Source organism: Anomaloglossus baeobatrachus, chromosome 5 (genome assembly GCF_048569485.1).
Source record: "Anomaloglossus baeobatrachus isolate aAnoBae1 chromosome 5, aAnoBae1.hap1, whole genome shotgun sequence".
Classification (NCBI taxonomy): domain Eukaryota; kingdom Metazoa; phylum Chordata; class Amphibia; order Anura; family Aromobatidae; genus Anomaloglossus; species Anomaloglossus baeobatrachus.
Window position 1 is genome coordinate 425,432,239 of NC_134357.1, and position 288,358 is coordinate 425,720,596.

Here is a 288,358-nt window from a genome sequence, read left to right on the forward strand (position 1 = left end):
CGGATGGCACAGGTGTACTCACTCAGTAAGAGATGCACAAAGTCCTCGGTAAACCACACGGCTGGATTGACGGGTCCCGCAGCCGGCTGCAGTGTCTCTCCCCGGACAGGTGATGGCGGCTGTCTTTCCCTGCACCTTTGTGTACTGTTTGACTACGATGGGTCCCCAACGGTAGTCCGCTCCCCGGTGTATTGATGCCGGAGGAGCCAGTGTGCCCGCAGACACTGGCCCTTGGGTCTCTAGCCTTAGGCGGTAGCTGTATACCCTCACGGTGCGGACGGTTGCCTTCTAACGGGTCTTTGGTTGTTAGGAAACCCCTGGGGTTCCTGTCACACTCGGATTTGACTGTTGACGGCGACTCCAAGCCTAGTCGGGGTCCGATGGCCCTGCCTGTGTGTGCTGGCTTCACTTCGCTCCCCGGTCGGTACCGGCGGGCCATCGCCCGACCCCGGTCCTACGGTTCCGCGTTGATTCACCACTCCTGCAGACGGCCACCACCGTCTGCCAACCTTGTTGTCAGTGCCTGGGCCACAAACCCAGACACTCTCCAATTCACTCATCTCACTTCCACCTCCTGGACTAAACTGTCAGCTTTTCCCGCCTCCAGGCCTGTGAACTCCTCGGTGGGTGGGGCCAACCGCTTGGCTCTGCCCCACCTGGTGTGGACATCAGACCCTGGAGGGAGGAAACAAGGGTTTTTGTCTGGCTAATGTTACTGTCTAGTGGGGGTGTGGGTGTGTGTGTGTTACCTGTGACGACCTGGCTAGTCCAGGGCGCCACACCATGTATATACAAAAAGCTGTGGATAAAAAGCGCAATAGGGTCATACCCAATTTACATAGAGGAGATGACAAAAGGTGGTGGTCTCTCACCTTGTGTGGTTGTGCAACCCACAATCATTGAGTGAACGTGATCAGCTGCTGCAGGACACACACGCCCAAAAGGCTGAAGCAGTACAGGAACCAGATATAAACGTGGAGAGAAACCTGTGCTGCTGTAAAGGAAGAAAAGGTCCAAGACCGCGAGTAATGAAGAGGGGTGGTTTATTTCTAAGTTTCAAAGTGTATCCTAACTTCTTCATCAGGAAATTCACCGAAATGTAAGACAGTGGAAGAACTGGGGTATATATAAGTTGGGGAGATTCAAAAAGGAGCCAAGAGAACGCATGACAAGTCAGGGTTCAAAGAGTTACAAGTTAGGATTCAAAGGATTACATGTATGTATCAAGGTATAGCGGAAAGGAGAAAATATTCCATACAATTTCATTTAATATACAAATATGGATAAAAACAAAAATATAAATAATTTTGGTTCCTAATTGACTTAAGGTTTATTCTGAGTTCATGTTAGATAGTGAGAAAAGCATGCCGATGTGTCTATAGATAGTGGATGGAAACTTCTGGTTTCAATGTTATTTACCCCAGTTCCTGAGAACAGCGATGGTCTTGTGAGTGCTTTGCATGTTTAACTCTGAACCCAAACTTCTTAAAAAAAAAAAAAAAAAAAAAAAAAAAAAGTCTGCGTTCGGTACAGACACCAAACACCGACCCTCGGGTTTACTCATCTCTAATCAAAAGGTGAAAGTGCACTGAGCATAGGAGATCTGCTTTAATACCCGCTCGCCATTTACACTGAACTGGTGCATATTAAATTCCATCTAGTACAGAAGGGTTTAGGCCTAAGCCACACGGCATGAAAATCGAAGCGAGTGGAATGGGATAAAACATCACATTCCACTCGGACCAATAATAACCTATGTGCCAGCACCCTTGAGCGATGATTTTCTCAGCCTAATAGGACCGAGAGAACAGTTGCAGCAAGCTGCTGGTGCAATGCGATCCTTGTTTCTCTCGCATCCATTCAAGTCTATGGGGTGAGAGAAAAATCGCACTGCACTCGCGGTACACTGGTGTAAAGAAAGTGTAGAGCAAGAATGGCAATAGCCGGCAACGGAGGAGAGAGGGAGATAAATCCCTCCCCTCCGCAGCACCAGCCCTCCCCTCCTCAGTGTCGGCCCATCTCCCGCAGCTGTGGTCCGACCTCAGTCGCAAGGACACTCGCATGACACTGGCTCCCGCTGTGCTGCCAGTGTCGCGGGCGGGGAGGAGGCCGCCGCCGCTGCGCTCTCGCTAACGTTCGGGTCCGGCGCTGCTGCTGCTCGGTGGTTCGAGCCATCCGGGGACTCGAGCGGCGCTCCTCGCCCGTGAGTGAAAAGGGGTGGTTTGGGGAGTTGGTCCGTGACGCCACCCACGGTTTGTGGTGAGGTTGGGGCACCACCGCTGCTCTGGACGGGGATCCCGGGAGAGATGACAGGGAGCAGCCGAGATGTTTCTTTCCCCTCCGTGGGTAGGGGGATTTGGTGGTCCCGGGGCCCGGTGAGGTGACGGGGGGAGGCAGGGTTGGCGAGGTGCAGGGTCGCGGGGGGCAGCACGGTGCCGGACGGCACGGTGGTACTCACTCAGCCAATGATGGATACAGAGTCTCCGGTAAAACAAACGGCTGGATGGACGGGTCCCGCAGCCGGCTGCTGTGGTTACTCCCGGTAGGTTGGTGGTGGCTGCCTTTCCCTGCACCTGTTGTGTATCTTCGGTCCCGATGGCTTCCCACTGGTAACCCGCTCCTCAGCTTGGATATGGGCCGGAGGAGCCCCTTTTGCCCGCAGGCTCTGGCCCTGGGAATTCTAACTGTGGCGGTAGTTGTATTTCCCTTTCTCGGTTTGGACGGTTGCCTTCAGTCGGGTCTTTGTTGCTAGGAAACCCCGGAGGTTCCGGTTGCCAACGGATTTGACCGGTTTAACGGCGACTCCAAGCCTGGTCGGGGTCCGTAGGCCCTGCCGGTTTTGTGCTGGCTTCTCTTTGCTCCCCGGTTCGGTACCGGCGGGCCACCACCCGTCCCTGGCCCTACGGTTACGCGTCGATCGGCCTCTCCTGCAGACAGCCACCACCGTCTGCCAACCTTGCTCTCGGTGCCCGGGCCACGTACCCGGAAACGGTCAGTTTGCTCCTCACTTGCCACTTCACTCCTGCTCCTTCACTCTCCCTAACTGATCTGACTTCCTTTCCCGCCTCCAGGACTGTGAACTCCTCAGTGGGTGGGGCCAACCGCCTGGCTCCACCCCACCTGGTGTGGACATCAGCCCCTGGAGGGAGGCAACAAGGATTTGTGTGTGACTGGTGTGCCTATCTCGGGGTGTGGGGTGTGTTGTTGCAGTACCTGTGACGACTTGGCTTGTCCAGGGCGCCACACCAGCGTGAGCCGAGTGTCATGGGAGGATCGCATTAGTCCCTGTGTGGCCCCGGCCTTAAGGTTCATTTTGCAGTGATCTAACAGGTAGTTGTAATCTCATCTGCAGCCACTTCCTTCTGCTATAAATATCCATTCCTCACTCCTCCCTATACCTTGCTATAGCTCTTTCCTTAGCTGTCCATGTTGAAGGAACTTGTATCCACAGAGCTGTGGTGGTGTTACTGTTGTAGCTGCAAAGTTCCTGCTGAAGAAAGCTTGGAGTGCTTTGTTGTGTCTTTCCCCACCTGTTTGTCTTACTTTGTGTTCTCTTATTGGTCCCGCTGACCTTCACTAGTCAGGGTGATTTCAGGGCTAGCAAGAGCCTTAGTACGTGATCGGCATATGGGTTGAAGGACCCATCTAGGGACATTAGAGAGTACAGGGATCAGCCTCAGGTGAGTGTAATAGGTGACCCCACTCCCTTCTCCCTAGTGCCAGGGCCTGCCATTGTATTGTTTTTCCTTTGTGTTGCATGATCACTTGCCTACGTCTTCCCCCCTAATGTAACTCTAACCAAGGGTTCCCACTGTGTTTCGCTGTTCACCGAGAGACCACCTCTACCTAGCAGCGTGACACCTGTAGTCACATAGTGACAATAGGTCAATGTCTTGGTGTCAAAAGAAGAATATGATGGACCTATAGGATAGAGAGCATAGCAGAGCAATTTAAGAGTACAGTACAGTCACAGCCCCAATAAATAGCTTTGTGATATAGGGTTGGAATGAACTGAACATATTGAAATGTCACTATATTGTCAGCATTGATCAAAGATGGGCTGTGACTGGTGGATACCAGAGTATATGGAGTTAACTATGTAATGGGTAATACTTAACATTCTGGAGACCATCCATTAACGTTCCAAAAGAACCCTGAAGGAAAGTGACTGTGATAGTCCCAGTACAAATTCTAATTATTGGAGGATTGAAAGGATCCTGGAGAATATGAAGGGATAAACATGGGATTGATCATCTAGGTAAATCCCTATTATCTCCTCAGAGTAGTTTTGGCAGAGATTTTCTCACCAAGAATTATTTGGTTTCTCTTGGGGATTGGATAGTGACAGCAAGTAATAGGGTCATTGTCTACTCTATGGTGTGGTCATCATAAGGGAGATGGGTAACAACTGGCAGTAATGGGGTCTTCATTGGAACCTACTGGATAAAAGGCCATGTAAGGGGGATGTAGGCTCGTCAAACTGAGCTATCCTGAAACTGGTTCCTTCTCTCCTCACACTCCTTTCCTGATGTGGCTTTATTGTTTTTTTGTCACGGCCTCTTTGTTAGAAAGGGGTAAGTCAGTCACAAATAAAAACATAAGTGGACAGATATTGAGTTAAAGAGGTTTTCTCCACTACCAAAGTACATTTTAATCAATAGATCTTGGAATAATAATAATTTCCACAATTGGATGTTAAAAAAAAATGTTCCTGTGTTGACATAATCTTATATATGTGCTCCTGCTATGTACTGTGTAATGGCCGTGTCTGACTGTACAGGGACATGGTCTGATCATACCACAGCTCCTGGTCTGGTGAGGATGCAAAAGACATTACAGTACAAAGTACTGTATAAAGACATTACAGCACGGGATACACTTTCTGTGAGGTAATACATTTTTTAAAAACAGGAAAATGTTTTACCTCACAGAAAGAATTAGCTGTGATCCCATGCTGTAATGTCTGTTAAATTACAGTATGTTCCTGCACAATCAGAAACAACCATTACACAGTACATAGCAGGGGCACTGTTATAAGAATATCTCAGCACAAGAAGATTTTTTGAACACATACAGTTGTGGATCTGATTTTTATTCCAAGAGTTATTCATCAATAAATGTACTTTGTTATTTGGAAAATCCCTTTCCAAATGGTTGGTTTGGGCTTTTGGCAGAATATTTTGAGTTTTGGTGTTTACAGTTTTGGTCAAGTAATTATGATGATATTTTGTAGTTGTGTTTTGGTAATAAAACCTTTACTAAATATGGCCATGGCCAATGTCCTACACTGTAAAGTGGTGTACGTGTGTGTTAAGTTTAGTTATTCAGGATATGTGCAAATGTAAAGTGTTTGGTACAGAAATTTCATCATAATGTCTGCACCTTGCGCAAAACGTGCGTTTTTTGTGACACATTTTTGGTGCATATTTTTCCCATTCATTAGAATGGGTGAAATCTGCAGCAAAAATTCTGAAAGAATTGATATGTTGCAGGACTTGGTATATGATAATTTTGAATGTTACTTAGGGGAACTGAAACAACCCGTGCTTCTAGTAGAGCGGAGATGAGATCTAGAAAACAGGTTTACAATTTAGCCTGCCTAGTGGGAATGCGGGAATGGCCCAAGGGGCAGACATCTTTGATATTGTTGGGGATGACTCTGTGTTACGTTATGCATAAGGTTACAGTATGTGATGTTAGTAGAAGAAAAGCAGTGCAGATTCCATAGTAGGATGCATGAAGGATAATTGCAATATACACTTCTAAACAATGAAATTGCACCACCAAGAAAAGTCATGAAATTATGAAAATCACAGGATGGATAGATATGTTAATGATAGGCAAATGATGAAAAAAAAAACCAACAAAATTTACAACATTTCAATTTAGTCAGTATTGAGGAGGAGCAATACATGATGATAAGACTGTACTTACATGTCTTGGTTGCTATGTAACGGGGTGCCAGGGGTGCCTCGGGGATTGTAGTCGTGGCCCCTTCTGCTAGGCTGACCCCTGGCTCCGCCGTCACTTTGGGGACAGGAGATGTCATGGTGGGGCAGAGTGTGGTGGTGCAGGTGTTGTCCGGCGCACAAACACTCCTCAGGCATGGTTCGATGCAAATAACAAACATTCTTTATTCTTCACAAATCTCCACACGAGGCAGTAAAGGTGATGTTACGCTTTCTTTAGCTGGGGAAAGCCTGTCCCTGCGTCCCCTCCAGTGGGGATGTGCCTGACTACTCCTCTTCGCCCGGCTCCCACTTCTGGCTACCCACAGCCCGGACCCACACCGGTCTGCTTTACCCTATGAGGTTCCGCCCGCTCCTGTTCTCTCCGGCTTTCCTGTTCTTCAGCTCCCACACTCTGCCCCGGCTCTGCTGCTCCGCTCCCGTCCCCGAGACAACTGCTCACTCAACTCACACTTTTTCTACAACTACAACTGTTTCCCTCCCCTTTCTCCTGCCGGCTCCTCCTTTCACTGTGGTGACAGCCGTCCCACCCGGCCACTAGGGGTGCCCTAACTCACTATACATACAATGCAATATAACAAAACATTTTTATTAACATCACTGACATTTCCGGGCTCCTTTGTAGAGGGTCTGCCCACCCCCTACATACCTCCCCTCTTAAAGCCTGAGCCTCCCGGCAAGGCACAACCATAAAATCACATTTAAAACTAAACAAGTCCACCTTTGGGGCAACCGTAGGGGTGCACCAGTCCAGCGCCCGGAGTTCCCCCTGGAAGCTCCCAGTCTTAGTCGTGTTGCTGCCCGGAGGCTTTTGCAGCGCTCCCGGTCTTTGATGTTGGTCGGCAGGAACACAGCTTTGGCAAACAGAATCTTCCGGACGACGTGGAGGAGCCCCTGGCTCAGTCCAGCAACTTAAAACGGTACAACTTCTTCCGGCTTAGAACAACGCCGGTGTCTAACACAAAAACAGGGCCGCCATCTTCCGGTCTTAGTGCTCATTCCGGGTGGTAGGCCCGTTGCCATTCGGCTCTCTGGGCTTGCACATACTCGGACAAAGACTGCCCGGGCAACCGGCGCAGCCTCCAGAAAGGCTCGTAGCTGATGGGTTGCTCCGCTGTTTCAGCCTCCAGCTTTGGCTCCTCAGCCCCCGACGGGGGTGATGAGGTCGCTGCGCGGGACGGCGGCGGGCTGCCCAGAACAATAACCGGATGGTTGGTGAGGCTTTGGTTGATCGCCAGCACCGGCGGGGTTCCCTTCTCCGGGTCAGTACTCTGCCCGGGCATGACTGCTGGGGCTACAGCCAAGGTACTTCGTGAGCGGGAAGTTTCAGCTAACACCGGTCTTCGCTGTTCTTGTCGCCGGTTCTGACACTCCTCCCATTCTACTTCCTGCTGCCACTGAGCAGCCTCTTGTGCGGTGGGCACCCGGGTCACCCCGACCGCAAACAGGCCCCGGCAACCCACTTCCCTCAGGAACCGTACCTTCTCCCCTTGATACAAGGTATGTAGTCTCTGCGGGAGGCCTTCCGTGTCTAAGTTTACTCTGTTGTAGAAGTAGTCGTCACCGGTCTCGCCGTCCCGGATGAAGCCGTACCCCTCTCTTTGGTTGAATTTCACCACCACTCCGGTGGTGTACTGATGCTCAAACTCCTCGCTCCGGGGACCCGCCATCATCTCCCGGGCGACGGTCTCGGCAAGCAGCCGCTCCTGTACTGGGTCCGGCTCAGGTGACGGGGACTTTCGTGTCGGTAGTACCGAAGGCTGAACTGGGTCCCAGTAGAAGCCCCACTCGTCTTTCTCCAGTTTCCGGGCGTATATTTCTTCCGGAGCCAGGGCTTCCCACCGCGGCTGGCGAGGGTATCTCCGGGCAGGGGTATGGGGCTCCCAGCATCCGGCTCCCCGACGGTAGTTGGGCGGTGTAGGTCGCCCGGACCTCTGTGGTGGTCGCTCCGGTCAGGGCGTCCCACGTAGTCACCCAAGTCACCTTTGTGGCTCTTCCCGGTCCTCCGGGTGCAGCCGGCAGATGAGCGGGGAATCCCTCCGCAGCCGCAATCTGCTTCGGGTTGCTCTTCTCCAAGCCAGGCGCAGGGTGTAGTCCCTCGGCATTTTCCATCTTGCTTGGGGAATGAGTCTCAGGTAAAGGCGTCAGGGTCGGTGTAGAAGCTGGAGGAAATGGAGGCGGGCTTGCTTTTCCCGCTCTTGGGCATACTCCACCCCCAGTCTCACACCTCAGGTCGACCCCTCCGCGGCGGCACTTCTTTCTTCTTACAACACCGCCCACTTCACATATCTTCGTACGTGCCCTGGGACCGGCACCTCCCCACTTTGGGCGGAGTACTCCGAACTTCTTTTTCGGCACCGGCCAGCCCCAGGCTCTTCTTTTGGCGCCAACTTTTCGCGCGCTTTCTGCATCTTCACAGACGACGGCCATCTTGCCGCCATCTTGTGCCCGGTCCAACGCTGCAGGCACTGCTTCTTCTTCCCACCATGGGATCGGGAATCTTCTCCAATAGTCCGGATCCTGTGCCCTAGGCACCACTTGATCTCCGGCTTCTTGGGTCCCTGGCATGTAATTCGCATCCTGCCGACTACGCCACATGTAACGGGGTGCCAGGGGTGCCTCGGGGATTGTAGTCGTGGCCCCTTCTGCTAGGCTGACCCCTGGCTCCGCCATCACTTTGGGGACAGGAGATGTCATGGTGGGGCAAAGTGTGGTGGTGCAGGTGTTGTCCGGCGCACAAACAGTCCTCAGGCATGGTTCGATGCAAATAACAAACATTCTTTATTCTTCACAAATCTCCACACGAGGCAGTAAAGGTGATGTTACGCTTTCTTTAGCTGGGGAAAGCCTGTCCCTGCGTCCCCTCCAGTGGGGATGTGCCTGACTACTCCTCTTCGCCCGGCTCCCACTTCTGGCTACCCACAGCCCGGACCCACACCGGTCTGCTTCACCCTATGAGGTTCCGCCCGCTCCTGTTCTCTCCGGCTTTCCTATTCTTCAGCTCCCACACTCTGCCCCGGCTCTGCTGCTCCGCTCCCGTCCCCGAGACAACTGCTCACTCAACTCACACTTTTTCTACAACTACAACTGTTTCCCTCCCCTTTCTCCTGCCGGCTCCTCCTTTCACTGTGGTGACAGCCGTCCCACCCGGCCACTAGGGGTGCCCTAAATCACTATACATACAATACAATATAACAAAACATTTTTATTAACATCACTGACATTTCCGGGCTCCTTTGTAGGGGGTCTGCCCACCCCCTACAGCTATCCAAGTTATTAATGGTTTTCTGAGGAACATCTGCCACACAGAATACGCATTTGCACTCAAATCATCAAGATCCGCTGCTGGCAGCTCCCTTTGCAATTGCGACAAATGACGTCAGACATGTGTTTCTAATTGTGTTTCCAATTTTTGTCCATTTACACATCATTATCATGTGTATCCATCCTGTGATTTCCGTAATTCTACAACTTTTCCTTCTTTTGTTGAAATTTCATTGTTAAAGAGTGAACATTAGGGCTCGTGCGCATGTTGCGCAATTGCATGCATTTACGCTGCATATAGCACTGCAGTGTAAATGCATGCGTCCTGCGTCCCCTGTACAATCTATGAAGATTGTGCATGATACGTGCGCACGTTGCTTTTATGAATGCAGCGATTTGGGTGCTAAAATTTTGACCCAAATCCGTGCGTTCATAACATGAGCATGTCACTTATTCAACGTCCTATGGATGCAGCTCCCCTCTGTCTATGGTGGGGGCAGCAGCCATAGCGCATGCAATCGGCTTTTTTAGTACAAAAATACTGCATCCATTATGCAGTGTTTATGCAGCGATTTGACGCGCACATGTGCTGTCAAATTGCTGCAGAATATTCAGCAGGTACGTGCGCATGAGCCATTAGAGCCACCCTCTTCTCCCATATGTTCAATTCCCAGTATAGACAGAAAGCGAACATGTGATTAATGAAATAGGTGGGAGAGTAAAAGCAATATTTTTATTAAGTATAGTAACCTTGTGTTCCTAAACTCAGCCCTTTGTCTTGTGGGTGGTTTACCCAAAGTTCCTCGACCCACATGGGTATGTTATTAAATATAGTATGAAATTAATTACATGTAAAATAATTAGAGTTGAATGAGTATCGAAATATTTGTGTTCGCGATACTCGTAACGAGTACTGTGTAATACTCGCATATTCGTTCCAAATAGCGAGTACAATGCAAGTCAATGGGATATGTAAGTATTTTCCACTGATTTGGAAATGAAAGTAATTTAATTACTCGCATTTCCCATTGACTTGCATTGAACTCGCTATTCGGAACGAATACGCGAGTATTAGACAGTAGTCGTTACGAGAATCGCAAACATGGATATTTCGATACACGCTCAGCTCTAAAATAACTTTTAATCTCAATTTTTACACTTTGGATAACCACATAGGCCTCTTTGCATGTTATCTCAGTAGGTAAATCCAAGACATAGAAATTCCTTTAGATTTTAATTGTCTAGAATGAATGAGTATGTGATAACCAGCGACTCAAATAAGTATTGAAGATGTCACCAATTTTTTAAGTAAATATATTTCTAAAGGTGCTAATGAAATTAATTTCTCACCAGATGTTGGTAGCAACCCATCAAATTTACACAGGTAAAAACATGTATGCCATAGAGATCTATAAATCACGTTATGTGTAATAATGAGCAAGGACACTGGGAAAAAGTATTGAACATGTGAAGAAAAAGAGGTAGAGGTTTAAAAAGCCATGGAAAGTCATGACACCAGCTGAAAGCAATCATGCCACTTAGTGAAAATTAATATTAGTTGGTTCAACTAATGATCTATAAAAGGTGTCTCATTACCAAGATGCCACACAAGAAACATGCCATGATGGGTAAAACCAGCGAGCTGTCTCAAGACCTTTGCAACTTTATTATTGCAAAAAATACTGATGGCATTGTTTACAGAAGAATTTTTAAACTATTGAAGTTTCCAGTGAACACTGTTGGGGCCTTAATCCAGAAGTGGAAAGAAAATCAGTTCACCATAAACCAGCCATGACTAAGTGCTCCTCACAAGATTTCAGACAGAGGAGTGAAACACATGATCAGAAGAGTTGTCCAAGAGGCGAGATCCACTTGTTTAGAGCTACAGAAAGACCTGGAATCAGCAGATTATTGGCACGTTATTGTTACAATGAAAACAATAAGTAAACCTCCATGGCCTGTATGCACGCTCACCACACAAGACTCCATTGCTGAGCAGAAGCTCATTAAAATATTTGCATATTTGCTGATCCAATGTTTAGAGAAGCCTGTGAAATACTAGGAGAATATAGTCTGTTTAGATGAGACCAAAATTGAACTCTTTCGTTGCCATAATACACACCGTATTTGGAGGCCAAAAGGCACTGTATATCACCCCAAAGACACCATATCAAGAGTGAACTTTGGAGGTGGGAATATCATGGTGTCTTGCTGTTTTTCAGCATAAAGCACGGATAATCTTCATAACAATGAATGAAGGATGAATGAACAAATATTCTGAGACATTCTTGATAAAAATCTGCTGCTATCTAACAGAACGATGAAGAGGGTGGACATTTCAGCAAGACAATGATCCCAAACACACAGCCAAGGAAACTCTCAACTGGTTTCAAAGAAAGAAAATAAAGCTGCTAGAATGGTCCAGCCAATCACCTGATCTGAATCCATTGGAAAATGTATGGAAGCAACAAAAGCTCAAAGCTCATAGAAGGAGCCCACGGAAGATTCAGGATTGGAAGAGTGTTTGTGTGGAAGAATGGGCTAAAATCACAGTAAAGCAATGCATGCCACTGGTTTTTCCATAAAGAAAGCATCTTGAAACTGTCAACACCAACAAATGCTTTTGTGCAAAGTACAAATACATTTCAGTAGCATATTAAATACTTTTCCGTGTCATTTCTCATTATTACACATAACTAAATTTATGGACATCTATGGTTTGATTTCTTTGCCTGTGTGGATTGGATGGGTTCTTACTGACATCTGATGAGAGGTCCATATCTGTAGCACCTTTAGAAATATATTTACTTTGAAAATTAGTAACGTGTTCAATACTTAATTCACCCACTGTAGAAAGAGAGAACTAGGTTCCCTTTAAAGGGAATCTGTCACCAGATGTTTGCTATACCAGCTGAGAGCAGTATGATATAGGGACAAAGACCCTGATTTCAGGGATGTGTGTCTTACTAGTCTAATCTGGTGAAATCCCAGTTTTCTCTGCTGCAGATCTACAGTGCCTTGCGAAAGTATTCGGCCCCCTTGAATTCTTCAACCTTTTCCCACATTTCAGGCTTCAAATATAAAGATAAAAAATTAAAATTTTATGGCGAAGAATCAACAGCAAGTGGGACACAATTGTGAAGGTGAAGGATATTTATTGCTTATTTTAAATTTTTGTAAAAAATAAATAACTGAAAATTGGGGCGTGCAATATTATTCATCCCCTTTACTTTCAGTGCAGCAAACTCACTCCAAAAGTTAATTGAGGATCTCTGAATGATCCAATGTTGTCCTAAATGACTGATGATGATAAATATAATCCACCTGTGTATAATCAAGTCTCCGTATAAATGCACCTGCTCTGTGATAGTCTCAGTGTTCTGTTTAAAGCAAAGAGTGCATCATGAAGACCAAGTAACACAACAGGCAGGTCCGTGATACTGTTGTAGAGAAGTTTAAAGCCGGATTTGGTTGCAAAAAATTTCCAAAACTTAAACATACCAAGAAGCACTGTGCAAGCGGTCATATTGAAATGGAAGGCGTATCATACCACTGCAAATCTACCAAGAACCAGCCGTCCCTCAAACATTTCATGTCAAACAAGAAGACTGATCAGAGATGCATCCAAGAGGCCCATGATCACTCTGGATGAACTGCAGAGATCTACAGCTGAGGTGGGAGAGTCTGTCCATAGGACAACAATCAGTCGTACACTGCACAAATCTGGCCTTAATGGAAGAGTGGTAAGAAGAAAGCCATTTCTCAAAGATATCCATAAAAAGCATTGTTTAAAATTTGCCACAAGACACCTAGGAGACACACCAAAATTGTGGAAGAAGGTGCTCTGGTCAGATGAAACCAAAATCAAACATTTTGGGCACAATGCCAAATATGTTTGGCGTAAAAGCAACACAGCGCATCACCCTGAATACACCATCCCCACTGTCAAACATGGTGGTGGCAGCATCATGGTTTGTGCCTGCTCTGCTTCAGCAGGGACAGGGAAGATGGTTAAAATTGAAGGGAAGATGGATGGAGCCAAATACAGGACCATTCTTGAAGAAAACCTGTTGGAGTCTGCAAAAGACCTGAGACTGGGACAGAGATTTGTCTTTCAACAAAACAATGATCCAAAACAAAGCAAAATCTACAATGGAATGGTTCTCAAATAAACGTATCCAGATGATAGAATGGCCAAGTCAAATTCCAGACCTGAATCCAATCGAGAATCTGTGGAAAAAGCTGAAAACTGCTGTTCACAAACGCTCTCCATCCAACCTCACTGAGCTCGAGCTGTTTACAAAGGAAGAATGGGCAAGAATTTCAGTCTCTCGATGTGCAAAACTGATAGACACATACCCAGGGCTGTATTTTGCCTTCGTGCTGCCCTAGGCACTTTAAATGGTCGCGCCCCTTAGTGACAACGTAACACTATGAGTTTTCGCACACGACATCTGTTTAAGGCAGATCTACTCTGTAAAACACTTGAAAAAGTATCAATGAGAAACGAAGGGCACTAACCCCCCCCCAATGAGGATCACCACAGGCACATCAAAGGATATCAAAGTGTAGACTGGAGGAAAAACGGGTTTAAAAACCGCGCTAGGAAACCACAAGCAAGGATGTAAATGAATATTTTTCTTTTATTTAGATAATTACAACGCGTTTCGGAGACCCATCTGTCTCCTTCCTCAGGGAAAAAGAATTCCCTGAAGATTCTTTTTCCCTGAGGAAGGAGACAGATGGGTCTCCGAAACGCGTTGGAATTATCTAAATAAAAGAAAAATATTCATTTACATCCTTGCTCGTGGTTTCCTAGCGCGGTTTTTAAACCTGTTTTTCCTCCAGTCTACACTTTGATATCCTTTGCTCAGACACGGGGCCGCTGCTGAACCACTAAAGCACTCATCCACGTTCTCTAAGGGGTTGTGACTGGCACAACCCAGCCAGGTGAGTGTGTTTTAACCCTTTCCCTCTGCCCTGTAAATCGGGTAAGACCCTATTGCGCCTTTTCTCTCCTACTATAGCTTCACAGGCACATCAAAACATAGCATGAGTATAAATATTCCCACCACACCGTCCCCACTTATATACTGTGACTGTCACACTGCCCCTAATAAACTACACACTGCCCTCCCTTATAAATTATACCCACCACACCTTCCTCAATTATGAAATATGATCTGCACATTGACCTCACATCATGTTGCCCCCTCCTCACAATGTCCCATGCATGCTGCCCCCTCCTCACAATGTCCCATGCATGCTGCCCCCTCTTCACAATGTCCCATGCATGCTGCCCCCTCCTCACAATGTCCCATGCATGCTGCCCCCTCCTCACAATGTCCCATGCATGCTGCCTCCTCCTCACAATGTCCCATGCATGCTGCCCCCTCCTCACAATGTCCCATGCATGCTTCCCCCTCCTCACAATGTCCCATGCATGCTGCCCCTCCTCCCAATGTCATATGCATGCTGCCCCCTCCTCACAATGTCCCATGCATGCTTCCCCCTCCTCACAGTGTCCCATGCATGCTGCCCCCTCCTCACAATGTCCCATGCATGCTGCCCCCTCCTCACAATGTCCCATGCATGCTGCCCCCTCCTCACAATGTCCCATGCATGCTGCCCCCTCCTCACAATGTCCCATGCATGCTGCCCCCTCCTCACAGTTTCCCATGCATGCTGCCCCCTCCTCACAATGTCCCATGCATGCTGCCCCCTCCTCACAATGTCCCATGCATGCTGCTCCCTCCTAACAATGTCCCATGCATGCTGCCCCCTTCTCACAATGTCCCATGCATGCTGCTCCCTCCTCACAATGTCCCATGCATGCTGCCCCCTCCTCACAATGTCCCATGCATGCTGCCCCCTCCTCACAATGTCCCATGCATGCTGCCTCCTCCTCACAGTGTCCCATGCATGCTGCTCCCTCCTCACAATGTCCCATGCATGCTGCCCCCTCCTCACAATGTCCCATGCATGCTGCCCCCTCCTCACAATGTCCCATGCATGCTGCCCCCTCCTCACAATGTCCCATGCATGCTTCCCTCCCCACAATGTCCCATGCATGCTGCCCTCCCCTCACAATGTCCCATGCATGCTTCCCCCTCCTCACAATGTCCCATGCATGCTGCCCCCTCCTCACAGTGTCCCATGCATGCTGCCCCCTCCTCACAGTTTCCCATGCATGCTTCCCCCTCCTCACAATGTCCCATGCATGCTGCCCCCTCCTCACAGTGTCCCATGCATGCTGCCCCCTCTTCACAGTGTCCCATGCATGCTGCCCCCTCCTCACAATGTCCCATGCATGCTGCCCCCTCCTCACAATGTCCCATGCATGCTTCCCCCTCCTCACAATGTCCCATGCATGCTGCCCCTCCTCCCAATGTCCCATGCATGCTGCCCCCTCCTCCCAATGTCCCATGCATGCTGCCCCCTCCTCACAATGTCCCATGCATGCTGCCCCCTCCTCACAATGTCCCATGCATGCTGCCCCCTCCTCACAATGTCCCATGCATACTGCCCCCTCCTCACAATGTCCTATGCATGCTGCCCCCTCCTCACAATGTCCCATGCATGCTTCCCTCTCCTCACAATGTCCCATGCATACTGCCCCCTCCTCACAATGTCCCATGCATGCTGCCCCCTCCTCACAATGTCCCATGCATGCTTCCTTCTCCTCACAATGTCCCATGCATGCTGCCCCCTCCTCACAATGTCCCATGCATGCTGCCCCCTTCTCACAATGTCCCATGCATGCTGCCTCCTCCTCACAATGTCCCATGCATGCTGCTCCCTCCTCACAATGTCTCATGCATGCTGCCCCCTTCTCACAATATCCCATGTATGCTGCTCCCTCCTCAATGTCCCATGCATGCTGCCCCCTCCTCACAATGTCCCATGCATGCTGCCCCCTCCTCACAGTGTCCCATGCATGCTGCCCCCTCCTCACAGTGTCCCTTGCATGCTGCCCCCTCCTCACAATGTCCCATGCATGCTTCCCTCCCCTCACAATGTCCCATGCATGCTTCCCCCTCCTCACAATGTCCCATGCATGCTGCCCCCTCCTCACAATGTCCCATGCATGCTGCCTCCTCCTCACAGTGTCCCATGCATGCTGCTCCCTCCTCACAATGTCCCATGCATGCTGCCCCCTCTTCACAATGTCCCATGCATGCTGCCCCCTCCTCACAATGTCCCATGCATGCTGCCCCCTCCTCACAATGTCCCATGCATGCTGCCTCCTCCTCACAATGTCCCATGCATGCTGCCCCCTCCTCACAATGTCCCATGCATGCTTCCCCCTCCTCACAATGTCCCATGCATGCTGCCCCTCCTCCCAATGTCATATGCATGCTGCCCCCTCCTCACAATGTCCCATGCATGCTTCCCCCTCCTCACAGTGTCCCATGCATGCTGCCCCCTCCTCACAATGTCCCATGCATGCTGCCCCCTCCTCACAATGTCCCATGCATGCTGCCCCCTCCTCACAATGTCCCATGCATGCTGCCCCCTCCTCACAATGTCCCATGCATGCTGCCCCCTCCTCACAGTTTCCCATGCATGCTGCCCCCTCCTCACAATGTCCCATGCATGCTGCCCCCTCCTCACAATGTCCCATGCATGCTGCTCCCTCCTCACAATGTCCCATGCATGCTGCCCCCTTCTCACAATGTCCCATGCATGCTGCTCCCTCCTCACAATGTCCCATGCATGCTGCCCCCTCCTCACAATGTCCCATGCATGCTGCCCCCTCCTCACAATGTCCCATGCATGCTGCCTCCTCCTCACAGTGTCCCATGCATGCTGCTCCCTCCTCACAATGTCCCATGCATGCTGCCCCCTCCTCACAATGTCCCATGCATGCTGCCCCCTCCTCACAATGTCCCATGCATGCTGCCCCCTCCTCACAATGTCCCATGCATGCTTCCCTCCCCACAATGTCCCATGCATGCTGCCCTCCCCTCACAATGTCCCATGCATGCTTCCCCCTCCTCACAATGTCCCATGCATGCTGCCCCCTCCTCACAGTGTCCCATGCATGCTGCCCCCTCCTCACAGTTTCCCATGCATGCTTCCCCCTCCTCACAATGTCCCATGCATGCTGCCCCCTCCTCACAGTGTCCCATGCATGCTGCCCCCTCTTCACAGTGTCCCATGCATGCTGCCCCCTCCTCACAATGTCCCATGCATGCTGCCCCCTCCTCACAATGTCCCATGCATGCTTCCCCCTCCTCACAATGTCCCATGCATGCTGCCCCTCCTCCCAATGTCCCATGCATGCTGCCCCCTCCTCCCAATGTCCCATGCATGCTGCCCCCTCCTCACAATGTCCCATGCATGCTGCCCCCTCCTCACAATGTCCCATGCATGCTGCCCCCTCCTCACAATGTCCCATGCATACTGCCCCCTCCTCACAATGTCCCATGCATGCTTCCCTCTCCTCACAATGTCCCATGCATGCTGCCCCCTCCTCACAATGTCCCATGCATGCTGCCCCCTCCTCACAATGTCCCATGCATGCTTCCTTCTCCTCACAATGTCCCATGCATGCTGCCCCCTCCTCACAATGTCCCATGCATGCTGCCCCCTTCTCACAATGTCCCATGCATGCTGCCTCCTCCTCACAATGTCCCATGCATGCTGCTCCCTCCTCACAATGTCTCATGCATGCTGCCCCCTTCTCACAATATCCCATGTATGCTGCTCCCTCCTCAATGTCCCATGCATGCTGCCCCCTCCTCACAGTGTCCCATGCATGCTGCCCCCTCCTCACAGTGTCCCTTGCATGCTGCCCCCTCCTCACAGTGTCCCTTGCATGCTGCCCCCTCCTCACAATGTCCCATGCATGCTTCCCTCCCCTCACAATGTCCCATGCATGCTTCCCCCTCCTCACAATGTCCCATGCATGCTGCCCCCTCCTCACAATGTCCCATGCATGCTGCCTCCTCCTCACAGTGTCCCATGCATGCTGCTCCCTCCTCACAATGTCCCATGCATGCTGCCCCCTCCTCACAATGTCCCATGCATGCTGCCCCCTCCTCACAATGTCCCATGCATGCTGCCCCCTCCTCACAATGTCCCATGCATACTTCCCTCCCCACAATGTCCCATGCATGCTGCCCTCCCCTCACAATGTCCCATGCATACTTCCCCCTCCTCACAATGTCCCATGCATGCTGCCCCCTCCTCACAGTGTCCCATGCATGCTGCCCCCTCCTCACAGTTTCCCATGCATGCTTCCCCCTCCTCACAATGTCCCATGCATGCTGCCCCCTCCTCACAGTGTCCCATGCATGCTGCCCCCTCTTCACAGTGTCCCATGCATGCTGCCCCCTCCTCACAATGTCCCATGCATGCTGCCCCCTCCTCACAATGTCCCATGCATGCTGCCCCCTCCTCACAATGTCCCATGCATGCTTCCCCCTCCTCACAATGTCCCATGCATGCTGCCCCTCCTCCCAATGTCCCATGCATGCTTCCCCCTCCTCACAATGTCCCATGCATGCTGCCCCCTCCTCACAATGTCCCATGCATGCTGCCCCCTCCTCACAATGTCCCATGCATGCTGCCCCCTCCTCACAATGTCCCATGCATACTGCCCCCTCCTCACAATGTCCCATGCATGCTGCCCCCTCCTCACAATGTCCCATGCATGCTGCCCCCTCCTCACAATGTCCCATGCATGCTTCCCTCTCCTCACAATGTCCCATGCATACTGCCCCCTCCTCACAATGTCCCATGCATACTGCCCCCTCCTCACAATGTCCCATGCATGCTTCCTTCTCCTCACAATGTCCCATGCATGCTGCCCCCTCCTCACAATGTCCCATGCATGCTTCCCCCTTCTCACAATGTCCCATGCATGCTGCCTCCTCCTCACAATGTCCCATGCATGCTGCTCCCTCCTCACAATGTCTCATGCATGCTGCCCCCTTCTCACAATATCCCATGTATGCTGCTCCCTCCTCAATGTCCCATGCATGCTGCCCCCTCCTCACAATGTCCCATGCATGCTGCCCCCTCCTCACAGTGTCCCATGCATGCTGCCCCCTCCTCACAGTGTCCCTTGCATGCTGCCCCCTCCTCACAATGTCCCATGCATGCTTCCCTCCCCTCACAATGTCCCATGCATGCTTCCCCCTCTTCACAATGTCCCATGCATGCTTCCCCCTCCTCACAATGTCCCATGCATGCTGCCCCCTCCTCACAATGTCCCATGCATGCTGCCCCCTCCTCACAATGTCCCATGCATGCTTCCTCCTCCTCACAATGTCCCATGCATGCTGCCCCTCCTCCCAATGTCCTATGCATGCTGCCCCCTCCTCACAATGTCCCATGCATGCTGCCCCCTCCTCACAATGTCCCATGCAGACAGCCCCCTCCTCACAATGTACCATGCACGCTTCCCTCTCCTCACAATGTCCCATGCATGCTGCCCCCTCCTCACAATGTCCCATGCATGCTGCCCCCTTCTCACAGTGTCCCATGCATGCTGCCCCCTCCTCCCAATGTCCCATGCATGCTGCCCCCTCCTCACAATGTCCCATGCATGCTGCCCCTCTCCATGAGCTCCTAATGCTGCCTTCCTCTTTTCCATAATGACACCTCCATGCTGCCCCATTCATCATACTAAGACCACCACACTAACGCTTATGCTGAGACACCCCCCCCTCACACACACACACACACACTACCCCACTCTTGATATTGACTCCCCTACATTGCTCCACTCCATACTGAGCCCACACATGCTGCCCCTTCTCCATAATGAGCTCCTAATGCTTCCCCCCTCTCATTCTGAGTCCTTACACTCCCCCCATCGATTTTGTCATTGCACTATCCCTCAACCCTTGTCCTCTGTCTCTAGCATTGGCCCCTGTCTCCCATTCCCCCAGCAGCAGACTCTCTCCCCCGCCTTCAGCAGCAGCTTCTCCCCCAGCATCAGCCTCTCACAATGTCCCATGCATGCTTCCCCCTCCTCACAGTGTCCCATGCATGCTGCCCCCTCCTCACAATGTCCCATGCATGCTGCCCTCCCCTCACAATGTCCCATGCATGCTTCCCCCTCCTCACAATGTCCCATGCATGCTGCCCCCTCCTCACAGTGTCCCATGCATGCTGCCCCCTCCTCCCAATGTCCCATGCATGCTGCCCCCTCCTCACAATGTCCCATGCATGCTGCCCCTCTCCATGAGCTCCTAATGCTGCCTTCCTCTTTTCCATAATGACACCTCCATGCTGCCCCATTCATCATACTAAGACCACCACACTAACGCTTATGCTGAGACACCCCCCCCTCACACACACACACACACTACCCCACTCTTGATATTGACTCCCCTACATTGCTCCACTCCATACTGAGCCCACACATGCTGCCCCTTCTCCATAATGAGCTCCTAATGCTTCCCCCCTCTCATTCTGAGTCCTTACACTCCCCCCATCGATTTTGTCATTGCACTATCCCTCAACCCTTGTCCTCTGTCTCTAGCATTGGCCCCTGTCTCCCATTCCCCCAGCAGCAGACTCTCTCCCCCGCCTTCAGCAGCAGCTTCTCCCCCAGCATCAGCCTCTCTTCCCCAGCCCCCCCAGCATCAAGCTCTCTCCCCCCAGCCTCCCCCAGTTTCAGCCTCTCTCCACCAGCTTTCCCCAGCATCAGCCTCTCTCCCCCAGCATCAGCCTCTCTTCTTCCAGCCTCCCCCACCATCAGCCTCTCTCCTCCCAGCCTCCCCCTCCCAGTCTCTCCCAGCATCAGCCTCCCCCAGCATCAGCCTCTGTCCTCCCAGCCTCCCCCAGCATCAGCCTCCCCCAGCATCAGCCTCTCTTCTCCCAGCCTCCCCCAGCATCAGCCTCTCTCCTCCCAGCCTCCCTCAGCATCAGCTTCTGCCTCCCAGCCTCCCCCAGCATCAGCCTCCCCCAGCATCAGCCTCTCTCCTCCCAGCCTTTCCCAGCATCAGCCTCCCTCAGCATTAGCCTCCCTCCTCCCAGCCTCCCCCAGCATCAGCCTCCCTCCTCCCAGCATCAGCCTCTCTCCTCCCAGCCTCCCTCAGCATCAGCTTCCCCCTCCCAGCCTCCCCCAGCATCAGCCTCCCCCAGAATCAACCTCTCTCCTCCCAGCCTCCCCCAGCATCAGCCTCCCTCAGCATCAGCATCCCTCCTCCCAGCCTCCCCCAGCATCAGCCTCCCTCCTCCCAGCCTCCCCCAGCATAAGCCTCCCCCTCCTAGCCTCCCCCAGCATCAGCCTCTCTCCTCCCAGCCTCCCCCAGCATCAGCCTCCCTCAGCATCAGCCTCTCTCCTCCGAGCCTCCCGCAGCATCAGCCTCTCCCAGCATCAGCCTCCCTCAGCATCAGCCTCTTTCCTCTCAGCCTCTCCCAGCATCAGCCTCTCTCCTCCCAGCCTCTCCCAGCATCAGCCTCTCTCCTCCAGGCCTCCCCCAGCATCAGCCTCCCTCAGCATCAGCCTCCCTCCTCCCAGCCTCCCACAGCATCAGCCTCTCTCCTCCCAGCCTCCCCCAGCATCAGCCTCTTTCCTCCCAGCCTCTCCCAGCATCAGCCTCTCTCCTCCCAGCCTCCCCCAGTATCAGCCTCTCTCCTCCCAGCCTCTCCCAGCATCAGCCTCTCTCCTCCCAGCCTCCCACAGCATCAGCCTCCCTTAGCATCAGCCTCCCTCTTCCCAGCCTGCCCCAGCATCAGCCTCTCTCCTCCCAGCCTCCCCCAGCATCAGCCTCCCTCAGCATCAGCCTCCCTCCTTCCAGCCTCCCCCAGCATCAGCCTCCCTCCTCCCAGCCTCCCCCAGCATCAGCCTCCCTCCTCCCAGCCTCCCCCAGCATCAGCCTCCCCCCTCCCAGCCTCCCGCAGCATCAGCCTCCCGCAGCATCAGCCTCCCCCAGCATCAGCCTCCCTCCTCCCAGCCTCCCCAAGCATCAGCCTCCCTCCTCCCAGCATCAGCCTTCCCCAGCATCAGCCTCTCTCCTCCCAGCCTCCCCCAGCATCAGCCTCAGCCTCCCTCCTCCCAGCATCCCCCAGCGTCAGCCTCCCCCAGCATCAGCCTCCCTCAGCATCAGCCTCCCTCAGCATCAGCCTCCCCCAGCATCAGCCTCCCCCAGCATCAGCCTCCCCCAGCATCAGCCTCCCCCAGCATCAGCCTCCCGCAGCATCAGCCTCCCCCCTCCTAGCCTCCCCCAGCATCAGACTCTCTCCTCCCAGCCTCCCCCAGTATCAGCTTCTCTTCCCCCAAGTCTCCCCCAATATCAGCCTCTCTCCCCCCACCACATGCGCAGATCTCCAGTCTGCATTAGAGACACCCCCACGCTCCTTATGAATCTTCAGCTCTGCGAGCACTTACCCTGCTCCAGGGCCCGCTGTCATCTTCCTGGCTCACGTGAGTATCCTCTTCTGACACCGGCTTCCATCGCGGCGTCCTCTGCGGCTTCCTGCTGTGAGCTCTGCATGTGAAATCCACACAGCATTGGACGCAGCACAGAGGAAGGAGCTGATTGGCGCGCCTGTGACCCCGGAAGTGCAGACGCCGGCAGTTCCGGGGTCAATCAGCTCTCTGTGCCCGGCCGCCGCAGTTTGTCTGGATTTGCGTCTTAATTGATGCGGATACAAATAAATGGAGGTGCGCCTCTCCCCCCTCCCCCCTCCAAAAATACAGCGGATTTAATGGATATGTAAAAAAAAAAATTTTTTTTTTTACTGCTAGAAGGTGCCGCCCCCCCGCATCCTGCCGCCCCAGGCACGGGACCACGGGTGCCTAATGGTAAATACGGCCCTGCACATACCCCAAGCGACTTGCAGCTGTAAACTCAGCAAAAGGTGGCACTACAAAGTATTAACTTAAAGGGGCCGAATAATATTGCACTCCCCAATTTTCTGTTCTTTATTTTTTACAAAAATTTAAAATAAGCAATAAATATTCGTCACCTTCACAATTGTGTCCACTTTTTGTTGATTCTTTACCATAAAATTTTAAATTTTTATCTTTGTTTGAAGCCTGAAATGTGGGAAAAGGTTGAAAAATTCAAGGGAACCGAATACTTTCGCAAGGCACTGTAGCAGTTCTCTGAATGCTGAGCTCTGTTTAACTTCTACCTATGCACAGTGCACAAAGAAAGTTGCCAATTAATGGCGAGGGCAAGGTTATACAGAGCACATGAAAATTCTTGATTACCTGGCAGCATGTTTACTAGTCCTCTATTGATTATAGCCTGCTGATAAAACTACATTCAGCAGCCCAGTAAGTGATGCATTGCTGGAATCAGACTCTTTATTTATGATTTTTTTTGCTCTTATTTAGTGGCAAAAAGCTGATGACAGATTCCCCTTAACTAAATTATCACATTTTTACTTCTATGGTAAGTTTTGTACTGGCTGTTTTCAAAATTGTAAAATGTAACTCAACTCTGATTTATGAGGGAAAGTCGGGAGCAGGGTTGGCCTGGGCTGTCTGGGGCCCACCAGGGGAATTGACTCCAGGGGCCCACCCTACAGATAAATATAAACACCCATTAGCGTTATCCCCATTATTGTGTTGCTTTGACCGTATACACAGGCAGCTCCTGCACATCTATATTGTGCACCATAACTGGGATGTACAATTATAGTAGTTTGCAGTAATGGGGTCTTTAGTGAAAACAAGTTATCACCGATCCACAGGGTAGGTTGGTGATAACATATTGATCGGTGGAACCAGACCAGTGGAAACCGCACCGATAGGAAGATTGGGGAACTTTTTGCAGCGGCAGGTGGAGTGTGTGACCGCAGCTCCATTCATCATCTGTGGGGTGGGATGTGTGACCGCAGCTCCATTCATCCTCTGTGGGGTAGGATGTGTGACCGCAGCTCCATTCATCCTCTGTGGGGTGGGATGTGTGACCGCAGCTCCATTCATCCTCTGTGGGGTGGGGAGTATGACCGCAGCTCCAGTCATCCTCTGTGGGGTGGGATGTGTGACCGCAGCTCCATTCATCCTCTGTGGGGTGGCATGTGTGACCGCAGATCCATTCATCCTCTATGGAGCAGCCAGATAATAACAAGCACAGCGCTCGCAGCCACTGAGGGAATGAATGGATCAGGGGTCGAGTCGGACACGAGCTCCAGTGTAATGGGGGATAAAAGTTGCACGATCGGTGCAGGTCTCAGCAATCAGACCCCATTGATGAATAAGTTATCACTTATGCTTAGGCCACGTTCACACTTTCAGTATTTGGTCAGTATCTTACATCAGTATTTGTAGCCAAATCCAGGAGTGGGTGATAAATACAGAAGTGGTGCTCGTGTTTCTATTACACTTTCTCTGATTTTACCGCTCCTGGTTTTGGCTTCAAATACTGAGGTAAAAAACTCACTGAATACTCAACATGTGCACGTGGCCTTAGTAAAAGAGATTACTTGTTTTTACTGGAGAACCTCTGTAAGTGCATATTTACTGCAGTGTAATAGTCACAGGACAGGGAGGGGTTAAATGTTTAAGTATTTAATTTCTACTGGAAATAATCTCCCCTTTATAGAGAGAAAAAGTAACCTCCATACACAACACAATCCACTATACCAAAACCAATAATGCCATATACAAAGGGGAAATACCGCCACACCGTGACCAGACAACATATTACCACCACATAGTGACCGAATACAACCACATACAAGGAGAAATACCATCACACCGTGACCAGACAACATATTACCACGAAAAAGTGACCAAATACAACCACATACCAGAGAGTAATACCACCACATCATAATTAGACCACACAGTAACTGAATATTACCACATACAAGGGAGAAATACCGCAACATTATAACACCACATAATTACCGACTATAACTACATACAAGAAAGTAATACCGCCACACCATAATCAGACCACATAGTGACCAAATACAACCACATACAAGGGAGAAATACCGTGACACTATTACCACACCACATAATGACCAAATAATACCACACATGAGACAAATATCAGTACAACATGACCAGACGACATATATTACTACCACACAAGGACATATAATACTACAATAATGATCATGAATAAAAACTACAATGCTAATAACACTAATATTATCATCAGTGCCATAATGCACATGAGCTCTGTATATAGTGTATAGGTAATACAGTGCTCACCAGTGACATTATACACAGGAGCTCTGTATACAGTGTACAGTATAGTGTGTGTGTGTGTACATGTAATACACTGCCTTACCAGTGACGTCTCTAGCTGACTTTATTCATCTTCACATTTTTTCTTCATCCGGCGCTGACCGTCATCACTTCTTCCTGCCATGATGCGACTCTGCAGAAAATAACAGTCACCTATAGCCGATCACTCCCAGAGCACATTCCTCACTATTTGCCCAATTTCTACACCACGTCAGACTCTTGTTCCACCATTGGAGACAGTATCCTCAAAATTAACTTATTTCATCAGTAATAATGTCCCCTAATTTACCCCTACAGTAATTATGCCCCACGTGCCACCATAAACTAATAATGTACAGTTAGGTCCAGAAATATTTGGACAGTGACACAAGTTTTGTTATTTTAGCTGTTTACAAAAACATGTTCGAAAATACAATTATATATATAATATGGGCTGAAAGTGCACACTCCCAGCTGCAATATGAGTTTTCACATCCAAATCGGAGAAAGGGTTTAGGAATCATAGCTCTGTAATGCATAGCCTCCTCTTTTTCAAGGGACCAAAAGTAATTGGACAAGGGACTTTAAGGGCTGCAATTAACTCTGAAGGCAACTCCCTCGTTAACCTGTAATCAATGAAGTAGTTAAAAGGTCTGGGGTTGATTACAGGTGTGTGGTTTTGCATTTGGAAGCTGTTGCTGTGACCAGACAACATGCGGTCTAAGGAACTCTCAATTGAGGTGAAGCAGAACATCCTGAGGCTGAAAAAAAAAGAAAAAAAAGAAAAAATCCATCAGAGAGATAGCAGACATGCTTGGAGTAGCAAAATCAACAGTCGGGTGCATTCTGAGAAAAAAGGAATTGACTGGTGAGCTTGGGAACTCAAAAAGGCCTGGGCGTCCACGGATGACAACAGTGGTGGATGATCGCCGCATACTTTCTTTGGTGAAGAAGAACCCGTTCACAACATCAACTGAAGTCCAGAACACTCTCAGTGAGGTATGTGTATCTGTCTCTAAGTCAACAGTAAAGAGAAGACTCCATGAAAGTAAATACAAAGGGTTCACATCTAGATGCAAACCATTCATCAATTCCAAAAATAGACAGGCCAGAGTTAAATTTGCTGAAAAACACCTCATGAAGCCAGCTCAGTTCTGGAAAAGTATTCTATGGACAGATGAGACAAAGATCAACCTGTACCAGAATGATGGGAAGAAAAATGTTTGGAGAAGAAAGGGAACGGCACATGATCCAAGGAACACCACATCCTCTGTAAAACATGGTGGAGGCAACGTGATGGCATGGGCATGCATGGCTTTCAATGGCACTGGGTCACTTGTGTTTATTGATGACATAACAGCAGACAAGAGTAGCCGGATGAATTCTGAAGTGTACCGGGATATACTTTCAGCCCAGATTCAGCCAAATGCCGCAAAGTTGATCGGACGGCGCTTCATAGTACAGATGGACAATGACCCCAAGCATACAGCCAAAGCTACCCAGGAGTTCATGAGTGCAAAAAAGTGGAGCATTCTGCAATGGCCAAGTCAATCACCAGATCTTAACCCAATTGAGCATGCATTTCACTTGCTCAAATCCAGACTTAAGACGGAAAGACCCACAAACAAGCAAGACCTGAAGGCTGTGGCTGTAAAGGCCTGGCAAAGTATTAAGAAGGAGGAAACCCAGCGTTTGGTGATGTCCATGGGTTCCAGACTTAAGGCAGTGATTGCCTCCAAAGGATTCGCAACAAAATATTGAAAATAAAAATATTTTGTTTGGGTTTGGTTTATTTGTCCAATTACTTTTGACCTCCTAAAATGTGGAGCGTTTGTAAAGAAATGTGTACAATTCCTACAATTTCTATCAGATATTTTTGTTCAAACCTTCAAATTAAATGTTACAATCTGCACTTGAATTCTGTTGTAGAGGTTTCATTTCAAATCCAATGTGGTGCCATGCAGAGCCCAACTCGTGAAAATTGTGTCACTGTCCAAATATTTCTGGACCTAACTGTATGTCCCTCATTCTGGCCCCTTTTATTTAATAATATCTGGGGGAACAAGGGGAATCAGAAGGGGCTGTTAATTGCTTCCTGCACAAAATACCGCCCCCCACACAATGCTCCTCTCCAAGATAGCCCAACAAAGTGACCCTTTCCAAAATGTCCCCCAAAAATTTGCCCTTTCTATAATATCTCCCCCAACTGCATCCCTGTATAAATTCCCCCCCTCCTCATTATACTATGCTGCCTTCCACAATCTTTGATGCCTCATAATGTCCCCCATTGCCCTATAATGTCCCTATTTCTTTCATAACGTCCCCCACTGACCTATAATGCCCCAATTTGCTTCATAACGGCCCCCACTGCCCTATAGTGTCCCCCACTGCCCTATAGTGTCCCCCACTGCCCTATTATGTTCCCCACTGCCCTATTATGTTCCCCACTGCCCTATTATGTCCCCCACTGCCTTATTATGTCCCCCACTGCCCTATTATGTCCCCCACTGCCCTATTATGTCCCCCACTGCCCTATTATGTCCCCCACTGCCCTATTATGTCCCCCACTGACCCATAATATGCTCCATAAAGTCCACCACCGCTTCTTAATGCCCCTTGTAAAATAACACTGCTCCTCCCCCATCTGCAGCCCCTCATATAAAAGTACATCTTCGGCTCCTCTGGAGCGCTTACCTGTGCCTGCGCGTCTTCCTCTTCATCCCTGCAGCTGCGGCCCGGTGATGATGATGTCGGTGCAGGACTGAGGCGCGCTCCTCTGCCTCAATCCTGTCGCTTCCTCCTCCTCTGCAGCCCGGCCCCTGTGATGATGTCCCGTCGTGGTGCGGGGCTGAGCAGCGCTGCTCTGCCTCCTGTCACCGGCCACACTGTACAAATGTATGCGCGCCTGAAAGACACGCATACATCTGAATAGGATGGAAGAAGGCGCAGCAGATGCAGGAGCGGCGAAGGATGGGAGAAGGCGCAGCGGATACAGGAGCGGCGGAGGATGGGAGAAGGCGCAGCAGATGCAGGAGCGGCGGAGGATGGGAGAGGGCGCAGCAGATGGGAGAGGGCAGAGGTAGATGGAGGAGCAGCGGAGGATGGGAGAGGGTGCAACAGATGCAGGAGCGGCGGAGGAAGGAGGAAGTGAGATTGGGGATAGCTACCTTGTGGGATGGATCTAGGCAGCAGGATCACAGCAGATGGAGGAGGCAGCAGATGGAGGAGGGTGAGAGGGGGCAGCAGATGAAGAGGATGGGACAGAGTGGGCAGCAGGTCAGGGAGTGGGACAGCGGCAGATGGGGGAGAGCGGTGGCGAATGGAGGGGGGCAGCAGATAGAAGAGGGTGGCGGCTGAAAGGCGGCGGCAGAAAGGGGGCAGTGGAGGCAGAAAGGGGGCAGTGGCGGCGGCAGAAAGAGGGCAGTGGCGGCGGCAGAAAGAGGGGGGGGCGGCTATAACTTACTGATGGGGCACGCACAGTGATCGCTTTCCTCAGCTGCCTTCCACGGACGGACTGAAGGTGAGGGGAGCGGTCACCGGCCCCAGATCCACGGTGATTGGAAAGATCGGTCACAAGGCCGGTCTCTCCAATCAGAGCAGGGGGAGGGTGAAACAGAGGTCAACCAGCTCCAGCCAATGATCGGTGCTATAGCTGCACTGATCATGGCTGGATTTCAATGTTTCAGCCATTTTCAATGGCTAAACATTACAGTGGCTGTGATTAGCTGACGAATGCCGTTCAGCCAATCACAGCCTCCGTAGGTCCGGGGAGGAGGCACCACCCCTCCTGAGGTCCCCTCCTCCCCGAATCTAAGGTTTTTGCAAACCCATAGCAGCCACCGGGGCTCCGGGACCGCGATTTCACAATGACGCACTGAGTACGTCATGGGTCCTTAAGTACCAGGGAACCATGACGTACCCAGTACATCATGGTTACCAACATAAATTAATACAGAGAACCGGATCGCAGGAGCCGTTTATTGCCGGTTCGAGGAACCGGCTGCTATTTTAACAACCGGTTCTCCCGAACCGGACAGAAGCGGCTGAATCCCACCCCTGGATGGGATGGTGGAGACGGCTGGAGCACTATCTGGGGTCCCCTGGCCTGGGGCTGGCCCCAGGCAGGTGACTGGTAAGGTAAAAAGCCCCCCGGCACCCCTCCCCCGGGCCCCTGCTCGCTCCCCTGGGCCCCCGCACCCCTTCCCGGGGCCCCCGCTCGCTCCCCTGGGCCAGAGCCCCCCCCCCCCACCCGGGGCCCCTGCCTGCTCCCCTGGGCCCCTGTTCACTCCCCTGTGTCCCCGCTCGCTCCCCTAGGCCCCGGCGCCCCCCCCCGGGACCCCTGCTCGCCCCCCGGGGCACCCGCCTTCTATACTCCCGTGCTGCTGCTCCTGCAGCCTGGCCTGGGGCGACGCCGGGTCCGTCCTCCGCAGCGCGATGCTGCCAGCACCTGCACAGGAAGGAAGCAGTCATCGCTCTGAGACTGCCTCCTTCTGCAGTGTCGCTGCGCAGAGAAGTCAGAGCGACAGTGACAGCAGGCAGAGCAGAGAGATCGCTCTTCCTGCTTGCCGCTGCAGAGGGAATGGGATTGTCACTAATCATATCAGCAATGTGCTGATATGATTAGTGAAATTACCGGCCGGGGGGGGCCTCTCTCACATATCCATAGGGGACCAGGGGGTATAGGAGGGCGGGGCCTAAGGGGCGTGGCCATCAATAGCAGGGGCCCACCGGGGGTTCTCCCGACCTCCTGGTGGGCCAGTCCGCCCCTGGTTGGGAGGATCTAATAGCTCAGAGCAAGAGTGGTTGTCATTTCTGTCTAAATGATTAATGAGGCTTTAGGAGGTGGTATCATGAGGCTGCAGGGAATGGGGGGGTGTTTAGGACTGTCAAAGTCATACTTTTTAGGTCTGTGAGTTTACTATGTACATTAAGGACAAGATGTTCAGGAATTACTTGTACAGACAAATCTAGAAATGCCACCTTTTTTTTCTGAATTTCAAGATATGGCGGCAAGTCAAGAAGTGAATAGAATAGGGAATATCATTAAATGACTGATTGCTTATGTCAGGGGTGGGGAACCTTTTTACTGCACCAAATTATCAATGTGAAAATTACCCGGCTACATTTGGTCAAACAATTAATTAACTCACCTCTACTGTGGTGGTTGGAGCTGCTTCTCTTTGGTGTGGCGGTTATTTTTCGGTGACATTGATCATGTTACTTCTCACAGCTTCTTTTCCAGGATTGTCTCCGTTTGGAGCGCAGTCAACTCTTTGTGATAATAAGATTGGTAAATCATATACATCACATAACAGACTGGGACTGCTGTACATACATCACAGGAGGGGCTGGGGGCATATACATCACAGGAGACGCTGGGACTGCTGTATTTACATTACAGGAGATGCCCCATCCCCTCCTTTGATTTGTATGACCAAGCCCTCCTGTGATGTATATGCCCCAGCCTCTCCTCTGATGTGTATGCCCCCAGCATCTCCAATGTGATGTATTTGCCTCCATCTCCTCCTGTGATGTATATGGCACGAGCATCTCCAACATAATGTATATGCCCCAGCCCTTCCAATGATGTGTATGCCCCAGCCCCTCATGTGATGTATATACCCCAGCCCCTCATGGGATGTATATACCCCAGCCCCTCATGGGATGTATATACCCCAGCCCCTCATGGGATGTATATACTCCAGCCCCTCATGGGATGTATATACCCCAGCCCCTCATGGGATGTATATACCCCAGCCCCTCATGGGATGTATATACCCCAGCCCCTCATGGGATGTATATACCCCAGCCCCTCATGGGATGTATATGCCCCAGCCCCTCATGGGATGTATATGCCCAAGCCCCTCATGGGATGTATATGCCCAAGCCCCTCATGGGATGTATATGCCCCAGCCACGCCTGTGATATATACATCACAGGAGACGCTGGGGGAATATACATCACAGGAGCTGCTGAGAGCATATACATCACAAGAGAGGCTGAGGGTATATACATCACTGGAGGGGCTGAGGGCATATACATCACTGGGAGGCATAGATATGGCTTTGTGGCACAGACAGCATTAAGGGGGCACATACATCACTGGAGGAGCACAGACAGCACTGTGGGGCACAAACAGCACTGGGGGTCACAGATAGCACTGGGGGGAGCACAAACAGCACTGGGGGGAGCACAAACAGCACTGGGGGGAGCACAAACAGCACTGGGGGGAGCACAAACAGCACTGGGGGGAGCACGAACAGCACTGGGGGGAGCACGAACAGCACTGGGGGGAGCACGAACAGCACTGGGGGGAGCACGAACAGCACTGGGGGGAGCACGAACAGCACTGGGGGGAGCACGAACAGCACTGGGGGGAGCACGAACAGCACTGGGGGGAGCACGAACAGCACTGGGGGGAGCACGAACAGCACTGGGGGGAGCACGAACAGCACTGGGGGGAGCACGAACAGCACTGGGGGGAGCACGAACAGCACTGGGAAAGAAGTAAATCACTGGGAGACACGCACATCATTAGGGCGGGCACAAACAGCACTAGGGGGGGGCATGGACAGCACTAGGGGCACTGGGGGAAACGGACAACACTTGCGGAGCACAGATAGCTTGGGGGAGCATGGACATGGGGGGGCACAGCATTGTGGGTGGTACACAGCACTGGGGGGAGTCACACAGCCCTAGGGGAGGGGGGGTACACAGCATTAAGGAGGAGGCACATTGCCCTGGTGGGGGAGGGGGGCACACAAACCTGGTGGTGGTGAGCACTCGACACAGGGGGAGTGGGCACATGGTAGCTGGGAAGCGGGCACATAGCACAGTGGGAGCACACACAGGGGGAGCGGGCACGAAACACAGTGGGAGCGCGCACAGGGAGAACGGGCACACAGCACAGTAGGAGCTCGCACAGTGGGAGCGGGCACACAGCACAGCCAGAGAGGGCACAGGGGGAACAGGGACACAGCACAGTGGGAGTGCGCACAAGGGAAACGGGCACAAAGCACAGCCGGAGCAGGCACAGGGGGAGCACGCACACAGCGCTGGAAGCCGTGAAACTGCTGCTAGTCTTCTTCTGTGGGACGGGGCACAGAGTGCTAACCACACCCACAGAGTAAGTCCTCCGCACACAAGCACTGACCAGCGTTCAGTAGTGAACGCGCATCCTCACAGCGCACATGGGGATTTAAAGGGCTGGCAGCCGGCAAGATGCTCCTACCAGCAGATTCCCGGGGGCTGCAGAAAAGGTACGGCCTGCGGGCCGGAGGTTCCCCATCCCTGGCTTATGTGATCACCACTGGTCTCTGCATGTAGAGCGTTGTGCTGTCAAACATTGATAACTTAAAGGGTTTGACCACTTTTTTTTTTACTTAAATATATGTGGGTTTTTGGGGGTTTTTCAAATTGAGTTTTCTTACAAATTCAGGAGCTTTGAAAAAGACAAATAATGAGTTAAAAACTCTCCTCTAAGGCCTACTCCACACATCCATGTAAAAAAGTGCACATGTTGCACGGTCCATTTTGGACATCTGTATGGCTATCTGTGTGTGTCATCTGTGTGTCATTTGTGTATCGTCCATTATACACACATCCCCACTGTCACTCGTGAGCACCTTGGCGGCAGGATGATTGAAAGTGCATCCACAGTGATATGATTATATACTTGCAGATGTTCACACCCCTGCAGGCAGTGGCTCCTGCCCAAACAAAGGATCTCTCTGATCTTTTGTTCTGGCAACCTGTGGACATCTTCTGACATTAACCCCTTCAGCCCCCGGGCACTTTCCGTTTTTGCGTTTTTGTTTTTTGCTCCTTTTCTTCCGAGAGCCGTAACTTTTTTATTATTCCGTCAATCTTGCCATATGAGGGCTTGTTTTTTGCGGGACGAGTTGTACTTTTAAATGAAATCATAAGTTTTACCATATAGTGTACTGGAAAACGGCAAAAAAATTCCAAGTGCGGAAAAATTGCAAAAAAAGTGGGATCGTACAATAGTTTTTGGGATATTTTATTCACCGTGTTCACTTTATGATAAAACTGATGTATCTATGTGATGCCTCAGGTCGGTGCGAGTTTGTAGACACCAAACATGTATAGGTTTACTTGTATATAAGGGGTTAAAAAAAATTCACAAGTTTGTCCAATAAAAGTGGCGCACGTTTTGCGCCATTTTCCGAAACACGTAGTGTTCTTATTTTTTGGGATCTATGGCTCAGTGATAGCTTATTTTTTGCGTCTCGAGCTGATGTTTCTAATGGTAGCATTTTTGCGCAGATGCTACGTTTTGATCGCCTGTTATTGCATTTTGCGTAAAACTTGCGGCGACCAAAAAACGTAATTTTGGCGTTTGGAATTTTTTTGCCACTACGCCGTTTACCAATCAGATTAATTGATTTTATATTTTGATAGATCGGGCATTTCTGAACGTGGCGATACCAAATATGTGTATATTTATTTATTTTTTAACCCTTTAATTTTCAATGGGGGGAAAGGGGGGTGATTTGAACTTTTAGGTTTTTTGTTTTTTTTTTTATTTTCTAAAACTTTTTTTTTTACTTTTTTTTTTTATTTTACTAGTTCCCCTAGGGGGCTATAGCAATCAGCAATCCGATCGCTGATCGCTATCTGCTGATCACAGCAATACAGCTGTAAACAGCAGATTCAATCACTTTGGTTTTCCCTCTGCTCTCGGCCGAGGGAAAACGAAAGTGAAACATCATAGCAGCAGGCGTCATCACATGACCCTGTGCTACGATGGCAACCACCGATAGTCACGTGATAACACACGTGACTTCCGGTGGGGGCGGCGGTAAGTAACAAACATGGCCGCGCGCATTTAAATCTTGCTGCCAGACTTTGGCAGCAAGATTTAAGGGGTTAATGGCCGCGGGTGGAAGCGATTCCACCCGCGGCTAGGAGGCACACATGTCAGCTGTTGAAAACAGCTGATATGTGTGCCGATCCACGCCGCCTGCCCGCGGCAGGGGGCGGGGCTTAAGGGGACACGATCCTGGACGGATAGATCCGTCCAAGGTCGTGAAGGGGTTAATTAACCATGTCAGAACATGGCTTCTAAATAATCAGATGGACATTTGTCCATCTTCTTTGATGTGCCTGGCCGGACATAAATGTCCAGGGCCTATCTCTATACATGTGGGGGGTACATTACAAGGGGACCTTATACCAGTGGGACATATTATATAGAGTTAAGGAAATAATTATTTGATCCCTTGCTGATTTTGTAAGTTTGCCCACTGACAAAGACATGAACAGTCTATAATTTTAAGGGTAGGTTAATTTTAACAGTAAAAGATAGAATATCCAAAATAAAATCACATTGTATAAATTATATAAATTTATTTGCATTTTGCAGAGAGAAATAAGTATTTGATCCCTCTGGCAAGCATGACTTAATACTTGGTGGCAAAACCCTTGTTGGCAAACGCAGTCAGACGTTTTTTGTAGTTGACAACAAATAAAAAAAGTTATATTTTGGTCTCATCTGACCACATGACCCTCTCCCATGTCCCCTCTGGATCATCCAGATGCTCATTGGCAAACTTTAAATGGGCCTGGACAAATGTTGGTGAGAGCAGGGAGACCTTACATGCACTCCAGGATTTTAATCCATGACAGTGGAGTGTGTTACTAACAGTAATCTTTGAGACTGTGGTCCCAGTTCTCCTCTAGTCATTGACCAGTTCCTCACATGTAGTTCTGTGCTGATTCTTGACCTGTCAGAATCATCCTTACCCCACGAAGCAAGATCTTGCATGGTTCCCCAGACAGAGTAAGATAGACAGTCAAGTCATCCTTCTCACCAAGATGCTTACCTATTGTCCTATATCACATCCCAGCATTGTGCAGGTCTACAATTTTGACTCTGGTGTCCTTAGACAGCTCTTTGGTCTTGGCCATGGTGGAGAGGTTGGAGTGTGATTGATTGGGTGTGTGGACAGGTGTCTTTTATACATGTAACGAGTTCAAACAGGTGCAATTAATACAAGTAATGAGTGCAGAGTCGGAGGGCTTCTTAAAGAAAAAAATAAGGAGGTCTGTGAGAGCCAGAATTCTTGGTGCTTGTTAGGTGATTAAATACTTATCAACATAATGCATACCAACTTAAGAACAAAAGCAAAAGACCTTTTAAAGATGCTGGCGGAAGCTGGTCAGATTGTGTCATTAACTGGGTTGTTTTGCTGCAGGAGTGACTGGCACACTTCACAAAACAGATGTCATGATGAGGAAAAAAGATTATGTGGCAATATTGAAGCAACATCTCAAGACATCAGCCAGGAACTTAAAGGGTTAACCTGTCAGCTGCAATATGCACCCAGGACCACGAGCAGTTCTGGGTGCCCATTTTTGGGGCATGCTAACATGCCATTCAGTGCAGCATCACCAGCGGTGTGACTGCTGATCTGAATGCCCGACACTTTCAGTCATGCACACTAGACCTCTCTGAAGTCGGGACGCGTACACCCGGCTTCATACTGCACATGACCGCAAGTGCCGGGCATTCAGATTAGCGGTCACAGAGGATGTGTCACAGCTGCTGATACTGCATTGAATAGCATGTTACCACGCCCCTGTGGGCATGCTACCATGCTAAGGGGCGGAATGAGAGCAGGAACTTACACCCTTGCCACTAGTCGCTACGCTCATTTGCATCTCTGTATGTTACTGTAGCCTGGGGTAGTTAGTCAGGGATTAGCAATATGCACCCAGAATTGCTTGTGGTTCTGGGTGCATATTGCACCTCACAGGTTCACTTTAAAGCTTGAGTGGAAATAAGTCTTCCAAATGGACAATGACCCGAAGCATCAGACTGCTAAACTGGTTGCAAATTGGCTTAAGGATAACAGTCAATGTTTTGGAGTGGCCATCATAAAACCCTGATCTCAATTCTATTGAAAATTTCTGGCCAAAGATTAAAAGGCAGGTGTGAGCAAGGCGACCTACAAACATGGCTCAGTTAAACAAGTTCTGTCAAGAGGAATGGGCCCAAATTCCTACCAACTATTGTGAGAAGCTTGTGGAAGGATATCCAAAACATTTGCTGCAAGTCATACAGTTTAAGGGCAATGGTACCAAATACTAATGAAATGTATGTAAACTTTTGACTTTGCAGAAAGTAATAAAAATGCCTTAAGGCTGTGTGCGCACGTTGCTTTTTTTCATGCATTTCAGCAGCGTTTTGAGCTGCAGCGTTTTAATGCAAAATTGCATGCGTTTTGATATCCAGGCAAAGTCTATGGGAAATAGGGCTTTCTTGTGCGCACGATGCATTTACAAACGCTGCATTTTAGTTGCAAAAAATTTGTCAAAATCCCTGTGTTTGAAGAAGCAACATGTCAATTGTTTTTGCCATTTTGGCAGCGTTTTAATAACATTGAAGTCAATGAGAAATGACTAAACGCATATTTTTCAAGAAAGAATGCGTTTCACTTGCTTTTTACTAGCGATCTGCATGTGTTTTTGACATTATAAACGCAGGTCTTTCGGTCTCTCTCTCTCTGTCGGTCGGTCTGTCGGTCGGTCTCTCTCTCTCTATCTCTATCTCTCTCTCTGTCCGTTTCGGTCTCTCGCTCTCCCTCCTCTCTCATACTCACCGATCCACGATCACCGGCGTGGCACTGCACGGCGTTCACTCTGTGGCGGCTTCTCCTCTTTTGAAAATGCCGGCCGCTCATTAATCCATCACGTATTCCCTACTTCCTCCGCCCACCGGCGCTTATGATTGGTTGCAGTCAGACACTCCCCTACGCTGAGTGACAGCTGTCTCACTGCAACCAATCACATCCACCGGTGGGCATGTCGAGCAGTTAAAAAAATATATAAATAATTTAAAAAAAACAACAACAACGTGCGGTCCCCGCCATTTTGGAAACCAGCCAGGGTAAAGCCACACGGCTGAAGGCTGGTATTCTCAGGATGGGAAGCTCCACGTTATGAGGAGCCCCCGAGCCTAACAATATCAGTCGCCCCGGAATTGCTGCATACAGTGGTTTTTTTTGCAGTGGTATGCGCCGGTATGGTGTGCCGGAAAATCTGAAGAGCGCCTCTGGCTCTGTCCACATGGCTAATTTGTAAACTATACAAATTAGCCATGTGGAGCGGAGGCACAAGCCAGAGGACACTCCAGGGGGCACTGTCGGGCTGCCTGATGCGGTGGTGTGGAAGTCTGCCGGGTGGGAACCGCTATTCTCTGAGCGCAGCTGTCACGCTAACAGCCGCACTCATAGAAGCTGCAGCGCGCGGCTCCCACTGCTCAATTGTCCTCGTATCTGTCAGACGCGAGGACAATTGAAGCGGTGACGCCGGCGCTGACTTCTGGGTCAGCGCGAAGGCTGTCATGTGATCAGGTCAGCTGATCAGACTGCTGACCCGGAAGTCAGGGCCGCAGCGCGGAGGCGGCAGAGAAATGCTGAGAAGTGCTCCACTGTGGTGCTGAAGAAGACACGGACGGAGGAACATTATGAGGTAAGAGGGGACTATTTATGAAACAGTATGTGGGAGAGAGGGGGTGGACTATTTGTGGACACACTTTGGGGGGGACAGAGGGTGGGGGAGGGAACCGTCTGTGCACACACTATGGGGGGGACAGAGGGTGGGGAGGGGGCAATATGTATATACACAGTATAGGTGGGGGAGGGAACGATCTGTGGACAGAGTATGGGGAGAGAGAGGATAAGGTTTCATGCATGGGGAGAGAGAGGATGAGGTTTCATGCATGGGGAGAGAAATGATGAGGGGTGATGTATGGGGAGAGAGAGGATGAGGTTTCATGTATGGGGAGAGAGAGGATGAGGTTTCATGTATGGGGAGAGAGAGGATGAGGTTTCATGCATGGGTAGAAAGGATGAGGTTTCATGTATGGGGAGAGAGAGGATGAGGTTTCATGCATGGGGAGAGAGAGGATGAGGTTTCATGTATGGGGAGAGAGAGGATGAGGTTTCATGCATGGGGAGAGAGGATGAGGTTTCATGCATGGGGAGAGAAATGATGAGGGGTGATGTATGGGGAGAGAAAGGATGAGGTTTCATGTATGGGGAGAGAGAGGATCAGGTTTCATGTATGGGGAGAGAGAGGATGAGGTTTCATGTATGGGGAGAGAGAGGATGAGGTTTCATGTATGGGGAGAGAGAGGATGAGGTTTCATGCATGGGGAGAGAGAGGATGAGGTTTCATGCATGGGGAGAGAGGATGAGGTTTCATGCATGGGGAGAGAAATGATGAGGGGTGATGTATGGGGAGAGAGAGGATGAGGTTTCATGTATGGGGAGAGAGAGGATGAGGTTTCATGCATGGGGAGAGAGAGGATGAGGTTTCATGCATGGGAGAGAAATGATGAGGGGTGATGTATGGGGAGAGAGAGGATGAGGTTTCATGCATGGGGACAGAGAGGAGTAGGTTTCATGCATGGGGACAGAGAGGATGAGGGGTGATGCATGGGGACAGAGAGGATGAGGGGTGAGGCATGGGGACAGAGAGGATGAGGGGTGATGCATGGGGACAGAGAGGATGAGGGGTGATGCATGGGGACAGAGAGGACGTGGAGCGAACTGGAAAGAAATTTTGAGGACGCAGAATAAAGAGTGACATGGTATGAGGAGCAAGTGGACAGGATGGGGAGTGAGGTGGAAAAGTATATGGACACACAGGAGGTAGTGAGGAGACAGGAAGGGATGAGAAGAATGTGAGGGGCACAGAATAAAAACTGGGTAGTGGAGGGGGTGGTATTGAGAGGGGGTAGAATGGGAGGACAGTGTGAGGTTATAGCAAGGAGGGGGAGTGTGATGAGGGCACGGTATAAAAACTGGGCAGTATAAGGGGACACAGTGTAAAGGACACTGTAAACAGTAGGCTCAGTTTGGAAAGAGAGGGAATATGGAGAGCATGTACCATAAGAGGGACAGTGTGGGTCATATTTTGTGCAGAGAATACTGTGAGGGGCCATTATTTATTCTGGGGTACAGTGTAGGGCCGATATTTTTAAGTAGAAGTATTCTAATCATTCTGCTACTTTTAGGGGCATCGTGTCGAGATGTGCTGCAGAAGACCGGAGAAGATGGAAATCTGCAGAGACGAGATGTGAATGTGAAAAGTCATCATGGCATCAGGACAAGATGAAGAATAGAAAGAAATGACTAGAGACAACATCATCTATAAGGTAACTGAATGTAAATGTTTATTTGTGATACTGATTGTGTGTCATCATTAGGCCTGGGTCCCACTTGCGCATTGCTTCTGATGTGAGCGCAATGGGACCCCCACTGATCAGCTGATTATGGTGCAGGTGTCCGGAAATGCTTATTTCTGGATCTGCTCCGTCCTCTGATGGTGTCCACGGCCGGGTACTGCACATCCGCCTCATTGATTTTAATAGGACACTGCTGCCACTATCAGAAGACGGAGCAGGTCCAGAACTGAGCACTTCCGGCCACCGGCCACCACCGGCACCTAGTGTAGGGAATTGGGGTTGCCAGGTGCCGGACCCTGACCAGTCAGACATTGGTGACCTATCCTAAGGAAAGGTCATTAATGTTAAAGTAGTGGACAATCTCTTTAATAAAGTCTTGTGCCGTCTGACAAGTAAGGCTACATGCGCACGCTGCTTCTTTTTCGTGTTCACAAATGTAGGTGCTTTTTTGGTGCATTTTTGCTGCTTTTTTGGTGCGTTTTTGGCTGCAGTTTTGTCAACAATTGTTTCATGTATTTTTCAGTTCAAACAAGCCCATAAAGCTTGTTGAATTGGAAAAAAAAAAATTAGAAATAAATAAATAATTAAAAAAAACTGGCGTGCGGTCCCCCCCAATTTTAATGCCAGCCAGATAAAGCCATACGGCTGAAGGCTGGTATTCTCAGGATGGGGAGCCCCACGTTATGGGGAGCCCCCCAGCCTAACAATATCAGTCAGCAGCCGCCCAGAATGGCCGCATCCATTATATGCGACAGTTCTGGGACTGTACCCGGCTCTTCCCGATTTACCCTGGTACGTTGGCAAATCGGGGTAATAAGGAGTTAATGGCAGCCCATAGCTGCCACTAAATCCTAGATTAATCATGTCAGGCGTCTATGAGACACCCTCCATGATTAATCTGTAAATTACAGTAAATAAACACACACACCCGAAAAATCCTTCATTAGAAATAAAAAACACAAACACATTCCCTCATTACCAATTTATTAACCCCGACAAAGCCCTCCATGTCCGGCGTAATCCAGCATGCTCCAGCGTCGCATCCAGCTCTGCTGCATGGAGGTGACTGGAGAAGCAGCAGACACCGCCGCTCCGGTCACCTCCATGCAGCTAATGAAGACAGCCGCGCGATCAGCTGAGCTGTCACCGAGGTTACCCGCGGCCACCGCTGAATCCAGCGGTGGCCGCGAGTAACCTCAGTGACAGCTCAGCTGATCGCGCTACAGCGTGGAGCCGGCAGGAGCGTGGAGCCGGCAGGAGCGTGGAGCCGGCAGGAGCGTGGAGGACGGGACTTTCAGCGGCGGCGGCGGTGGCAGTGAGAGGGGTCCATCATCTCCCCTGTGCGTGCACGCTGGGGACCGCGGTACTTCGGGGAACACGTGGAGGACGGGACTATCAGCGGCGGCGGCAGCGAGAGGGGGATGGACGTTGGCAGCTGAAAACATTGATTTTTCCCTCTCGCTGCCGCCGCTGCTGACAGTCCCGTCCTCCACATCATCTCCCCTGTGCGTGCACGCTGGGGACAGTGGTACTTCGGGGAACACGTGGAGGACGGGACTATCAGCGGCGGCAGCAGCGAGAGGGAAAAATCAATGTTTTCAGCTGCCAATGTCCATCCCCCTCTCGCTGCCGCTGCGGATAGTCCCGTCCTCCACATCATCTCCCCTGGGGACAGCGGTACTTCGGGGAACACGTGGAGGACGGGACGGGACCACTTGCCTGACCTCACTTCCTGACAAATCACCTGCGGTTTTTTTTTAAATCAGATCTTTTTTTATTAAAACATTAGGGATCAATACAGAGAGTATTTCACTTTTCATATAACTGATAACAATAAACAGATAAACACATATGATTTATAAATCAGGTTCTTTCTCTGCATATATGTAAATATAATAATAGAGTTCTCAAATCATAATTATATTATATAACTTGAGCCTACAAACCTCGTGGCTCTACAAATAAACAAAACTTAAATTATGCAATAATGCCTCAGACTAACAGGAACACCTCCTCCATCAGCCGCGTCGCTCCACATCATATTGCTATACTCTCCCGCCCCTCCCTCTCCGTGCAGTCATCCATGAAACCATTCCAGTCCTCTCTCACCTCTTCATTCAAAGTCCATTTCGCCACAGGAAAAACTAGTTTTAATTCCCTTCCTCACACATGCCATCACTGCAGGCACAACAGTAACCGGTCCAGCATTGCATCCCGAACCAGTGCACTAGAGGGTAGGCCCGGCAACTCCATCCATGGCCGCCAAATGTTGTAAAACTTTTTCAATGTTTTTCTTTTTAAATAAACTCCCCTTTCCAATCTTATGACGTTATTTAATTTGTTTTTGAGCTCTGGAAATGTTGGTGGTAGGGGGTCTAACCAGTGATATGCAAGTAGCTTTCTTGCTTGGTACAAGATACGTGCTATTCCCAGGGCTGTTGGCGAATCCGGATCCACTTCTCCTTCCCATAGACTCAACAGGCACAGGCGGGGCGACGGTGGTATTGTGATATGATATATTTGACCTATAAGTCCCAGGGTTTGGTTCCAGAAATCACCAATGTGTCCACACTCCCACATAACATGCATCAAATGGGCATCATCCTGTCCACACCTAACACACTGTGTGTTTGGTCTGAGTCCCATCTTAAATAGTAGACTGGGAGTTTTATATACCCTGTGGATGAGATATATTTGAGACAGCTTTTGGCACTCCGATACCGCCAGTTTAGGAACTTGTTCCAATATATCAGACCACTGGCCTTCCGTCAGGGGACCGACGTCTCGTTCCCATTTGCTTTTAACAAGCAATGGATGTGTTTCCAGATGGGCAGGTAGTAATTTTTTATATAGTTCCGAAATAAGACCCTTAGAGGACTCAGATGTAAGCAGCCTATGTAATGTTTGATTATGTGTCACTATGACCGGGTTTGTCCTCCCCTGTCTTTCCAGTGCGTGTCTCAGCTGCAAATACTGATAAAAGAAGACATGCGGAAGGTGAAACTCCGTTCTCAGTTGTTCAAAGCTTTTAAGAGTATTATTTTGTAGTACTTGTGACACTAAATGGATCCCTTTATCCTCCCATCCTCTGAACCCTACTAATTTTTTAATTTCTGGCAATTCGGGGTTCTGCCACAGTGGCCAGAGCTCTGTAGGTCCGCTTATCCCCAAAAGAGACTTACCCCTGTCCCACACCCGGAATATCATAGCCAGTGTGGGAAATCGTGCCCCATTTATCTGTCTTTGTCCCACATCCAACCGGCAACCTGGGTACTTCCATACTGATCCCTCTCTCACTATATCACCACTGGTATCATACCCTCCTTCTTTGCCCCAACCCCTCAGATGTTGCATCTGGGAGGCTATATAGTATATATATGGGTTTGGTACCGCCAGTCCTCCCTCCTCCTTTCCCCGCTGTAGCACTTCCAGTCGAATCCTAGCTTGCTTTTTCTTCCAAATAAGTTCCCGGAATATTGTATTAATTTTTACAAAAAATTCCCTACATATCCACACTGGAGAATTATGTATAAGGTATAGTAATTGTGGCATCATTACCATTTTAATTAAATTGGATCTGCCGACATTTGATAGCGGCAAACGGCACCAGGTATGCACTTTTGCTCTGAATCGCTGTAACAGGGGTTCCAGATTTAGGGCCTGGAAATCCTTCGGGATTGGGCTGACAATTACTCCCAGATATTTAATCTCCCGGACCACAGGAACTGGAATCTGTAAGTCCGAAAAGTCCCCCGGAAGGGGGTCCAACGGCATTAAAGCCGACTTGGACCAGTTGATTAGTAGACCAGACCTCTGTCCAAATTCCCGAATGATATTCATTGCCGGCAAAATCGAGGAACGTACCCTGTCTAAATATAAGAGTAGATCGTCTGCGTATAATGATATCTTTTGTTCCACGGCTCCACACCGAAATCCCTCTACCTCCCTGGATTTCCGTATTGCCACTGCCAACGGCTCCACTGCAGTCGCGAATAGCAAGGGTGAAAGCGGGCACCCCTGTCTAGTACCTCTTCCAAGAGGAAAAGACTCGGAGACCCTGCCATTAACCCTAACCTTTGCCACCGGTGAGTCATATAGCAGTTTTACCCAATTTATGAATCTATGTCCAAAGCCCATTTTCCGAAGTAGAGCCCACATATATTCCCATTCAAGGCTATCGAACGCCTTAGCGGCGTCTAATGACAAAATTGCCCTTTCCCCCGGTACCTCAGAACTATGTTGAATTCCCAAATATAATTTCCTGAGATTCATAGATGTGGCTCTGCATGGAATGAAGCCTGTCTGATCACTCTGCACTATAGATGAGATGACTCGGGACATCCTATTGGCGAGCACCTTGGCCAGCAATTTAATGTCTGTTTGTAGGAGAGAGATTGGGCGATACGAATCCGGGATCTCTGGATCTTTTCCAGGTTTTAATATTAAGACTATTAAGGCTTCCCTCATAGAGGGCGGGAGGACCCTCTGCCTTTCAGCCTCTTCAAATACCTTAAGTAGTTTGGGTAGCAGTAAGGGTGCATACGTTTTATAAAACTCTCCAGGCAGGCCATCCGCTCCCGGAGCTTTTTCATTTTGTGTCTGGCCAAGCGCTTCCTCCAGTTCTTCCAATGAGATGTCCCGGTCCAGCAATTCCCTGTTTACATCACTCAGTGTAGGAAGAGAGAGATCATCCAAATACTGCTCAATCTCAGTCTCCGTGAGGTCACAGTCTGATGTGTATAGCCGCATATAATACCTCTTTATTTCTCTTATTATATCCTCGCTTTCTGTTACAAAGTCACCTGATTCCGTCTTTAACCTATTTATATAAGAAGATCCTTCCTGTGCTCTAATGACTGTGGCCAGTAGGTGCCCCACGCCCTCCCCCGCCATAAAATAATTTTGTTTAAGGAAATAGTGTTGAGTGACATCTGTGCCTTCTCTAGAGTGTTTTTAGTTTCTACTGTCGGGTTGAGCACCACCGCAGCCTCCGCATCAGATACCTCCTGAATCAGACTCTGGGTGTAACATTTGGTTTGATTTTTGCGTATGCATATTTCTCTAATATATATGCCCCTTACCACAGCTTTCATAGAGTCCCAAACTATGTGTGGCGGTGCAGAGCACTCATTAATATGGAAGTATTCCAGAATGTTATCATATAAAGATCCCCCAATAAGCTGGATCCAGAAGGGATTAAGTTTCCAGATAGGCCTGGGCAGAGCGAGGGGGTTTCCCCATGCAAGCGTAACATGTAATGGTGAGGGATCAGATACGCTTCTAGGTAGGTAGGCCACCTTTTGTGTATATGAGGCCATAAGTGCGTTTCCAATAGCCAGGTCTATCCGTGACATGGTGTGGTGGGAGCTAGAGTAACAGGAGAATTGTTTGGTTGTGGGGTGTTGGGCACGCCAAAGATCTACAAAACCCAGCTCCGTTAGCATTCTAGCAAATGAAGTCGGGGCGGCGTTCTCCGATATGTTTCCCGAGTGTAACTTATCTAGATAGGGATGTAAGTAATTATTAAAATCCCCTATCAAAAGCGTCGGCACAGATGGAATCACCTGCGTTTTTGCTAGCAAAAACGCAGGTAAAAGGCAGGTAAAATGCACCACTTTTGATTAGCATGCATTTTTCCTGCGTTTTTGATGCCCTCATTGATTTCAATGGGTGACAAATGTTGACAAAAACGCAGGAAGAATGACCATGCTGCATTTTTTTTGTCACAAACTTTTGACAAAAAAAACGCTGACAAATAAACTGCAATGTGCGCATGACAAATCTGACTTCTCATAGACTTTGCTGGGAAGTCAGATGTCAGAAAGTTCAGCTGACAAAACTGCAGCCAAAAAAGCAGCAAAAAAGCAGGAAAAAAAGCAGCGTGCGCATGTAGCCTTAAGGGTTACTATGTTTTTATTTATGTTGTTAGGAGCATTAAAGGGGTTGTCCAAATTTGTGATGAGTCTGCAGTCACTCCTTGTGCCACTCTGTGACTGCAGCCTTCTGAATTCTCACAGTGTGCACTCTGCACGCTGTCAGTATTCTCTGGTGCCAGCGGGGAGAGTGGGAGGTTATGAAGCTGGCTGCAAGTATGCGATTTACAGAATTGTGGTCACGTGCTGAACAGACATGCTCAATGAAAATGAATTGACTGAGGCTGGACACATCAAACAGAATCGCAGCGTGTGCATTGATTTTTCGGCTTTCTCATAGACTTTGCTGGGGAAGCTGAACCCATGCAGTAACGCTGCAGTTCAAAACGCAGCTTTTCCGCGGGAAAAAACGCAACGTGCGCACATAGCCTGAGAGTTTTTCCTCAACCCTAATCAGACTGAGGAAAAAGTTGCAGTGTGTTGCAATTGTCTGTGAGAGCCGTGTAACTCATGCCCATATAAGTCTATGGGTGCGAGAGAAACATCGAACTGCACTCTGATGTCATCCAAGTGCAGTGCGATATTCACACAGGCTGACAATGGAGGCGATAGGGGGATTAATTACTTCCTCTCTTCAGCAGCTCCCGCTCTCTCCTCCGGAGCTGTGATTTGATCTCAGTAACGGACCACAGTCGCATGACACTCGGCCCATGCCCACAGCAGAGAGGGAGCTGAGGGTCAGACTCATTAGCATATTGCATCCAATGCTCTCGCATCAGAAGCGATATGCAAGTGTGACCCCAGCATAAGATAGATACAGAAAAACCAAAACTCAGACACACTGCAAACTCACAGGAACAAACAGCAAGAGACAAAGGAGAAAAGCCAGAGAAGTACGGAAGCAAACCAAAAGGACAACAAAGCTTGACACTAGGGATGGGCACACCCACAGATATCTGGGAAGGGCGTGTCCAACTGGGTTTAAAACAAAAACCTAGTTCGGGCTCAGAATTGATCTCGCATGTGAGGTTTATTCTAAGACAAATGATGAGAATATGACAAAGGTCAGTCAGGTGTCTCTATATATCCACCCAACCCCCTGAAGCGCAGCCAGAAGAATACACATGCTGTTCTGTCAGAGATCAGTAACTGGTGGAGTTGATAAATTTAATTTGGACAGTTCCTGAGTCAGCACACCCCCTGCGGGGTGAATGTCTCTGCTCAGGAGGTAGGAGGAGAATTGCAAGTTTATTACTGAGCCTCAAATGATTGGGTCCAGACTAGAGTTGAGCGCGGTTCGTGGTTCGTGGTTCTCCAGTTCGCGGCTCGAGTGATTTTGGGGCATGTTCTAGATCGAACTAGAACTCGAGCTTTTTGCAAAAGCTCGGTAGTTCTAGAAACGTTCGAGAACGGTTCTAGCAGCCAAAAAACAGCTAAATCATAGCTTGGTTTCTGCTGTAATAGTGTAAGTCACTCTGTGAATCAAACTATTATCACATTTCAGTGTATAGTGTGCGTGAACAGCGCCTTCAGATCACTGCTGTTTCTATAATGGCGATCGCCATTTTTTTTTTTTTTTTTCTTGTCTTCCTTCCCTAAGCGCGCGCGTCTTGTGGGGCGGGCCAGCATGTCAGCCAATCCCAGACACACACACAGCTAAGTGGACTTTGAGCCAGAGAAGCAACGGCATGTGTGATAGGATCTGCATGTCACATGTCCCTGCATTATAAAACCGGACATTTTCTTCACGGACGCCATTATCTGCCTTCTGCGTCTTTGGTGTCAGACATCACTGTCGCAGCTCCGTCTTCCTGAGTCCTATAGCCGATACAGCTGTATGCGCTGCATACACAGCGTTAGACAGCTTAGGGAGAGCACTTTATAGCAGTCCTTTTAAGGGCTCCAACCGGCAGGGTCAGAGAGCCATAGGTGACAGGTCCTGCAAACAGCAACAGCGTCTGTGTAGCCCAGGTCAGGGATTTCCTACCTGCATTTCACCATTAGGAGGGAATAGAAAGGCAGTCTTCCATTCCTCTACCCAGAGCACCACAATCCTGCCACTGTACCCTCTTGTCCTCTGCACACTCCAACTGATAACTAAGCCATTATACTAGCAAACACTCAGTGTACCTAGTGGCATCCTATACGTGGCTATTGGACTTTGCTATAGTCCCACTAGTGCAAAGACATTTGCAGAGCGCGTCTGCCTGCATTGCACACTACAACTCATTCTAACCAAGCCATTATACTAGCAAACACTCAGTGTACCTAGTGGCATCCTATACGTGGCTATTGGACTTTGCTATAGTCCCACTAGTGCAAAGACATTTGCAGAGCGCGTCTGCCTGCGTTGCACACTACAACTCATTCTAACCAAGCCATTATACTAGCAAACACTCAGTGTACCTAGTGGCATCCTATACGTGGCTATTGGACTTTGCTATAGTCCCACTAGTGCAAAGACATTTGCAGAGCGCGTCTGCCTGCGTTGCACACTACAACTCATTCTAACCAAGCCATTATACTAGCAAACACTCAGTGTACCTAGTGGCATCCTATACGTGGCTATTGGACTTTGCTATAGTCCCACTAGTGCAAAGACATTTGCAGAGCGCGTCTGCCTGCGTTGCACACTACAACTCATTCTAACCAAGCCATTATACTAGCAAACACTCAGTGTACCTAGTGGCATCCTATACGTGGCTATTGGACTTTGCTATAGTCCCACTAGTGCAAAGACATTTGCAGAGCGCGTCTGCCTGCGTTGCACACTACAACTCATTCTAACCAAGCCATTATACTAGCAAACACTCAGTGTACCTAGTGGCATCCTATACGTGGCTATTGGACTTTGCTATAGTCCCACTAGTGCAAAGACATTTGCAGAGCGCGTCTGCCTGCGTTGCACACTACAACTCATTCTAACCAAGCCATTATACTAGCAAACACTCAGTGTACCTAGTGGCATCCTATACGTGGCTATTGGACTTTGCTATAGTCCCACTAGTGCAAAGACATTTGCAGAGCGCGTCTGCCTGCGTTGCACACTACAACTCATTCTAACCAAGCCATTATACTAGCAAACACTCAGTGTACCTAGTGGCATCCTATACGTGGCTATTGGACTTTGCTATAGTCCCACTAGTGCAAAGACATTTGCAGAGCGCGTCTGCCTGCGTTGCACACTACAACTCATTCTAACCAAGCCATTATACTAGCAAACACTCAGTGTACCTAGTGGCATCCTATACGTGGCTATTGGACTTTGCTATAGTCCCACTAGTGCAAAGACATTTGCAGAGCGCGTCTGCCTGCGTTGCACACTACAACTCATTCTAACCAAGCCATTATACTAGCAAACACTCAGTGTACCTAGTGGCATCCTATACGTGGCTATTGGACTTTGCTATAGTCCCACTAGTGCAAAGACATTTGCAGAGCGCGTCTGCCTGCGTTGCACACTACAACTCATTCTAACCAAGCCATTATACTAGCAAACACTCAGTGTACCTAGTGGCATCCTATACGTGGCTATTGGACTTTGCTATAGTCCCACTAGTGCAAAGACATTTGCAGAGCGCGTCTGCCTGCGTTGCACACTACAACTCATTCTAACCAAGCCATTATACTAGCAAACACTCAGTGTACCTAGTGGCATCCTATACGTGGCTATTGGACTTTGCTATAGTCCCACTAGTGCAAAGACATTTGCAGAGCGCGTCTGCCTGCGTTGCACACTACAACTCATTCTAACCAAGCCATTATACTAGCAAACACTCAGTGTACCTAGTGGCATCCTATACGTGGCTATTGGACTTTGCTATAGTCCCACTAGTGCAAAGACATTTGCAGAGCGCGTCTGCCTGCGTTGCACACTACAACTCATTCTAACCAAGCCATTATACTAGCAAACACTCAGTGTACCTAGTGGCATCCTATACGTGGCTATTGGACTTTGCTATAGTCCCACTAGTGCAAAGACATTTGCAGAGCGCGTCTGCCTGCGTTGCACACTACAACTCATTCTAACCAAGCCATTATACTAGCAAACACTCAGTGTACCTAGTGGCATCCTATACGTGGCTATTGGACTTTGCTATAGTCCCACTAGTGCAAAGACATTTGCAGAGCGCGTCTGCCTGCGTTGCACACTACAACTCATTCTAACCAAGCCATTATACTAGCAAACACTCAGTGTACCTAGTGGCATCCTATACGTGGCTATTGGACTTTGCTATAGTCCCACTAGTGCAAAGACATTTGCAGAGCGCGTCTGCCTGCGTTGCACACTACAACTCATTCTAACCAAGCCATTATACTAGCAAACACTCAGTGTACCTAGTGGCATCCTATACGTGGCTATTGGACTTTGCTATAGTCCCACTAGTGCAAAGACATTTGCAGAGCGCGTCTGCCTGCGTTGCACACTACAACTCATTCTAACCAAGCCATTATACTAGCAAACACTCAGTGTACCTAGTGGCATCCTATACGTGGCTATTGGACTTTGCTATAGTCCCACTAGTGCAAAGACATTTGCAGAGCGCGTCTGCCTGCGTTGCACACTACAACTCATTCTAACCAAGCCATTATACTAGCAAACACTCAGTGTACCTAGTGGCATCCTATACGTGGCTATTGGACTTTGCTATAGTCCCACTAGTGCAAAGACATTTGCAGAGCGCGTCTGCCTGCGTTGCACACTACAACTCATTCTAACCAAGCCATTATACTAGCAAACACTCAGTGTACCTAGTGGCATCCTATACGTGGCTATTGGACTTTGCTATAGTCCCACTAGTGCAAAGACATTTGCAGAGCGCGTCTGCCTGCGTTGCACACTACAACTCATTCTAACCAAGCCATTATACTAGCAAACACTCAGTGTACCTAGTGGCATCCTATACGTGGCTATTGGACTTTGCTATAGTCCCACTAGTGCAAAGACATTTGCAGAGCGCGTCTGCCTGCGTTGCACACTACAACTCATTCTAACCAAGCCATTATACTAGCAAACACTCAGTGTACCTAGTGGCATCCTATACGTGGCTATTGGACTTTGCTATAGTCCCACTAGTGCAAAGACATTTGCAGAGCGCGTCTGCCTGCGTTGCACACTACAACTCATTCTAACCAAGCCATTATACTAGCAAACACTCAGTGTACCTAGTGGCATCCTATACGTGGCTATTGGACTTTGCTATAGTCCCACTAGTGCAAAGACATTTGCAGAGCGCGTCTGCCTGCGTTGCACACTACAACTCATTCTAACCAAGCCATTATACTAGCAAACACTCAGTGTACCTAGTGGCATCCTATACGTGGCTATTGGACTTTGCTATAGTCCCACTAGTGCAAAGACATTTGCAGAGCGCGTCTGCCTGCGTTGCACACTACAACTCATTCTAACCAAGCCATTATACTAGCAAACACTCAGTGTACCTAGTGGCATCCTATACGTGGCTATTGGACTTTGCTATAGTCCCACTAGTGCAAAGACATTTGCAGAGCGCGTCTGCCTGCGTTGCACACTACAACTCATTCTAACCAAGCCATTATACTAGCAAACACTCAGTGTACCTAGTGGCATCCTATACGTGGCTATTGGACTTTGCTATAGTCCCACTAGTGCAAAGACATTTGCAGAGCGCGTCTGCCTGCGTTGCACACTACAACTCATTCTAACCAAGCCATTATACTAGCAAACACTCAGTGTACCTAGTGGCATCCTATACGTGGCTATTGGACTTTGCTATAGTCCCACTAGTGCAAAGACATTTGCAGAGCGCGTCTGCCTGCGTTGCACACTACAACTCATTCTAACCAAGCCATTATACTAGCAAACACTCAGTGTACCTAGTGGCATCCTATACGTGGCTATTGGACTTTGCTATAGTCCCACTAGTGCAAAGACATTTGCAGAGCGCGTCTGCCTGCGTTGCACACTACAACTCATTCTAACCAAGCCATTATACTAGCAAACACTCAGTGTACCTAGTGGCATCCTATACGTGGCTATTGGACTTTGCTATAGTCCCACTAGTGCAAAGACATTTGCAGAGCGCGTCTGCCTGCGTTGCACACTACAACTCATTCTAACCAAGCCATTATACTAGCAAACACTCAGTGTACCTAGTGGCATCCTATACGTGGCTATTGGACTTTGCTATAGTCCCACTAGTGCAAAGACATTTGCAGAGCGCGTCTGCCTGCGTTGCACACTACAACTCATTCTAACCAAGCCATTATACTAGCAAACACTCAGTGTACCTAGTGGCATCCTATACGTGGCTATTGGACTTTGCTATAGTCCCACTAGTGCAAAGACATTTGCAGAGCGCGTCTGCCTGCGTTGCACACTACAACTCATTCTAACCAAGCCATTATACTAGCAAACACTCAGTGTACCTAGTGGCATCCTATACGTGGCTATTGGACTTTGCTATAGTCCCACTAGTGCAAAGACATTTGCAGAGCGCGTCTGCCTGCGTTGCACACTACAACTCATTCTAACCAAGCCATTATACTAGCAAACACTCAGTGTACCTAGTGGCATCCTATACGTGGCTATTGGACTTTGCTATAGTCCCACTAGTGCAAAGACATTTGCAGAGCGCGTCTGCCTGCGTTGCACACTACAACTCATTCTAACCAAGCCATTATACTAGCAAACACTCAGTGTACCTAGTGGCATCCTATACGTGGCTATTGGACTTTGCTATAGTCCCACTAGTGCAAAGACATTTGCAGAGCGCGTCTGCCTGCGTTGCACACTACAACTCATTCTAACCAAGCCATTATACTAGCAAACACTCAGTGTACCTAGTGGCATCCTATACGTGGCTATTGGACTTTGCTATAGTCCCACTAGTGCAAAGACATTTGCAGAGCGCGTCTGCCTGCGTTGCACACTACAACTCATTAAAACCAAGCCATTATACTAGCAAACACTCAGTGTACCTAGTGGCATCCTATACGTGGCTATTGGACTTTGCTATAGTCCCACTAGTGCAAAGACATTTGCAGAGCGCGTCTGCCTGCGTTGCACACTACAACTCATTCTAACCAAGCCATTATACTAGCAAACACTCAGTGTACCTAGTGGCATCCTATACGTGGCTATTGGACTTTGCTATAGTCCCACTAGTGCAAAGACATTTGCAGCACGTCTGCCTGCGTTGCACACTCCAACTAATTATAACTAAGTTGCATTGTCAGGGATATTTATTCTTTATTATTCTGCTGTTAATAAAGCTAGACCACCACTGCAATCTTCACCACCTCTCAATTTTTACTACCACATTTTCAGTCCACAATCTTGTCGCAATCAACATGAGTGGCAAAATGACAGATGCTGGTGGAAAGGGGAAGAGGCGTGGTGGAAAAGGCAAAAAAGGTTTTGTCCGTGGGGAAGGTGGCAAAGCTCCATTATCATCTGCTGAAGATAGACCATCTACCAGCAAAAGTAAGATGTCTACTACTTACCGTGGACAATCCGATGTGCTCCCTTTTTTACGGACACGAACAACAGGAAGAAAGGTAGATGATGGGCAAAAAAGGAAAATGCTTGAATGGATCTCAAGTGGTCCAACAAGTGCCCTCTCAGCCACTTCAAGTACCGCATCCAAAAAACACCAGTCCTCTGAGTTGTCATCCCAATCACACTTGATTTCTCCCAGCTCTGAAGTCTCCATCAGCCCTGCACAGTATGGTGGAACTGAGATGGCTGAGTCTGCAGAGCTGTTCAGTCACACTATAGCCTGGGAATCAGAGGTCTGCTCCCAAGCTACAGTGAGTACAGAACAGGAAATGGTCTGCAGTGATGCCCAGAACCTTTGTGACTCAGATTCAGGCCGTGAGGACCAAGTTTCTGAGCATAATGTTGACCCTTTGTCACAAACTGTAACACCTGTGGTTATAGACAATGAGGAACATACTGATGAAGATGAGACGCAGATACCCGATTGGGATGACAACTTAAATATTCCGTCAGGGCAAGAAGAGGCTCGGTCTGAGGGGGAGGGGAGTGCAAACACAACAATTGATGATGACGTTCTAGATCCCACCTACTGTCAACCCCCAGTCAGGCACTCGAGGAGGTCAACAGAGGCGGTGGAGGAGGATGCAACCGACGACGAAGTTACCTTGCGCCTTCCTGGACAGAGTCGGAGCACTGGTAGCACGTCTACAACTGCATCCTCAGCCACCACTCTGCCTATGAGCATTATTCGGGGTGGATCAACAGGTCGCATGGCCTCTAAGCCTTGCCTAGCCTGGTCCTTTTTTCACATCGAAAAAGATCGCCCAACTCATGTGATATGTAACATTTGTCATGATTCTCTTAGTAGAGGTCAAAAGCTCAGCAGTTTGACAACTTCTTCCATGAATCGTCACATGAATAAATATCATAAGTCCCGGTGGGAAGCTCACCGTGCTGCAATGCGGCCTAGCGGAGCGAACCATCCACCGCCCGCCCCTTCCACTGCATCCGCGCGCTCTTCATCTTCTAGGACTGTGGGGACAGCTGCCACACCTGTTTTTCCACGCAAAACTTCCACCACTGTAACCGCAACAGGCAGTTTGCTTGTAAGGTCGTCAGTTGGTTTGGAAGGGGAAACAAGTGAGTGTGTACAGCTCTCTCAGACATCGATAGCACCAACGTTGGATGAAGGCAACATCATGTCTCCGCCTGCACTTTCCTCACAAACCTGCATTTTTCCAGGGACACCCTACTCAACACCGTCTACACACAGCAGCCAGATCTCTGTCCCTCAGATGTGGTCAAATAAAAGGCCACTTCCTCCGACCCATGACAAAGCTAAGAGGTTGACTCTATCCCTCTGTAAGCTGTTGGCTACCGAAATGCTGCCTTTCCGCCTAGTGGACACACAGGATTTTAGAGACCTTATGTCTGTCGCTGTGCCCCAGTACCAGATGCCTAGTCGCCACTACTTCTCTAAGAAAGGTGTGCCCGCGCTACACCAGCATGTCGCACACAACATCACCGCTTCCTTGAGAAACTCTGTGTGTGAACGGGTGCATTTCACCACCGATACTTGGACCAGTAAGCATGGACAGGGACGTTACATGTCGCTGACTGGGCACTGGGTAACTATGGTGATAGATGGTGAAGGGTCTGCTGCACAAGTCTTGCCGTCCCCACGACTTGTGTGTCAATCCTCTGTCTGTCCAAGTTCCGCCACTGCTTCTGCATCCTCCACCTCATCTGGGTCCTCCACCTCCGCCCCAAGCCTGCCTGGTCAGGCCACCAGCGTTCTCACTGCGCAGAAGGAATCACGCACCCCTCATTACTATGCTGGCAGCAGAGCGCAACGGCATCAGGCGGTCTTTAGCTTGACATGTCTTGGTAATAAGAGTCACACAGCTGAGGAGTTGTGGTCAGCTTTGCGGTCCGAGTTTAATAAATGGTTGTCTCCACTCAAACTGCAGCCTGGTAAGGCCGTGTGCGACAATGCTGCAAACCTGGGTGCGGCACTTCGCCTGGGCAAGGTGACACACGTACCTTGTATGGCTCACGTGTTGAACCTTGTCGTGCAGCAATTTTTAACACACTATCCCGGCCTAGATGGCCTTCTGAACAGGGCACGAAAACTGTCAGCTCACTTCCGCCGTTCAAGCGCCGCAGCAGAGCGACTTGCATCGCTCCAGAAGTCTTTCGGCCTGCCGGTTCATCGCCTGAAATGCGATGTGGCGACACGCTGGAATTCAACTCTCCACATGTTACAGCGACTGTGGCAGCACCGCAGAGCCCTGGTGCAATACGTCATGACGTATAGCCTGGGCCAACGAGATGCAGAGGTGGGGCAGATCACCCTGATGGAGTGGTCTCAGATCAAGGACCTATGCACCCTTCTGCACAGTTTCGACATGGCGACGAATATGTTTAGCTCTGACAATGCCATTATCAGCATGACGATTCCAGTCATTTACATGCTGGAGCACACGCTAAACACTATTCGGAGTCAGGGGGTGGGACAACATGAAGGGGAGGAACTACAGGAGGATTCATATGCGCAAGGGACAACAACATCACGAAGGTCCAGACGTTCATCATCACCAACGCAGCAGGCATGGGACCATGGGGGACAGGGATCGACAAGGGCGCATAGTAGCAGGCGAAATGTTGAGCAAGGTGCAGGAGAACATGAAGAAATGGAGGACGAACTGTCCATGGACATGGAAGACTCAGCGGATGAGGGAGACCTTGGTCAAATTTCAGTTGAAAGAGGTTGGGGTCAGATGTCAGAGGAAGAAAGAACGGGTAGCACCTCTATGCCACAAACACAGCATGGACTTGGTCCGCATGGCTGCGCAAGACACATGAGTGCCTTTTTGTTGCACTACCTCCAACATGACAGTCGTATTGTCAAAATTAGAAGTGATGATGACTACTGGATTGCCACACTATTAGATCCCCGGTACAAGTCCAAATTTTGTGACATAATTCCAGCCATAGAAAGGGACGCACGTATGCAGGAGTATCAGCAGAAGCTGTTACTAGATCTTAGCTCGGCTTTTCCACCAAACAACCGTGCAGGTGCAGGGAGTGAATCTCCCAGTTGTAACTTGACAAACATGGGACGGTCTCGTCATCTTCAACAGTCTACCCGTACCAGTAGGACCTTTTCTGGTGCCGGTAACAGCAATTTTATGGAATCTTTTCATAATTTTTTTAGACCCTCTTTTGCAAGGCCACCAGAGACAACAAGTCTGACACATAGTCAACGGCTGGAGAGGATGATACAGGAGTATCTCCAAATGAACATCGATGCCATGACTGTGCAACTGGAGCCTTGCTCCTTTTGGGCTTCAAACCTACAAAAATGGCCAGAGCTCGCAACTTACGCCTTGGAGATTTTGTCGTGTCCAGCTGCCAGCGTTGTCTCTGAACGTGTATTCAGTGCTGCTGGGTGTGTGCTGACAGATAAGCGCACGCGTCTGTCCAGTGACAATGTGGACAGACTGACGTTCATCAAAATGAACAAGTCATGGATCCAGAAGGAATTTACTACCCCTGTGTCATCCTGGGGAGAGTAAATGCTTGTGGATTTGGAATGTGCTTGATGCAAATCAAAACATCCTGTTTGCAACTAGGGCCCAAGTGCTGCCACTGATGGGGTGGGTGTCTGTGTGGCCCAATTTTTGGAAAAAAGGGAGACTCCGCTTGGAGTAACCCTTGCTTGCTGTGTTTTTAAAAGAAGCCAAGATGAACAGAGCTGGGATCAGGAAAGACTTTGCTACCTACCCCGGTGTCATCCTGGGGACGGCTAAGAATAGCGTATTTTTGAATGTGCTTGATGCAAATCAAAACATCCTGTTTGCAACTAGGGCCCAAGTGCTGCCACTGATGGGGTGGGTGTCTGTGTGGCCCAATTTTTGGAAAAAAGGGAGACTCCGCTTGGAGTAACCCTTGCTTACATTGTTTTTAAAAGAAGCCAAGATGAACAAGTCATGGGTCAGCAAAGACTTTGCTACCTACCCCGGTGTCATCCTGGGGACGGCTAAGAATAGCGTATTTTTGAATGTGCTTGATGCAAATCAAAACATCCTGTTTGCAACTAGGGCCCAAGTGCTGCCACTGATGTGGTGGGTGTCTGTGTGGCCCAATTTTTGGAAAAAAGGGAGACTCCGCTTGGAGTAACCCTTGCTTGCTGTGTTTTTAAAAGAAGCCAAGATGAACAGAGCTGGGATCAGGAAAGACTTTGCTACCTACCCCGGTGTCATCCTGGGGACGGATAAGAATGGCGTATTTTTGAATGTGCTTGATGCAAATCTAGCTGTGAAGTGTACAACTGGGGCACAACTGCTGCCACTGAATGGGTGGGTGTGTGTGGGGCCCAATTTTTGGAAAAAAGGGGAGACTCCGCTTGGAGTAACCCTTGCTTACATTGTTTTTAAAAGAAGCCAAGATGAACAAGTCATGGGTCAGCAAAGACTTTGCTACCTACCCCAGTGTCATCCTGGGGACGGCTAAGAATAGCGTATTTTTGAATGTGCTTGATGCAAATCAAAACATCCTGTTTGCAACTAGGGCCCAAGTGCTGCCACTGATGGGGTGGGTGTCTGTGTGGCCCAATTTTTGGAAAAAAGGGAGACTCCGCTTGGAGTAACCCTTGCTTGCTGTGTTTTTAAAAGAAGCCAAGATGAACAGAGCTGGGATCAGGAAAGACTTTGCTACCTACCCCGGTGTCATCCTGGGGACGGCTAAGAATAGCGTATTTTTGAATGTGCTTGATGCAAATCAAAACATCCTGTTTGCAACTAGGGCCCAAGTGCTGCCACTGATGGGGTGGGTGTCTGTGTGGCCCAATTTTTGGAAAAAAGGGAGACTCCGCTTGGAGTAACCCTTGCTTGCTGTGTTTTTAAAAGAAGCCAAGATGAACAGAGCTGGGATCAGGAAAGACTTTGCTACCTACCCCGGTGTCATCCTGGGGACGGCTAAGAATAGCGTATTTTTGAATGTGCTTGATGCAAATCAAAACATCCTGTTTGCAACTAGGGCCCAAGTGCTGCCACTGATGGGGTGGGTGTCTGTGTGGCCCAATTTTTGGAAAAAAGGGAGACTCCGCTTGGAGTAACCCTTGCTTGCTGTGTTTTTAAAAGAAGCCAAGATGAACAGAGCTGGGATCAGGAAAGACTTTGCTACCTACCCCGGTGTCATCCTGGGGACGGCTAAGAATAGCGTATTTTTGAATGTGCTTGATGCAAATCAAAACATCCTGTTTGCAACTAGGGCCCAAGTGCTGCCACTGATGGGGTGGGTGTCTGTGTGGCCCAATTTTTGGAAAAAAGGGAGACTCCGCTTGGAGTAACCCTTGCTTGCTGTGTTTTTAAAAGAAGCCAAGATGAACAGAGCTGGGATCAGGAAAGACTTTGCTACCTACCCCGGTGTCATCCTGGGGACGGCTAAGAATAGCGTATTTTTGAATGTGCTTGATGCAAATCAAAACATCCTGTTTGCAACTAGGGCCCAAGTGCTGCCACTGATGGGGTGGGTGTCTGTGTGGCCCAATTTTTGGAAAAAAGGGAGACTCCGCTTGGAGTAACCCTTGCTTGCTGTGTTTTTAAAAGAAGCCAAGATGAACAGAGCTGGGATCAGGAAAGACTTTGCTACCTACCCCGGTGTCATCCTGGGGACGGCTAAGAATAGCGTATTTTTGAATGTGCTTGATGCAAATCAAAACATCCTGTTTGCAACTAGGGCCCAAGTGCTGCCACTGATGGGGTGGGTGTCTGTGTGGCCCAATTTTTGGAAAAAAGGGAGACTCCACTTGGAGTAACCCTTGCTTGCTGTGTTTTTAAAAGAAGCCAAGATGAACAGAGCTGGGATCAGGAAAGACTTTGCTACCTACCCCGGTGTCATCCTGGGGACGGCTAAGAATAGCGTATTTTTGAATGTGCTTGATGCAAATCAAAACATCCTGTTTGCAACTAGGGCCCAAGTGCTGCCACTGATGGGGTGGGTGTCTGTGTGGCCCAATTTTTGGAAAAAAGGGAGACTCCGCTTGGAGTAACCCTTGCTTACATTGTTTTTAAAAGAAGCCAAGATGAACAAGTCATGGGTCAGCAAAGACTTTGCTACCTACCCCGGTGTCATCCTGGGGACGGCTAAGAATAGCGTATTTTTGAATGTGCTTGATGCAAATCAAAACATCCTGTTTGCAACTAGGGCCCAAGTGCTGCCACTGATGTGGTGGGTGTCTGTGTGGCCCAATTTTTGGAAAAAAGGGAGACTCCGCTTGGAGTAACCCTTGCTTGCTGTGTTTTTAAAAGAAGCCAAGATGAACAGAGCTGGGATCAGGAAAGACTTTGCTACCTACCCCGGTGTCATCCTGGGGACGGATAAGAATGGCGTATTTTTGAATATGCTTGATGCAAATCTAGCTGTGAAGTGTACAACTGGGGCACAACTGCTGCCACTGAATGGGTGGGTGTGTGTGGGGCCCAATTTTTGGAAAAAAGGGGAGACTCCGCTTGGAGTAACCCTTGCTTACATTGTTTTTAAAAGAAGCCAAGATGAACAAGTCATGGGTCAGCAAAGACTTTGCTACCTACCCCAGTGTCATCCTGGGGACGGCTAAGAATAGCGTATTTTTGAATGTGCTTGATGCAAATCAAAACATCCTGTTTGCAACTAGGGCCCAAGTGCTGCCACTGATGGGGTGGGTGTCTGTGTGGCCCAATTTTTGGAAAAAAGGGAGACTCCGCTTGGAGTAACCCTTGCTTGCTGTGTTTTTAAAAGAAGCCAAGATGAACAGAGCTGGGATCAGGAAAGACTTTGCTACCTACCCCGGTGTCATCCTGGGGACGGCTAAGAATAGCGTATTTTTGAATGTGCTTGATGCAAATCAAAACATCCTGTTTGCAACTAGGGCCCAAGTGCTGCCACTGATGGGGTGGGTGTCTGTGTGGCCCAATTTTTGGAAAAAAGGGAGACTCCGCTTGGAGTAACCCTTGCTTGCTGTGTTTTTAAAAGAAGCCAAGATGAACAGAGCTGGGATCAGGAAAGACTTTGCTACCTACCCCGGTGTCATCCTGGGGACGGCTAAGAATAGCGTATTTTTGAATGTGCTTGATGCAAATCAAAACATCCTGTTTGCAACTAGGGCCCAAGTGCTGCCACTGATGGGGTGGGTTTCTGTGTGGCCCAATTTTTGGAAAAAAGGGAGACTCCGCTTGGAGTAACCCTTGCTTGCTGTGTTTTTAAAAGAAGCCAAGATGAACAGAGCTGGGATCAGGAAAGACTTTGCTACCTACCCCGGTGTCATCCTGTGGACGGCTAAGAATAGCGTATTTTTGAATGTGCTTGATGCAAATCAAAACATCCTGTTTGCAACTAGGGCCCAAGTGCTGCCACTGATGGGGTGGGTGTCTGTGTGGCCCAATTTTTGGAAAAAAGGGAGACTCCGCTTGGAGTAACCCTTGCTTGCTGTGTTTTTAAAAGAAGCCAAGATGAACAGAGCTGGGATCAGGAAAGACTTTGCTACCTACCCCGGTGTCATCCTGGGGACGGCTAAGAATAGCGTATTTTTGAATGTGCTTGATGCAAATCAAAACATCCTGTTTGCAACTAGGGCCCAAGTGCTGCCACTGATGGGGTGGGTGTCTGTGTGGCCCAATTTTTGGAAAAAAGGGAGACTCCGCTTGGAGTAACCCTTGCTTGCTGTGTTTTTAAAAGAAGCCAAGATGAACAGAGCTGGGATCAGGAAAGACTTTGCTACCTACCCCGGTGTCATCCTGGGGACGGCTAAGAATAGCGTATTTTTGAATGTGCTTGATGCAAATCAAAACATCCTGTTTGCAACTAGGGCCCAAGTGCTGCCACTGATGGGGTGGGTGTCTGTGTGGCCCAATTTTTGGAAAAAAGGGAGACTCCGCTTGGAGTAACCCTTGCTTGCTGTGTTTTTAAAAGAAGCCAAGATGAACAGAGCTGGGATCAGGAAAGACTTTGCTACCTACCCCGGTGTCATCCTGGGGACGGCTAAGAATAGCGTATTTTTGAATGTGCTTGATGCAAATCAAAACATCCTGTTTGCAACTAGGGCCCAAGTGCTGCCACTGATGGGGTGGGTGTCTGTGTGGCCCAATTTTTGGAAAAAAGGGAGACTCCGCTTGGAGTAACCCTTGCTTGCTGTGTTTTTAAAAGAAGCCAAGATGAACAGAGCTGGGATCAGGAAAGACTTTGCTACCTACCCCGGTGTCATCCTGGGGACGGCTAAGAATAGCGTATTTTTGAATGTGCTTGATGCAAATCAAAACATCCTGTTTGCAACTAGGGCCCAAGTGCTGCCACTGATGGGGTGGGTGTCTGTGTGGCCCAATTTTTGGAAAAAAGGGAGACTCCGCTTGGAGTAACCCTTGCTTGCTGTGTTTTTAAAAGAAGCCAAGATGAACAGAGCTGGGATCAGGAAAGACTTTGCTACCTACCCCGGTGTCATCCTGGGGACGGCTAAGAATAGCGTATTTTTGAATGTGCTTGATGCAAATCAAAACATCCTGTTTGCAACTAGGGCCCAAGTGCTGCCACTGATGGGGTGGGTGTCTGTGTGGCCCAATTTTTGGAAAAAAGGGAGACTCCGCTTGGAGTAACCCTTGCTTACATTGTTTTTAAAAGAAGCCAAGATGAACAAGTCATGGGTCAGCAAAGACTTTGCTACCTACCCCGGTGTCATCCTGGGGACGGCTAAGAATAGCGTATTTTTGAATGTGCTTGATGCAAATCAAAACATCCTGTTTGCAACTAGGGCCCAAGTGCTGCCACTGATGTGGTGGGTGTCTGTGTGGCCCAATTTTTGGAAAAAAGGGAGACTCCGCTTGGAGTAACCCTTGCTTGCTGTGTTTTTAAAAGAAGCCAAGATGAACAGAGCTGGGATCAGGAAAGACTTTGCTACCTACCCCGGTGTCATCCTGGGGACGGATAAGAATGGCGTATTTTTGAATGTGCTTGATGCAAATCTAGCTGTGAAGTGTACAACTGGGGCACAACTGCTGCCACTGAATGGGTGGGTGTGTGTGGGGCCCAATTTTTGGAAAAAAGGGAGACTCCGCTTGGAGTAACCCTTGCTTACATTGTTTTTAAAAGAAGCCAAGATGAACAAGTCATGGGTCAGCAAAGACTTTGCTACCTACCCCAGTGTCATCCTGGGGACGGCTAAGAATAGCGTATTTTTGAATGTGCTTGATGCAAATCAAAACATCCTGTTTGCAACTAGGGCCCAAGTGCTGCCACTGATGGGGTGGGTGTCTGTGTGGCCCAATTTTTGGAAAAAAGGGAGACTCCGCTTGGAGTAACCCTTGCTTGCTGTGTTTTTAAAAGAAGCCAAGATGAACAGAGCTGGGATCAGGAAAGACTTTGCTACCTACCCCGGTGTCATCCTGTGGACGGCTAAGAATAGCGTATTTTTGAATGTGCTTGATGCAAATCAAAACATCCTGTTTGCAACTAGGGCCCAAGTGCTGCCACTGATGGGGTGGGTGTCTGTGTGGCCCAATTTTTGGAAAAAAGGGAGACTCCGCTTGGAGTAACCCTTGCTTGCTGTGTTTTTAAAAGAAGCCAAGATGAACAGAGCTGGGATCAGGAAAGACTTTGCTACCTACCCCGGTGTCATCCTGGGGACGGTTAAGAATAGCGTATTTTTGAATGTGCTTGATGCAAATCTAGCTGTGAAGTGTACAACTGGGGCACAACTGCTGCCACTGAAGGGGTGGGTGTGTGTGGGGCCCAATTTTTGGAAAAAAGGGAGACTCCGCTTGGAGTAACCCTTGCTTGCTGTGTTTTTAAAAGAAGCCAAGATGAACAGAGCTGGGATCAGGAAAGACTTTGCTACCTACCCCGGTGTCATCCTGGGGACGGATAAGAATGGCGTATTTTTGAATGTGCTTGATGCAAATCTAGCTGTGAAGTGTACAACTGGGGCACAACTGCTGCCACTGAAGGGGTGGGTGTGTGGGGCCCAATTTTTGGAAAAAAGGGAGACTCCGCTTGGAGTCACCTTGCGGTGTTTTACATGACTTTAGAAGGGCGTGCCATGCCTATATCTGTGTGTCCTCCTCTTTTTCCTTGTCCAGCTGTTTTGTTTTCGCATGAGTACATGTCCTTGTCACTTTCCCATGTGTTTGTGTTGTGTTGTGAGTTGTTTGTCACCTTTTGGACACCTTTGAGGGTGTTTTCTAGGTGTTTTACTGTGTTTGTGATTGCCTGCCATTGTTTCCTATGGGCTCGAGTTCGGTTCGTCGAACGTTCGACGAGCCGAACTCGAGCCAGACCCCCCGTTCGGCGAACCGCCTCGAGCCGAACCGGGACCGGTTCGCTCATCTCTAGTCCAGACTCTACTAGTCTGAATGGAGCCATTGAAAGAGTTACAATATTGGGGAGAGTGCGTCGATCCCACAAATAAGATAGGCATATACAGTGCCTTACGAAAATACTGTATTTTTCATTTTATAAGACGCACCCCAAATTTACAGATAAAAAAAGGTAAAGAAAAAGATAAAAATGGGGTCCGTCTTATACTCCGGTGTTGTCGTACAGGAGGGGGCAACAGCGGTGGTGGTGTCGCGGGCGGAGGAGGGGACGCTGCGCTCTCCCACTGCTCGGGTCCGGCTGCCGCTGCTGCTGCGGCCGCTGCTGCTGCTCGGTGGTGGCTCGAGCGGTGGGCCGGATCCCGGGGACTCGAGCGGCGCTCCTCGCCCATGAGTGAAAAGGGGGGATGATTGGTTGTGGGGGTTTTGATTATGGATATTGTCCGTGACGCCACCCACGGTTGTGGTGATTTTGGCGACACCACCGCTGCTCTAGACGGGGATCCCGGGAGCGGTGACTGGGAGCAGCTTGGTTGTTAGTTCTCCCCTCCGTGGGTAAGGGGTTGGTTGTCCCGGGGCCCAGTTTATGGGGTAGGGATGGATGGCAGGCAGGTTACGGGGCCTGGAGAGGTGCAGGGTCACAGGGGGAGCGCTGTGCCGCACGGCACGGTGGTACTCACTCAGCCCAATGATGAAGACACAGTCTCGGTAAAAAACACGGCTGGATGGACGGGTCCCACAGACGTCTGCGGTGTTGTTGCTCCCTGCAGGTTGGTGGTGACTGCCTTTCCCTGCACCTAAGATGTCTGTACGGTTCCAATGGGTCCCCACCGGTAACCCGCTCCCCGGCTTAGATATGGGCCGGAGGAGCCCCTTTTGCCCGCAGGAGCTGGCCCTGAGAAACGGTTGCCTTGGCGGTGGCGGTGTCTCTCTCACTCGGTTGGACGGTTGCCTTCTGTCGGGACTTGACTGTTTGGAAACCCAGGAGGTCCCCTTCACTAACGGATTTGGCAAATTCACGGTGACTCCTAGCCTTGCCGGGGTCCGAAAAGCCCCTGCCAGATGGTGCTGGCTCCTCTTTGTTTACCGGTCCGGTACCGCCGGGCCACCGCCCGTCCACGGTCCTTACGGTAGACTCCAATCGGCCACTCCTGCAGATGGTCACCACCGTCTGCCAACCTTGCAAATCTGTCCGGGCCACACACCCGGACCAACTTCAGACTGCTTAGCTGTCACTTTTCTCCCTCTCACTTTCACTTCTCCAACTAATCTCACTCCTCTCCAAACTCTATCTGCCTGGTTTTCCCGCCTCCAGGACTGTGAACTCCTCGGTGGGTGGGGCCAACCGCCTGGCCCACCCCCTGGTGTGATCATCAGCCCCTGGAGGAAGGCAACAAGGGTTTTGTGTTCTGGCTTTGGTGTGCCTGCTAGGAGTGTGGGGTGTGTGGGTGTTGTGCTCTGTGGCCCCTGGCTTGTCCAGGGCGCCACAGTGGAGCAGGGTCACAGGAGGCAGAGGCTGTGCTAGCAGCGGCAGTGGGTCATTGGTGTCAGTGGAGGGTCAGTGACAGCGGCGGGTCAGTGACAGCGGCAGCGGTGGGTCAGTGACAGCAGCGGATCTGTGACAGTGGCAGGTCAGTGGGGGAGCAGGCCAGTGCGGTGAGTGTCCCAGTCTGTCCGCAGTCCCTGCTCAAATGATGGCGCCCGGAGCTCCATCTGAGCATGCACTGACTCCCAGAGCGGCGCTTGTGCAGATGGAGCTCTCATCCAAGAGTTCTATCTGCGAACGCGCTGACTCCCGGCGCCATCATTTGAAACCCGGACCGTGGACAGACTGGAACACTCGCCGCACAGTCACCACAGTCCGCACAGCCACCCACCCGCCTACCCGCACAGAGTGGCAGCCAGCAGGCCGCCCACCCGCTCAGAGAGGCAGCCGGCACAGAGAGGCTTCCGGCCGCCAGCACAGGCAGGCACCCTCAACTTCACAAATGTGTCCCACTTGTTGTTGATTCTTCACCATAACATTACATTTTTTATCTTTATGTTTGAAGCCTTAAATGTGTGAAAAGGTTGAAAAATTCAAATGGGCCGAATACTTTCGCAAAGCACTGTATTTCTGCTAAATTGTAAGGTGTGCGGAGTCCTCAAAAATTATTAACTTCCCAAAGGTAGTCCACAGGCATACCATATTTCCTATCTGTGGATAGATAAGATCCTGGTGGGAAATATAATATTCATATCTTCGGTGTGGAACTCTCAGGGGCAGAGTTATGAGGGAAAACTGAAACTCTATATTTTCCTGAATGAGTAGAAGGCCAGTCCAGTCTGAGGTCACATGTTGGAGGGGATATGGAATGTGCCCAGATTTATAACCTCAGTGTGAACATCTTATGCCGTTTTTTTCCGGGTGGCCTTGTGCGATACATGTGGAAGAAGTCTCAGAAAACTTCTGGCTCCACAGCGCCCCCCTGTGCCAGCCAACCACCATTCATATCCATAAGGAATAAGGTATATTAGCATCTGGTATATATTTTTTTTTTTAAACCAAATTTTTATTTCTTTTCTTGTAATGGTAAAATAGGGTACAGAATGAAGAAAATAAGGGTCAACAAATCAAAATATCAAATAACATAGTCTCTACAATTTATCGATCAAATATTTGTCACGGTCATCAAATTTGCTCCTTCCCCTTCTTCGTCAGTGTATATTTCCATTGTTCAGTCTCCGCTACCCCCCTTCAGCATTCCTTGATAACTTGTTACAAACTTTACTTGTAAACACTATCCCTCCCATTCCCCCCTCCCCTCTCCATGCGACACAACCCAGAATTTGGCCAACTATACTTTCAGCTCGCACAGGGACCCTGACAGGTCTTCCTTCATGTACCATTCCGTAGACACAAATGTGGACATTATTTGTATTGTTTCTTCTCTAGAACATGTAACGCTTATGAACTTTCTCCATTTACTGAAAAATGTTGCTGTCATCCTTTCTTTGCACCTCTCCACCATCACCTTCTCCAACATGAGCGTTTTTTTCAATTGATTAACAAGTTCTTCTTTTGTTGGTATTTCCTTCACCAGCCACTTCTGAAGAATAGCCCTTTTACTTATCATTTCTATATCATGGAAAAGATTCGGTAACTTGTCTCCCCCTTTCTCTCCCTCCTCCCGATGCCGATAGTGAAATAACCAGACCATTGGATGTAACTCTACATTTCTATTCCAGATTTTCCTCACTACCCCTTGGACTTGTTTCCAAAATCTTTCAATCCTTTCGCGCTGCCATATCCCATGATATAGATCTGTTTTTTCCGTACCACAATTTGGACAACTCATCATCTTATCTGGATGTCTTGCATTCAGTATATTAAATCCATAGATAGCTCTATGTATGATCCTGAATTGGGTATCTCTTAAAGGGGTGGTTCACCCATTTTTTTTATTTTCTGTAGAAGTTCTACTTACAATTCTAGGTATTTTCTCCATTGGCTTGTATTTCCATTTCTGGCACTGAGCGGCGCTATGCTGCACGCTCAGTGCCTGTCACATGACCCCCTGGAGCTGTGGCCGCCAGCATCCTCTGACGTCCCGGCATTTCCGGGCTCTCAAACTGGTCGGGTACATCACAGGAGGCTGGCACCACTCAGATTGAGTGACAGGGCTGTGGGCGGTGACTACCGCACGTCACAGCTCAGCATCGAGGGGAGGATCCGGAGGACGTCAGTGTGGAGCCGGCTAGCGTCCTGCAGATGGTGCGGCACGGGGCGCCAGTGTGCAGTACAGGGGGGGTTCTTCAGCTGAATCCCCCCCTGCACGTAAGTATGTGCTCACACTCTCCACCCGCCCGCTCTGCTGCGATGTCAGGAGAGCGGCCGGTGTCGGGCAGTGTGATCATCTGCTCCTCCCAGCAGCAAGACACTGACAGGCATGTCACCGCTGTGCTCTGCCATCTGTCCTGCTGCATGGGACCAACTGTCTGCACTCTGTCACCTGCACCACAAGTCACAGAGTGGAGACAGTTGGTGACAGAGCACCTCTGCCCCCCCTCTTCTTTCCCCACTCTCTTCTCTCCCCCCACTCTTCTCCCCCCCTCTCTCTCTTTCTCTCTCTTCTCCCCCACCTCTCTTTCTTCTCCCCCCCTCTCTCTCTTCTCCCCCCTCTCTCTTCTCCCCCCCTCGCTCTCTTCTCCCCCCCTCACTCTCTTCTCCCCCCCTCTCTCCCCCCCCTCTCTTTTCCCCCTCTCTCTCTTCTCCCCCCTCTCTCTTCTCCCCCCTCTCTCTTCTCCCCACCTCTCTCTCTTCTCCCCCCCCTCTCTCTCTTCTGCCCCCTCTCTCTTCTCCCCCCCTCTCCCTTCTCCCCCCCTCTCTCTCTCTTCCCCCCCCTCTCTCTCTTCCCCCCCTCTCTCTTCTCCCCCCTCTCTCTTCTGCCCCCCCTCTCTCTCTTCTCCCCCCTCTCTTCTCCCCCCTCTTCTCCCCCCCTCTCTTCTCCCCCCTCTCTCTTCTCCCCCCTCTCTCTCTTCTCCCCCCGCTCGCTCTTCTCCCCCCCGCTCGCTCTCTTCTCCCCCCCGCTCGCTCTCTTCTCCCCCCCGCTCGCGCTCTCTTCTCCCCCCCCGCTCGCTCTCTTCTCCCCCCTGCTCGCTCTCTTCTCCCCCCCACTCACTCACTTTTCCTCCCTCCCCGCTCGCTCTCTTCTCCCCCCCCGCTCGCTCTCTTCTCCCCCCCCACTCACTCTCTTTTCCTCCCCCCCCTCGCTCTTTTTTCCTCCCCCCCGCTCGCTCTTTTTCCTCGCTCTCTCTTGGCATGGTCAGTACAGAAATCTCTCCATCGTGGAGGGGTGTGAGGGAGTAATAAACATGGAGTCCCTACTGTGTCTGTGTATTTATTTCTAATAAAGTATTTTTCTCTGTGTGATGTCTTTTTTTTTTTTTTAAACCCTTTGTTGGAGATTCTTAATGGCCAGGTTAAACTTGGCCTGACATTAAGAATCTCGGGCTTTATACCAGCTGGTAAAACATAGCTGGTATTAACCCCTTATTACCCAGCGTGCCACCTGCCACCTGCCACCAGGGCCACTGGAAGAGTTGGATACAGAGCCTGAAGATGGCGCTTCTATGAAAGCGCCATTTTCTGGGGCAGCTGTGGACTGCAATTCGCAGTGGGGGGCCCAGAAAGTTTGGGCACTCTGCACTGTGGATTCCAATCCCCAGCTGCCTAGTTGTACCTGGCTGGACTCAAAAATTTGGCGAAGCCCACATCATTTTTTTTTTTTTCAATTATTTCATGAAATTCATGAAAAAAAAGGGCTTCTCTATATTTTTGGTTCCCAGCCGGGTACAACTAGGCAGCTGGGGGTTGGGGGCAGCCCGTAGCTGCCTGCTGTACCTGGCTAGCATACAAAAATATGGCGAAGCCCACGTCATTTTCTTAAAAACGTTTTCAGGGAAAAACCTTTATAAAAAAAAAAAAATGCTTCCCTGCATTTCTATTGCCAGTGAAAGTAACACCAAGCAGCGGGGGCTAGCAGCCAGTAGCTGCTTTGGTTACCCTTAGCAATAGAAAATGCAGCAGGAGCCCACAAACAATGTGATTTTTTTGTTTTTTTATTGAATTTTTTTTTAAAAAAATCGGCATGGGCTTCGCCCATCGAGCACCAGAGCATTTTACTTCTCATTCATCCCAAGTAATCAGATGACTCCAGTGTCGGCCGATTACTTGTTCTGTGTCCCCCTGCATCCATCGCAGCGTGTACGGGCTGTGAGTTCAGCGGAGTGGAGACAGTGACATGCTCTGCTCTGACACATAGTGTGCTGCATGTCACTATCTTTCTCCACTCTGGTACTTGTTGTGCAGGTGACCGGATGCTACATGTCACTAACTGTCTCCACTATGGGACTTGTTGTGCAGGTGAGAGTGTATACAGTTGGTACTATGCAGCAGAAATCACAGAGTGGGGCAGTTAGTGACATGTATCATCCGGTCACCTGCACAACAAGTCCCAGAGTGGAGACAGTGACATGCTCTGCTCTGACACATAGTGTGCTGCATGTCACTGTATCCACTCTGGGACTTGTTGTGCAGGTGACCGGATGATACATGTCACTAACTGCCCCACTCTGAGACTTGTTCAGGTGAGAGTGTATACAGTTGGAACAATGCAGCAGAAGTCACAGAGTGGAGCAAGTTAGTGACATGTATCATCCGGTCACCTGCACAACAAGTCCCAGAGTGGATACAGTGACATGCAGCACACTATGTGTCAGAGCAGAGCATGTCACCAACTTGCTCTGCTCTGTCACCTGCGGTGCTGCATGTCACGTTTTTGCCGCGATTTGGTGCGGTTTTTGCTGCGTTTTTGCTCACTGCGTTTTTAATCAGTGCACAATGCCATTAAAGATTGTTGATGAAAGAAAAAAAAAAGGTCTGATGTCATTTCCTTATTCAAAATGTTCATTGTATGCAGGAGAGCAGACAGCAGCTGCAGAACTACAAGGCTCAGCATCCTCCATTCACTAGTGTATGCAGGAGAGCAGACAGCAGCTGCAGAACTACAAGGCTCAGCATCCTCCATTCACTAGTGTATGCAGGAGAGCAGACAGCAGCTGCAGAACTACAAGGCTCAGCATCCTCCATCCAGGATTGTATGCAGTTTTTTTGCCGAAAAAGAAAAAAAAAATGATGTGGGCTTCGCCATATTTTTGTATGCTAGCCGGGTACAGCAGGCAGGTACGGGCTGCCCCCAACCCCCAGCTGCCTATTTGTACCCGGCTGGGAACCAAAAATATAGAGAAGCCATTTTTTTTAATTATTTCATGAATTTCATGAAATAATTAAAAAAAAAAAAAGGATGTGAGCTTCGCCTAATTTTTGAGTCCAGCCGGGTACAACTAGGCAGCTGGGGATTGGAATCCACAGTGCAGGGTGCCCAAGCTTTCTGGGCACCCCCACTGCAAATTGCAGTCCGCAGCCACCCCAGAAAATGGCGCTTTCATAGAAGCGCCATCTTCTGGCGCTGTATCCAACTCTTCCAGCTGCCCTGATGCCGGGTGGCTAGCTGGGTAATAATGGAGTTAGGGCTAGCTGTATATTATCAGCTAGCCCTAAGCCCGAAATTCATGGTGTCACGCCAATATTAGACATGGCCACCATGAATTTCTAGTAATGATAAAAAAAAAAAACCACAACACCCAGAAAAATATTTTCATTAGAAATAAAACACAACACAATTAGTGACTCCATCTTTATTGAAATAAACCCCCCTCCGCAGTAATCATGGGTTAGGGTCCCACGCCGTCCAATCAGGATCCAATATCATCTGATCGGTTTGCTGGAAGGCAAAGCGATCAGATGATGTGTCAGGTTAAAGGATGTGAATCACATCACACATCAGCTAATTGTAAAAAAGCCGATTATACAAGCAGCTGATGCATCAGTAGAAAAAAAAATAAAAATAAATACATACTCACGTCTGTGCTGATTACCGGCAGCTCCTGCAGCAGAGTCTGATCCTGGCCCATCACTGCAGGAGCTGCCGGTAATCAGCTGATGAAGTCCCCTGACGGCAGGATCAGCTGATAGCCGACCGGGCGCGAAAAAGCCGGCGACACCACGAGAATCGATCAGCTGATGCGTCAGGTGACTGCATCAGGTGATCCACCGCCAGGTCCTGCAAGCTTCGTGCGTGCCCCGGGGAGACTGCACACAGCCAGAGCGGCGGGACTGAGACAGGGGCTGGAAGCGGGCATGGCACCGGGACCCTGCAGACAGGTGAGTATGACATACACACACACATACACACTCACACACACACTGTATATATACACACACACTGTATATACACACACACTGTATATACGCGCACACATACACATACACTGTATATACGCGCACACACACTTTCTTCCCCTGGCTGTGTAGAGCTGCTGCTGTCTCTGTGTGATTGATCTCAGTGCATCTACTGGGAAGAGGCAGGGAGGAGGGTTTGGGTGGGAGCAGAGTGGGTGTATTAGACACAATGGGTGTGTTAGATAAGCTAGTCACCGCCCTTGAGCCACAAAGAATTCTGGGACTTGTAGGAACTGAACACAGGAAGTCAGAGGAGAGATTAACCCCATCAGAGCTGGAGCCAGCAATGAGCATGTGCTGCTAGTGCACAATAAAAGGTAATTTTGCTGAAAAAACATAATAGATGTGTTGAGGGGCACATATTAGCAAGATTTATCAGAAAAAAAAAATCAGTTTTGGTAACTGGACAACTTCTTTAAGTTCTCATTCACAATCTTCTTTCTCATCACCATCCAACCATTCAAAATCTTCTCCTCGACTTCTTGATCTCCCAACTGCTTTGCCCACCCTTCCAACATTCTTCCTGATATGTTAGGGATTAACACTTCTCTCATATTTCCATAAAGACTTGATATATTTGTGGCATGGATGTCCCTATATATGATCGCATCCATCTGATTTGCCTCATATTCGTTATTTATGTTGTATAGTTTCTTCATTATCCCTTGTTTCACCTGTTCAAACTGGAGAGTCTGGAATGGGCGCAAGTCATACTTTGCTCTCAACTCCTCACACGTCATCCATCTCCGTTCTGTATCATGCATCAGGTTTTTTAGAGTTCCAATCCCTTTTTCCCTCCATTCTTTAAAGAGATCATTTTCCCTTCCCTGTGGAAAGTCAGGACAAGCCCATATATTAAGGAATTTGGAGATGTTCCAGGCTAACCCGAACTTTTTGCTAATCGCCTTCCAAGTCATCACTGTGTCTCTACAAATCAGTGAGTTTTTAATGTTGGGCGGCAAATTTGGAATGGAGGTATGTAGGATTGAACTCAGGTCCCAAGGTTTACAAAATTCAGCCTCTTTATCCCAGCCAGAATACCTACTTGTTCGTCTAATCCAATCGACTACATGTCTTAAGATACAGGCCAAATTGTACCCCCTGATATTAGGTAGTCTGATCCCTCCATTTTCTGTTGATAACATTAGCTTTTTGGCACTAATCCTCGGCCTATATCCCTTCCACAAAAAACGTGAGAATGCTTTTGTCAATCTGTTCACATCTGAGTGTTTAAGAAGCAATGGGATTGTCTGCATTGGATAGAGAAGCTTGGTAAAGCTCATCATTTTTATTAGATGATTTCTTGCCAGAAGAGTCAACGGCAAATTTGCCCAACCTTGCAGTTCACGTTCAATTTTCTCAATCAGAGGGGAATAATTTAATGAATATATGGTCTTAGTATCCCTCCCAACCTGTACTCCCAAGTATTTAATTGTATTTCTACCTATTGGAATGTCACATAATGCACCCCTCTCCCCCTCCGCTCTCTTTCCGTCCAAGAAGAGAATTTCACATTTGTTTTTGTTAAGTCTAAACCCTGCTAACCTCACAAACTCCTCAATTTGTTCTATGACTCTACTCAATTGCGTTTTAGGTTTGCTCATGAACAGGATTGTATCGTCAGCAAATATGGCTGAGTGCAATGACTTCCTCCCTATTTTGATCCCCTCAAACCACCCACCCTCATTCAAACGTCTAGCCAGTGGTTCAATAGCTAAGTTAAACAATAGTGGTGACATCGGGCATCCTTGCCTGGTTCCCTTCATCAAAGGAAATGTTTTTGAGAGAAATCCCGGGGTACTCACTCTTGCCTGAGGATTTGCATAAAGGACCCTCACAAAATTCCTAAAAGCTCCATGTAAGCCCAGGTGATCTAACACCTGTTCCAGCCATGACCACCTCACATTGTCAAAGGCTTTCTCCGCGTCCAAGGTGTTCAAGGCTGGATTCCCCTCCCCCCCCTTCTCTCGTCTGCTTTACTACATCAATTGCTAGCATTACTTTCCTAATGTTTGTCACCACTGAACGTTCTTTAACAAAGCCAGCCTGGGGGAGATCTATAATCTCTGGCAATACTGCCGCTAACCTATTTGCCATCAACTTCGCTAAAATTTTTAGGTCTTGATTAATCAGCGAGATGGGCCTATAACTAGATGGGTCTTCTAAATTCTTTCCTCCTTTAGGAATGAGCTTTATATAGGCTGTATTAAGTGTACCCGATATTCTTTCCCCGTCCATTATCTTATTGAATAACTCTGTCAGTATAGGTGAGATTTGATCCTTCATAATTTTGAAAAAACTGCCGCTAAAGCCATCTGGTCCTGGGGCCTTTGTCGTATTTAACTCTCCTATAACCTGTAGCACCTCCTCCTCCGTCACCTCTTTATTCAGAGCCTGTAAATTTTCCTCTGTGAGCGTAGGCATTTTTGTTCCTTTTAACCACTCATTTCCTTCTCTCCTATCATCTAACCCATCCTCTTTATATAAACCTGCATAGAAGTCTCCAAGAATGTCGTTTATCTCTTTGGGATCTGTCGTTTTACTCCCCACAGCGTTTCTCAGTGTCATAATATGTGTCATCGGTCGTCGTCCCCTTGCCAGATTTGCCAATAACTTCCCTGCCTTGTTCCCGAAACGATTCAACTCTGCCTCTTGTTGTATCCTGTACATACCTTCTTTCCTTTCTACCCAGTTCTCAAAATGGCCCTTCGCCTCCACCCACTTTGCTTTTGTCACCCTTGATTGTTTTTCTAAGAAGTCAGTATATGATTCCCTGACTGCCCGGCTAGCCTCCTGAAACTTTACTTGTGCCTGTCGTTTCGCCTTTGTCGTATATCCTATCACTTTTCCTCTCAAAACTGCCTTAGCCATCTCCCAATACAATAGTGTTTCTCCACTGTGCTCCTGATTCGTCAATGTATAATCCACCCACCATTCTCTCAGTATTGTATGGAAGTTCTCGTCCAAAGTCAAGAACGAGGGGAAGCGCCATATATAATCCTGTCCTCTCTGAACTTTGTCAGCTATACTGACTACCACTGGGCTATGATCCGATATTACCATAGTCTCTATAACTATCTCTTTTACCCTCTGCAATAAATTCTCACTTGTCAGCCAAAGGTCAATCCTTGACCAAGAGTCGTGTGGGTGGGAATAGTGTGTAAATTCTCTCTCTTGCGGGTGATATAATCTCCAGCAATCCTGTAGTGTAGTTGTATTTAACAATGCTCTGAGCGACCCCTCCGTGTTCCTCCCCTGCTTCCCCTGACTTCTCCTGTCTTCTTCCTGAGAAACCACTATATTGAAGTCTCCTCCCACCAATTTACATATATCCCCATCCAGCAAAATCTTATTAGCTATATTTTAAAAAAAAAAAACCTTTGTTCCGTATTGGGTGCATATATATTGTGGATACTAAAAGTGCCTTGAGTACCTGAAATCTTTATATGTATGTATCTTCCTTCTTCATCTGAATCTTGTGTTTCCACCTCGTGTGCAAAGTTTTTATTGATCAAAATAAGAACCCCTGCTTTCCTACCTTTTGAGGCCGACCCATATACCCTTCCCACCTACATCTTGTTCATACGGAAGAACTCATCCTTTTGCAAGTGCGTCTCCTGTAATAAAGCAATATCAACCTTAAGCTTCTTGAGATGACGTAGTATCATATTTCGTTTGTGCGGCGATCTGAGTCCCTTAACATTCCACGTAATGAGCTTAACCATAATCCCCAAAATCAACAGTTCCTTTTTCAGGCCGTGTCGCATGGATTCCCAAACTCTCTTCCCCTCCCCTCCCCCAACTGTATATAACAAATACAATTAACGTCTTCCATTTTTTCTGAGATGATTGAGACTCCTTTCAAACCCCTGCTTCAAGTCAAGCTCTCCATGAAGCCACCCCACTAAGTCACCTCTCCCCCTCTGTCGGCTATTAACTCCTTGCCCCTAAACAGCCTTTATAAATTTATCAAGCTCCTAAAACCGTCATTAAGAGAAGAAAAAGAGAGAGAGAAGAAAAAAAAAAAAAAGCATTAGTAAATGATAAAAGGAAAAAAGTGATAAGCATAAAAAGAGAGAAAAAGGGAGCGAAAGAAAAAGAGATAGAGAAGAAAGAGAAGAGGAGGTAGGCGAGACTTTAGAGAGTTAAGGCACATTTGTTACCATACGGCTCCATTCAGCAGTCCCAAATTAAGTCCTTGTCTTGCCTGCTTGTTCATGAGTTGTTGCCTCTTCCTCCTCTTTTCCCAGCTGAAGTCGCCATCTGTCGCTTTTCCTTCAGACTGGCTGGTCTGGATCTCGATTGACTCCACTCTGGCTCGTTGTCCGGTCTAACTGCAGATGTTATGTTTGCAGGATCTGCATGTTTCGGATCAGTGAAAGTCCCTTCTTTTCCATTCCTCTCCTGTCGCCGTGTTCTCCCGTCCTGTATTATCTCTCGCTCCGCCTCTGAAGGATCCCGAAAAGTCTTTGTGACCCCCATCTGCTCCTCTTACTCTTAGTATTGCTGGGTATAAAAGCTGAAATTTAATGTTTTTGTGATAGAGGGCAGTGCAGATCTGGCTAAATGCTTTTCTTTTTCGTGTGACTTCTGCCGAATAGTCGCCAAATAATAGAATCTTGTGTCCCTGAATGCATAGTGCCTGTTTCCTATTCCTGAAGGCCCGTAGAATTTCTTCTTTATCTTTGTATTCCAGGTATTTTATAATAACCTGTCTTGCTCTGGACATTTCACCTTGCTTGGAGGTATTATCATTGTTACTGTGACCATCTCTTTGCTCCCTTATGGGTCCCACTCTGTGCGCTCTTTCTACACGGCAGCTATGTGGTAAGCCTAAAGCCTGGGGTAATTCTTTTTCACAGATTGAGTCCAAATATTTTGTTGTCACTGTCTCAGGCAGACCCACCAGCCTTAAATTATTCCTCCTAGATCTGTTTTCAAGATCTTCTATTTTATCTTTCATAAGCTGAGCATTAGTGTTTAGCTCCTTAATTCTGCCCTCCAATCTTGTCAGATTCTCTTCAGCATCAGAAACTCTTTGCTCTACCTCTGTCAGTCTCCTATCATGGTGCTCCACATCCTCCTGCAGCGCAGCCAAAGCCTTCTTCACTGAGGTTGCTATTGCCTCTCTGATTTCTGCTGTCAGATGATCTGCCACTTCTTTTGCCAACCTTTTGTAATCAATCTCATATCTTTCACCCAAGCCCAATGTCTCTGTACCACTGCATACTCTGAATTCTTCTGTTATCTTGGCCTCCTGCACATTGATGCAGCTGTCCTTGTGGTTCCTCTCCCTCCTCCCCCTCCTTCCTCCTCACTGTCGGTGCCATGTTATCTGCACTCACCCCCTCCTCTCTCTGCTCTGCTCTGGGCTTGAATGGTGTTCCTCCACATCTGAGGAGATAACGATCCATGCACTGACAGCTGGTAATTCAGTGCTGTCTCTCTATGTTGGTCTAGGGTGCTGTTTGCTTCTGTAGGTCGCTGTATATTGCAGGGGCTGTATGGAGCTGCTTTTTCTCCCTCCTCACATCTCAGAGCAGGAACAGGAAGTCCCAGCATCTGGTATATTTGTTTGTAACCACATCTTATCTATAACTGTACTTCTGACATATATATTCTGTAAATCCTATCTTGTATATAGTGTATTAGCTAGTATGCTCTTAAGTGATTAAATATATATATATATTTAATCTTGGGCTGTTTTTTAATCTCGATTTCGAATCCCATGTCTGTAAGCTTAGCTTAGTTTTACACGCTACCTGGGCTGGTTTCTGGCCCGATATAGTCCTGCCAACAGATTAGGCCTATATTTAACAAGGAACTGGTGGCAGTCTATCGCACTGTACAAGACTGGCAGAATTCTGTTCCATTGGGGCTAGTGGAAAGTTCCTGTCGGGGTTGTGGGAAAGCTGGGTGCCGCGTCGGAGGTTGCACGGCTGACTCGGTTCCACTCTTTGTGTCTCCCTATGTTTGCGGGGACAGGAGGTGTCAGTGCTGCATTGTGCCAAGCAGACCTTATGTACCCCTTGGGGGTGAGGAACGTCGCATGTTGGCGGAAGTGACAAGGTCGTCTCGCGTGACCCCGACGTATTAAACACCTCAGGGTGGGGCTGCGAGGTGTGGTTTCATCACAGATTGACAGGGTCGCGACCAAGCGGAGGGACGTCTGAGTGACTCCCCTCAGCCTAGTTCATGGCACCCCCATTAAGTCTACGGGGACCCAAATCAGGAGCTTTAATATGGTGGTAGAAGGGATATGGGGATTGGGGCAGGCACGGTATACTTACCACTCTCTTGTGCAACTGTATTGCTACTTCAGGGGCCGCACATTACCTTTTATACATATGCACTGCTTCCACCACCCACCGGCAGTTCCGGCGTCTGTGATATGTTGGAGTCAGACAGCGCCCCACCCTGTGTGACAGCGTGTCTGATTGCTTGGAATCACAGACGTTGTGTGTGTCTAGATTGGTGTAAAAATAAATAAAAAAATTGGCTTAGCGTCCCCCCATATTATGATACCCAGTTTAAAGCTACAGGCTGCAGACCCCAGCCGTGCGCGTTAACTTGTCTGTGTATCAAAATAAGAGGGACCACATGCGGCTTTTTAAATAAATTATTTAAAGAAATGGTGTAGTCCCTCAATTTTGATACCCAGCCATGATAACGCTGACAGCTAGGGGCTGGTATTCTCAACAATAACCACAAACACCAAAAAAATGTTTTATTTGAAATAAAATACAAAACCCCAACTCTCTTTCATCAATTTATCAACCTCCAGTTCCGATGTAATCTACACGAGGTCCCACGACGATTCCAGCTCTGCTAGACACATAATGAAGGCACAGTGCGCTGGCATAGAACATGACTGCACACTGTGGGCAGAGACTGAGCCGCAGTGATAAGTGGTGACATCACTCAGGTTATTTGGCGGTCACAGCTCGAGGTTCCCATGGTCCTCCACCTGTGAACGCATGTAAGCGCACCTCTAGTGATCTCATTAAACTCAGTGACCTCACCTCAGGTGAGATAACTGAGTTCACAGACCTGAATGTCGTGACAGGAAACTGTTTTTTTTTGCCAAAAGATGCAGATTTGGTGCTATATTTATAGACTATATTCCTGTACCAAATCTGCATCTTCTGGGAAAAAAACATCAAAAGATGATGAGTTTTGATGCGATAGTGATGCAATTTGATGTGATAGTGATGTTAATTAGACATCATGATTATTGCACAGGTGTGCCTCAGGCTATCAAAAATAGCAACAAAAAGAGGAGATAAAAACTCCCCCAAAAATGTATTGTAAAATATACTCACAGCAGAAAAGAGGGCAACCAGTCCAGTCAGCCCAGGCCAACACATCTAATGTACAAACAGGATGCAGACAAACCTCTCAACATGATGGACACTTCACAGGTGCAAGGTAAATTGCACACTAGTGGCGTGCATAGGGCGCTGTTCACACTTGTATGCGCATGGTGTCCAGCCAGCAACCTATTACCACGCCCTTACTATTAGATTAGGTGGGTTACTCGTACACTACTCACTGCAGTACGCAAGGGACAGAGATTCCACTATGCACGGCCGTATTAAGAGGCCCGGCTGCACCCCGTATAATAAAGTGCAAAAAATACATATAAAATATATATGAGGTATTAGTTAGTAAATTGGCCAACGTACGTAAGCCCGCAATCCTCATCACGGATCCTCACGCTTGCGGGTCCCTACACTGATAAATATCAAAATAGCAACAAAAAGAGGAGATAAAGTGTAGGGACCCGCAAGCGTGAGGATCCGTGATGAGGATTGCTGGCTTACGTACATTGGCCAATTTACTAACTAATACCTCATATATATTTTTTGCACTTTTTTATACGGGGTGCAGCTGGGCCTCAAGTCGGTAACGACAACGAACTGCAGTCAAGTGCAGACCCCGAAAAGGATGACGAGCATGCATGAGCTTCCCTGTGACGGTTTCGACAGTTTATGCATAAATTCTTTGGCTATGCAAAACCAATTATTATAGCAGCTGTCCAGGTGGCCGGCCTCAATCGATTTTGGAAGTGAAGATGCTGGATGTGAAGGTCCTGGCCTGGTGTGGTTCCACGTGGTCTGCTGTTTTAAGGCCGGTGGATGTACTGCCAAATTCTCTGAAATGCCTTTAGAGATGACTTATGCTAGAGAAACAAAAATTCAATTCACGTGCAACAGCTCTGGTGACATTTCTGCCGTCAGCACGCTAATTGCACGCTCCCTCAAAACTTGCGACATCTGTGGCATTATGCTGTGGGATAAAACTACACATTTTAGAGTGGCCTTTTATTGTGGCCAGCCTAAGGCACACCTGTGCAATAATCATGCTGTCTAATCAGTATCTTTATATGCCCCACCTGTGAAGTGGATGGATTATCTCTAAAAAGAAGAAGTACTCACTAAAGCCTGCTTTAAACCTTACAATTAAGCAAACGATATCGTATGTGATGTGACACGCCCCCATCGTATGTGCGACACGTTCAATTTGTTGACCGTGTCGCACAAACGATTAATTGCCATCACACGTACTTACCTACCATACGACCTCGCCGTGGGCAGCGAACATCCACTTCCTGGAGTGGGAGGGACGTTCGGTGTCACAGCGACGTCAGAATGCGGCCGGCCAATTGAAGCGGAGGGGCGGAGATGAACGGGACGTAAACATCCCGCCCACCTCCTTCCTTCCGCATAGCCGGCGGGAGCCGTGGGACGCAGGTAAGATGTGTTCATCGTTCCCGGGGTGTCAGACACTGCGATGTGTGCTGCCTCGGGAACATTGATCAACCCGACGTGCAATTTTTAGCAAATGAACGACGTGTATGCGATCAACGGTTTTACGTTCAATCGCAATCACACGTAGCTGTCACATGCTACAACACCACTAACGATGCCGGATGTGCGTCACTTACGACGTGACCCCGCCGACACATTGTTAGTTTTGTTGTAGCGTGTAAAGCCCGCTATACACAGATTTAGACAAATTTGTGAGCAATATTTGAAAGAAAAAGGCCTTTTGTGCTCATTGAAAAAATCTTATATCTTTGAGTTCACATCAAAAACAAGTGTTGTGTTTATATTTTTGTGCAGTGTATTTTATTTTTATCATTTATATCTTTTTTTACGTAATAAATAAATTTTGCTACTACCATAACTCTACTGGACTCATAGGATAAAGATCTTTAAATCACCTCCCCGCAAATCCCCCACCACTATTCTACAATTCTATCCTACTTGGCTATTTTTTTTATATTAGCTATGTCGATATAAAAAATAAAAAGGCATGGTTCTTGGAAGGTGAGGAAGGAAAAACAAAAGTAAATTACTAAAAAAAGTTGTGCATGCAAGAGGTTAAATGAATCAACCAGTTTATGTTTCCCCTCCCCACCCCCATCATTTCTTCCTTCCTCTCAACTACAGTAGCTTTGTTTCTTAAAACCGTAGCAAAGAAAATATATCAATGTATTGACTATAGTTTTTTTCTCTAGCTGTGCAGAAAAGGTCAAAAACCCAAATACTTCCTTCAAACAGACTTCAGCAAATCAAACAATTTTAGAACCAGTCAGTACAGTAGATCAAGTACAGTAATACTGATAGCGGTAGTAATAGCACCTTGATTAGCCATGGTACAGACCACATCCCCTATGCTGCAGAAATATGGCAACCCATAAATGTAGAACTCTTACCCCCAGAAATTTCAGATGAAACAATGGTGAATGGTGTAACAATAACAGTGCCAGACATGCTAGCTAAACATTTAAAGAGTAAAGGCCGCTTTACACGCTATGATATATCTAACGATATGTCGTCGGGGTCACGTCGTTAGTGACGCACATCTGGCCTCATTTGACATATTGTAGCGTGTAACACAAGTGAGCGACTGTGAACGAGCAAAAATACTCACCTTATCGTTGCTCGTTGACACGTCGCTCATTTTCAAAAAATCAAATGTCCTTCTGTGCTCCGGTTGTTCATTGTTCCTGAGGCACCACACATCGCTCCGTGTGACAACCCGGGAACGATGAACTGCAGTTTACCTGCGGCCGCCAGCAATGCGGAAGGAAGGAGGTGGACGGAATGTTACGTCCCCCTCATCTCAGTCCCTCCACTACTATTGGCCGGCCGCTGTGTGACGTCGCTGTGACGCCGAACGTCCCTCCCCCTTCAGGAAGTGGATGTTCGCCGCCCACAGCAAGGTCGTTCGGGAGGTAAGTACGTGTGACGGGGGTTACCGACTTTGTGCGACACGGGCAAGAAATTGCCCGTATCACACAAACGATGGGGGCGGGTGCGATCGCCCATGCGATCACACGAGAAATCGACACGTATAAAGCAGCCTTTAGAGTCATTTTAATATCTTTCCTTTTTTTAAATTGGCAGAACATGATAAACTTTATAAGATATCTTATTAGGGAACGCCGCTCTCTTTTCCTCCTGGAATGATGTTTCCTTTCAAAATCTGTCTTTAGTGAACAAAGACTTCCAATGACTGAGATAGGAGATGACAGTTGGTGCTCTTAAAATTCCATGGATAACTCTAATTTTCATTTCAGGAGACGTTGTTGCGGTGTGATGCATGAATGAAATAGTGCAAGGTCTACTAATCAGAAGAGATGCCGGTGATTCTGGCAAGTTGGGAGGTGGTTTGCATGGCTCCCATACGAAGTCTACTGAATACACGTCTGCTGGAACAGACTTTTGGGCTTCTGTAATTTCATTTGGCCACCTCAATCCTTAACATGTCTTCTTCAACAATTTTCCAAGCATTTCCAAGATTGATTGCAATCTCATTTGGCCATCTCTATCCTCAACATGTGTTCTGCAACAATTTTCCTAATATTTCCAAGAGAAATAGGGACTGTAATCACAATGGCAGGCAATTTTGTTCTGACTTTAGTCTGCAAATTAGTTATCCGTAAAGCTTTCAAGAAGGTTTGGTTCTGGCGATGCATTTCTCCATTAGCTTGTGGCCAATATGTGATCGTTTGGCAATGTTCAATGGCATTTGACTTTAAATAAATATTCCTCAAATTCTTTGGCAGTCAACTGGAAGTCAGAATCGCAACCAGTGAAGGCAAATCATTGGAATGAAAGATATGCTCCATCCCATCAATTGCAGTTGAAGAAGTTGATTAGAGAAAATTACTACCTCTTGCCATCGTAATAATCCACGACTACTAACAGGTGGTCTGCAGATGGAATATCACACAGATCAATAGCCAGATCTTTCCCTGGTCCATTAGGTAAAACAGTTTTGGTTTGTTGCCCACCAGCTAGCAGACACCACATGACAAGACTATATGTTCTGCATCCATATAAATTCCTAACCACCAAATCTCTTCACTTAACCATTGTGTGCACCATTATCTAACGACCCTTGTGGGATAATTGCTGGGCTTGTCCCTGTAATTTATGAGACATCAAAATTTGTTTTCCACACAGATTGAAGTTCCTTATGATAGATAACTCATGTTTAACTCTTTCATAGGTTGGATCACAAAGACTCAATATGTCCTGCTTCATTATACATTATCTCAACTGCGAAATTTCGGAATCCCCTGCAAAATATTCTTCAGCCTCACACAGTGTCTGTACATGAGGAACGGCTTTATAAGTGTCGCGGTCGGCGGGGCGCCGCACTCGCTAACGCTCGGGTCCGGCGCTGCTGCTGCTGCTCGGTGGCTCGAGCGGTGGGCTGGACCCGGGGACCCGAGCGGCGCTCCTCGCCCGTGAGTGAAAAGGGGGTTGGTTTATTTTGGGGATTTAGTCCATCATGCCACCCACGGGTTGTGGTGAAGATGGGCACCAGCGCTGCTGGTGACGGGGATCCCGGGAGCGATGGTAGGGAGCAGCTGGGATGTTGTTTTCCCTCTCCGTGGGTAGGGGTTGGTGGTCCCGGGGCCCGGTTGTGTGACGGGGAGGCAGAGTAGGTGAGGTGCAGGGTTGCAGGGGTTGCGCGGCGCGGTGCCGGATTGCACGGGTGTACTCACTCAGCAAGAGATGCACAAAGTCTCCGGTAAAGCAAACGGCTGGATGGACGGGTCCTGCAGCCGGCTGCAGTGTCTCTCCCCGGACAGGTGATGGCGGCTGTCTTTCACTGCACCTTTGTGTACTGTCTTGACTACGATGGGTCCCCAACGGTAGTCCGCTCCCCGGTGTATGGATGCCAGAGGAGCCCGTTTGCCCGCAGGCGCTGGCCCTTGGGTTTCTAGTCTATGGCGGTAGCTGTATACCCTCACGGTGCGGACGGTTGCCTTCTAACAGGTCTTTGGTTGTTAGGAAACCCCTGGGGTTCCTGTCACACTCGGATTTGACTGTTGACGGCAACTCCAAGCCTAGTCGGGGTCCGATGGCCCTGCCTGTGTGTGCTGGCTTCACTTCGCTCCCCGGTCGGTACCGGTGGGCTACCGCCCGACCCCGGTCCTATGGTTCCGCGTCGATACACCACTCCTGCAGACGGCCACCACCATCTGCCAACCTTGCAGTCAGTGCCTGGGCCACAAATCCAGACACTCTCCACTTCACTCCTCTCACTTCAACCTCCTGAACTAATCTACTCCTTTTCCCGCCTCCAGGCCTGTGAACTCCTCGGTGGGTGGGGCCAACCGCTTGGCTCCGCCCCACCTGGTGTGGACATCAGACCCTGGAGGGAGGCAACAAGGGTTTTGTGTTTGGCTAATGTAACTGTCTAGTGGGGGGTGGGGGTGTGTGTGTTACCTGTGACGACCTGACTAGTTCAGGGCGCCACATTCTCCCTTGGTGAAATGCAGACCGTCCGCGGGCTGCCCGTCCATCACCGGTTTTATTTATGTATTTTTTTTTTCAAACTGTAAAAACATAACATGTAAACATATAAAACATAAGCATTCTTCTGGTCACTTTAAACGTTGCACATGTAAACATTTTTTTTAATAATGACAGACGGACGGATGTCTTCCGCTCTCCCACCCAAGCAACCTAGCCCTGATGCTGCCCCTAAGAAGTGGACAGCACCCCTTGACCCCAGTCCAGGTTCAGGCTGCCCGAGCGGGAACGATTACGGTTACTCGCACCCGACTGTCACTTCAGGGGACCCCACGTCCAAGGGGGACCCCTGACCCCCGGAGGATGGCCACCGGTCCTGGTGGTGGCCGGGCCCCAGCCTCCTCTGCTGCGGGCCCTTCCTCCAATCTGCCTCTCCGGAGGCGGCAACGGTTTCCATCCCACAACACTATTTACAAACCCATCAGTTCGTGGGTGGCCTGCAAGTTCTCAGCCATGTCCATGAACAATTTCTCATGTGGGTATGGGGGGGTGATAACTGAACAAGGACTACTCCAGTCCCAACGGGGACGGTTCTCTTCTCGGACGGTAATCAGGTGATTTTTCGGTTTGATTCACTGTCATTCACTCACATATACAACGGTGCTGGGGGTCCCAACGGGGACAACAGGGTGCAACGGTGGACTGCCACCTCCACTTCAGGTCGACCTCCCCACAGACTTCCTCCACCTCGACATCCTGCTGGCAAGATGGGGGAGGGGACTGGGACTCCGCCTGGAAACTGCGGCCTTCCCTCACCTTTACATCGAGGGCAAACCAGCCCCTCTCCCCGCAGTGTCGGGTATAGGACACGAGGTCGCCTGGCAGCAGGTCTCGGCCTGGGTGGCCCGTTGGCAAATGGGCATGCACGTCACGGTGAGCCACGAACACATCGGCCTCCAGGCCCGACTGATAAATAAAGCCATACCCCCAGTGGGGGTCAAACATTCGGACCTGTTCTTCATACACCGGGCCCCGTACCCGGAATGTAGCATGGTGGAGGTTGTCCTTTTCGCGGATGGTGCAGGCCACCACTTCGGCTCTGTGTCGCTCTCTTTCCGCAATTTCCCGGCCCAGCGGGGTCGGCTCCCTGTCCCAGTAAGGGGCGTCTGCATGCCCCCGCGCACGGGTCGGGCCCCGCGGGACTTCATTTTTGGAAGGTCCTGCGGTGACATGGCCTGGGGTGCTGCCTCACAGCGGCGACCCGGCACGGCCTCAGCCGAGGTTTGCAGTATGGGAACAGGGTTCCTCACCGGCTGAACCTCCGCCTCTTTCTGGACCGGACGGACTACCGGAGACGGGACGGGCTTAGGTGCGGCCACTTCTGGTGCCGACGGCTCTTCCTCGCGGACGGGCACCTCCCGCTGGATCTTCCATGGCAGCGGTGCGGTTCGTCTGCGGACATCACTTGCAGGCTGGTCCTCCAGGGCGGACGGCCGGAACTCCGCTACCGGTGATGGGGGTAGCGGGCCTAGTGGCGGGGTAGCAGCAACCGAAGCGGGTAGCGGGGGAGGCAGCAGGGTGAGCGAGCGTAGACCGGGCCCCTCAGCCACAGCGACCGGTCCCTCGGGGACACAGGGGCGTGGGTCACCTACCCGCTCCTCCAACTCCGTCTCCACCTCGCGTCTCTGCACGGCCGCCGACACTTCTGCCATGTCGGCCATCCATTCCTCCACAAGGGACTTCACTTGGGCCTGCAGGCGGCTGCATATCCACGCGGTCCTGACCTCCACCCACGCCGCTGTTCCTGGCGTGGGCTCTGGGGTTTCAGCGGTGCCGGACGGACGGGACATAGTGCGCGGCAGTGTTCCAGGAATCAAATGTTTGCAGAGTCCTGGCGTCCCCGCTTTTATAGCCTCGGCTACATTAGGCAGACACACACCTGCCCCCCCTTGGTTCTCTTCAGCATTTCCGCTTGTTGGGGGCGGGGCTTCGTGCCTTCCCTGCTCGGGGAAGACGCTCGAGCGGGAAATTTTCACGCCAAAGATGGCGGCGCTTCAAATTTTTCAGCCGGACGCTGCCGGTGGGGACCACAAGGCGCACTTCTACAGGTAAGTAGATCTGTTCAATCCTCTTCATGACGCCAAGTTGTCGCGGGCGACGGGGCGCCGCGCTCGCTAACGCTCGAGTCCGGCACTGCTGCTGGTCGGTGGCTTGAGCGGTGGGCCGGATCTGGGGACTCGAGCGGCGCTCCTCGCCCGTGAATGAAAAGGGGGTTGGTTTGTTTTGGGGATTTAGTCCGTGACGCCTCCCACGGGTTGTGGTGAAGATGGGCACCACCGCTGCTGGTGACGGGGATCCCTGGAGCGATGGTAGGGAGCAGCTGGGATGTTGTTTTCCCCCCTCCGTGGGTAGGGGTTGGTGGTCCCGGGGCCCGATTGTGTGATGGGGAGGCAGGGTAGGTGAGGTGCAGGGTTGCAGGGGTTGTGCAGCGCGGTGTCGGATGGCACGGGTGTACTCACTCAGCAAGAGATGCACAAAGTCTCCGGTAAAGCAAACGGCTGGATGGACGGGTCCCGCAGCCGGCTGCAGTGTCTCTCCCCGGACAGGTGATGGCGGCTGTCTGCCATCACCACCCACCCACCACCGTCTGCCAACCTTGTTGTCAGTGCCTGGCCCACAAACCCAGACACTCTCCACTTCACTCCTCTCACTTCAACCTCCTGAACTAATCTACTCCTTTTCCCGCCTCCAGGCCTGTGAACTCCTCGGTGGGTGGGGCCAACCGCTTGGCTCTGCCCCACCTAGTGTGGATATCAGACCCTGGAGGGAGGCAACAAGGGTTTTGTGTTTGGCTAATGTAACTGTCTAGTGGGGGGTGGAGGGGTGTGTGTGTTACCTGTTACGACCTGGCTAGTCCAGGGCGCCACATAAGCAATACATAAAATACTCCTTTGGTAGGTTGTGTGATGGTGCTGAGGACCTCAGCACTCTTGCAAATACACCTACAACATTTGTAGGTCCAGATCTGGGTAAAAGAGGAATAATCCATCTTTCAATTCTACTTGATGGTTTGGATGAATGAGAAAGTATCACCTCCAATGACTTTTGATTAATTAGCATTTCAAAATCAAATAAATAAAGTTATGAAGTGAATGTTATGTTCTTATACCATTCACATTCCCAAAAAAACGCTAAAGCTTCTTTCTCAAGGTAGGGTCACATGGGCGATTTCTTCAGGAACATTTATGCCCCCCAGTAACATTTATGACCCTTAGTGAAATGTATGCTCCCAGTACTGATTATGCCCCCTCAGTAATGTTTATTCAGTATTGTATGTGGCCTCCACGTGCCTGTATGACTTACTTACAATGCCTGGGCATGCTCCTGATGAGGTTGCGGATGGTCTCCTGAGGGATCTCCTCCCAGACCTGGATTAAAGCATCCGCCAACTATTGGACAGTCTGTGGTGGAAAGTGACGTTGGTGGATGGAGCGAGACATAATGTCCCAGATGTGCTCAATCAGATTTAGGTCTGGGGAATAGGCGGGCCAGTCCATAGCTTCAATGCATTTCATCTTGCAGGAACTGCTGACACACTACAGCCAAATGAGGTCTAGCATGGTCCTGCATTATGAGGAACCCACGGCCAACCGCACCAGCATATGGTCTCACAAGGGGTCTGAGCATCTCATCTCGACACCTAATGGCAGTCAGGCTACCTCTGGCGAGCACATGGAGGGCTGTGCGGCCCTCCAAAGAAATGCCACCCCACACCATTACTGACCCACTGCCAAACCGGTCATGCTGAAGGATGTTGCAGGCAGCAGATTGCTCTCCACTGCATCTTCAGACTCTGTCATGTCTATGACATGTGCTCAGTGTGAGAGCACAACTAACATTCAAAAGTGACCAAAACATCAGCCAGAAAGCATTGGTACTGAGATGTGGTCTGTGGTCCCCACCTGCAGAAACACTCCTTTATTGAATGTGTTTTGATAATTGCCAATAATTTCCATCTGATGTCTATTCCATTTACACAACAGCATGTGAAATTGATTGCTAATCAATGTTGCTTCCTAAGTGGACAGTTTGATTTCACAGAAGTTTGATTAACTTGGAGTTATAGTCGGTTGGTTAAGTGTTCCCTTTAATTTTTTGAGCAGTGCATATACTGCAGTCTTTAGCCCCTCCTGTGATGTATATACTGTAGCACCAGCGCCTCTTGTGATGTATATTCTGTAGCCCTCATCCCCTCCTGTGATGTGCATTCTGCAGCCCCCAGCCCCTCCTGTGATGTATATACTATAGCCCCCAGCCCCTCCTGTGATTTATATACAGCAGTGTTCGTGTGCACTGTGCATGCCATTGTCTGTTAGTAACGGTGACGGCCATCATGCAGCGTGGCCTGCACAGCCACATGCATGGGAGAAGTTGGATGGACACAAATGGGTAGGTGAGTGAGGCTGCTGTTGGCTTCCCCATTTTAATAATTTCTCTAATATCTCTTTGTGTGCATGTATGGTATGTATGTGACACCCTGGACCCCAGGGGTCACAGGTAACAACACCTTCCACATTACACACACCCCCCCATCCCTTGTGAGGAAGGGGAGACCTGATGCCTTCCTCAGGGCTGGTAGAGCACACCAGGTGGGCGGAGTCAGGCGGAAAGGCATGCCCACTGAGGAGACTACTGTCCTGAGGCAGGAAATACAAACAGTCTAAGTTTGGAGAGAGAGTTGACAGGAGGTGTAGAGGAGCAGAGCTGTCAGGGACCCGGGTTGGAGCCTGGGATCCCCGCAGTGGAGGTTGAGGAAGAGTTCCCCACTGCAGAGTAAGGAGCTGGTAGTCCGTAGGCTATAAAAGGACCTGTTCCCGTTGGGAATTGTGTTTGACCCCCGTTGACAACCCTGTTGCGTGAGTGACTGCTTATGAACAAGGCCGTGGACTTGCCAGCCACCCAAAAACTTTTGGGCTTGTAAATATTGCCCTATCTGCCCCTTAACATGCCTTCCCGTTCCGTTAGCCTCCGGAGAGGCAGATTGGAGGTAGGACCCGCAGCAGAGCAGGCTGGGGTCCAGTCACCACCGGGACCGGTGACCATCCTCCGGGGAGCCCTTTGACAACTGCCGGGTGCGCTGCACCGTACCCGTTCCCGCCTGGGTGATCTGGCCAAGTTCCTGTTTCCGGACTGGGGAAAAGGGGTGCTGCCTATTTCTTAGGGGCAGCATCAAGACTAAGTTGTTTGGGTAGGAAAGGCGGAAGGACATGAACCCGTTACGTTAATAAAAGTTATGCAACGTTAAAGTAAAATGCCTCCCATTATGGGAAGATCTGCAGAAATCATATAATGTACAAATGTTATTATAATTGTAAGTGTTTCCCGTTTTACCATTTTACAGTTAAAAGAAAAACAAAAATAAACCAGAGTTGGTCGGCAGCCCGCGGACGGTCTGCATTAAACCAAGGGGGAATGTGATGCCCTGGACCTCCAGTCTAAGTTTGGAGAGAGAGTTGACAGGAGGTGTAGAGGAGCAGAGCTGTCAGGAAGCCGGGTTGGAGCCTGGGGTGCCCGCAACGTCAGGCAGGCAGACGGTAATGGCCGCTTGCAGAAGTACCGGTACAGCAACTGGCGGAACCATAGGGACCGGGCCAGGGTTGGAGCTCGCCGGCCCTGAACCGGGGAGTCAACCGTTTACCGGGGCACCAGAAACCGGGTACTCAGACCCCGTCCTAGCTTAGAAGCTACTGAGTATAGGCAAATTAACTGATTGCAGTCTGGACCTCACGAGTTCATCCTCACCCAAAGTCCCAAAAGAAGGCAAAAGCCCACCGATACCGGGTGAGAGCCACCGCCAAGGGCCAAACATCCGACGGGCCAGCGCCTGCGGGCAACCGAGGGCTCCTCCGGCAGCCAAAACGCCGGGGAGCGGTCTACCACTGTCCAGGCAGGGGAGCCAACAGTTAAACAAGAGGTGCAAGGGAAAGGGGCCACCATCAGCCTCACAAGGGACACAATGGGGAGATAAGGTATGCACACCAGTGACTATGGAAGGGGAATACATGGAATAGCAGAAACTGCTGTGTGAATACTGACATGAAAAATTCAATAGCTATTTGTAAGAATGAAATGTGAAAAATGGAACCTGCATTACTGCCATGAATATATGAATAAAGAGAAATTTAGCTACTGAATTGATCAATGCAGAAGAGCCCCAACACTACGCCAAAGTATTTCTCTACGTTGGGGTCCCTAGCTTGTGTGTGTCCTCTCATGCAGTTAAAAAACTTACCGTGTATGGGACGCTGAGACCCAGGCTATATATGCGTATAATGTGGATTGGCAATAGGTGTGTATGGGGAGGGTTCACAAACGAAAAACTACTAACATTAAGGAATAACGTTTGGAACTCCATTCTATGTCTGAACTGGGTGCAAAAAACCTAAAAAACATCACTATGGGGAGATAAGGTATGCACACCAGTGACTATGGAAGGGGAATACATGGAATAGCAGAAACTGCTGTGTGAATACTGACATGAAAAATTCAATAGCTATTTGTAAGAATGAAATGTGAAAAATGGAACCTGCATTACTGCCATGAATATATGAATAAAGAGAAATTTAGCTACTGAATTGATCAATGCAGAAGAGCCCCAACACTACGCCAAAGTATTTCTCTACGTTGGGGTCCCTAGCTTGTGTGTGTCCTCTCATGCAGTTAAAAAACTTACCGTGTATGGGACGCTGAGACCCAGGCTATATATGCGTATAATGTGGATTGGCAATAGGTGTGTATGGGGAGGGTTCACAAACGAAAAACTACTAACATTAAGGAATAACGTTTGGAACTCCATTCTATGTCTGAACTGGGTGCAAAAAACCTAAAAAACATCACTATGGGGAGATAAGGTATGCACACCAGTGACTATGGAAGGGGAATACATGGAATAGCAGAAACTGCTGTGTGAATACTGACATGAAAAATTCAATAGCTATTTGTAAGAATGAAATGTGAAAAATGGAACCTGCATTACTGCCATGAATATATGAATAAAGAGAAATTTAGCTACTGAATTGATCAATGCAGAAGAGCCCCAACACTACGCCAAAGTATTTCTCTACGTTGGGGTCCCTAGCTTGTGTGTGTCCTCTCATGCAGTTAAAAAACTTACCGTGTATGGGACGCTGAGACCCAGGCTATATATGCGTATAATGTGGATTGGCAATAGGTGTGTATGGGGAGGGTTCACAAACGAAAAACTACTAACATTAAGGAATAACGTTTGGAACTCCATTCTATGTCTGAACTGGGTGCAAAAAACCTAAAAAACATCACTATGGGGAGATAAGGTATGCACACCAGTGACTATGGCAGTAATGCAGGTTCCATTTTTCACATTTCATTCTTACAAATAGCTATTGAATTTTTCATGTCAGTATTCACACAGCAGTTTCTGCTATTCCATGTATTCCCCTTCCATAGTCACTGGTGTGCATACCTTATCTCCCCATAGTGATGTTTTTTAGGTTTTTTGCACCCAGTTCAGACATAGAATGGAGTTCCAAACGTTATTCCTTAATGTTAGTAGTTTTTCGTTTGTGAACCCTCCCCATACACACCTATTGCCAATCCACATTATACGCATATATAGCCTGGGTCTCAGCGTCCCATACACGGTAAGTTTTTTAACTGCATGAGAGGACACACACAAGCTAGGGACCCCAACGTAGAGAAATACTTTGGCGTAGTGTTGGGGCTCTTCTGCATTGATCAATTCAGTAGCTAAATTTCTCTTTATTCATATATTCATGGCAGTAATGCAGGTTCCATTTTTCACATTTCATTCTTACAAATAGCTATTGAATTTTTCATGTCAGTATTCACACAGCAGTTTCTGCTATTCCATGTATTCCCCTTCCATAGTCACTGGTGTGCATACCTTATCTCCCCATAGTGATTGTCACAAACCACCGGGGGGGTCACTCAGAAATCCCCCGCGCTGGCTACCAGTACGTCACAATCGGGGGGTAACAAGTGGGGGTCACCCCTCCTTTATACCTCCCGACCGACAGACAGAGCACGTGACGCGCTCTCTAGCGCCCCTCTTATAGTCAGGCCAATTATGGAATTGCCCGACAATAAGCAAGGAGGCCGCTATACTACTTATGCCGATTATTGAAGGGTCCCCAGTGAGAGTAGGGTATATATTCCCCCGACCTCCGCGGGCGGAATATATAAAACCTCCCCGGATCTCACTGGCCTCCCCACAATAATCCTTGGCACAACTCGCTGCCACCAACCGCTTCACGGTAACTATTAGCCGAACACACAGACGTGGGATTCAAGATCGAGATAACAGAACAGCCCAAGATTAATTATATAATTTAATCAGCCTAAAGCACACTAGAAACTACAATATGTACAATAGGGAATCTACAGAATATACATATGTCAGAGTACAGTTACAGATAAAGCATGGTTTACAAACAGGCATACACAGTTCCAGCAGTTACCTTGTGCGTCTGGCCACAGGGGGGCGCTGTAGGCCAGGTTTCTAGGATCCTTCCCACAGATGTTTCCTACACGTGACCCCCAGCGAAAGAACCCTGGAAAATGGCCGAAGTAGGGTTATCAACCTGGGCAAATCCAGGTCCCCTCCTACCTTAGTGACCTCAGAGGGAGCACTGCTCCACCCCTGGCTGGAGTTATGGACAAAATCCACAACATGGAATATGGCCATAACTTGGCCTGGGAGCGTCGTAGGCGGACGCCGACGCTCTCATTGTGACAGTTATGAATTTAGCTACGGAACGAGAGGACTCATGACTTGTCTACTAGTTCCCCATTGGCTGATATCACGCCTGGGGTATTTCCCCAGGTCCTGCTCCCATAAAAAGGGTGTGCCAGCATCGTCCGCATGCGGAGACACCATTTTTATGGTTGCCATATTTATCGGAAATATGGCTTGCGAGATATGAACCATTTTTTACTGGAGTCGTTCTGTCTGGATACTTCCATAGCCTTGCTAATTAGATAGCAGCCCCTACCACAGGGTCACGGCAGGGAGTCATCCTGTGTCCATTGTTCCCACATCATCTCATTTCCATATCACAGGAGATGGCTGTTGGAGGTGTAAGTGGGATGTGACACCTTCCCAGATGGTGGACATTGAGAACAAGAAGGGAGGGGGCACTGCCATGGAGTGATGAGAGCGATTATGACTGGAAGTCATAATTCATCTTCATATCCCAGGGTTTGCCTCACACCTCCCCCCTTTTGAGGGCGCTAGGGGGCAGCACACTCCGGTGTTCCCCCGTGCGCCCGTCCGCGACCTCTCCTTGTCGGGACAGCCCGTCTGCGTTACCGTGGTCCCGGCCCCTTTTGTGGCGAATGGTGAAGTTGTATTGCTGGAGCGCAAGGCTCCATCGCAACAATCGCCCATTCGTCCCAGAGACGGTGTGCAACCAGCTGAGGGGATTGTGGTCCGTCTCCACGATGAAGTGGCGCCCGTATAGATAGGGTTGCAGACGCTGCAGGGCCCACACTATGGCCAGGCACTCCTTCTCCATCGTGGAATAGGCCACTTCCCTTGGTAACAGCTTCCTGCTCAGGTACAAGACTGGGTGCTCTTGGCTCGCAGAGTCCACCTGGCTGAGCACCGCACCGAGGCCGAAGTCACTGGCGTCGGTCTGTACTACAAACGGCCGCGTGAAGTCGGCTGCCTGTAGCACGGGCGGGCTGGACAGGGCGTCCTTTAGGGCCTGGAAGGCTGTCTCGCAGTCCATTGTCCAATCGACTGCAGAGGGCAGCTTCTTCTTGGTGAGGTCCGTCAAGGGCTTTGCCAGGCTACTATAGCGTGGAACAAACCTCCTATAGTACCCAGCGGTCCCCAAGAAGGACATCACCTGCTTCTTGGTCCTGGGGGTGGGCCAGGATGCGATGGCCTCCACTTTCTCAGGCTCGGGCTTCAGTGTTCTCCCGCCTACCCGGTGACCGAGGTACTGGACCTCGCTCATGGCCAGCTGACACTTTCCCGGCTTGATGGTCAAACCTGCCCGGTGGATCCGCCTGAGCACCTGTGCTAGATGCTCTAGGTGGTCCTCCCAGGTGGGACTGAAGACGGCAATGTCATCCAGGTACGCGGCCGCGTACCCTTCAAGTCCCTTGAGCAGGGTGTTGACCATCCGCTGGAAAGTGGCAGGGGCATTCCTCATCCCGAATGGCATCACCGTGGACTCGTATAGTCCAAATGGGGTAATAAAGGCAGAGCGTTCCCTGGCCTTGCGAGTCAGGGGGATCTGCCAATATCCCCGGCTCAGGTCCATGATGGTCAGGTACTGAGCCCCGGCCAACTGATCGAGCAGGTCATCGATGCGTGGCATTGGGTACGCATCGGCGACCGTGACAGCATTGAGCCCCCTGTAGTCCACGCAGAACCGAGTGGTTCGGTCCTTCTTAGGGACGAGGACTACAGGCGAGGCCCAAGCGCTGTTGTGATGCCTGGATCACCCCCAGCTTCAGCATCTCGTCAATCTCCTGGCGCATGTGTTGCTGCACCTCCAGGGAGACCCGATATGCTGAACGCCGGATCGGGGGATGATCCCCAGTGTCCACGTGATGGACAGCCAAGTCAGTCCTTCCGGGCTGGTTGGTAAACAACCCCCGGAAGGGGAGGAGGGTGGCCCACAGCTGGGACCGTTGGTCCTCCAAGAGCTGGTGGCCAACCTCCACATCCTCAATGGATCCGCCTGCCCTAACCTGGGCTAGCATATCCAAGAGGGTTTCCGCTTCTCCCTCCTCGGGCAGGTTGCACACGGGGAGCGCACATGCCTCCCGCTCATGATGTGCCTTCATCATGTTCACATGGAAGGGCTTCCGCCTTCCACGGGCAGGGTCCAGGGTGACCAGGTACGTCACAGGGTTGAGCTGCTGGTACACGAGGTATGGGCCTTCCCAGGCTGCCTGAAGCTTGTCCTGTGGTACGGGGACCAGTACCCACACCTTTTGACCCACTTGGTAGGTCCTCTCACAAGCGTTCTGGTCGTACCAACGCTCCTGATCGGCCTGGGCTTGAGCCATATTGTCGTGTACCAGTTGCGTCAAGGCCTGCATTTTGTCCCGGAAGCGCATGACATACTCGATAACCGACACTCCAGGGGTGGCCAAATCCCCTTCCCAAGCCTCTTTCACCAGAGCCAGGGGGCCCCGCACACGTCGCCCGTACAGGAGCTCAAACGGTGAGAATCCTGTTGAGGCCTGTGGAACCTCCCGGTAAGCAAATAACAGGTGTGGGAGATACCGCTCCCAGTCACGCCCATGGGAGTCGACCAACATCTTAAGCATCTGCTTTAAGGTGCCATTGAACCGCTCGCACAGGCCATTAGTCTGTGGATGGTACGGGCTGGCCACCAGATGTCGCACCTGGACTTGCTTACAGAGGGCCTCCATCAGCTGGGACATGAATTGGGTCCCCCGGTCAGTGAGCATTTCCTGGGGAAAACCCACTCGGGAGAAAATCTCCAGCAATGCGGTGGCCACCTTGTCAGCCCGAATGGACGACAAGGCCACTGCTTCTGGGTACCGGGTGGCATAGTCCACTACCGTCAGTATGAAGCGTTTCCCGGAGCTGCTGGGGATGGCCAGCGGGCCGACCAGATCCACAGCCACCCTCCTGAAAGGCTCATCGATGATGGGCAGAGATACCAGTGGGGCTTTGGGGCGTGGCCCCGCCTTCCCCACTCTCTGACAGGTTTCACACGAACGGCAGTAGGCAGCCACATCGGCCCCCATTTTTGGCCAGTAGAAATGCTGGTTTAACCTGGCCTTGGTCTTAGCGATCCCTAGGTGTCCGGCCATCGGAATCTCATGTGCGATCCGCAACAACTCCGTCCGGAACGGATAGGGTACCACCAACTGTCGGTCCCTGGGCCACGCCTCCGGTGAACCCTGCTGGACCGTGGCCCGGTACAGCCGTCCTTGGTCCCAGACCACTCGCTCCGGGTCCGAGTCCGAGGGAGGCTGTGCCGCCTGCTCCTTAAGAGCTTTCAGGCTGTCGTCAGCTTCTAACGCTGCCTGAAACCCCTGACTAGATGTGGCCAGAATCGACGAGACTGTCACATCTTCGGTCAGTACCCCGGGACCTGTGTCCTGGCCTCCACCTGACTCGGCTGCCACTTGGTCAGAAGGGGAAGAGCTATCGGACCTCCGGGAGGCCCCTTGGCTTCCAGCACTCCCACTGCGGGTGACAGCGGCCACAGCCGCTGCGACCGTGGGTCGTGCCTGCTCCTCCTCCGTTCCTGACCAAGTCGCCGGTTCAGGCAGACCGACCTGGCTTCCTGACACCCCGGTTGTGGGGGAACCATGCACCGAGATCTTACCTGGGAGCACTTCCGCTCCTGGACCGGCCCCAATCTCACCTGCCTGTTCCCCTCCTGCAGCAACAGAACCCCGCTGTGAAATCTCTGGGGACCCCACATTTGCTGTGGTAGCCCCCACCCCACACACTGGTCCTCCCCCTGCAGCACCCTGCTCTCTGCTTATCCCTGCAGAGGGCAGCAGATCCCAGCTCACAGGCTGATTACTTGTAGAGGCATTGTCACACCTTTCTCTGACCCCCTCCCCTGTCACAGCTGCAGCTGAGTGTGTGTCTATGGTGTCTATGCAAGCAGAAATATCAGAGTTCACTCCCTCCTCCCTTACATCATTCATAGATAACACATTAACATTGTCCGGAGGCCTGTCAGTACTGGCTGAAGGTTCAGCCCTTGGTTGGGGCCCAAACTGGGAGGTTATCTGCCCCAAATCTGTCCCAAGTAGCACGTTTGCGGGGATCCGATCAGTTACCCCCACCTCCCTCACCCCTCGCCCTGCGCCCCAGTCCACATAAATGTCAGCAACAGGCAGCGCCGGGTCAATGCCTCCAATCCCGGAGACAGCGAGGGTTTTTCCAGGGATCAAGTCTTGGGGGGACACCATCTCAGGCCGCACCAGAGTCACCTCCGAGGCGCTGTCTCGCAGTCCCATGGTCACAGACCGGCCGACGGTGACAGGTTGGAAGCTGTCCAGGGACCTACCACCACCCCCACCCACACAATACACCTTGGGCGGCCCTTGGGACGGGGACGGAGCCGGGGCCTTGGGACGCTGAGGGCACATGGCCTTGAAGTGTCCAGGTAGGTTGCACTGGTGGCACCGTCTTGGCTCTGCCACGGGCCTGGAGAGGGGAGTTGAGGGGGACACCCCCTGCAGTCTAGGGGCAGGTGGGGCAGTCGCAGAATTCATCTTACCCCCTCTCCAGGTGCTGCTGGTGGCTGCTCTCCTGGCCTCAGGAGCCCGATTGTTGGTGTAGTCATCGGCCAGGGCAGCTGTAGCCGTGGACCCCTTTGGCTTCTGGTCTCGGATGAACTGGCGGAGATCCTCAGGGCAGTTCCACAAGAGTTGCTCCGTGATGAACAAGTCCAGGATCTCCGGTCCGGTGGAAAGCTGCAGGCCTTGGGTCCAGTGGTCGGCAGCTCGGGCAAGTGCCCGCCTGTGGTCAGCCCAGGAGTCCTTTGGTCCCTTCTGTAGGCTCCGGAACTTCTTGCGGTAGGACTCTGGAGTGAGGTTGTACTGTTGGATCAGGGCCCGCTTGATGGTGTCGTAGCCCTGATCTGCCTCAGCAGGCAAGTCCCCAAGGATTTCCAGGGCCTTACCCCTTAAACGGGGGGTCAGGTATTTGGCCCACTGGTCCTTGTCCAGATGGTGCTGCAAGCAAGTCCGTTCAAAAGCAGTCAAGAAAGAGTCCAAGTCTCCATCCTTCTCCAGCACTGGGAAGTCCTCAACACGGACCTTTGGAAGTTTGGTGTCTTGAAGGTCACGTGTGGCTGATGAGGGCCGGAGCTGAGCTAGCTGCAGCTGGTGGTCCCGGTCTGCCTGTTGCCGTCGCTCCGCAGCCTCACGCTCTGCCTGGCGCTCTTCACGCGCTGCCTGCCGCTCTGCCTGCCGCTCCGCAGCCTCACACGCTGCCCTGCGCTCTGCCATGAGTTCCCTGTAGCCCTCCCGGTCTCCAGCCTGGAGAAGGGCCATAGCCATTTGAAGAAGGCTATCCGAGCCTCCCAGGCTCGGTGGAATGGCACGTGGTGATCTGCGGCCCGCTGCGGAGCCTGGTGATTCACTGTCCATTGCAGAGCGGAGGGCTGGCATCTGGCTCGTTGAGGACCCTTGGGTGAGCTGCTCCTCATCTTGTCCAGCAGTGCCAGGTTGTGCAATGTCCTCTGCAGAGCTGTTTTCTGGCGTCGAGCTCCTGGAGGACTCGTGGGCAACCTCCTCATTACTGTCCACAGCACCGTCCTCCCTCTCTTCGGCTCCTGCTTTAGCATTGGCCAGTTGCCTAGCTCTGCTCCTGGTGCCATCAGCCATTCTTGCAGACTTTTGGTCACTGACACAGAACTGACACCTGATGCCTCCACACACCTTACAGTATCTGCACTCTGACACTCTAGTGTTGAGCTAGTCTGAAGACCCCAGCAGCCACAGCTGCTGCAGGCAGTCTTTAGTGTCTGGGAGTATGGGTCTCACACTCACACACACTATTATCTCGATCCCACCGCTGCCACCAATATGTCACAAACCACCGGGGGGGTCACTCAGAAATCCCCCGCGCTGGCTACCAGTACGTCACAATCGGGGGGTAACAAGTGGGGGTCACCCCTCCTTTATACCTCCCGACCGACCGACAGAGCACGTGACGCGCTCTCTAGCGCCCCTCTTATAGTCAGGCCAATTATGGAATTGCCCGACAATAAGCAAGGAGGCCGCTATACTACTTATGCCGATTATTGAAGGGTCCCCAGTGAGAGTAGGGTATATATTCCCCCGACCTCCGCGGGCGGAATATATAAAACCTCCCCGGATCTCACTGGCCTCCCCACAATAATCCTTGGCACAACTCGCTGCCACCAACCGCTTCACGGTAACTATTAGCCGAACACACAGACGTGGGATTCAAGATCGAGATAACAGAACAGCCCAAGATTAATTATATAATTTAATCAGCCTAAAGCACACTAGAAACTACAATATGTACAATAGGGAATCTACAGAATATACATATGTCAGAGTACAGTTACAGATAAAGCATGGTTTACAAACAGGCATACACAGTTCCAGCAGTTACCTTGTGCGTCTGGCCACAGGGGGGCGCTGTAGGCCAGGTTTCTAGGATCCTTCCCACAGATGTTTCCTACACGTGACCCCCAGCGAAAGAACCCTGGAAAATGGCCGAAGTAGGGTTATCAACCTGGGCAAATCCAGGTCCCCTCCTACCTTAGTGACCTCAGAGGGAGCACTGCTCCACCCCTGGCTGGAGTTATGGACAAAATCCACAACATGGAATATGGCCATAACTTGGCCTGGGAGCGTCGTAGGCGGACGCCGACGCTCTCATTGTGACAGTTATGAATTTAGCTACGGAACGAGAGGACTCATGACTTGTCTACTAGTTCCCCATTGGCTGATATCACGCCTGGGGTATTTCCCCAGGTCCTGCTCCCATAAAAAGGGTGTGCCAGCATCGTCCGCATGCGGAGACACCATTTTTATGGTTGCCATATTTATCGGAAATATGGCTTGCGAGATATGAACCATTTTTTACTGGAGTCGTTCTGTCTGGATACTTCCATAGCCTGGCTAATTAGATAGCAGCCCCTACCACAGGGTCACGAGAGAAGGGAGAAGGAAAGATTCCGCACATGCAATCAGGGGCACACCAATGGTATAATATATAAAGCACACCTTTATTTATTGCACACAGAAATACATCTTAAAATCAATTAAAAACATACAACAAGACAAAAGAACACCACTTAGGCAAGACCGAATGCCCCAGATAACATATATCACAGATGACAATATAATCATGAAATGCAATGCAATATCGGGATGACAAATATAGGTATACAACCCAAAACCCTGGAAAACCTACCACAGGGTCACGGCAGGGAGTCATCCTGTGTCCATTGTTCCCACATCATCTCATTTCCATATCACAGGAGATGGCTGTTGGAGGTGTAAGTGGGATGTGACACCTTCCCAGATGGTGGACATTGAGAACAAGAAGGGAGGGGGCACTGCCATGGAGTGATGAGAGCGATTATGACTGGAAGTCATAATTCATCTTCATATCCCAGGGTTTGCCTCACAGTGATGTTTTTTAGGTTTTTTGCACCCAGTTCAGACATAGAATGGAGTTCCAAACGTTATTCCTTAATGTTAGTAGTTTTTCGTTTGTGAACCCTCCCCATACACACCTATTGCCAATCCACATTATACGCATATATAGCCTGGGTCTCAGCGTCCCATACACGGTAAGTTTTTTAACTGCATGAGAGGACACACACAAGCTAGGGACCCCAACGTAGAGAAATACTTTGGCGTAGTGTTGGGGCTCTTCTGCATTGATCAATTCAGTAGCAAAATTTCTCTTTATTCATATATTCATGGCAGTAATGCAGGTTCCATTTTTCACATTTCATTCTTACAAATAGCTATTGAATTTTTCATGTCAGTATTCACACAGCAGTTTCTGCTATTCCATGTATTCCCCTTCCATAGTCACTGGTGTGCATACCTTATCTCCCCATAGTGATGTTTTTTAGGTTTTTTGCACCCAGTTCAGACATAGAATGGAGTTCCAAACGTTATTCCTTAATGTTAGTAGTTTTTCGTTTGTGAACCCTCCCCATACACACCTATTGCCAATCCACATTATACGCATATATAGCCTGGGTCTCAGCGTCCCATACACGGTAAGTTTTTTAACTGCATGAGAGGACACACACAAGCTAGGGACCCCAACGTAGAGAAATACTTTGGCGTAGTGTTGGGGCTCTTCTGCATTGATCAATTCAGTAGCTAAATTTCTCTTTATTCATATATTCATGGCAGTAATGCAGGTTCCATTTTTCACATTTCATTCTTACAAATAGCTATTGAATTTTTCATGTCAGTATTCACACAGCAGTTTCTGCTATTCCATGTATTCCCCTTCCATAGTCACTGGTGTGCATACCTTATCTCCCCATAGTGATGTTTTTTAGGTTTTTTGCACCCAGTTCAGACATAGAATGGAGTTCCAAACGTTATTCCTTAATGTTAGTAGTTTTTCGTTTGTGAACCCTCCCCATACACACCTATTGCCAATCCACATTATACGCATATATAGCCTGGGTCTCAGCGTCCCATACACGGTAAGTTTTTTAACTGCATGAGAGGACACACACAAGCTAGGGACCCCAACGTAGAGAAATACTTTGGCGTAGTGTTGGGGCTCTTCTGCATTGATCAATTCAGTAGCTAAATTTCTCTTTATTCATATATTCATGGCAGTAATGCAGGTTCCATTTTTCACATTTCATTCTTACAAATAGCTATTGAATTTTTCATGTCAGTATTCACACAGCAGTTTCTGCTATTCCATGTATTCCCCTTCCATAGTCACTGGTGTGCATACCTTATCTCCCCATAGTGATGTTTTTTAGGTTTTTTGCACCCAGTTCAGACATAGAATGGAGTTCCAAACGTTATTCCTTAATGTTAGTAGTTTTTCGTTTGTGAACCCTCCCCATACACACCTATTGCCAATCCACATTATACGCATATATAGCCTGGGTCTCAGCGTCCCATACACGGTGAGTTTTTTAACTGCATGAGAGGACACACACAAGCTAGGGACCCCAACGTAGAGAAATACTTTGGCGTAGTGTTGGGGCTCTTCTGCATTGATCAATTCAGTAGCTAAATTTCTCTTTATTCATATATTCATGGCAGTAATGCAGGTTCCATTTTTCACATTTCATTCTTACAAATAGCTATTGAATTTTTCATGTCAGTATTCACACAGCAGTTTCTGCTATTCCATGTATTCCCCTTCCATAGTCACTGGTGTGCATACCTTATCTCCCCATAGTGATGTTTTTTAGGTTTTTTGCACCCAGTTCAGACATAGAATGGAGTTCCAAACGTTATTCCTTAATGTTAGTAGTTTTTCGTTTGTGAACCCTCCCCATACACACCTATTGCCAATCCACATTATACGCATATATAGCCTGGGTCTCAGCGTCCCATACACGGTAAGTTTTTTAACTGCATGAGAGGACACACACAAGCTAGGGACCCCAACGTAGAGAAATACTTTGGCGTAGTGTTGGGGCTCTTCTGCATTGATCAATTCAGTAGCTAAATTTCTCTTTATTCATATATTCATGGCAGTAATGCAGGTTCCATTTTTCACATTTCATTCTTACAAATAGCTATTGAATTTTTCATGTCAGTATTCACACAGCAGTTTCTGCTATTCCATGTATTCCCCTTCCATAGTCACTGGTGTGCATACCTTATCTCCCCATAGTGATGTTTTTTAGGTTTTTTGCACCCAGTTCAGACATAGAATGGAGTTCCAAACGTTATTCCTTAATGTTAGTAGTTTTTCGTTTGTGAACCCTCCCCATACACACCTATTGCCAATCCACATTATACGCATATATAGCCTGGGTCTCAGCGTCCCATACACGGTAAGTTTTTTAACTGCATGAGAGGACACACACAAGCTAGGGACCCCAACGTAGAGAAATACTTTGGCGTAGTGTTGGGGCTCTTCTGCATTGATCAATTCAGTAGCTAAATTTCTCTTTATTCATATATTCATGGCAGTAATGCAGGTTCCATTTTTCACATTTCATTCTTACAAATAGCTATTGAATTTTTCATGTCAGTATTCACACAGCAGTTTCTGCTATTCCATGTATTCCCCTTCCATAGTCACTGGTGTGCATACCTTATCTCCCCATAGTGATGTTTTTTAGGTTTTTTGCACCCAGTTCAGACATAGAATGGAGTTCCAAACGTTATTCCTTAATGTTAGTAGTTTTTCGTTTGTGAACCCTCCCCATACACACCTATTGCCAATCCACATTATACGCATATATAGCCTGGGTCTCAGCGTCCCATACACGGTAAGTTTTTTAACTGCATGAGAGGACACACACAAGCTAGGGACCCCAACGTAGAGAAATACTTTGGCGTAGTGTTGGGGCTCTTCTGCATTGATCAATTCAGTAGCTAAATTTCTCTTTATTCATATATTCATGGCAGTAATGCAGGTTCCATTTTTCACATTTCATTCTTACAAATAGCTATTGAATTTTTCATGTCAGTATTCACACAGCAGTTTCTGCTATTCCATGTATTCCCCTTCCATAGTCACTGGTGTGCATACCTTATCTCCCCATAGTGATGTTTTTTAGGTTTTTTGCACCCAGTTCAGACATAGAATGGAGTTCCAAACGTTATTCCTTAATGTTAGTAGTTTTTCGTTTGTGAACCCTCCCCATACACACCTATTGCCAATCCACATTATACGCATATATAGCCTGGGTCTCAGCGTCCCATACACGGTAAGTTTTTTAACTGCATGAGAGGACACACACAAGCTAGGGACCCCAACGTAGAGAAATACTTTGGCGTAGTGTTGGGGCTCTTCTGCATTGATCAATTCAGTAGCTAAATTTCTCTTTATTCATATATTCATGGCAGTAATGCAGGTTCCATTTTTCACATTTCATTTTTACAAATAGCTATTGAATTTTTCATGTCAGTATTCACACAGCAGTTTCTGCTATTCCATGTATTCCCCTTCCATAGTCACTGGAGTGCATACCTTATCTCCCCATAGTGATGTTTTTTAGGTTTTTTGCACCCAGTTCAGACATAGAATGGAGTTCCAAACGTTATTCCTTAATGTTAGTAGTTTTTCGTTTGTGAACCCTCTCCATACACACCTATTGCCAATCCACATTATACGCATATATAGCCTGGGTCTCAGCGTCCCATACACGGTAAGTTTTTTAACTGCATGAGAGGACACACACAAGCTAGGGACCCCAACGTAGAGAAATACTTTGGCGTAGTGTTGGGGCTCTTCTGCATTGATCAATTCAGTAGCTAAATTTCTCTTTATTCATATATTCATGGCAGTAATGCAGGTTCCATTTTTCACATTTCATTCTTACAAATAGCTATTGAATTTTTCATGTCAGTATTCACACAGCAGTTTCTGCTATTCCATGTATTCCCCTTCCATAGTCACTGGTGTGCATACCTTATCTCCCCATAGTGATGTTTTTTAGGTTTTTTGCACCCAGTTCAGACATAGAATGGAGTTCCAAACGTTATTCCTTAATGTCACAAGGGACACAAGCAGCCGGCTGCGGGACCCGACCAGACTCGAACTTTGGTTTACTAGTGACTCTGAGTGTTAATTAATCGTGAGTACACCAGTGCCATCCGGGCACGACACTGCACCGCAGCATGGCGCCCTGCACCCCGACAACAACACCGTCACCGGTCCCTCCTCACCGGGCCCCTGGACACACCGCCGCTACCCACGGAGGGGCTAACATCTAGGCTGCGGCCGCAACACCGATCCCGGGAATACACTCCACTCCAGCTGCAGCGGTGGTGCTTCCCGTCACCACGACTCGTGGGTGGCGTCACGACCCGTCCGACGACAACATGGCTCCCCCGGGCTGCGAACCTCGTCCCACACCACCACCCCACTGCCTCCCCTTAACAGAGCGACATAGCCCCCGGTCCGGAGGCGCTCGTGCCACCGACAACCCGAGCCCGGACCTTGAGCGGCTCGGCCCGAGCAGCGGAGAGCGGCCGGGCCCCTCTCAGGGCGGTACATGTATATCTATGTTTGTCAGTGTATATGACTGTGTATATAGTTTATGACTGTGTATATAGTTATGTCTGTCTATATGTATTTTTGTGAATTTGTCTTCAAATATGTATATATATACAAATTCCTATATGTGTATATATCTGTGTAGGTGTGTGTCTGTTTCTGCATGGGTTCACTGAGACTCTTTTGCCCAGGGACCACGAAAACCTAGAGCCGGCCATAAAAATGAATGTAATGGCAGAGTGCATGATCAACCTCTGCTCCATTCACAGAGCCATGGTTCTTGGGGGTTCTAGTCAAAATAGAGAATAAAAAAAGAGGAACGATGTGATCCTATAAGTCCCCGTTTGCTTTAAGCAAATTTATTCATTATTAATTACGTTATTTACTGCTTCTGGACCACCCTTTATATAGCCAGGAGATCCTGCTCGTATTCTACATTGACGTTCTAACACGTCTGCACATAGGAGCGTAGCTGCACATGATCGTGGAGCTACAGAAGCTGTGAGCTGTCTGTGCCTTCTCCATTGTTGTATACAGAGCGATAAACAAGCATTGCATACACAATAATGGGAAGGATGCTTCCTCCTCCATACACAGCAGTCATGTGATCGCTGTGTATAATAAGGGAGTAGGAGCTAACTGGGGCTAACTGACCAGTAGCCAAGTTATTGATGAAGTAAGATGATAATAAAAATATTTCAATATTTAAATGCCACTCAAAAGATTTTTTAGGACCTTGTGGGGGTACAGTATTTAAAATAAATAGACAATATTTAGAAAAAAAAAAATAAAACTGGAAATCCAAATCGCTTTTACTACTCAAAGAAGAAATAGAAATGTGTCAAATATATAAAAATACTTATTACAGAATGAGGAAATAAATACATTTTATGGATCCTAACAAAGCGCAAAAATCAAAACTTTTTTCTTTATCTTTCCACTGATATCTCCCAGCAGAACAAAATGAGAGAAAATATGACAGTGAAATAAAAATTAAGCCACATATCATGAAAAAAAAAAAATTCAAAATTACTTGGATATCTGAAAGAGAAAATTTGTTATAGCTCTGTAAACTGTAAATATGAACGGTTTTAAATAAACCATCCTTGAACTGGTTAAATTAGGTCACTCTAACAGATGGAGACGTGTGAGAGAATCATTTCCTTGCTATAATAAGTCTGGCCAAGAATAAAACTTTCCAAATAAATTCCATCACTCTTTTGTACGAGTTTTATTATTAACCAGTCCCAATAACCAAGGGGGTTAAAAATAAATCCACTCTTTAATCTTTTTTTGGGTAAGCTCATAAAGCTGCATCCAATAATGCTGTATTGACGACAATTCCAGATAATATGTAACCAGCTCACTTTTAGTTCATCTAGGCCAAAGTGAATTTTATTTTTTGTGAAAATAAAGGATAATTGTATAACATTTATATCTTTAGACAAAGCTAAGGGAAAACTTACTTTTGCAGGGGGTCCTTGTGCAGATTTTATCAAAGTACCATACTTTTATGTGTCGGGCAGTTAAACACGGCAGTTATACAGGGTAGGAGACAGATAAGTCATTTAAAACAATCAAACAAACTTGTCCATGGTTCATTTGTGCTGAAATTTTTTTTTCACCATATGTATTTGTATCATTTATATGCTAGATGCTAAATTTATAAGTGTCGGGCAGTTAAACGGCAGTTATACAGGGTAGAAGACATAAGTCATATAAGACAATCAAACAAACTTGTCCCTGGTTCATTTGTGCTGCAATTTTTTTTCATCATATGTATTTGTATTATTTATGTGCTAGCTTCTAAAATCACTCATATCTACCACCCTTTTACACACTTTGTACACTCCATCTATATCAGTCCCTCTCTTCTCCCCTTTCCTATGAACAGGTCTTCACAATTTTAAACCATACAGATCCATTTACTCCCACCATGAAACACAAGAAATGCTCTTATAAAACACAACCATTTGCTCACTCTTTCTATTCTTCTTCTCCTAGTCACAGAAGATATCTCTCCTAACCCAGGCCCTTGTTGTAATAGTAAGTTTAACTCCTTCCCTGCTACATTCAGAAACCTTGTGAATCTTATCAATATTCTTTGCATGCCTTCTGCCTCTTTTAAAGGGAACCTCTCAGCAGAAATTTCGCCCAAAACCTAAAAGATTCCCCCTCTGCAGCTCCTGGGCTGCATTCTAGAAAGGTCCCTGTTATTATTGTGCCCCATGTGAGACCAAAATAAAGGCTTTATAAAGTGGTACCTTTTTGTATTCAGATAGTGTAAATGTGACACGGGGGCGGGCTCTCTGGCATCCGTTATTCTGCCTCCTGGTCCTGTATGCCGCCCCCATCGCTCCTTTCCATAGCTGATGCACCGCCCACTGCTCCAGCCATCCCCGCGCATGCCCAGTGCCAGTCTCACGGGACTGAGCAGTGTGACCGCTGGTGACGTGTGCGCAGCCAAGTGATTATGGGCGGGGCTGTGATTGTTATCAGAAAGTACCCGCCCATAATCTCGTGAGCGCGCAAACCTCACCAGCGGTCAGACACACTGTGCTCAGGGTAGTGCTAGACTGTATGGGCTGCTTCCAGGGATGACGTCCCTTTTGTCACGTGATAGGGGCGTGTTCAAAATACTATCACGTGACAAAAGGGACGTCATCCCTGGAAGCAGCCCATACAGTCTAGCACTACCTTGAGCACAGTGTGACCGCTGGTGAGGTTTGCGCGCTCACGAAATTATGGGCGGGTACTTGCTGATAACAATCCCAGCCCCGCCCATAATCACTTCCCTGCGCACACGTCACCAGCGGTCACACTGCTCAGTCCCGTGAGACTGGCACTGGGCATGCGCGGGGATGGCTGGAGCAGTGGGCGGTGCATCAGCTATGGAAAGGAGCGATGGGGGCGTCATACAGGACCAGGAGGCAGAATAACGGACGCCAGAAAGCCCGCCCCCGTGTCACATTTACAGTATCTGAATACAAAAAAGGTACCACTTTATAAAGCCTTTATTTTGGTCTCACATGGGGCACAATAATAACAGGGACCTTTCTAGAATGCAGCCCAGGAGCTGCAGAGGGGGAAGCTTTTAGGTTTTGGGCGAAATTTCTGCTGACAGGTTCCCTTTAACTGTTCTCTCTGGAATCCATAATTAGCATATAACACCCATAACGTTTTGCTTTCAAACTTCCTTAACCTCCTAGCTCTTACTGAAACCTGGATCCTGCTGTTGGACACCCCTACAGCTGCTGCTCTCTCATATGGTGGCCTAAATTTTTCATATACCACCAGATATGAAAACAGAATACGTAGAGGTGTTTGTTTACTCCTTTCAACAAATCAAGATAATTTATACTCCAGTAAATGGTATAATAAATATTGAGAAACTGAGAGGGTACAGTGGATAGGTATGTTACTTAAAGGGGGGGGTCCAAGACTTTTATTCTTTTTTTTACCATGTGCCTAAATACTAACAGGCAGGTAGTTACTAACAGAGACAACCACCTGCCTGTTGTTCACCGCGCCGACTCAGAGTGGTCACTGACAACTCCTGCCAGCAATTCAGTTGCTCCATGTCAACAAAGGAGCTCTTGTTCTTCCAGCCCGCTCTGTTGACAGGGCATGACTGCAAGTATCATACTGATTGACAGCCGGCTCCTGCAGTTAAGGCTGCTTTACACCAGGCAATCTATCGTGCGATAGATCGTCGGGGTCATGGTTTTTGTGACGCACATCCGGCATCGCTGGCGATGCCGGCCTGTGTGACACCTCCTAGCGACGCAGTATCGCTCACAAATCGTGAGTCGGGTACTGCTCGCTAGGTTCCATAATATCGTTTACTTTAGTTGACCATCGTTTCCGTGGTAGCACACGTCGCTCCGTGTGACACCACGGGAACGATGAGCAGCTCACCTGCCTCCCGCGGCCGCCGCCGTCTCTATGTGGAAGGAAGGAGGGGGGCGGGATGTTTACGTCCCGCTCATCTCCGCCCCTCCGCTTCTATTGGCCGGCGGCCGTGTGACGTCGCTGTGACGCCGAACGTCCCTCCCACTCCAGGAAGTGGACGTTCGCCGCCCACAGCGAGGTCGCACGAGAGGTAAGTATGTGTGACGGGGGTTACTAACTTTGTGCGACACGGGCAGCGATTTGCCCGTGACGCAAAAAGGACGGGGGCGGGTACGATCGATTGTGAAATCGCACAATCGATCGTACCGTGTAAAGCAGGCTTTAGGCAGGAGGGAAACAGTTGTGAATCAGCATGACATCAGCAGTCACACTCCGTCAACGAAGCAGAAGGAAAGAGAAGCCACCACTCTGTCGATGTGCCATCAACTACGTCGTCGGGCACAACTGGATATCCCCTTTAACCTTCGTCCGGCTGAATAGGTACAATTTTAACTATTCCCTTTTTAAATTGCAATAATTTTTTTTTTAGAAAAGCCATAGAGGGCTGAAATTTCGTGACATCTCAGCAGTTTTGGTCCAGAATATATTGGCCAAATCTCAATAAAATATCTCCACCCCCTTCCGAGATAAGGAGTCGAGAAATTTTGGCAAAATTATGCAGCCTGACGAAGGTTAAAGGGTTTTTCATGGCTTCAGCATTAAATTTCATGTTTTTATTATTTGTGAGCAATACACAGACTCCATCTAGGGGCTGAGTTTGCTTATTGACACTAGTTTTGTCCCTTTAATCTTCCCATAACCTCTCTCTGCAGTGGTGCATTGAGCTCATTTTCCTCAGGACTGAGGACATTAACCATTTTATTCCCCTTCATGGCAGCATCGCGGGTAAGTCTGATTTAGCTTCCTGTCAGACTGCGCACACATCTCAGGGTACCGTGTAGCGAGGACAGAACATTGTTGTCACTGTATGTGACTGCAGGGTTCTGAATTCTGACAGTGTAGTGTTGTGCAGTGCGCACACTGTCAGGATTCACTGGTACTGCAGGGGAGAGCAGATGGTCAAATGATCACATTTATGCAATCTATGCATACATGAGGTCAGGTGCTCACTATATATGTTTGGCATCTCTCAATTTGCTTATATTTAGAGAAACATATGCATCATTTGTCCTAAATCTATAAACATCATACTCAGGTTTTACACCACCAACAATTTATAGCCACAAAGAACCATTAGGGACGGTGTTTAACCTAAAAAGCTAGACTTTATTTATTCATATAAAAATATTAACAATCACATGTGTCAAACAAGAGATATCAAACTTATCACACTCGACATGTCAACATACCAACATTATACCAGTAATTTCCACAATGCCGTCTGAAAATAATTAATCCTCCAATAACCAGTATTTATTATAAAGCTTCACCTGTAGTTCCTGCCATGACCGCTGGGTGTACGGCTGGTTATGCAATTAATACTCAAATACGGCCGATGATTTTGTTATCACTATCATTGATATTATAAATCCCGGACTTGCAAGGATTCTACCTGACCTCGTCAGGCTGATCACACTCATATATACAAGTAAATCCTTAGTGATTCCATTGCAAGTGAGCTAACACCCAGTAAAACACAGCGTCTCCACCTCAGACAATTACCTCCCCAAAGTGGCTGAAGCCAACCACGGCAATGTAGAGATACACTGACCTGACTGTAGTAGCAATTGGCGTGACCGTCCTTTATCCCGACGCGCGTTTCCCACTTCTTCAGGGGACGTGTGTACATGTCTTTGAAAAATGCGCCTTTTTATAGTGGTACCAGAACCTCCATCATGTGTATGCAGTGACGTATGCCCGGCCCGCCCCCATAGGTGACGCGGTACCAGAACCTCCTTCCTGTGTGTGCAGTGACGTATGCCCGGCCCGCCCTCATTGGTGACGCGGACCCATCCATACCTCCGGGTGTATCACGGCCCTCTCCAAGTTCCGGTGGTTGAAACGCACGCTGCGTGTCAGCCGCCTCGGTATTACTACCATGGCAACCAAACACAACAGCAGGCGCTGCAAGGTTACCGCGACATTAGAGTGAGCACCCGGCAAGCTAGGTAGGGCCGCGTACAGGGGAATTATATTCCGTATAGGCTTGATCTAAGCAATTAAGTGTATATTCTTAAAGCCATGGTTGATGTTACAAAAAAAGAAAGAAAAGAAACGGGGGGGGGAAAGAACCTCCCCCGAATCAAATGACAATATCCTGACTAAACTGCTCCCTTCAGGAGTAGGAACTCAGTTAAAAACCCTATCATGCAGTATTGCAAAAAAAGTCCTATTCTTTCATACATAACTATTATAGGGGGAGTGATGGTGACACCCATACCAACGTTCTATCAAAAATAGCATAAAATTATACCACCCCAGGGTTAGCTCTACCCAACAGATATTTGCAACATTGCAATATTACACTCCTGGTCATGACTGAGCTCCAGGTGACTTACAATTAACCAACAGTAAAGTATAGAAGCACGGTCTGATAGAGCGCTAAGGAGGCCACAGTATTAGATTGATTTTTTTTTAGAATTTATTGTTTTCTATCAGCCACAACGCGTTTCGATATACACAATATCTTTATCAGGTGGATATAAAACGGAATGTGGAGAATACTATTTAAAGGGACAGGTGCGATTCCATTGGTCAGCACCAAATTAATTGAAATGTTAACCCTTAATGTATCACAACCAGCCCTTCAACAATAATATAAAAGCTAATAAAAGATGTTTAAAAAGGATTTTTCAAAAAGACTCTTTGCCATAAAAACATTATTTAAAAACACATGTGATAATATAATCATATAAATCATATATTAACTCCTAAAACTTAATACATAAAATCATGAGAACTTTTCAAAAAAATGATCTGAGTATGCCTGCACTACTAACTAACATGTAATAATATTGTTATCATGTATGTCAGTGTGGGTAGATCAAGAATTTAAATTTATAAATTAGGGAATGGATATTCTTATTTTTAAAATTGCGTTAAATGTCTATTTAATCTCAACCACTGGGTGCATATGCCAGCACAATAGGTGTTGTGAATCGCTTTTCCAGCACAATAGGTGCTGTGAACTGCTTTTCCAGCACAATAGGTGCTGTGAACTGCTTTTCCAGAACTGACAGAAATAGCTATTGAATCTCAAAACTGGGTGCATATCCAGCACAATAGGTGCTGTGAATCATTTTTCCAGAATCCGAGCAGTGGAATCATACATGTGCCAGCACAATGAAGGTTCCGATTGCATTATTAAATGTCTATTGAATCTCAACCACTGGGTGCATATGCCAGCACAATAGGTGCTGTGAATCACTTTTCCAGCACAATAGGTGCTGTGAACCGCTTTTCCAGATCTGACAAAAATGTCTATTAAATCTCAACCACTGGGTGCATATGCCAGCACAATTGGTGCTGTGAATATTTTTTTTTTTTTTTTTCCAGCACAATAGGTGCTGTGAATCACTTTTACAGAATCCGAACACTAGAATCATGCATATGCCAGCACAATAAAGGTTCCGATTCAATTGTGAAATGCTTATTGAGTCTCAACCCCTGGGTGCATATGCCATCACAATGGGTGCTGTGAATTATTTTTCCAGCACAATAGGTGCTGTGAATCCCTTTTTTTTTTTTTTTTTTTTTCCTCCTCCCCCAAACCCGAGCAACAGAATTCATTAAATCAATACATTATTTGGCTACATTCTCAATAGTCATATTAAGACCCTCAGGGTGTAAGGTACCCAATCTGAATATCCAGTAACTCTCTCTTTTAATAAGTCTCTCGAACCGATCGGATCCGGAGTTATCTATGTGATCAATAATTAATAATCTCAATTGTTTGGGATCCTTCTGATGTGCAATTTGAAAATGTCGAGATAGACTGTGTTGTTGGAAGCCATTTTTGATATTGGACCTATGTTTATTCAACCTGGTGTGCATAGTTTGTACTGTACGGCCCACATACTGTAGACCGCACGTGCACTCAAGCAGGTAAATAACATAGGTGCTCTGACAGTTTAGGTGAAATTGAATGGGGAAAAGAGCATTTGTGGTCCGGGATGTAAAGCAAGTGATTTTATCACCAATAACCTCACAGCATTTACACCTAGAGGTGTTGCAGCGATAGTTTCCGTTGTTACTGGAAACAATGGTGGTTTTAGGAGAATCTTTAAGATTAGGATTACTTGGCGCTACTAGATTCTTCAAGTTTATATTCCTCCGGTAGATGATGGAGGGCTTAGGGGGGATCTGATCTCGAAGTAGCGGGTCACCCTGTAATATAAACCAGTATTTCTCTAGAAGTTTGTGAATTTGGATCCTGGATTTGCAAAAAGTAGTTACTAAACTCCATTTTCGTGGATTCAATTTATCTTCACTCTTTGTAATACTATGCTGTTTCTCTTGGATCTTTCGGATACAAAGGTCCTGAGTGAGTTGCTTAGTCTTACTAAAGGCATCCTCCAGAAGTTTAGATGGATAGCCTTTTTGTCTGAACCTTTTTCTCAGGAGATTGGATTCCTGCAGGAAATCATCATCACCGGTGCAGTTTTTTCTGACCCTCCAGTATTGCCCGTATGGAAAATTGGTTATCCAACTAGGGAGGTGTCCACTGTCGAACCTCAAGTAGCTGTTGACATCTACTTGTTTGAAATGTGTCGAGGTGGAGACCCCCCCATTTTCATCTAACCTCACCATCAGGTCCAAGAACTGGAGGGCACTGGAAGAAACCGCAGCGGTAAAGGTGAGACCCCAGGAATTGACATTGCCTTGAGAAATGAAGTGATTGGCTTGTAATAGAGATCCCCTCCAAATGAGGAGCAGGTCATCTATGAAGCGCCGGTAGTAAACCAAATGACCCTCTGTCAGAGGGGACTGTGCAATGTGGGACGATTCAAACACCCCCATGAACAGATTAGCGTAACTAGGGGCGAATCTCGTCCCCATCGCACAGCCCCTCTTCTGCCTGTAGATATTGGTCTCAAAGGTGAAATATTATTAGATAAAATGAAATCAATTGCCGTTAAAAGAAAAGTTTTCTGCTCAACCTGCATCAAGGGATCATTATCAAGGTGTTGTTTGACAGCGGCAATGCCTAAACTGTGTTCGATATTGCTATACAGTGATGATACATCCATCGTGATAATTAGACAATTTTTAAAGGGTGCCAGATTTTTTAACTCATTGATGACTTGAGAGGAATCTTTTAAATAGGAGGGTAATTCTAAAACATATTTTTGCAAAAACAGATCAACATAATGGGAAAGGTTGCATGTTATGGATTCTCTGCCAGATATAATGGGGCGACCAGGGGAATTTGTGGGGTGTTTTTGAATTTTTGGGAGAAAATAAAAATAGGGGGTTTTGTACCTTACAATGTCGAGAAATTTCATCTCTCTTTTGTCTAGAATGTTTTTCTCTTGAGCGGATTTAATCATCTTTTTGTAATCTAAGAATACCGTGATGGAGGGATCTGATTCTAATTTTTCATAGTAAAGCTGGTCATTTAATAACCGGTTCCCTTCCTGAATATACCATGTTCTGTCCATGAGGACTACTCCCCCCCTTTGTCCGCGTTTTTTATGATCAGCTCTTTGTTGTTTTGTAAAGATGTTATGGCGTTCCGTTCTTCCCTACTTAAATTATCTTTTTTTATTTTATTTGGTGTCAGGGTCCGAACATCTTTCAGAATTAGTTGTTGGAAGGTTTCTAGATGAGGACCTTTATGGTGTATTGGGTAAAAATTATTAGTTCCAGTCCTGACCGGAACATGTAAAAAAACATCTTTAGTGTGATTGGAAGAATTGATATTGGAATTACCAGGGGTGGGATTGCCCTGGTTATTCCTTTCTTGGATGATGAAGTGCCTCTGTATGGTAAGTTTTCGGAAAAATTCATTTAGATCAAGATAAAGTGGGAAGGGTTTTACATCAGAATTTGGGCAGAAAGAGAGACCGCGGCTGAGTAATGCAATCTCATTGGTGGAGAGATCATACCTTGAGAGATTGAAAATCCCACTATTTTTAGTTGTTTGAGTTAGGGTCTCTTTTCCTGTGGTAATCCTTTGAGATCTAATTGGTTTTGTCGTTTTCCCACTGCCTCTACAGCCTCTTGTTCCCTTTTTCTTTTTGGGTGTCGGCCGGGGGCCACTTGAAAAAAATGAGTGATTTTTATATTTCCATCTTTATTTACAGTGTTAGTAGTATTCACTGGAGTTTGTTCATTACTTTTGGATAAATTACTAGTTATTTGAGCTGCTGGGAGGGACTCACTGGAACTACTTGGAGTTGTCTCAGTACAGATTGGGGGATTTATGAAATGATTATTGGTTATGGATATTTGGCCAGTAGGCTCCAAAGTGGGTGCAGGAGGGGCAGGGCTAATAGGGTCAGTGGGTCCCTGTGGATCCTCTACACTGTGTGTGGTAAGTAGAGACCAGTTGAGCATATCATCAGTAGTGGAGGGGATGTCTGTTTTATTTGTTAAAAATTGTGGATTCAATTTGGTTAAACCATTGTCAGATGGAAAATAATTGTGTTGTATTTCTAAACATGAATTTGGAATATCAAATATAGAGGTCTCTATACCGGAACAATCTTTCTTTAACAATGTTTCCTGTATGAGTATTATCTTTACTTTGTTTTGGTTTTATATTTAATTTATTCCTGTGTTTCATATAAATCTCCTTGGATTTTGCATCCTTCAAGGAGTTTAATGAATGGTTTACATCAGATGCTATTACAATTTGGGAAGAATTCCCATTCCCCTCACTTGTTTGGGTAGAACTTAGATTTGTGTTGCTGGTGTTTGGGGCATTAGTATCCATAGGTTCAGTGGGTAAGATATTATCTCTTGAGTCACGCATGTGTTTAGCTGCTTTTCTTTTTACTAAATCCTGTTCAAATTTTTCCAGTTTGAGTTTAAGGCTCAAATTATGTTCTTTATTTTCAAAGGTTTGTGCGTACGTTTCCAATTTTAGACTGAGGTTATCAGCCTCAGTTATTGCTAGGCCAGCTAAGGATTGTCTTTTCTTAATTAAATATCGCATGAATCCAAATGAACATTCCAGGGAATATTCATCCCACATTTTTGTAAATGCAAGATCTTGCGGATAAGGGGATTTTTGGGATAACTGCAGGCCCTTCGGGACCAATTTATCAAGTAAATACCTTTCTAGGAACATGGTGTCAAGGTGATTGGTAATTTCTGATTTAATCTTGGTTTCCAGGGTTGAAAATAATTTAAGCATGATCTTCCTATTTGTATCATCTAATAATTCTGGGGTAAGTTGGGAATGATTATTAGAGTTTTTTTGACCCAGTGCATCTGTTATTAGGTGCTCTCTAAGGGTTAACCGGTTAATCCTAATAAAATCCATTTCTAGCAAGGGTTAACTTCAGTGTGTCAATGATGTAAAGGATTCCTTTAGAAAACAAACCTCAGGTCTCAGGCCTGTGCACTGAGATTAGTTGTCAATAATCATAAGAGTCCTGTTAACAATATGTTAAACTTAAAGTCCAGTGAAGACTGATATTTTGCACTCTGGCTGTCCGTGAAAAAACACCATAAAACAATTAGTTCTTTTGAAGGATTAACAGCTATTTAGGTAATCACAAAGTTCCTTAATGCTCCAGGGTTGTAAAAGGATTGTTCTCCAAAAGAAACCTCCACTGCAGCTCCTGAGGGAATTGTTCCCACACACAAGGTGTGTCAGTGTCAGTCTCCTGAGAAAAAGGTTCAGACAAAAAGGCTATCCATCTAAACTTCTGGAGGATGCCTTTAGTAAGACTAAGCAACTCACTCAGGACCTTTGTATCCGAAAGATCCAAGAGAAACAGCATAGTATTACAAAGAGTGAAGATAAATTGAATCCACGAAAATGGAGTTTAGTAACTACTTTTTGCAAATCCAGGATCCAAATTCACAAACTTCTAGAGAAATACTGGTTTATATTACAGGGTGACCCGCTACTTCGAGATCAGATCCCCCCTAAGCCCTCCATCATCTACCGGAGGAATATAAACTTGAAGAATCTAGTAGCGCCAAGTAATCCTAATCTTAAAGATTCTCCTAAAACCACCATTGTTTCCAGTAACAACGGAAACTATCGCTGCAACACCTCTAGGTGTAAATGCTGTGAGGTTATTGGTGATAAAATCACTTGCTTTACATCCCGGACCACAAATGCTCTTTTCCCCATTCAATTTCACCTAAACTGTCAGAGCACCTATGTTATTTACCTGCTTGAGTGCACGTGCGGTCTACAGTATGTGGGCCGTACAGTACAAACTATGCACACCAGGTTGAAAAAACATAGGTCCAATATCAAAAATGGCTTCCAACAACACAGTCTATCTCGACATTTTCAAATTGCACATCAGAAGGATCCCAAACAATTGAGATTATTAATTATTGATCACATAGATAACTCCGGATCCGATCGGTTCGAGAGACTTATTAAAAGAGAGAGTTACTGGATATTCAGATTGGGTACCTTACACCCTGAGGGTCTTAATATGACTATTGAGAATGTAGCCAAATAATGAATTGATTTAATGAATTCTGTTGCTCGGGTTTGGGGGAGGAGGAAAAAAAAAAAAAAAAAAGGGATTCACAGCACCTATTGTGCTGGAAAAATAATTCACAGCACCCATTGTGCTGGCATATGCACCCAGGGGTTGAGACTCAATAAGCATTTTACAATTGAATCGGAACCTTTATTGTGCTGGCATATGCATGATTCTAGTGTTTGGATTCTGTAAAAGTGATTCACAGCACCTATTGTGCTGGAAAAAAAAAAATATTCACAGCACCAATTGTGCTGGCATATGCACCCAGTGGTTGAGATTTAATAGACATTTTTGTCAGATCTGGAAAAGCGGTTCACAGCACCTATTGTGCTGGAAAAGTGATTCACATCACCTATTGTGCTGGCATATGCACCCAGTGGTTGAGATTCAATAGACATTTAATAATGCAATCGGAACCTTCATTGTGCTGGCACATGTATGATTCCACTGCTCGGATTCTGGAAAAATGATTCACAGCACCTATTGTGCTGGATATGCACCCAGTTTTGAGATTCAATAGCTATTTCTGTCAGTTCTGGAAAAGCAGTTCACAGCACCTATTGTGCTGGAAAAGCAGTTCACAGCACCTATTGTGCTGGAAAAGCGATTCACAACACCTATTGTGCTGGCATATGCACCCAGTGGTTGAGATTAAATAGACATTTAACGCAATTTTAAAAATAAGAATATCCATTCCCTAATTTATAAATTTAAATTCTTGATCTACCCACACTGACATACATTATAACAATATTATTACATGTTAGTAGTGCAGGCATACTCAGATCATTTTTTTGAAAAGTTCTCATGATTTTATGTATTAAGTTTTAGGAGTTAATATATGATTTATATGATTATATTATCACATGTGTTTTTAAATAATGTTTTTATGGCAAAGAGTCTTTTTGAAAAATCCTTTTTAAACATCTTTTATTAGCTTTTATATTATTGTTGAAGGGCTGGTTGTGATACATTAAGGGTTAACATTTCATTTAATTTGGTGCTGACCAATGGAATCGCACCTGTCCCTTTAAATAGTATTCTCCACATTCCGTTTTATATCCACCTGATGAAGATATTGTGTATATCGAAACGCGTTGTGGCTGATAGAAAACAATAAATTCTAAAAAAAAATCAATCTAATACTGTGGCCTCCTTAGCGCTCTATCAGACCGTGCTTCTATACTTTACTGTTGATCTTCCCCCCTGTGGGTTCACGGCAAGAGCTGCTTGATACGGAGGTCAGATTACCAGAGACGCCCAGTGATCTGTCATGTGACCAGCTCCTCAGGAAATTGCTTCCCTGGATGGACATCGTGGGCTAACAGGTCAGAAGATCACTGACTCCACACTCCTGCCTTATACCGTAGTTGTGCGAGGGCTGCACAACCACATCAGGTGAGCAGATTCCTTTTCTCCTCCTCACCGCTATCTCCCAGAACCTTCACATGCGCTCCCTTGTTTAATTTTTATCCTTACAATTAACCAACGGCATACAAATGCATAAAGGGTATCCCAGACCGTGTTCAACTACCTATAATGGGGAAGGGGAGGGGAAAGGGAAAGGGGAGGGGGGATGATGGATGGGGGAGGATGGAGAGGAAATGGGAAAGAGGGGGAGGGGAGGCAGAAGGGGGAAGGGACAGCTGAAGGAAAAGGGGGGGGACAAGAAACACGGAAATTTCACAACATCTTCAATTCCCTATGGAGGATTTTTCATACAAATTACAACCCGAATCCCCCAAGAGAATTCTCAGTCCAATATTAGAGTCCACGTTATAATAAATTCAAAAGTTTCTTCATAGCGGTAGCAATCCAATTTTGTCCCCAGATGTTAGTTGTGAATACAGATGTTTATTCCTCCATTCTCCATTTAGGTGACCACCGAGTTCCTGGAAGGTTCATCCAGACCTCAGACCAGAGTTCAATCGAGGGATGCAATTTAATCCTCAGTCTCCTCCCACACTTCACCTTCCTCAGCTAAGGATGTTAGGACGGATAATGCTTCCTGTTCCTTTTCTGTAAAAACATGTCCTCCTGGAGGAGAGCGGTGGAAAAAACGTTTCAAGATTAGCCTCCGGGCAAAGAGATGTACATCTTTAGTGATTGTAAAAACATCCATCGTATTTGAAGGTGCAAAAGACAACCTCCTCTCCAGCCGTACACCGCTGGGTGTACGGCTGGTTATGTAATTCTCAAATACGGCCGATGATTTTGTTATCACTATCATTGATATTATAAATCCCGGACGTGCAAGGATTCTACCTGACCTCGTCCCTAATGGTTCTTTGAGGCTATAAATTATATTTAGAGAAGTCAGGCACAGTTTGTCAGAATATAGCCATAAGTATGCAAACCACATACTTGCGTTCACTGGTCTGTCTGCTCTCATTGGCAATACTGGTGAATCGTGACAAGCTATAAACTTTACACTGTCAGGATTGAGCAGTCTGCAGTCACATTGAGTGATTGCTGACTTCTATCAGAAGACCGGACAACCCTTTTTATGATCATTCAAACTAACTGTCCCTATTGGCTTGGAATAAAGCAAGTGAACCAATTCAAAAGAAACATTTCTCCCCTATACTGTACCAATTCCACTTATGACTTACCAAAGGAAATCGAGACTATCATAACTATTTATTTGATTAGCATAATCATTTATAACTGTTCTCCCCATACATTCTTCAATATTTATCTTATATATTTACATAATGTCTTATTTGCAATACACACTTCCACACATTTAATATTCATTTGATTTGTATATTCACTTATAACAGCACTCCACATATATTCCTTTGACACATCTTTCACCATCTTACATATATACATAACATCCTTTTTATAATATATAGCAGTACATAATAAAAACGCCAGTAGAGCGCTTGCGCAGCATGGGTGTGCCTCAGATTTAGTCAGCGTGCATACTGACATACAGTGATGTGTGGCAACTTCCGGTTAAATGACAAGCATGCTGCGTTCCAACGCTTCATGCAGTAAGTTTCTTTTCAATATGGAGACTGAACCCATTTGATAACCAAGCGCCACATGATTCCAGCAGCAGCACATCATTATTGAACACCACACTGATTGGTCCACATCTTTTATTAATACTTGTGACTCCTCCACCCTGACACGCCTCTCGAAGAAGCAGTGCGAAACGCGCGTCGGGGTGGAGGGACCTATATCACCACCGTATGTTTTAGAGGCAATATCTATGTACCCTTATCCAGGGATCTTATTATAACCAGTCTCATTATTATTTTTATATTGGTGCACAGACGCATGATCTTAGTAATTAGAGCCATTGCACTTTACATTTCCCTGTGATGAGAGTTGGTTGCCATCTAGTGGTGCAATATTGATATAACAACTAGTATCAGATCATATATTTTTTTATCATATTTTTTATATATTTATTTACTTATTAATTGCCTCTATTCATAGTTTATTTTTGGATACCTTTTTGCACTTTATGAATTACTAGCTGTAGTACCCGGGCGTTGCCCGGGATAGTAACTGTCTCTCTCCCAGTCTCTGTCTGTGTGTCGCTATCTGTCTGTCTGTCTGTCTCTCTGTCTGTCTTTCTATGTCTGTCTGTGTCTATGTCTCTGTCTGTCTGTTTCTATCTCTCTATCTGTATTTGTATCAGTCTGTCTCCATCTCTGTGTCTGTCTGTCTCTCTCTATATGTGTGTCTGTCTGTCTCTCTCTTTCCCTGTCTCTCTTTCCCCGTCTGTCTTTGTCTGTCTCTTTCCCCGTCTGTCTCCTTCCCCGTCTGTCTCTTTGCCCGTCTGTCTCTTTGCCCGTCTGTCTCTTTGCCCGTCTGTCTCTTTGTTCGTCTGTCTCTTTGCCCGTCTGTCTCTTTGTTCGTCTGTCTCTTTGTCCGTCTGTCTCTTTGTCCGTCTGTCTCTTTGTCCGTCTGTCTCTTTGTATGTCTGTCTCTTTGCCCTTACGTCTCTTTGCCCGTCTGTCTCTTTGCCCGTCTGTCTCTTTTCCCGTCTGTCTCTTTCCCCATCTGTCTTTGTCTGTCTCTTTCCAGGTCTGTCCATTCCAGGTCTGTCTCTTTAAAGGTCTGTCTCTTTCCCCGTCTGTCTCTTTCCCTGTCTGTCTTTGTCTCTTTCCAGGTCTGTCTCTTTCCTGGTCTGTCACTTTCCTGGTCTGTCTCTTTCCAGGGCTGTCTCTTTCCAGGTCAGTCTCTTTCCAGATCTGTCTTTTTGCTCGTCTGTCTCTTTGCCCGTCTGTCTCTTTCCAGGGCTGTCTCTTTCTAGGGCTGTCTCTTTCCAGGTCTGTCTTTGCCCATCTGTCTCTTTGCCCGTCTGTCTCTTTGCCTGTCTGTCTCTTTCCAGGGCTGTCTCTTTCTAGGGCTGTCTCTTTCCCCATCTGTCTCTTTCCAGGTCTGTCTTTGCCCATCTGTCTCTTTTCCCGTCTGTCTCTTTGCCTGTCTGTCTCTTTCCAGGGCTGTCTCTTTCTAGGGCTGTCTCTTTCCCCGTCTGTCTCTTTCCAGGTCTGTCTTTGCCTGTCTGTCTCTTTCTAGGGCTGTCTCTTTGCCTGTCTGACTCCAGTTTTGGGGGGTTCATGTTGGCTCCTCTTGTTAGGTAATTCAACTTTTTGAAAAGTAGCAAAATTTGGCTCTAGTTTACTCCTGTGTATTTTTGAGTATGCTGGTATTTTGTTGCATTTTTGTCCCATTTCACAAAACAGTTCAAGGCAGAAAAAAGAACGTTTTTGACTTTGACATTTTTAACAATCTGACACAAAAAAAGCAGCTAATACCACAAGACAAAAAAGGAAAGTGACTCTTTAAAACTCAAATATGTATTTGGGTCACTATCTTTTACTTTTAACCCCCTTTGCTATAGGTTGCTCTCTGCACCAATAAATCATGTGGTTAGGCCTGTATCATGTCAGCCCTCTTCATGCTCTTCTGCTGAGTGCACTGACGCTTCAAATCTGGAGTACATGAGCATTAGTACCATTATGGGATGTTCTCATATCTAGTGATATACAGTATAGGCATGCATGATAACTTATGTAGGATGTTAATAAGGAAGCTTGCCTGTTTACTGACTGTAGGGCAAACAAGAGTTAACTGTGGGTTTAGTCCACAAGGGGAAGAGCTAGTGTGGCGCCCTGGACTAGCCAGGTCGTCACAGGTACTACAATATACACCCCCACCCTGAGACAGGCACATCAGCCAGATACAAAATCCTTGTTGCCTCCCTCCAGGGGCTGATGTCCACACCAGGTGGGGTGGAGCCAGGCGGTTGGCCCCACCCACTGAGGAGTTCACAGTCCTGGAGGCGGGAGAAGGAAGTCAGTGCAGAGTTCAGATCAGTTAGCGAAGTGAAGGAGTAAGGAGTGAGGAAGTAGTGGAGGAGCAGACTGACCGTGTCCGGGTGTGTGACCCGGGCACCAAGAGCAAGGTCGGCAGACGGTGGTGGCCGTCTGCAGGAGAGGCAGATCAACGCGGAACCGTAGGACCGGGGACGGGCGGTGGCCTGCCGGTACCGAACCGGGGACCGAAATGAACCCAGCACACACAGGCAGGGCCTACGGACCCCGACCAGGCTTGGAGTCGCCATTAGAGGTCAAATCCGTCAGTGACCGGAACCCCAGGGGTGTCCTAACAGCCAAGACCCGATTGAAGGCAACCGTCCGACCAGCAAGAGGAAATACAGCTACCGCCACAGCTAGAGTTCCAAGGGCCAGAGCCTGCGGGCAAAAGGGCTCCTCCGGCACATATATACGCTGGGGAGCGGGTTACCGGTGGGAAGCCATCGGGACCGAACATACACAAAGGTGCAGGGAAAGGCAGCCACCACTAACCGTCCAGGAGAAGCCACAGCAGCCGGCTGCGGGACCCGTCCATCCAGCCGTTTGGTTTACCAGAGACTTTGCGTACCTTTGTGGCTGAGTGAGTACTACCGTGCCGTCCGGCACCGCGCTGCGCAGTCCAGGCGACCCTGCACCCATCCAACCCTGCCTCCCTGTCTCCTCACCGGGCCCCGGGACCACCAACCCCTACCCACGGAGGGGGAAAACAACATCCCAGCTGCTCCCTGCCATCGCTCCCGGGATCCCCGTCACCAGCAGCGGTGGTGCCCAACCTCACCACAACCCATGGGTGGCGTCACGGACCAAATCCCCAAACCAAACTACCCCCTTTCACTCACAGGCAAGGAGCGCCGCTCGAGTCCCCGGATCTGGCCCACCGCTCGAGCCACCGAGCAGCCATCGCAGCAGCGCCGGACCCGAGCGTTAGCGAGCGCAGCGCAGCGGCGTCCTTCCCCGCCCGCGACACTAGCTCTTAGGGTAAGAGACTGGTTTCAATTAGAAGGCAGATAGGGCTTGACTCGTGACTAATACGGAAGTGCAAGTCATATAGTATGCCAAGACCGCATTAAGAGGGTGCTTTGTGGCAACTACAACAACTGAAACCCTAGTGAGACAGCGAGATTTGAGAAACCGGAAGAATACACAGAAGGTCAGCATCAAAATCTTTCCCTGGCCAAAAACTGACTGACTCCTCTAGTAACTGTACCTGAAAGGATGCTTAGCATAAGGTCTAGTGAAGCTTATAGCTCTATGGGAATGGACTGAAATATGAACAGACATGACATAAGTATCGAAAAGAAGTTTAAACAGTGACCTTATATACATAATAAACAATATATCACTAAATAGTGATCATTGTTAGATCGATTAATAAGATCAAGGACTATATAAAAGGGCTAATCGCATAAACACGTAAGAAGAGGAAAAGAGGGGGAGCGATCAAAAAAGCCCAAATATACAAAAATATACAAAAGACAAATAGATTCATCAAAATTGATTTTTATTGAGAATAAATAGTAGGTGTACACAGGGCCGTATTTACCATTAGGCACCCGTGGTCCGGTGCCTGGGGCGGCAGGTTGCGGGGGGCGGCACCTTCAGGCAGCAAAAAAAAAAAAATTCTTTTTTTTTAAATTTTTTTTCTTTTTTTTCGGAGGGGGGAAGGGGGGGAGAGGCGCACCTCCATTTATTTGTGTCCACGTCAATTAAGACGCGAATACAAACAAACTGCGGCCGCCGAGCACAGGGAGCTGATTGACCTCGGAACTGCCGGCGCCTGCACTTCCGGGGTCACAGGCGCACGCCAATCAGCTCCTTCCTCTGTGCTGCGTCCACTGCTGTGTGGACGTCACATGCAGAGTTCACAGCAGGACGCCGCGGAGGACGACACGATGGAAGCCGGTGTCAGAAGAGGATACTCACGTGAGCCAGGAAGATGGCGGCGGGCACTGGATCAGGTAAGTGCTCGCAGAGCTGAAGATTCATAAGGAGCGTGGGGGTGTCTCTAATGCAGACCGGAGATCTGCACATGCGGGGGGGAGGCAGAGGCTGATACTGGGGGGAGGCTGGAGGGAGGCAGAGGCTGATACTCGGGGGAGGCTGGAGGGAGGCAGAGGCTGATACTGGGGAGAGGCTGGAGGGAGGCAGAGGTTGATACTGGGGGGAGGCTGGAGGGAGGCAGAGGCTGATACTAGGGGGAGAGAGGCAGAGGCTTATACTGGGGGGAGGGAGGCAGAGGCTGATACTGGGGGGAGGGAGGCAGAGGCTGATACTGGGGGGAGGGAGGTAGAGGCTGATACTGGGGGGAGGCTGGAGGGAGGCAGAGGCTGAGACTGGGGGGAGGCAGAGGCTGAGACTGGGGGGAGGCAGAGGCTGAGACTGGGGGGAGGCTAGAGGGAGGCAGAGGCTTAAACTGGGGGGAGGCTAGAGGGATGCAGAGGCTTTAAACTGGGGGGAGGCTAGAGGGAGGCAGAGGCTGAGACTGGGGGGAGGCTGGAGGGAGGTAGAGGCTGATACTGGGGGGAGACAGAGGCTGATACTCGGGGGAGGCTGGAGGGAGGCAGAGGCTGATACTGGGGGGAGGCTGGAGGGAGGCAGAGGCTGATACTGGGGGGAGGCTGGAGGGAGGCAGAGGCTGATACTGGGGGGAGGCTGGAGGGAGGCAAAGGCTGATACTGGGGGGAGGCTGGAGGGGGGCAGAGGCTGATACTGGGGGGAGGCTGGAGGGAGGCAGAGGCTGATACTGGGGGGAGGCTGGAGGGAGGCAGAGGCTGATACTCGGGGGAGGCTGAGGCTGAGACGGGGGGAGGCTAGAGGGAGGCAGAGGCTGAGACTGGGGGGAGGCTAGAGGGAGGCAGAGGCTGAGACTGGGGGGAGGCTAGAGGAAGGCAGAGGCTTAGACTGGGGGGAGGCTAGAGGGAGGCAGAGGCTGAGACTGGGGGGAGGCTGGAGGGAGGCAGAGGCTGAGACTGGGGGGAGGCTGGAGGGAAGCAGAGGCTGAGACTGGGGGAGGCTGGAGGGAGGCAGAGGCGGAGACTGGGGGGAGGCTGGAGGGAGGCTGAGACTGGGGGGAGGCTGAGACTGGGGGAAGTTTGGAGGGAGGCTGAGACTGGGGGGAGGCTGGAGGGAGGCTGAGACTGGGGGGAGGCTGGAGGGAGGCTGAGACTGGGGGGAGGCTGAAGGGAGGCTGAGACTGGGGGGAGGCTGGAGGGAGGCTGAGACTGGAGGGAGGCTGGAAGGAGGCTGAGGCTGAGATTGGGGGAGGCTGGAGGGAGGCTGAGGTTGGGGGGAGGCTGAGGCGGAGACTGGGGCAGGCTGAGGCTGGGGGGAGTCAGAGGCTGAGACTGGGGGAGAGAGGCTGATGCTGAGGGAAGATAGTGGCTGATGCTTGGGGAGGCTGGGGGAGAGAGGCTGATGCTGAGGGAAGATAGAGGCTGATGCTGAGGGAAGATAGAGGCTGATACTAGAGAAGATAGAGGCTGATACTGGGGGAGAGAGGCTGATGCTGGGGGAGAGAGGGGCTAATGCTAGAGACAGAGGACAAGGGTTGAGGGATAGTGCAATGACAAAATCGATTGGGTGGGGGAGTGTAAGGACTCAGAATAAGAGGGGGGCAGCATTGGGAGCTCATTATGGAGAAGGGGTAGCGTGTGTGGGATCAGTATGGAGTGGAGCAATGTAGGGGAGTCAATATCAAGAGTAAAGTAGTGTGTGTATGTGTGTGTGGGGGTGTCTCAGCATAAACATTAGTGTGGTGGTCTTAGCATGAGTAGGGCAACATGGAGGTGTCATTATGGAAAAGAGGAAGGCAGCATTAAAAGCTCATGGAGAGGGGCAGCATGCATGGGACATTGTGAGGAGGGGGCAGCATGCATGGGACATTGTGAGGAGGGGGCAGCATGCATGGGACATTGTGAGGAGGGGGCAGCATGCATTGGACATTGTGAGGAGGGGGCAGCATGTATGGGACATTGTGAGGAGGGGGCAGCATGCATGGGACATTGTGAGGAGGGGGCAGCATGCATGGGACATTGTGAGGAGGGGGCAGCATGCATGGGACATTGTGAGGAGGGGGCAGCATGCATGGGACATTGTGAGGAGGAGGCAGTATGCATGGGACATTGTGAGGAGGGGGCAGCATGCATGGGACACTGTGAGGAGGGGGCAGCATGCATGGGATATTGTGAGGAGGGGGCAGCATGCATGGGACATTGTGAGGAGGGGGCAGCATGCATGGGACACTGTGAGGAGGGAGCAGCATGCATGGGACATTGTGAGGAGGGGGCAGCATGCATGAGACACTGAGGAGGGGGCAGCATGCATGGGACATTCTGAGGAGGGGGCAGCATGCATGGGACATTGTGAGGAGGGGGCAGCATGCATGGGACATTATGAGGAGGGGGAAGCATGCATGGGACATTGTGAGGAGGGGGCAGCATGCATGGGACATTGTGAGGAGGGGGCAGCATGCATGGGACGTTGTGAGGAGGGGGCAGCATGCATGGGACATTGTCCTCACATCTTGCTGCTCCCTCCCCACAATGTACAGATCATATTTCATAATCGAGGAAGGTGTGGTGGGCATACAGTAGTTTATAAGTGAGGGCAGTGTGGTGTTTTAGTTAATTAGGGCAGTGTCACAGTATATAAGTGGGGACGGTGTGGTGGGAATATTTTATACTCATGCTATGTTTTGATGTGCCTTTGGTGATCCTCATTAGGGGGGGTTAGTGCCCTTCATTTCTCATTGATACTTTTTAAAGTGTTTTACAGAGTAGATCTGCCTTAAACAGATGTCGTGTGCGAAAACTCAGTTTTACGTTGTCACTAAGGGGCGCGACCACTTAAAGTGCCTAGGGCAGCACGAAGGAAAAATACAGCCCTGGGTGTACAAGTGCTTATTGGGACAACTCTGCATGCATCTATGTTAGACAATTAACGGAACCGTATCATAGAAAAATATATATAGACATAAGTGTATATATGTGGGTTCAATTACCATATATGAGCCAGAAAAGGGATATACTCAATGGATCTAAGGCTGCTTTCACACATCCGTTTTTTGCTGAGCGGCACAATACGGCGCTTTGCAGAAAAAACGCAACCGTTTTTTTTGCCGGCGGTTGCGGTTTTTTCTGCATAGACTTGCATTAGCGCTGTATTGTGCCGCATGGCCTTGCATTGCGTCCGTTTTTTGCCGGATGCGGCATATTTAGCCCATGCGGCGGCCAGATGGAACGTTGTCTGGCACGTTTTTTTTGTGCGGCAAAAAAAACTGCATCTCGCCGGATCCGGCGCGATATACAATGCAAGCCTATGGACGCCGGATGCGGCATCCTGCGTCAAAAAACGCATCCGTCCGCCGGATGCATTTTTTTACACTGCGCATGCTCAGTACCAAGACGCATCCATCAAAAAACGGACGGGCAGCATGGAAAATCTTATGCAACGGATCAGTTTTTTTCGCCACATCTGTTGCATAGGTTTTTGAGCCGCACTGCAAAAACCGATGTGTGAAAGCAGCCTAAGACAATGTAAAATGCAGTAGATACAAATAAAGACCACTAGGGGTCGCACTTGGTGCACCAAGAAATACTATAGCTATGATGCTAGTGCTTTTACAGGATATTTATCGCTAATTTTAATACAAGTAGATCCATGTTTAACCCATTATGGTAAAACACTAATCACTAAGTAAATACATGGCAAACATAACATATATGGACCCATTGGAGCGGTTACCGTTAGTAGCGTGTGACACCCGACACATGTTTCGGTTTCTTCATCAAGGGGTGCCCCATTAGATCCATTTTTTGGCTCATTATATCCCTTTTTTGGCTCATATATGGTAATTGAACCCACATATATACACTTATGTCTATATATATTGTTCTATGATACGGTTCCGTTAATTGTCTAACATAGATGCATGCAGAGTTGTCCCAATAAGCACTTGTACACCTACTATTTATTCTCAATAAAAATCAATTTTGCTGAATCTATTTGTCCTTTGTATATTTGGGCTTTGATCGCTCCCCCCCTTTTCCTCTTATGACATAAGTATGTAGTCCTGGGCGGCAGATCTGAAAGCGTTGTTAGTCCTTGTTACTGGTGTAAAAGGGTGTCCAGTGCCCTGCCACCACTGAAGAATGTTATAGTATAAGTGAAGATGTCATGATAAATTGATGTATTTTAGTGAAATTTGACAGTAATGTAATGTGTTTTCCCTGTGAAAGTTGGCCGGTCACCACCAGGTGTCACTGGGACCTTGGTCCCTCAGTGTAGGGGAATGTAGAGGGAATGACAGGATGGCATGGGTTAAAAGGGGGAGGATAGTCCCCAGCACAGAAGTGATATAGGGAAAGAAGCTTCCTGGTACAAGGCAGATGTGGCTGGAATGGCCAGAACTCTGTTCTTGATTTTTATTTTCTTCTTATTGCGCTCCCCTTGCTGGATGTGGGGATGACCGCGAGCCCTTGGGGTTGGAGGCGGACTACACCCTTGGCCCAAGACTTGCCCTACAGCTCTCAGGGGACCCTGCCCCTTGTTGCCTTGTGGACTCCATCCTGTTTATGGACATTGTCCTTCCCACGTAGCCCCTCGACTTTCCCCTGTCCCCTTCATGGACATGTCAGATAGGGAGCAGTGACAAGAAGAGAGAAAGGATCTTCAGGGTCAGATGTAGCAGAGTGGAGTCAGGTGGTGTGGAGGATTCAGGCATAGAGAGAAGACAGAAGGAAGGAGTAAAGGAGACTGAAGGAGAGCGTGTGCCCCCTCAGCTAATGAGCGTAATTCCAACAGAGGAGAGTGTCCCTTTCTGGTACAGACAGATGGCCTGTGGGGTCACTAGTATAGCGGGAGAACAGCCAAAAGGAGTCCTCTCATTGCTAAAGAGCAGAGCAGTCATACCAGCCATTGTGCTAAATGGATGGGTCAGGAAGAAAAGGATAAATCGCTCCTTAGTGGCCTTAGCTGAAAAGTGAGGTACTGTTGAGAAGGAAATGCCTGTGGAAAATCTGGGTATAAAAACTGCCTTAAAGAAATGGAAGCTGTATCTTGAAAGATGTTGCAGTAAAGTTGTTACGGTTTTAACCAGTGCTGGAATTGTTACTGAAAGTGCCGCGTGTGATGACCTTTGTGATGAATGGGATCCTGATAAGCCGGTTGAGACTCCAGACATGCAGATGCAGGCAGGTACCGTGTTTTTCCAATAATAAGGCATTCTCTTATACTTTTTTTGCCCCCCCCCCCCCCCCCCCCCCAAGCACTAGGGCTTATTTTTGGAGGAGGTCTTATTCTTGGAGAAACATGCTTGGGGGGGTAGGTTTACCCCCCAAAAAAGCAGACCCCTCCACTGCCCAGGAGACTCGTACTTACCAGACCTGGACGTCTGCGTGGCTCCCAGGTCCTCCCTGTGATGGTGGGTGCTGCACGCCATCTTCCCCTGCTTCCCCAGCAGATCGCAGGTCGCAGGCACACACACACACACACATACACACATACACACACACATTCATCACATCCAGCATTACAGAATGCTTCCGGACGCAGGGAATGATGGGAGGAAGTCATGTGTGTCCGCAGGTCCCGTAAGCTAGCATTGCGGCAGGTCATTGCGCTCCACTGCACAGCCTCTCAGGATTCTGCCGGCAAGAAGAAATCGGTGTCGCTGGATGTGGTGAATATATGTGTGATCCAATGTTTGTGTATGCGATCTGATTATGTGTGCGATCTGATGTTTGTGTGTGAGATCGGATGCGTGTGTGTGTGTGTGAGATCAGATGTGTGTGTGTGTGTGTGTGTGTGAGTGTGCTGCCCCTGCAGCGGTCCGAACCACTTGGATCCGGGGGTGATTATTCGTGGTTTGAGGGTCTCCAGACCCGGGGGCTAGGGGCCACACTCGAATGAAGAGGGTTATTTACAGGGGAGAGAGAGTTCGTGATGTCACCCGTGGTGTACGGTAATTGGGAGTACCGCCGCTGCCGTTGGGAGCACCCGGGGTGATGGAATGGGGAGCTAGGGTGTCGTCGCCCTCCACGGGTAGGGGAAGGCCCCGGGACTCGGTGGAATACCGTGGGATGCACGGGTCACTCAGGTACTCACTCAGTCAATAAGCAGATGCTGACAACCGGGTAAACCAATTCTCGGGGTATCGCTGCTGCTTGAGGGGAGCACGTCCGGGTCCCATCCCCTATAGTGTTGCCTGGTGATCCGTGACCTGCCTCCTGGCACCAAGTTTAACTTCAACGTTGTGACCCAGTAGTCTGAAACTTGCCGGACCCCGTTCCCCACTGTGGCTAAGTGTGCGAGCCTGTTCTCAGGGCTCACGCTTGTGATTTTCTGGACGGTTTTGTTGGAAGACTCTATCCCCCTCGTTGCGCTAGTGCCCCGATTCTGGAGCGGGTGGGAACAGATCATGAAGGCTCTGTTCTCAGGTGAATTTCCGGGTTGCCTGAAGCTTCTCCTCGACCTAGGGTCCGTGTACCCCGCTGTGCCTTCGGTCCCGGACCGGTGACAGTGCCAGGCTGCTGACCCTCCTCCTTGACAGGTCCAGGCACCTAGCCACAATCCCCTGTGACCGGGGGTCCGACTCCTCTAGGCCCAGACCACCGTCTGCAACCTAAACAGCTTCTCTTGGGAGCCACCACTCCCAACCTCCTCTGAGCTCCTCACAGCTCGAGGGCTACTTCCCAACTCTACACTCACAGACAAACTGACTACACTACTCACCTTCCCTCCCTGACCCCCCAGGTGGGCGACTCTATTCCATTCAAGCCGTCCACTGGTGTGCCTGGTGAGTGTGGTGCAGTGTGTATCTAGGATTTGATTTTATGTTGGAGGCAACACCATAAGAAAGGGAGTTTGTGCAGTACCCTGTGACGACCTGATAGTCTAGGGGTGTCCCATGAGATCACTGCAGGGTCTCCCACTCGGCATCTGGTGATTGTGATTGCGGGGTACCCGCTGTCTATAATGAAGTGTCCTGCAGTATCTTTAATTTTTTTAGCTGCATGGACACTTCATTATTGAACCGCAACAAGGGCTTATTTTCAGGGGAGGGCTTATATTTAAGCATTGCTCCGAAAATGCTGAAAATCCCTGCTAGGGCTTATTTTTGGGGGAGGTCTTATTTTTGGAAAAACAGGGTATCACCCACACACCCACTCCATACACCACTCTACTACCATGTCTGAACTCTCCTGGGGTGGGTTGAGGACTACAACCTTCGCCCATGACTGCCCCTCCTGGCACTTTATACTGGCATGATGCAAAACTGCAGGTGGACTAGAATTACTTTTGCGTACGATACTGTGATGCTATGCTGGTTGACGGAGGAAGGGCTGGAATATCAGAGAGAGTAAAAGTGGAGAAGATTGGTAAGGAAAGTGTACCCTAGGGTGCCCGAAACTCTGGAAACCATCTCAGGTATATTGTTTAGTTGGAAGAACTGTTCAAGTTGTTCAGTAAAAGACTGCTGTTTAAGAATTGTTGGCTTCTGTTACTATCTTCACTGCGGATTGTCCTTCTTTGCTAGCAGCAACAGCAATGCGTGGCCTGCAAAAAGGTATGACCTGCATCACAAAAGTCCATGTACAACTCTTCTGTAAGGTGCCGAGAACTGTGCCACTCCTGCGACTGCCATCCCGGGCACCCTCACAAAGGAGAGTAGTATAAGCCATTAGTGAGAAGGCCATACATCTGTGAGTTGACCTGTCCCCCGCTTGAAAGAGCTTATTTTAGGCAGTAGAGTGCTGGTCCAGGGGTTCCAGTGATATGCTGAGAAGCTGGCAACAGACGCGGCTGCAGCATTATGATTCCTGGGAGGAGTGAGAGGAGAACAGAGGCTCCCTGTGTTAAGAGTCCACAACGAATTGAGAACAGAGTTTTCTCTTCATTTTTGTAACAAGCCAGGGTGGAGAACAAAGTCTCTCTTGGTGAAGCCTGTAGCACCCAGGGATATGGGGTACTCGGTTCCGAGCAGAGTCTCTATTGGGAATGTCACAGTAGTGGCCGTTACCCGGTCCCGTACCCTGGGCCCTTTTTGTAATGGGGATATTTACAGGGGAGAATAAAATAATGTTCACTTGTGACGCCACTTGCGGTGCTGCAGCTAAGTATAGGGAGTCGGCGCTGCAGAATGTCTCAACTGGGGCTGGTGATGTTGGCAGCTAGAATGGTAGACCCTCCGCAAGTAGGGTTTTGCCCAAAAGGGTGTATGGTGCAGTGGGCATAGGAAGAAGGGAGTCCACACAGATGTTCAGTGCAACTGGTTTACTCACTGTTAGTAGATGTCTGGTTGCCCGAGGCTGGCTGGTTTCGCCTCCAGGTCCCCTTCGTCCCAGTGCCAGTCTGGTTCTCTGGTACCTTTTTCCCCTGCACCTGTCTTTGGTAAGTGGGTCCCCGTGGTATAGAACAACTGGGGGTCCCCGTTCTTTAGTTTGTCCACTTCTGTCTGCCTGACGGTAGCGAGAACCCTGTGGGGTTGGAGTCTCTGGTCCTGTCCCCGGTTCTCCCTTTGCTACTGAGTCTTCGGATTCTTTAGGGTCAGCAAGGTCCTTGATGGTCCCCTTGCTGTGCAGGTGTTAACAGGTCGGCTTGAAGCTCTTTCCTTTCCTAGGGTCATGTACCCCGTCGGTGCGTAGTTCCGGGAGTACTCTACCGTACTCCACCGGCAACCACTTCTCCTGGATACCAGGTCACCATCAACCCGAGTCAGGATGTCACTTTGCTTCCACCTTCCCACTTCTACAGTCAACTCTCAACTGACTACTCTCCACAGTCTACCCCTCCCACCTGGTCAAGTAGTGGACTGGATTGGCTCCACCTCTAGGCGGCCATCCATTGGTCCCACCCTAGCTGGTTACCATTGTATGGGGGAATGTCAGGGAAAACTGGGATTACCTGGGTTTTTGTTGGTACCAGCACTGGGATCCTGGGTCCCTAAAAGGGTAGGCCCTGCATCCTTGTGGGGATGCAGAACCTTGTAGCACCCTGATGGTCTCAGGGGTGCTACAAATCCTACAATGGGAATACCCGCATAGTACTTAATTGTAAGAGATGATATGAGGGAGGGTTGTAACCAAATGAGCTAGTCATGTGAATCAGAGTTCAGCTGTGTGATTATTAACATTTACCTATGGAGGAAATCACCACTTCAGAGCTAATATCTCATGCCAGCTCTCATCTATTTAATAATCTGCTTCTTCATCAGTGCCATAATGCTTCTGTGCCTCATACTGGGCGGTAACTATAATGCTTCCGTGCCTCATACTGGGCGGTAACCATAATGCTTCTGTAGTGGCCCGGTCCAGATTGTGTCTGTTTCTTTAAGTACATTCACTTATATGTAATATTATGCTATATGTTATATGTAAAACATTTTTCATTTGTTGCGTTCTAGCACTGTCTACTGGTGAAAACTGTAAGAATCTGAAGTGTGCATTGGGTGTTATTCTATTGGCCAGTTCTTGGTCACATGGCTCAATAGGTGGAGCTATTCTCCAGCCTCTGTCTGGAAAGAACTGGAATGTTCTGGTTCTGGCTGAGTCTCCTCTGAGGGCAGACATTATGTGAAGTTTCTCTTCACCACAAGACTCCTACTAGGCCCGAGGCCTAGAATTTCATCATTTCCTGACTTTTACAGCCAATATACTGAAGACTTCCTCTCCTGAATCCTCACTGGTCAGATATACATTGTGCATCTCCTCAAACAGTAGGGCATACTGAGTATATACCAGATCCCATTGCATGCAGATTGGGGAAGTTTGAGGGTCTCCCGCCCCACTGCAATATTAGTGGCTTGCATGCCATTGTCCCCGCAACCAGCCGTCCGCTCCCCGTAGTGTGCTGGGCAGCTTTTTACATTTGCTTACAAGTACTGCATGTGTCTGAACTAGCAGTGAAATTAACCCCAGGACTCCAGGTCTGTACAATCTTATCATATCTACCCTCTAAGCTCAAGAGACTCTGAACCTGCTTCTAAAAGCATACCAGTATTAAATCTGAAACAAATGATGCTCTTAAAGCTCCAGAACCCTAATTGCACTTCAGCATTCAACACCAAGCTGTATTTGCCGTGGCCTACCCACAAAAGACTGTGAAACCTACAGTATATTCCGTATTGATTTACTTTGTTCCTGCTATATTAAAGCAACTGTTATCCCCAAGACCGTGTCTGTGACTGTCCATCAGCTGTGGATACTGTGTGGGGGTGGATAGCAGGAAACATCAGGGCCTTGTAGACCACCCCTTCAACCTCGTGCCAGAACAGCAACTGTGACATATAAAACATTTGAGGTCCTCTGTCCCTGGGCCCTTACAAAGGTCGAATTTGGCGTCACGAACAGGATCATTCCTCTGTGCCTATCTTCTCGTTCTGCACTACCAGTCTCAGCATTGCTCATTAACCTTTATCTTGCCAGTGAACACTGCCAAAGACTGTTTCCTGTTATATGCTGGGGTTAACAGCACCTGCACCAGCGCTTCTACTCTCCTGCCTTCCAAGTTAGTCAACTAAGTGCAAATCCTCATTCACAGCAGTGCTATATTTAAGAGGGGGAGCCTTTCATCTCAGAGACTGTGTTGGTGCATAATAGTGCATCCCTTAAAGCTACAGTGTCGTCATTCTTCTTAAAGAGAGAGTACTTGCATCATAACCAAAATGTCTGAACCTCTTCATAATGACCAGGCCGAGTCTGTTAACTCTGTATAATCATCATTATCAGCTAGTGCTCCAATGGAACGGGCTAATGCCGCCAACCCAGTTCCAGCCCCTGTAATGGCTACCGGCATGCCATTCTTCATTGGAACCTCTAGTCTCCCAAGCTACAGAGGAGATCCTCATACACTTGCTGGTTTCAAAGAAAAGATGATGTATACTCTTGAGCTTTTCTCACTTTCTCCCCATCAGCAGGCACACCTTCTCCTGGGACAGCTTGATGGACCAGCTGTTGAGGAGGTCCGTTCCTGGCCATCTACCGAGAACACCAATGTAGAACAGATCCTCACCCGCCTGAGAAAAGAATTTGAACGCCAATCACCCACCGAGATTCGTCTCAAATTTTTCTTAGGGACTACGCACTAGCCCTTCAGTCTGCCTACAGGGCTTTACAGCAAATAGACGCTATAGATCCTGCTGCTGCAAAAAACATAATCACCAACAGATTCATAGAAGGTTTGGACTCTAGGCTAGTACAAAGTCAACTCCGCATGCTAGCAGCACAAAATCCAAACATGAGTTTCTTAAGGGTACTTTACACGCAGCGACATCGCTAACGATTTATCATCGGGGTCACAGTGTTTGTGACGCACATCCGATGTCGTTAGCGACATCGCAGCGTGTGACACGTACGAGCGACCTTCAACGATCACAAAAGTGGTAAAAATCGTTGGTTTTGGAGAGGTTGTTCAAACACCAAATATCGTTGTATGTGCAGTAACGAGGTTGTTCCTCGTTCCTGCGGCAGCACAGATCGCTATGTGTGACACCACAGGAACGAGGAACATCTCCTTACCTGCGGCCGCCGGCAATGAGGAAGGAAGTAGGTGGTTGGGATGTTACGTCCCACTCATCTACGCCCTTCTGCTTCTATTGGACGGCCGCTTAGTGATGTCGCAGTGACGTCGCTGTGGCACCGAATGCTCTCCCCCTTGAAGGAGGGATTGTTCGGCGGTCACAGCAACGTTGCTGCACAGGTATGTGCATGTGACGCTGCCGTAGCGATAATGTTCGCTACGGCAGCGATCACCAAATGTCGCACATACGACGGGTGCAGGTGCTATCGTGCTCGACATCGCTAGCAATCGCTAGTGATGTCGCAGCGTGTAAAGTACCCTTAAGACTTTAAAGCTCTAGCCCTGCGAGTAGTGGGTACTGACTCACCTTGTACCAGCTATGCTCTTGCACCTCGTTCCTCAGACCTTGCTGCTGGAATTTCTACTGTATCTCCTCTTTCACCTGTTTCCCTATGCAGGCCACACAGTCTGTGCAAGCCCCTACTCTCATTCATGCACCTCCTACCACGGATGCACTTGTCCAAGTCCTTGAATCTGTATGCCAAGCCTTAAAGGAGCTAAAAGGCCAACCCCCTGCAACATGTGAATCATCTGTAAACCGGGCATTGTCCCCAGAGCCACGTTCTAGTAGACCAAGTCCTGATAGGCCCCCTCCTGGAAGGCCTCTATCTGGTGATTGTGTGTACTGTACTTATTGTGAGCGTCTTGGACACTACAAGTATCAATGTTATAAGTTAAACGGGCCACCCCAGAGGCCAAGGGCCGCCCCTCAGGAGGTGAATCCAAGGGCCCAAAGGGACAATCACAATGGATTTCCCAGTTCATCTCCAAATGCCCGTATATAACCTTAATGGATTGATGGTGTACCTCTAGAAGCTTTAGTGGACACTGGTTCACATGTCACCACAATTGAGCGACAAGCCTTTGAAAAGAATTGGGACTTTGATCTCCTGAATCCAGTGGGTAAAGCAAAGTTAGACTTAATTGCAAGTAATGGTCAACCTATTTTCCAGCTAGGCTACTGGGAACCCGCAATCCAAATTGGTGATCGTAAGTTACCAGGTTAAGGTGTAATTGTTACTGAGGCTGAGGGAGATACAACAGCAGTAGTGTTAGCCATGAATGTCATTCGCCATGTGTTTACTGAATTGCTCACTGCCTTGCATGCTTCTCTCCCTTTTGCTTCTCCCCCTTTGGGCAAGCTGTTCAGCGGACTATCAAAGTGATCTGTGCCCAACAGATGTTTGCCAACAGTAGGGCTATGTGCGCACGTTGCGTAATTGCATGCAGTTACGCTGCGATCTGCACCCCAGCGTAATTGCATGCGTCCTGCGTCCCCTGCACAATCTATGGAGATTGTGCAGGAGCCGTGCGCACGTGGCGTATTAGAGCGCAGCGCTTCGGCTGCTGCCCGATGCGTGCGTTCTAAGAAGTGACATGTCATTTCTTTCCTGCACTTTGCCTGTATCGCCCGCCATGTCTATGGGAGGGGCTGCAGTCAGAGCGCATGGAATCGGCTTTTTTTTTTTTCATTACGGACTGTTTCTGCAGCGATTTGAAGTGCACGTGTGCTCTTTAAATCGCTGCAGAAATTTCTGCAGGGCCAGTATGCAACGTGCGCACATAGCCTTAAGGTGAGATCTGCCGTGTGCATATCACCGACGCACGACCAGTTACCTTGTCAGCCAACAGGGAGACTCTAGTCTGGTGTCGAGCTCGACCGGGAATTGACAACGAGGACTATGCAGCTCTTCATGACTCCATCCAGATTGAAGGACAGCCCCTGGTAAAAGAAGTATTGTTACAGTCTCAAACGGTAGATTATCAGTACGGCTAATCAACCTAAGTGATGCTCCCATCGAGCTATACAAGTTTAATTCAGTTGCTCAACTGTATAGCCTTGATCCATAAGACATCCTAGATGAAGAGACACTTGCTCATCAAAAGTCGTTAAAAGACACTCCCAAAGGCTCTAATACACCCACTACCTTCTGGTGGAATGAACTTAATGTTGGAGATGCTAACACTCCTATCGAATACATCAATGGCGTAACTAAACTTGCTAAGCGACACAGCCAAGCTTTCAGCAAGCACCCTCTTGACTTCGGCAAGACTACTCTGATCCAGCACAAGATCAACACAGGTGGTCATCCTCCTATCAAGGAAAGACACCGTCCAGTACCTCCTGCTAACTATCAACAAGTAAAGAAGCTGTTAAAAGAGATGAAAGATTCTGAAGTCATCCAAGAAAGTCAAAACCCGTGGGCTGCACCCATCGTCCTGGTGAAGAAGAAGGATGGTAACATCAGATTTTGTGTCGACTACCGAAAGTTGAATAACGTTACACACAAAGATGCCTATCCTCTTCCATGGATTGAAGAATCCATCACCGCTATTGGCTCAGCTGCATACTTCTCCACTCTCGACTTAACCAGCGGTTATGGCAAGTACCCGTGGCTCCTGAGGATAGAGAGAAGACAGCTTTCAAAACCCCAATGGGACTCTTTGAGTTTAACGGTATGCCGTTTGGGTTATGCAACGCCCCTGCTACATTTCAGCGACTCATGGAAAGATGTCTTGGTCACCTCAACTTCCAGAGCGTTCTGTTATATCTTGATGATGTTGTTGTATACTCTCGCACTTATGAAGACCACCTATGCCACCTTGCAGAAGTATTCCAGGTACTCATTGAACATGGCCTGAAACTAAAACCGCCAAAGTGCCATCTGCTCAAGCCGAAGGTCAACTACCTTGGTCATGTTGTAAGTGCCGAAGGTATCCAGCCTGATCCTGAAAAGATCTCAGCTGTGAACAACTGGGACACCCCAAGAACTGTCAAAGAAATCAAACGTTTTCTAGGTTTTGCGGGCTACTACTGCCACTTCATACCTCATTTTGCGCAAATAGCAGAACCCCTTACAGAGCTGCTGTGGGGTTGCCCTAGAGAAAATTACGACAGAAGACTTCCAAATAATTGGTCTGAGTGACAAGAAACTGCCTTTTAGATGTTGAAAAGTCTGTTGACTTCACCTCCAATTCTGGCGTACCCTGACTACCGCCATCCTTTCTGTCTCTACATGGATGCCAGCTACCAAGGCCTCGGAGCGGTACTATCACAAGTCCAGGATGACAAAGAGAGAGTCATTGCATATGCCAGCCGAAGCTTGAGAGGTGCAGAGAAAAATGATAGCAATTACTGTTCGTTCAAGTTAGAGCTGCTAGCTCTTGTGTGGGCAGTCACCGAGAAGTTCAAGGATTACCTCGCTGCTACACCCTTCACAGTTTACACGGACAATAACCCTCTCGCTCATCTTAATACTGCACGACTAGGTGCTCTTGAACAGAGATGGGCTTCAAGATTGGAGAACTTCTGCTTTGATATTAAGTATCGCAGTGGCAAGATCAACATCAATGCCGATGTGTTATCCCGTTTGCCCGAAGGAGAAGAGCCTCCTGAGGAAGATCTGTGGGAAGATGTTGAGATGCCTCCCTTCTATCAAAGGTTTCCCACACAGAATTCTGTTGCTGCTACACAAACTGATGAAGTTCCTCAACAGAAACCTGTCCTATTCCAAGATCCATCGAGATGGCAAACTCTTCAAAATGAGTCTCGTGTCCTAGGTGAGATCTATGATTACCTGACTACTGGGAGAATACTTGTCAGACGACGTAGAAGATGTCCTGATGTTGAGCTTAATCGTCTCTGGAGACAGCGCAAAAGACTCTTCATTCAAAAGGGCTTGATCCTGTGCAATACCCTAGACCCAGTTTCAGATGAAAGGCTACATCAGATTCTAATCCCACGGCGAGATGTCAGAATTGTTCTTGATGCCTACCACGACCAGTCTGGGCACTTTGGCGTGCACAAAACTGAAGCCACCATACGCCAACGTTTCTATTGGATTAGGATGCGGTCAGACATAGAAAATTGGTGTAGTGAATGTCCAGCCTGCAACCTCACCAAAGTTGGTAAGAAAGATGCCAGTGCATCTCTTCATCCAATCCATTCTCAGAAACCAAACGAGCTAGTCGCTCCTGATCATGTGAAGCTAGCACCAACTCGTTCAGGCTACACGTATGCCTTAACCATGGTGGATCACTATACTAAGTGGGTTGCTGTTGTGCCAGTAAAAGACCTTACAGCTCGGACTACAGCAAACACCTTCTACCATGAATATGTGAGACATTACGGTTACCCTGAAGCAGTCCTCACAGATCGTGGATCTGCCTTTGAGTCACAATTATTTCAAGAACTCTGCTAATTCCATGAGTGCAAAAAGCTGAGAACAACCGCTTATCATCCCCAAGAGAATGGCCTCTGCGAGAAAGTCAACCAGACCTTCATCAATATGCTGCGAACAGCATCTGTTACCAAACAAGCTGAATGGCCTCAATTGCTTGACGAGTTAGTAGAAATCTACAACAATACTGTCCACTGTTCTACAGGCTACTCCCCATATTATCTGATGTTTGGAAGACAAGGTCAGCTTCCAAAAGATCGTTCTCTTGGAATCCAAGTCCCTGACGTGATCCATTCCTTGCCAAAAACTGATTGGGTCTCAGAGCATCAGCGAAGAATACACAAAGCCCAACAGATTGTTAATTACCGCATGGGTGAAGCTCACCGTCAACAAGAAGAGAGCTACAATCAAAGAGCTAATGCTTCCCCACTTCAAGTTGGAGACAAGGTATGGCTAAAGAAGTACCACTGTACAGGAAAACTAGATTCACTCTGGGAAACAGAGCCATACACAGTTACAGCTATCCCATATCCTGAGTCAGATGTCTATGAAGTGAAGAAACCCAGAATGACCTCACAGACGGTGCACAGGAACCGCATGAAGCTATGCAATAAAGAGGATCTACTGGTGATGTCATCACCTCCTCCACAAGTCATGCTGGTCAACACACCAATTCCTGAAATGGAAACACCAGACAGACAACCTACTGTGGAAGAGTCCCTCTACAACACTCAATTTTATCCTTCTATGCTATCAATATGTCCCGGTCTCGGTTCCTGCTCTTCTGCCAACTTCACCTGAGCCAGCAAACAATATCATTCCTGCTCAAGAGGAAGATCAAGTGTTGAGGCGTTCAGAGCGAAGCACAAAAGGAAAACTTTCAGCCCGCTACAGAGACTAAAAGGTGATATCCTTTTCCATGAGTATATAATCTTGTGTTTATTTATTTAGCTGGATAGTCAGTTTAGTAATGTTTAAGCCTCTGCACCTGGGTAATACCAAGCACCTTGTTTATTATTTGCACAATTTTCTGTATACAGCCATGGACTTATGAACTGTTTGTTGCCACTAAAGTGCCTTTCCAGAGCCTTTCATATGGACAATAGTATATTGCGGAAAGAGACTCTATCTCATATTGGCAGTACCACATTCATGTTTTCCATTTGTTCATTGCCTATTGTTCTTTCGTCTGGCTGCATATTATTGCCTTATTGTTACTGTGCCTTACATATATATTTCCTTCCTTTCTTAGCAGTCCTCCACTTTCACAATCGCCGAGGACGGCTCACCTTCAGAGGAGGAGTATGTAGTGGCCCGGTCCAGATTGTGTCTGTTTCTTTAAGTACCTTTATTTATATGTAATATTATGCTATATGTTATAAGTAAAGTATTTTTCATTTGTTGTGTTCTAGCACCATCTACTGGTGAAAACTGTAAGAATCTGAAGTGTGCATTGGGTGTTATCCTATTGGCCAGTTCTTGGTCACATGGCTCAAAAGGTGGAGCTATTCTCCAGCCTCTGTCTAGAAAGAACTGGAATGTTCGGGTTCTGGCTGAGTCTCCTCTGAGGGCAGACATTATGTGAAGTTTCTCTTCACCACAAGACTCCTACTAGGCCCGAGGCCTAGAATTTCATCATTTCCTGACTTTTACAGCCAATATACTGAAGACTTCCTATCCTGAATCCTCACTTGTCAGATATACATTGTGCATCTCTTCAGACAGTAGGGCATACTGAGTATATACCAGACCCTACTGCATGCAGATTGGAGAAGTTTGAGGGTCTCCCGCCCCACTGCAATATTAGTGGCTTGCATGTCATTGTCCCCGCACCAGCCGTCCGGTCCCCGTAGCGCGCTGGGCAACTTTCTACATTTGCTTACAAGTACTGCACGTGTCTGAACTAGCAGTGAAATTAACCCCAGGAATCCGGGTCTATACAATCTTATTATTATATCTACCCTCTAAGCTCCAAGAGACTCTGAACCTGCTTCTAAAAGCATGCCAGTATTAAATCTGAAACAAATCGTGCTCTTAAAGTTCCAGAACCCTAATTGCTCTTCAGCATTCAACTCCAAGCTGTATTTGCCGTGGCCTACCCACAAAAGACTGTGAAACCTACAGTATATTCCGTATTGATTTGCTTTGTTCCTGCTAAATTAAAGCAACTGTTACCCCAAGACTGTGTCTGTGTACTGTACATCAGCTGTGGATACTGTGTGGGGGTGGATAGAAGGGAACATCAGGGCCTTGTAGACCACCCAGGGAACACGGCCCCTGCAACCTCATGCCAGAACAGCAACTGTGACATATAAAACATTTTAGGTCCTCTGTCCCTGGGCCCTTACACTTCCGTGCCTCATACTGGGCGGTAACCATAATGCTTCCATGCCTCATACTGGGCGGTAACCATAATGCTTCCGTGCCTCATACTGGGTGGTAACCATAATGCTTTGTTGCCTCATACTGGGCGGTAACCATAATGCTTCCGTGCCTCATACTGGGCTGTAACCATAATGCTTCCGTGCCTCATACTGGGCTGTAACCATAATGCTTCTGTGCTTCATACTGGGCGGTAACCATAATGCTTCTGTGCCTCATACTGGGCTGTAACCATAATGCTTCTGTGCCTCATACTTGGCTGTAACCATAATGCTTCTGTGCCTCATACTGTCATACTGGGCTGTAACCATAATTCTTCTGTGCCTCATACTGGGCAGTAACCATAATGCTTCTGTGCCTCATACTGGATGGTAACCATAATGCTTCTGTGCCTCATGCTGGGTGGTAACCATAATGCTTCTGTGCCTCATACTGGGTGGTAACCATAATGCTTCTGTGCCTCATACTGGGTGGTAACCATAATGCCTCTGTGCCTCATACTGGGTGGTAACCATAATGCTTCTGTGCCTCAAACTGGGCGGTAACCATAATGCTTCTGTGCCTCATACTGGGTGGTAACCATAATACTTCTGTGCCTACATTCCTAGTAGTAACCAACAAGTTTCTATGTCTTTGGAAAGGATTTGTTACCCCCTTTCAGAAAATCTTGGTGCAATTTGTTATTTAAAATATAAACTGTGCTTTACCCACCATCGCAAGTCCTGCACTGAGTCTCCACCACTGCTCCTGGCACCTGATAGTAGCTGCAGTGCGGAAATCATGTAGACAGTAACCAATCAATGAGCTCAGTGGCTCTGCCCTCATAGACAAAATATCCCCCTCAGATTGGCTGAGCTCGCCGATTGGCTGATGCATTGTCTATGTGATGTCAAACCTTCAGCCAATACTGGACGCCAGAAGCAGCGGCGGAAACTCAACTCTGGACCGAGAAATGACGCCTAAAGCAAGGTTTATTTTTTTAGAACAAACTGCACTTGGGAACTGGGATTTTCTGAAAGGCGACAACCTCTTTATACAGAAACATTTTGTCAGAAGTTGTAGACTGCAGGGATTACCCACCATTATCAAATTAATGAATTACCTCCTTTATTAAAGAAGTCCAGTTACCAAAACTGATTTTTTTTTTCTCATAAATCTTGCTAATATGTGCCTCTCCACATATCTATTATGTTATTTCAGCAATATTACCTTTTATCATGCTCTAGCAGCACATCCTCATTTCTGGCTTCAGCTCTGATGGGGTTAATCTCTCTCCTGACTTTCTGGGTTCAGTTACTACAACTCCCATAATTCTTTGCGGCTCTAGGGCTGTATCTAACACACCCATTCAGCTCTCTACCCAAAGACTCCTCCCTGCCTCTTCCCAGTGTGGATGCACTGAGAGCAATCACAATAGAGACAGCAGAAGCTCTCAGCTCTGCACAACCAGGGGAAGAACGCGGCTATCTTCTGCTTATTCTGATATATATAGTTCATTGTGTGTGTGTGTGTACAGAAATGATGATTAGGCTGCTTTCACACATCAGTTTTTTGGCATCAGGCACAATCCGGTGTAAAACCTGGATCAGGCGAAAAATCGGATCAGTTGCATCAGTTTTTTCCATCATTTCTTTCAGTTTTTGGACGGATCCATTGTGCTACTGAGCATGCTCAGTAGAAAAAAATGGAATCAGTCGCTGTAATGCGTTGTATGCCGCTTTACGACGGATCCAGCGCCCATAGGCTTTCATTGTACATGACGCCGGCGCTATTCGTTTTTTTGCCACTGCCAAAAAAGTTGCATGCTGCGTCCTTAGCAGCAGCTGGACACATAAATTTTGCTGGATCCGTGCACAACGGATGCAACACAAGGGCATCAGGCACAATCCGGCACTAATACAATTCAATGCAGAAAAAAACGGATCCGGCTTTATCCGTTTTCACCGGATTGTGCTTGATGGCAAAACACTGATGTAGGAAAGCAGCCTTAGCCGGCGCAACACGTGAAAAAAATAAACAATTGGGGGAAAAAAATAATGGGGTCATGAGATTGCTTTTTCCCCTCTTGCCTAGTCTCTGTGTCGTCCGTATCATCCATGTGGCATGCATTTTGCAGGCTACTTTCACATCAGCGCTTTTTTGCCTGTAGTCAAAAAAACGCAAACCGCATATGACCGGATCCTGTGGATTCAATGTGCAGCGCATGCAACCGCAATTGTTATTTTACCGGATCCTTCTGCAGCGGGACACAGAATTTATCGTCCGGCACTAGAGTCAGCTGACTCCTGATCTCACAGCCCGCACACACTGCGATGGATACAGGTTAACAGCAGTCACTACCTGCTGCCGATCACATGTGACCGTGTGCAGGCTATGTGGTCAGGAGTTCAGCTGAGTTCAGATCAGCTGACTCCAGTATCAGCCGATTACTTGTTCTGTGTCCCCCTGTCTCTCTGCATCCATCGCAGGGTGTGCGGGCTGGAGTGCAGCTGAGTTCAGATCAGCTGACTCCAGTGCCGGACTGAACTCAGCTGACCTCACAGCCCACATACACTGTGATTGGTGCAGAGAGACAGGGGGACACAGAACAAGTAATCGGCCAACACTGGAGTCATCTGATTACTTGTTCCGCTGGCTGTGTGGTCAGGAGTAGGGATGAATGAGCAGCAAAATGCTCTGGAACTCGATGGGTAAAGCCCATATCGATTTTTTTTTTTTTAAACAATTCATAAAAAAAATAAAAAAAAAAACAAACCCCAAACACATAACCCTAACCCTAGGGTTAGGGGTAAAAAAAAAATGTGTGTGATCCCGCTGCATTTTCTATTGCTAAGGGTAACCCAAGCAGCTACTGGCTGCTAACCCCCACTGCTTGGTGTTACCTTCACTGGCAATGGAAAATCCAGGGAAGACCTTTTTTTTTTTTAAGTTTTTTGCCTAAAAACTAAAAAAAAAAATGACGTGGAATTCGCCATATTTTTTGTATGCCAGCCAGGTACAGCAGGCAGGTACGGGCTGCCCCCAATCACCAGCTGCCTATTTGTACCTGAACAAAAAATATAGGGAAGGCCTTTTTTTAAATTATTTCATGAATTTCATGAAATAATTAAAAAAAAAAAATGACGTGGGCTTCACCCATAATTTGTGTCTAGCCAGGTACAACTAGGCAGCTGGGGATTGGAATCCGTAGCACAGGGTGGCCCAAGCTTTCTGTCTTCCTCCCCGCTGTGAATTGCAGTCCACAGCTGCCCCAAGAAATGGCGCTTTCATCAAAGCGCCATCTTCTGGTGCTGTATCCAACTCCTCCAGTGGCCCTGATGCCAGGTGGCACACTGGGTAATATGGGGTTAATACCAGCTTTGTTTTACCAGCTGGTATAAAGCCCGAGATTCTTAATGTCAGGCCAAGCTTGACTCAGCCATTAAGAATCTCCAATAAAGGCTTAAAAAAGACACCACACAGAGGAAAAATACTTTATTAGAAATAAATACACAGACACATTAGGGACTCCATCTTTATTACTCCCTCTCACCCCTCCACGATAGAGATTTTTGTACTGACGGAGAGAGACAAAAAAGAGAGAGAGAAAAAAAGAGAGGAAAAAAGAGAGAGAAAAGAGAGAAAAGAGAAGAGAGAGAAAAAAGAGAGCGAAAAGAGCGAACAGAGAGAGAGAAAAGAGAGAGAGAAGAGAGAGAGGGAAAAGAGAGGGAAGAGAGGTGCTCTGTTACATGCTGTGCTGTATGTCACCACCTTACTCCACTCTGTGACTTATTGTGCAGGTGACAGAGTGGAGAAAGTTGGTCCCATGCAGCACAAGTCACAGTGTGCAGTAACTTAGTCCCATGCAGCACGACAGGTGACAGAGCAGAGCAAGCTGGTGACATGCTCTGCTCTGACACATGCGGTGCTGCATGTCACCAGCTTGTCAGTCTCTTGCTGCGTATTGTAGTGCTGGTGGGAGTATATGATCACACCGTCCGACACCTCCCGCTCTCCTGACATCGGAGGAGAGTGGGCGGGTGGATAGTGAGATCACATACTTACGTGACGGGGGGGTTTCAGCTGAAGAAACCCACCACTGTACTCCACATTGGCGCCCCGTGCCTCACACATTTGCCGGACGCTTAGCCCTCTTCACAGCTCCACACTGGCGTCCCATGCCATCCTCCGGATCCTCCCCTCGATGCTGGGCTGTGACGTGCGGTAGTCACTGCCCACAGCCCAGTCAATCACTGTGAGTAGCGCCTGCATCCCCTGACATAACATCCAGTTTGAGAGCCCAGAACTTGACGGGACAGCAGAGAATACTAGCGGCTGCAGCACCAGGGGGTCATGTGACCGGCACTGAGCGTGCAGGATAGCGCCACTCAGTGCCAGAACTGCAAATAGCAGCCAGTAAAGAAGTGACCTAAAATTGTAAGTTGCACTCATATAGAAAATAAAAAAAATGGGTGAACCACACCTTTAAATAAAACACGTAACAACATCATATGGTCAAAGTTTATTAATTGTAATACCACAAGTATCCACATAACTCTGATTATTAACATGTGCCCAATTTTAATCCATATCTTCTTAAGGCAAGTTGGTGTTAGTCTCACCAAAATGGTAGACGAAGGTAAGCAGCAGGTGTCGCTCTAGCTTTTAAGTGTGCAGATTTATCTAGACTATTCTTATAACCATGTAATAATAAGCTGAGCATTTCAGCATATTATCACAAACAATATGAGATCAGTTAGCATCAGCTAGCCTGCCTGTTGATGGTTTCCTAACAGAAAGAAATCTGTCCTCTTCTGATCTGGGAAAAAAATACTAAAAAATACTAAAATAAATAATATTTTAAGATGTTACATTTTTATCATTATTATTATTATTATTAATAATAATAATAATAATATTTATTATTATAGCACCATTTATTCCATGGCGCTTTAAATGTGCAAGGGGTATACAAGATAGGGACAGGTACAATAATCATAAACAATACAAGGCACAGACTGGTACAGAAGGACAGAGGTCTCTGCCTGCGAGGGCTCACAGTCTATGAGGGATGGGTGAGGATACAGTAGGTGAGGGTAGGACTGGTCGTGCGGTGCTGTATCAGACTGAGGGTTACTACATAATTGGAGTTTACTAGCCCTCATTACTATTGCTTGAATAGTTAATTATTTTATTACTATATAATGTATTATTTTGTGTGTACATGTATCTGTACAAAAGTGCTACAGAATATGTTTTTGCTATATAAAGAATAATAATATTAAGTCTATCTCCAGATCTGGAGTCATTCACTTACTGTTACACTTATTGCTCACAAGATGGCAGTAGTGTTTTGCAGTCTTTTTATATACTGTATATATACTTAGCACAGATCAGTAAAGTTAAAAAAAAATCCAAGTTCAAGTAAATCGAAGCAAAATAAAAGCAAAAAACTCAAACCCCTAAAATTTGACCATAAAAACCCGTCTATCTATCTATCTGTCTATCGTTTTCTTTAATAAGTTGCATATTAGGATGGTAGTAACTGTAAGTTTATACAGTGCTTTACTTAGTAATACCCTCATACTGTACTCAATTATTATCATGAATACCACTAGACAGTGATATACACTCGGAGCTAATTGTAGCTTTTCTGCTGCCTGTGGTGAAAAAAATTGAAATGGTACCCTTCCTCCAAACTGCAATGTAAACCGTCACTAAACAAATGCAATTCTGTTATTATTTGGGGGTCTTTTGCTTTTACAATATTCATTCATTACTTTTTCGTCCCCTTGGTGGATTGAACCCGTGATTATATATTTATTAGTACTATATACTGCAATAATATAGTATTGCAATATATACAACAAATCATTGTTTCCTATGCAAGAATACAACACCAAAACCAGTACATTAATAAAGCACCAGCACTCCGTCTGTACAGGAATATGGCATCAGAACTACCATCAGTAAATTAATACAGAACCAGTACCACCAACTGTACATGAAAACAGCACCAGAACAACCATCAGTACATGAATGCATCACCAGAATCATCATCAATATAAAAATACAGCACCAAAACCAGCATCAATTAATGAATACATCACCAACACCAGCATCCATACATTAATACAGCACCAAGCCTAGTACAGTGATCAATTGCAATATCAGGCCACACCCCACAATATTCCTTCAACTTCAAGTATGTCCTTAACAATGTTAAGGAAATGCTGGGAGCTGTTGTTGCCAGTCATTATCACAACACAGACCATAAATGAATCCCAGTACTGATTAGATCTAAGTAGTATAAAAAAAAAAATAAACATTTACACCTAGGTACTTTATAGATGACTTCTTCTCTGATTGGAGTCATTCTCTTTCTTGAATTCTTCAAGTTGTCCAAAGTTCATGATGACTTTGGACATCGACAGCTTGTTTCTTCAGACTTCCCTCTTCCCTGGTTTACTGCAGTACATCTCAACATTGTGGCCTTAAAAATAACAATATCATAATATTCCTAAATAAAAATATCTGCCCTATGCTGTGCCCTTGAAAAATATTTGCCCCTCATTGTGCTTCCTGCATAGAATATACCTCTCACACTATCCCTCTTATGGTACATAGCTTTTATGCTGTCCTTCCTTATGAACTATAACTTCCACAGTTTGCAGTTATGAACTATAACTGTGACACTGTCTGCCCTTATGAACTATGTCCTACACATCGTTCCCCCTTATGAACTATAACTTCTATACTGTTCACCCTTATGAACTATGATAACACAGCATCACTCCTTATAACCTACAGTTAGGTCCAGAAATATTTGGACAGTGACACAAGTTTTGTTTTTTTAGCTGTTTACAAAAACATGTTCAGAAATACAATTATATATATAATATGGGCTGAAAGTGTACACTCCCAGCTGCAATATGAGACTTTTCACATCCAAATCGGAGAAAGGGTTTAGGAATCATAGCTCTGTAATGCATAGCCTCCTCTTTTTCAAGGGACCAAAAGTAATTGGACAAGGGACTCTAAGGGCTGCAATTAACTCTGAAGGCGTCTCCCTCGTTAACCTGTAATCAATGAAGTAGTTAAAAGGTCTGGGGTTGATTACAGGTGTGTGGTTTTGCATTTGGAAGCTGTTGCTGTGACCAGACAACATGTGGTCTAAGGAACTCTCAATTGAGGTGAAGCAGAACATCCTGAGGCTGAAAAAAAAGAAAAAATCCATCAGAGAGATAGCAGACATGCTTGGAGTAGCAAAATCAACAGTCGGGTACATTCTGAGAAAAAAGGAATTGACTGGTGAGCTTGGGAACTCAAAAAGGCCTGGGCGTCCACGGATGACAACAGTGGTGGATGATCGCCGCATACTTTCTTTGGTGAAGAAGAACCCGTTCACAACATCAACTGAAGTCCAGAACACTCTCAGTGAAGTAGGTGTATCTGTCTCTAAGTCAACAGTAAAGAGAAGACTCCATGAAAGTAAATACAAAGGGTTCACATCTAGATGCAAACCATTCATCAATTCCAAAAATAGACAGGCCAGAGTTAAATTTGCTGAAAAACACCTCATGAAGCCAGCTCAGTCCTGGAAAAGTATTCTATGGACAGATGAGACAAAGATCAACCTGTACCAGAATGATGGGAAGAAAAAAGTTTGGAGAAGAAAGGGAACGGCACATGATCCAAGGCACACCACATCCTCTGTAAAACATGGTGGAGGCAACGTGATGGCATGGAAATGCATGGCTTTCAATGGCACTGGGTCACTTGTGTTTATTGATGACATAACAGCAGACAAGAGTAGCCGGATGAATTCTGAAGTGTACCGGGATATACTTTCAGCCCAGATTCAGCCAAATGCCGCAAAGTTGATCGGACGGCGCTTCATAGTACAGATGGACAATGACCCCAAGCATACAGCCAAAGCTACCCAGGAGTTCATGAGTGCAAAAAAGTGGAACATTCTGCAATGACCAAGTCAATCACCAGATCTTAACCCAATTGAGCATGCATTTCACTTGCTCAAATCCAGACTTAAGACGAAAAGACCCACAAACAAGCAAGACCTGAAGGCTGCGGCTGTAAAGGCCTGGCAAAGCATTAAGAAGGAGGAAACCCAGCGTTTGGTGATGTCCATGGGTTCCAGACTTAAGGCAGTGATTGCCTCCAAAGGATTCGCAACAAAATATTGAAAATACAAATATTTTGTTTGGGTTTAGTTTATTTGTCCAATTACTTTTGACCTCCTAAAATGTGGAGTGTTTGTAAAGAAATGTGTACAATTCCTACAATTTCTATCAGATATTTTTGTTCAAACCTTCAAATTAAACGTTACAATCTGCACTTGAATTCTGTTGTAGAGGTTTCATTTCAAATCCAATGTGGTGGCATGCAGAGCCCAACTCGCGAAAATTGTGTCACTGTCCAAATATTTCTGGACCTAACTGTATAACCTTCATTTCATCGCTCTTTGTGAACTATACTGACAATCAAAAAGGTAACAATGTTTTCAACTTTTGAATTTCAGTTTCCATATCTCACCATCCACTACAGCTTTGAGCGTGAGACGGCCTTCATTTTATAGACAATAACCATGGCTATCTCATACATATATTTGACTTTCAACTATTCAGAAAATAATTAGCTATGTAGATTCTTGTCATGTTACTGCACTGTTACTGTTTTGCTCCTGGTGTTTGTAAAGTCTTTTTCGTCCTGTATAATACAAATTACAACCTGTTCTAACATTCCCTAATAGCTCAGTGTTTTATTAGGTGAATTCACAAGCAAAAGGTCACTGGTTTGAGATGAGGAGCAGCTATGAGGAAAATTTTCCAAGAAAAGAGAAACAGCATCATCCAGCTCATTGATAGCGGTGTCTCGGCCAAGAAAATTGCCAAACTGCATCATGTCAGTGCCATGACAGTTGTAAGAATACGAAATTTATTCAATCCTTCCATTCAAAAGACAAGATATGGACGTCCAGGCAAAATATGGAGGTAAATAAGTCAGCTCATCACAAGGTCTATTAGTTCCAGAGTGACAAACATGGCAGTGGAGGTGGCTTGTATGCTTTGTAATAGGGAGATCACAAACAACTATGCAAGCACCGTGTAACGCATGTTACACAAGTCTGGAATGGTGGCCTGAAAAAAGGTGAAGAAGCCTTGACTTCAATATTATCATAAGAAATGTCGGCTCGAGCTTACAAAAAAGTACAAAAAGTGGACAATAGAAGATTGGAAACTAGTGATTTGGAGCGATGAGATGAAATTGAATAGACTGGGCTCTGATGGGTGCAAATGGGTCTGGAAGAATCAAGGGAAAAAGGAATCAAGAAATCTAATGGATCAAGAAACTGAAGGAACTGTCAAGTTCGGTGGGAAAGCCTGATATGGGGGTCTTTCACAGCCAAAGTGTTAGTTACTTGACCAGGATCGATGGTGGTCTCAATGCTGAGGTATATGTGAGTATCCTACAAAACGAGTTACTTTGTACACTTGAGTACTATGGGTATGAAAAGGACGACATAGTGTTCAGCAGGGCAACATCCTGAAGCCTATGTCAAGACTGGAGAATAAATGGTTCAATGTCAATGAAGTAGAGGTAATGGTTTTACCCCCACTGTCACCCAAACCTCAACTCAATTGAAAATTGTGGGTAGGATTGAATAAAAAGCTGTATACATACCCAAGTGAGCTGACCTGTATGCATCAATATTGGGAATATGAAGAAAAGACATGCTTGAATATGGTCAACAGCATGCCCAGAAGGATTCAGGCAGTGTTAAAAGCCAAAGATGGATTTACAAAATACTAACAAAATATAAAAATTTAAATTTTGATTTTTAGGAGCAAAACAGTAACAATGCAATGACATGACAAGAATCTGCATAACTAATCATATGCTAAATAGTTGCAAGTCATGTATGAGATAGCCAAGATGATTGCATATAAAATGAAGGTAATTAGAAACAAGGCACCTGGCCGAAATGTCACATGTTGCTTAAAGACTTATGGAATAAATTCTTCATTTGTGTCACCATTTGAGAATGCTTTGTTTCTAATTCTCTGGACATATGATGTGGAAACCTACAACTGCACCTCATCATCTCTTGTGCCTTATCCCGCTATAAGTATAAAATGAAGGTAGACTCATGCTAAAAGCTATGGAGGCTGAACATCAAAAGTTTAAAACACTGTTACCCTTTTGCTCGTCAGTGTATAACCACCACACGTGCCCTACTTCATGCTGTCCCCTCTCCACTATTTCTCCCCACACTGTCCGTATTTCAACACTGCCCCTCATGGTACCCACTCCACTTTGTCCCAATTTTTAGTGTCTCCCTCTCGAAATTACACCTTCTTTATATCGTACCATGTCTATGCTGTCAGATATAGAAAAAACAAAAATACGCTCACCACTGCAGAGACAAGCCTGAATAGATCCTCCTGCTGATATCCAATGGTCCGGCACGGATTACGGCAGCTCGCCGAGAAGATAATGGAACAAAGTAATGAGAAAAATCCAGCTGGACTCCAGAGGAAAAATAAAAATTCTTTATTTATTTCAACTTGATTAAAAACTTATCCATATTGCAAGTAAAGACACCGGCTTGTGCACACTCATGAATGGCAGATGTCTATACTGTGCTTCCTTTTTATACTGCCCCTAAATGCCTTCTCACTACAGTCAACCTTATACAGTTTGATGACCTCCAGAACATACCATACACAGTATGATGGCATCCAAAGGCCCCCAAGAATCTTATGCCCCGCCCCATAAAAAATATGATAGTCACATGGTCGTCCCCCACACAGAGTGTGATGATGACCATAGCCCCTCAATGCATAGTATGATGGGCTCACATTTCCCTATATACCGTATGATGATCTCCACAGACCCCATACACAATATTATTGCATTCAAAGCCTCCACAGTCTGATAGCCCCTACCACCTTCCTTACAAAGTATGATGGCGTCACAGTACCCCACATACAGTATGATGGTGATCATAGACTCTCTATGCACAGTATGATGGCCTCACAGCCCCCTATACTTATTATGATGACCACACAGCCCCCATATACAGTATAATGGTCCCTATAACCCTATATATAGTGTGATGTAGCATAGATCCCTATAAAAAGTGTAATGCATCTATAGCTTTTCTATACAAAGTTTGGTGGCCCATAGTTATAATACATAGTATGAGATACTTCGCAGCTGTCCTCTACACAGTATGATGTCATGATGTCCCAGAACCCCTTATACAAAATACGATGACCCCCCCACAGTACATTACCACATTCCCTCGAACTCCGAGCAGCATTATTAAAAAATGCAGTGGTTTCATCAGGGCCACTCCACGTTCCCTGCTTGGTGCTGGCCGCCAAGTCTGCAGCCTGCCGGAGCAGGAAGTGGACCAGGGTCCAATGGCTCTGTGTTTCGCTCCATGTGTTAACAGTATCAGCATCCACCAGACGTCGATGCTTTTAAAGTTTTACAGGCCGATACAGCTTACTGTCGAACTGGACCATCTGTTGGCATCTACCTAATGGCCAGTCCAGCCCCGCAGCTTCCCCTGAGAGTCACCAAAGATAGTCTCCTAGGTCTCATCTCACGTCATGGCAGGAGGGAATCAAATCTATATATGCAATATCATACAGTTCCATATATCTTAACTATATCATACTGTGCTACATAATACTATCCTATAATGCTATATAATATAAAAAACTTAAAAGGGTTGCCTGGTCACAAGAAATTGATTACCTATACATACAGTAGCATAGGTCTTCAATATATATTATCGGCTGGTGACTGGCGGACACAGACTTTAAAGGCACCCTATTGAAGAACAATATATGGGCCCTTTGCAGACTAAGAGCTCATCAAAATACACAATTCCACCTGCTTTGGAGGTAGAAATGGGCCCCCCAACCTCTTGAGCCCAAAATGCCGTGTTCCTATGAACGACAGTGTGTCATGGGGCTACCAATGGGAGCGGGAAATTCCCCCCCGGCGTACGTTAAGTCCTGCCATCAGAGATTGACAGCGCAATATAACTACCGTGTTTTTCCAAAAATAAGACACTGTCTTATATTTTTTTTGCCCCCCAAAAAAGCACTAGGGCTTATTTTTGGAGGAGGTCTTATTCTTGGAGAAACACGGTTGGGGGTAAGTTTACCCCCCAAAAAAGCAGACCCCCAACTTCCCAGGAGACTCGTACTCACCAGTAGAGTTAAGCGCGGTTCGCGGTTCGAGGTTCTCCAGTTCGCGGCTCGAGTGATTTTGGGGGCTGTTCTAGATCGAACTAGAACTCGAGCTTTTTGCTAAAGCTCGATAGTTCTAGATACGTTCGAGAACGGTTCTAGCGGCAAAAAGACAAGCTAATTACTAGCTGGCTTTCCGCTGTAATAGTGTAAGTCACTCTGTGACTCACACTATTATGAAATTTCAGTGTATAGTGTGCGGGAACAGCGCATTCAGATCACTGCTGTTTGGATAATGGCGATCGCCATTTTTTTTTTCCTTGTCTTCCTTCCCTAAGCGCGCGCGTGTAGTGGGGCGGGCCAGCATGTCAGCCAATCCCAGACACACACACAGCTAAGTGGACTTTTAGCCAAAGAAGCAACGGCATGTGTCATAGGATGTCCATGTCACATGTCCCTGCATTATAAAAACGAGTATCTGCCCGTCCGGACGCCATTATCTCTTCTGCGTCTGGGTGTCAGTCACCGCTGGCGTAGCTCCTGTCTCCGATACTGCTGTGTACGCTCTATACACAGCGCTATACAGAATAGGGATAGAAGTTTCTTTCAGCCCTTGTAAGGGCTAATACCGGCAGGGTCAGAGCCATAGGTGACAGTCAGGGCAGTGAAAACAGATTTTAACAGCTACACAAGATGACAGCGTCTGTGTAGCTAAGGTCAGGGATTTCCTCGCTGCATTTCCTTATTAGGAGGGATAGAAAGGGAGGCTTCCTTTCCTCTACCCAGACCCACAACCCTGGCACTGTACCCTCCTGCCCTTTGCACACTCAAACTCATTGTTACTAAGCCATTATACTAGCAAACACTGAGGAAACTTAGTGGCATCCTAAACGTGGCTGATGGACTTCTGTATTGTCCCACTAGTGCAAAGATATTTGCAGCACGTCTGCCTGCATTGCACACTCAAACTCATTGTTACTAAGCCATTATACTAGCAAACACTGCTGCCAGTTTAAGGGCCGTAGTTGCATTGTCAGGGATAATTATTGTTGTTTATTCTGCTGTTAATAAAGCTAGACCACCGCTGAAATCTACACCACCTCTCAATTTTTACTACCACATTTTAAGTGCACAATCTTGTCGCAATCAAAATGAGTGGCAAAATGACAGATGCTGGTGGAAAGGGGAAGAGGCGTGTTGGAAAAGGAAAAAAAGGGTTTGTCCGTGGGGAAGGTGGCAAAGCTCCATTAACATCTGCTGAAGATAGACCATCTTCCAGCAAAAGTAAGATGTCTACTACTTACCGTGAACAATCCGTTGTGCTCCCTTTTTTACGGACACGAACAACTGGAACAAAGGTAGATGATGGCCAAAAAAGGAAAATGCTTGAATGGATCTCAAGTGGTCCAACAAGTGCCCTCTCCGCCACCTCAACTACCGCATCCAAAAAACACCAGTCCTCTGAGTTGTCAGCCCAATCACACTTGCATTCTCACAGCTCTGAATTCTCCATCCGCCCTGCACAGTATGGTGGAACTGAGATGGCTGAGTCTGCAGAGCTGTTCAGTCACACTATAGCCTGGGAATCAGAGGTCTGCTCCCAAGCTACAGTGAGTACAGACCAGGAAATGGTCTGCAGTGATGCCCAGAACCTTTGTGACTCAGATTCAGGCCGTGATGACCAAGTTTCTGAGCATAATGTTGACCCTTATTCACAAACTGAAACACCTGTGGTAATAGACAATGAGGAACATACTGATGACGATGAGACGCAGATACCAGATTGGGATGACAACTTAAATATTCGGTCAGGGCAAGAAGAGGCTCGGTCTGAGGGTGAGGGGAGTGCAAACACAACAATTGATGAGGAAGTTCTAGATCCCACCTACTGTCAACCCACAGTCAGGCCCTCGAGGAGGTCAACAGAGACGGTGGAGGAGAATGCAACTGACGACGAAGTTACCTTGCGCCTTCCTGGACAGAGTCGGAGTACTGGTAGCACGTCTACAACTGCATCCTCAGCCACCACTGTGCCTCTGAGCACTAGTCGGGGTGGATCAGCAGGTCGCATGCCCTCTAAGCCTTGCCTAGCCTGGTCCTTTTTTGACATAGCAAAAGAACGCCCAAATTATGTGATCTGTAAATTTTCATGATTCTGTTAGTAGAGGGCAAAACCTCAGCAGTTTGACAACTTCTTCCATGAATCGTCACATGAATAAATATCATATGTCCCAGTGGGAAGCTCACCGTGCTGCAATGCGGCCTAGCGGAGCGAACCATCCACCGCCTGCCCCTTCCAGTGCATCCACGCGCTCTTCATCTTCTAGGACTGTGGGGACAGCTGTCACACCTGGTTTTCCACGCACAACTTCCACCACTGTAACCGCAACAGGCAGTTTGCTTGGTAGGTCGTCAGTTGGTTTGGAAGGGGAAACAAGTACGTGTGTACAGCTCTCTCAGACATCGATAGCACCAACGTTGGATGAAGGCGACATCATGTCTACGCCTGCACTTTCCTCACAAAGCTGCATTTTTCCAGGGACACCCTACTCAACACCGTCTACACACAGCAGCCAGATCTCTGTCCCTCAGATGTGGACAAATGAAAGGCCATTTCCTGCGACCCATGACAAAGCTAAGAGGTTGACTTTATCCCTCTGTAAGCTCTTGGCTACCGAAATGCTGCCTTTCCGCCTGGTGGACACACAGGATTTTAGAGACCTTATGTCTGTCGCTGTGCCCCAGTACCAGATGCCCAGTCGCCACTACTTCTCTAAGAAAGGTGTGCCCGCGCTACACCAGCATATCGCACACAACATCACCGCTTCCTTGAGAAACTCTGTGTGTCAACGGGTGCATTTCACCACCGATACTTGGACCAGTAAGCATGGACAGGGACGTTACATGTCGCTGACTGGGCACTGGGTAACTATGGTGATAGATGGTGAAGGGTCTGCTGCACAAGTCTTGCCGTCCCCACGACTTGTGTGTCAATCTTGTGTGCGTCTGTCCAAGTTCCGCCACTGCTTCTGCCTCCTCCACCTCATCTGGGTCCTCCACCTCCGCCCCAAGCCTGACTGGTCAGGCCACCAGCATTCGCACTGCGCAGAAGGAATCACGCACCCCTCATTACTATGCTGGCAGCAGAGCGCAACGGCATCAGGCGGTCTTTAGCTTGACATGTCTTGGAAATAGGAGTCACACAGCGGCTGAGTTGTGGGCAGCTCTGGAGACTGAGTTTAATAAATGGTTGTCTCCACTCAACCTGCAGCCTGGTAAGGCCGTGTGCGACAATGCTGCAAACCTGGGTGCGGCCCTTCGCCTGGGCAAGATGACACACGTGCCTTGTATGGCTCACGTGTTGAACCTTGTTGTCCAGCAATTTTTAACACACTATCCCGGCCTAGATGGCCTTCTGACCAGGGCACGAAAACTGTCTGCTCACTTCCGCCGTTCAACCGCCGCAGCTGAGCGACTTGCATCGCTCCAGAAGTCTTTCGGCCTGCCGGTTCATCGCCTGAAATGCGATGTGCCGACACGCTGGAATTCGACTCTCCACATGTTACAGCGACTGTGGCAGCACCGCCGAGCCCTGGTGCAATACGTCATGACGTATAGCCTGGGCCAACGAGATGCAGAGGTGGGGCAGATCACCCTGATGGAGTGGTCTCAGATCAAGGACCTATGCACCCTTCTGCACAGTTTCGACATGGCGACGAATATGTTTAGCGCTGACAATGCCATTATCAGCATGACAATTCCAGTCATTTACATGCTGGAGCACACGCTAAACACTATTCGGAGTCAGGGGGTGGGACAACAGGAAGGGGAGGAACTACAGGAGGATTCATATGCGCAAGACACAACAACATCACCAAGGTCCAGACATTCATCATCACCAACGCGGCAGGCATGGGACCATGGGGGACAGGGATCAACAAGGGCGCATGGTAGCAGGCGAAATGTTGAGGAAGGTGCAGGAGAACATGAAGAAATGGAGGACGAACTGTTCATGGACATGGAAGACTCAGCGGATGAGGGAGACCTTGGTCAAATTTCAGTTGAAAGAGGTTGGGAGGAGATGTCAGAGGAAGAAAGAACGGTTAGCACCTCTATGCCACAAACACAGCGTGGACTTGGTCCGCATGGCTGCGCAAGACACATGAGCGCCTTCTTGCTGCACTACCTCCAACATGACCCTCGTATTGTCAAAATTAGAAGTGATGATGATTACTGGCTTGCCACACTATTAGATCCCCGGTACAAGTCCAAATTTTGTGACATAATTCCAGCCATAGAAAGGGACGCACGTATGCAGGAGTATCAGCAGAAGCTGTTACTCGATCTTAGCTCGGCTTTTCCACCAAACAACCGTGCAGGTGCAGGGAGTGATTCTCCCAGTTGTAACTTGACAAACATGGGACGGTCTCGTCATCTTCAACAGTCTACCCGTACCAGTAGCACCGTATTTGGTGCTGGTAAGAGCAATTTTATTGAATCTTTTCATAACTTTTTTAGACCGTCCTTTGCAAGGCCACCAGAGACAACAAGTCTGACACATAGTCAATGGCTGGAGAGGATGATACAGGAGTATCTCCAAATGAACATTGATTCCATGACTTTGCAAATGGAGCCTTGCTCATTTTGGGCTTCAAATCTTGAAAAATGGCCAGAGCTCTCAACTTACGCCTTGGAGATTTTGTCGTGTCCAGCTGCCAGCGTTGTCTCTGAACGTGTCTTCAGTGCTGCTGGGTGTGTGCTGACAGATAAGCGCACGCGTCTGTCCAGTGACAATGTGGACAGACTAACGTTCATCAAAATGAACACGTCATGGATCCACAAGGCATTTACTACCCCTGTGTCATCGTGGGGAGAGTAAATGCTTGTGTATTTGGAATGTGCTTGATGCAAATCAAAACATCCTGTTTGCAACTAGGGCACAAGTGCTGCCACTGATGGGGTGTCTGTGTGGCCCAATTTTTAGAAAAAAGGGAGACTCCGCTTGGAGTAACCCTTGCTTGCTGTGTTTTTTAAAAGGAGCCAAGATGAACAAGTCATGGATCAGCAAAGACTTTTCTACCTACCCCGGGGTCATCCTGGGAACGGTTAAGAATGGCGTATTTTTGAATGTGTTTGATGCAAATCTAGCTGTAAAGTGTACAACTGGGGCACAAGTGCTGCCACTGAAGGGGTGGGTGTGTGTGTGGCCCAATTTTTGGAAAAAAGGGAGACTCCGCTTGGAGTAACCCTTGCTTGCCGTGTTTTTAAAAAGGAGCCAAGATGAACAAGTCATGGTTCAGCAAAGACTTTGCTACCTACCCCGGTGTCATCCTGGGGACGGCTAAGAATGGTGTATTTTTGAATGTGCTTGATGCAATGCAAATCTACCTGTGAAGTGTACAACTGGGGCACAACTGCTGCCACTGAAGGGGTGGGTGTGTGTGTGGCCCAATTTTTGGAAAAAAGGGAGACTCCGCTTGGATTCACCTTGCGGTGTTTTACATGATTTTAGAAGGGCGTGCCATGCCTATATCTGTATCTCCTCCTCTTTTTCCTTGTCCAGCTCTTTTGTTTTTGCATGAGAATATGTCCTTGTCACTCTCCCATGTGTTTGTGTTGGGTTGTGAGTTGTTTGTCACCTTTTGGACACCTTTGAGGGTGTTTTCTAGGTGTTTTTATGTGTTTGTGATTGCCTGCCATTGTTTCCTATGCGGTTCGAGTTCGGTTCGTCGAACTGAACTCGAACGAGACCTCCGTTCGACGAACCGAACTCGAGCCGAACCACGACCGGTTTGCTCATCTCTACTCACCAGACCAGGACGTCTGAGTGGTTCCCAGGTCCTCCTTGTGATCTCCGGTCCGTGCTGCACGCCGTCCCTGCTAGGGCTTATTTTTGGGGGAGGTCTTATTTTTGGAAAAACACGGTAGTTACATACATAGTTAGAGACATGGTACATCATTAGTCTTGTCGCTCCCTTTGATACAGTAGCACACGTTGAGCCTGCACCTTTCCTGGCACATGTCTAATGATTTGATCACCCGACATGTACCTCTAAAATGCGCAGGTAGATCGGAGAAGTATAAATATTGGGGTGTGCATAGGTCCTACAGTTATGGAAGATACATCTTTGGAACAGTGATCACCAGAGGAAGAACATGCATATCTTAACTTAAATGTGCATTTTAAGCATCATTCCCAAATGAATATCAGGCAGAGGCATGACATTATGCTATTATGTTTCCTATCTATAGCTAGCTAAAATCGTGATAGGAAAGATAACGGGAATATCTTCCACCTGGGACCTCCAAAGGTAGAGATATCCTAATTTTCTGGAAACTGAAGCCACATATGAATCCCTGTCAAGAGTCACTAGAGGTGAGGTAACCTGTGTTAATAAAAGGCAAATACCAATTTTAGTCTCTTGTCAGTCTGTGGAGGGCGCAGCCAGCTGTGCTGTGCAACTGTCCGTTTCTCTTCTAAGGAGCCCCTACCTCCTGGATGCCATTGCTGTGGCACAAGTTTAGGAAGTTTCTTTCATTATTCCTTTCTAATTTATGCAATTTTCTATATTGTACTGTTTTGTCCCCTTTGTGCAATTGTTTGTATATTTTTGCAAACACCCTATTTCTTTGGATTAAATATCTAAAATGTAATAGCTTTGTTCCTCTTGCTCTATAAAAACTGCAAACCAAATATGCCTTACGCTATATTTAACAGATGTCCAATCGACGTACGTAAAACGATTGGTGGTGGCAGCTATTAATTTTACTTGTGTTATTGTGGAGCTTCGCAGTGACCGTACTGTGGTATATATATATTTATAAACATATATTGTGAGGCATCAACCGTCTGCATTATAAATGGCCTGTATGTTTTGCAGAAGCGTTGGTGCTCTGCAGTGTGAATATTGGCTGGGACCTGTGGTTCCACAAGATTGCATTACATGCAGAGTCATGGAAGGGTGTGTGAGGCTGATTAAACACTCCTTACCACCTGTGGGTGTGGCTCCAAGGGTTGAATCAATCCTGTGTTTCTGAATCAGCAGCAGAGTGTCTAGGACAGTCTAGGGGAGACTGGCTCTAGACTGTCAGTCTGAGTGGAGACTGGAAGGTGAGTGCAGCCAGGCTAGGGCTGTGGCTGCAGGGCTGAACCTCTCCTGGAGGAGAGACAGACAGGGGTCTGCAGAGTGTCTCTGGGTGCTGGGAAGGAACCACAGCAATTGCATACCTCCCAACCGTCCCGGATACAGCGGGACTGTACCGGATTTCAGCGGGTGTCCCGGTGTCACGATCGTGAGGCTTTTTGTCCCACCCGTGGCTCCGCCCACCCGCTCTCTCCCCGTCTGACTTTCTCCCCCTCCTAATGCACATGAGCAGAGCAGAGCCGAGCGCTGCTTCACTGCTCTGGCTCTGTGCTGCCGCTGTAATGGGTGGACGGCAGCAGCACTCTGGCTGCCGGCACTTTAAATCTGCAGCTCAGCGTGCACTCACTGCTCACTGCTGGGCTGTTTGTGTACGGAAGTGCATCTGTGGGCGGAGCTACCGAGCAACATGCTGAGCTCTGTCCACAGATAAAGAGACTGCAGGAAGAGGAGCTGCAACACCAAGGAATGCTGTATGTGAACCCCCCCACCTACCCAGAGCTGTATGCCCCAACCCCCTCCTCACCAGAGCTATATGCCTCCAGTCACCCCCCTCACCACATCTGTATGGCCCCCTCACCAAATTTGTATGCCCCCCCCCACCAGATCTATATGCCCCCCAGCACACCCCAGCTCTGTATGCCTCCAGCCCCTTCCCACCAGATATGTATGCCCCAGCAGCCCTCTCCTCACCAGAGCTATATGCCTCCAGCCACCCCCCCTCACCAGATCTGCGTGCCTCCCAGCCCCAACACCAGATTTGTATGCCCCCAGCCCCCCTATCGGAGCTGTATGTGCCCCCAGAGCTGTATAAGCCCCAACACCAGAGCTATATGCCCCTTAGTAATATCTATGCTACCAGTAATTTGTATGCCCCAAAGTAAAGTGTATTTCCCCCAGTAATGTGTATACCCCTTAGTAACGTGTATGCCCCTCAGTGAAAAACACAGACGTTCTTCACTGATGTGTTAAACACGCATATGTTCCTTCATACTCCGTGATTCACGGCACACAGTGGTTGTCCATGTGCAATCCATGATACGTGATCCGTACTCCGTGATTGCACATGGACATATACTCACCTGCCCCCGCTCCTGCTCTCCGTGATGCTAAAGAGTCCCAATTCAGCATCCAGCCACCGCTCTCTCACCTCTGCAGCTGCTTCCGGGTCAGCTCTGGCTGCATAAATGAATATGCATGCCATAATTGCCATAATGAACCAGCCAGGAAGAAGCAGAGAGCAGCTGCCGAACTCAGCATCGCTGGAGAAGGTGAGTTGAAAAAGATTTTTATTTTAAATGTCCGTGTTTTTCTGGTACGTGTTTCACGGATCACACCATAGTGTGGTCTGTGGGACATCAGTGATGCCAGAATAAAACGGACATGTTTCTGTGCGGCAATCACGGATACGCATGTACGCCGCACGGAGACACGGTCAGTGAAAAATCACTGATGTGTGTGCAGACCAATTGATTATAATGGGTCTGCATAGGTCAGTGATTCTGGTACGTATAAAAACTAGCACATACATAACAGAATCACTGACATCTGAAACAGGCCTAATATGTATGCCCCCTCAAGTACTGTCTATGCCCCAAGACCCTCCTGTGCTGTTTATACTGGAGCCCCCAGCCCCTCCTGTGCTGTATATACTGTAGCCCCCAGCCCCTCCTGTGCTGTATATACTGTAGCCCCCAGCCCCTCCTCTGCTGTATATACTGCAGCCCCCAGCCCCTCCTCTGCTGTATATACTGCAGCCCCCAGCCCCTCCTGTGCTGTATATACTGTAGCCCCCAGCCCCTCCTGTGCTGTATATACTGTAGCCCCCAGCCCCTCCTGTGCTGTATATACTGTATATATACAGTGTGTGTGTGTGTGTGTGTGTGTGTGTGTGTGTGTGTGTATATATATATATATATATATATATATATATATGTGAAGCCCCGCTAGTATGGTGTGTCGGTGCATTACCTTCAGGGGCTCCACGTAGCTGGATCTGGTCACAGGTAGGAGATCTTCTTCTTGTCGTGACGCCACTCTCAGTATTGCGGCCAGTAGGGACCGCCACTGCAGGTTGAGGGTCGCCTGGGGCTGATGGTATGTGCAGTTAGTTGGAATAGCCTCCTGAGAGTGAGGCAAGCCCCAGGGCCCGATGTAGGTGCGTAGTACCACAAGGCGCAGAATAACTCCACACACGCAGAATGTCTTTCAGGGTTTTTACTCACTTCAGGTGGCAGGGTGAGTAACCCGGGCGTAGCTGGGATGAACCAGGCGGGAACCAGGTGTCCTTCAGGCTGACTTGTGAGGGTGACTACTAACTCGCCTTCCTTAGCCCTTTTTGGTTTGGGGTGACCCCGACTTTTAGTCCCTATGGGGGTCACCCAGGGAAGTTGCTGAAGCCTCACTCCCCTTCGTTTGCCGTGTGCTTGTTGCCTGGGCCAGATCACTCCAGCTTCTTGCCTCCTGTGAGCTATGGGCCCTAACTGTGGCTACGTGGCTGCGGCTTTTAGTTGTTGTGGCGTGGGCTTTGAGAGCCCCACACCGGCAGGTTTAGCAAAAGAAAGCTGGATCTATCTCCGCTTCGGGATCTGCCGCCCGTTTGGGCCTGGTACTCCCTAGTAGTCTCCTTACTTCCCACGCCGTGCTCTCTCTTTAGCTGGAGATGGGTTTCGGGTAGCACTCCTAGTTGACCGTTCTCCCCCGTCGGTAGCCACTGCGCGGGCGCTGTTAGACAGCAACAGCCCCACAGGTCTGCTCCTCACTGAGCCCTATGGAGTTCTGCTCTAACTGACTCACTGCCCCTCCTCTCCTGTTCTTGCCTACGCCACCTAGCAACCAGACTCTCTTACCACACCCCTTGAGAGGAGATGGAGGCTTTTGGCCCCCTCCACTATTCCAGTGAAGGTCAAGGCTTTTCCCCCTCCTGGGATCCCCAGGGGTCCTCTCATGGGTACATGTGTGAGAGCTGATTACTATGCGCCTGTGTACCACACCCCGGTCAGCCTTCTGGATTACCTGTATTGTACTGTCCCCAGCATGGGTGCAGTACTCAGTGGTGCCTGACCAGGTCAGGGGCGCCACATTCCCCCTTAGTTATCACCAGCACGTCCTCGGGCTGCAAGACAACATTTTAAAAATGCATAAAACATTAAAACATGTAAAACATTTAAAAGCACCAGGTACCATACATCACCACCCTCCACCCACAAGTCCGTTAACCCACCCAAAACCCTTTCACGTTGGCCGCGGCTTCAGCCACTTCTGGCAGGATGTAGAGGCGGCTTACATGGGCTGGTGGTTTCAGGGTATACCTGGCCTGGTGGATCCGCGCCCTCAGCCTCTTCTGGCAGGATGCAGAGGCGGCCTCCACAGTTGGTGCTGACCAGGTACCCTCTTTGTGGTGGAGAGCCAGGCCCCATAAACAGGCATGCTCTCTGGTCGCAGGCGAGCCAAGGCCCTATATACGGACGGACTCCGCCTGGTTGCAGACGAGCCAAGCCCCTAAACAGGCTGACTCTGGTGGTGGTAGTGCCCTCTGGTGTAACTATTTACACTGCGAGAGTTTGTGGCTATAGCCAGTTCATAGCCTTAAGGTTTATGGTTTTCTCACAATAGTTTTTGTGGGCACATGCTTAAACGTAAACGTTGCAAAACAAACTTTTCAAAACTTTAACTTTCTAACTGCTGAACTTCTTACTTTCCTTTACTCCTCCATACCAGGGCTTGGGCCTGTTGGGCTGCGGCACCTGCTGCTTTCTTGCTCTTTGTCGTCGTCTGAGGTAGTCTCATCTGTAGGTTCCTTGTCTTTTCTTTCTTGATCTTCATCTGTTTCCTTTGCTGCATCTGTTTCTTTATCTCTGTCTTTTCTTTCTTCTTTGGGACATGGTGCTACATCTAGCGCATACCACCCTCTTTCTCCTTGGTGCATGGTGAACTGCACTGTGTCTCCCATCTTTAAGTTTCTGCCAGGGTGTCCTCTGGGCAAGTGGGCTCTCACATCCCTCCTATTAACGAAAATGCCCTCTTTCATACCCGGTGCCACAATAAAGCCGTATCCGCTTTTCAAGTTAAAGTCTTCCACAACTCCTCTACAAAGGGGTCCTCTGACCTGTGCTTGGGCTCTTCTCAGGAACCTTTTTTCTTGTAGGTCTCTGGCCGTGACTTCCCTCTGCTCTGGGGATGGCGGTGCAGGGGACAGCGTTGTTCTGTTGCGACGCCTTGTCTTGCGGCCTGAACTCTGCGTGGTACAGCTTGCAAGCTCCCAGGTGAGACTTTTAGGCAGATCTTCGTCAGCGGACGGTGTCAGGTCTTCTTCATCCCAGCGGGAGTATGGCAACATCTCTGGCTCTGGGCATAGATCCACCGCTGGTGGTTCCTGAGTCAGCTCCTCAGCTTCCTGGCCTCCTCTCCCCCTTAGTTCTTCTGAGCACTCCTTCGGTGGCAGTGCTGGGGATGGGCTTTCTTCAGCAGGCCCAGGCAGGGGACTCTTTGGCGTGGTTGCTGCAGGGGTTGCTGGAATCCTCTTGGGGGTGTGCGGAGGGAGCATGTACTGATCCACCATTTCCTGTGGGAACTTGGCCTCCATGTCAGCCTTCAGCTGCCAGTACGCGGGGTCCTCCCCCAGCGTGGGCTTCCTAGCAGGGACCTCTTTGGACTGGGGAGCGGTGTCTGCTCTGGCCTTGCAGGCCGGGGAAAATGGTGATGCAATCTTTCCTTGGCGGGCCGCGCCCGGCATGGCGGCGGCCTGGTCTTGGCGGGCCGCGCCTGGCATGGCGGCGGCCTGGATCAGCGTCGCTGTTGCAGGGGGCTCTGTGCAGGCTGGGCTGGACGTCGCTGCAGCAGTCTGGGCTTGGCGGGCCGCACCTGGCGGGGCTGCGGCCTGGTTCAGCACCTCACTTGCGGCGCGGACGAGCGTTGCTGCGGCGGTGGGGTCTTGGCGGGCCGGGCCTAGCAAGGCGGCGGCCTGGGTCAGCGTCACACCTGCGGCGTGGATGAGGGTCGCGGTGGCAGCCGGTTCTTTGCGGGCCGGGCAGGGCATCGCTGCAGGGACCGGGTCTTGGCGGGCCGCACCTGGCATGGCTGCGGCCAGGCTCAGCGTCGCCACACCGGGCGCCTCTTCAGGGACCGCGGGCGTGGCAGCAGGGGTCGGGGCATCCGGGCCGGCAGGGGCAACACTGGACTCACCCATCGGTAGCAGCATCGGGGTCTGAGTCGTCACCGCCCGGTCTGGCACTCGGTGCGCGTCTCTCTCCTCGTAGGCCCGAACCGCCGCGGTCATCCATAGAAACTCCTCGCGTCCCTCTCTGATCAGCCTTCCGACCCTGGCTTCCAGTTGATCGCAGAACTCGGCGAGCTCCCGACACCACCAGGCAGCGGAGCCTGGCTCTGGGTCTCTGCACTCAGACGCCATTTTCTCTAGCAAGCTGCTGGCTTCTCTCCTGCTCCGCCGTCTCTGGACGCTTCCGCTCTCTTCACAAGCGAGGTCAGAACTCTGCAGGGGATCTCTGGGTAGCCACACCTCTTCGTGGGCGGTAACTTCTTCCAGCGCGGGCTGCTGTTGTTTTTCAGCGCGCTTTTCATGGTGGCAATATGGCGGCGCTTCCAATTTTTCAAGCGGACCGCCCAGGCACATGGTCACCTGTCTGAACAGGTCTAGTCCTTATCCTGTTCGTGACGCCAGATGTGAAGCCCCGCTAGTATGGTGTGTCGGTGCATTACCTTCAGGGGCTCCACGTAGCTGGATCTGGTCACAGGTAGGAGATCTTCTTCTTGTCGTGACGCCACTCTCAGTATTGCGGCCAGTAGGGACCGCCACTGCAGGTTGAGGGTCGCCTGGGGCTGATGGTATGTGCAGTTAGTTGGAATAGCCTCCTGAGAGTGAGGCAAGCCCCAGGGCCCGATGTAGGTGCGTAGTACCACAAGGCACAGAATAACTCCACACACGCAGAATGTCTTTCAGGGTTTTTACTCACTTCAGGTGGCAGGGTGAGTAACCCGGGCGTAGCTGGGATGAACCAGGCGGGAACCAGGTGTCCTTCAGGCTGACTTGTGAGGGTGACTACTAACTCGCCTTCCTTAGCCCTTTTTGGTTTGGGGTGACCCCGACTTTTAGTCCCTATGGGGGTCACCCAGGGAAGTTGCTGAAGCCTCACTCCCCTTCGTTTGCCGTGTGCTTGTTGCCTGGGCCAGATCACTCCAGCTTCTTGCCTCCTGTGAGCTATGGGCCCTAACTGTGGCTACGTGGCTGCGGCTTTTAGTTGTTGTGGCGTGGGCTTTGAGAGCCCCACACCGGCAGGTTTAGCAAAAGAAAGCTGGATCTATCTCCGCTTCGGGATCTGCCGCCCGTTTGGGCCTGGTACTCCCTAGTAGTCTCCTTACTTCCCACGCCGTGCTCTCTCTTTAGCTGGAGATGGGTTTCGGGTAGCACTCCTAGTTGACCGTTCTCCCCCGTCGGTAGCCACTGCGCGGGCGCTGTTAGACAGCAACAGCCCCACAGGTCTGCTCCTCACTGAGCCCTATGGAGTTCTGCTCTAACTGACTCACTGCCCCTCCTCTCCTGTTCTTGCCTACGCCACCTAGCAACCAGACTCTCTTACCACACCCCTTGAGAGGAGATGGAGGCTTTTGGCCCCCTCCACTATTCCAGTGAAGGTCAAGGCTTTTCCCCCTCCTGGGATCCCCAGGGGTCCTCTCATGGGTACATGTGTGAGAGCTGATTACTATGCGCCTGTGTACCACACCCCGGTCAGCCTTCTGGATTACCTGTATTGTACTGTCCCCAGCATGGGTGCAGTACTCAGTGGTGCCTGACCAGGTCAGGGGCGCCACATATATATATATATATTATAGTATATAAAACCCCCATCCTCCCTTGTGATACATACACAGCGGTGTCAGTGTGCACTGTGCGTGGCTAGGTCTGTTAAAGTGTTGCCAAGTGATCACATGCCGAGGAGGAGCTGGATAGAGACAAGCGGGGTAGGTGAGTGCGGCTGCAACCGGCTTCCCCATATTATTACCTCCAATGTGTGTATATGTATGATGTATATATCTATGTATGTCAGTGCAGATGACTGTGTATAGATTTGTCTGTTTATATGTATTTTAGGGAATTTGTCTTCAAATATGTACCGTATATGTGCGTATGCCTGTGCCCACGATCAGGACTCGCTGTATCCTGGAGGCAGCGGGTCCTGACCTGCAGGGCTGCACGTCTCCTCTGCAGGAGACCACAGCTGCCTGTGCCCACGATCAGGACTCGCTGTGTCCTGGAGGCAGCGGGTCCTGACCTGCGGGGCTGCACGTCTCCTCCGCAGGAGACCACAGCTGCCTGTGCCCACGATCAGGACTCGCTGTGTCCTGGAGGCAGCGGGTCCTGACCTGCGGGGCTGCACGTCTCCTCCGCAGGAGAACGCAGCTGCCTGTGCCCACGATCAGGGTTCAGTGCGCTGCGGTCTCCTGCTGTGTTCTCCCTACGGAGGACGCATGCAACTGCAGCAAACAATTGATATGCTGCAGTCTGGAAAGATGCTCCGCAGGTCAGTGTTTGCTGCAGAAAAAACAAGCACAGTGGGCACGGGGTTTCTAGAAATCCCTCCACTTGTACTGTACAATGCGGGTTTTAGGCACAGCAAAAACACGCTACATCCAAAATACTGCAAATACTGATCGTGGGCACGCAGCCTTATACAATGTGATCAGTGCTGAAAAGGATTGGATGTGGGCGTGACAGATTGCAAAATGGGTGTGGTTAGGGGCGTGGCTACGCGCGCCGCATACTTTGTCCCTCTTACTCATCTTTAAATGTTGGGAGGTATGCAATTGGTGTTTGCTGGCAGGAGCCAGTGTGTACAGGCGCTACACCTCCAATAGAGACTGTATTGGACTGGAAGCCCACGGTATGTGGACGTGCTATGTTTCTGCCTTAAGCCAGGAGAGGCTTTGTGTGTTACTTTGAGGTGCAGTGCCTGTTTGTTAATAAAGTGCCTGGACTATTAATGTGATAAAGTGTTCCGGTGTGCCATATATATATATAGATAGATAGATAGATAGATATACAAAATTATTCCATGTGTTAGAATCTGTTGAATGTGTACCATATGCTCACTGAGGTTTCCAATAATCGGCTTAGAAGTGGAGACAGCCTTGGACTCCTCCATTACTTGTTGGTCAATTGTGTAATTGTCCTGACGATAGGAGGCGGCTGAGGGCTGTTTGTGCCAAATTGGTGACAGCGGTGAGATGTCTGTGTGATCCCCCTGGCCCCTGACTGTTTGTGACACATAATAGCGGGGAATTTAGTTTGTGTGCCACAATGGTAACTGTGATGATCATCTCCGTAAAAAAAAAAAAAAAAAAAGGAAATTATTGACTCTATACAGAGTGAAATAAATGAATGAATAAAGAAATTAATATACAGTATATTAACAGCTCCATAAAATATAATCCAAAGTAATACAATTATAGACCACTTAATGCCACATTGCAGTGCGTTTTTGCCGCGATTTTGCCGTGGATTTTCCGCAGGTTGGTCCCTCCGGTTTTTTATGCTGTAACTGCAATAAATAATATAGATAATAGATAGATAATCGATAGACAGACAGATAATGGATAGAGGGAAAGATGGATAGATGAATAGATAGATAGATAATAGATGAGAAAGACATATATAATGTCCCACCTCCCTGCATATTCTAAGCTGGCACCCTTTAGTGACTTTCATGTGGCACTAAAGGGTGCTTAGCCTTGTATTTAGCCAAAAAATAAATAATTAAAAAAAAATGACGTGGGATCCCCCCTATCTTTTGTAGCCAGCTAGGGTAAAGCAGACGGCTGCTGCCTGCAGACCACAGCTGGCAGCTTTACCTTGGCTGGTAATCCAAAACAGAGCACCCCACGCTGTTATTTTTCATTAAATAGATAATTTAAAACAAAAAACGTGGGGTTCCCCCCCCAAATTGGATCACCAGCCAAGGTAAAGCGGACAGCTGTAGTCTGGTATTCTCAGACTAGGGAGGTCCACTGTTATTGGACACTCCCCAGCCTGAAAATAGCAGGCCACAGCCGCCCCAGAAGTGACGCATCCATTAGATGTGCCAATCCTGGTGCTTCGTCCCAACTCATCCCATTGGCCTGGTGCGGTGGCAAATGGGGTAATATATGGGGTTGATGCCAGATGTGTAATGTCACCTGGCATCAGGCCCTGGGGTTAGTGATGTCAAGCGTCTATCAGATACCCGACATCACAAACCCAGTCAGTAAGAGATAAAAAATAGACAACAAAAAAGTTTTATTTGAAAAAACACTCCCCAAAACATTCCCTCTTTCAACAATTTATTGAAAAGAACAATCAATTCCAGGTCCGGCGTAATCCACTAAGGGGGTCCCACGATGATCCATACCATAGTCACTGTCCCAGTCAATGAACAACAGAATGTTCCATATTGGCTGGGAGAGCAGTGCAGTGACCTGAGCTAACATCAATAGGTCAGCCCAGGTCACTGCAGGGGATGACGAGTGCTGACTTCAGGAGGTTAGCTGAGATCATTACCTGCAGTGACGATCTCCTGCACTGCTGACGTCAGCGCTGTCACTGCCTTCTGGTTGCAGAGGATCGTGACAAGGGGCACGGGACTGTTGAGGAGGACAGGTGGCGGCATTGTGCCATCTCCGGGCAGGGGCCAGGGCACGACGGGGTACATGGACCCTAGGTCAGGAAGTATCTTCAAGCGTCCTGGTAATTCACCCGAGGAGGACGGAGCCTTCAAGATTCATTCTCCACCCGCTCCAAAATCGGGGTACTAGCGCAACGAGGGGGATAGGACTTTCCCAATCCACAGTCCAGAAAATCCCAAGCGTGAACCCTGAGAGCAAGGTCACCCAGTTAGCCACACTGGTGAGCGGGACCTGACTGGTTTTACACTACAGGGACCAATCAGTAGAAAGGTGCCAAGGAAAAGGTCACAGGCTAACAAGGGACACCAAAGGGCACGGGATCCAGGCGTGCTCCCTCCCTGCTGCAGCGGTGCTACGAACTTTGGTTTACCACGGTTGTCGGTGTCAGCGTTATTAGACTGAGTGAGTACGCAGTGACCCTTATCTCCCCAATGGTATCCCTCCGCCAGCATCACCGAGCCCCGGGGCATCCCCCCTACCCACCGAGGGGTTAAACACCTGGTTGCCATCCCATCGCCACCGGGTGCTCCCAATGGCAGCGGTGGTAATCCACCTTACCACACACTGTGGGTGGCGTCACAAACTTTAAATATATAGTCTCCAGTAAATACTCCCCCCCTTTTTATTTTTAGTGGCCGCACGACCCCCGAGTCCGGAGACCCCTCAAGCCACCGCGGATCCGGATCCAAATCAGAGCAGTTCCGGCTGCTGACATGGGGGCGGTACAAGTGTCTATAAGACTCAGAGCTACAAAATGGCATTGAACTCTGCCCACTAAATGATGTTGCACAATCAGCACCAAGTCATTAAGTGCACAAACACATATACATTATATATATGGTCATGAAAATTTGAACATAAGTCTTAATCACTAAATTCAGGTTTTTTCTTAAGTCCTATTGCCCAGTGTATAACATCTGGCCCTTCACTATGCTGTCTGCCTCTACTAACTTGTGAAATATATCACTGTCACCAGCGGTGTCATGTAATAGGATGTCACTGGTGTAACAATTCAGTTCATGACATTTATTCGATTCTTACATTCTTCTACTGTCACCTGTTAGTGATATTACTGAAAAGTGAAAGAATATAGAAACCACAGCAACTCAGCCATGAGGTGGACACCACATACAATTACAGAAGAGGGTTGCTGAAGGCTGTGCTTAAACATCAACAATGCTCTAATGACTCCATCAATACAGAGTCCAAAGCTCCTCTAGTGTTAACTTCAGTACAAAAACTTCATGACATGGGTTGTCATTGCTGAGCAGCTGCGTGCAAGCCTTCTATAACCAAGCACATTGCATAGGTTAAGATGAAGTGGTGCAAAGTCATGACTGGACTCTAGAGCAGTGGAAACTTGTTCTGTGGAGTGACAGAACATATTTCTCTATCTGGCAATCTGAGATTGGATTTGGTGAATGCCAGGGGATCGTTACCTGTCTGTGAAGAGAAATCTTAATACCTCAGTATAACGGAGAGTAATGAAGTAGGGCTTTCAAAGCCGCGCCAGTGACCACTATGACCGATAGTAAGATCAATGTTACTTTTTATTTCATATTCATGCCAACGCGTTTCTGGAGTCTCTGCTCCCTTCCTCAGGACATACAGGAAAAAGTACATCAAATCTGCTGGACCATGAGGAATGCCAGATCTATATACACTCCGTCATAGTGACGTGAAAAACCAGCCTCCTTTACAAAAAAATCCGCGGGAAAACAACATACATATAGGGATGATCATGACGTAGTTCAATAATATGGACAAGAATTATAAAAACATACAAGTGAAACTATAACCATAATGTGTCACAAAAAATGAAAATTCAATAAACTTGATTTTGAAAAATGTGTCATTACTGTGTATTAAAAAGGAAAAGAGTGGGCGAACCCTTTCATATTTATAAATAAAATGACCATTAATCGGCCTCGAACCCCTTAGGTGATTATCTATTGAATGAAGCAGAGTGAGACCTATACCTATGTCTCCACCACAATTGTTGTGAAGTCCCCATAGAAAAACTGCACCAAGAAAAGAATAGATCTATTAAATGCAGCCGTGAGGAGAAATACGCAAAAACACCAGTGCAGCTAACTATACTCCAAAGGCGTAGAGATCCCAGCGTGAACGCCGGAGGCGGGGTGAATAGAGTTCAGAGCGTGGGAAAAAACAAAGTGCGCATGTCAAGGATTAAGATAGGGAGCTAGTATGTAGCCCAAGCCAAAGCTCCGAGAAAAGATTATATACAGGCATCTAGAAAAACCTCCATCGCCCGTCATTATGACAGGAGGATAATATAATCAAAGTGCATTGTGCAATTTGTACTGGTAAATAATATGTAAAAATAATAAAACCAATCAGCACTCATAAGAAGCACTAACAAAATCTTTGAAATGTACACATACAGGAACATCCCTATAAAAATATAATAAAATATATGACCTGGTAATTGAATATATATATATATATATAATATATATATATATATATATATAATTAAAAAAAACCTCATATCTAAAAGTGAGATTAAAAAAGGGGGAGGGGGGGTGTCTTGTAGTGAACAACAGGACTGCCCGAAAAAAAGAAACATATAACTATATGTCAAAGATAGCAACAGGATCTAAAATTGGACAAATACATTTTTATATATATACAAAAGGCTATATGTGTAAAAATTATATAATATGTATATATATACAAGAAAACTTTATATATATATATAAAAAAAAAAAAACTATACATATATCCACATATATAGTAAAAACGGTTCCAGTAAATCAGTAGCGAAATACTGTTCCCACCGAATAAAACTACATCCAGTACAAACAGAGGGATGTATACCTATAACTCTACCAGACACGGTGTTGTGGAGTCCACATGAAAGGTGCTCAGTGAAAAGGTGAATTATCATTTAATAGTGATACCGGAAGAAAAAAGTCAACATACAGAAGGAATATATATATACATATATATATACATATACTCCAGAGCAACACCATCACAAAGTGCACATCAGAGATGAGATCAATGAAATTTAAGTCTGAGAGCACACAGCGCAACTGTCAGTGAGTCAGATAGCAACTGGTGGGGTGAAAGAAGTTCAAGGCGTGAGAAAAAAGGACATAGTCCGCACGACAGAGAAAAGGATAAGCAGCTGGTCTGCCCTCCAAAGCCAAGCTGAATATCAAAGTGAAAAAGTAGTGAGGCCTCAAGTCCCGTCAAAAGGATAAGGGGATCTAAAATTCAAAGTGCAATGTGCAATATATAGAGTGATCATTCCAAATAAATAATTACATAATCTAGGAGGTAAAATATATATACAATAGTAAATGTCTATGTAGAGCAAAAACCGAGTTTGATCATCAAACTCGGTTTTTGCTCTACATAGACATTTACTATTGTATATATATATATATATATATATATATATATATATATATATATATATATATATATATATATATATATATATATATATATATATATATATATTTTACCTCCTAGATTATGTAATTATTTATTTGGAATGATCACTCTATATATTGCACATTGCACTTTGAATTTTAGATCCCTTTATCCTTTTGACGGGACTTGAGGCCTCACTACTTTTTCACTTTGATATTCAGCTTGGCTTTGGAGGGCAGACCAGCTGCTTATCCTTTTCTCTGTCGTGCGGACTATGTCCTTTTTTCTCACGCCTTGAACTTCTTTCACCCCACCAGTTGCTATCTGACTCACTGACAGTTGCGCTGTGTGCTCTCAGACTTAAATTTCATTGATCTCATCTCTGATGTGCACTTTGTGATGGTGTTGCTCTGGAGTATATGTATATATATATATGTATATATATATTCCTTCTGTATGTTGACTTTTTTCTTCCGGTATCACTATTAAATGATAATTCACCTTTTCACTGAGCACCTTTCATGTGGACTCCACAACACCGTGTCTGGTAGAGTTATAGGTATACATCCCTCTGTTTGTACTGGATGTAGTTTTATTCGGTGGAAACAGTATTTCGCTACTGATTTACTGGAACCGTTTTTACTATATATGTGGATATATGTATAGTTTTTTTTTATATATATATATATATATATATATATATATATATATATATATATATATATATATAAGTTTTCTTGTATATATATACATATTATATAATTTTTACACATATAGCGTTTTGTATATACCGTATATAAAAATTTATTTGTCCAATTTTAGATCCTGTTGCTACCTTTGACATATTATAGTTATATGTTTCTTTTTTTCGGGCAGTCCTGTTGTTCACTACAAGACACCCCCCCCTCCCCCTTTTTTAATCTCACTTTTAGATATGAGTTTTTTTTTAATTATATATATTTATATATATATATATATATATTTATTTATAGGGATGTTCCTGTATGCGTACATTTCAAAGATTTTGTTAGTGCTTCTTATGAGTGCTGATTGGTTTTATTATTTTTACATATTATTTACCAGTACAAATTGCACAATGCACTTTGATTATATTATCCTCCTGTCATAATGACGGGCGATGGAGGTTTTTCTAGATGCCTGTATATAATCTTTTCTCGGAGCTTTGGCTTGGGCTACATACTAGCTCCCTATCTTAATCCTTGACATGCGCACTTTGTTTTTTCCCACGCTCTGAACTCTATTCACCCCGCCTCCGGTGTTCACGCTGGGATCTCTACGCCTTTGGAGTATAGTTAGCTGCACTGGTGTTTTTGCGTATTTCTCCTCACGGCTGCATTTAATAGATCTATTCTTTTCTTGATGCAGTTTTTCTATGGGGACTTCACAACAATCGTGGTGGAGACATAGGTATAGGTCTCACTCTGCTTCATTCAATAGATAATCACCTAAGGGGTTCGAGGCCGATTAATGGTCATTTTATTTATAAATATGAAAGGGTTCGCCCACTCTTTTCCTTTTTAATACACAGTAATGACACATTTTTCAAAATCAAGTTATTGAATTTTCATTTTTTGTGACACATTATGGTTATAGTTTCACTTGTATGTTTTTATAATTCTTGTCCATATTATTGAACTACGTCATGATCATCCCTATATGTATGTTGTTTTCCCGCGGATTTTTTTGTAAAGGAGGCTGGTTTTTGACGTCACTATGACGGAGTGTATATAGATCTGGCATTCCTCGTGGTCCAGCAGATTTGATGTACTTTTTCCTGTATGTCCTGAGGAAGGGAGCAGAGACTCCAGAAACGCGTTGACCTGAATATGAAATATAAAGTAACATTGATCTTACTATCGGTCATAGTGGTCACTGGCGCGGCTTTGAAAGCCCTACTTCATTACTCTCCGTTATCAGCCATCCTGGGTGCTGCTGCCGTTGGCCTGGATTCTTTGCATGCATAGTAGTTGTGACTTTCACAACTCTATTTGGTGAGTGTATTTTACCCTTATCACCCTAATATTACTTGGGTAAGACCCTATTGCGCTTCTTTTTCCACAGTGCTTGCTAATACCTCAGTATACCAAGACATTTTAGACAATTGTAGCTTCCACTTTGTGGGAACAGTTTGGGGAAGGCCCTTTCTGTTCACCATGACTGTATTCCAATGCATCGAGCAAGGTCCATAAAGGCATGGTTGGGGAAACTAATGCGGGTGTCACACAGTACAATCCATCGTGCGATCGAGCAATCGTACCCACCCCCGTCGTTTGTGCGTCATGGGCAAATCGCTGCCCGTGTCGCACAAAGTCGTTAAACCGCCGTCACACGTACTTACCTGCTGAGCGATCTCGCTGTGGACGGCAAACATCCTCTTCCTGAAGGGGGAGGGACGTTCGGCGTCACAGCGACGTCACACAGTGGCCGGCCAATAGAAGCGGAGATGAGCGGGACGTAAACATCCCGCCTACCTTCTTCCTTCCGCATAGCCAGCGGGTGCCGCGGGACGCAGGTAAGCGGTGTTCATCGTTCCCGGGGTGTCACATGGAGCGATGTGTGCTGCCCCGGGTACGATGAACAACCAGCTGAAAGAAAAATAAACGATTTTTTAAAAATGAGCGACGAGTGACAGATAAACGATTTGCACACGATTTGAAAATGTTTAGCATCGCTCGTAGGTGTCACACGGGACGACGTCGCAAACGATGCCGGATGTCCGTCACAAAAACCGTGACTCCCGACGATGCATGGCACGATAGATCGTCTCGTGTGATGCCCGCATTAGTGTTGAAGAACATGACCAACTGGCACAGAGCTCTGACCTCAACCTCATCCAGCACCTTTGGAATGAAGAACGGAGATTGCAAACAAGGTTCTCTTTTTCAAAATGCCTGACCTTACTATTATTCTTTTGGATGAATGGACAAAATTCCCACATACATCTCCAAAATCCTGCAGAAAACCTTCTAAGAAAAGTGGAAGCTATTATAGCTTCAAAGTGGGGACCAACTCCATAGTAATGTCGATGGATCAAGAATGGGATGTCACAAAAGATTCTGTAGGTCCGATATGTTCAAATACTTTTGTTTATATGTGTGTGTTTGTCTATTACATAGTGCCACATACAGTTAAACATATCAGACTGTCCCAAATGGTTCAATCCAGACATCGGTGTATCGTAAACCTATTGACCATCCCACATACCTGAGATGGGACAGCTTCCACCCCAAACACATGAAAAAAGTCCATTGTCTACAGCCAGGCCCTCAGATATAATTGTTTCTGTTCAAGCCCCACAGACAGGGATGAATACTTCACCCAACTTAAAAAGATATTTTTAAACCAAGGCTATCACCCTACCTAGATTGATGATCAGATCATTAGAGACACAAGGACCCCTAGAAATGAACTACTTCAATACAAACAAAAAGAGGAAAATAGTTATGTACCTCTGGTGGTGACCTACAACCCATAGCTTGAGGTACTGAGAAAAACGGCTAAGAAACTTCACCATGTTCTACACAAGGATAACCGGTTTATAACAATATTCAAAGATCCTCCATTGCTACAAACAACCTCCAAGTTTAAGAAACTTCAGGATCCGAAGCTCAATGCCCTCAGATACACCAACAGGAACTTATCCTTGCAATGTAAAGATCTGCAAAACCTCCACGCGTGTAGATGCCAAAGACCGGATACAGATCCCTAACACACAGAAGGACTATAAGATTCCTGGGACATTCACATGTTCCTCTTCCAATGTGGTGTGCTTAATCTGGTGCACTATACATCCTATTGGGGTTTATACGTTAGAGAAAGAGGACAGAGACTGAAAGCAAGGATGAGGGCTCATTGTCACACAATTACAGACAAAAAAACCCATTTACCTGTGGCCAAACATTTCTGCGTTTCAGGACACAACATAAACCACATGAAAATTGTCATATTAAAAGGCAACTTCCGATTACAAAATCATCGAAAGGTCTGGCAATACAAATTCATTACAATGTTTAACTCTGTCCACCCAGGACTCATCCTGATAGGAGGATTTATGACACACTACAAAATCTATTCCAGAGACCGTGAGGGCACCAGAACTCTGATCCTACATGGATATTGGGACAATAAAACTTTCACACTAATCAAAGCTAATTAAGGATTCACTTCCTAAGCTCAGTGTTTGTTTAAATGTCCTTTTATTATAACACCTTTGCTCTGTTTGTGTATATATTTGTGTTTCTTCAGATATTTTATTATACCATGCCCGATGAAGGGACCTGAGAAGTCTCGAAGCTTGCTTTGTAACATAATTTATTTTATTTTACTTAGCCAATAAAAGGTATCAGAACTACAATATTATAATTTTGATTCTCTCACTGAGAGCAATCAATCAGTATCAAGTGACTAACAGATCAAACTAGAAGAGGAATTTCCTTAAAAATCACGTCAGATCTGAGGAGGATGTGGGCATCAGCGGAGCTATAACTTCTCAGTGACAGCTGCTTGTGGTGTATGCAGTGTGCAACATCATCTGACACTGACAAATCTTCACGACCTATAGAATGGGATTCCAAAAAACATCTTATACGAGGTAATTATACTAACTATTGATAGTAATTCATGCAAAATGTTATCTATCAATTTTACTTTCATAACCGTGTAATAATCTGTGTCTGCCTCTGTTTATCTATTTCACATCAATCTACTAAATATGTGAAACACTAACAATTATAGCATTTTAATAAATTGCCAACTTCCTATTGGCCCTTTTACTAGATTTTCCTGTAATTGTGTTTCATTGGGGGCATAAATGACATTATGGTTACTCTAATATGGGTTCTCTCATGACTACAGTGGATCCGTGGAGAATGTAGAAACTGGTAGTAAAAAATATTAAAATTGAAAAACCATAATCAAACCAGAATACAACCTAGCCAGATAGATAGATAGATATTTCTATCTATCTATCTCATATATCTATGCATATAGTTTTGTGCAACAAGTGTACTTGTAATCGGTGTGACAGAAAAGAAAACAGATTTATTATGGCTAAAAAGAAAGAAAAACTAATAACAAAGAATGTCAGAAAAAAAAGTATTTCTGCATCCTTAAAGGGGTTTTCTGATGTTAAAGCAAATTTCCCTCTAAATCCTGATCTATTCAGTGCTATAAGCTAAAGTTTCTTATTTAATATTCTAGTATTAATCACTGCTTACCAGCACCTAACTACACTATCTGCCATTTTATTTTTTTTCTATTTCCTGTCTGATGACACTTTATTTGAGAATTCCTGTGCATGCTGGGATACACAAACAAAGCATCATCAGAGCAGGGGGCAGAAGCCATGATCAGTGTCACAGTCCCTACCCACTCCCTTAAACGAAGAGTCATCTGATCCTCAATGGAATTTAAATCTGGACTTTGAATGGGTCATTCCCACACCTGAATATGCTTTGCTCTAAACCCTCCATTGTAGCTCTGGCAGTATGTTTAGAGCTTTGTCTTGCTGGAAGGTGAACCTACGCCCCTCTAAAGTTTTTTGTAGCCTCTATCAAGTTGTACTCCAGGATTGCCCTGTATTTAGCTCCATCCATCTTCCCATCAACTCTGACCAGATTCTCTGTCCCTGCTGAAGAAAATCCTCCCCACAGCAGGATGCTGCCATCGCCATGCCACTGCCAAACACTGCACATTGTGACTGCTGTATTTAGGTCAAAGGATACATGGGGGCTACAGTATATAGATCACAAGAGGGGCTTAGGGCAAATACATCACAGTAGAGGCTGGGGGCATAGAAATCACTGGGAGCATAGATAGCACTGGGGACATAGACATTACAGGTGGGCATGTATAGCACTGAAGGCATTGACATCACTGGAGGCATAGACATTTCTGGGGGGAATATACAGCACTTTGGGCATAGACATCACTGGGGGCAGGTACAGCATTGGAAGCATAGACATCATTGGGGCATAGACATCACTGGGGGCATAAACATTACTGGGGCATGAGCAGCAATTCAAAAAAGTTAAAAAACCAGCTCACCTTTTTGAATTAGCTCAGGGTGTGCATGCGGAACAAGGAATCATATGACCAATCATGGTTTGAAGATATCTGAAGAAAGAAAAAACAACTCCATAAAGTTCCAAAATTTATTGAAAAAAGATTAAAAACCCAAGTTCATAATGCAGGTAAAATCAATGCATTTCAAATGCAGCACACATTCTTTATCAAAGCTACATGCACAGCACTTGAGGCACAGACAGCACTGGGGGGTATAAACATTACTGTGGGGCATAGACGTCACTGGTGGTATAGACATCACTGGGGCCATAGACATTACTGGGTGCATAAACATTACTAGGAGCATAGACCTCATTGGGAGCATAGACACCAATGGGTGGCATGTACAGCACTGGGTACACACACAGCACTGGGGAGCATAGACATTACTGGAGGCATGTACAGTACTGGGAGGCATAGACATTACAGGAGGGCATAGACATTACAGGGAGGATTAGACATCACTGGGGGTATAGACATTACTGGGGGACATACACATTTCTGGGGTTCATAGATACAACTGCGGGGCATACCTATTACTGGGGGACATACACATTACTGGGGGCCTGCACATTACTGGGGGGCACTGAGGGATATATACATTACTGGGGGCATAGATAATACTGGGGGCATACACTGTGTGCAGAATTATTAGGCAAGTTGTATTTAAGAGGATTTGTTTTTATTATTGATCAACAACTATGTTCTCAATCAACCCAAATGACTCATAAATATCAAAGCTTAATATTTTTGGAAGTTGGAGTGGGGTTTTTTTTTAGATTTGGCTATCTTAGGAGGATATCTGTTTGTGCAGGTAACTATTACTGTGCAGAATTATTAGGCAATTTAATAAAAAACAAATATATTCCCATCTCACTTGTTTATTTTCACCAGGTAAACCAATATAACTGCACAAAATTTAGAAATAAACATTTCTGACATGCAAAAACAAAACCCCCCAAAAATAATGACAAATATAGCCACCTTTCTTTCTGATGACACTCAGCAGCCTACCATCCATAGATTCTGTCAGTTGCTTGATCTGTTTACGATCAACATTGCATGCAGCAGCCAGCACAGCCTCCCAGACACTGTTCTGAGAGGTGTACTGTTTTCCCTCCCTGTAGATCTTACATTTTATGAGGGACCACAGGTTCTCTATGGGGTTCAGATCAGGTGAACAAGGGGGCCATGTCATTATTTTTTCAGCTTTTAGACCTTTACTGGCCAGCCACGCTGTGGAGTAGTTGGATGCATGTGATGGAGCATTGTCCTGCATGAAAATCATGTTTTTCTTGAACGATACCAACTTGTTCCTGTACCACTGCTTGAAGAAGTTGTCTTCCAGAAACTGGCAGTACGTCTGGGAGTTGAGCTTCACTCCATCCTCAACCCGAAAAGGTCTCACAAGTTCATCTTTGATGATACCAGCCCATACCAGTACCTCACCTCCACATTGCCGGCGTCTGAGTCAGAGTGGAACTCTCTGCCCTTTACTGATCCAGCCTCTGGCCCATCCATCTGGCCCATCAAGAATCACTCTCATTTCATCAGTCCATAAAACCTTTGAAAAATCAGTCTTAAGATATTTCTTGGCCCAGTCTTGACGTTTGGCCCGGTCATGTGACATCGCTGTGACGCCGCATGACCCGCCCCCTTAGGAAGGAGGCGGGTCGCCGGCCAGAGCGACGTCGCAGGGCAAGTAAGTGCGTGTGAAGCTGCCGTAGCGATAATGTTCGCTACGTCAACTATCACAAGATATCGCATGTGAGACGGGGCGGGTACTATCGCGCTCGGCATCGCTAGTCAATGCTAGCGATGTCGCAACGTGCAAAGTACCCCTTACAATATGGAAGGTCTATGAGACCCCATTACTAATCTGTAAGTAATAAAAAAATAAAAACAAACAACAAAAAAAATCCCTTTTCTGAAATAAAATACAAAAACACCACCATCTTACACCCCTTTATTAACCCATAAAATACCCAGGTCTGAATTAATCCACACAATGTCCCACAATGATTCCAGCTTTGCCACATTTCTAGTGGCACAGCGCGCGGGCATAGAACATGACTGCCCGCTGTGGGATTCAGGCAGAGACTGAGATGCAGTGATGATGACATCAGTCAGTATTTGCAGAATAGCTCCAGCACTCAAGGATATATACAAGAGAGGTTTGAATGAAACTGGTTTTTATTTTCTGCAAAAACAGTGCACCAGAGCAAAAAACAATATTTTGGCTATACAGCCTTTCTCAAGGTTTTGCATTCATGGATATTGAGGGGAAATGGAATGAGTCTGCAGGTTCAGACAATAATTATGATATCGGGGTAAGAGTAAGGTGCCCACAATTGCAGATTCATGTCTCATTATGCTGGAGAAATGGGAGGAATGAGGGATGAAGGTGGAAATGTGCAGGGTGGGCCATAAGTATGGATACACCCTGATAAAGTGGAAGTGGTTGCTGATATCACTTTACTGTTTGTGGCATATTAGTACATGGGAGGGGCCAAACATTTGAGACCAGGTGACGCCCATGGTGGCCATCTGTAAAGCCGCTATTTTGAATTCAAGTTTACTTTTTTCAGTGGGAAGGGGGTCATGTGACACATCAAACACACTCTCCCACTCTTGACACACCAAGAGCAATGCTACCACAGACCTCCTGTATCCGTTGGTTCAGGTGCCCCACATCCTGGATCCTGGATCTCCAGCATTGCTCTCAGTGTGTCAAGAGTGGGAGAAGAGTATTGCATTGACAATTCAACACAATGGTCAGCAGTTTGAGCACATCTTTTAGTGGGTTACGGTCGTTGTTCCATGTCACAAGCGTGTCAATAACTCGATAATGAATAAACCTAGGTTAAAAATGAGCATACCATTGTTTGTTTTTCTTGTGCAATTCTCCATGTGTTTGATGTGTCACATGACCCCCTTCCCATTGAAAAAATAAAGTTGAATTAAAAATGGCGGCTTTGCAGATGGATGGATGCAAAGTCCTGGAGACAAGTGGTGGCAGTGGTTGCCAGATCAGCATCAGATTTCAGCACCAAATTTGCAACTCCTGGCAGAAATCTGCAACAAAACGGCGTCAAAATCGTTTTGTGCATTTTTTTAGCCAAGAGATCCAGATTTGGTACTGAAATTTTTCTACCATATTCCTGCAACCAAGCTATACATCCTAGCAAGAAATCCTATCGCTATTGCATCAAAACGGCATGGTATTGTGGTGCGTTTTTTGCCAGTAGGTGTAGATTGGGTGCAGGAATAAGGTGTAGAAATTTCAGCACCAAATCTGCATTTCTTGGCAAAATCTTCCCCGAATTTTTCTGCCAGGAGATGCATGTCTGTTCGTGGTTTTCCTGGTCAAGTTACCTGTAGTCACAGGTGGAGAACCATGGCAACCTCCAGCTGTGACCACAAATAACCTGAATGACGTCACCGCTCATTGCTGCGGCTCAGTCTGCCTGAAGCCCACAGCAGACAGCCATGTTCTATGCCCGTGCGCTGTGCCTTCAGTAATGCAGAAGAACTGGAATGGTCATGGGACCTTGCATGGATTATGCTGGACCTGGGTGTTTTGGGTGTTAATAAAGGAGTAAAAGAGGGTGTTTTTTTTGTATTTATTTCAAAGAATTTTTCAATGTTTTGTGTTTACTTCTTTTCACTTAATGTTTAGTAATGGGGAATCTCATAGACACCTCCAATTTCTAATCTAGGGCTTAGTGGCAGCTGTGTGCTGTTATTAACCCCTTATTACCCGATTGCCACCACACCAGGGCAATTGGGATGAGCTACGTAAATTTGCCATAGCCACAAGCAGCCTACTGCAGTTTCAGTTATGCCCAGGCGCCGGCTGCCGTTTTTGGCCATCCAGCTTGCAGCTTCCTCCTCCACGTCCAAGTGTGGAGAGGCGGCTCGTGTGCATGCATGTGCCGATTTACCCCACCCCAGCCAGAGCCTGAGTCCAGTGTTTCGTCTAGTGAGCATGCTCAGCCTGATTGTGCCATTCCTGAGGCTAAAGGCCGCTTTACACGCTGCGACATCGCTAGCGATGTCGCTAGCAATCGCACCCGCAACCGTTATGTGTGCGTGACGGGCAAATCGTTGCCCTTGGCGAACAATATGGCTAGTACGCGTCACACGCACATACCTTCCTAACGACGTCGCTGTGGCCGGCGAACAAACTCTTTTTTAAGGGGGCGGTTCGTGCGGCGTCACAGCGACACTGCACAGCGGGCCACCAATAGAAGCGGAGGGGCAGAGAGCAGCCGAATCAACGTCACTCCCACCTCAATGCCGGACGATGCAGGAATGCTGTTGTCTGTCGTTTCCGGGGTGTCACACTTAGCGATGTGTGCTGCCTAATGAACGACGAACAACCTGAGTCCCAAAAGAGCAACGATATTTGGGAAAGGAACTAGGTGTCAACAATCAACGATTTGTGCGCTTTTTGGATCATTAGCGGTCACTTGTAGGTGTCACACGCAACCATGTCGCTAACGAGGCCGGATGTGCGTCACGAATTCCGTGACCCCAGCGATATCTCGTTAGCGATGTTGTTGCGTGTAACGGGGCCTTCAGTACTTGGACATCGTGCCATGTCTATGTCCTGTGTTGTGCCTACTGAGCATGCTCAGGCAGTCTGATTTCTGAGACTGTTGTTCAGACTACTGAGCATGCTCAGGCACTTAGTACATCAGAGGCTAGGTCTTTTCAGGAACTTACTGGTTATGTCCGTGAGGTGGCAGGCCCTGATAGGCCGGCATGCATCAGGTGTCCTGATGATTGGCCACTCCGGACTGACTCGTGGAGGCCCACCCCTATGACACGGCATCTCACCATTGGTCGTCAGACGATGACTGGTGAGGTGTTTGGGGCATGGCTGCCATGAGGTTATCAGTGATGTGGCAGCTCCAGATAGGCCGCTGGTGATGTCACTGATGACGTAGCATTCCGCTATTGGCTCCTTGAGGTGCCATTGTGGTCCACTCTGGGAATGGGGCGGACCCAGGTTATAAAAGGGGCTGGAGACAACATGGAGGTGCGCAGTCTTTTCATATGCTTGTTGTGAGCACACCTCCATGTATAGAGCCCATTGAGGCTACAGCCTGTTGGATTGGAAGCAGTAGGTGGGGACAGGTGTCCGGTGCCAGCCACGTGGCTGGGCACGATAGGGTCAGGTGCCGCACTTCCTACTGTCCAGTCCTGCTAGTGCAGCCCAGTGTAGTTAACTGGGCTGCGGCTGCTGCACTACCTGTTCTCCTCATATCTGCTTCGCAGTCAATGCTACCGGTGTGACCACATGGCCTGACGTGCCCTGCACACACATGGCCAGTAGAGAGCCCCGGTGTCCAGAAACGCTTATTGGGGGACCGCTCGGTCTGACGTGTCCTACACATGTGGCCAACATGGCGCTTTATGGTGGTCTTCCGGTCAACGCTACCTGGGCACCACCTGGCCTGACGTGTTCCCTGCACACATGGTCGGTGTAGCGCCAGGCACACTGAAGCACTAACTGGGTTGTTGTCCGGTCTGACGTGTCCCTACACACGTGACCGACTCCCAGGTCTTCTGTGCAGTCAACAGGGAATTCCCACAACGATTCCAGCTTTGCCACATTTCTGGTGGCACAGTGCGCAGGCATAGAACATGACTGCCCGCTGTGGGATTCAGGCAGAGACTGAGATGCAGTGATGATGACATCAGTCAGTTTATTTGCAGAATAGCTCCAGCACTCAAGGATATATACAAGAGCGGTTTGAATGAAACTGATTTTTATTTTCTGCAAAAACAGTGCACCAGAGCAAAAAACAATATTTTGGCTATACAGCCTTTCTCAAGGTTTTGCATTCATGGATATTGAGGGGAAATGGAATGAGTCTGCAGGTTCAGACGATAATTATGATATCTGGGTAAGGGTAAGGTGCCCACAATTGCAGATTCATGTCTCATTATGCTGAAGAAAAGGGAGGAATGAGGGATGAAGGTGGAAATGTGCTGGGTGGGCCATAAGTATGGATACACCCTGATAAAGTGGAAGTGGCTGCTGATATCACTTTACTGTTTGTGGCATATTAGTACATGAGAGGTGCCAAACATTTGAGACCAGGTGACGCCCATGGTGGCCATCTGTAAAGCCGCTATTTTGAATTCAAGTTCACTTTTTTTAGTGGGAAGGGGGTCATGTGACACATCAAACACACTCTCCCACTCTTGACACACCAAGAGCAATGCTACCACAGACCTCCTGTATCCGTTGGTTCAGGTGCCCCACATCCTGGATCCTGGATCTCCAGCATTGCTTTGTGTGTCAAGAGTGGGAGAAGAGTATTGCATTGACAATTCAACACAATGGTCAGCAGTTTGAGCACATCCTTTAGTGGGTTACGGTCGTTGTTCCATGTCACAAACGTGTCAATAACTCGATAATGAATAAACCTAGGTTAAAAATGAGTATACCATTGTTTTTCTTGTGCAATTCTCCAGGTGTTTGATGTGTCACATGACCCCCTTCCCATTGAAAAAATAAAGTTGAATTCAAAATGGCGGCTTTGCAGATGGCTGCCATGGGCGTCACCCAGCTTCAAATGTTTGGCCCCTCCCATGTACTAATAAGCCACAAATGGTAAGGTGATATCAGCAACCACTTCCATTTTATCATGGTGTATCCATACTTATGGCCCACCCTGTATAGTGCACCTTTGGGTAACTTATGGGGAAAGAGGACCAAGTCCTGGAGACAAGTGGTGGCAGTGGTTGCCAGATCTGCATCAGATTTCAGCACCAAATTTGCAACTCCTGGCAGAAATCTGCAACAAAACGGCGTCAAAATCGTTTTGTGCATTTTTTAGCCAAGAGATGCAGATTTGGCACTGAAATTTTTCCACCATAATCCTGCACCCAAGCTTTATATCCTAGCAAGAAATCCTATCGCTATTGCATCAAAATGGCATGATATTGTGGTGCGTCTTTTGCCAGGAGGTGTAGATTGGGTGCAGGAATAAGGTGTAGAAATTTCAGCACCAAATCTGCATTTCTTGGCAACCCCCCCCCCCCACCCCCGCATTTTTCTGCCAGGAGATGCAGGTCTGTTTGTGGTTTTCCTGGTCAAGTTACCTGCGGTCACAGGTGGAGAGCCATGGCAGCCTCCAGCTGTGACCACAAATAACCTGAATGACGTCACCGCTCATTGCTGCGGCTCAGTCTGCCTGAAGCCCACAGCAGACAGCCATGTTCTATGCCCGCGCGCTGTGCCTTCAGTAATGCAGAAGAACTGGAATGGTCATGGGCCTTGCATGGATTATGCTGGACCTGGGTGTTTTGGGTGTTAATAAAGGAGTGAAAGAGGGTGGTTTTTTTTTGTATTTATTTCAAAGAATTTTTCAGTGTTTTGTGTTTACTTCTTTTCACTTACTGTTTCGTAATGGGGGATCTCATAGACACCTCCCATTTCTAATCTAGGGCTTAGTGGCAGCTGTGTGCTGCTTTAACCCTTTATTACCCGATTGCCACCACACCAGGGCAATTGGGATGAGCTACATAAATTTATAGGATTCTCATGGAAGCGACTGTTACGAATTGGCGCTGCCATAGCCACAAGCAGCCTACTGCAGTTGCAGTTATGCCCAGGCGCCGGCTGCTGTTTTTGGCCATCCAGCTGGCTGCTTCCTCCTCCACGTCCAAGTGTGGAGAGGTGGCTCGTGTGCATGCATGTGCCGATTTACCCCAGCCAGAGCCTAGCTCCAGTGTTTCGTCTAGTGAGCATGCTCAGCCTGATTGTGCCATTCCTGAGGCTAAAGGCCGCTTTACACGCTGCAACATAGCTAGCGATGTCGCTAGCGATCGCATTTGCAACCGTTATGTGTGCGTCACGGGCAAATCGTTGCCCGTGGCGAACAATATCGCTAGTACGCGTCACACGCACATACCTTCCTAACGATGTCGCTGTGGCCGGCGAACAAACTCTTTTTTAAGGGGGCGGTTCGTGCGGTGTCACAGCAACGCTACACAGCAGGCCCCCAATAGAAGCGGAGGGGCAGAGAGCAGCCCGATCAACGTCACTCCCACCTCGTTGGGTCTTCCGGTCAACGCTACCTGGGCACCACCCGGCCTGACGTGTTCCCTGCACACGTGGTCGGTGTAGCGCCAGGCACACTGAAGCGCTAACTGGGTTGTCGTCCGGTCTGACGTGTCCCTACACACGTGACCGGCTCCCAGTTCTCCTGTGCAGTCAACAGGGAATTCCTGGGCTGGGTGAGTGGACCCTGTGACGCTAACAGGGTTCACAGTCTCTCTTAAGTGTTACTTAACTTGGATCAGGCCCATATTATTTCAGAGCCACCCAGCTCTGTATTTTCCGCAGAACCTTCGGGTTGCCAGCAGCTCCTTTGTCATCTGGAGCACGGTGGGCCCCGACTGGCGATTGGGACATTTACCACCTTATCCTTATCTGCCAGTCCCCCCATAACAGCGACAATTCTGGGTGGCTGCAGGCTGCTATTTTTAGGCTAGGGGGCCCAATAAGCATGGCTCCCCCATCCTGAGAATACCGGCCCCTAGCTGTCGGCTTTATCATGGCTAGGTATCAAAATTGAAGGGGAACCGCACGCTGTTTTTTAAAATTATTTATGTAAATCACTACTCAAGAGCGGTGTAAAAGATTTAAATGAGAGATTGCAATTTTTGCTTTTGCTTTGCTTCTAAGGGTAGCCCAACCAGTTATTAGGTTTAGGGGGAAATCACTTTTTTCCACAGGGCCCAGTAGGTTTGGATTTCTTTTTTCCTTATTAATAAAGACCTTCAATTAGAAACTGCATTATGTGTTTACTTGGGTTATCTTTGTCTCATATTTAAATTTGTTTGATGATCTAAATCATGTAAGTGAGAAAAACATGCAAAAGAATAAGAAATCAAGAAGAGGCAAACACTTGACCACTGTAAATGTTAAACTTGCCGCACACTTAAAAAAGAATCAAAAAGGTGCAAATGACACAAAAATGTGAAGTTAATGGAGTAACATCATCAATTAATCTCATATCTATCTATCTATCTGCCTTTTAAAAACCTATCTATTATTTTCTTTGCTCGACTAATGCTTTTTCTCCTGCTAAAAAGTCAGCTTCATTCCACAAGACAATGGTAAATTATAAAACAAATTAAGAATAGCCTCAGCAATTACGTAAAAGACAAACATGCCCTCGACTTCCAAGAATACACACAAGCGGAAGTGTAAAATCTAATTTGTGGTTAATATTTTTAGAACAACATACGTCTTAATTATTTACTGTAAAAGGAGAACAGCTCCTTAAAAGTATAGCAGAGTCGAGATTGTTTGGCACAACTGATGATTTGCTATTTTATTATTTTTCATAGGGCTGCAGTTAACCTAATGTATTAGGCTCTGTACATACTAACGTTACAGCTTATAGATAGTCCTGAGATGGAACTGTCATCCGACAGGTGGCAGAGAACTTGGCTGACTGCCTTGAATTTCAGTGTGGTTCATCAGATATCTGGATACACCTAAAATACATTCTTCTCTGCTAAATCTATTTTTATTTATTTTACTTGCTTAATAATTTGTTTCCACAGCGCTTTACAGACATTCTTATCACTGCCTCCATTAGGGCTCACAATATAAATTCCCTATCTGTATGTCCTTGGAGTGTGGGAGGAAACCAGAGTACTCAAAGGAAACCCATGCAAACACAGGGACTACATACAAATGTGCCGCCCCCGTGCCAGCAGCCAGGCTGCTCGGATCTGGATCCGCAGTGGCTCGAGGGGTCTCCGGACCCGGGGGTCGTGCGGCCACTCAAATGAAAGGAGTATTTACAGGGGATTATGTTAGAGTTCGTGACGCCACCCGTGGTATGTGGTAATTTGGAGTACCACTGCTGCAGTTGGGAGTACCCGGGGGTGATAGAATGGGGCAGCCAGGTGTTAGAACCCTCCATGGCTAGGAGGAATGGCATGGGACTCAGTGGAGGGAAGTGCCATTGGGTGTGAAGGGGTCACTTGCGTACTCACTCAGTCCATTAAGCTGACACCGACAACTGGATAAACCAAAGTTGATAAACTGGATAAACCAAATGTGGTACCACATCCCGTCGGGATACAAACACCCCAGCTGTGAGGCCTGCCTCCCGGATGAACCCCCATCCTTGCATGGGGTCAAAACGATCCACCAGACGACAGCACCAAGGCCCTTGGACTCGGGAAGCGGTGCTCCTCTCCTGCTCTTTCTCTTCTCGGTTGCGGGCGGCAAGTTCCTGTTGTCGCCGGTCTCGTGCTGTCATCTCCATCTGCAGCTTTTGTTGATGTCATTCCCAGTAGGGGGCGTCAGTGTCCGGCCTTGGCTCCCTAGCTGGCATAGGCTTTAAGTGCACTCTTGCGGTCCCAACAGCCGTTGGGATGCCGCGTGATGGTGGAACCGGCAGCTCTTCAGTCTGCACTTCCGCCATTGCGGGCAAAGTAACCGACTGCTCCGCAGCCGGGGTTGCAGAGTCCAGGTGATCCGCCTCTAAGGACGGGCTCGGTGATACGGCCGGTTCTGATCGGGCCGGTGTCGGGGTGACCGCTGACGTGACCTGGTCGGGTGACAGAACCGGGGGTCCTGCAGCTGCATCTTCATAAATGGGGGCTGAAGGTTCCGCTGCCATGGTGGGAGCAGGCAGCTCGGCGTCCGCCGAGGACTGAGTTGGTGGCGGCAGAGTGCTTGCCGGGAGTGGGGGCGGTCTGGATCCCTCAGCCGCATCGGCCGGATTAGGGTAATCTTCAGGGACTGGGCAACCGCTTACCCTCTCTTCACGTGGGATTTAGATCTCATGGGCTCGCACCGCCACCGCCAGGCTCCTCATCTCTTCTCTCCAGTGTTCCAATATAAACAGGAACTGCGTCTGCATCCTTCTGCAAAGCTGCTCCGTCTCTTCCTCAATCCAGCTCGCGGTCCCGGGAACAGCACGTTCCGGTGACCAGCTCTACTCCGTCAGCCTCCTCTGCGCTGTCCAGGAACGTTATGGCAGAGTCCTGGTGTCCCTGCTTCTCTTCCGCTGTTACATGCCGTCATGCCCGCTTGGTTTTCACTTAGCACACTCTCGCTGCTCTGGCCCTCTGGGAACTTCCGGTTCCGGGCTCACTCTCAGGACGAAGGGCGGGGCTTCTACTTCACGTGCTTTTGTGGAGAAGATGGCGTTTTGGCACCAAAAGATGGCAGAAGATGATGGAATTGGCGGGAAACGGGGATCTTGACCCGCGGTTTCGACTTTTAAGGCGCATGTCATCCAGGTAAGTGGGTCCTGCTCGTATCCTGTTCGTGACGCCAGGAATTTGAGGTGTGCTGCCCCCGTGCTAGCAGCTGGGCTGCTCGGATCCGAATCCACGGTGGCCCGAGGGGTCTCCGGACCCGGGGGTCGTGCGGCCACTCAAATGAAGGGGGTATTTACAGGGGATTGTGTTTAGAGTTCGTGACGCCACCCGTGGTATGTGGTAATGTGGTTTACCACCGCTGCAGTTGGGAGTACCTGGGGGCGATAGAGTGGGGCAGCCAGGTGTTAGAACCCTCCACGGGTAGGGGGGATGCCCCGAGACTCGGTGATGGTGTTTGGGGAGTGCCGTTAGGTGCGAAGGGGGTCACTTTCGTACTCTCTCAGTCCATTAAGCTGACACCGACAACTGGATAAACCAAAGTTCTGGATACCACTGCCGCTGAGGGGAGCTAGTTCAGGTCCTGTCCCCAATGGTGCTGCCTGGTGATTCGTGACCTGTTTCCTGGCACTAAGTTTACTTCTCTGTTGGTCCTGATTGTATGGAACTAGTCGGGTCTCGCTCCCCGCTATGGCTAAGTGTGGGAGCTTGCTCTCAGGGTTCACGCTTGGGATTTTCTGGACCGTTTTAGTGGAAAGTCCTATCCCCCTCGTTGCACTAGTACCCCAATTTTGGAGCCGGTGGAGAGCACATTCTCGTCGGGTAAATTGTCAGGTTGCCTGAAGCTACTCCATCCACGTACCCCGTCGTGCCCTGGTCCCAGCCTGGTGATGGTGCAAGGCCGACGGCTATCCTCCTTGACAGTTCCGTGTCCCTTGCCATGATCCCCTGCAACCGGGGGTCCAGCTCCTTCTAGGCCCAGACCACCATCTGCCATCTAGATAGCTTCCTAGGAGCCCGGCTCCTGACCTCCTCTCTCCTTCACTTCCAACACACTCCCATCCACTTGACTGACTGACTGACACTCCTGACACTCCAGACCTCCTCTAACCAACCCCCCAAGTGGGCGACCCTATTCCACTCAGGCCGTCCACTGGTGTGTCTGGTGGGTGTGGTGCAGAGTGTACCTAGGATTTTGATTAGCTGATGTAGGCAACACCATCTAGTTGGGGACTCATAACCAAGAAGGATGTGGATATTGCACGGGAGGGCAGATTGTACAATACCCTGTGACGACCTGATAGTCCAGGGCGTCACAATTCTAACATGAGTTGGTGGGATATCCAGAAATGAGATGATCTATGAGGAACGTTTCAAAGGAAGCCCCCTCCATTGTGCCAAATATAGAGGGAGAGATGTCTCAAGATTATGGATGATGACTGGTGGAGAAATTCCTAGGTCTGCTAGTTACTACAAAGCTTCCTCTCAAATAGGATTTGAACTTTCTTGGCACTTTTTGGCTTTTTCACATTCCAATGGCCATTAAGCAAAAAGTACTACAGTTAGAATTTAGGGTTTTAGCTTGTGCATCTGAATACCAATACAATATCTGTAAAGAGCTGACACCTAACATGTGCAAATTTCTTCTCCAGTTGGGACTTTTTGGAGGGACCAAGACCTAGATGCGACTGCTGTCTGTACCACGTATACTTCTATCAGAGACACATGTCTAAAGCCTGCTTTACACCTTATGATCCAGCATACGATATCGTATGCGATCGTAACCGCCCCCATCGTATGCGCGGCACGTTCAATTTGTTGAATGTGCCGCACATACGATTAACCCCCGTCACACGTACTTACCTGTCCATACGACCTCGATGTGGGCGGCGAACGTCCACTTCCTGGAGTGGGAGGGACGTTCGGCGTCACAGCGACGTCACGCGGCAGCCGGCCAATAGAAGCGGAGGGGCGGAGCTGAGCGGGACGTAAACATCCCGCCCACCTCCTTCCTTCCGCATTACCGGCCGTGAGCCGCAGGACGCAGGTAAGATCTGTTCATCGTTCCCGGGGTGTCACACACTGCAATGTGTGCTACCCCGGGTACGATGAACAACCTGACTTTCAATTCATGAGGAATGAACGATGTGCGTGCGATGAACGTTTTACCGTTCAATCGCAATCGCACGTAGCTGTCACACACTGTAATGTACCTTACGATGCCGGATGTACGTCACTTACGACGTGACCCCGCCGACACGTTGTAAGATACATTGCAGCGTGTAAAGCGGGCTTAAGAGAGTGGCTAATCCTGTACGCTGCTTAGGGCCCTTTTTATTATTGAATGGGTTTCATTTATGAGTCCTGATTAATATTTTGTCCCATTCTCCAGGGATCCAATAAATATATGGCGTGGGTCTCAATGGACTCATAAAAAGCATATTATTCCCTAATCTATTTCTACCAGAGGGATTATAACAAGTTTTTTATTTGAGATGAGCGATGCTGCCAAGGATCAGATTGGTTCAGGATCGCCAAGCCTGTCTGAAATTGTCGATTGAATCGTTAATACTAGCTGATCCGATCGTCAATCCTAGTCGCACCCATTAAATTCAATGGGAGGCAAAAGTGATGTGTTGTAAAATGGTGTAGGGGGGGGCTATAAAAGAAAAAAAGATTAAAACAGTACATACTTACCGAGTCCCCGCGGCTGCAGCGCTACTTCTGGGTACAATAATTATCTATAATGCGTATTCACTGCTTTCCTCTTCCACCAGCATCTCTGATTAGCTGCCATTGGACCACGTTCCCATCCTCTGAGATAGTGTCTGTAATTGGTTGGAATCACAAACGCTGTCTGTGTCCTTATACTGGTGATAAATAAATAAAATATTTGGTGTAGGGTCCAACCCTGTATTGATACCAGCACAGATAAAGCCAAGGCTTGAATGTCTGCACTAGATTTCAGCACCAAATTTGGACCTCCTGGAATAAAACTGCACCAAAACAGCGTCAAAACTGTTTTTGTGCATTTTTTTTGCCAAGAGATGCAGATTTGGTGCAAAAATTTGTACACCTTATTTCTGCAATCTACACCTCCTGGCAGAAAATGGCATCACTACTGTGTCATATCGCATGTGGTAGTAATACGTTTTTTGCTAGGAGGTGTAGATTGTGTGCAGAAATATGGTGTAAAAGTTTTAGTACCAAATCTGCATCTCTTGGCAAAAAACACAGTTTTCTGATAGGAGATGCAGGTCTGTGAACTCAGTGAAAGTTCATTGAGATCACCTGAGGTCAGGTTACCTGCAGTCACAGGTGGAGGGCGGTGGGAACCTACAGCTGTGACCGCAAATAACGTGAGTGATGTGACCGCTCATTGCTGCGGTTCAGTCTCTGCCTGAAGTTACCAGCATGTGGACAAGTTTTATTGCCACATGTTGTTAGTTAGATGCAGCAGAGCTGGAATCGTCTTGGGACCTCTCGTGGATTAAGTCGGGCCTGGGTCTTTTGGGGGTTAATAAAGTGGTGAGAAGGGTGGGATTTTTGTATATTATTTCAAATAAAGGATTTTGGTGTTTGTTTATTTCTTTTCACTTAGAGATTAGTAATCGGGGGGGTCTCATAGATGCCTCCCATTACTAATCTAGGGCTTAGTAGCAGCTGTGAACTGTGATTAACCCCTTATTACCCCGATTGCCACCTCACCAGGGCAATTGGGAGAAGCCGTGTAAAGTGCCAGGAGTGATACATCTAATGGATGGGACAATCCTGGGCAGCTGCAGGCTGCTATTATGAGGCTGAGGTGGCTCAATAAGCATGGGTCATTTCAGCCTGAGAATACCAGCCCCCAGCTGTCGGTTTTATCATAGCTGGGTGTCAAAATTAGGGAGGGAGACCACACTCTGTTTTTTAAAAATCATTTATTTAAATAATTTAAAAAAAGCCCCATGCAGTTCCTCCAATTTTGATGCACAGCCAAGAAAAAACACAAAGAAAATAGATATTTTTCAGCTCACCAGTCTGTAGATCTAGACGTCCATTCGGGCCAGTGCACGGTATCTGTGGTTGGCTTCCACAGGTGTAGCAATCATTGAAGGGAGGAGGGGATGGAAAACAAACCAGCACTGATGTCTGTAAAATTCTTCATTTGTTACAAAATCATCTTAAAATCGAGATGGATCAATCCTTCCAAAAGCCCCAATTCCACCTTACGCGTTTCAGAGAAAAAACTCCATGATCATAGGCAAATGTTTGTTTTCCATCCCCTCCTCCCTTCAATGATTGCTACATCCAAGAAAGGCGCACAGCTGGGGACTGCAGCTTATAGTCGTGAGCTTTATCTGTGCTGAAATCAATAGATAGGGGAACCACACACCAATTTTTTTATTTTTTTTATTTTATACCATGATATAATAGACCCACAGAAGGGTCTGTGATTCCAACCAGAGAAATCAGTGAATATGCATTTGGGATAATTATCAGCAATGGGAGTAGCGGTGCAGCTGCTGGGAGACTCAGTAAGTACGTACTGCTTTAACACTTTTGTTTCCTTATTTTTTACCGTAGCCATGTAGTATGAGTAGGTGCAGGATGGTTTTTGCCATCTGAACATTTACCGATCTTTGCAAAGATCGACGACTTTTGCAGTAAATGATTACATGTCCGATCCTGCCAAAGATGGTATAATTTTAACATTTTCCAATCTTTGCCGATCAGGATGGCTCATCTCTACTCTTTATACATCATTGTGATCATGCTATAACATCCAAAGATGCCCACTGAATCTATGTTATTAGGTACAATATTTAGTATCGGCAATGTTGGGCAGAGTTTAATTGTCTTTGAAAATTTGACTATATGAAGCCCAGGTATTTTTATGAGAGCTTTGTCTATATTAAGGCTATGTGCGCACTGGGAAATGGAATTTTCTTGAGAAAATTCCGCATGCTCTCAAAGATTACCGCACCCGCGGTAAAAAACCGTGGGAAACCGCACCCGAAAACCGCATGCGGTTTGCTGCTGTTTTACCGCGGTATTATTCGCCGTATTGCCGCGGTTTTGCCGCGTGCGGGTTGGGATGTGCTTTATTGCATTCAATGCAATAAAGCACATTGAAGAAAAAAAAAAAAAAAAGTCATTTAATCCTGAGATAGTAGATAGACAGAAGAATAGATAGAGGGATAGATAGACAGACAGAGGGATAGATAGATAGAGGACAGATCGCTGCATTTCCCACGGTCGGCAGTGAGTTCACATTACCGGCCGTGGGAAATGACCGGTAATTACCTCTGCTGTCTGCTGCATTCAGCCTGTGTCTGTGACAGTCGCGGCTGGATGTCAGCAGTGCAGGACGCCGGAGCCGGAGCTGTGGATTATGTCGGAGCTTTGCTTGGGGGGGGTTAATAAAAGGGTGAACGAGGCTTGTTGGTTTTATTTAAAATAAAGGATTTTTCGGTGTCTGTGTTTTTTCACTTTACTTACGGGTTGATCATGTCAGCTGTCACATAGACGCTGCCATGATCAAGCCTGGGGTTAATGGCGGTGATCCACTGCCATTAACCCCTTGTTATATTACCCTGACCGCCACTGCTACACGGCGGCAGGAAGAGCCGAGGACACTCCCGGTGCTGCCGCATAATGCATGCGACAGTGCCGGGGCAGCTGCGGCTGATATTCTCGGCTGCCGGAGGGGGAGTGAGGCGGGGGACATTAACCCTGCCCCTCTCCCTCCCCAGCCTGAGGATACCAGGCTGCCGCTGTGTGCTTACCTCGGCTGGAAGGTAAAAATACAGCGGAGCCCACGTTCTTTGTTTTCTATATGTCCGTTTTCTTTCTATGTGTGTTCTATATGTCTGTGTCTGTGTTCTATGTGTCTGTGATGTCTGTGTGTGTGTGATCTGTGTGTGTTTACTCTCTGCTCCGCTTCCTCTTCCTGTAATGACATCACTTCCCTGCAAAACCGCAGACAGGCGATGCACATTACCGGAGGTAAACCGCGAAATACCGCAGGGAATAACGCAGGAAAACGCAGTGAACCGCACAGAATTTGCTGCCTGCGTTATTCCCTGCGGGATTTCATGATTACATTGGAGTCAATGGAGTGAAATCCCGCAGCGATGTGCGGAACAGAAGTGACATGCACTTGTTTTTGCTGCGGGATTCCTGCAGCAAAACATGCAGCTGTCAAATTCCGCCCAGTGCGCACAGGATTTTTTTTCTCCATAGGATTTGCTGGTGATTCACTGCAGAGATGTTATGAACATTTTCTGCAGCGAAACATGCAGCAAATCCGCGAAAAATCCGCGGCAAAATCCAGTAAGTGCGCACATAGCCTAAAAGAGAAACAAATCTCCTAAAAACAATAATATCATGATTGAAACTGACTTTTCTAAGCTTCAAACTCAATAGACCAGAATTACTCCAACTAAGAGAACCAAAAAGAGTAGAATGGAAGTTATCTGCTTATTAATCGTTAAATAGTTAAAATGGAATATGAAACAAAAGGAATACTGTTCACCTTAAGGATTCCTCTTTGCTCCTGTTTTAAGACTTCACAGTTCTGTCAGTTTTTGCCTCCTGGATCTTTTTGAGAGACAAGGAATAACTGCTCCGTCAATTACTGGCTGCAGTGGTGATGTGTCTCAGACAGTAATTGACTGAGTTTTCAATTTCATTGTGACCCTTTTAGAAAAAAGCAACAAAAAAAGCATCCAGTAGACAAAGCCTTAAGGCTATGTGCGCACTAGAAAAGTGAATTTTCTCAAGAAAATTTCTTGAGAAACTTCTGGGAGTTGAAGATTACCGCACCTGCGGTAAAAAACCGCACCGATTTTGCCGCGGTTTTTTTGCAGGTTGGTCCCTGCGGGTTTTTTATGCTGAACTGCAATAAATAATATAGATAATAGATAGATAATCGATAGACAGATAATGGATAGAGGGAAAGATGGATAGATGAATAGATAGATAGATAGATAGATGAGAAAGACCTATATAATGTCCCACCCCCCCTGCATATTCTAAGCTGGCACCCTTTAGTGACTTTCATGTGGCACTAAAGGGTGCCTAGCCTTGTATTTAGCCAAAAAATAAATAAATTTAAAAAAAATGACATGAGGTCCCCCCATCTTTTGTAGCCAGCTAGGGTAAAGCAGATGGCTACAGCCTGCAGACCACAGCTGGCAGCTTCACCTTGGCTGGTAATCCAAAACAGAGGGCACCCCACGCTGTTATTTTACATTAAATAAATAATTTAAAGCAAAAAACGTTGGGTGCCCCCCATATTGGATCACCAGCCAAGGTAAAGCGGACAGCTGGCGTATGATATTCTCAGACTAGGGAGGTCCACTGTTATTGGACACTCCCCAGCCTAAAAATATCAGGCTGCATCCGCCCCAGAAGTGGCACATCCATTAGACGTGCCAATCCTGGCGCTTCGCCCCAACTCATCCCGTTGCCCTGGTGCGGTGGCAAACGGGGTAATAGATGGGGTTGATGCCAGGTGTGTAATGTCACCTGGCATCAAGCCCTGTGGTTAGTGATGTCACGCGTCTATCAGATACCTGACATCACCAACCCTGTCAGTAAGAAATAAAAAATAGACAACAAAAAAAGTTTTATTTGAAAAAGCACTCCCCACATTCCCTTTTTCACCAATTTATTGACAAGAACAATCAAATCCGGGTCCGGCATAATCCAATAAGGGGGGGGGGGGTCCCACGACGATCCATACCATAGTCACTGTCCCAGTAAGTGAAGAACAGAAGGTTCCCCATTGGCTGGGAGAGTAATGCAGTGACCTGAGCTAACATCAATAGGTCAGCCCAGGTCACTGCAGGGGATGACCAGCGCCGCCATAAGGAGGTTAGATGAGATCATTACCTGCTGTGATGATCTCCTGCAGTCCTGCCATCAGCGCTGTCACTGCCTTCTATGCCCGCCGCGTTGTCAGCAGTATTGCGAGAGCCCGTGACGTCACCGCCAGTGACAGTCTCGGGCCGTGGGCATAGACGGCAGTGACATCGGTGACGTCAGGAGGCAGGAGATCGTCACAGCAGGTAATGATCTCATCTCACCTCCTGACAGCAGCGCCTGTCATCCCCGCGGCTGCACGCACTGCTGTGTGTCAGTGTCTGCCTGCGCTGCAGGGTGACAAGCTGCTGATACTGCGGGCAGACACTGACACACAGCAGTGTAGGCAGCCGCGGGGCCGGAGCGGGACACAGACTGCACGGGCACCTGGAGGTCACACGGAAGTGCTTCTGTGCAGCGTCCAGGGAGTGTGACGTCTGTGTTTACTCTGCTCCGCTTCCTCTTCTGTCATAATGACATCACTTCCTGCAAAACCGCAGGCAGCGATGAACATTGCCGCAGGTAAAGCGCGGCTATACCGGGGGTATACCGCACATCATTTGCTACCTGCGGTATACCCCCGGAATTTCGCGATTACATTACAGTGAATGGAGTGAAATACCGGGGGGTATACCGCAGGTACCTGTGGAAAAGAAGTGACATGCACATTTTCTCAAGAACTTTTCTCAAGAAAATCTTCACAAAGAATTTTCTTGAGAAAAAAACGCAGTGTGCGCACAGCTATTTTTTTTCCCCATAGGTTTTGCTGGGAAATGTCTGCAGAAAGATTTCAAACATTTCTCAAGAAATTTCCGCAGCAAAACTGCGGGTAAATCCGCGGGTAAAAACGCCTAGTGCGCACAGGGCCTAAATGTTCTTAAGGGAAATTTGGCCTTCTCAGCCTAAAACATATGATCTCCTAGTTTTCTAAATTTTCTTTTGCATGTTTCTTATTCCAATTCATATTCCTTCTTCTTTCCAGATCATCATGTTGGCAAAACTTTAAGAAGATTTACTTAAAAATTCATGGCTGGTACTGGGAACTTTCATCTGCATATTCTGATCCAATTCCTAAAAACTGGCAGCAAATCCTAATACTTTTTATTTTGTGCTTTGTTTTAACTTCCTTGGCTGGTACTTTTCTTTACATATGGTTATCTCATTCCTTACAGTATGAGTCAGTACTCGCCTCTATTTTGGCCCTAACAACAACTTTCCTCTTATGCATTATCCTTGTTCTCATTCATCCAATCCGTTGCATCTTGACCATTATCATCCCAACCCTAGGAACCAAACAAGGCCGCCGGCTACTGTTATCCACGTGCTTTATGTTCATGGCTATTAACATCTTACCTAATATCTTCAGAAACCTGAAAAATATTTTCCAGATCATTAGCTGTATCTCTCAACACTCTTCAGAAAAGGTCATTAACTCCACCAAAACCTTCCAAGATTTGATTTTTGAATTGAGGAACATAGTTAAAAAGACTGCAGATGTGATGGCAGGGCTTCAGCTGAGGTTTGGTCCACAGGTGAACCTTTTAGCAAATATTAATAGTTCTTTGGTCTCTAATCAAATATCTGCAGTGGCCAATAACATGAAGAAGGACTTTGAAACTGTGGAATTGGCTTTTAAGGATTTACACCTAGTGACAAACAGGGTGATTGCTGGATTTTTCATCTTGTATGTTCTTTATAATTCTACCTGGTACTTAAGAAACTACCTAACTAATATCAAGTTCGACAACAAATATATTACAAGACAACTGATAGAAATGGCCCAGAAAAATAACATTACAGATTTAAATAATTGCTCTTCACTAAGGTTAATAAAGTCAACTGGATTCAAGATGTCGAGAAAGGAGCTTGGCTCTATCTTGTTTCGTCTTCTGAACATTTTGGTGTTTGCTCTGCTTTCTGTGCTCATCATAGCTATGGACCACATAGTTTTTCAGCTTGCTTTAGAGGTTGGCAACTGGGTGGAAAAACTGCCGGCTATGCAAGTGACTTTTTATATGAATTATAACTACCAAGTAAGTATTGGTAATGATCAAGGGAATCCAAGGGATGGCACATTTACTGGATGAACTTTTGATTTGTTATGCAAAGTACTTACTTTTCATTGATTACTAAATCCTTTTTGCCATTTTAAAGGGAACCTGTCAGGTGCAATATGCACCCAGAACCACGAGCAGTTCTGGGTGCATATTTCTAATCCCTGCCTGCCTATGAAACTAGCGGCATAAATAAAGAGATCTTTAGAAAAAGTATTTCTAAAGATCCTTTATGATATTCTAATGAGCACAGGAACTAGTCGCAAAGGCATTAGTTCCTGCGCCTATCCCGTCCTCTTAGCATGTCAGCAGCCCACAGGGGCATGCTAACATGCTATTCAATGCCCACTGTCTAATGTCATCAGCAGTTATGCACGTACCTGTGTCCATTGTCACCACATCAGGCGCCGGGCAGGGTGCATGATCAGAAGTCCCCGGCACTTCCGGTCTAGTGCACTAGACTTCTCTGAGGCTGGGACGCGTACACCCAGCTTCATGGTGCGCATGACTGGAAATGCCGGGGACTTTTATCATGCGCAGTGAGTTTAACCCCTTAACGACCCATGACGTACTAGATACGTCATGGATCGTGTGCCGGTAAGCCCGATCGGCGCACATATCAGCTGTTATCAACAGCTGATATGTGTGCCTGCTAGCTGCGGGTGGAATCGCTTCCACCCGCGGCCATTAACCCCTTACATTTCGCTGCCAAAGTCTTGGCAGCGATATGTACATGGGCGCCGCCATGACAGTGACTTACCCCGCCCCCACCGGAAGTCACGTGACATGATCACGTGACTTTCAGCGGTTGCCATGGTAGCACAGGGTCATGTGATGACGCCTGTAGCTAACATGAGTCACTTCCTCTCAATGCCGGAATACAGCCGGCATTGAAAGTGAAGCAGCAAATCTGCAGTTCTCAGCTCTGTAGCTGAGATCTGCAGATAGTGCAGAGCGATCGGATTGCTGATCGCAATAGCCCCCTAGGGGGACTAGTAAAATAAAAAAAAAAAAGTAAAAAAAAAGTTTTAAAAAATTAAAAAAAAATAAAAAAACCTAAAAGTTCAAATCACCCCCCTTTCACCCCATTGAAAATTAAAGGGTTAAAAAAATAAAAAATACACACATATTTAGTATCGCCGCGTTCAGAAATGCCCGATCTATCAAAATATAAAATCAATGAATCTGATCAGTAAACGGCGTAGCGGCAAAAAAATTCCAAACGCCAAAATTACGCTTTTTGGTCGCCGCAAATTTTGCGCAAAATGCAATAACAGGCGATCAAAACGTAGCATCTGCGCAAAAATGGTACCGTTAAGAACGTCAGGTCGAGACGCAAAAAATAAGCCATCACTGAGCCTCAGATCCTGAAAAATGAGAACGCTATGGGTTTTGGAAAATGGCGCAAAACGTGCGCCACGTTTTTTGGACAAGCTTGTGAATTTTTTTTAACCCCTTAGATACAAGTAAACCTATACATGTTTGGTGTCTACAAACTCGCACCGACCTGAGGCATCATACCCACACATCATTTTTACCATATAGTGAACACGGTGAATAAAATATCCCAAAAACTATTGTACAATCCCACTTTTTTGCAATTTTTCCGCACTTGGAATTTTTTTGCCGTTTTCCAGTACACTATATGGTAAAACTTATGGTTTCATTTAAAAGTACAACTCGTCCCGCAAAAAACAAGCCCTCATATGGCAAGATTGATGGAAAAATAAAAAAGTTACGCCTCTCGGAAGAAGGGGAGCAAAAAACAAAAACGCAAAAACGGAAAGTGCCCGGGGGCTGAAGGGGTTAAGCACGGCGTTCTGAGGCAGTGCAAAGGAAACAGGTACGCACATCACTGCTGACGATGACGTTGGGCAATGGGCACTGAATAGTATGTCAGCATGCCCCTGTGAGTGGGCTAACATGCTAAGAGGGTGGAATGAGCGTATGAACTAACACCCTTGCGACCAGTCCCTGTACTCATTAGCATATCATAAAGGATCTTTAGAATTTTTTTTTTCTAAAGATCTTTATGTGTATGCTACTAGATACAGGGACAGTTAGGCAGGGATTAGCAATATGCACCCAGAACTGCTCATGGTTCTGGGAGCATATTGCACCTGCCAGGTTCCCTTTAAGACAAATTAATGCAACTGTAAGCCATTAGACTCAGCCTATGATGTTTATTTGATCGTAGTTCCCAAGAGCAGACTTCATTGCACACACATTGAAAGGTTGTGTTTTAATAGATAGCAAGAGTGCTGCATCTTAAAAAAGTAAAAATGCTCACACCTCTCCCTTTTTTAATAGCTTTGTGTTTTGCCATCAAAGAGATAGGAGCCTGGTTTTGTATTCAATTTCTTAACCTTTCAATGACGATAAAGCCAGTTTCCAAATGTTCAGTGGTAGAGTTAATGCAAGTTGACTAGCACATCCCAGGCCAATGCTGGACTGGCACAGGGGAACTTCTTCTCTGTGGCTTTTCTTTTGTTTAGTCCAACTTTCGTGATGTCATTGTTGCTGCGTTGATGCACATGTGACGTCGCCATAAGCAGACGAATAAAAAGAGGAACTGTGGATGCACAGGTAAGAGGCTTTGTCCAGTGGCTACTGATGACTTTCATCACTGATGGACTATGATGTGTAAATCGATTCTTGCCACCTCTAGTAGCACAGAGATAGGATGAACCAGACTTTTTTTTTCTCTCCAAAGACCCCATCATGCATGGTCTTCCTCTATGATGTGACAGTGTTGTCTGGGGAACTAAATACATTGAAGCATAAGCAAACCAAGCCACCTTTGCAACCATGGACGCCAAGACCTCAGCTAAAATATTTAGTCTTAGCAAACAAATTTATGAGGATTTTTACCGTTAGAAACATTTGCGTCAGACGACTGAACCTTAGTGGTTAAAGGCGTTTTCCAAAGAACAACGTACATTTTAATGTTCATTATAATCAATAGATCTTGGAATAATAATAATTTACACAATTGGATGTCCCTGGGCTGAGATAATCTTATATATGTGCCCCTGCTATGTGCTGTGTAATGGCCGTATCTGACCGTACAGGGTCATGGTGTCACATGGTCGGGAAGTATACAAACGATTATACAGTCATTACAGCAGTGGATCACAGCTGATTCTTTGTGTGAGGTAGAACATTTTCCTTTCTGTTTTTAAAAAAAATGCTTTACCCCAAAGAAATAATTATTTGCGATTCCGTGCTGTAATGATTGTATACTTTTTTATTTCCTCCCCTGCCCAGGAGATGTGGTATGTTCAGACTATATGTCTGTATGGTTAAACAGCCATTAAACAGTACATAGCAAGGGTACATTTTTAAGATTATATCAGCATAGGAACATTTTTTAAAAACAGATCCAATTGTGGAACTTAAAGTTATTATTAGTTATGAGCGGGCACTAAAATGCTAGGGTGCTCAGTACTCAAATAAAGCAAATTGGAATGCTTGGGTGCGTGTCTCAAGTAACGAGTACAATTGAAGTCAATCAGAAACGCAAGCATATTTTACAGCAGACCCTCATAGGAGGTCTGCAGAGGCAGTAAAATGGATGGAAAAATGCTTACATGGAATGGGAACAGCATGGGGAAGACGCCTGGACACATCTCTGACTCTCGGGTCGCTGCTGGGATCAATGTTGTCAGAGTATTACTCCACTTTTATGTACTGACAACAAAACATAGGAAACCGAAGATAACATGGATTTAAAAACAGAGAAAAACCTTCTCCTCCACCCCTTAGGCCAGTCATGGCGAACCTTTTACAGGCCGAGTGCCCAAACTGTAGCCCTAAATCCATTTTTTTTCCGAAGTGCCAACCAATCCTATTATATAAATAATTGATTTTAACTTTACCTTTGCAGTCTTCTCTCCTCTTCAGCAGGGGGCATCACGCTCATGCATGCTTACCAGACATTGAAGCTGAGCCCCTGCCCTTTCCAGACACAGCAGTTGGATTGATGTCTCTGGAAAAAATTGCAGCATATTAGACAGAGATTTTAGCATAGAATGCAATCATATGTCACCCTGTGATCCACATCTACATTTCAAAGTCTGAACATCTTGAAATCCCATAAAGATGTACGAGTTGCTCCCCTCGCCTTTCATTCTGTAGTTCTGTCCCCCTTCCTGGGCCACTTCCTGGTAAACATGTCCCCCATCCTGATATATATTTCCTACATTCTGGTATATTTGTCTACATCATGGCCCCATCCTAGTAAATGTACCCCATCTCAGAATATTCCCCATCCTGGTAAATGCACCCCATTCCTGGTAAATGTACCCCATCATTGTAAATGTATCCCATCCTGGCATGTTCCCCCATGCTGTTAAATGACCCCATCCTGGTAAATGTACCTCATCCAGGCATGTTCCCTTATCCTGGTAAATGTCCCCTTTCCTGGTAAATGTACCCCATCCTGATAAATGTCACCCTTCCTGCTAAATGTTCCCCATCCTGGCATTTTTCCTCATCCTGGCATGTTCATGTTCCACCTATCCTGGCATGTTTCCCCCCATTCTTTCATGTTTCCCCCCATTCTGGTAAATGTATCCCCCATACTGGTAAATGTACCCCTTCCTAGCATGTTTCCCTTCCTGCTAAATGTACCCCATCCTGGCATGTTTTCCCCCATCCTTGCATGTTTCCCCCATCCTTGCAGTCATGTTTCCCCCCATCCTTACAGTCATGTTTCCCCCCATCCTTGCAGCCATGTTTCCCCCATCCTTGCATGTTTTTCTCCCTCTTTGCACGTTTTCCCCATCTTTGCACGTTTCTCTCCATCTTTGCATGTTTCCCACATCCTTGCAACCATGTTTGCCCCGTGCTCTCCATGTTTGCCCCGTGCTCTGTTTGTTTGCCCCTTTTTTCCCCCCCTTGCTCTATTTGTATGCCCCGTGCTCTGTATGCCCCGTGCTCTGTATGCCCGGTGCTCTGTATACCCCATGCTCTGTTTGTTTGCCCCGTGCTCTGTTTGCCCCATGCTCTCCATGTTTGCCCCATGCTCTGTATGCCCCGTGCTCTCCATGTTTGCCCCGTGCTCTGTATGCCCCGTGCTCTGTTTGTATGCCCCGTGCTCTGTATGCCCCGTGCTCTGTATGCCCCGTGCTCTGTATGCCCCGTGCTCTGTCTGTATGCCCTGTGCTCTGTATGCCCCGTGCTCTGTATGCCCCGTGCTCTCCATGTTTGCCCCGTGCTCTGTTTATATGCCCCGTGCTCTGTATGTCCCGTGCTCTGTATGCCCCGTGCTCTCCATGTTTGCCCTGTCCTCTGTTTATATGTCCCGTGCTCTGTTTGCTCCATGCTCTGTCTGTTTGCCCCGTGCTCTGTATGACCCGTGCTCTGTCTGTATGCCCCGTGCTCTGTATGCCCCGTGCTCTGTATGCCCCGTGCTTTGTATGCCCCGTGCTCTCCATGTTTGCCCCGTGCTCTGTTTATTTGCCCCGTGCTCTGTATGTCCCGTGCTCTGTATGCCCCGTGCTCTCCATGTTTGCCCTGTCCTCTGTTTATATGTCCCTTGCTCTGTTTGCTCCATGCTCTGTCTGTTTGCCCCGTGCTCTGTATGCCCCGTGCTCTGTATGCCCTGTGCTCTCCATGTTTGCCCCGTCCTCTGTTTATATGTCCCGTGCTCTGTTTGCTCCATGCTCTGTCTGTTTTCCCCGTGCTCTGTATGCCCCGTGCTCCCATGTATGCCCCGTGCTCTGTATGCCCCGAGCTCCCATGTATGCCCCGTGCTGGCTCTGTCCCCCCACACCTTCGCACAGCTGCACACAGCTTAAAAATAAAAAAAAACTCACCTTCTAGCACCTGCTCCACCGCGCGGCGACAAGACGCCGGCGCCGCCTGCTGACGCTCCTCCGTCTCCTAGGCAACAGGCCTGCGGCCCAGGAGAGGAGGCGTGTCAGAGGGAGGAGAAATGTCTCCTCTGCTAAACACCACTTTGAACTGCCAGCGCGATCACATTGGCAGTTCAAAGTGGGTCAGTGTGGCGACAGCGCGCGTGCCAGCACAAAGGGCTCTGCGTGCCCAGTCTGGCATGCGTGCCATAGGTTCACCATCACTGCCTTAGGCTATGCTCACATGTAGCATTTTTGTACTTCCTCATTGTTTTCAATTTTGAAAAAACATTTGTTAGCAGCGGGTTAATCAGCGTGATGTCCGCAGCGAGCAACAGAGAATATTCATTTATTGAGAATTAAGAACATCCAGCTTACAACATGAGAATAGGATCAGTCTGGTTTCTGGGAGAGGGAGAGAGAAAAATCTGCTGTGACCTACAGCTTCCAGCTCCACACTAGAATACACACACTGGGAGAAGGAGGAGGAACATCCTGTCTGTGAATGAGGACTTTTTTTTTTTTAACTTTGTTATCATCTGAACAATATGCATGCAGACATAAAATCACATCATATTAAACAAACAATAGTTGTTGCAATACATACAGATCAATATGCATTAGGCCAACACCCCCACTCAACAACTACTTATTCTGTTATTCCCATAGTGGTTCTCAATCCTTGGAACCTAGGTCGTGGCAATGGCTTGGTCAAAATGTCAGCTATCATTTTATCAGTCTCACAATAAACAAACTGAATTATGCCACGATCTATCAAATCACGTAGATGATGATATCTGATGTCGATGTGCTTAGTTCTAGCACTGATCTTTTCACTGCATGCAAGTTTAATGCTTCCTTGGTTGTCCTCATATATCACCGTTGGCTGAGTTAACGGTTTACCAAGATCATCCATCAGTTATCTTAGCCAAATGATCTCCTGACTTGCATAGGCTGCGGACACATACTCAGCTTCTGTAGATGACAAAGCAACAGATACTTGTTTTCTACCTAGACTGAGATTGACGGAGATTGAACTTTCTCCAAGTTTAAATACGTATCCGCTTGTGGATTTACGATCATGCGAATCACCAGCCCAATCTGCGTCAGCATAGCCGGTGAGTTTTAAATTTCCTGCTGCAGATAATTTTAAATTTACACCTTGTGTCTCTTTTAAATATCGGAGAACTCTTTAAACGGCATTCCAGTCTTTTTGGCGCGGTTTCTCCACAATATTCCAACTGCTGCTGTAATATCTGGTCGAGTCATAGTCGATATGTATAGAAGTGCCCCCACTGCCTGTCGATATTTCTCATTGTTAAGCAACAGGTCATCTTCTTACAGTTTCAGGTAGGATGATTCCATTGGCGTTGATATACCTTTGGCTTCTGTCATTCCAAACTGATTCAGAATTGAATTAATTTTTGCACTTCCATCTTGCTCTCTCTGGATATGGATTCCTAGATAATATGTCACATTTCCAAGGTCTTTTGTTTCAAAATGCTGGTTCAAAATTTCAGTAATTTTCCCAATTTCGGTTTCTTCTTGATGAACTACAATTACATCGGCCACATATAAGAGAATATACATCCACTTTCCATCTGTATATCTCGTATATAAGCATGGATCCGCTTGACCTCTTTTAAATCCTTCTTCGAACAAGACTTTGTTCATTTTGGTGTTCCATGCTCTTGCCGATTGCTTAAGACCATAAAGAGATTTTTGTAGTTTGCAAACAAGATTCTGTTCACCTTCCTTTATATAACCTTCAGGTTGAGTCATGTATACAGTTAGGTCCAGAAATATTTGGACAGTGACACAATTTTCGCGAGTTGGGCTCTGCATGCCACCACATTGGATTTGAAATGAAACCTCTACAACAGAATTCAAGTGCAGATTGTAACGTTTAATTTGAAGGTTTGAACAAAAATATCTGATAGAAATTGTAGGAATTGTACACATTTCTTTACAAACACTCCACATTTTAGGAGGTCAAAAGTAATTGGACAAATAAACCAAACCCAAAAAGAAATTTTTTATTTTCAATATTTTGTTGCGAATCCTTTGGAGGCAATCACTGCCTTAAGTCTGGAACCCCTGGACATCACCAAACGCTGGGTTTCCTCCTTCTTAATGCTTTGCCAGGCCTTTACAGCCGCAGCCTTCAGGTCTTGCTTGTTTGTGGGTCTTTCCGTCTTAAGTCTGGATTTGAGCAAGTGAAATGCATGCTCAATTGGGTTAAGATCTGGTGATTGACTTGGCCATTGCAGAATGTTCCACTTTTTTGCACTCATGAACTCCTGGGTAGCTTTGGCTGTATGCTTGGGGCATTGTCCATCTGTACTATGAAGCGCCGTCCGATCAACTTTGCGGCATTTGGCTGAATCTGGGCTGAAAGTATATCCCGGTACACTTCAGAATTCATCCGGCTACTCTTGTCTGCTGTTATGTCATCAATAAACACAAGTGACCCAGTGCCATTGAAAGCCATGCATGCCCATGCCATCACGTTGCCTCCACCATGTTTTACAGAGGATGTGGTGTGCCTTGGATCATGTGCCGTTCCCTTTCTTCTCCAAACTTTTTTCTTCCCATCATTCTGGTACAGGTTGATCTTGGTATCATCTGTCCATAGAATACTTTTCCAGAACTGAGCTGGCTTCATGAGGTGTTTTTCAGCAAATTTAACTCTGGCCTGTCTATTTTTGGAATTGATGAATGGTTTGCATCTAGATGTGAACCCTTTGTATTTACTTTCATGGAGTCTTCTCTTTACTGTTGACTTAGAGACAGATACACCTACTTCACTGAGAGTGTTCTGTACTTCAGTTGATGTTGTGAACGGGTTCTTCTTCACCAAAGAAAGTATGCGGCGATCATCCACCACTGTTGTCATCCGTGGACGCCCAGGCCTTTTTGAGTTCCCAAGCTCACCAGTCAATTCCTTTTTTCTCAGAATGTACCCGACTGTTGATTTTGCTGCTCCAAGCATGTCTGCTATCTCTCTGATGGATTTTTTCTTTTTTTTCAGCCTCAGGATGTTCTGCTTCACCTCAATTGAGAGTTCCTTAGACCGCATGTTGTCTGGTCACAGCAACAGCTTCCAAATGCAAAACAACACACCTGTAATCAACCCCAGACCTTTTAACTACTTCATTGATTACAGGTTAACGAGGGAGACGCCTTCAGAGTTAATTGCAGCCCTTAGAGTCCCTTGTCCAATTACTTTTGGTCCCTTGAAAAAGAGGAGGCTATGCATTACAGAGCTATGATTCCTAAACCCTTTCTCCGATTTGGATGTGAAAACTCTCATATTGCAGCTGGGAGTGTGCACTTTCAGCCCATATTATATATATAATTGTATTTCTGAACATGTTTTTGTAAACAGCTAAAATAACAAAACTTGTGTCACTGTCCAAATATTTCTGGACCTAACTGTAAGTCCTCCTCAATGTCACCATTTAAAAATGCAGTTTTGATATCCAAATGTCTGACAAACATCTTTTGTACAGCAGCTACGGCCATCAAGGCTCTAAATGTTGTCTGCTTGGCGACTGGGGAAAAAGTAGCATCATAGTCTTGGCCATAATTTTGAGAATATCCTTTTGCGACCAACCTCGCTTTGAATCTGTGGACTTTACCTTCAGAGTCATATTTGGTTTTAAATACCCACTTGCACTTGATTGCCTTTTTACCCTGTGGTAACTCAGTGAGTTTCCAAGTTTGAAGTTGATGAAGCGAGTTCATTTCTTCATTAGCGGCATTGATCCACTTTGTTCTTTCATGGGCAGGTAGTTTTTGCATTTCATCCCTTGACTGTGGCTCTGACTCAGGTAGTGTCTTGACAATGTAGGATAGACGTTTAGCTGGTATTCCTTTGTTTGATCTTGACGATCGTCTGATTTCAGGTTCACTTAGGCTTTTTGTTGTTCCTTCAGTGGTTGAAGAATCTAGCCAGACTTCTACGTTCTCCCTTTGGTTGTCTTGTAATTGTGAATGAGATTGTTGTTGTTGTTGCTTCATCTGGACTACTGGCATAATGTCATAAAACTTGGGTGACACGAAGTTTTCATCAATCACTACATCTTTGCTTATTGTGACCTTGTTTGTTTCTGGGTGTAGTATTCTATAACCTTTCTGGCTTTCAATGTAGCCTACCAGGTCGCCTTCCTTAGTGTGAGATTCCCACTTAGTTCGTTTTTCTTTGGGAATGTGTGCAAATGCTCTACTTCCGAAAATCCTTATGTGTTGTAGTTTTAGCTTTGTACTATTCCATTGCTCAAATGGAGTTTTCTCTGTTGCTTTACCTGGTAGTCTGTTCTGAAGATAGCAAGCCGTCATAATTGCTTCGTCCCAATATACTGTAGGCAGATTTGCATCAAATAACATACTCCTTCCGCTTTCACAGAGTGTTCGGTTCCTTCTTTCTGCTACACTATTTTGCTGAGGGTTGTATGGTACAATAGTCTGAAATATGATTCAATTTTTCTTTAAAATGCTCTGTGTCTCATTACTTGTATATTCAGTCCCATTATCTGCACGTAGAGTTTTTGGTATTCTCCCAAACTTGTTATATACTTCAGCTAGATATATTTCAAGCTTCTCTGGAACTTCATTTTTGCTGTGAAGTAGATGGACAACTGTATATCTTGAATTGTCATCAATAAATGTAAGAAAATATCTCTTCTATCCAGGGGTCTGAGTACGCATTGGACCACAGATATCCGTGTGTATTAAATCTAGTGGTTGTTTTGTTCTTGTAGTACTTTTCTTAGGAAAGGCCTTTCTGGACATTTTCCCTTTGATACAGCTGGTACACCTCATTGTCTGGTTACATGGATCAATTGTAATATCAGCTAATTGTTCTTGAAATAACTTTCTTATTGCTTCTGGGTCTCTATGCACAAGCCGCCTGTGCCATACAGGAATACAGTTCTTGTGCAGTTCTTGCTTAGCTGTGTATACACACTCTTTACATTTCAACTGATACAGTTCATCTCTGATTTTTCCTTTTGCTAGTGGGTGACCCTCCTTTGAGATGATGCAGCTATCGTGCTTAAATGTAACTTCATTCCCTTGTTTTGTGAGCTTTTTCACAGATAATAGATTACTTTCAAGACTAGGCACATATAGCACATCTTTTACATGGATCCTTCTGCTTTGTGTTGCAGAGATGTTACAATCAATATAACCATCTCCTATGCCTTCTGAGTTCATACACTGACCATTCGCCATTATCACTTTCTCTGACTTGCTTTGGATAAGCTTAGTAAAGAAGTCTCTGTCATTGGTCATGTGACTGGTTGCACCAGAATCTATACACCACGCATGCTTTGATTTAAATGCATTGACTGATGTGAATGCAGCCTCAGTATTTACAGGATCATTACTTTCAGATACAGTGCTCTTAACTCTTTGTTGACTGTTTTGCTTCTTCAGCTGATTCATTTTAGCTTTCCAGACTCTGCATTCTGCTTTTAAATGACCTGGCTTCTTGCATACAAAACATTCACGGGTTTCTTTAGGGTGGTTTCTGCTGGTGGGCACATCCTGTGTTTTGTAAAGCAGTTTCCTTGTTGCATATCTTCCGCTCACACTTTCTGCCTTTCTCTTATATTCATCTACAAGCTTTCCTCTGACGTACTCCAATGTAAGCTCATCATCTGGGCGTGCATCTAGTGCAGTTACAAGCGTGTCATAGCTTTCTGGGAGACCACTAAGTAGTAGTGCTGCTACATGGAAGTCCTTCATATCTCCCCCAATGCCCCGCAGGTGCTCTACGGTCTCTAGAGTGTTTCTAATGTAGTCCTGCATGTCCTGGTCATTGTGCAGATAGAGTTTATTACTTAGATTTATCCTCTCATGTACTTTCTGCAGCTGCTCCCACATTTCCTTTGCAGATTCACACTTACACACATGCACAATCTGATCATCCTCTATGCTGAGTGATATGGTGCTCTGTGCTTTCTGATCCATCTCTAGCCAGTCCTGTGGTACTGGGTCAGGCTTAGGCTCCTGAGTGTACTTCCACATACCTTCTCTTATCAGCAGCATCTTCACTTTGAATTTCCAGGATTGGTAGTTCTGGTTATTCAGGTTTGGCACTGTAAACTTTGCTGAGTTGCCGCTGGTGGCCATCTTTACTTCTTCTCAGTTCGCTGTTGTCTTTCTATCTCTGTGCTCTGGAGGTCTGGGACTGCTTTGACTCTGGGCCTATAACGTGTTAGCAGCGGGTTAATCAGTGTGATGTCCACAGCGAGCAACAGAGAGCATTCATTTATTGAGAATTAAGAACATCCAGCTTACAACATGAGAATAGGATCAGTCTGATTTCTGGGACAGGGAGAGAGAAAATCTGCTGTGACCTTCAGCTTCCAGCTCCACACTAGAATACACACACTGGGAGAAGGAGGAGGAACATCCTGTCTGTGAATGAGGACCTTTTTTTCTTTTTTTTTTTTTTAACTTTGTTAACATCTGAACAATATGCATGCAGACATAAAATCACATCATATTAAACAAACAATAGTTGTTGCAATACATACAGATCAATATGCATTAGGCCAACAACATTCACCGGTAAATGTAATTTTAACACTTTATTACCTTATTTGGCCATGTGGTCTGTGTGTGACATGGTCATACACATCCTGTTTAATTTATGAAGGAGGGACTCTGAAACTCACAAGCTCTGTGCAATCAATGCAAGAACTGGCAAAAATTAGAAGGGAGAGGGACTCCAATACACTCCATATTAGACATAAAGGAAGGCCTCATACACATTCTGTTAAAAATGTTAGGTAAGGGGACTCCTACACTCATAAAGGCTTTGCACTAATTGCCATCAGGTTACAAAAATCCTCAGTGTCCACAAGCCTAAACAGCAACATTACAAATGCAAACAGTCTGGAAATGTGATCATATAGTGTTTGGTTCTGTGGATGAGTAGCTGGGTATTTCCGCTTGCGATCAAAGCCCTGAGGAAGAGAAAGCTGAATGTTGCACTGGGACAAGTGGACATGGTTGGTGATGTGCAGGCATTCCTGCCTGTGTCCTGGACAGTGGAAGAGGCAGTGGTGTCACCCATTGACAATAGTCATGGACCCAGCCGTTCAGCCAATCTAGTCGGGCGCTAGGATGACATGTGCCTGAGCATGCTGGTGGTGATCAGTGGTCTGGCATCTGCTGAGCTTGGTACAGCATCTGTTGAGCTTGGTACGAAACAGGTTGCAAATCACTGTTTTCTTGTCTTCTGCACTTTACATAAAAAGTTCAAGACTGGTGAACACCTAACTCTTGTCTTGGGATCTGGCCACTTGTGGGTGCTCTGGGGAACAGTTTCCCCCATTCGCCCTCTGGCCACCCCACTGCCTTTTTCTGCCTGTTGTGGTGCTGCGGACCCCTCCCCCTCTGTGCTGCTTGCTTGCTCTGCATGTTACCTTGCCAGGTTCGGTCAGTGACTTCTTCATCCACCACCTCATCTTGTACTTCCACACTCTAGTCCTCCTCCTGACTTGTTGACTTAATATGACTTGTTGCCAACTATGTCTCATCATCATCCACATCTTGAGACAGTAATTGCTGTTCCACACCATCAGCCTCTTCTGACCATGGCTGTACAAATATTTTGGCATCACCGCACACAATCTCCTCATGTCCCTCTTGAAATGGTGAGACACCAGAAAAAGTCATACATGGAAATGGAAACAAATCCTAAAGCTGGGTTCACACATAGCGACAGCGACAACGACGTCGCTGTTACGTCACCATTTTCTGTGACCCAAAGCGACTTTGTAAGTCACTGTTATGATCGCTGCTTAGCTGTCAAACACAGCAGACGCAGCAGCGATCATAACGACACGCGTCGCTGTGCTACATGTGCAGAGAGCAGGGAGCCGCGCACACTGCTTAGCGCTGGCTCCCTGCACTCCTAGCTACAGTACACATCGGGTTAATTACCGGATGTGTACTGCAGCTACATGTGCAGAGAGCAGGGAGACGGCACTGGCAGCGAGAGCGGCGGACGCTGGTAACGAAGGTCTTCCCTTGGTTACCCGATGGTTACCCTGGTTACAGCTTACTGCAGCTGCCAGATGCCGCTCCTGCTCCCTGCTCACTTCATTTCGTCGCTCTCTCGCTGTCACACACAGCGATGTGTGCGTCACAGCGGGAGAGCGACGACCAAAAAATGAAGTTGGACATTCAGCAACGAGTGGCGACCTCACAGCAGGGGCCAGCTCGTTGCTGGATGCCACACACAGCGACAGCGACGGGACGTTGCTGCTACGTCACAGAAAATGGTGACATAGCAGCGACGTCGTTGTTGTCGTCGCTGTGTGTGACACCACCTTTAGAGTGCCAAAGTATAGGTTCACTTGTCTGCTGGGACTAAGAGCATTATTATTAGAGAATAGAATGTATTTACATTAGCCCTGAAAAGGACTGTTGGTTGTTCAAGGCAGCACCAAGGACAGTAATACAATTAACCCTGCATAAATGCCTCTAGTACACTATTACTACTCCAGAAACTAACCCTATACTTATTGCAGACTAGATTGGTATTATTAGATAATAGAATGTATTTAAATTAACATTGAAAAGGACTGTTTGTTTATAGTTGCACCTGCTTGTACTGTAATCTTATAAGACACTGTGCCTTCTCCGGCAGAAACTCTTCCTACACTAAATGCAGCTAAGAGTGCTATCATTAGAGAATATAATAGATTTTTAACATAGCAGCTTCAATGTCTATAAGGCTAGAATCTCTGCATAAATACCTCTAAAACACTAACCCTACTCCAGAAGTTAACCCTACACTAATTGAAGACTAAAGCGGGCTTTACACGCTACAATATCGTTAATGAATTATCGTCGGGGTCACGTTGTTTGTGATGCACATCTGGCGTCATTAACAATATCGCAGTGTATAAAACTTAAGATCGATCTGAAACGATCGCAAAAGAGGGCAAAATCGTTTGCCGCGGAGAGGTCGTCCTGAAATAAAAAATCGTTTTCTGCTTTTTAGCGATGTTGTTTGTTGTTCCTGCGGCAGCTATGTGTGACACCGCAGGAGCGACAAACATCTCCTTACCTGCCTCCACCGGCAATGAGGAAGGAAGGAGGTGGGCAGGATGTTTACGTCCCGCTCATCTCCGCCCCTCCGCTTCTATTGGATGGTTGCCGTGTGACGTCACTGTGACGCCGCACGACCTGCCCCCTTAGAAAGGAGGCAGTTCGCCGGCCAGAGCGACGTCGCAGGGCAGGTATTTGCATGTGACGCTGCTGTAGCGATAATGTTCGCTACGGCAGTGATCACTACATATCGGCTGTACAACGGGGGCGGGTGCTATCGCGCTCGACATCGCTAGCAATTGCTAGCGATGTCGCAGCTTGTAAAGCCCGCTTAAGAGTGGTATTATTAGAGAATACAATGTATTTAAATTAGCCCTGAAAAGGACTATTGGTTTTGTGCCGCCCCTGCAGCGGTCAAACCGCTCGGATCCGGGTGTTATCATGGCTCGAGGGTCTCCGGACCCGGGGCTCGCGGCCACTTCAACTGGAAAGGGGGTATTTACAGAGGATAAGAGTTTGTGACGCTACCCGTGGTGCGCGGTAAGGGGAGTACCACCGCTGCCGATGGGAGTACCTGGGGTAGATGGAGTGAGGCAGCCAGATGACGTTCCCTCCATGGGTAGGGGAGGCCCCATGACTTGTGAGGGAGAGGTGTAGGGGAGCGTGGTGCAGATTGGAAGTAGGGGAGGGGCAGCATACTCACTCAGGCAGGTTTGATAGGAACGCGACTGCAAAATAGACTCCGACACCAAGGTAAACCAAGTCTCTGGGTATCGCTGCCCTCTTGGGAGAGCTCATCCGGGTGTCCGTCTCCTCTGGTACTGCCGGATGGCCTGGAGCCTGCCTCCGTGCACTAATTTTGGACTGTGCTAGTGGCCCGTTGGCTTAAAGCTGTCCGGGTCCCGCTGCCTCCTTGCTGGTAGTAGAGCTGTGCTCTCAGGGGCTCACGCTTGGGATTTTTGCAGGCTGTATGACTTGGAGGGCCCTATCCCCCTCGTTGCGCTAGTGCCCCCGATCTCTGAGCTTCTTTGGGACAGTACGTGAAGACACTATCCTCCACAGGCTAATTGCCGGGTTGCCTGAAGCTACTCCCCGACCTAGGATCCTGTACCCCGCCGTGCTTTCGTTCCCGGACCAGTTATTAGGCTTGCAATGCGTTAGTCCTCCAAGACCGGATCAGGCACCCAGCCTCAATACCCTGCGACCGAGTCTCCGACTCCTCCGGGCCCAGACCACCGTCTGCGACCCAACCAACTACCCACAGGGAGCCACTACTCCCTAAGCTCCTCTCTTCTCGAGGGCTAACACTCTACTCCTCTCACTTACCTCCCACCAGCCTACCTGATCCCTAGGTGGGAGACCCTATTCCAGCTAGGCACCCCACTGGTTTGTCTGACAGGATGTGGTGTGAGGTGTGGTTGGGATTTGGATGCGGATGGAGGCAGTACCATAGGTTGGGAACTGGGAACATAGAGGGATTGAGTCCTGCACCAGAGATAAAGAGGGTGCAGTACCCTGAGACATGCTGACTAGTTCAGGGGCGTCACAGTTGTACATAGCAACAGCAAGGTCTCTAATGCTGAAAGCCATGCCTACATGCCTCTAATACACTATCCCTTCTCCAAAAGCTAACCCTACACTAATTGCAGCCTAATATTGGTATTATTAGATTATAGAATGTATTTAAAAGAACTATTGATTTAATTCTTCACCAGCAGGAACTGTGACACTATTAGACACTGTCCCTTTTCCAGCAGAAACTCTCACAACACTATTTCCAAGTACAGTGCGCCGAGCATGGCATCATTAGGTCTTATATAGACCCAATGACGCTATATGGCTAGCCAAGCAATTCCTGTAGCCAACATGGCTACGCCATTATCATGATTGACAGGCAATCCCTGAATGTTTAGTGGCTGTAAAAAGCTGCATGTGGGCCGGGAACTTGAGCATGACACTCGAGTAGGAGGGTATTCAATCAATTATTAAGCGTCCCGAGCATCCCAATGCTCGATCAAGTACTGAGCAGTGCCAAGTAACTCACCCATCACTACTTATTATTATTCCAAGATCTATTGATTAAAATTAACTTTGTTACTTTGTTTGTGGGAAAACTACTTTAAAAATTGCCCTTTAGATATACTAACAAAGTTATGTATAAGAGCTTTGAAGTGTTACACAACTGTATAGCATTGATTGTCTAAAAAGGATCACGACAGCAGCTACATGGGCAGCATGTATCAGACACTTGCCATACTATTTCAGCCAGGTATATTTGACTTTGGAACACTGCAGCATTTGAGAGAAAAATATATTTTAAAAGTCACTTTGGATCAAGGTGACAAGTCAAAAAGTCTTGTCCTCGCCCATTTACAACCATTGAGTTTTCTCCTGGTCTGTACATGCCGCCTGTGGTTCGGCAAGCATGCGTCTGCCGTCAGGCTCTTCTTTAATGTCTCATTAAATATAGATTAATTGCCAATGGAAAAGTGGAGCACTGTTCCTATACTTGGAGAATAACTATTCATTTTGAATAATATATACTGTATATTCTCCCATGATTCTAAAGTTGCTTAGTTATTCAACGAAGTTCCTTTAAATGTTAAAATTATGAATCTGTTCTAATCCCCTGGTTTTTTTTTTGCAGGTCTCATTAAGGCCATTTATCCAGTTTAGTAATGCCGCCTCACTTCATGTAGAACACCAGTTGAACTTTACTTTCTTGCCCGAGCACTGCAAGCTGCCAGAAAGTCCTCCAGATCCTTCTGTCACTGCATCCATTGTCTTCATCTATTGCATCTTGATTGTTGTTATATGTTTGGAAACGTATGCTCAACGTTTGTGCCGAAAGATCTCCGCCATGTTCTACAGGTCAAGAGAAGAGGAAAGAATTTCATTCTTACTTCACCAGATTGTAAAAAACAGATAATCCCCTATGATCAGAAGTAGCAAGTGCCCAAATACATTGCCATACACTGTCAAATTGTAAAAATGCCACATGCTGCCCAATCAGCAGTCATTGGGTGGAAGGGTGCCAGAGACCTCAAACTTATTTGCACTCTATAGCTATATTGTGGTTATGGTTTGCTGATTATTATTAAGGAAAAAAATGCTTAAAAATGTCGACTTAACCACAGCAATTTGATTTCTTTAGAAGATAAATGTAGGTGTAAAACCCCCCTCAAGGATGTGAAGACTTTTGCAAAAGCATTCTACCTATAGAGGAGCAAGACAAACTAAAATTAATTGAATTCTACTGGAATTTTATAAAGAAATTGGATTTCCAGTTCTCCGGTGGACATTTTACTGTATTCCTATTAAAAAAAATTATCACCAGCACGGCTAGTCACCTGTCCCACCATCATAGCTCCCCACCTAGTCAGTCATTCTTTTCGGACTTTTTTCTTCTGGTATTGCAATGGGTGTCCTTCTCCGGATTCAATCGTCACCTTTGCTATCATCAATGACTAGGCCTCAGCAATACACTCCATGACATTGTTAGTTACATCATTGAGTAAAGCGGGCTTTACACGCTATATTTCTAGCAATTGCTAGCGATATGATACGCAAAAGCACCCGCCCCCGTCGTGCATGCGATATCTTGTGATCGCTGCCGCAGCGAACATTATCGCTACGGCAGCGTCACACGCACTTACCTGGTCGTCACTGTGACTGCTGAACAATCCCTCCCTCAAGGGGGAGGTGTGTTCGGCGTCACGGCGACGTCACCGCATCGTCACTAAGCGGCCGGCCAATCAAAGCGGAGGGGCGGAGATGAGTGGGACATAACATCCCGCCCACCTTCTTCCTTCCTCATTGCGGGCAGGACGCAGGTAAGGTGAGGTTCCTCACTCCTGCGGTGTCACACACAGCAATATGTGCTGCAGCAGGAACGAGGAACAACATCTTTAAACAACCATTAACAATTTTTGGTTTTAGGACGACCTCTCCATGGTGAACGATTTTCACCACTTTGGAGGATGTTTAAGGTCGCTGGTGTTACACGCTGCGATACCATTAATGACGCCAGATGTGCGTCAGTAACGACGTGACCCCGACGATAAAACATTAACGATATCGTCGCGTGTAAAGCCCCCTTAAGGACCTTATAACTTGGTTGTCCTAGACCTCAACTGTGGCTCCTCAACTGTGCATGTTGTGATGTAATGGTAGCACAATATCATGACATGCATTGCTGATGCCTAGCTGGTGAAAACTGAAGATCTGGAAGTGAACATCTGTCTCCTCACCTGAAGAAGAGACAACATCGAGCTGCAGGGAGTGAATAGATGACTGGGTGGGGATTTGCAGCAGAACAATTAAACACTGAGATGAATACATGTATTTTTTTTATAAGAACACTACATTTATTATTCTCTGGAGTCTGAAGAGATACAGTAATATACTGGACAAATTCAAACGAATATGCAGATTCAAGTGTTATCAGATTCACTCATCATAAATTCTACTTTGTACAACAACTAGTAAAAGGTGTAATGTTAAAAAAATATTGCTTCCTCAGCCTATTAGATTTTTAATAAAGATTTTTTAAAACACTGTCCTATACTTACCCACCCTGGGTCCAGCACTGAATCTCTGCTGCTAATCCTGTTGTCTAATATTGTCTACAACGCTGCTGTCACATCAGCGGTGCTACAACCAATCAGTGAGCTCAGCAGCTCTGCCCGAGTTCAAGGAACAAGCCGCTCAGAGTGACTGAGCTCATTGATTGGTTGCAGTACTGTAGACGTGACATCATTGTAGCAGACAAAACCAGAAACTGGGAGGGCCAATGGAGACTCAGTATTAGACCCACGGAGGGAGGACTAAAGAACAGTTTGTTTTCCTCTTTAAAGGGGTTGCCAACTAATTTTATATTCATCGCCTATCCTTAGGATAGGCCATCAGTCTGATCAGCCGGGGTCCGATACCCCGCACCTCTGGGATTGGTGGTGGCAGCAGGCAGCTGGAAATCCTCAGTTCTGGAACTGCTCTGTCTTCTGATAGTGGCTGTGGCCGGGTACTGCACATGCGTTTCCCATTCTAATCAATAGTAGGTGGATGTGCAGTACCCGGCCGCGGCCGCTATCACAAGACGGAGCAGCTCCAGAACTGAGCATTTGCTGCCGCCGCTGGGATCGAAAACAGCTGATTGGCGGGGATGTGGGGTGTCGCACCCCGGCCGATCAGACATTGATGACCTATCCTAAAGCAGGCTTTACACACTACGATATCGTTAATGATTTATCGTCGGGGTCATGTTGTTTGTGACGTACATCTGGCGTCATTAACGATATCGCAGTGTGTCACACTTATGTGCGACCTAAAACGTTCGCAAAAGCGGCCAAAATCGTTTGCTGCGGAGAGATCATCCTGAAACAAAAAATCGTTTTCTTCTAATTAGCAATGTTTTTCCTCGTTCCTGCGGCAGCACACATCGCTGTGTGTGACACCGCAGGAGCGAGGTACATCTCCTTACCTGCCTCCATCGGCAATGCGGAAGGAAGGAGGTGGGCGGGATGTTTATGTGCTGCTCATCTCCGCCCCTCCGATTCTATTGGACGGCTGTCGTGTGACATCGCTGTGACGCCGCACGAACCGCCCCTTAGAAAGGAGGTGGATCGCCGGCCAGAGCAACGTCGCAGGGCAGGAAAGTCCGTGTGACGGGGGTAAGCGAGGTTGTGCGTGACGGGCAGCGATTTGCCCGTGTCGCACAATCGACGGGGGCGGGTACGATCTCTTGTGATCTCGCTAGCGAGATTGCAGCGTGTAAAGCCCGCTTAAGGATAAGCCATCAATTTAAGTTAGATTTGTGAGGTAATTTGGGATAGTTCTCATACTTTTGCTCAGCAGACATACACCTTGTGACTATGAAAAATCTTGGCACGAAATCTCTCTGGTTCTGAGTAGCCTGTGTCTGCGAACATCTTGCTGAAGAATCACATATATTATGATTACAATTTATATTAACATTAATGGAAACATCTGTTGTCACCGCTGTCCCCTCCAGAAAGGCATTAGTGTCTTACCATCCACTTTGCTTTAAGCTTGTTGTACATAAATAAAACATGAAGATTTTGTTTAACGATTAAAAATGAGGAAATGAAACAAGTGACAGAATTACAGCCGGAGTAGGTTGTACACAGGACATGACTTTCACATTTCAAGCATTCCCAACGAGCTGAACCTTTCTGGGTCTTATGTAATCATATTGTACTGATGAACGTCAGCCAAACGGTAAAATGCATGAACCTTATACATCCTACTGTTTGTATAATTTTATTTGTAGCTGTATTCTTCAAAACCCTAATGTTTACAGGGCATATAACTGAATGTAAGATGTTGATAGGGTATGTAGTAGGGGTGCTGTGCCCCACCGTGTTCGTGTACCATGTTGTACAGTCTGTTGAATACTATAAGATGTACATGTTTGCATCAACGCCTGAAATGAGTGAAATAAACTGGCATCTGGCTATAATATGTGTGGACTTTTAGCATAACACTTTATTTACTATTTTATATTAAACTTGGTTGGGGACAACTATTTATATGTGGGGAGGTGTGTAGTAGAGGTGTTACACTCCACTGTCTACATGTACTGTGACGCCCTGGACTAGCCAGATAGTCACAAACACAACATCACACACACCCCCTCCACTGGATAGTCTACAACAGTCAAACAAAATCCTTGTTGCCTCCTCCAGGGTCTGAAGTTCACACCAGGTGGGGCGGAGCCAGGTGGCTGGCCCCACCCACCGAGCAGTTCACAGGCCTGGAGGCGGAAAAAAGCAGTTAGTCCAGTTTTGGAGTGGAGGGGTGGAGTAGTTCAGTTTTGGAGTTGAAAGTGAGAGGACAGAAACTGTTGGTGTCTGGGTAGGAGCCCAGGCACTGTCAGCAAGGTCGGCAGACGGTGGTGGCCGTCTGCAGAAGGTGGTGAAAGTCAGCGGAACCGTAGGACCGGGGATGGGCGGTGGCCCGCCGATACCGAGCCGGGGAGCAAATCTGTACCAAGCACAAAGGCATGGCCATCAGACCCTGACCAGGCTAGGAGCCGCCGACAACGATCAAATCTGATAGTGACCGGAACCCCAGGGGTTCCCTAACACCCAAGACCTGACAGAAGGCAACAGTCCACACAGTGAGGATAAAAAGCCACCGCCATAGGCTAGAGATCCAAGGGCCAGCGCCTGCAGGCAAAACGGGCTCCTTCGGTACATACACGCCGGGGAGTGGACTACCAGTGGGAAACCATCGGAGTCAATACATTCTACAACGGTGCAGGGAAAGACAGCCACCATCAACCTGTCGGGGGAGAGCAAAGACACTGCAGCCGGCTGCGGGACTCGTCCATCCAGCCGTTTGGTTTACCAGAGACTCTGTGAATCTGTGCCTGAGTGAGTACAACAGTGCCATCTGGCACTGCGCCGCGCTGCCCCTGCAACCCTGTGTCGTGGGCGGGGAGGACGCTGTCGCTGCTGCGCTCTCGCTAACGCTTGGGTCCGGCACTGCTGCGGCTGCTCGGTGACTCGAGCGGTGGGCCGGATCCGGGGACTCGAGCGGCGCTCCTCGCCCGTGAGAGAAAGGGGTGGAACCAACATCCTAGCTGCTCCCTGACATCGCTCCCGGGATCCCCGTCACCAGCAGCGGTGGTGCCCATTATCACCACGACCCATGGGTGGCGTCACGAACTATCTCCCCAAACAAACCACCCCCTTTTCACTCGTGGGCGAGGAGCGCTGCTCGAGTCCCCGGGTCCGGCCCACCGCTCGAGCCACTGAGCAGCAGCAGCCCCGGACCCGAGCGTAGCGAGCGCGGCCCCTCCGCCCGCGACAGTACCATGTTTTGAAAACAGGAGAAAAAGGAGTAATGTGCTTCAATGAAAATATTTTTTTATTTTTAATACGTGCATAAGTGCTTTATATATTAAAAAGAATAATAGAGGGTGGCGTGGCCTGGCCATGGAGGAGAGCAGACGTGGGTAACACCACTCCCGAGCTGAAGCCGGCCCCAGGACCATTCTAACTTTCAGCATACAGCCAGAAAACCCCCAATGTCGGCCAGACAGAGGGGGAACAAACGTGGAACGGTTCCAGACCTATCGACACCCTCCACCCCCGGAATTACACATTTTCTAAGGAGCTCGTCGGGCCCAGGGTATCAGCAGACTCACCTTAAGATGGCGGAGACGGCCTCTCATGCAGCTCTCCCAGCGTGCCAGGACACAGCAGGAACAGAGCGGGACACTAGGGCTCATAACACTGAAAACACAGCGGCGGTGCCAGAAATCAGCACAGAGCAGGAGCAGAAACTGAGCAAAGAGAAGACGCCCCAGACTGGACCCCATTCTGATATCTCAGGCAAGAGGGCAGCGGGGATGCAGGAGCCACATGACCTGACACCGCAGGAGGTAGGGAGACTGCAACAACAATCCAGCGGGGGGAGGGAGGAAGACACAGGCAGCAGACCTCCGGGATCAGGAGCAATAGGGGTTAATACAGCCAGTCTGCCACAGGTAGCTCCCCTGCACATATCCTTGGGCCTGCAGAGAAGCACAGGATGGCTGACATCAGGAGCTGTGGCCATGCCACACAGCTCAGTTGATAAGAGATACTGTTGCCCTCCTGAAGTTAATACACACAATAATATACAGCAGAGGAATAATGAGGAACCCACTCTGGCCCCTGATATTGATATGGATACCACCTCGTCAAGCAAACAGAATATAGCACACACAATGTCTCTGCCATCCTCCCCCGAAAGAGGACTACTCCGTCCTATACTCAGGACCCTTGCCTCCAGTTTAACAGGAGAGGTGTCACAAGGTGGCTCACAACAAGAAGATTGTGTATGGGATGATTTAAAGGCACGGATACGGACCATCCCTACCAGGGAGGAGATGGAGCATTATATTACAAGAATGGAGGCCACTTACAAGGCAGAATCATCTGCGATTATAGGAGAAATGCAACAACTGACAGAAAGAATAGAGAAATCCGAATACCGCACAGATACGGTCTCGCAACTAATTGCCACACAGGATCAAGCTCTAACTGAACAGGCCTCCCAAATTGAAAATCTGACGGATTTACTTGACGACTTAGAAAATAGAGGAAGGCGTAACAATATCAGAATTAGGGGCATCCCTGAATCTGTGGGTCCACAGGAACTCGACAGAACATTGCGCCATTTGTTTAATTCGATACTAGGCCTCCCTCCAGATGCTAAATTGGAATTGAACAGAGCTCACAGAGCATTGGGCCCAAGGCCACTACAAGGTGCTAACCCACGAGATGTCATATGCAAAGTGCACAAATATAAGAAAAAAGAGGATATCCTAATTAAAGCACGGCAGATGGGGCAAATTATACTCAGAGACACTCCTATTCTGCTTCTACAAGACCTTTCTCGTCATACTCTACAAAAAAGGAGAGTACTAAAACCTCTTCTTGATATTTTGAAGCAAGAAAACTTTCTTTACTCATGGGGATTCCCCTTCAGACTGCAGGTACGCCAGGCAGGCTCCCTGAGAGTGCTCCGCACCCTACACGACCTCTCAGAATTCTGCTCGGCCCTACGAATTCCAATGGTTCACATTTCTCCAGCAGACTGGCCCTGTGTACACAGAAGAGCTGAGAATTCATCTGACCTGATACCTCCGCTCCCGCAATGAGCCCGTGACCAGAGGAGCAGAGCTGCCCCCCGCAGGGAAGGAATCAGAAGGTCTAATACTTCATCTACACCACAGAGATGAAATAAAATGTACTATTTGGAAACCTGTTGAATATTTTCTGAGGAACTTCCCCTACAATAAGACCCGAAGAAGGACTCTTGGAACAATCTTCATATCGCCTACATTGAGCGACTGACCACCAATATGAAGGCAGTATTTCCAGGAACCATACACGTTCTATTGGTTTTTGTAATATATTATCATACATATATATAGGCATTATTCTTGCAGGATATCTGGTTATTGGTTTATGCTTAGGATTTTTATTAGATTTTTGGCTGTTGATGTCTTTACACGACCCAACAAGGGTCTACCATCTTCAGCATTTGGTCTTGGGGCCGGTCCGGCAGGGAATAGATCCCTAGTGGAAAGACCGTCACCCCTTTGGGTCTCTGCTCGCTGCAGACAGGAGTAGATATTAGTGACCCCCTTCTTTACATATATAGTTTAACACCTTATATATATTTTACATCTCCACACCTTTAACATCCTTTCCTTCCCCTTCCATCGGCTCACTCATTGAGTGCCGTACTTAGATACACATCTGTAGATCTACCAATACGTCACTCTTTTTCCCCTCCCCTTGTTTCTCTTTCCATTCTCTTCCCATCCTCCCTCTCTATTCTTTCTTTCTTTTTCTCTCTCTTCCCCTTTTCTGCTTGTCCTAACCTATTTATCTGAACCTAACCCACTAGATCTTTCCCCCTACTCGTTTCCTAGTGTTTTTCCTGCTCCCTCCCTATGGTCTGTTTCCCCCCCTCTGACCTCTGAGGTCCCTAGAGCAACATGACTACACTTAATTGTTGCTCGATTAACATACGAGGCTTTAACACCCCTCAAAAGCGTTCACAGGTCTTGTACTCTATGCATAAGAAAAAAGTTCATGTCCTTATGGTCCAGGAAACCCACTTTAAGAAGGATCATGTACCCACATTTCGGGACAGATTTTTTCCGGTGTGGTTCCATAGCACTAACCCGGAATCTAGATCCAAGGGGGTCTCCATTGCACTCCATAAACAATTGGTACATACTATAGTTGACTCAAGCATTGACGAACAGGGTCGATATGTTTTCCTTAAGCTGAAAATAGCAAACTCGCTTTTCACATTGGCAAATTGGTACCTTCCCAACACTAATCAAATTTCTTATTGCAGAACCCTTTTGGCACTACTCTCTGACTTCGCAGAGGGGACGCTAGTAATTGGAGGTGACTTCAATTTCACAATGAACTCGGCCTTGGACTCATCATCTGGACGAAACACCACTCGCATCAGAGAATTACGTACCCTGAATCGGATCCTTCACGCCCTCCGGCTGATCGATGTGTGGAGAATTTTGAACCCTCAAGGTAGAGACTATACATACTATTCCCCACCACACAATACATACAGTAGGATAGATTTTTTCTTGGTAAGCCATGGGGCCCTGGATTGGAACCCAAGTGCTGAAATAGGGTAAATCCTCTGGTCTGACCATGCCCCAGTTTATTTATCCCTACAGGTTCCATCATTTCCCCAAAGCTCGTGGACCTGGCGGCTAAACAACAACCTACTTAAGGATAATCTTTGCCTAGAGGAGTTGAAAGCCTCAATTGACTACTTTACGCAGATACACAGTTCTGACACGACTTCTCTGCCTACCCAATGGGAAGCGATGAAGTGTGTCCTACGTGGAGTACTGATCAAACATGGCTCCAGGATCAAAAAAGAAAAGGTGAAAGAGGTGGGGGAGTTGTTGACATAGATCCACGAGCTCGAAAATCTGCACAAATTAACACGTACCTCAATGGTTCTAGCCGAATTAGTCCTTAAACGGACAACTCTTAGAGACCTGCTAGATCAGAAATATTCCCGGCATAGAGAGAGGCTCCAAGGCTATTATTACACATCCTCTAACAAATGCGGTCGCCCCCTGGTGCGACTACTACACCCACGGTCCAGCACTTCTTACATTCCATGTATTACTGCTGGAGGCAACAAAAAATCCCACGACCCGACAGAAATATTGGAAGTTTTTCGGTCGTCTTACAACCCGAGATTTTAGCAGGGAAAATTGAGAGATATATTCAGGAGACGGCCTTACCCCCCCTTAGATAATCTCGTTGCCGAGGCCTTAGAGGGAGATATACTAGAATCAGAAATTTGTAATGCAATACAAAATACCCCTTTCGGGAAGTCCCTGGGCCCAGATGGGTTTACCCCAGCCTTTTATAAAATATTCAAAGACCAATTGGCCCCAATCATGACCAAAACGTTTAATTCAATCGACGAAGAGACACGGCTAGCACCACAATCTTTAGAGGCTCATATTAGTGTGATCCCTAAGTCGGGGAAAGATCCATCACTAGCTCCGAACTACAGACCTATATCTTTATTGAACATAGATCTTAAGCTTTATTCCAAGATATTAGCTGACAGGCTGGCCCCTTTTTTGCCCTCTGTTATCAACTCGGACCAGGTAGGTTTTGTTAAAGGCCGTGAGGCAAGAGATAACACGATCAAAACTCTATCCCTCATTGCCAGGGCTAAGAAAGGATTAATCCCAATGGGCCTTCTGAGCATCGACGCTGAGAAGGTCTTCGATAGGGTCCATTGGGGCTTTCTAAAGGCAGGTTTGAAGCAATTAGGTTTGGGACCCCGGTTCTTACAGAAGATTAACGCACTGTATGATAACCCATCAGCCAGAGTAAGGATTAACGGAACACTATCCTCTCTCATCGCGGTGAGAAATGGGACCAGATAAGGTTGCCCCTTATCCCCTCTCTTATACGTAGTGGTCATGGAACACTTAGCCAACGCACTGAGAGGTAATACAGGTTGGTGAAAAACACCACAAAATTGCATTATACGCTGACGATTTGCTACTATATATTTCCAAACCCCATATTTCGTGCCCAGCCATAATGAAAGAGTTTGAAAGATTCAGCCTCCTTAGTAACTTCAAGGTTAATCTTATAAAATCCGAAGCATTAAATATCTCTCTGCCACAAGATGACGTTATAAGGGCAATGACCAACTTCCCATTTAAATGGCGGTCTTCAGCCATTAAATACTTGGGCATCAATATACCGGCGGATATCTCCAAGCTCTACACGGTCAACCACCTACCACTGCTGGAGAGTACAATCAAAAACTTGAAGTCTTATGGGGGGTTAATACTATCATGGATGGGCAGGATGAACGTTATAAAAATGGACATCCTGCCACGTTTCCTATATTATTTTCAGACTATCCCCATTTCCCCTCACACCAGTTTTTTCCGTGATCTTCAATCTGCCACCATTTGATTTGTGTGGGGTAGGCTGAAGCCTAGGATTAACCTCCGCACCCTGACCCTTTCTAAGGCATGTGGTGGAGCTGGTCTCCCTAATTTTAGGGGTTACATGCATGCTGCAGCCCTATCCCGCCTAGTGGACTGGCATTTTAACAAGGACTCTAAGCAGTGGATACAGGTGGAGCAGGAGGGATTGGACACTTAGACACCTCCCATGGCTGCCCATCACCGACCTTCCGGAAGTGGGGCCATACTCAGACTTCACCAAAGATACTCATAGGGTTTGGCACACAATATCCAATAAGATATCTCCTTCACAACACATCGGTCCCCTTACACCTTTATTCTCCACACCATCGTTCCGCCCAGGATATAAACAAAGAGGCTTTTTCGGCTGGAGGGCAGAGGAGGACATCCGATTGGGGAACATTCTGATCGATGGTAAGTTACCTACCTTTCAATTACTCCAAGCTCAGCACCCGGGCAGGGGAGTGAAATGGTTGGAGTTTTTACAGCTGCAGGCCCTTATCTCTGCACTGGGGTCCAGTGGCCGAGTTCGAGACACCTGTAATGCCTTTGAAGAATTGTTTGTGAGAGAGAACCAGCCTAAACGCCCGGTTTCCCAACTGTACAGCATTCTCAATGGAGTTGGGACCTCGGGCAAACAAGGCTACCAGTTGGCTTGGGAAAGTGAGTTGAAACAACATATCTCATCTGCTGAATGGGAAAAAAGCTTTTTATTTACACATAAATTGTCAGCTACATGCTCCGCACAGGAGAAAAATTTAAAAATTTTAACGAGATGGTACCAATTTCCATCTAAGCTTCATTCAATATTCCCTTCGGTGTTGGCGCTGTGTTGGAGGTGTGGACGGGAGAATGGTACAATGACACACATTTGGTGGGAGTGTGACGGAATACAGCAGTTCTGGCAGAAAGTGCTCACGAATTACCAACTCATGACTGGGAATACAGTAGAGAACTGTCCCAAAATAACTCTCCTCTCCGTCCTGCCTCACTCAATTACATACCACAAGCGAGACATCTTACGTTTCTGCCTGGAGGCGGCGCGCTCCATCGTTAACAGATACTGGAAAACTCCCACAACTCCTCCTATTTCTGAGTGGTACATGGAGATGGCAACTATTTGTAGGATGGAGGAGCTCGCCGCCGACACCGCCGACACTAGGGACAAATTTATAAGACCTAGAATGAATGGATAATGTTTAGGGATTCACCTGACTTTCACAAACTGTTTTAATAAAGTAGATCTCAGAGGCATCTTCTTCTCACCCCCCCTCTCCCTCCTCCCACCTTCCTACTTTCTTCTTGCTACCTATTCTATGCCTTATTTTTCTCTTATAACCTTACACACTTTATGCTCTTGATACTTACTTCTAATCACATAAATACCGATAATACAGAATATCATAATCTTGATGAGTTCTAATTGCAAGTTTAACCAAGAGGTAGAGAAACTGTCATGCTTGTTCTTCCCCACTTTACATGCGGTAATCTCTACCTTAGGGATTACCATTCTTAGTTTTAGCATCTTGAACATCGTCATAATTTCTGTATGTCTGATTATACGTATAAGTATCTGTTTTGAAATTACAAGTTTGTTGATTTTATACATGTATCAGTAGCTGGGAAAATAACTGATAATTGATATGCTTCTTGAGTGTGACATCGGCTGACTGCTCTCTTTACATGACTCTTTACATGACTTTATATGCGATTTTACTTTGTTATCTTGTTAATATTTCAATAAAAATAGATTGAACATAAAAAGAATAATAGATACATCAAATAGAAGGATAATACCACGGACCAAGAGGGAGATGTTAAAAGGGCACTTACATGACCTTTCATACAAATAATCAATATATATGACAAAAGTATAAAAGTAGATCTAGGAGCAAAGTTACGGTATATCAAGAGATCTTACAGTAGAGTTTCAGTAATTGTCACTATAACAACCACACAAGGACAAAAAGAATCACTGTTGCAAATTTTTAGAGAAAAAACTCTTCTTATATTGGAGCGATTAGGCAGGAACCCTCTCAGACAAATGCCAGAACACCGCTGAATTGTAATCAATGAAAGTATGCAGGCATGGTCCCAAATATAACAGTGAGAATAATTGAATCAATTTCAGTAGAACCAAATGTTTTAGACCATGGGATCAATAAGCCATAAGGTGACAATTAAATACAGCAGTGCAAGGCATGTACACAGAGGGTCCCACTTACCGCAAAACACAGTGCATAAAGCTCCAAATGATTATAGGCAGACAGGTCAGTATGGTGAAGAGGGGGTTAATCCCTAAAAGAACTCCAACGCACGTTTCACAAGGTATGTACTGTTGCTTCGTCAGGGAGTGAAAAAGCTCTTTATGCGGCAGGTTTAAATAGCCGCCCAAAACTCGTTGCAGCTGTGTCCTGTCAATGGAATTAGGGCCCAGAGATCTCCGCTTGCTGTCATGGTGTCAGCGCATACACGGGTACGGGGACGCGTCTCCATAGCACCTGAGCATGCGCAGACACCACCCAGAGATGGCCAGAAGGAGAACAGGCCAGCGGTGCTACGCACGCGCGCGCACATCCATGACAGAGGATAAAGGTAACCAAAGTATATATAATCAGAGGGGACAGCATAATGGGATAATACTCAGAGGCAGGCATTATAAAAGTGCAGTGCAGGTACCAATATTCATGATAATACATAAACATAAGTACATCCATTAAAATGATGTGTGTCCAATCCAATCTCTGTATGAATTTCTATATGAATGTCCACAAACTGGAAGTCCTCATACGTGTCACATCAATGACCAGAGCAAGGTCCAAGCTATATAGAAGAGCAAATGAAAGAAGAAAAATGTAAGTAAATAAATAACATAAAAACATAATAAAATTAAAAAACATATTTCCCTCAATCAAAGAAGGGGAAAACCTAAATGAGGTGAGGTCGTAAGAAGGGAGCAAAGCTCAGAGCCTCATTGAGACCAGAAGGTGTGATAGTACCAAGTGTCACCATCCACCTAGTCTCACGTTGGGCCAACCTTCTTTTAATGTTGCCACCCCTAATGCCACCATGGACTACTTCAATGCCACGTATGGACAGTGATGTAGGATCACATCCATGGTGCAATCGAAGTGGCGAGGTATGGTTTTTAGAGAGGCAATATCGTCCACAGTCTGGGCCGCAGCAATGTCCCTTACGTGTTCTCGGACGCGGATGCGCAATTCATGTGAAGCCAAACCAATGTAAATCAGTGGGCATCCACAGATGGCATAATATACAACGTTTGACATGCCACATGAGATGTAATCTCTAATGTGGAATTCACGTGTGTCGTCTGCTGATGAGAAAACCAAGCTCCGCAGGACATTACTGCAGGCCAGACAGTGGCCGCATGGGAAACAACCGACGCGAGGATTCGTCAGGCCCAAAAAGCCCGATACTGGAGGAACATAATGGCTCCTGACAAGTACATCGCGGAGATTGGCCGATCTTCTGGCCGTCATCATGGGATATTTGGAGAGGGAGTCTTTCAAACAGGGATCAGTCATTAATATAGACCAATGTCGGTTAAGAATAGCCCTAATATTATGCCACTCGTGGTTAAATGTGGTAATAAACCTAACACTTGGTCCATCAGATGTATTCTTGTGTCTCGTCACAAGGAGTTGGGATCTCGGAGTGTTCTTAGCCCTAAGGTAGCCCCTCTTTATACTGCGATTGCTGTACCCTCTTTCTCGGAACCATGACATGAGATCGGCAGCTTGTTCTTCAAACTTCTGATCGGATGAACATATTCTCCTCATCCTCAGGAACTGTCCGGTGGGGACAGCGCGAATAGTGGATATATTGTGGGCAGACGAGGCATGAAGTAACGCATTGACGGATGTGGATTTACGAAATACATCTGTTTGGATGAAGTTGTTGTCATCAACCTCAATGAGTACATCCAAAAAGTCAATGCGTTTCTCATGATATTTATACGTCAATTTGATGTTAAATGGGTTCATGCCCAGTCTGCCCACAAAAGTCTCAAGCTGCTCCGCCGTACCTTGTACTTGCTGCCCAAAATTCACAAGGATGCCCTTGACCCGCCTGGCCGTCCGATTGTGTCTGGATTGGAGGGAATGCGTGACCCGGTGTGTAAATTTATTGATTTCTACCTTAGACCCCTAGTGGAATGGAAACACTTCCCTCCTATCTGAAAGACACAACGGACGTGCTGAACAGGGTCAATGGCATCCATATGGAACCTGACATGTTGATCGTAACGGCGGATATAGAATCATTGTATACCTGTATCCGCCATGATGATGGACTGGCAGCTGTTCAATTCCTCCTTGGGACCTCCAGTCGGGACAGCACGATGTGTGATCTTATTCTCTTGCTGCTCCGCTTTATCCTAACCCATAACTTCTTTACGTTTAGAGATTCATTTTACCTCCAGCAGCGCGGCACTGTGATGGGTGCGGCCTGTGTGCCCTCGTACGCTAATCTCTTCCTAGGATTCTGGGAGAGATCAATTTTTGGCGATGGGGGCGACCAAGCCGTATCCCATGTGCAGTTCTGCCTGAGGTATATAGACGACTTGTTAATTTTTTGGCAGGGTACGGCGGAGCAGCTTGAGACTTTTGTGGGCAGACTGGGCATGAACCCAATCCTAGGAACACTCTGCACCACACCCACCAGACACACCAGTGGACGGCCTGAGTGGAATAGGGTCGCCCACTTGGGGGGTTGGTTAAGGGGAGGTTAGCAGTGTCAGGAGTAGGCCAGTGTAGTGTTGGAAGTGAAGGAGAGAGGAGGTCAGGATCTGGGCTCCTTGGAGGTACTAGGTAGCAGACGTTGGTCTGGGCCTGGTAGGAGCTGGATCCCCGGTCACAGGGGATCGTGACAAGGGGCATGGCATTGTCGTGGAGGACAGCCGGCGGCCTAGTACCATCACCGGGCTGGGACTACGGCAGACAGGGTACGTGGACCGTAGGTCAGGGAGTAACTTCAGGCAACCTGACAATTCCCCCGACGAGGACGGAGACTTCAAGATCTGCTCTCAACCGGCTCCAAATTCGGGGTATTAGCGCAACGAGGGGGATAGGACTTTCCACTAAAACGGTCCAGGAAATACCAAACGTGAACCCTGAGAGCAAGCTCCCTCAGTTAGCCACACTGGGGAGCAGGACCCGACTAGTTTCAAGCTATAGGGGCCAACTAAGAAGAGAACAAGGGGCCAAGGGAAAGGTCATAGATCATCAGGCAACACCAGCAGAAATGGGACCCAAACGTGCTCACCCTCAGCGGCAGCGGTGCCCAGAACTTTGATTTACTAAGTGGTCGGTGTCAGCATTATTGGACTGAGTGAGTATGCAAGTGACCCTTACCTCCCCAACGGCGCATCCCTGTCACTATCACCGAGCCCCAGGGCATTCCCCCCTACCCGTGGAGGTGTTAAACTCCTGGCTGCCCACTCCATCGCCCCCGGGTACTCCCCAGCTGCAGCGGTGGTACTCCACCTTAGCACACACCACGTGTGGAGTCACGAACTGTAAATGCACCATCCCCTGTAAATATCCCCTTAATTGGAGTGGCCGCACGATCCCTGGGTCCGGACGCCCCTCGAGCCACCGCGGATCTGGATACGAGCAGCTCGGCTGCTGACGCAGACGCGGCACATGTCCTTCACTGCTCCTCTGGAGCCTGCTGCTGCATACAGGAGGAGGCTCCGGATGAGCTTCGCCCGCAATGATGTGTCCTTCACTGCTCCTCCGGAGCCTGCTGCGGCATACAGGAGGAGGCTCTGGATGAGCTGCACCCACGATGATGTGTCCTCCTCTGCTCATCAAAGAAACTAATGGCTATGGAAAAGGTAAATGAAGAAGTGTGCCTTAAAGTGTACCGTAGAAAACATACTTTAGTGTTGTTCCCGCTGTATGACTGCTGAAGATGTGCTGAAAGAACTTTACCTAATGCTCAGTAAAAGACTGTTGTTGAAAATATCCAAGTCTTTGTCACTGTCTCCTCTGTGGATATTTCACCAGGTTTTTGCGCCTTCATCTGAGAGCAGCATGTTGTAGGCAAAAAGAGTCTGAAACTAACCATGTTTAACTTGGATCACTATGTAGCAGAGCTGGGAGCTGTATCCTTCCATACCAGGCTCTCTGTAGAGATTGTGCATTGACTGTGAGGTTCAATCACAGCAGGGGGGATGCAGCTCTGCTCTGTGCTTGCAGATGAGTCACACTAATGTTAATCACAAAGCAATAAACCTGTTAGTGTAGGTAAACAATAGCTCTCACACAGATAAGAGAAGCAAAGTTGTATTTTCTTTTTTAACCCTTGCAGCATGCTGTCTTTAGCTTACATTGCAAAATTCTGGGGACAGATGCCCTTTAGATTTATAGCTTAAGGCTAAGACCGCACTTTGCAGTTCAATTCTGCAGCGAAAAAGTCACTGCGTGTGCGTCTCAGAACGCAGCTGAAAAAGCTGCGTTCTGAGACGCATTCTGCAGAACGCAAAGTGCTGACATTCCTGGAGAGATTTCATGCATTCTGGATGCTTTCTCTACCATAGACAGAGTGAGAAAAGCATCCAGAACGCACATTTTTCACAGAACGCACCCACTCGGCTCTGCAGCACCCCCATAGACTTGCAGCAGAGCCGAGTGGGACCGCACTGTCACTGTCATGGCTGGCTGCGGGACAGTGCCGTGCGATCAGAATGAACTCGGATAAACTTCACTAGACTTCATTGTGATCGCGTGGCTCTGTGCGTGTGCTGCGGCTTGATTTGCGGTCACACATGAAGGACTCACCTGTGATCGCAAATCCCCTGAGTGACTGCAGTGATCCGCGTGATCAGCTGTGCGTTCACTCAGGTTACTCGCGGTCACAGCTGCAGTCCTCCACCGGAGAGCGGTGGTCGCGAGTAATCTCAGTGACAGCACAGCTGATCGCGCGACTCACTTCAGTTGCTGCATGGAGCTCACAGGAGCAGCGGTGTTCTACTGCCGCTCCTGTCAGCTTCCGATGTAGCAGAGCTGGAAGCATCGTGGGACATTGCGTGGATTACGTCGGACTTGGAGGTGTTTTTGAGGGATTAATAAAGTGGTGAAAGAGGGTGTTTTTTTGTCTTTCATTCCAAATAAAGAATTTTTTGGATGTGTGTGTTTATTTACTTTAACTGACAGGTTCATCATGGAAGGTATCTCGGGGAGACTCCTACCATGATTAACCTAGGACTTAGTGGCAGCTATGGGCTGCTGCCATTAACTCCTTATTACCGCGTTTGCCACCGCACCAGGGCAAGTCGGGATGAGCCGGTAAAGTCCCGGGACTTTCATATCTAATGAATGCGGGAATTCCGGGCGGCTGCTGGCTGATATTGTTAGGCTGGGTAGCTCCCCATAACGTGTAGCTCCCCATCCGCACGTCGTTTTTTTTTCATTTATTTATTTATTTATTTTTACTGCTAGATATAGACACGCCCACTGGCGGATGTGATTGGCTGCAGTGAGACAGCTGTCACTCAGTGTGGGGGCGTGCAACCAATCATAGGCGCCGGTGGGCGAGGAAAGCAGGGAATACGTGATGGATTAATGAGCGGCCGGCTTTTTCAAAAGAGAAGAAGCCGCCACAGTATGAACGCCGTGCAGCGCCGCGTCGGTGATCGTGGATCAGTGAGTATGAGAGAGGGGGTGGGAGGGAGAGACCGACATGGGCAGAGCTAGAGAGATAGAGACATAGAGATAGAGAGACCGACCGACAGAGAGAGAGAGAGAGAGAGCGAAAGACCTGCCATTGTTATGTTAAAAAAAACATGTGGATCGCAATAATAATGCAATGCAAGCGCACTGCTTCACATTTTGGCAGCGATTTTCTACAACTCATTAATTTCAATGGGTGTAGAACGCAGCCAAAATGGTAAAAACAACTGACATGCTGCTTCTTTGAACGCATGGTTTTTGCCACAAAATATGCAAATTAAACGCAGCGTTTAGAAACGCAAAGCGCGGTCTGAAAATCAACATTTACCATTCACTTTGCTGGAAAATCAAAACGCATGCCTTTTGGCATGAAAAAGGTGCAGTTGAAAACGGACCTAAAAAGCAGCTCAAAACGCAGGTGGAAACGCAAAGTGCGGTCTTGCGGAAAAAATGCAGCAAAGTAAGAATGCTTAAAAAAATAGAAGTGTTAAGTTTATTTTGATCAATTAACAAAATACCAAGTGAATGAACAGATGAGAAATCTAAATCAGGTCAATATTTAGTGCAGCCATCTTTTGCCCTCAAAAGAGAAACATTTCTTCTAGCTAAACTTGCACAAAATTTTTGAAGGAACTCAGCAAAAAGGTTGTTCCAAAAATCTCGATGAGCTAACCACAGATCTTGTGTAGCTGTAGGCTTGTGCAAATAATCTATTTCTTCATACACTCCCAGACAGACTCAATGATGCTGAGATCAAGGTTCTATGGAGACCATATCATCACTTCCAGAACTCCTTTTAGTTTACACTAAAACTAGTTCTTAACGAAATTGGCTTTATGTCCCATTAAATTGAAACCTGTAAGATACATCCGTAATGGTACTGCATGATAGATAAGTATTTTTCTGTATTTCTCAGCATTGAGAGCACCATTTATCCTGACCAAATACCTAATGACAGTTGTTGAAATGCAGCCCCAAACTTGCAAGGAACCTCCACCATTGTATATGACCTGTGATGTGAAACTGTCTCCCACAACCTCACCTTTGTAGCAGTTTTTGGCTGTTTCTCGCCCTGTTTTAAGCCTCTTATACATCAATTTTTGTATAAATTAATGACCGTGTTTCAACCTACATATGAAAATGATGATCATTATCACCTGAATTAGTTACTTTGCGCCTGACTATAATCCTACAAAATAACTGATTTTGTACTAGTGTTCGTAGAAGAGTTGATGCCATTTTGCAGACAAAGGACTGTGGCACCAAATATTGATTTGATTTAGATTTCTCTTTTGTACATTACATTTTGTTAATAACAACATAAACTACTAACACTTCTATTTATGAAACCATTCTAAAGGCCGCTTTATACGCTACGACATCGCTAATGCGATGTCGTTGGGGTCACGGAATTTGTGACACACATCCGGCCACATTAGCGATGTCGTTGTGTGTGACACCTATGAGCGATTTTGAATCGTCGCAAAAACGTTCAAAATCGCTCATCGGTGACATGGGGGGTCCCTTCTTAAATATCGCTGCTGCAGCGTGTACGATGTAGTTCGTCGCTCCTGTGGCAGCACACATCGCTCCGTGTGACGCCGCAGGAACGAGGAACTTCACCTTACCTGCCGCCGCCCGCAATGCGGAAGGAAGAAGGTGGGCGGGTCGTTACGTCCCACTCATCTCCGCCCCTCTGCTTTGATTGGGCGGCCGCTTAGTGACGTCGCTGTGTCTTGTCTTGTTTACACAGGATGAAGTGTTCCTCAGAATGATGATCTTTTTTGCAACACAAAAGATTATTTCACCTGACGAACAAGTGTTTTGATCATTCAGCAGGTGATTGGCAGTCTGTTTATGTGAAGCCCCACAGGTGTTGTGTCGGTGCAGGTGCATTACCTTCAGGGACTCCACGTGGATGAACAGTCTGGTCACAGGTAAGATGTCTTCTTAGCATTGTCGTGACGCCACTCTCGGTATTGCGGTCAGTGGGGACCGCCACTGCAGATTGAGGGGTGCCTGGGGCTGATGGTGGGTGCAGTCAGTTGTAGTGGCCTCCCAAGAGTGAGGCAAGCCCCAGGACCCTGTGTAGGTGTGTGGAATCACAGGTTGCAGAATGACTCAGACACAGTTCAGACAGTCTTTCAGGGCTTTTACTCACAGTAGATGGCAGGGTGAGTAACCCGGGCATAGCTGGGATGAACCAGGCTGGAACCAGGTATCCTTCTGGCTGGCTGATGAGGGTGACTACCAACTCGCCTTCCTTAGCCTTTTATGTTTTTGTGGTGACCCCAACTTGAAGTCCCTACGGGAGTCACCCAGGGAATTTGCTGCTGCCTGTTCTCCCCTTGTTTCGGCCCGTTTGCTTGTAGTCTGGTCCAGGTCACTCTGGCTGCTTGCCTCCTGTGAACTATGGGCCCTCTCTTTGCTACGTGGCTGCGGAATCTGTGTTGGTATGGTGTGGGCTTTAAGGGCCCCACACCGGCAGGTTTGGCAGAAGAAAGGTGAAGCTATCTCTGCACTGGGACCTGTTACCCCTGCGGGCCTGGTACCTCCCTGGCAGTCCCCTTACTCTGCCACCCCTTTGCTCTCTCTAGCCTTGGGTGGATTTCGGGTGGCACCACCAGGTGACCGATCTCCCCCGTCGGTAGTCACTGCGCGGAAGCTGTTAGACTGCAAAAGCTCCAGGGTCTGCTCCTCACGTCTGCTCTCCCTGAGCTGCACACTAAACTGGCTCAATGCTCCTCCTCTCCTGTTCTTGCCTACGCCACCTAGCAACCAGACTCTCTACCGCACCCCTTGAGTGGATATGGAGGCCACACCCCCTCCTGGAATCTCTCAGGAGTCCACCCAAAGGTAGATGTGTGAGACCTGATTACTATGCGCCTGTGTAGTCACACCTCGGTCAGCCTTCTGGATTACCTGTATTGTACTGCCCCCAGCATGGGTGCAATACTCAGTGGTGCCTGACAAGGTCAGGGGCGCCACATTCCCCCTTAGTTATCACCAGCACATCCTCGGGCTGCAAGACAACATTTTAAAATGCATAAAACAGTAAAACATACAAAACATTATAAAACACTGTAAAACCACCCTCCACCCACAAGTCCGTTAACCCACCCAAAACCCTCTCAGGAGGCAGGTCACCGGTCCTTTTAGCAACCAGGTCTGGGCTATCTGCTTCCACAGACCTTTCCTCCAATCTTCCTCTCCCGTCGGCCGCGCCTTCAGCCACTTCTGGCAGGATGTAGAGGCGGCTTTCGTGGTCTGGTGGTTTCAGGGTATACCTGGCCTGGTGGAGCCGCACCTTCAGCCTCTTCTGGCAGGATGTAGAGACGGCCTCCACAGTTGGTGCTGACCAGGTACCCTCTTTGTGGTGGAGAGCCAGGCCCCATAAACAGGCGTGCTCCCTGGTCACAGGCGAGCCAGGCCCCTAAACAGGCTAACTCTGGTGGTTGTACCTCTGGGGTAACTATTTACACTGTGAGAGTTTGTGGCTATAGCCAGTTCATAGCCTATGGTCCTTATTTTTCAAAGTACAAAAAGGGGTTTCTCACATAAGTTCATGTGGGCACATGCTTGAACTTGAACGTTGCAGAACTTCAAACTTTAACTTGCTGTACTTTACTTTATTTCTTCACTCTACATGGACTTCTTGGTGACTGCAGGCTCCAAGACTACGTACATGCTTGGGGCCAGTACTGTCAGCTCTTCATTAGCAGAGGGTGTTGGGCTCTCTTCATCCCAGTGGGAGTACGGCAGCATTTCTGGCATCAGCTCCTCAGCCTCCTGGCCTCCCCTCCCCCTTAGTTCTCCTGAGCACTCCTCTTGCGGCAGTGCTGGGGATGGATTTTTGTCAGCAGGCCAAGGTGGTGGACTCTTTACCGTGGATGTTGCGGGAGTCTTCCTGTGGGCATGTGGAGGGAGCAGATACCGGTCCACCATCTCCTTTGGGAAATGAGCCTCTAGATCAGCCTTCAGCTTCCAGTATTGGGGGTCCTTGCCCAGCGTGAGCAGGAGGTCCAGTTCCTTGGGCTGGGGAGCGGTGTCTGCTCTGGCCTTACAGGCCAGGGTAGATGACCTTGCGGTCTTATCTTGGCAGGCCGTGCCTTGCGTGGTGACGGCCTGGTCTTGGCGGGCCGCGGCTCGCATGACGGCAGCCTGGATTGGAGTCGCTGCAGTAACCGGTTCTTGGCGGGCCGGGCCTAGCTGGCGGCGGCCTGGGTCAGCGTCACTCCTGCGGAGTGGATTAACGTCACAGCTGCGGTGGGATCTTGCTTGGCCGAGCGGGGCATCGCTGCTGCGGCCTGAGCTGGACGGGCCGGGCTGGGCGTCACTGCAGCGGCGTGGCTGGGCATCGCGGCTATGGCGGGATCTTGGCAGGCCCCACCTGGCGAGGCTGTGGCCTGGATCGGCGTTGCTCCTGCGGTGTGGATTGGCGTCGCTCCTGCGGTGTGGATGGACATGGTGGCTGCGGCGGGATCTTGGCGGGCCGAGCCTGGCGTGGCTGCGGCCTGGGCTTGGCGGGCCGCACCTGGCGTGGATGCGGCCTGGATCAGCGTCGCCGCGCCGGGCGTCTCTCCGGGGACCACGGGCATGGCAGCGGGGGTCGGGGCACTCGCGCTGGCAGGGGCATTTGATGACTCACCCCTCAACAGCATCTCCGGTGTTTGGGCGGTCGCTGCTCCGCGCGTCGCTTGCCTCGCCGTCCACTTCTCATGGGCCCGAGCGATTCCAGCCATCTCGCTGAGCTCTGCGCGTGCCTCCCGGATCTGCTGCATCACCTTCGCCTCCAGCCTCTCACACCACTGGTCCAGCTCCCAGTTCCACCAGGCAACGGAGCCCATCTCTGGATCGCTGCGTGTGAACGCCATTTTCTCTGCGTCGTCGCTGCTCTCCAGATCTTCTCTCAGTGGCAGGCTTGTCACTTCCTGTAACTCTTCTCCCAGCAGCAGACTTGTGGCTTTCTTTCCTTCCCGTCGTCTCTACATACCTCCGCTCTCATCACTTGCGAGGTCAGGACTCTGCAGGGGATCTCTGGGTAGCCACACCTCTTCGTGGGTGGTAACTTCTTCCAGTGCGGGCTTCTGTTGTTTTTCAGCGTGCTTTTCATGGTGGCAATATGGCGGCGCTTCAAACTTTTTAAGCGGACCGCCCAGGCACATGGTCACCTGTCTTTACAGGTCTAGTCCTTATCCTGTTCGTGACGCCAGATGTGAAGCCCACAGGTGTTGTGTCGGTGCAGGTGCATTACCTTCAGGGACTCCACGTGGATGAACAGTCTGGTCACAGGTAAGATGTCTTCTTAGGATTGTCGTGACGCCACTCTCGGTATTGCGGTCAGTGGGGACCGCCACTGCAGATTGAGGGGTGCCTGCAGCTGATGGTGGGTGCAGTCAGTTGTAGTGGCCTCCCGAGAGTGAGGCAAGCCCAAGGACCCTGTGTAGGTGTGTGGAACCACAGGTCGCAGAATGACTCAGGCACAGTCCAGACAGTCTTTCAGGGTTTTTACTCACAGTAGATGGCAGGGTGAGTAACCCGGACGTAGCTGGGATGAACCAGGCTGAAACCAGGTATCCTTCTGGCTGGCTGATGAGCGTGACTACCAACTCGCCTTCCTTAGCCATTTATGTTTTTGTGATGACCCCGACTTGAAGTCCCTATGGGAGTCACCCAGGGAATTTGCTGCTGCCTGTTCTCCCCTTGTTTCGGCCCGTTTGCTTGTAGCCTGGACCAGGTCACTCCGGCTGCTTGCCTCCTGTAAACTATGGGCCCTCTCTTTGCTACGTGGCTGTGGACTTTGTGGTGGTATGGTGTGGGCTTTAAGGGCCCCACACTGGCAGGTTTGGCAGAAGAAAGGTGAATCTATCTCTGCACTGGGACCTGTTACCCCTGCGGGCCTGGTACCTCCCTGGCAGTCCCCTTACTCTGCCACCCCTTTGCTCTCTCTAGCCTTGGGTGGATTTCGGGTGGCACTACCAGGTTACCGATCTCCCCCGTCGGTAGTCACTGCGCGGAAGCTGTTAGACTGCAAAAGCTCCAGGGTCTGCTCCTAACGTCTGCTCTCCCTAAGCTGCACACTAAACTGGCTCACTGCTCCTCCTCTCCTGTTCTTGCCTACGCCACCTAGCAACCAGGCTCTCTACCACACCCCTTGAGTGGACATGGAGGCCACGCCCCCTCCTGGAATCTCTCAGGAGTCCTCCCAAAGATAGATGTGTGAGACCTGACTACTATGCGCCTGTGTAGTCACACCTCGGTCAGCCTTCTGGATTACCTGTATTGTACTGCCCCCAGCATGGGTGCAGTACTCAGTGGTGCCTGACCAGGTCAGGGGCGCCACATTTACTAGGCAAGACTTTTATAAAACTTGCATACTTCGGAACGCTAGATTATAATAATCTAACAGTGTAAATGGACCCTAAATTACTAACATGATCCCAATGAAGACTTAAGGGTGCTTTACACGCTGCGATCTCGCTAGCGAGAGCGTTAGCGAGCGTACCCGCCCCCGTCTGTTGTGCGTCACGGGCAAATCGCTGCCTGTGGCGCACAACATCGCTTACACCTGTCACACGGACTTACCTTCCCTGTGACATTGCTGTGGCCGGCGAACCGCCTCCTTTCTAAGGGGGCCATTTGTGCGGCATCACAGCGACGTCACACGGCAGCCGTCCAATAGAAGCGGAGGGGCGGAGATGAGCGGAACGAACATCTCGCCCACCTCCTTCCTTCATCATTGCAGGCGGCTGCAGGTATGAGGTTGTTCCTCATTCCTGCGGTGTCACACATAGCGATTTGTGCTGCCGCAGGAACGACAAACAACCTCGCTACTGATCAGACGATTTTTGGTAAATAAACGACGTAACACAGATCAACGATTTTTTGCTTCTTTTGCGATCATTTAAGGTCGCACATAGGTGTTACACGCTGCGATGTCGCTAACGATGTCGGATGTGCATCACAAACACCGTGACCCCGACGATATATCGTTAGCAATGTCGCAGCGTGTAAATGGCCCTTTAGTGGTCAATGGTGAGTAACAAATTTGGGTCCAATTACATGGACCAACCGGTGGCACAATACGACGGTAAGCCTTTAATGATCTATGATTTAATAGCCTGTGTGTTTAGATAGTTCACAGAAGTGTGAGTCCTGTTTACATAGGATGATGCACCACTGAGAACAATTTTCTCTTGCCCTGTGCAATAGATTGTTCCACTGGATGAATAAGGGGTGCTTCACACATAGCGAGATCGCTAGCGAGATCGCTGCTGAGTCACGGTTTTGGTGACGCAACAGTGACCTCATTAGCGATCTCGCTGTGTGTGACACTGAGCAGCGATCTGGCCCCTGCTGTGAGATCGCTGCTCGATACACACAGTGCTGGTTCGTTTTCTTCAAAGGCGATGTCCTGCTGTGCAAGGACGCATTCTGTGTTTGACTCCTAGACAGCGACCTTGTTCACGACTCACGTAGGCGTGCATCTTCGTTGGTTTCCACGCCCTCTCTGTTCTGATTGGTGATCGCTACTGCGTTCTCATTGGACGTCTCATTGGGCATCTTCCATTCTTTGTTCTATTAACAGTTCATTTTGTAGGGCTAGTTTCACTTGTCCCTGACCGCGTGTAGCAAGCAGATCGCAATACAGTCCATTCTGCATCGCTTCATCCGTTCATCAGATATTCTGGGCGTTGTACTCTGCAAGGTAGGCATTTTTTTGAGGTCGCAAATGCATTTCCATAATATTATTACATTTATATAACACTAAACAAGTATCTATCATTGTCTTGAACATTGTGTGTTTATGCTTCTATACTTGCAAACAAATGGTATTCTATCTGTATACATGCTTTTCTATGGGCAGACATTTTAACCCCTTCATGACCGACCTTTTTTTGCTTTCCGTTTTTATTTCGCCATTCTTTTTCTGAGAGACGTAATTTTTTTATTTTTCAGTCAATATGGTCATGTGAGGGCTCATTTTTTGTGGAAATAACTGTACTTTTAAAAGAAACCATAAGTTTTACCATATAGTGTACTGGAAAACGGCAAAAAAATTCCAAATGATGAAAAATTGTAAAATAAGTGCGATAGCGTCTCTATCACAAGTTTTTACCGCTAACCATTGTTGCGCAGATGATACGTTTTGCTCACATATTATTTCATTTTGCACAAAAGTTGTGATGACATAAAAACGTCATTTTGGCGTTTGGAATGTTTTTGCCGCTATGCCGTATCGTGATCAGATTAATTGGTTTTTTTTTGCGAGATAGAGCGGCCATTCCTGAACGATACCAAATGTGTGTATATTTAAAAAATTTTTTTTTTAATTTTATATTTGGCGTATTAACATTGCCAACATCGCCATTTAAAGGATTAATCGGCACGAGCAGATAACGATTTTGCTCGTGCCTGGCAGGCACACATCTGAGCTGTGAAAATCAGCTGAGATGTGCGCTCATCGCGGCATGCTGCCGCCGGCGGACCGCAGGCAGTAACATTATGACATTTAGGACGTAATATTACTCCCTCCCTGTGGTCGTTAAGGGGTTAAGGGGGTCTCATGTGTATACAACCGTATACAGTATGTTTTGTGGCACACTTATACATGCAATTAAACGTATTTTTGCTTAAATTTTACTATGTATAGTAATAATAGCGATATTTTTTTGCTACTATTCTCATTTTTTGCATTTCATTGTCATTTCCTAGATTACACAACATGAACGATGAGGAGTGTAATCTTGTGGTGGCTGCTTTGCTGCTTGAGGCAGCTCAGCTAGAAAATAAGGCACAGAGGAGGCGTTCCAAACAAAAACGGCGCATGTGGACAAGAGAGTGGCTGCAGAAGAGGTCTGAATTCACGCACATGCAACTGGTTAGAGAGCGATTTCAGGAACTATCTACGGATGTCGGAGGAATCCTTCAAACTATTGCTGGAAACAATAACGCCAGTCATTCAACGGAAGGATACAGCAATGCGTGCTGCTGTCCCGGTAGATGAAAGACTGGCCGTCACGCTCCGTTTCCTCGCCACCGGTCGCTCGCTGCAGGATTTACACTTTTCTTCAGCCATTTCACGGCCCCTGCTCAGCGTATTAATTCCTGAGACATGTAATGCAATTTACAACTGTCTGCGCAGCTACATTCAATTTCCCAACACGGAGGAGGAATGGAGAAAGATTGCCTCTGATTTTGATCACCTCTGGCAGTTTCCTAATTGTGGAGGGGCGTTGGACGGGAAACATGTCCGTATAACTCAACCACCTAACAGCGGATCATACTTTTTTAACTATAAGGGCTATTTCAGTGTCATCCTGATGGCTTTGGTGAACGCCAATTACGAGTTTATATTTGTAGATGTTGGCATGAACGGCCGAGTTTCCGATGGGGGTGTTTTCGAGCAAACACGTTTTGGCGATCGTTTGAACAACTATTGTGTCGCCAGGGGTTAAGGAGATACCCAGAACCGGGCCAAGGGGTCGCTTCTGGAAAGGGGATCACGGTGTCGTGACCCGGTCTGTGCTCCCTGGTTCCACAATAAAAGGGGGGGGTTATGTTCGTGACGCCACCCGTGGAATGTGATCAGAGATGACCACCGCTGCTGCAGAACCTCCGGGGTGATGGAAGGCAGCTTGAGATGGGACGGCTCCCCACGGGTAGAGCCTTTTCCCCGGGGCAGTATGTTAGTCTATGGGGGGAGTGCAGGACACGAGCACAATAAACAGGCAGACTCACGGTTTTGCAGTTTCTTTGTCCTTTACTGATGATGGTATTCAGCAGAGTACTGTCCACGGAGTCTGTGAGGGGTTCAGGGTTTCTCCCACCCAGCCGGGCCGTTTTGGCTTCCTTGCCTGCACTGTGTGTCTGTGGCCTGCTGCTGTGAACTATGCAGCCGGCTGTGCTCTGCTCTGCTCCTAGGTACCGACCTGACAGGCAACTCGAGTCCTTCCTAGTATGTTCCTGAACTCTGCGCTTGTTGCTTGTGTCTGTGGTACAGGTGAAAGATCTGGAATCTTCACTTCTCTGGTGGTAACTGTGCAGTATGTAACCTGCAGTCTCGGATCCAGCATCCGTTCTGTGTGCTCCACTGGGATAATCTCAGCAATGCTCTGTCTCCCAGGAATGTTCCTCTGTGTACGCTTTCTCCTTTCCTCAGACCCTCAGCTAGGCCTGGAATTGGTCAGTGGATCCTGAGGTGAGCTAAAGCCAGCTTCCAACCTGCAGAGATCCTGTCTCCTCAGTGCTCTGCACTGAACTTCCAAACTGAAACTACTTCTGACCATTTCCTCCCCCCCAGCAGAATGTACAGGGAAGCAGCTTGGTCTCCCCCTTCTGGCCAGGAGGTCTTGGTGTTGTGTGTGGGGAGTTAACCCTTTGTGTTGTTACTGTGGCAACCCTGGGGTGCCACATTCCCCCTTAGTGAAGAACAGTACTCCGGGACTGTGAAACAAAAACAAGTTATCACAACAATTATATATATACAGAGTCTCAAAAGGAAAAAGTACAAAAACCTTAAAGCTCAAAAAGAGTCCAAAATGTTCAAAAATATATAAGTGTTCATACAGTATAGTCTCTGTAGGTACTGGGCTTTTGGTCTTAACGTTGCAATTAAATAAACATTTCAATCAACAAACACTTCTTAAAGGTGTCTCTACTCTGGTCGTAAGTGCAGTAGACCTCACGGCCCTCGGGCCACCAACAATGTGATCAAGTTGTAACTCTCCGTGCTGCCACCTTACACCACTCTTCTCTCACCTTTTCTGTACAATAAACTGTTACGGTTTTTCATATAAACATTATAACATATGTACATTTTATATGCAATTCCACATTAGTCTTTATATCTTGCTGGTATCTGACCCTGAGTACTACGCTGTGACCTGCGTACTGCTGGTGTACTGGGTGTACTTAGCATAATGGTGTGGGTGGAAGTGTACCTATTTGGTGTTTCTGGTACTTGTGAGGATGGTGGACTGACTGTAGGACTGGCAAGCTCACTGGGACCAGGAATCTGTTCTTCCTCTACGGTTTCAACTTCCAGTTCTTCATGTCTTGGGACTTCTTGTGGTATGGGTTCTGATGTTGGTTCCACCACTTGAGGGAAGGCGATCATTGGGACTACTACTGCTCCATAGTAATTTGGCCATGTTTTTGGGAAATCTCCTAAGACTGTATGGAACACGTCTTCTTCCTTCTTGACAGGTTGTACCTGTACGGGTAAGGTGACTTCTGGTGTCTTGAGGGTTTCAGGACACGGTTTGAGTTGATCTCTTGAAACGACAGCTGATGTCCTTCCTTCATCCTTACTGATGAGACACACTTTGGGATTATCCATACTGGATGGTAAGACTGTATATGGGGTGGTTTCCCACTGATTATCCAATTTGTTCGTGCGTCGTTTCCTCTTGAGAACTTGGTCACCAGGTTGCAATGGGGTTGCTAGAGCATGCTGGTTGAAGGTTCTCTCCTGTCTTCCCCTAGCTTGTTGGAGACTTTTCTCTACGCACTATTGTACTTGGCGATACTGCTGCTGACGTAGGGTATCCCAATTGGATTCTTGAACTTCCGCATCTGGCTTCAGAATTCCCATATCTAGATCAATTGGCAGTTTACCGGGCCTTGCACGCATAAGGTAAGCGGGGGTGCAGTTTGTAGAACTCACCGGGACATGATTGTACAAGTCCACTAGGTCGGGCAACTTCTCTGGCCATTGATTTCTTTCTGACTCTGGTAAGGTCTTCAACAGGTCAATCACAATATGGTTCATCTTCTCACATAAGCCATTTGTTTGGGGATGGTATGCTGTTGTGCGGATCTTTTTACAGCCATACATGTTACAGAATTCTTGGAAAATCTGTGATTCAAAAGCTGGACCTTGATCTGCAAGGACTTGTTCTGGGTAACCATGGGGTCTGCAAAAGTACGTCTGGAATGCTTTAGCTGCTGTTCTAGCTGTAAGGTCTTTCACGGGTACCACCACTAAGAAGCGTGAGTAATGGTCCACGATGGTTAAGGCATAGACATAGCCGGACCGGCTTGGTGACAACTTGACGTGGTCTAATGCGACTAGCTCGAGTGGTTGCTTGGTTACTATGGACTGGAGTGGAGCTCTCTGGTTCTGTTGATCCTTTCTTCTGAGGTTGCATGGTCCGCATTTTCTACACCAATCTTCAATTGATTTTCTCATGCCAACCCAGTAGAATCTTTCTCTTAAGAGCACTTCCAACTTTTTCCAACCAAAATGACCAGCACCGTTGTGGTAAGCTTCCAGAACCATCTTGACGTCTCTCTTGGGCACAATGATCTGCCAGACCAACTCATGTGTTTTTGGATTGGTGTGCCTTCTACAGAGCTTCCCTTGGTACAGGAACAATTTACCTCTCTCTTTCCAGAGATGTTGCGTCTCAGCTGGGGCATTCTGATTAGGGTAAGCACCTTGTTGTGTAAGTAGTTCTTTCACTAGCTTCACAGCTGGATCACTGTCTTGTGTGTCAGCCCATCCGTGGTGTGCTAATGGGTTGAGAGTTGCCTGCTGTTGTTTTTGGTAGACACTTGGTTGATACTGTCCCACCTTAGGACGGTGAAAGGCCGGCAGCTCAATTTCTTCCAGTCCCTCCGGTTCCTTTTCCACGTTCCCCAAGTGTGGCATCCGGGATAAGGCATCTGCATTCCCATTCTTGTGGCCTGCCCTGTACTTGATGACAAAGTTGTAGTTTGACAGTCGGGCTATCCATCGCTGTTCCAGCGCACCTCATTTTGCAGAGTCCAGGTGGGTCAATGGATTGTTGTCAGTAAAGATGGTAAATTCTGCAGCTGCCAGGTAGTGTTTGAAACGCTCTGTTACAGCCCAAACTACTGCCAGTAGTTCTAACTTGAAGGAGCTGTAATTCTCTGGGTTTCTTTCTGTAGGCCGGAGCTTCCTGCTTGCAAAGGCAATAACTTTCTCCTTGCCTTCCTGCTTTTGAGACAATACTGCTCCCAGTCCTACGTTGCTGGCATCCGTGTACAAAATGAAGGGTTGATGGTAATCTGGATATGCCAGGATCTCTTCTCCTGTCAGTGCCCACTTCAACTTCTTAAAGGACTCTTCTCTCTCATCACTCCACTGGAAAGGAGGATTTCGGGCTGCAGACTTCTTTGACTGTCCTACCAGGATGTCTTGTAGGGGAGCTGCTAGCTTCGTGAACCCTTTTATAAATCTTCTATAGTAGCCTACCAGTCCCAGGAATTGCCTCACCTCTTTCACGCTGGTGGGTCTCGGCCAATCTCTGATCACGGTAACTTTTTCAGGATCTGGTGCTACCCCTTCTGAGCTCACGACATGTCCCAGGTACTGTACCCTTGGCTTTAGAAGGTGACACTTGGATGGCTTGATTTTCATGCCGTATCCGGATAAGGCTTCAAACACTTCTGCCAGGTCTTGTAGATGCTGTTCATAGGTCTTGGAGTAGACTATGACGTCATCCAGGTACAGGAGGACAGTTTCAAAGTTCTTATGTCCTAGGCAGCACTCCATCAGTCGCTGGAAGGTTCCAGGTGCGTTGCAGAGTCCAAACGGCATACAATTGAACTCACAGAGGCCCATCGGCGTGGTGAACGCTGTCTTCTCCTTGTCAGCCTCTGCCACAGGAACTTGCCAATACCCACTAGTCAGATCTAGGGTGGAAAAGTAAGTAGCGGATTTTAATGCAGCCAATGACTCTTCTATCCTAGGTAATGGGTATGCATCCTTGTGTGTAATGCGGTTGATCCGTCTGTAGTCTACACACATCCTCATGGTCCCGTCTTTTTTCTTAACTAGCACTAGTGGGGCTGCCCAGGGGCTACAACTGTCTCTTATTACCCCTGCTTCTTTCATTTCTTTGAGCATGTCTTTGGCGCATTGGTAGTGAGCCGGTGGTACTGGTCTATACCTCTCCTTTATGGGTGGATGGTTACCTGTGGGTATAGTGTGCTCTACCCCTTTGATCTGCCCAAAGTCTAATGGGTGTTTGCTGAATATTTGTTCATATTCTTTCACTACCCTGTATACTCCATGCTTTTGATGGGAGGGTGTAGAATTGGTACCTACATGTAGCTTTTGGCACCAATCCTCCAGCTTTCCCTCTGAGCCATTGTCCTCCGCCTGATTTGACGGCTTCAAGGGCTCAACGGTGGTGATGGCGTTGTTATCAACCGTATATAGCTTAGCCATGGTAGCATACTTAGGTAGGGTGACCTCATCTTCCCCACAATTTAGAAGGCGTATTGGCACTCTCCCCCTGTGTACCTCAACTATTCCTCTGGCCGTCAGTACAGTGGGCCTACTGTCTGAGTACACGGGTTCTACCAGGGCCTGATAGTCTCGCCCTCTGATGCCTATTGCGGCTCTACACCAGACCAGCATTTCTGTTTTGGGAGGAATTACAATAGGTATTGGGTCACTTACCCTTGCACTGCCAATTTCACCTCCTGACATTTCTACCTGCTGCTTCAGCATCAAGGCTTTAATTTCCTTCTGCAGGAGTCTCTGTTGCCCAGGTTTGGCAGTCTCGACGATCTGCTGCAAGACAGTAATTACCTCTGCAAAACAATTTTCAATTACATTCATTCCTAGCAGCATAGTTGGTTCACGTTCTCGTCGGTCAACATCAACAATGATAATACCCTGATTCTGCAATTCTACTCTCTCTCTACTCTCTTAATGGTCATTTCTCTGAAACCAACCTGTGGTACTAATTCACCATTGCTAGCCCATATATTCAATGCAACATTAGATGGACCACTGCTAACGTCTGAATCAGCCCAGTACCTCTTATAAAGGACATGCGGAATTGATGATATTTGGGAACCAGTGTCCAGCAAGGCGTTGAGTGGAATGCCATCCAGCACGATGGGGATGACTGGACGTCCCCCCACATACTTGTCGTGCCAGGGTGAAGGACCTTGAGAGTTCATTCCTGAGGAGCGGCCCGCCTCCCCAGGGGATCCCCATTTAAAGCACATTCACGGGCAAAGTGACCTGGCTCCTTGCAACGGCGGCAAATGGGCTGTCCATCCGGCTGGTAGCGGTCGCTGGGTCGTCCTCTCGTCGCTTGGTATCTCCTAGGCCTCATCCACGGGACATCCTCCTTGCTGGTCGCCAGCTCAATCTTGGGTGCAGACTTGGATCCACGCAGCTCCTGGACGATTCTAGCCATGGAAGCAACAGTGTCCGTAAGGGCTTCAAGCTTTTGATGTAGAGCCTCATTAGTGATGGGCTCCAGGTGGTTAGCAACAGCCGCTGACATGGCCGATGTCACCGGCACTACTGGCTGCTGGGGTGCCACTGTAAGGTGTTGAACAGAGTCTATATCCTGCGGCTCCTCCACCTGCTGGAGGCGGATGGCTCTATCCTTTAGCTGGGCAAATGTTAGTCCTGGATCCTGGATCACCATCATGCTCAGTTGTCCCCGGTGGGAAGGGGATGAGAGTCCATCCAGGAATTGGTCTATCAGCAGCTTATCTGCTCCAGGGGCTAAGGCAGGTTCTGCTAATTTAAGTGCTCTGAGCGCCTCCTGCAAGTTTAAGGCAAAGTCTCTTGCGCTCTCTCTAGGTTTTTGCTTGCATCCAAAGAACCTCATTTTAGCCCGGCTGCCAGCAGTGGATTCAAAAGCTGCTTTTAGTCCAGCTATTATATGCTCTACAGTGTCCTTTGCATCATCCGGCCAGGATGTAGCCTCCCGCTGGGCATTGCCAGTTAACTGTCCCATAAGCATACCAACACGCTGAGCTTCTGTCAGGGGGTACATGCTGTAGTAGATTTTTAGCTTTCCGATAAAGTCATTAAGTGTGTTGGGCTCACCTGAGTACTGCGGCAGCCACACTGCACCCGGGGTGTACGGCATCAGGAACGGCATGATAGGTGCCGCTGCACCGCCGGGTACAACAGCGTCTCCCTGCTGCGACATCTTTGCGCCCCCTTAGTTAATTTCACCAGTCTTCTTGACAGCAAGCCTGGGACACTTTTCTGCGTTTTCGTTCGGGTCGCAGCACCTCCTCTGCAAGCGGTGGGCGGAGTCTTAGTTTAGGCGCGATGTTTTCCCGCGCGTAGCAGGTAATGGCGTGATTAAAGATGGCGCCTGGAAAATTTTACCAATGATGTTTTTGGATTTTTCCAGGTATCTTTGCAAAGTTTAAAGTACGTTCTTTGTTGCAACAATTCACAGGGCAAGTCTTTTATGCGATGCAATAAGTCTTTACAGGCACACGTCACCCGGGTTGCAGCCGGGTCCAGTCCGCATCCTGTTCGTGACGCCAAAGTTGTGTCGCCAGGGGTTAAGGAGATACCCAGAACCGGGCCAAGGGGTCGCTTCTGGAAAGGGGATCACGGTGTCGTGACCCGGTCTGTGCTCCCTGGTTCCACAATAAAAGGGGGGGGTTATGTTCGTGACGCCACCCGTGGAATGTGATCAGAGATGACCACCGCTGCTGCAGAACCTCCGGGGTGATGGAAGGCAGCTTGAGATGGGACGGCTCCCCACGGGTAGAGCCTTTTCCCCGGGGCAGTATGTTAGTCTATGGGGGGAGTGCAGGACACGAGCACAATAAACAGGCAGACTCACGGTTTTGCAGTTTCTTTGTCCTTTACTGATGATGGTATTCAGCAGAGTACTGTCCACGGAGTCTGTGAGGGGTTCAGGGTTTCTCCCACCCAGCCGGGCCGTTTTGGCTTCCTTGCCTGCACTGTGTGTCTGTGGCCTGCTGCTGTGAACTATGCAGCCGGCTGTGCTCTGCTCTGCTCCTAGGTACCGACCTGACAGGCAACTCGAGTCCTTCCTAGTATGTTCCTGAACTCTGCGCTTGTTGCTTGTGTCTGTGGTACAGGTGAAAGATCTGGAATCTTCACTTCTCTGGTGGTAACTGTGCAGTATGTAACCTGCAGTCTCGGATCCAGCATCCGTTCTGTGTGCTCCACTGGGATAATCTCAGCAATGCTCTGTCTCCCAGGAATGTTCCTCTGTGTACGCTTTCTCCTTTCCTCAGACCCTCAGCTAGGCCTGGAATTGGTCAGTGGATCCTGAGGTGAGCTAAAGCCAGCTTCCAACCTGCAGAGATCCTGTCTCCTCAGTGCTCTGCACTGAACTTCCAAACTGAAACTACTTCTGACCATTTCCTCCCCCCCAGCAGAATGTACAGGGAAGCAGCTTGGTCTCCCCCTTCTGGCCAGGAGGTCTTGGTGTTGTGTGTGGGGAGTTAACCCTTTGTGTTGTTACTGTGGCAACCCTGGGGTGCCACACTATGACCTGCACTTGCCTCACAACTCACAGACTACTGGCGAATTTAATTTTGTTTTTGTTGGGGATGAAGCCTTCCCGCTTCATTCAAATCTTCTAAAACCGTATCCTCAAAAAAATCTTACAGAGCAAAGGCGCATTTTTAACTACAGATTGTCACGGGCACGGCGGGTAGTGGAAAATGCTTTCGGGATAATGGCCAATCGATTCAGAATTTTTCACACACCCATTAACATGAAACTAGACTCAATAGACTCTGTTATTTTGGCATGTTGCGTGCTGCATAATTTCCTTCGCCGTCGAGATACTGATAGCTACTGTCCGTCTGGCTTCGCGGACACTGTGGACCTAACCAGTGGGGAAGTGCTGCACGGGAATTGGCGCACAGACGGTCCTGCGATTGCAGGACTTGAGCCTTGTGCACACGGCAGAAACCCCGATGATGCAAAGACTAGCCGAGAGAAGTACTGTGACTATTTTAACGGCCCTGGTGCTGTTAGTTGGCAGCATCAGATCATATAGTGGCCTTCTGATGTAATTTATATTGTGAGTGTATGTTATTAATGTTTCTGAAATAAAGTATACTACCGAGGAGATTTACAAATTTTTGTTTATTCTTTGACTAGTACGACTATGCACACAGCATTCACTCCTGCACAGGCGCTTAATAGATAGACACGTTTACACATACATATTGATATACATTACTAGTTACCGGCCCCGTGTCAGCAGCCTCGGGCAGTTCCATTCGTTTCCCCCTCCAGGGCTGGTGGTCTCTTTCCTTTTCCTCTGCACTGCCGTTTATAAACAGCATGCAGAAATAAGTGAATAGTGCCCCCCAGCGTCTGAAAATCTCGGTGGTATAAAGGGGTAGCTGAGATAATGGATATCATGATTCAGGCCGTTTATTCCTGTCCGCGCTCACATGATCACCGGTATGCACCATAGCACGATGATCATGTTACAGTAAATGACAGCGCTGTTAAAAAAATATTTATCTCCCATCTGGCATGAACGTGTCAGATGGGAGATAAATGTCCTCCACCGGTCCACTATGGTCCCTCTGATTTCTGTTGCATGTGCCATGACACATTCGACCGAAAACTAATCCCCAGCCCATGCGCTTGAGGTAAAAGGTACATAGTTTATCAGGAGAGCTATACTACTTTTCCAAATGGAGGGATTTGATTTTCTAGTTGCCCTGTTGAACGACTTTCAAACATGAGAGTCCGTAAAATGGCTCATTTTACGATCGCTTGTGGTAACTCTGCTGAGTCACGGTTTTGGTGAGGCAGCAGTGACCTCATTAGCGATCTCGCTGTGTATGACACTGAGCAGCAATCTGGCCCCTGTTGTGAGATCGCTGCTCGTTGCACACACTTGCTGGTTCATTTTTTAATCTTTGCACTCCCGCTGTGTGTGACAGCGAGAGAGCAAAGATCTGAATGTGCAGGATGCACGGAGCCGGCGTCTGAAAGCCTGCTGTAACCAATGTAAATATCTGGTAACCAGGGAATCCCCTTCCTTGGTTACCTAATATTTACTTTAGTTACCACCATCCGCCGCTCTCACTGCCAGCGCCTGCTCCCTGCACGCAGCCAGACTACACATCGGGTAAAATTATAACCCGATGTGTACTCAGGCAACGAGTGCAAGAGAGCCAGCGCTAAGCGTTGTGTGCTGGTAACCAACGCAAATATCGTGTAACAAGAGCTTTTTTACCCGATGTTTATGTTGGTTACCAGTGTCCGCAGCTTCCAGACGACGGCTCCGTGCAAGCGCAGCATTGCTTCAACATCGCTGCTAGCTGGTGGGCTGGTCACTGGGTCGCTGGTGAGATCTGCCTGATTGACAGCTCACCAGCGACCATGCAGCGACGCAGCAGCGATCCTGATCGGGTCACATCGCTGGTAGGATCGCTGCTGCGTCGCTATGTGAAGGTACCCTTGTGCTTTGTTGCACTCCTGCAGTGTGTCCCACCCCCCCAGCAGTATTTATATGTACCGCAGTTATGCATGTGGCTACAGTGTGTGGAAAACTGAAAGGTGGACCCCTAGAGTCAATTACCATGGTGGGCTCCAGACTCCCCAGACCGACCCTGCTGACACCCATTATATCTATGCATGTGTATAGATGGACACAGCCCAATACAAAACCAAGTAGGCCTGCTTATAACTATCTCAAGAATTAAGCAAAACGTGCGTCAAGTGATAAACAAAACACATTTTATTACAAACCAAAACAAAAATAAAACTCTCTCTCTCTCTCTATATATATATATATATATATATATATATATATATATATACACACAAGTCTAAGAAATTAAATAATTAACAAAATAAAACTAAAATTAACTTTTTCATAAAAATTATGGAAAATGAAAAGTAAACCGACAAGAAGCATCATGCTTCATAGTGGTTGTTTGATGTGGAATAACCTTGCCTTGGCGGTGAATTTAGATGGGCTAGAAATGACTGGGGCATAAAAGAGCACTCTGGAGTGGGGTGCAGAAGAATGTTTCCTGGAGGCCCCATCCTCCGCACAGGTGTGCTGTGCAATGTATCTGGCATTTGTGGCCATAAGGGTTGTGGACCTGGTCCACGGTCTAGCCTGGTTGTTGCGGTCAGCGTTGTTGTCTCTTCCAGGTTACCGGCTGCGGCTCGACTTAGCGTTTCCAGTATAAGTCTTTCCGCATGACTTCTTTGACTGGCGTCCAACTTTTGCAGTCGATCTGCTGTCATCTTTGCAAAGAAGTCCATACCGGTATTGGACTGTTTTTCTAAAATTTGGCTTGCCAAAGAAATTAATTGTTCGGATGATGATGGTGTGGCAGCCTTTCTTCGGATATTTCGCTGCCGCTGTGGTTGTGGTTCAGTGGAGGGCGAATTTTCTTCTAAATTTGCCTCCCCACTACTTTCCGCCACACCCGGGATGTCACCACTAGATTGTGTCGCAACTTGGGAACAGTCCTGCAGGACAACAAAACAGAAAATTTAAGTTTCAGATAAACCCATCAATTTTCACAAACTAGAACTCACAACCCCATCACGAAAATGATACCCCTTTAGAGATATACAGTTAGCATGCAATGGTAAAAAGGAGTGTGGTGGCACAAGTAGTACGAGATATTACATGACATTCAATAGTATGAGAACAGAGTGCGGCTAAACTTGAAAAGTGTACAAGGCTGTATATTTACAATTAATCACAATTAATCAATACAAAATAAATCAATGACGTGCATCCAAAGCTTACATGCTTTTCATCGGGAAGAACAGAAGGTACTTACATCTTCATCATCTGTCAGTGCCTCTGTGTTGGTGGGCCCAAAAGAACATACAGATGCCCGTGGTAACTCCTGGTTGCGGGTGAAGTCCATTAAGTTAAAGTACCACAGGGAGGGCACATAAATGTCATCTGTACCACATCCTGACCTTTTGGACCGCTCAATCTTGTTTAGTTCCTTCTTAAATACAGTGCGGAGGCCCTGGATGTTTTTGCGCACCATCGTCTCATCCACCTTCTCAGATGGGTCATGCTGCCGAAATAGGGCAATTAATTTTGCGTATGCCTCCCTTTTCTTGTTCCGGTTGCAATAGTCCGGCGATTTAACTAGCCAAAGGCAGTGAAAGGAGTGATACAGCTCAATCAGCTCCCGTATAAATTCTTGGCTATTGTATGACATCTGTAATTTATAAAAAAAAAAAAACACACAAAAAATAAAACCATGTAAATAAAAGTACACAACTAATGATGCAAGTATGTTCACAAATACAGCCCACGAGTACAGGTGATTCCACATGTATTTGAAGCAAGCCCAAAATGGGAAATCTGGGTGCTGTGGGTAAGATAGCTCTATCCTGTCAAAGTTATATGCCCCTAGTTTTATCTTCAAAAATTACCAGGCAAGCCTGCTCCCATGACATTGAGTGAGGAGGGAGAGACAGCAGGTGGCTCCTGCTGGTGCTCCGCCTCTGGTGGTGGCTCCAGCTGTCGCTCCGGGTCTGGTGGAGGCTCCAGCTGTGGCTCCGGGTCTGGTGGAGGCTCCAGCTGTGGCTCCGGGTCTGGTAGAGGCTCCAGCTGTGGCTCCACGTCTGGAGGTGGGTCCTGCTGGGGCTGCTGGTCTGTAGGTGGGTCCTGCTGGGGCTGCGGGTCTGGAAAAAAGCATACCTTATAATATTTTCACATGGGGGTAACTCACAAGAAGTACTCTTGTGGTACTACTCATGTGCTGTGTCTCATGTGGGCGGAATTACTCATGTGGTACTACTCATGTAAAAGAGCCGCCATATACTGTGCAAACCAATGTTAACACTAGTGCTGAGCGGACCCGGACTGTAAACGTCTGAATCCGCAAGTTTTTTGCGCTATCCCTGGGGCCGGACCCTATTGACTTATATGGGCAACGGATTCCGGAGCGGATCGGACTCTTTTAGTAAATCTGTCAGTGATATCCCCAGGGCCGGACCCCATTGACTTATGGGCACCGGATTCCGGTGCGGATTTGACTCTTTTTTTTTTAAATCGGTCAGTGATTCGCCGACCCCGGATTATTGGCTGTTCGATCAACTTTAGTTAACACCACTCACCAGGTTGGGGCTGGCTCTGAGAACGGATGCTGGCAATGCGGTTGCTTGACCTGTACCGCAGATCTGCCAGCTTCTTCCTTATTTGCGTTGTTGAACGCTGCACCCCAAATTTTCTAAAAAGGCCAAGACTAATCCTGCTCAGCACTGCCTTCTTGTGGAGGACAGGATGGTCATGGTGTCCAGCACAGTGATAATCTCTCCTGTCCATGGTTGTAATGAGATAAGTCACTTCTGCCTCTCCCCATGCTGAAGATCGGCTTCTGGACGCCATATTTTTGCAGGTCACACCAACAACACTAGACCCAAACAACAACACTGGGAAAACCCGCCCCAAATCAGCGTCGTCCAATAGAATTATAACGTCGACGCAAGGGACTTGTGTGACGCAGCTGCGTTCTCTACGGGATACCTGAAAATCAGTGACTCTAGGCAGTTGAATATTAAGTCACCGCCCAGTCACAACGCACCTACAACCACCAATAGGAGTGGAGGGGGCGCGGAAACGGTGCACGCTATGTTACAAATCAAGATTAGAATCGTGCTATGTGACATGGTCCCTGCGACCGCTGAGATCGCTGTGAAGGTCGCCGTATCCTTCCTGCGTCGCTGTTGAGATCTGCTTGTTTGACAGCTCAACAGCGACTATGTAGCGATGGAGCAGCGATCCTGACCGGGTCAGATCGCTGGTGGGATCGCTGCTGCGTCGCTATGTGTGAAGGCACCAGTTTTGTTCTTTCATCCGGTATTTGGTAGCCTGTTTACACTGAAAGATATTTGTGAAACAAGTGTTTTTAAAAATGAAAAAGTGCTGCCTGATGGAGTCAGGGTATATAAAAGTATATAAAGTGATCAAATACCTGGTGGGAATTGGGCTGTGATTGAAGTTTAAGACTACAAGAGTGGTGGATGGTGGAAATAGTACCTAAGGCCTGTTTCACATGTCAGTGATTCTGGTACGTGTGTGCTTTTTTTTAAACGTACCAGAATCACTGACATACGCAGACCCATTATAATGAATGGGTCTGCTCACACATCAGTGATTTTTCACTGCACGTGTCTCTGTGCGGCGTACCCGCGTGTCCGTGATTGCCGCACGGAGACATGTCCATTTTTTTCTGGCATCACTGATGTCCCACGGACCACGCAGTGGTGTGGTCTGTGAAACACGTGCCAGAAAAAAACGTGCTTTTAAAATAAAAATCATTTTTACTCACCCGGCTCCAGCGATGTCCTCTGCAGCTCATGCAGCTTGCTGCTTCTGAGCCGGCTCATTACTGTCGCGCATATTCATGATGCACGACACAGCCGACCCGGAAGCAGCTGCTGCGGGGGTCATCGCCGGCCGGATACTGCACCGCGGGAGCGATCAGCACCATGGAGAGCGGGAGCGCGCACAGGTGAGTTAATCTCTAAGTGCAATCACGGGCCACGGAGAACGGAGCCCGGATTGCACTTAGACAACCCACGTGATTCACGGCACACGGAGGGACATGTGCGTGTTTTACACGCCAGTGAAAAACATCAGTGTTTTTCACTGACGTGTGAAACGGGCCTAACAATAAGAAGAAGTTCTGCTCAGTAATCCATGAATGGTAATGGGTAGGTGTGTCGCGGGCGGAGGAGGGGACGCTGCGCTCTCCCACTGCTCGGGTCCGGCTGCCGCTGCTGCTGCGGCCTCTGCTGATCGGTGGCTCGAGCGATGGGCCGTATCCCGGGGACTCGAGCGGCGCTCCTCTCCCGTGAGTGAAAAGGGGATTGGTTTTGGGGATTTATTGTCCGTGACGCCACCCACGGTTGTGGTGATTGTGTGGACACCACCGCTGCTCTGTATGGGGATCCCGGGAGTGGTGACAGGGAGCAGCTTTGTTGTTATTTCTCCCCTCCGTGGGTAGGGGGTTGGTTGTCCCGGGGCCCGGTGATGGGGTAGGGGTGGATGCCAGGCCGGGTGCGGGGCCTGGTGAGGTGCAGGGTCGCGGGGGCAGCGCTGTGCCGTACGACACGGTGGTACTCACTCAGCCTGAGACGTTGACACAGTTCTCGGTAAAACACACGGCTGGAAAGATGGTTCCCACGGACGGCTGCTGTTGCTTTTCCCCGGTAGTTAACGGTGACTGTCTCTTTCCCTGCATTTTGTGAAATGTTGGTAGCGATGGATTCCCACCGGTAACCCGCTCCCCGACTTGGATATGGGCCGGAGGAGCCCCTCTTTGCCCGCAGGCGCTGGCCCTAAGAAACTGGTGCCTTGGCGGTGGCGGTGTCTCTCTCATACGGTTGGACTGTTGCCTTCAATCGGGACTTAGTTGTTTGGAGACCCGGAGGTCCCCTTCACTGACGGATTTGGCAAATTCACGGCGACTCCTAGCCTTGCCGGGATCCGAAAGGCCCCTGCCAATGGTGCTGGCTTCTCTTTGTATACCGGTCCGGTACCGCCGGGCCACCACCCGTCCACGGTCCTTTCGGCAACCTCCGATCAGCCTCCACTGCAGACGGTCACCGCCGTCTGCTAACCTTGCTGTCTCAGTCCGGGGCACACACTCGGACCAACTTCAGGCTTTCAAACTGTCACTTTTTTCTCTTTCCACTTCAACTCCTCTCACTTGCTCCTCTACCACTCTCCTCTAACTTCAACTTCAGCACCCACTAATCTGCCTGGTTTTCCCGCCTCCAGGACTGTGAACTCCTCGGTGGGCGAAGCCAACCGCCTGGCCCACCCCCTGGTGTGGACATCAGCCCCTGGAGGAAGGCAACAAGGATTTCAAGTTTAGCTTAGGTGTACCTAACCGGGGTGTAGGGTGTGGTGATGTCATTACCTGTGACCATTGGCTTGCCCAGGGCGTCACAGGTGTCTTTTGGATGAAAGGATAGGAGATCTGATCTATTTAAGAGGTCTGTGTGGTGTGCTGTGGGTGAAAGACTGCTCTGGGTGGGAGAGATGGTGGTTCCCAGATGTTACAGCGCCAAGCAACCGCTGCTTCCTGCGTTGCTGCTCACACGCTGCTCTTGTCAGAACTCCTGCCAGTGTGACGCCCTGGACTCCAGGGGTCACAGAATAACACCACATACACACACACCCCCTCCCCTGGTTAGGTACATCAGTCCAACAAAATCCTTGTTGCCTCCCTCCAGGGTCTGATGTCCACACCAGGTGGGGCGGAGCCAGGCGGTTGGCCCCACCCACCGAGGAGTTCACAGGCCTGGAGGCGGGAAAAGTGGAAAAGTAGTCAGTCAAGTTCAGGAGTTGAAGTGGAGAGGTGGAAGTGAGAGGAGCAATAACTGTGTGTGTCTGGGTTGGAGCCCAGGCACAATCAGCAAGGTCGGCAGACGGTGGTGGCCGTCTGCAGGAGTTGGTGGAGGTCAGCGGAACCGTAGGACCGGGGTCGGGCGGTGGCCCGCCGGTACCGAACCGGGGAGCAGATTGAAACCAAGCACCAAGGCAGGGTACTCAGACCCCGACTAGGCTAGGAGCCGCCGTAAAGGTCAAATTCTCTGATTGCGGTCTGGACCTCAGGGGTTCATTCCCAACCAAGTTCCGTCAGAAGGCAACAGCCCAACCCATCCGGATAAGAGCCACCGCCAAGGGCCAGAGATCCAAGGGCCAGCGCCTGCGGGCAACCGGGCTTTCCCGACACGTACACGCCGTGGAGCGGACTACCCGTGGGAAGCCATAAGAGTCAAATACACATAAGTAGGTGCAGGAAACGACAGTCACAATCAACCCGTCCGGGGAGAGTGAGAACACCGCAGCCAGCTGCGAGCCCCGTCCATCCAGCCGTTTGGTTTACCAGAGACTCTGTCCTTCTGTGTCTGAGTGAGTACAACAGTGCCATCCGGCACCACGCTGCACCGCAACGTTGCACCCGCGCCCACGCTGCCTCCCCGTATCGGCACCTGCACTTACACCTCCTCCCTACTCCTCAACCGTGGCCCCGGGACCAACAGCCCCTACCCACGGAGGGATCAACACCTCAGCTGCTCTCCGCCATCACTCCCGGCATTCCCAGTCACCAGCAGCGGTGGTGCCCACTATCACCACAACCCGTGGGTGGCGTCACGACCGACATCTCCAAACATCCCACCACTAACCTCCCCTTTTCACTCGTGGGCGAGGAGGCGCTGCTCGAACCCCGGGTCCGGCCCCGTGCTCAAGCCACCGAGGAGCAGAAGCACCGGACCCGAGCGCCAGCGATCCCAGACGAGCGACGTTCCCACCCCTCCGCCTGCGACACCTGCCCGCCCATAACAGTTTGGGCTCCGAGGTCATCCATGACAGCCACCACTCAGTTTTAGGTAAGGCCTGTCTCGTCTCCTCTGTTCTCCCTAGGGTGCCCCACAGGCACTCACAGTCTATAGTTTGTACTGCTACCATAACATCTGGGAACCACCATCTCTCCCACCCAGCGCAGTCTTTCACCCACAGCGCACCACATACGCCTCTTAACTAGGTCAGATCTTCTATCCTTTTATCCAAAAAACACTAGCCATTACCATTTGTGGATTACAGAGCAGAACTTACTCTTCTTGTTAGGTTCTATTTCCACCATCCACCACTTTTGGACCTGTGACACCCTGGACTCCAGGGGTCACAGGTCACAACACTCACCACATACACCCCCACACTAGAAAGGTACCATCAGTCAACCAAAAAGACATGATTGCCTCCCTCAGTGTTAGACAGGCACATCAGGTGGGCGGAGTCAGGCAGAAAGACACGCCCCCCGAGGAGTCTGCTGACCTGAGGCAGGAAAACACAAGCAGATGAAGTTAGGACAGTGGAGTGGAGAGTTGGTCCAAAAACAGTCAGGCAGGCAGACGGCAGTGGCTGCCTGCAGGAGACCGGGAATACGACCAGCGGAATCGTAAGGGACCGGGACAGGGTAGTGGCCCGCCGGAACCGAACCGGGGAGCTAACAGGATACCGGAGCAACAGGCAGGGTACTCAGACCCCGAACTAGGCTATATGCCACCACCATAGTCGAATTAACTGATTGCGGTCTGGACCTCAGGGGTTCATTCCCACCAATGTCCCGTTTGAAGGCAACAGCCCAATCCATCTGGATAGTAGCCACCGCCAGAGGCCAGAGATCAAAGGGCCAGTGCCTACGGGCAACAGGGACTCCTACGACACATACACGCCGGGGAGCGGACTACCAGTGCCCAGGCACAGTGGTCACACTACAAACACAGGTGCAGGAGAAAGGTGGACATTGCCAACCCGACTAGGAAGCTGCAGCCGGCTGCAGGCCCGTTCATTCCTCCGTTTGGTTTAGCCGGTAACTCTGTGTGGTTTAATCGTGAGTACACCAGTGCAATCAGGCACTGAACCGCGCTGCACCGCAACACAGCACCCTGCACCCCGGCCCTCGCACCACCGGGCCCCGGGACCAACATCCCCTACCCACGGAGGTGTCAACACCTAGCTGCTCCACTAAACCGCTCCCGGGAGTCCCCGCACCTTCACCGCAGCGCTGGTGTCCACCATCACTACAACCCGTGGGTGGCGTCACGAACAATCGTCCCAAAACCAAATACCCGCACCCCCCGTGTGTAACGCCAACTCCCCTTGCAGAGCGACGTGACGCCCGGGTCCATGAGAGGCTCGAGCCACCACCCGTAGAACGCGAGCACAGATCCGAGCGGCTCGGCGGCCGCAGCCAAGGCCGCGGGGCGGTACACATCCACCCTCCATAAGAAGCTTGCAGATCTCTGTGAATGACAGACATTAAGGCAAGCTATCTTCACTCATTTAAGCACACATTTACCTACAGTATAAACATACTGTATTACTTATTTCCTTTCACAGGACTACTATTGCAATTGCTCTTGTAGTCTTCAACCTCAATCACAGCACACTCCTTACCAGGTAACTGATCACTTTATATACCTTTATATACATTGACTCCATCAGGCAGCGCAGTAGCACTTTTTCGTCTCTTCCCTGACAGGTTGTAAAAGTACAATGTATACTACCTGCGGCTCCTCACAGCACCCCATTGAGTACCAAGAAGACGATCTCCATTACTATTTTAATACCAATTTTTAATTTATTTTTCATTTTTTAACTTAACTAATAAATTCTATAAGATTTTATAGCATCTAAGTGTTTTTGGTTCGTAATTTATTCCCCCTACTCCCCTCCTCCTTCCTCCCCTTTCCCTCCTTATCTTCACCTCCCAGGCCGTTCAGACCACCAGTGTTTTTATAAAAATGTTTTTATGAACGCTCATTCACGATTACCTTTTAGTGTAAATGCAGCTTAAGTGTCCATACAATTTATAAGAAATTGGTGAGGTATCCCCTCCACACAGGTCATACATTAAAGGGGTTATCCGGCTTCTTTGACATTTTTTTTTTAATTTCCCTATTGGGCTACAGTGGGGCAGGTAAGTAGATAGAGACCACTTACCTGCCCTGCTGTCAGCCCCTCTCCCCCGGCTCAGAGCAGGGCCATGTTGATTGTTGACATGCAAATGTGGAACAGCATGTCGCCTCCCTGCTGGGCTGTACAGTGCGAGGAGTCACCGCCCCCGTCCCTGCACCCTCCCACACATTCCCCCGCACCTCTTTTACTCTCCAGTAACCTCCCCCTGCACTGCTGTGGGGTTTGTGACCTGGGGGAGGGGCCTGGCGGCAGCTGCCGTGGTGTCAGCTCCAGCACCGGGCCCCCTGCTCAGGATCACACATTCAAATGTACCAGCATCGCAGATCACAGATCACAGATCACCGATGCCGGTACATTTGAAAGTGCTGATGAGAAGCAGCGCAGCGCTGCTTCTCATCACTGTCCCTACGGCTGTCTGTGCTCTCTTCAGCACAGCGGTGACGTCACTACTGTGCTGATATGGCCAGAGCACAGACAGCGCGCGAGCGTGCAGGAGCGGCGGGGACCGAGGAAGGGTGAGTATGTATTCCACATGTGTTCCCGATGGGGATGGGGATGGGGATGGGGGGGGGTTGCAGAGCCATATGTGTGCGTGTGCAGAGCCATATGTGTACGTGTGTGGTGCAGAGCCATATGTGTGCGTGTGCAGAGCCATGTGTGTGCGTGTGCGGTGCAGAGCCATATGTGTGCGTGTGCAGAGCCATATGTGTGCGTGTGTGGTGCAGAGCCATATGTGTGCGGTGCAGAGCCATATGTGTGCATGTGCGGTACAGAGCCATATGTGTGCGTGTGCAGAGCCATATGTGTGCGGTGCAGAGCCATATGTGTGCATGTGCAGAGCCATATGTGTGCGTGTGCGGTGCAGAGCCATATGTGTGCGGTACAGAGCCATATGTGTGCGTGTGCGGTGCAGAGCCATATGTGTGCATGTGCGGTACAGAGCCATATGTGTGCGTGTGCAGAGCCATATGTGTGCGGTGCAGAGCCATATGTGTGCGTGTGCAGAGCCATATGTGTGCGTGTGCGGTGCAGAGCCATATGTGTGCGGTACAGAGCCATGCGTGTGCGGTGCAGAGCCATATGTGTGCGTGTGCGGTACAGAGCCATATGTGTGCGTGTGTAGAGCCATATGTGTGCGGTGCAGAGCCATATGTGTGCGTGTGCAGAGCCATGTGTGTGCGTGTGTGGTGCAGAGCCATATGTGTGCGTGTGCGGTGCAGAGCCATATGTGTGCGTGTGCGGTGCAGAGCCATATGTGTGCGTGTGCGGTACAGAGCCATATGTGTGCGTGTGCAGAGCCATATGTGTGCGGTGCAGAGCCATATGTGTGCGTGTGCAGAGCCATATGTGTGCGTGTGCGGTGCAGAGCCATATGTGTGCGGTACAGAGCCATATGTGTGCGTGTGCGGTGCAGAGCCATATGTGTGCGTGTGCGGTACAGAGCCATATGTGTGCGTGTGTAGAGCCATATGTGTGCGGTGCAGAGCCATATGTGTGCGTGTGCAGAGCCATGTGTGTGCGTGTGCGGTGCAGAGCCATATGTGTGCGGTACAGAGCCATATGTGTGCGTGTGCGGTGCAGAGCCATATGTGTGCGTGTGCGGTACAGAGCCATATGTGTGTGTGTGCGGTGCAGAGCCATATGTGTGCGGTGCAGAGCCATATGTATCCATGTGCGGTACAGAGCCATATATGTGTGTGTGCAGAGCCATATGTGTGCGTGTGCGGTGCAGAGCCATATGTGTGCGTGTGCAGAGCCATGTGTGTGCGTGTGCGGTGCAGAGCCATATGTGTGTGTGAAGCCCCACAGGTGTTGTGTCGGTGTCGGTGCATTACCTTCAGGGACTCCACGTTGCTGGATCTCCGTCACTGGTAGGAAATCTTCTTGTTTTGATCGTGACGCCACTCTCAGTATTGCGGTCAGTGGGGACCGCCACTGCAGGTTAGGGGACGCCTGGGGCTGATGGTGTGTGCAGTTAGTTGGAATAGCCTCCTGAGAGTGAGGCAAGCCCCAGGGCCCGGTGTAGGTTTGTAGTACCACAAGTCGCAGAATGACCACACAGGCAGGATGTCTTTCAGGGTTTTTACTCACTTCAGGTGGCAGGGTGAGTAACCCGGGCGTAGCTGAGATGAACCAGGTAGGAACCAGGTATCCTTCAGGCTGACTTTATGAGGGTGACTACTGACTCGCCTTCCTTAGCCCTTGGTGGTTTGGGGTGACCCCGACTTTGAGTCCCTATGGGGGTCACCCAGGGAAGATGCTCCAAGCCTCTCTCCCCTTCTTGTTTGCCGTGTGCTTGTTCCCCGGACCAGGCCACTCCAGCCTCTTGCCTCCTGTGACCTATGGGCCCAATCTTGCGGTTACGTGGCTGCGGCTTTTGTAGTGTTGTGGTGTGGGCTTTAAGAGCCCCACACCGGCAGGTTTAGCAGGGAAAGGTGAATCTATCCTCGCTTCGGGATCTGCCGCCCGGTTGGGCCTGGTGCTCTCTAGCAGTCTCCTTACTTCCCACTCCGTGCACTCTCTAGCTGAAGCTGGCTTTCAGGCAGCACTCCTAGTTGACCGTTCTCCCCCGTCTGTAGTCACTGCGCGGGCGCTGTTAGACAGCATCAGCCCCACAGGTCTGCTCCTCACTGAGCCCTATGGAGTTCTCTGCTCTAACTGACTCACTGCTCCTCCTCTCCTGTTCTTGCCTACGCCACCTAGCAACCAGACTCTCTTACCACACCCCTTGAGAGGAGATGGAGGCTTTTGGCCCCCTCCACTATTCCAGTGAAGGTCAAGGCTTTTCCCCCTCCTGGGATCCCCAGGGGTCCTCTCATGGGTACATGTGTGAGAGCTGATTACTATGCGCCTGTGTTCCACACCCCTGTCAGCCTTCTGGATTACCTGTGTTGTACTGTCCCCACCATGGGTGCAGTACTCAGTGGTGCCTGACCAGGTCAGGGGCGCCACATTCCCCCTTAGTTATCACCAGCACGTCCTCGGGCTGCAAGACAACATTTTAAAATGCATAAAACATTAAAACATGGTAAAACATTTAAAAGCACCAGGTATCAGACATCACCACCCTCCACCCACAAGTCCGTTAACCCACCCAAAACCCTCTCAGGAGGCAGGTCACCGGTCCTGTTGGTAACCAGGTCTGGGCCATCTACTTCCCCAGACCTTTCCTCCAATCTTCCTCTCCCGTTGGCCGCGACTTCAGCCACTTCTGGCAGGATGTAGAGGCGGCTTTCATGGGCTGGTGGTTTCAGGGTATACCTGGCCTGGTGGATCCGCGCCTTCAGCCTCTTCTGGCAGGATTCAGAGGCGGCCTCCACAGTTGGTGCTGATCAGGTACCCTCTTTGTGGTGGTGAGCCAAGGCCCCATAAACAGGCGTGCTCTCTGGTCGCAGGTGAGCCAAGGCCCTTTTCTACGGACGGGCCCCCCTGGTTGCAGACGAGCCAAGCCCCTAAACAGGCTGGCCCTGGTGGTGGTGCCACTGGTGTAACTATTTACACTGCGAGAGTTTGTGGCTATAGCAAGTTCATAGCCTTAAAGTTTATTTCTCACAATAGTTTTTGTGGGCACATGCTTAAACGTTGCAAAACAAAACTTTTCAAAACTTTAACTGGTCAAAACTTCTTACTTTACTTTACTTTACTCCTCTTTTTCACTAGGGCGAGGGCACGTTGGGCACTGGCACCTGTGACTTTCCTGCTCTTTGTCTCTTTCTTCATCTGTAGGATCTTTATCTTTCCTTTCTTGGTCTTCATCTGTTTCTACATCTGGTTCTTTATCTCTATCTTGTCTTTCTTGTCTTTCTTGTCTTTCTTGTCTTTCTTGTCTTTCTTGTCTTTCTTGTCTTTCTTGTCTTTCTTGTCTTTCTTGTCTTTCTTGTCTTTCTTGTTGCATGGGATGGCTGTAGGGTTTGTTGGGACATAGCGTTACGTCAAGTGCGTACAATCCCCTTTCACCTTGGTGCATGGTAAACTGTACCGAATCTCCCATTTTCAGATTTCTGCAAGGGTGTCCTCTTGGCAGATGAGCGTTCACATCTCTGCGGTTTACAAATATCCCTTCTTTTATTCCTGGTGCTACGATAAATCCATAGCCACTTCTCAGATTAAAGTCTTCCACTATGCCATAACACAGGGGTTCTCTAGCCTGGGCTTTGGACTCTCTCAACATACGCTTCTCCTTTAGGTCTCTGGCGGTGACTGCTCTCTGTTCAGGAGACTGTGGTGCTGGAGCAAACTGTGTTCTTCTGCGCCGTGTCTTGCGGGCTGGATCCATGCCTGTGGGCTCCCAGGTGAAGCTCTTAGGCAGCTCTTCCTCTGCAGAGGGGGTCAGGTCCTCCTCGTCCCAGCGGGAGTAGGGCAGCATCTCCGGCTCTGAGTAGGAGTCTGCTGCGGCTGGCGTCGGAGTTAGCCCTTCTGCCTCCTGGCCTCCTCTCCCCCTTAGTTCTTCCTGGCACTCCTCTGATGGCAGGACTGGGGATGGACTTTCTCTTGCTGGCCCAGGCGGGGGACTCCTTGGTGTAGCTGCTGCAGGAGTTAGCAGGAGACTCTTTGGGGTATGCGGAGGGGGTATGTACTGGCTCACCAGCCATTGTGGAAATTTGGCCTCCAGGTCAGCCTTCATCTGCCAATATGCAGGGTCTTCACCCACCGTGGGCTGCCTATTAGGGACCTCTGTGGACCGGGGAGCGGTATCTGCTCTGGCCTTACAGGCCAGGGTAAATGCTGAGGTAGTCTTTCCTTGGCGGGCCGCGCCTGGCATGGCGGCGGCCTGGTCTTGGCGGGCCGCGCCCTGTATGGCGGCGGCCTGGTCTTGGCGGGCCGCGCCTATCATGGCGGCGGCCTGGTCTGTGCGGGCCGGGCAGGGCATCGCTGCGGCGGCCTGGTCTTGGCGGGCCGAGCAGGGCATCGCTGCGGCGGCCTGGTCTTGGCGGGCCGCGCCTATCATGGCGGCGGCCTGGTCTGTGCGGGCCGGGCAGGGCATCGCTACGGCGGCCTGGTCTTGGCGGGCCGCGCCTATCATGGCGGCGGCCTGGTCTGTGCGGGCCGGGCAGGGCATCGCTGCGGCGGCCTGGTCTTGGCGGGCCGAGCAGGGCATCGCTGCGGCGGCCTGGTCTTGGCGGGCCGCGCCTATCATGGCGGCGGCCTGGTCTGTGCGGGCCGGGCAGGGCATCGCTGCGGCGGCCTGGTCTTGGCGGGCCGAGCAGGGCATCGCTGCGGCGGCCTGGTCTTGGCGGGCCGAGCAGGGCATCGCTACGGCGGCCTGCTTCAGCGTCGCCGCACCAGACGCCTCTTCAGGGACCGCGGACGTGGCAGCAGGGGTCGGGGCACTTGCGCGGGCCGGGGCATCATTCGACTCACCCGTTGTTGGTAGCACTGGGGTCTGCGTCGTCGCCGTCCCGCCTGACACCCGGCGCGCAGCTCTCCCTTCATAGGCCCGAACCGCCGCGGTCATCTCCTGCAGTTCCATCCGTTCCTCCCGAATCTGCTCCACGACCCGGGTCTCCAGCCGGTTGCAAAACTGGGCCAGCTCTCGGTACCACCAGGCAGCGGAGCCTGGTTCTGGGTTCCTGCGGTCAGACGCCATTTCTTCTGCGCCGTCTTCTGCACGGTCTCCCAGCAGTGGACTCTTCGCTGCCTCCTGTAACAAGCTGTCCAGTTTCTGCTCTGCCTCTTTCAGCAGCTCCTCTCCCAGCAGCAGGCTTGTGGCTTCCTTTCCTTCCCGCCGTCTCTCGACGCTTCCACTCTCATAGCTGGCAAGGTCAGAACTCTGCAGGGGATCTCTGGGTAGCCACACCTCTTCGTGGGCGGTAACTTCTTCCAGCGCGGGCTGCTGTTGTTTTTCAGCGCGCTTTTCATGGTGGCAATATGGCGGCGCTTCCAATTTTTCAAGCGGACCGCCCAGGCACATGGTCACCTGTCTGAACAGGTCTAGTCCTTATCCTGTTCGTGACGCCAGATGTGAAGCCCCACAGGTGTTGTGTCGGTGTCGGTGCATTACCTTCAGGGACTCCACGTTGCTGGATCTCCGTCACTGGTAGGAAATCTTCTTGTTTTGATCGTGACGCCACTCTCAGTATTGCGGTCAGTGGGGACCGCCACTGCAGGTTAGGGGACGCCTGGGGCTGATGGTGTGTGCAGTTAGTTGGAATAGCCTCCTGAGAGTGAGGCAAGCCCCAGGGCCCGGTGTAGGTTTGTAGTACCACAAGTCGCAGAATGACCACACAGGCAGGATGTCTTTCAGGGTTTTTACTCACTTCAGGTGGCAGGGTGAGTAACCCGGGCGTAGCTGAGATGAACCAGGTAGGAACCAGGTATCCTTCAGGCTGACTTTATGAGGGTGACTACTGACTCGCCTTCCTTAGCCCTTGGTGGTTTGGGGTGACCCCGACTTTGAGTCCCTATGGGGGTCACCCAGGGAAGATGCTCCAAGCCTCTCTCCCCTTCTTGTTTGCCGTGTGCTTGTTCCCCGGACCAGGCCACTCCAGCCTCTTGCCTCCTGTGACCTATGGGCCCAATCTTGCGGTTACGTGGCTGCGGCTTTTGTAGTGTTGTGGTGTGGGCTTTAAGAGCCCCACACCGGCAGGTTTAGCAGGGAAAGGTGAATCTATCCTCGCTTCGGGATCTGCCGCCCGGTTGGGCCTGGTGCTCTCTAGCAGTCTCCTTACTTCCCACTCCGTGCACTCTCTAGCTGAAGCTGGCTTTCAGGCAGCACTCCTAGTTGACCGTTCTCCCCCGTCTGTAGTCACTGCGCGGGCGCTGTTAGACAGCATCAGCCCCACAGGTCTGCTCCTCACTGAGCCCTATGGAGTTCTCTGCTCTAACTGACTCACTGCTCCTCCTCTCCTGTTCTTGCCTACGCCACCTAGCAACCAGACTCTCTTACCACACCCCTTGAGAGGAGATGGAGGCTTTTGGCCCCCTCCACTATTCCAGTGAAGGTCAAGGCTTTTCCCCCTCCTGGGATCCCCAGGGGTCCTCTCATGGGTACATGTGTGAGAGCTGATTACTATGCGCCTGTGTTCCACACCCCTGTCAGCCTTCTGGATTACCTGTGTTGTACTGTCCCCACCATGGGTGCAGTACTCAGTGGTGCCTGACCAGGTCAGGGGCGCCACATGTGCGTGTGCAGAGCCATGTGTGTGCGTGTGCGGTGCAGAGCCATATGTGTGCGTGTGCGGTGCAGAGCCATATATGTGTGTGTGGAGTGCAGAGCCATATGTGTGCGTGTGCGGTGCAGAGCCCGATGTGGGGCTGTTATTTGCAATGCTGTAGTGATACCAGGTCAGGTGCTGGGGAAGAATACTGACAGGGAATGTGTGTGCAGGGGGTGGGCAGGGGGCGAGGGTGGACACTGGGGTGAGGCTGGACACTGGGGTGGGTGGTGACAGCTCTGACTGAGGTTTTGCACAGGAAGTGGTCAGTTTGCTGGATCTGAATGTAAACAAGAAGCTGCAGAGAATAAAGGGTGAATTCAAGAGGAACAAAAGTTAGAAAACAAAAAATAACAATGTAGGTGTGATTTATATGACAATACAGCACAGATTAGCTTACCAAAAATTTTTGAGTTTATGTCGGACAACTCCTTTAAAGGAGTTGTCCGACATAAACTCAAATATTTTTGGTAAGGTAATAAGGTAATCTGTGCTGTATTGTCATATAAATCACCCCTACATTGTTATTTTTTGTTTTCTAACTTTTGTTCCTCTTGAATTATCCCTTTATTCTCTGCAGCTCTTTGTTTACATTCAGCTCCAGCAAACTGACATCTTCCTGTGCCAAACCTCACAGTCAGAGCTGGCACCGCCCGGCCTCAGTGTGCAGGCCCTACCCCTGCCCTCCCCCTGCACACACAGTCCCTGTCAGTATTCTGTCCCAGCACCTGACCTGTTATCACTCTAGCATTGGAAATAACAGCCCCACATCGGGCTCTGCACCCCACACTACATAGGGCTCTGCACCCCCACACACACATTGGGCTCTGCACCCCACACACACATCGGGCTGTGCACCCCATACACACATCGGGCTCTGCACTCCACACACACATCGTGCTCTGCACCCCACACACATATCGGGCTCTGCACCCGACACACATATCGGACTCTGCACCCCACACACACATCGGGCTCTGCAACCCACACACACATCGGGCTCTGCACCCCACACACACATCGGGTTCTGCACCCCACACACATATCAGGCTCTGCACCCCACACACACATAGGGCTCTGCACCCCACACCATATCAGGCTCTGCATCCCTCCCCTCCCCCCCCACACACACACATATGGCGCTCTGTATCAACCCCCCCACCATCGTTTTGCACCGACCCCCCCACTATCGTTCTGTACCAACCCCTACCCCCATAGAGAACACATGTTCCGTTTTTTTCACGGATGCATCTGTGTGGCATCCAAGTGACATCCGTTCGGTTCCGTATACGGTCCATGTGTCATCCGTGTACCTTCCGTTCTTTTTGCGGACCGCAAACAACGGAAGCAGCAAGAAAGATAAATAGATGACTAGATATAGAGATGGATAGATAGATATAGAGACAGAGAGATAGAGGGATGAATGAATGAATGAATGAATGAACAGAGGGATAGATAGATACTGTAGCTAGATAGATAGCTAGATAGATAGATGAGAAAGACATATATAATGTCCTACCCCCCTGCATATTCTAAGCTGGCACCCTTTAGTGACTTTCATGTGGCACTAAAGGGTGCTTAGCCTTGTATTTAGCCAAATAGCCAAAAAATAAATAAATAAATAATTAAAAAAAAAACAAAAAACGACGTGGGGTCCCCCCTATCTTTTGTAGCCAGCTAGGGTAAAGCAGACGGCTTCACCAATTTATTGACAAGAACAATCAAATCCGGGTCCGGCGTAATTCAATAAGGGGGATCACACGACGATTCATACCATAGTCACTGTCCCAGTCAATGAAGAACAGAATGTTCCCCATTGGCTGGGAGAGCAGTGCAGTGACCTGAGCTAACATCAATAGGTCAGCCCAGGTCACTGCAGGGGATGATGAGCACTGCTGTCAGGAGGTTAGATGAGATCATTACCTGCTGTGACGATCTCCTGCACTCCTGACGTCAGCGCTGTCACTGCCTTCTATGCCTGCCGTATTCTCAGCGAAGAATCGCGGGAGCCCGTGACGTCACCGCTAGTGAGAGTCTCAGGCTGCCCGTGAGAGGTGATGTGAGAACGCGGCGGGCATAGAAGGCAGTGACAGCACTGACGTCAGGAGTGCAGGAGATCGTCACAGCAGGTAATGATCTCATCTAACCTCCTGACAGCCGCGCTCATCATCCCCCCGCGGCTGATCGCGCTATTCCCTTCATTAGCTGCGTGGAGGTGACAGGAGCGGCGGTGTCTTCTGCAGCTCCGGTCACCTTCATGCAGCACAGCTGGATGCGACGCTGGACCATCCTGGAGTACGCCGGACATGGAGGGCTTTTTCGGGCTTATTAAATTGGTGAGCAAGGCAATTTGTTACTATTTTTTTTTTCTAATAAAGGATTTTTTTGGGTTTGTGTGTTTATTTACTGTAATTTACAGATTAATCATGGAAGGTATCGCGGGGAGATGCCTGACATGATTAATCTAGGACTTATTGGCAGCTATGGGCTTCCAATAACTCCTTATTACCCCGATTTGCCAACGCACCAGGGCAAATCGGGAAGAGCCGGGTACAGTCCCAGAACTGTCGCATATAATGTATGCGGCAATTCTGGGTGGCTGCTGACTGATAGTTAGGCTGGGGGGCTCCCCATAACGTGGGGCTCCCCATCCTGAGAATACCAGCCTTCAGCCGTATGGCTTTATCTGGCTGGTATTAAAATTGGGGGGACCGCACGCCGTTTTTTTTAATTATTTATTTATTTTACTGCACAGTATAGACACGCCCACCAGCTGCTGTGATTGGGTGTAGTGAGACAGCTGTCACTCAGCGTGGGGGGCGTGTCTGACTGCAACCAATCACAGGCGTCTGTGGGTGGGGAAAGCAGGGAATACGAGATTGATTAATGAGCGGCTGGCATATTCAAAGTAATTGTTGCCGCGTATTCTCTGCACAGCTGTTCCTCACCGCGCTGGTGATCAGGGAGCGGTAAGTATGAGAGAGGGCTGCGCACTTCAGTCACTCGGGGGATTAGCGGTCACTGGTGAATCCTTCACAGGTGACCGCTAATCAGTACGCGGCACACAGACAGAGCCGCGGCATGACAATGAAGTCGGGTGAAGTTCACCCGAGTTCATTCTCATCGCGCAACTCTGTGTGCTGTCAGCCGACATGTATCAACGACATTGTGCAACACACAAACGGACATTCCACACGGACATTCCACACGGACATTCCACGTACACATACACGGGCATTTTACACACAAACACGGACATTTTACATGTACACACGGCTCGCATACGCCATCACACGGATGCCATACGTACCGGAGAAGCGCCCCAAAAAAACGGAACACGGACCCGAAAAACGGACCATGTCACACGGACGTTTTTTTTGCGGAAGTGTGTTTTAGGCCTTTAAGAGTTGGTATCTTCTATATTGCTGGCTTATGTTTGGAAATCTCAATTAATGGAGTGAATGGAGCAGAATTCATGTACATTTTATTACTACGTATTCTATTCTCCATAAAGGTCAACTTTTATGAGATTCCGCAGTAAATAGGACCAGCGCTTTGTTTACAACTCCCCGCAATGTTTTTTTTACAATTGATTTGGGAAGGTCCGCTGTTCGCACCGCTGCATTGTTATCTACTGCATTGTACACACCACTTTAGAAATACAAAGCTTTTCTGCAGGAGGTTCACAACAGCGTAAAGTAACCTTGAGAGTTGGAACAGAAAGCAGAAGTTCATTGCCAAATATCTGCGTTACAATTTTATCACCCAAATATGTTGAAGTAAGATGAGAAAAAAGAAGTCTTTATATTGTATTCAAGGAGCCCTCCTCCCCCATAGACCTGATGTAGTATAACATACTGAGGCTGAGCGGTGTAGTGTTTGTTTCCAGCGTCCAGGGTAAAGCAATCGTAGCGCCCCTGAGGCTTCAGTGGCCACAGGGTACTGCATCTCCCTTAAGATGTAGTACTCATCCCGGGTAAGGAGAGGTTAATCACTGGTGTTTGTCACATTCACAAACTACAAACAGTTAGGTGCTTTGCCACCGGGGGGATCGCCTGGGGTAGATAGGGGGGTGGCCATCACGAAGCATGGGAATTTCCTGGTCACTAGGACAGCCACCTGGGGGGCGAGCACCACTTGGGGAAAAAGGAAGGAGCATCTCTACACATAGACAATTAGCCTTGGGCACAGCTTGGGGTGAGGAGCACAGTCGGGACTTCAGTCCAGGCACATTTTCTCTCTCTAACTAACAAAATTATCCCAATGAATGCTAGATAATCAATACAATAAATATCTTTATTGATGGCAACGTTAAAAACAACAATGACACAATACCATTGTAAAATACTAATGCAACCACATCATTAAACTGCTTCCCTAGAAACCTTATACCAGACCTGTAGCATGCTTAATAATGTTTAATGATGTGGTTGCATTAGTATTTTACTGTTATGATGGCATAAAGGACCATATCATTATTCTAATATTATTGACTGTTGATGTATAAATTAATTTTTGGTCCCCATATACCTTAATAATTTATTGTATACCTTATTTTCCTGCCTACTGATGAATTTTATGTAGGTTTTAATTTGTATTGTGTCATTGTTGTTTTTAACGTTGCCATCAATAAAGATATTTATTGTATTGATTATCTAGCATTCATTGGGATAATTTTGTTAGTTAATGCTGGTATATCCTGATGAGATGATACTTTAGAATTTGATAAATAGTGGTCAAACTTCTAATTTTGGGTCAACATTTTCTCTCTCTACCTTCACACTTCTGGGAGCACTACAAAACCCGTGACTTGGAGCAAGCTGCTCGGCCCGGGTTCTCACAGCTACACGGAATTCCAGGGTCTGCGGTGAGTGCAGGAAACAACCGCAACCCGTTCCATATTCCACCTACACCGGGATTGGAGGGACCTCGACCAGAAAGGACTCACAGTAGGGACATCGGCGGTGACCTCAAATTGCTCGGGATCGACTTGGGTCCATCACGGCGGTGACCGGATTCTCCCAGGTAAACCAGGACTGTGAGTAAAGAAAACCTTGAACCCGCAGACACTGTGTCCTCCTGTCCTTGCCGGCGCCATTGCCCCGCGCTTCTGTGCCCGCCACCACTACAACCCTCATCATTTTTCTCGGGGCCCGCTCCACCTGTAGGGAGCAGAAACATCTTAGCTGCTACAAGCATCCGCCCTAGAGGACAGCGACAGCAACGGCGGCTATTCCCTGGCCGCTTACTGCAGGTGGCGTCACGAGACAAAACCTCTACCATCATCCCATCCTCCATCCTTTCCCCATTTTTTATTGTACACCTCGGGTCCACGAAACCGGGTAGTGCCACCTGTGACATTCCCCTGACCCGACATCACTAGACCCGGCGACGATTAAACAAGTTAACCCCTTGCCCTGTGGGTGCTACACAAGTATTTTGTGCTTCCTAACCTGTGGACCATTAGCACTCCTTTGACCTCTTAGGTTTTTTTTCTGCTTTTTGCTGAAAAATAAATATTTACAAATGAAGTTATAGATTGTGATCATATATACACCGTGTGCAGATTTATTAGGCAAGTTGTATTTTAGAGGATTTGTTTTATTGTTGATCAACAACTATGTTCTCAATCAACCCAAAAGACTCATAAATATCAAAGCTTAATATTTTTGGAAGTTGGAGTGTTTTTTTTTTTAGATTTGGCTATCTTAGGAGGATATCTGTTTGTGCAGGTAACTATTACTGTGCAGAATTATTAGGCAACTTAATAAAAACCAAATATATTCCCATCTCACTTGTTTATTTTCACCAGGTAAACCAATATAACTGCACAAAATCTAGAAATAAACATTTCTGACATGCAAAAACAAAACCCCAAAAAATTAGTGACCAATATAGTGTCACACTCCCGATGCCTCGGCACCAATCCTTACCCACTGATCCGGTCGCACCATCCCGGCACAGCTCCGTACCCACTGATCCGGCCTCACCGTCATTGCACCGCTCCTTACCCACTGATCCAGTCCACGTGTCTGCCGGTCATGGCTGCCGCTCCCGCTCGTGCTCTCCTGTGTCCTCTCCCCAGTCTCATGTGTCTGACTCTGAGTCCTAGACTCATGCTTCTGTATAGGGTCGGGCCGCGCCCACTCACCTGGTCTTATGGGCTCAGCACTGCTGAAGCAGGATATGACATGAGGCTGTGCTGGGTATATAAGACTGGCCTTTCCATGTGGGCGGGGCCTGATCAACGTGTCTTGTAAGCCTTGTCTTGAAAGCTAGATGCTCAGGTCCCTGGTGCCGTGTCCTGTTATCAATACTATTGCCTGACATTCCTACCCAGCACCTGGGCCGGATTCCTGCACTGTTTCCAGGAACTCTGAAGCCCCAGTGACTCTGTTCTACCCGTCCCCTGTGGGACGCTGTCCTTGCCACGCTAGTGCTCCGGCTACCGTGCACCCAGGCCTCCGGTGGGGTGCACGGTCCAGTGGATCCACCACCTGGACCTAACATATAGCCACCTTTCTTTATGATGACACTCAACAGCCTACCATCCATACCTTCTTTCAGTTGCTTGATCTGTTTACGATCAACATTGCGTGCAGCAGCCACCACAGCCTCCCAGACACTGTTCCAAGAGGTGTACTGTTTTCCCTCCCTGTAGATCTCACATTTTATGAGGGACCACAGGTTCTCTATGGGGTTCAGATCAGGTGAACAAGGGGGCCATGTCATTATTTTTTCCTCTTTTAAACCTTTACTGGCCAGCCACGTTGTGGAGTATAGTTGGATGTATATGATGGAGCTTTGTCCTGCATGAAAATCATGTTTTTCTTGAACAATACCGACTTCTTCCTGTACCACTGCTTGAAGAAGTTGTATTCCAGAAACTGGCAGTAGGTCTGGGAGTTGAGCTTCATTCCATCCTCAACCCAAAAAGGTCCCACAAGTTCATTTTTGATGATACCAGCCCATACCACTACCTCACCTCCACCTTGCTGGCGTCTGAGTTGGAGTGGAGCTCTCTGCCCTTTACTGATCCAGTTTCTGGCCCATCCATCTGGCCCATCAAGAGTCACTCTCATTTCATCAGTCCATAAAACCTTTTAAAAATCTGTCTTAAGATATTTTTTGGCCCAGTCTTGACATTTTATCTTATGTTTCTTGTTCAAAGGTGGTCGTTTTTCAGCCTTCCTTACCTTGGCCATGTCCCTGAGTATGGCACACCTTGTGCTTTTTGATACTCCAGTAACGTTACAGCTCTGAAATATGGCCAAACTGGTGGCAAATGGCATCTTGGCAGCTTCACGCTTGATATTCCTCAATTTATGGGCAGTTATTTTTCACCTTTTTTGCTCAACACGCTTCTTGCAACCCTGTTGGCTATTTGCCATGAAACGCTTGATTGTTCGGTGATCACGCTTCAAAAGTTTCTCAATTTCAAGACTGCTGCATCCCTCTTCAAGACATCTCACAATTTTGGACTTTTCAGAGCCCGTCAAATCTCTCCTCTGACCCATTTTGCCAAAGGAAAGGAAGGTGCCTAATAATTAAGCACACCTTATATAGGGTGTTGATGTCATTACACCACACCCCTCCTCATTACAGAGATGCACATCACCTGATTTACTTAATTGGTAGTTGGCTCTCAAGCCTATACAGCTTGGAGTAGGACAACATGTATAAAAAGTATCATGTGATCAAAATACTCATTTGCCTAATAATTCTGCACACAGTGTATATATATTTTTTTTTAACTTTCATGTTTTAATTTTTCTTTTACATTTTCTTTACTTAACAATTTTGTTACCTTAGCCCTAACCCTAAGGGTATATGCCCACAATCAGGACTCACTGCATCCTGGATGCAGCGGGTCCTGATGTGTGGGGCCACGAGTCTCCTTCACAGGACAACGCAGGAGACTGCAGCTGCTCGTACCCACAATCAGGGTTCCGTGCACTGTGGTATCTTGCTTGTGTTCTCCCTACGGAGGACGCATGCAAATCCGCAGCAAACAATTGACATGTTGCAGTCTGGAAAGACGCACCACTGGTCAGTGTTTGCTGCGCAAAAAACAAGCTCAGTGGGCACGGAATTTTTAGAAATCCCATCCACTATGCTTGTACTGTACACCGCAGCATTTTGGACGCAGCGAAAACACGCTGTGTCCAAAACGCTGCAAACACTGATCGTGGGCACGCACCCTTACTCTACAACTTCCTAGACGACCTAACCCTAGCCAATAAAAAGTGGTGGATGCCAGCTCTGCCCTTAGAGCTGAATCCTTTCACAATTGCAATGAGGGTGTCTGAAATCTTCCAATCCCATACAATTAGGCCTCGGGGCAACCACTTTTGTGCTCTCCACCTTTATGCTACACCACTGCTGATACTTTTAGATGTACGATCAGGGCTGCCACCAGAAATTTCAGGGCCCCATACTGCCAAAATTTTCAGGCCCCTTTCAGACTTCATCACAGCTTAATGTAAGGTGTGAATGTGGAACACCAGTGATTAACCCACTCCTTACCTGAGGCGAATATCGCACCCTAATTAAGGTGCAATACTCTGTGGCGACTGGAGCCTCAGGGGTGCCACATTCCCCCATTGCTTTGGTCAGAATAGCCGATCAATTCCAGGATCTGGAACCGCAGTCGAAACAACCTGTACAGTCTATCTTTGAAGTCACTCAGGTATGCGATTCTCCTCAGTGGACATGTTCTTGCAGGCACAGGGTTTCCCGCCAGTTGCTGGCAGTGGGGCTCTTTTTTGTGCGCTTTTCAAGCTCCACCTACAAAGGCATGCCCCCTTGTTTGCCGCTCTGTGCCAGTAATGGCGACTGTCCTTATTAAGCAAAATGTTAAACACAGTCCAGTAAGGTGCACAGTACCCAGGTTTTTAGCCTGGGCATGAGATCCTGTTTGTGATGGCAAAAGGTAGCACCCAAGGTTTCGTACCTGAGTTACTTGTCGCCGGGCCAGTGTGGTGGTTTGGGATGTCGCAGTGGCCTGCCCAACTTTGTTCCCCGAAGTATACACCAATAAGTAGGGAAGATGATGGGGGTAGAGTAGGATAAGTTGTCGTGACGCCACCTGTGGTACGCGGCCAGAGATTAGCCAACGCTGCTGTTGCTGTCCTCCGGGGTAGATGGTAGTAGCAGCAGAGATGGTGTCGCTCCCCACAGGTGGAGCGGGCCCCAGGGGGGAAGATGAGGGGAGTAGTGATGGTGATGGCCTTTAGTGCCAAGGCGCGGGGTGGCGGCGCCTGTAGTAAAAGTCACTCTTTGTGCCACTCGCCCGAGTAGTACCGTTCACCCGCTATGATGTGCCCCATCGACCTCGGATAAGTTAGAAGCAGTCACCGCTGTTTGAAAGAAGAAAGTCCTTTGTCAGAGTTGCTCTTCCAGGCATGGGGAACTCATCTGAGTGTTCTGGTCCAAGGCGCAGGCCCCGTGAAGAGAAGAGAAGAAAGTGGTGATGGTGTCATGTCCCAGAACTGGTGTCCTGAGTAGACTGACTGAAGTTTGTGTGAGTTTGTTCCTACTTCTACCCCAAGTGGAACCCACCCCCCAGGTGGCTGGCTTCAGTGACCAGGGTAGTCCCATGCCTTATGATGCCCCCCCCGTGGGAAGGCTCCTAAGCTTTATGCAAGGCGTGAATGAGGAACACCGGTGTTAACCCGCTCCTTACCCAAGGCGAATATCGCACCCTAATTAAGGTGTAATACTCTGTGGCGACTGGAGCCTCAGGAGCGCCACATGTGTGTATAGTGTGTGTGTATAGTGTGTGTGTGTATGCTAAAGGAATCTGCACTGTCTCATTTACAATCACGGTATTTTGCACAGACATCTCATGTGACTCAGGGAACGTCATAGACTATGTTTTGAGGGGAAAATTTAACCCCACACTTTAGTTATTCACCAAAAAATCTCCTTACATTAATGTCAATGGAGCTGGGAGCTACAGATCATTAATAGGAACTCTGATTGGTTGTTATAGGCAACAAAGGACATTCTTAGTATAAGAAGCTTATGTTTGAGGTAATATGATTTCTGTGGAGAGACAGATAGAGACAGAGAGACAGGGAATGAGAGAGAGAGAGAGAGACAGACAGGGAATGAGAGACAAACAGTAAATCAGAGAGACTGACAGGGAATGAGAGAAACAGACTGACAGCGAAAGAGACAGACAGAGACATCCAGACAAACAGACAGACTACATACACAGTTATACACACCATTCATTACCTCATCTTGCAGTTCCTGATCAGTGCAGAGCAGGAGAGGAGCCACTGGGACCTGCTCGGAGGCTGCAGCTGTACAGGGCCTGCCAGTTCACCGGTCATGTGATCAGGCACATGATTAGTCAGATGACCTGACAGGTCCTTCACCTCAGCCTCCGTTCTGGTCCAGTACATTTCCTGTCCTGCACCGCTCCATAGATCAGTGCAGAGCAGGAAGAGAGAGAGCAGCTCTCTATGAGCAACCAGGCCCCCTCATTGCCCTGATGGCGGCCCCGCACCCTGGGGCTCGGTGAGCTGAGGGATGAAATGGGAGGGGACTGGGCTTTCAGCGGCGGGGCCCCTTACAGGAGTCACGGTTGTAATGCCCTGATGGCGGCCCTGTGTACAATCATGAATCCATTTTGTTGTCGTCCATCCTGAGCTTCCATGTTGATGAATACAATAATCCTGATCTGACCCGATAAATACCTAACAGATAGATGCTGGCAGCAAAGTACTTTTTTCATTCAATTTTTAATTTAGCTGCCAAGCAATTTCCAAATATTAAACTACCAGAGAGAAATATTCCATTAGGGTCTCAGAACCATTAGCTTCGGAAAGTCATTTTTCTAATGACTAGTTGTCTCTTGTGAAAATCCTCGACTATAATTACTAAGGAGATTGTATAATTCCAGCAGATGTGGATTTATTAGACAAAAGAACAAAATGGTCAAATTTATCATAGAAATACTATAGACATTAACCTCAGGCTTAGTAAGGGCCGGGGGCCCAGTATCGGACCCTCACGGGTCAGTCAAATATGGCATAAACGTGTTAAAAAACAATAAATTACGTTAGCTGGAAAAATCTTTATGCCACTTAATATTTCGCAGATAAAAGTCTAGTTAAAGTCTAGATGAATCACCTAAAAATAGTATCAGCACATTTTTCCCCATAGAGAAGTGTAATGGTAGTCAGAATTTTCCATATCCCCTCTCACAGTTCTCCTGAAATGCATGTTGGTTAGCTGATCGCTACCAGTAGTCCGCCGCCGGGTGATCAGCCGATCACTCACAGTAGCCGGCCGCCGGGTGATCAGCCGATCACTCACAGTAGCCGGCCGCCGGGTGATCAGCCGATCACTCACAGTAGCCGGCCGCCGGGTGATCAGCCGATCACTCACAGTAGCCGGCCGCCGGGTGATCAGCCGATCACTCACAGTAGCCGGCCGCCGGGTGATCAGCCGATCACTCACAGTAGCCGGCCGCCGGGTGATCAGCCGATCACTCACAGTAGCCGGCCGCCGGGTGATCAGCCGATCACTCACAGTAGCCGGCCGCCGAGTGATCAGCTGATCACTCACAGTAGCCGGCCGCCGGGTGATCAGCCGATCACTCACAGTAGCCGGCCGCCGGGTGATCAGCCGATCAGTCACAGTAGCCGGCCGCCGGGTGATCAGCTGATCGCTCACAGTAGCCGGCCGCCGGGTGATCAGCTGATCGTTCGGTCGCCGACAATGTGTGCGGGGAGCGGGAGCGGGGGGCGGAGTGCAAAGTGGGTGGAGCCGAGCAGGGCCATGGCTGAGGACGTCAGTGCCGCGGGGACTGCATCGCTGGGGGACAGGTGAGTGAGTGTGAGAGTGTGTGTGTGTGTGTGTGTGCGTGCGATTGTGTGTGTGCATACATACGGAGTGCGGGGAGGGGGCGGAGCCGAGCGGGGAAGTGTTGGGCTCCCGGCACACGTAACCAGGGTTCCTTGGTTACCCGATGTGTACCCTGGTTACGGGTGGAGGGAGCCAGAGAGAGCATGCACAGTGAAATCCAAAGGATTCCGCTGCTCAAAAAAACGTTACATGCTGCGTTCCTTCCGCCCGATGCAGCGTCAAAATAACGACGCTGCGTCGTCCGGCGGATGCAACGCTGACACTTGCGTTACAGTGCATCATCCATACAAGTCAATGGAGAATAGCGCAGTGCGTTAACGGACTGCGCTATTCTCCATAGTGACGGACTCCGCTGAATGCAAGTGTGAAAGTACCCTTAATAGCTTTTGCAGCATGAAGTTTTGAGTCCATGACTCATCCTGTCTCGTTATTGAGCAGGTGGCTGGACACAGGCAGGTCCCCATGACAACCAAGGGGAGGGGGGCCTGAATAGGAGTGAGTTTAGTGCAGAACACACAAAAAGTTTGTCAGAACGTCAGAGGCTGCAGCAGAGTGCAGACTTACACAGGACAGCTCCCTGCTGAGGAGATGCCACGAGACCAGGGCTGATAACACCTAGAGGAAGGGAATGGAGCTGAGGACTGGGGATCCCTGGAGAAAGTTGTACCCGGTGGCGGTTGGTGTGTGTCCGCTACTGGCAGAGAGACACACAGAATGGCGGTGGGTCCCCAAGATGCTCCATGCCACGGGGATAGCATTATCGCACCGAAAGAAAGAGGGACCCCCAGATCACTCCACCGGCCCCTTCCTCCTACCTGCCCGGGACCGACCAAAGGCTACAGGTGGCGAGGACCAGCGCCCGGGTGCGATGTGGAACGGACTTTAAATAAAAAACAACTGGAACCGCACTCCGTGACTGCTGTGAGTAATGCCGCCGCCCTGTGCCCCCGGTGTCCCTGAGGACTGCTGCCCTGGGTCTCATAAACCTCCCGGGGCCACCCCGCTCCACCCGTGGGGAGCGATTCCATCTGGCTGCCCGTAACACCTGCCCCGGAGAGAGACTGTGCAGCGGCGGCTGAACACCTGGCCGCAAACCACGGGTGGCGCTGCAAGCATCCCCCGTTCCCGTACCGTACCGTTTCCTGGGGGAGAGCGATGGCAAGCTCTCCAGGAACCCCGTTACCCTCCTTCCATCCCCCTTGTAACACCGGACTGACGATCGGACTTTCCTTTTATTGAAACCCGCCGGGGGTCATGGAAGCCGGGTCGGGCCACTCACAGCCTGACCCCGAATACCACCGGCCCGGTGACCGTGTGAGCCCTGCAAGCCCCGGCGCGGGCGTTTCACATTATGTGTGTAAAGTGACATCACTATGTGCATTCGCATTACACTGAGACAACAGTGTGCATTTCCTCTGTACTTTGTTCTGCAGGGTTTGACTTCCCCAGCCTATCCCTGAGCAGCATAGGCTCAAGCAGCTCCTCTCCCCATTCTTCGCCTGAACTTAGGATCCTAGCAGTTTGTCTCTAGATCCTGTTTGTGCTTATTGATTGTCTGTCTAGCCAGGTCGTCACAGATAACACACAAACACCCCCACCCCCATTAGACAGGGACACCAGCCAAACAAAAACCCTTGTTGCTTCCCTCCAGTGTCTGATGTCCACACCAGGTGGGGCGGAGCCAAGCGGTTGGCCCCACCCACCGAGGAGTTCACAGGCCTGGAGGCGGGAAAAGTGACAGATAGAGTTTGGAGTTTGAAGTGAGAGGAGTGAGCACTTGGGTGTCTGGGTTTGTGGCCCAGACACAGACAGCAAGGTTGGCAGACGGTGGTGGCCGTCTGCAGGAGTGGTGAATCAACGCGGAACCGTAGGACCGGGGTCGGGCGTTGGCCCGCGGGTACCGACCGGGGAGCGAAGTGAAGCCAGCACAGACAGGCAGGGCCATCGGACCCCGACCAGGCTTGGAGCCGCCGACAATAGTCAAATCCGAATGTGACCGGAACCCCAGGGGTTTCCTAACAACCAAAGACCCGATAGAAGGCAACCGCCCACACCGTGATGGTATACAGCTACCGCCTAAGGCTAGAGACCCAAGGGCCAGCGCCTGCGGGCAAACGGGCTCCTCCGGGGAGCGGACTACCGTTGGGGATCCATAGTAGTCAAACAAGTACACAAAGGTGCAGGGAAAGACAGCTGCCATCACCTGTCCAGGGAGAGACACTGCAGCTGGCTGCGGGATCCGTCCATCCAGCCGTTTGGTTTACCGAGGACTTTGTGCATATCTTACTGAGTGAGTACACCCGTGCAATCCGGCACCGTGCCGCGCTGTCCCTGCAACCCTGCACCTCACCAACCCTGCCTCCCCGTCACACCACCGGGCCCCGGGACCACCGACCCCTACCCATGGAGGGGGAAAACAACATCCCAGCTGCTCCCTACCATCGCTCCCGGGATCCCCGTCACCAGCAGCGGGGGTGCCCGTCTTCACCACAACCCGTGGGTGGCGTCACGGACTAAATCCCCCAAATCAACCACCCCTTTCACTCACGGGCAAGGAGCGCCGCTCGAGTCCCCGGATCCGGCCCACCGCTCGAGCCACCGAGCAGCCACAGCCACAGCAGTGCCGGACCAGAGTGTTAGCGAGAGCGCAGCAGCGGCGGCGTCCTCCCCGCCCGCGACATATTGACTGTTTATCCAGATCTCTCTACACCTTACCTTGGCTATATATATTGAACTGTACTGCCTGTCCTGACTCTGGATTGTCTGACTACATCTTTGCCTTCACCGACCTGTACCTCATACCCAGTCTCTAACCCTCCAGTCACATGCTGAAGACCAGGGGACTGCCCTAGAGTGGTACTTGGTGACTATGAGCGACCAAGCCTGTCCTCACCATCAAAGGCTCTAGTGATTAACCAGTAGCTACTTAGTTATGCCACTCCAGGGTATGCCCGGCCCATGGCGCAGTAGGACCACTCCCACCAGCATTACAATATGTTCAGGACATGGAACCTGCTGGCAAATCAGGACCCAGAAATACCAAGTCTCATGTGCAAGTACTGTATGAAGAGGTATGCTCTCAATGTGAGCATCAGGGCCAGATGATGCAGGCTATCAATGTGATGGCAACCAAGCTGTAATGTCCACTTTGCCCCCTGCCTCTACCATGTCTGGCCAACAATCTCCAGGACTGTAAGCCTCTTCAAGGGAACCGCC

At 48.1% G+C, this 288,358-nt stretch overlaps 1 protein-coding gene across 1 annotated transcript; it reads left to right on the forward strand.

Moving 5' to 3' along the window:
* The first annotated feature begins 116,232 nt into the window (after window positions 1-116,232).
* Window positions 116,233-220,078, forward strand: OCSTAMP (osteoclast stimulatory transmembrane protein). Its single transcript, XM_075351775.1, has 3 exons — window positions 116,233-116,873; window positions 201,148-202,198; window positions 219,797-220,078. The coding sequence occupies exons 1-3, from the start codon at window positions 116,233-116,235 to the stop codon at window positions 220,076-220,078; spliced, it is 1,974 nt and encodes a 657-aa protein (XP_075207890.1).
* The last annotated feature ends 68,280 nt before the right edge of the window (window positions 220,079-288,358 follow it).

Excerpts from the sequence above, each read along its gene's own strand:
- OCSTAMP (XM_075351775.1), top strand. The coding sequence starts at position 116,233 with ATGCTCCAGGGTTGTAAAAGGATTGTTCTCCAAAAGAAACCTCCACTG. Across the intron at positions 116,874-201,147 it reads GAGTGCACGTGCGGTCTACA|ATCATCATGTTGGCAAAACT; the intron begins GTATGTGGGCCG and ends TCTTCTTTCCAG. Across the intron at positions 202,199-219,796 it reads ATATGAATTATAACTACCAA|GTCTCATTAAGGCCATTTAT; the intron begins GTAAGTATTGGT and ends TTTTTTTTGCAG.